The 288,358-nt window shown below is 35.0% G+C and overlaps 1 protein-coding gene across 2 annotated transcripts; it reads right to left on the bottom strand.

Moving 5' to 3' along the window:
• Nucleotides 1–76,886: 76,886 nt before the first annotated feature.
• Nucleotides 76,887–257,766, bottom strand: FAT4 (FAT atypical cadherin 4; the record flags this gene model as incomplete). 2 transcript variants are annotated; one of them, XM_080796396.1, is made up of 17 exons in its annotated part: nucleotides 76,887–79,920; nucleotides 82,271–82,532; nucleotides 87,197–87,414; nucleotides 89,648–89,772; nucleotides 92,915–93,094; nucleotides 94,082–94,167; nucleotides 99,658–99,965; nucleotides 104,596–104,700; nucleotides 115,633–119,982; nucleotides 122,043–122,293; nucleotides 132,374–132,554; nucleotides 152,955–153,125; nucleotides 153,744–154,670; nucleotides 160,405–160,755; nucleotides 162,271–162,532; nucleotides 176,460–176,591; nucleotides 252,583–257,766. In XM_080796396.1, the coding sequence occupies 17 exons, from the start codon at nucleotides 257,752–257,754 to the stop codon at nucleotides 78,056–78,058; spliced, it is 14,946 nt and encodes a 4,981-aa protein (XP_080652522.1). In that variant the 3' UTR covers nucleotides 76,887–78,055. The 2 variants fall into 2 exon arrangements, with proteins under 2 accessions (XP_080652522.1, XP_080652523.1); XM_080796397.1 differs by having other exon boundaries at nucleotides 122,043–122,287; nucleotides 252,583–257,754.
• Between the last annotated feature and the right edge of the window lie 30,592 nt (nucleotides 257,767–288,358).

Raw genomic sequence — 288,358 nt, 5'->3', positions numbered from 1 at the left:
TTTTGCGACTAGTTACAGTCATACAAAGGTAGCATGCTTCTTGTTCTCATCTGTAAAATCTCCAAAGGCTTAAAACAATAGGGCCGGGCCGCCTGGATGGCTAAGTGGGTTAAAGCCTCTGCCTTCAGCTCAGGTCATGATTCTAGGGTCCTGGGATTGAGCCCCACATCGGGCACTCACTCGGGAACCTGCTTTCCTCTCTCTCTCTCTGCCTGCCTCTCTGCCTACTTGTGATCTCTGTCTGTCAAATAAATAAATAAAATTTTTAAAAAACCAAACAAACCATAGGTTCTACATGCTAACCACTACTTACATTTTAGGACAGGAAAGAATGCAAATTAAAAAGAAAAAAATACACCATTTCCAGGTCCTGCTCTGAAAGAAACAGGTATCCCTCCTCAGGTTTCTTACCTTCTTTTCATTACCTTGAAGATGCCAGAACTGCAGCGGTCATGTTGGGTTCCATGTTAGCCATGGAAATAGATAGGCAGAGCCACTTACCAGCCCTGGAAGCCCACCTATGACTAAATTGTCAACTGAGAGAGAAATAAATCTCCATCTTGCATAACACACTGAAATTTGGAATATCTTTGTTGTTGGGCTTATCTTATAATCAACTAATATGGATTACTAATAATTTTCAAAGAATTTTTTCTTGGAAAAATAAACTAGTTGTTAGTAAAGTAGAACATAGAGATTTGTTTGACTAATTATAACAAATAGGAAGTGTTTCTTTCTATATGATTTTTAGCACACTTTGAAGGTAGTCAACATATTTTAGTCAAATTTGAGTAGTTATAATTATACAAACACTAAGTAGAAATGTTCTTAATTTCAAATTCATTATTCCACAGAGAAATTTAATATAGCGGGGTTTATCATATCTCTTCCGTCTCTGATAAACGTGCATTATGTAGCTGTTATAATATATAGCACTATACCAACACCAAAGAAAACAACAACAAAAAATTCTAGTATTACATATAAATTATGTGTGTGTATTCAGAATAGACTTCCAACCAAATCTTCCTGAATCCTTCCCTTTCCTATACATGTCTAACAAAATCACCAGACTATTTTACTTTTATCATTATTTTTCAAGATATTTTGGTATAATACAAAACTCCAAGACTTCCTTACATGATTAACTTCACATATTTTGGCACTTAATTCAGAAATTTTCAAAATCAAGTGTCAATCCACTTTTTGTCCTCTTAGTTTATCCTTTCCTCTAAGTAACTCACCCTTTATCCAAGCAAGTAGAATGAGTCATGATTTTCCTTTAGTTTCCATAGCACAATTGGTTTGCATATATTAGCACAATAATCATGTTGTTTACTTACTTATTGGCCTCCATTTTTCTATGAATTTGTCAGACAGACATTTCATACAATTCTCATTTTTTACACTTCAGCATTTATTCCACCATTCTAGTTTTGCATTTTAATTTCAAAGTTATTTTTTCTAATTATCACCTGACCCCCTTAGAGGTAGAAATGTAGTCCTTTAAAACCCTAAACCAAAAAAGAAGTTTCTTATACGATCCCTTATGTATATGTGTGTGTGTGTGTGTGTGTGTGTGTGTGTGTGTATCTTTACATCAGTCATTCAGCCAAAAGATACTTTAAAAAACATCTTTTTTTAACATCTTAATTTAATTTTTTTTCAGTGTTCCAAGATTCATTGTTATGCACCACACTCAGTGCTCCATGCAATGTGTCCTCCTTAATACCCACCACGAGGCTCACCCATCTCCCCACCCTCCTCTTATACATAGAACATTTTTTATGACAAACATCATTATACACAAAAATACATAGAATAATACAAAAAAATCCCAAATACTTATCAATCAGTTTAATATTGTCAGTTTATTTCCAATATTATTTCATCTCCACACATACAATTCTCCTTTCATGAATTATTTTGACATAAATCCCAAGAGTTGTATCTTTTTTTATTTGTAGATATAATATTATGCTTTAAAAAAATAAGAGCTCTTCTTAAAAATGTATACACTATGCCATCACCACAAATAAAAACAATAATTTCTTGATGTCATCAACCATTCAATGGTGTTCAAATTTCCAATTTGAAAATGAATGAAGTGGGGCACCTGGGTGTCTCAGTCCTTAATCATCTGGCTTCAGCTCAGGTCATGATACCAGGGTCCTGGGATGGAGCCCTAGGTAAGGCTCCCTCCTCAGTGGGAAGCCTGCTTCTTTCTCCCTTCCCATTCTCCCTACTTGTGTTCCTTTTCTCGCTATGTCTCTCAGTCGAATAAATAAATAAAATATTTTTTAAAAAATGAAAGAAGTAAATGTTTTCAAATTTTAATGTATTGACGTCCTGCCCATATCTTGTTTTCTATTAGTTTCAGGTGTATAATAATCCAGGTGATTCAACAATTCTGTACATTACTCAGTACTGATCAAATAAGTGTACTCTTAATGCCCTTCACCAATTTTACCCATCCGCTCCTATCTCTCCTCTTATAACCATCAGTTTATTCTCTGTAGTTAAAAGTATGTTTTTTGGGTTGTCTCTTTTTTAATTTATTCATTTTTTGTTTCTTAAATTCCACTTATGAGTGAAATCATATGGTATTTGTCCTTCTCTGGCTCACCTATTTCACTTAGTATTATATACGTGTTGTTCCAAAAGGTAAAAGTTCATAATTTTTTATGGCTGATTAATATTCCACTGTGTGTGTGTGTGTGTGTGTGTGTGTGTGCGCATACCACATCTTCTTTGTCCACTCACTATCAATGGACACTTACTCTGTTTCCATAATTTGGCTATTGTAAATAATGCTGCAATAAACATAGGGGCACGTGTATTCTTTTAAATCAGTGTTTCTGTATTTTTCGTGTAAATACCCAGTAGTGTGATTGATCATGGTGTAGTTCTATTTTCAATTATTTTAGGAATTTCCATACCATTTTCCACAATGGCTACATGAATTTGCATTCCCACCAACAGTCTAATAGGATTCCTTTTACTCCCTATCCTTGTCAACACTTGTTGTTTCTTGTGGTTTTAATTTTAGCCATGCTGACAGCTGTAGGTTATATCTCATTGTGGTTTTGATTTGTGTTTTCCTGATGATGAGTGATGCTGAGCATCTTTTCATATGTCTGTTGGCAATCTGTATGTCTTCCTTGGAGAAATGCCTGTTCATGTTTTTTGCCCATTTATAATTGGATTCTTTGTGTATGTTTTTTATTTGTTTGTTTGTTGTTGTTGTTGTTTGGCGTTGAGTTGTATAAGTTCTTTATATATTTTAGATACTAACCCTTTATTGGATATACATTTGCGAATATCTTTTCACATTCTGTAGATTGTCTCTTAGCTTTGTTGATTCTTTCTTTTGCTGTGCAGAAGCTTTTTATTTTGATGTAGTCCCAATAAGTTTATTTTTGTTTTTGTTACCCTTGCCTCAGGAGACGTACCTAAGAAAATTGCTATTTTATATTGCTATTTATATTGCTATTTAAATTGCTATTTATATTGCTATTGCTATGGCTGATGTCAGAGAAATTACTGCCTGTGCTCTCTTTTGGGATTTTATTGTTTCAGGTCTCCTACTCATGTATTTTTATCTTGCAATATATTTGTTTATCTTTTAGAGTTCCTCACTATCTAGACTTTGCTATAACAATATAGCATTCTTCTCCATATATTACCTCTACTACTGATATTTGGGTCTACTGATTTGATTAGAATTAGATTTACATTTTTCTCACTGGACTATTTCAAGTTGATGTCATTCTTTTATCTACAGGCCCAGCGTAACATTGAATGTGCCAGTACAGCATAGGAATATTTTCTTAAAAGCAATATTTAGCTATTTGGGTTCTGTTCTTACCTGTAGAAACCTTCCACTATAATTTGAGAGTCAACATTCAAGCTTCAACAAGTCCAGGGACACCATTCATCTTCAGGTTTGATTTTTTAGCCAAGCAAATCAATTTTGCCAGGAAAGAGACACAGACTTGAGCTTGGAGAAAAACACCAAATACTGTAACTCACATATATTTAATTATAATACAGTGTTGTAAAAGGAGATTGAATCATCAACAGGTAGATGATTAAAAGAATGTCATAAAGAGAAATATTGTAAGGTTCACAGTAGGTTGTTCAGTCAAAACCCTAAAGAGATGTTGGACAAAATTGGAAAAAGTTTTTATGTAGAGAAAAGTATGGAGGACAGAAGCAAAGGATTAGTTTACTGTAAGCTTGATATGAAACAGTAGAACAAGGCTATGTAAAGCTCAATGAAGTAATACTCTACCTGACATATTATGTTCCATTCTGGGTAACATTTAAAAATATGTTTAGTTAAACATTGAAGATTTTGAGAACATTTAAAAGCAAACATAATGATGGACAGTTTAGAAGAATGTGCCATACTTAGCTTGAAAAGGCAGCACGTATCTGTGTGTGTGTGTGTGTGTGTGTGTAGTAGTGTGTGTGTAGTGGTGTGTGGGGGGTGTTAGATCAGGGGTTAAGGTATTCTATAGCAGACATGAGGAAAAAAAAGTTTAAAGTACTTGAAAAGATGTTATTTGTGACTTATTCTGTCTAATTTCAGAAGAAAAATCTAGAACTAGTGGATAGAAACTGTAAATAAATGGATTTGGTCTTAATACAAAAGAATTTCATCTGTGGTCAATTAAAATGAGCTAAATTTTGGCAGACTCTTGATAACCTCTTTAGGATTGTTATATATGTGATCTCTGCTTTACATCAAAAACCACATGATCCTTTAAGGATGCTCTAGAGTAAAATCTAAAGCAATAAATTTTAACTGAAATAGAAGCCACCCTGGTTGAAACTTCAGAAACTAAGCTTATTTCCATAGTATACTACTTAGCTAACACATTCTCTAAACCTTGTTCTGCCAAATCCTGTCACTAAGGATGTAAAACATAGAGTGAGATGTTGTACAAGTAATTCCAACTTCAAGTAGTCTTTTAATAGAAAGATTTTTGTTTATTCTTTTCTTATCATCCTCCTGATCATCATCATCATCAATAACATTTTGCTATAATCCTAAGTCTTGGAATTCAGAACTCAGCTACAGCAGAGAGTATCAGGTTTCTTAAAAGATAGGAGTTTAGGACAGTTGAAGAGGAATGGAAGCTGCCAGGTCTGCCTGATTTCCCAGTCCACTTGGGATTCTAGAGGATTTCTAAAGCTGGCTAGGAAAAGTAGGTAAGAAATGTATAAGAGGAAGACAGACTATCTGGGACACCCTGGCAAGGTCCCCTTACTATTGCTGGTAGCATGAACTTGGTATTTGGTCCAGCCCAATTTTGGCTTGCATTTTCAATAGGGATGTCCAACTTCTTAAGTACCTTGTGTTTTATTCCCTTTTCCTTGGTTGTTTCTGGGCTCCTATGTGATAGTTGTTTGATTGCAGGATACCATCTGCCCATCTTGAGCACAGTGCACACATGGTCTATGCAGCACTGCCTCCTCCCTTCTAGGAGCCAAAATCTACAGAACATTTTGCCTCCTCTTCCACTCCCACTACCATCCTTTTTCTGATTTTTCTCACCTCATCCTGAATTTCCTGAATGCACCAAGGTCTACTTGCTTCAAACCCAATGGATATAGAGACAAGATTGCTTATTCAGAAGTTATTGTCCATATACACCTTCCAGGATATATACATATACAGGGAAAAAGTGAAAGAAATGAAATGAGGTGCATGATATAGCATTATTGTTGACCTTCTGGCTATATGTCAGAATGAAGGTCATCTGCTTCAGGATGCTGGTTGCCCATGGGTAACTGAAATCAGGGAAAGAAAAACAGTAAGTAGGGACTGCTTTATAAGCAAAAGGTGCTTTGAGGGAAAAATAAAACTTTGGTATCCATTATCTGCAGTCTCTGGACTTTTTAAGATGCACAAACAAGGAGCGCCTGGGTGGCTCAGTGGGTTAAGCCTCTGCCTTCGGCTCAGGTCATGATCTCAGGGTCCTGGGTTTGAGCCCCGCATCGGGTTCTCTGCTCGGTGGGGAGCCTGTTTCCTCCTCTCTGTCTCTGCCTGCCTCTCTGCATACTTGTGATCTCTATCTGTCAAATAAATAAGTAAAATCTTAAAAATAAAATAAAATAAAATGCACAAACAAAACCACTTGTATGTAAGTGAACTGATTGTTTTTCTCAAAATCTTTATTCACAAAAACATTCACACTGTGGTGGCTATTTCATTATTAATCTAAGTATCTGAATAAAACTAAAATAATATAGGTTTAAGATGATCATAATAATTGAAACAATTAAAAAGCAATTTTCTATCTGCTCAATTTCCACTAGCTTTCCTCAAAAATATGTCTTTTAAATTGTTTATCATAAATAAATAATCTACCTTAAATATTATATATTCTTAGAAATCTGTAATATTGTAAATCACTGACTGGAGTAATAGAGTAATTATATTTTTATTTAATGGACAGCTCCAGAAAATTAACAATTCAAAATGTGGGAAAATAAAAATATATTTGTACATATATATATACATATATACACATAAAAATGTATATTCATATACATAATTGTACACAGACAGACACAGAGGCAAACAGAGAGAAAGAGAGAGGAGGGGGAGAGAAATATATGAAATCTTTTTTTTTTTTAAAGATTTTTATTTATTTATTTGACACAGAGAGAGAGATCACAGGTAGGCAAAGAGGCAGGCAGAGAAAGAGGGGGAAGCGGGCTCCCTGCTGAGCAGAGAGCCAGATGTGGGGCTCGATCCCGGGACCCTGGGATCATGACCTGAGCCGAAGGCAGAGGCTTAACCCACTGAGCAACCCAGGTGCCCCAAGTATATGAAATCTTAAGACAGAATCAAATAATCATTAGGGCTAAATATGAAAGGTAATTTTTTGCATTTGAAAATTTGGGGGTGACTTCTCTTGAGATTGGATTTCTTACAAACTAAGCTTTAGACAATTAATTAATTTTGAGTTATTTATTAAATAAAAAAGTAGCCTTTTTAAGTATATTTTATATGCATGAAGATTGATTGTCTTAGACTGCCATTAGTCTTTTATTTTAAAAGAGTTTTAAAAATGCTATAATAGTTTGGTTTATTTCTTCATGTCCTCTATTCTTTCACTTCTTCTGTCTAAGCAGTATAAATTTCAGTGTCAGATGAAGAGATTCTACTGATTGGAAATGGCTTGGAAAATATAAACGCCAATCCATAGATAGGTAGAGAATCAACTAAAGATAGAAATAGACACATTTACATGTCATGGGTCATGAACTTAAAAGCTGTTATTCTCTTTGTATATTTTTTTCTGCTGACATTTAATACGCTATTTATATTTTATAAAAGGAAAGAATGAAAGTATTTTTTTCCCTAAGTATTTTAAGTTAAAATTTGGAATAATATTTATTTCTTATGCACAAATATATAAAGTATTCTGCATTCAATAACCAGGAAGGTGTTTTTTAAATATCTAGTTATTGCAGGGAGAAAATAAATGAAGGAACAATCCACCAATTCTTTTTCCTCCATGGACTCTCGAAGGGTTAACCCAGATCAACACTCCTCTTTACACTGCTCTAAATCACCAACCAGATCATTGTGTGATTCTGGACATGAATCTCTTGCCTCTATCTGTCTGACCTGTTCAAATAAGCTTTTACTCACCCACTAATTCACTCATTGCCGTCACCAAGCTATGCACCCATCACAACCTAACATGTGGAATAGAATAGAACGTATGTCATTCGTTAGCCCTCCACATCAGAATCAGGTCATCCTTACCACTGATGCTGCTTTGATTTGGGGACACCAATCATTCACTGTCTGAGTTTCTTTTTTTGAGGCTCAAATTCAAGTGATGGGATTCCTGACTTTGAAGCCTACTTTCTTCTTGAACTGACTGTGAGTTTGGCGGCCTTAAATCTATACTGTTCAATTTTTATTTTGATAATAAGCATTTGAATTCCAGAAGAAAGAACAGAGAACCCTGCTCCTCTAACATTGTCCCTATATACCTTTGCCTAGATTTATAAAATCGGTTTTCTCCTGGTTAGAGGGCTCTAAATCAACTTTCTTAAGTTTTCCTTGATGGTAGAGTGGAGGTCCTCTACTGGGATCTTCTTAATGTTACCTGGACTGTGATTATGACACCATGAGGAAGAAAGCAATAACCTTTTCCCACTGTCCACTGTCCTAAATTCGTATCGGTTGAATTCTAGGAGCTGTCTTAAAAGACTAATGAAAGAAATAGAGTACATTTTGCAAAAGTTTACATAAATAGGTTCAAAAATGCGGCACTTAAATTCAAAGACTCTGGGGATACTGGAGATAATAAAAAGCAAGGAAAGTAATGAATATGAGAAGAAACTGATGCTGATAGTGAATTCTAAGAGAACAAGAAAAATAAACCATAATGGGAAAATGTCTAAATGAAGTCCAATGACTTAGGAACATTATATATACTTGTCTATTGCTTACATATATAAATGATAAATATTATTTGTCTATAAACTTTTTGAGAAAATTGCCTAAAAATCATGGTTATATTCCACTTGAACATGTATTTCAGAAAGCAGAGCACCTGCCCACTATTAGCAACCAGCAGCTTTTTCCTTTCAACCAGCAGCTTTGTCAGTTTACCATATGCTCCCTGCAAATATTACTTTCATTTTCTAGGTAGGCCATGAAGAGAAAAATAAAAAGATTAGGAAGCACTAGGGAGAGTCTCTCACTGATGGTGATAGCATATGTTGCATTGCAAAAGTCTTCTTTAGTTCACCTCATTGTAAATATTAAAACATGGCTTTGTCAAATATGAATTCTCTTTTTTAGTAAATGAATTGTTTGGAAATGATGAATTAAAATGATAGTCTGTAGTAGGTTATATGTAACATCTTTTTACCCTTCAAAGCTCAGGGACATTTTTCATATTATCATCTATAAATCTCAGATTTTCATTATTATAGAACTCAACTTTCTAACTCATAAGGATCTTTCTAAATTCCATAACTCAGTACTAAGATTTCTTCTGATTACAGCTCACAGTATTAATATTTCTAAGAGTAAGGGCATTTTTCAAGAACCTCAGTTACCAATGGAACATGTTAAGCATGATTTAATTAATGTAGCATAGACTGTCTCCAAAGCAATAGAACCAACCATGTCATACTCAATGTATCTCTCCCACTTTTCGTAAGGATGATAAATTAGTTTCACAAATATAGGCAGTAAGTTAATGCAGAAGTTGCATATTAAATTAATATGGCTCTCTTAGATAAAATTGAGAACTAGTTAAAGATGTGAGGTCTTTGATAAGCCACTTGAAATTACTTCTACTGTCAGTTTTAAAAAGGAATATGCACTGCACTCGTCTCATTTAGGGAAAAAAATAAACAAATGCTGTGAACTGATCCACCAATACTATAAATGTTTGGCACCCATACTAAGTGTAATCCAATAAAGTGTAGTAAAACCAGAAGTTGACATGTACTGAAGAAAGAAGAAATGCTACATTGATTTATAGCAAAAAGTCTGTTCTTTTGAAATGAAATAAAAGCACCTGTTACCAGAAGAGAATATAGATGCCAAAGGGAATAGTTCTGTTCATAAAGTTTTCTACTTCGAACTGCAGAATTCAGCTTACTAAATCAAAACTGTATACAATAAAAGAAAAGCTAAGAACTAGTTTTATTGTGAAAATGGTGTTTTAAAGGCTCACTAGACCATCAATTCTGTCACAATGTTGAAAAAATATACTGTAGTTTACTATCCAATTGGCCCTTTCTTCCAGAACAAATTTTAAATTGGATTCAAACATCATCTCTATGTAATATCCTACTGATGTTGACATTTGGCATACAAGCTTTTGGTTGCTACTCAGATGTTCTCTGTATGTCTCTTTTCTTTATGTCTCCATTTTTTCCTTCTTTCTCAAACCCCTTTCTTTCTATTAAACATTTATTGAGGACCAACTATGTGTGACATTCTGATAGGTATTTGGGGAAAGTAAACATGGGCCAGTGCAACAACAAAGGAGACCCCAGTATTCTCAGTATGCCATGCCCAAGGTGGTGTCTCCTTTTTATGAGTAGAATCTGGAAGGGTACTATCTCTCTCAACCACTTGGCTGGGGCTTAGCTTCAGCAACAGGTAGTTGGAAGGATGAGAAATGTTGAAGTCATGCTTCTCCCAGGAAGAAAGCCCTTTGACTAAGAGCTTAGAAGAGAGAGAGAGCTTGGTGTTCTTGGCCTCAGTCATCTGGAGTAGAGTCTGTGCCTTGCTGAACTGGGAATGGGAGGCAGAGAGTGGTCTTGGGTCACATATCACAGTCTCTTGTCTTTCTTACTGACTTTTCATAGATTTTCTTGAACAGATCTTTCTTCATTTGCTGTTTAAGTACTATTTCCACAGGCTGTGAGTGATTTTGAACATAATTTTCACGGGTTTCACTGGTATGTCAGTGGACATCCCATGCTGTGTTACTGGAAGTCATTCTCCTATATCATTACTTTAAACTGAACATTTTTAGTCAGTGGGTGAAACTGACAACTTTCAGTTTCAAGCAAATAAGACTCTGCTCGCCAGTTTTGCTATCCTAGGTATCTCAAAGAACTCTGGCTGTAAATGTGACTTCAAGAAATCTTTCCTTCATCTTGTAGGCATTTAGTTTCCTTCAGAAAATTAAATAAATAGAAAGAGGGAAAGAAGGAAGGAAGGAAAATAGGAAGGAGGGAAGAAAAAAGGCAGGAAAGTAGAATGAAGGAAGGAAGGAAAGAAAGAAAAAAAATTTAAAACTTGCTGACCAACAAATTAGGTTTGTACGAGTATTTTGCTATAGATACCGAGCCATCTTGGGTAAGTTAATATATGATATGCATATTATATGTATAGTTTTATTATGTATAAAAATAACTTATGTAAATAATATTTTTTTAATATTTTGAACTGTCTGCTTCCTGAAATTTGCTGTGACCTAAGATCTTGACCTCCTGCAAAATATCTCTGTTAACATTGTCTCTAGGTATCTGGCACTTGCTTCAAGAAGCCTAATGCATATTTTAATGCATATTTTAAAAAATATTTAAAAAATAAATGAATCACTCCATCATGGCTACCACCTTTTAGTACAATTTAATGGTTTAGTATCCTTATACTAGAGAAAAAAAATCTAAGAGCAAAATCAAAGAAGAACTTAATTTTGAGAAGTGAACTTTTAAGAAAAATTTCTAATTTCAGAAGCACTTAGTGCTAATTAAGAGCCATCAATCTAATTTAACTCTTTTCCATAATATTGTTATTATTGGTCTCCATCTGGACTAATTAATAAAAGCTCTCCTTCCACTAGTTCTGATCATAAGCCAAATTGCATTTTCCCCAATCTGGTTTGATTAAGAAATTTTCTTACTCCATCTGTACAGGCTTATTTTCTAATAAGCCACTAACAAAATAATTGCTGATTATCCCACTAAAGCTACTTTCTACTTTATCTGTTAAGTCTCCATCTTGCCATTCAGAAGGTGTGAAAATGGCTGAAACTGAAGATTTCTCTCCCAGGAAAAAGACCTCTACGTAATACATTACAGATTTAGAGGTTTAGAACTAGAAGTGTGCTGTTTGGAAGTCAGTGATAATTCTGAAACATACCTAGTCAATTAAACATAGAAATTATGAGTAATCAACAGTCACAATAAATCAATTATGCCTTTAAGGTTTTATTAAAAAAGACATCATTTTATGAAGACATATAACTCTTATTTTATATATGTTTTCACAGTAATTTATATTTTATAAAGAATTTTCAATAACAATTTTTTCAGAATGACGAAGATTTACAATACAGTAACTTATAGGAACACAGTGTGGACATGTCATTCCGCTTACAGATCTTTTTCTATAATCTATTCAATCTAAATACTTTCACACTTTTATACTCTTATAAGTAGATTGACCATACTGTGAATTGTATGACCACCATGATTATTCCCTGTTGTCTCAGTGTGATATTAGTACCTTATTTGAATATCAACAGAATCACAGTTATGATAAATTATATAACTTTACTTACAGAAATGATTGTCATTGTATTTCCCAAACATGGCCAGAACAACTGAAAGGTAATTAACAAAATCTAGCTTTTATAAATTCAATAATTTGTAGTGTTTTAAACTAAATTAATGTATAGCAATCCAAGTTATTTTAAATAAAAATAAACCTATGTTAATTGATAACATTTCATTGTTTGGAACTCAAACAATTGACCTTTGTCTTATTTGCAAACAAGTTTTAGAAAAGCTTTCTCTCAATGATGAAAAAAACACATTTCAGAAAAATCAATAATAAAAGGATTTTATTCCAATTATGACCATTAAGGACTTTTATTTTGCTTTTTTTAAGGAAAAAAAAAGTCGTTTTATTAGCACCAGTTTATGTTGACAGCTAATTGAAAGGAAGGTGCACAGATTTCCCACATATCCCCTGCCTCACACGTGCATAGTCTCTCTTATTGTCAATAGTCACTCACCAGAATGGTATATAAACCACTGATACATCAGAATCATTCAAAATCCACAGGTTACCTCAGGTTTCACTGCTGGTTTTCCACATTCTGTAGGTTTGGACAAATGTATAATGACATGTATCCATCAGTATGATGTTGAAAATTAGTGGTGAGAGTGTACATTCTTGCATTGTACCTGATTTTAGTAGGAAAGAGCTTCAAGTTCCTGACCACAAAGTATGATGTTATCTGTAGGGTTTTTTGCAGGTGGTCTTTATCAAATTAAGACAGAAAAGGAAGGGAAAAAAAAGAAAAGAAAGGAAAAAGATTTTCTCTTGTGGTAAGAACTCTTAGGATTTACTCTCTTAATAACTTTCCTATATAGCCTACAGCAATGTTATCTGTAGTCATCACATTGTACATTACCTCCCTAGTACTTATTTATTTTCTAACTGGAAGTTTGTACCTATTGACCACTTTCCTCCAGTTCTTCCTACCCTCCCTCTAACTCTGACAACAGCAAATCTGATCCCTTTTCTGTGAGTTGTTTGGTTGGTTGGTTGGTTCCACATATAAGTGAGATCATACAGTATTTGACTTATTTCACGATAACATAATGCCTTCAGGATCCTTCCACATTGTGATTTATTTATTTGTGGCTGTATAACACAACTTCTTTATCCATTTACCTATCAATAGACACAGGTTGTTTCCATGCCTTGGCTATTATAAATAATGCTGCTATGCATTTGGGGGTGCAGCTATCTTTTAGTGTTAGCACATTTGTTTCCTTTGGGTATATTCCCAGAAATAGAACTGTTGGATCATATGACAGGATCATATACTGCATTTCATAGTGGCTCTACCAATTTACAATCCCACCAACAATGCACAAGGGTTTTCTTTTCTCTACATCCATGCCAACACTTGTTCTCTATTGTCTTTTTGATGACGGTTATTTTAACAGGCATGAGATGATCTTTCATTGCATTTTTATTAGTATTTTTCTAATGAGTAGTGATGCTAAGCATCTCCAGGATAAGTCTCACTTGATCATGGTGAATGATCCTTTTAATGTGTTGCTGAATTTGGTTTGTTTGTATTTCATTGAGAATGTTTGTATCTATATTCATCAGGGATATTGGCCTGTTGTTTTCTTTTCTAGTTGTGTCTTTTTCTGTTTTGATATCAGGAAAACACTGGTCTCATAAAATAAGTTTGGGAGTATTTCTTCAACTTTGATATCTTTGGAAGCATTTGAGAATTGGTATTAGTTCTTTAACTGTTTGATTAAATTCATTTGTAAAGCCATCTGCTCCTGGGTTTTTCTTCATTGAGAGATATTTGATTACTGTCTATCTCCTAAGCAGTAGTGTTTCCATACAGGTTTTCTATTTCTTTCTGATTCAGTCTTGGTAAGTTGTATGTTTCTAATTTTTTTTCCCATTTCTTCTAGATTGTCTAGTTTGCTGGCATATAGTTCTTCATAGTAGCCTCTTACAGTCCTTGTTTTCCTATGGTATCAATTTTAATGTCTTTTTTTCATTTATAATTTTGTTAATTTGGGTCCTTTTGCCTTTGTCTTTGGCTATTCTAGCTTTAGTTAGTGGGTGAAAGTTTGTCAATTTTGTTTATCTTTTCAAAGAACCTGTTTGACTATCTTCCATTTTTTTTCTTCTCTATTTCATTTATTTCTGCTGTAATCTCTATTATTCCCACTCTTCTACTAACTTTGATCTTAGTTAGTTGTTCTTTTTCTAGTTCCTCAAGGCATAGAGTTAGGTTGTTTATTTGGAATATTTCTTGCTTCTTAATGCGTGTATTGCTATGAACTTCCCTCGTAAAGCTGCTCTTGCTGCACTCCATAAATTCTTGTATGCTGTTTTTCCATTTTTGTTCCTTTCAAGAAACTTTGTCTCTTAATTTCTTCTTTGATCTTTTGGTCATCCAGGGGCATATTGTTTAATTTCCATGTATTAATAAAGTTTTCAGTTCTCTTCTTGTTGTTGATTTCTAGTTTCATGTCATTGTGGTCAGAGAAGATATTTGGTATTATTTTAGACTTCTTCAGTTTGCTAAGTAAGACTTGTTTTATGGCCTAACACATAGTCTATCCTAGAAAATATTCCATGTTTACTTGGGGGAGAATTTGTATTCTGCTTTTGTTGGATGAAACATTCTGTATACACCTTTTGAGACCAGATGGGGTTCACGGATACTCAGGACAATGGATGGGTCTGTGACTCCACCTCTTGTGTGGGCATGGGCAAACTGAGCCCTATGGCTGGCAAAACTCCTCGTCTGAAGATCTGAATCAGGCAGATCTGCAGTCTCCAAGTTCCCTGCTCAGAATGTGCCCCCAACTTGATTCTGTAGATGAGCAAAATCTCTGGTTGAGATTACTGCTTGGGCACTGCAAGTATGAACTCAGTCTGCCAAGATCTGTGAGTTGGTTGTTGCTAGCCCCTCCTCCTTCTCTGTGGCAGTTGGATTTCCCATGGTTGAGCCCTGTAGAATCCCCTATAATCCCCGCGGTGTGAGATCAGACTAGGGGCTCCTACAAAGTGACCCCAATGCCTGGGTGCTCCACCTCCCAAGTGCTCTTTTTCCACTGGAGAAATGGAGAGGCTCAGGGAAGGCCTCTCTGCATGGTGCTGCACTGGCCTGGGTGGGGGAGCAATGCAGTTAAGTGTAACTGATTCTCTTTAGCTTCCAGTGCAGTCTGTCTTGGTTTCCATGGTGCAGGGATGCTTTAACCTCATCCCCATGTTCTAGGATTCTCTCAGTGATGTCTTATTCTTGAACAGTTATTAATTGTTCTTGTGAAGGGAAACAAAGTCAGAAATTACCTATTTTGCCATCTTGGTGATGTCCTTCTCTTCCTGAGATTTTAATGTAGTTCTCTTCAGCTTCTGTTTTGCTGTTTTGGACCTTTCCTATAGAACCATTTCACTTCAGAGTCACTAATCTCCCTGGTAAACTCACCAGCCCAACATTGTCAGCTATTACCAAGCTGGTACCAAGTACCAAGACATATGTAGACTTTTGAATTTTTCATGCCACTCAAAAGTTTGTGTATGTAAATGTGGGGGTTAGTGGGTGAAAGTTAGGAAGTAATCATAATCATATTTTTCCATTCCCCAAGAATATCAACTATTGATTTTATTCAAATTTTCTTATACCAGTGAGTAAGTAAGAAATCCCACGAAGTAGACTCCTTCTAGAAGCCCAAATGGGAAACTCTGGTCTTGGATCCCCCTACAGTCTTTTCATAATGGCACTGAGGAGGCACATAAGAGTCTAGTTGCATGATTCACTTACTTACCTTCATGCTGCCCTGCTTTTCATTTTCTGCCCCCTTTTTCTTCCCATAATTTCCTTGAACTGGAAGTTTGCATTTCTCATATTGATGAAGATCAAAACTGAGTATCAGATACTGAGTTCTTTCTCATATAGTAGGATTCTATCCCAGCTTTTGATATGGTAAATAAAAGGGAAACAATATTGAAAAACAATTATCTTCTCAATGAAACCTGGAAAGCATTTTCATTTTATGGACTCTAGAAAGTCATATTGAGATTCCAAGCTGATCATTGACTTTTTGCCCCAAGAGAGATCACTGTCTACTTCTCAGAGAAAATAAAATGCTTATATCAGCCTTGATAATAAGTGAGCATGAAGGGATACAAATCAAGGAAGAAAATTAAATATATTTTAATTCCTAAAATATAATTCCCATTATGTCTGTTTACATATAATGTAAAAATTATACTATTATTCCCTTTTTTTATTTATTTTATGAAGTTTATGCATCTGACATCCAGAAGTGTTAATGATCTGAAGAACAGTCTCAGATGATAACTAAAAAACAAACAAACAAAAAAAACATTATCACTCCAGATTTCAATCCTTTGCAAACTGAGAAATAAACTAATATTTATTTAATGTATCTTTCATTTCAGTAAATTTTAGGCATGGTGTAAAATGCCTAATGAAATGTTCTCACTAGCATGCAAGAATAGTCTCCTTCAAACTTTCATATTGTTTTAATTCTTGCTGTATCACTGAACAACTTCTTAATCCAGCCATTTATGTTTCTACTCACTTAACATTTGGCATAATCATACTCCCTTCACCTTAAGCAGATGAAGAAACATTTACACAATTCTCTTAACATTTTCCCCCCACCCCCACATTCTCAAACTTGCTCTCTTCCTTTACTTATCTTCTTTTTTTCCTTAAGGGAAGATATCACCTTTTTCCTCAGGTTAATCATTGTAGTGGAGTTTGGATCCAATTCCCTCTCATCTCTTCTAGCACTGTATGTTTCTTTTTTTATTTCTTTTTCTCTCTTTACTCTCTCTTTCCTGACATTGTACACCCATCTTTGATTGGACAATTTTATGATGGCATCATTCGCATGCTTTTCCATCTGACTTGAACTACTTTTTCATGATGCCATTCTTTCTCTCTCTTAATTTTCACTGACTTTCATGTTGAAAGGGCTACCTACATTGCTGACAGCTCAAACATCTGATCACTTTTTAGACTCATGCTGGTGTTTCTGCTCCAGCTCCTTACTGGACTCAGGCACTTTGATTTACTGGTTCTTCAGCATTGGATAACAGTTACTTGGACACCTAAAAAAAATACCAAGGCACAAGCTCCTTCAAGAAGATAGGGCCTCTGTATTTGTGTGTGTCCTGCAGCTGGTTCTTTTATTGGGGGGGGGGAGATTTTTTTATTATTATTATGTTCAGTTAGCCCGCAGCTGGTTCTAAGACACGTCAAAGTTTGAGAACCATTGTTCTAGTGATTTTTAAAGTCACATCTTCTTAGTCTCCAAAAGAGACCATCCTTTCAGAACTGTCTCTCCCTTCACTTCTAAAGAGGGTTCTCCTGAATCTGACTCTACTTGGGCAGTAGTCCCCCTCTCCGGCGGACTCTCGGGAAATATTTGTTGAAATAAACTGTGTAAACAAAACCTTTATGAAAAATCTGGTCTTTACACTGCTTTGTGTTAAGTCAAATTTCATTTCCTTTAGAAATTAGCCTGAGGTTATTACTTTTTCAGAATAACAACACAGATTTTGCTTTTCAGTTCTATAAGCAAATCATTTAAAATAAAAATCCAAATACTAGCACTGTTCTTTTCCCTTCTAGGCCATGTTCTTATTGGAATTTAGAAACAGGAACCTAAATGATGACAAATTTGCCTGAGGAAAAATTGATTTAATATAATTCTATAATGCTTTATTGCTACTTTGCTGGTAACTGGATGGAGAATGCAGCATGTGGCTCTGATTCACAAATTACGTTTCTAATTCAAGGGCATACTCAATCAGTGAAATACAGTTTTTAGTTTAAATTTTAGAATATATTGAAATATTTGCTAGAAAATTGAGTTTTAGGGGCCTATGGCTCTCTTCCCCTCAGAGAATCCTAACTGAAGCCAAATTCTAATGAAGCTAATAAAAACTTAGTAGATTGACAGTTGATTGCAAGAATGCATTTGTTGCCAACTTACTAAAATTAATCTATTCCATATGTAAAAACAGCATATGAAGCTATTCTTCTCTTTGACTCATGTTATTTTAGCTTTAATACCTACCTTAGGATCCAAGTTCTCTTATAAAACTATCTTTCCTGCAATTGCAATTGCTGGTGATAATCCACACATGGATTTTCATGGCTGTGCATGTGTATTTTAGGGCTCCTATATATGTGAGCACACACGTATGTATTCACATACACGTACTCCCATTAACAGATCACATGCTTATAAGTCTAAATGCAAAAAAGTTCTATCAGTGTTAAGCTGAGATGTTGAAGCCTACATAAATCAAGAGATTCAAAAGTTGGGTTCTCACAGCAATTTGAAACTAGCACTGATGTTATGTGCTGTGACAGGGTTTTTCCATTACACAATCAGATAACCCTGTATAATGTGACATAAATATTTGGCAGATCTTAATGTTGCAAACATACATATACTGTGTCATGCTGTATAAAAGGCTTATATAATGTGGATGATACTGAAAATGAAAGTTCTTGGTTTTATATATCATACATAAATATTTTGCTTATGAGACATGCATTAATTTTGGAGGCATAACAATATAAAGGATTTCCCTTTAAAAGACAGTACTTTAACAATGTATTTTTAATGATAACAAAAGGGACAAATGTTGAAAGATTGATTAATAATCACAAAGGATAAATGAAGCGTACATTCGTAAATAAAAGATAAAAAAATTTTGTCTTACGTTATAATCTTATAAAGAGTTAAATACTTAGAAGTACAATAAGCCTGAAAAAAAGATTTTAAACGTGGGGAATGAAAAATGAATATAAAGTTTTAGACATAAGCTTATTCAGATTCTTCTCCTTTATATATCCTATTGTATTTTTGAAATAAATGGCATAAATAATTTTTATTGTCTTATATATAGTTTATAATGAAAATACAAATATTCACCAAAAATATAAAATGCTCATTGAATGTAACTATAAATGTCTTTTAGGTTTTCATCAAATTGCATCAGAAAAAATTGCAGTGAAATGCAGTTATTGGTATTTTTGGTTCTTTATGGTCTTAATATGTCTAAATCAAAGTGTAGAAAACTATTCTTTAATTATTAACCCCCAATTTAAATTAATTTAATTGTAATATATAATATATATAATACCAATTGCAAGCAAACAATATTTAATACTGGCTTGGATTCACAGGACATAAGAGGCAACTCCTTACTAAGTCATTCCATCTTGTCATACTCTAGACAGTTTGGTCTTTAAACCACTAATTGACTCGGTGAATGGCCATTAGGAGTTCTCTGTGTCAGGCACTTTGGGAGGCCAGGAGATTCTGGGATGAATTAAACAGACATGGACATGTCTCTCAGTATTTTTTGTGCAGCAAGGAAGACAGACATTCAAAACATACTGCACATGTTGGAAGACACATTTTTTCCTATCATTCGTATTAGAATATATAAAAACAGATACTATTTATTTATTTTTTTTTAAGATTTTGTTTATTTGACAGACAGAGATCACAAGTAGGCAGAGAGGCAGGCAGAGAGAGAGGGGGAGGTAGGCTCCCTGCTGCACAGAAAGCCCAACATGGGGTTCGATCCCAGGACCCTGAGATCATGACCTGAGCCGAAGGCAGAGGCTTTAACCCACTGAACCACCCAGGTGTCCCCAGATACTATTTATTGAAAGTTTATGTCTCAAGAATCATATTAAGGATTTTACATGTATTAATTTGTTTATTCCTCACAATGATAATGGGTAGGTAATATTATTCATATGTTATAGAGGATAAAACTGAGGAACAAAGATTTACTATAAAATGTGTAAGGTCGTAAAAATTACCTGGTGTTAATTTGCATGGAATACATAGAAATAAGGATTAATCTGCAGATATCAGAGCCATAAAGTTACAATAATAATAATAACTCTAACATTCATCAACTATTGGAGACTTTTTGACTACAAAAATTCATACACACATGCAACAAAATCTTTTTAAGAGGGTTAATGTTTTCCTGTAGAATGGTCCTTAAAGTGTATAAAATCTAATTTTTAAATGAAAAACAGAAATTAGGGATGCCTGGGTGGCTCAGTTGGTTAAGCGGCTGCCTTCGGCTCAGGTCATGATCCCGGTGTCCTGGGATCGAGTCCCGCATCGGACTCCTTGCTCAGCGGGGAGCCTGCTTCTCCCTCTGCCTCTGCCTGCCACTCTGTCTACCTGTGCTCACTCTCTCTGACAAATAAATAAATAAAATCTTAAAAAAAAAAAGAAAGAAAAACAGAAATTATGCATTCTACATTTAAATATTTAAATTTGTATTCTGTAAGAACCAAAAAATACTTTTTACATAAATTTTAATTTTTAAAATTAAAATTAAAATTAAATAAAATTAAATTTTAATTTTAATTTTAATTTTTTTGTACTATGACTAATGGCATATGATAACCAAACTTCAGACTTAAACTGATAGATTTAAGTTCAAGAATAATTAATTCTTAGGAAATTTTGGCATTTCCTATTATGAGGCATTAACTGTTAGAAAACATTACACAAGAAAATCATTTTTAAAATGTGACTCAGTTTAAAATGTGACTCAGTTTTCCCCACATTTCCTTCATGTGGTTCTGATATTTAATTACTCATTGTTATTCAACTCTATTTTTCATAATATGATATAGAATGGTAACTGCAGTCCATTTAAAGAAAAGTGTAAACTATAAATCAGCATTTCTATTCTTGGAAGCGTTTGGTAACCACCCAAAGGCAATATCGAGAATTTTTTGCAGACCTAGTATATTACCAAGTTACCATGAAGCTATGAAGAAGAAGATCTTTTTCATGGACAGAAAATTATCTAACATATATGAAAGAAAAATATAAAAATAAATAACAATTTGTCTTGATATACTTACCTCAGATATCTTCTATATATGATCCTGGACCTGGTTTTATTTAAGACTGTTATAAGTAATCTGGAAGAAGGAGACCTCCATAAAATCTTCCCATCTGTAGAAGGTGCATTTCCAGATAGTTAAATGCACACTAATGTGAAGAAATTATAGATTTTGATCAAATGAGTAATTTTTGAAGTAATGTTTTGCCTTTTTACATGTCAGTAGGTCTGTCTAGCTAGAAAAATTGCTGCAAAATGGGAGGAAATATGACAAATGATACATATTTCAATATTTATGAAATATTACAAGGAATATTTATCAATTCCTTATGATGTGCAGCATGCTATTCTCCATTAAGATAGTACAAAAAATTGGAGATGTTCTTTAACCTGGAGTATATGGCCTAAATAACGAATACAACTAATAAAGGGAGGGCCATAACATTATAATAAGTAGTTTTAAAATGTGATCCAGACCTTTAAAACTTTAGAGAAGATGCCTGGGGGGCTATTGGGAGAAGCTGGAAGGTGTAAAGGAAAGGAGAGGATACTATCAGGAACTTTACCATGCGTCAACCTAAATAATCAAACAATTAAATGAAAACTGATTGGTTGAAGTTTGGTTCAAAGTGACAGGCAGAGGCACTTGGATGGATCAGTTGGTTGAGCATCTGCCTTTGGCTCGGGTTATGATCCCAGTGTCCTGAGATCAAGTCCCATGTCAGGCTCCCTGCTCAAGCAAGGAGTCTGCTTCTCCCTCTGCCTTTCCCTCTGTGTGCTCGCTCTCTCTCTCTCTCTCTCTCTCTCTCAAATAAACACCTTTTTAAAAGGTGATAGGTATATTTGAAATACTATAGTTGGGTTTTTGGAACTGAAAACATACATAAAGGGGAATGTTGTGAGTGTACTGCTCTTAGTACTAGCACTATTGCTATTACTATTATTACAAGTATAAGTTAATGCTTGCTTAGTCTTTACAAGAACATAATTAAGAAAGAAAGAAACAGGAAAATAATTAGGAGCTTTTTGAATGTCAGGGCCAGTGGGCTTGTGCTTAAATCAATAAACCTGACCCCAGTTGTTATGGCATTGTGAACACATAACCATGAGGTTCACTTTTAAAAAGAGATCTCTGAGATTTGAGAAACATAAATTAAAATTGAGGAAAAATAGGAGAGGGACAAGTTTGGCGTTTCTTGCAATAAATAATCAGATATCTCAAGGAAATTGTTGACAGCCACAGGACAATAGATTTAAGATGTGTAAGAAGCACTGGAATTAACACCTGCAGTAACTGACAGTAAATTAGATGTGGGACTAAAATAGCAGAAACAGAATTATTTAGTTGCTCTGAGTTTTCTTGCCCAAGAGGTGGAAAAGACAGAGTCAGAGGAGAGCATATTTTGGAGGGAACAGAGTTCTTTCAGATTCAATCTTGTAAACTACAACTTCAGTAATGCTCAAAGTTGTAGCAGCAGATGGTTCCCTGAGGAAGTGAAGTTAGATCGGGAAATGAATGAGGGTAAAAATTTTACCAATGCCCAGTTTCAGGGTCTGAGAGAGAAACAGAAACCAAGTGCTATGGAGAGCAGATGAGTGTTTACAAATGAGCTAAGACTGCTTTTGATTTTTGAAGGAGCACATTCATTCACCAAAGGAAAAAGTCCTTCCAGAGCAGTAGAAATGATACACTTTCTGCAAACATTTAGGAGTGCCTATATGTTATAGGCACTTTAAATTTCCTAAAACTCCCTATCAATAAACTGTCTGTGAAAGACCTTTCCTCAACAACTTGTCATGTCTTTAGAAAGCTCATTAAAAAGACCCAAAAAACTGTCTCTAGTTCATCACTTTTTCCCTTTTAATTACTTCTAATTATACAGTAAATAAGTGAATAGGTGTCACTTTAATCAGAAATACATCATTAAGTATCTTTAATAGATATATTTTTAAGATTAACTTACCCACCAAAATCAGAATAGTCCCTCAATATCATCTTATAACCATTCTGTTTTTATTTTTCCACAACTATCTAAAAAATACTTTTATATGGTGATATTTTTGAATCAGGATCTCAATAAGGTCTTTTGCAATTGCTTGGTATATCTCTAAAATTTATTTTTACAGTAATTTTATTTTATTTTTATTTGTAATCTGCATCATTTGCTCTGGAAATTTTCAACATTCTACATTTGACTGAAGGTGTCCCCTCTGGCATTATTTAATGTTTTTCCATCCCCTGTATTTCCTGCACATGGGTAATAAGCTCTACAGTCTTGACCATATTTAAATCCATTTTTTCTTTTCTTTTCTTTTCTTTTCTTTTCTTTTCTTTTCTTTTCTTTTCTTTTCTTTTCTTTTCTTTTCTTTTTTCTTTCCCTCTCTGCCCTCCCTTCCCCTTCCCAACCCTTCCCTTTTCTCTTTCCTGGCAAGGCTATTCTAAAGGTAGTGTTGTATACTTCCCATGTATTTCCATCAAGAAGAACAAAATGTCTGCTTGAGTCACTTCAACTCACTTTTACCAGGCCCAGCCTTCATACTGGTCCTCCAGGGCATTTTCCTGAAGTCTCTCCCCACTGCTCTAAACACAGGTCAACAGCTCTTTCTATCAATGAAAACAGTTTATGCACATTCTGCTATCCTTGATTATAAAGTTATGCATCTTAGTGACCAGTGACTATGCATTCACCATCTTTGTGTCTTCAATGTTTAATACATTGAAGTCCTGATTGTTTGGGATGACAAAAATGGGTTATAATCCATATAGTGTTCAACACTATTATGCTGTCTGCCAAGTGCATACCCATCACATTAAGTATGTTTATGTGATTTGTTTGCTATTCACTATCTACCTTGCCGGTATTATTTTAGGCTATACCTCCTCTCCCGGGAAGGTCTTGTTGGTATCTAGAGCTTCATAATAGTTTCTCTGTTGCTGAGGTAACAAATTATCACAAACTTAGTGGCACCAGGCAGCACATATTTATCCTTTCACATTTTCCACTGATCAGGAGCTAGATGCCTCTCTTAGGAAACTGAACGGCCATCAGGGATGTGATCCTCATGTGAGGCTAATGATGCTTCTTCCAGCTCACTGGCATTTGGCAGAATTCATTTCTCCATGCTCATGGACCAGGTTCCTGTTTTCTTGCTTGCTCTAGACCATAAGCCACTCATCTTCTAGAGGCCTCCCTCATCACCTGTAGTTCAGAATTTCCCTACGTGCTTTCGTGCTCAAAGCCCACAAGAGCTCATCTCTCTGACTTCTGCCACCAGCCAGAGAAAACTCTGCTTTTCAAGGGCTCATCCAATTGCATCAAGCCCACCCAGGTTATTTCTGCAGTAGAAGATTCAAGGATTTGGAACTTCCATTATGTCTGAAAAATCTCTTCCCAGCAGTGCCCAGATTAGTACCCAACTGGCTAAATAGGAGAAGAGAACCTCACAAAGGTCATCTTAGAATTCTGCCTACCATGAGTTTGTCAAACAAAACCTTCTCTTCGGGATCTTGTGTCTATCTGTCACATCTCCTGGGAGCTTACTTGAGCTCTTTTCATGTTTGGTTTTCCTTCAAGTATAAATGCAGTTTCCCAGTATAATACACTTCTTAGAGGGGCCCTCCTTAATCACCTAATCTAAGCTGTCACCCCACTTCAATCTTCCTATCACAACATTCTTTGTTTCCTTCATAACAATAATTGCAATTTCTGTTAATTTAATTGACATATTTACTTGTTTATTGTTTCTCTACCCCATGAGAATATAGGATTCATGAGGCCAAGAAACTTATATACCCTTATATACCCTATTATAACTCTCAAGCCTAGCTGAGTGCATGTAACTAGTAGGTCTTTATGAATTATCCTATTGTAGCTTGTGAATTTTACTGAATGAAAGGAAAATACCAGTCTCTGAGTATGTAAAGAAAATTTATGTTCTGAAAATTAATTGAGTACTACTCACAATGTAATACCCTTGTATCAATGAAATGTAAATTCCTCAAAATTGAATTTCTGCTTCTTTTATCCCAAAAGTACTAAACTTACCATTAATTTTTAACTATAAAAGTGAAAGAACCATCTCACTGAGGAAGAATAATAATGCAAGAAAGAGAAAAGCATGAACTGATATTTGTCCTTTTGACAAGCCACCGCACATATCACTCTCTTCTAATCACACATACATACTTTTGAGACTTTCCTTTGCTTGGAAAAGATGATGCATTAAAACACTGCATTAGAAGTAGATGGGAAATTAGGGAAGAAAGTCATATTTCAATATCACCAGAAAGCTGGTGATATTAACCTATTTCTATTTTCAATCAGAGGCTGGGATTTTCACACAATCTTGTCCTTTAAAAATGCTTATAGCATATTGCACTTATAGAGTGTTGGAACTAAGTTCTCCTCTGTCCTTTTTTTGGTCTTCTAACCAAAGAAGTGGACAAGCAAAAGATTTAGCTTTTGGTAGTGTACTATGCAGTGTTCCTCCTGTCCCCTTCCTTTTGAAGAATTAAGTTTAACTAATTTGCTACCCTAAACAATGAACACTAAAGCTTATTTTCCTCTATGCATTTTCATGTTTATTTAACAAACCATTATTTAATATAACTTAAAGACTGAGGAATAAAGAGCATGTATTTCTGGCCCTTTTACTCCTTACTCTTCATCACCAGATCCCAGATCCCAGGAGCTCGCAAGTCTTTCATTTGGTCCTTCCTCTTATCAGGATATTTGAAAAGTCAGTGATGTTAGCTAAAGCAACTCATTTGTGTTAGTGCCCAACCCACCCACACCGCTCCAGCTTCATGTATCCCTCTGGCCGCCCCTTTCCTTCAGAGAAAACTTCTCCAATAGTTTAGAAGACTGGGCTGTGCTCTCCCTCAACCACCTCCATTAATAAGCTATTAATAACCTGTACTGTATAATTTATAATGAACAGTCTTTATGAATTATTTTGCCCTCTTTGTTTTATTCATGTGTTTGTATCTATGGAAATATTATGATTTTAAACTTCTTTCTCTTCTTTCTTCCCTGTTTTTAGTACTTTTTTTCTCATTCCCAGGACTCTTCTTGAAATGAGAAGATTAGATTTTCTGTTTGATGTAGATAATTTTTTTGAGATTTTTACTGGTTTACATTTCCTTCCTCCAGTGGAATGGAGTAACAAGGTGCTCTAAAAGAGTGAGCAGGGAAATATGAAAAATGAAGGTTGAAATTTTGCAGATGTAGTGTTTTTCATAAATTCATAGCTCTCTTTCAATATCTGAAGTCTTATTGTTTTCATTATGAAGAAATATATACATATAAGATGAAACACACATATTTTAATTATGTGATAATAGTTGTGATAAAATTATATCCATTTATTGGATATAAAAGTATATCCATTTACTGATTTCATTTCAAATAAAATATCTTTATGGATTGGTATTTTAAAAAAATAAATAAAAGAAAAACCACATACTTTTTAAAGATTTCCTGGTCATTCAGTCATAATGAATATGACTGAAGATAAAATGAGAAAAATTTTTCTCAGTAATGAGAGTGATTTTATATTTAGTACTACAGGTTTCTGAAGAATTAACCACAAATTCCTAACTCTCACGTGGGTTCCTTACCTCTCAGCTCACAGTAGCTGTAAAAGCAACTTAAATCTTGATGAAGACCATTTTGCAGTGTACAGAATGGTCAAATAATGAATTAATATTTCACATCGACTTTATCAATTGCTTAACTTGGCTTACGTACATAGTAAGACTTCTATTCCCAGGCCTGGACTATATCTATAAAGTGACATATGAAACAGAACAAATAAAATTAACATACAGATGATGGATTATTCAATTAAAATGGAAAACTCTGGAATGAAGAAAGAATCTTCATAAAAATTAATCAACTTTCACACCTTCTTCAAACTGCAATAAATTATCAAGTGCAGACTGGGTTCTTACAAAGCTCCAGGCACTTTATAAATGGATTACAATTATGCATTGTCTTATCAACAAAACAATTCCACCAAAGAGATTCTATAATTATCACCATTTCTCAAAGAATAACACTGAGGAACAGAGAAGCGAAATAACTTGTCCAAGGTAACCAATCCAGAAAGTAGTAATCCCAGAAATTGAACACAGAGAATTTGACTCTGAACCCCAAAGTCAATTATGACATTCTACACGCTGCTTCTAGACTATATGTACCCCTCCTCAAACACACACAGGCACATACACACACACACACACACACACACACACACACAGAGTTATTTATGTTTTTAATTTTTTTTAAAGATTTTATTTATTTATATGACAGACAGAGATCACAAGTAGGCAGAGAAGCCGGCAGACAGAGAGGAGGAAACAGGCTCCCCGCTGAGCAGAAAGCCCGCTTCGGGGCTCGATCCCAGGACCAAGGGATCATGACCTGAGCCGAAGGTAGAGGCTTTAACCCACTGAGCCACCCAGGCGACCCCACACAGTTATTTTTAATAACATTTTTGCCACTATGCTTGTTGCTATATATACATTGTATTTTTTATCTTGCCAGTAACTCTGTAAAATAAGTATTATTTTATTCCCATTTTATAATTGAGAAAACTAAGATTTAGAGAGGTTAATTTGTTTAGAATCAGTAAATGAATAAATGCAAAAGTCAAGGTCTGAACCCAGTGCATTCTGACTCAGAGCCTGACTTTTTACTGAGTGCTACTGTCTCATTCCTAACCAAGCTCTAAGGCTGTCCCTGGATATTTTTAAACGAAAATCTGTGCAAGATTCTAAGGGATTTCATAAACTGAAAGGCCAAAGTATAATTGTATAATTCTAATCCATTCTGGATCAGTTTCTTGCAGCTCATGTAACAAATGACCATACGTGTTGTGTGTTAAAATGACACTTTTATCCTGCCGCAATTCTGGAGACCAGACAGCCAAAATCAAGGTGTTGACATAGTTCCACTCCCTCTGGAAACTCTAGGAAAGAATCCCTTTCTTGCCTCTTCTTCAGTTTGCTTCTAGAATTCCTTGATTTGTGGCTTCATCATGGCAGTCTTCAAGGCCACCATCTTCAAATATTTCTCTGTTCTATCTTCACATTGCCTATTTCTCTGTGTAGAGTCTCTGTCTTATAAAGATGTATGTGAGTGTATTTAGGGCCCATCCCAATAATTCAGGGTAGTCTCTTCATCTTAAAATTCCAATTTAATCACATTTGCCAAGATTCTTTTTTGTCATATAAAGTAACATTCATAGGATTACCACTTTATTTTGGACTCCAGGAAAAGAGCAAGCTAACTTCTTTGCAAAATTAATCACAGCACCCTATACTCCTGATTCCATTTCCTGTGATTTCATCATAGGACCTTATCCCATTATTATCCCCTTTATGTGTAATCTCTCCTCCCATATTGGCTCCTCCTTAAAGCCTAAAATCATGTGTGAATCTCCCCTGCCATTAAAAAACAGAACAACAACAACAAAAACCTTCCAAACTTCATTCAAATTCACCTCTCCATCAAGACTCTGCCCGATTTCTCTTTTCTTCCATTAACAAATTATTTTATTAAAGCTTTCATTAAGTAATTAGACAGAGCAGTGGGGAGAGGCATAGGGAGAGGGAGAGAAAGTTGTAAGCAGACTCTACACTGAGGGCAGAACCTACTGGGGGCTCCATCTCATGACCCTGAGATGGTAACCTAAGCTGAAACCAAGAGTGGGATGCTTAACAATTACAGTCTGTGACACCTAGGCACTCCTTCATCAACAAATTTATTAATTATATCATCATTTAGAATTCTCTGACAATAAGCTATCTCTGGTACTTTCCCTTTGCTCTTACAATTAAAATTCAAGCTCTTTATCATGATATTTAAAATTGCTTTAATTCTGATTTCAATGCTTGTTCTAGTCTCATCTGCTGCTCATAATATACTCCTAAATGCAATATGCAGATGTTTGATTAAAAAAGGTGTGCTGACTCCTTTACAAATCCCCCCACCAACACACCCACCTTTAAGATAGATAGGCTCTGTGACTACTTTCACCAATGCAAAATGGTGAAGTAACACAGTCCCAGTGTTCAGACTTGTGACTTAATAGACTGGTGGCTTCCGTGACTACCTCTGAGAATTTTCTCCCCAGGCGTCTTCTTTGTCCACCATATATAAGTCTTACCATCCTGACAACCATGCTTGAAAGCCATGTGTATTATGGTTAACAGTCCAAACTGAGCCTATCTTCCCTGCCATCTTTGATAAGGCATCAGAAATATGAGTGAAGTGACTCTGGTCCTTCTAGACACCACCCACCAGCAGAATACTATTGAGTGGCTTCAGTTAGCACCACATGGAGCAGAAGATTTGGCCAGATGATCCCTGCTGAAATTTCTGATACACAAAATCATGAGATTAAATTAAATTGTTATTTTTTTAGCCTCTAATTTTTCAGGTAATTTGTTATGCAACAAAAGACAGAATTTGGAATCTAAAAATATTGCTGATTTTTTTTTCCATTATGATAAGTGTAATCTTTTGTCCCCATCCCCTACTTCCTCTATTGCTCACCCCCCACTTTTTCTCTGGTAACAATCAGTTTGTTCTTTATGGTTGAGAGCCTATTTCTTGTTTGTTTCTCTCCTTTTTTCCTTTGCATTTTTGTTTTGTTTCTTAAATTCCACATATAAGTGAGATCAAATGGCATTTGTATTTCTTTGACTGATTTATTTTGCTCAGCATTATACTCTCTAGCTCCATGAGTGTTGTTGCAAAAGGCAAGATTTCATTCTTTTTTATGGCTGAATAATATTCCATTATATATATATGTGTGTATGTGTATGTGTGTATATATATACATACACACTGCATATTCTTCATTCATCTATTGATGGAAAAAATCTGAGTCCATAATTTGATTATCATAAATAGTGTTGCAATAAATATAGGGGTATGTGTATCCCTCCGAATGAGTTTTTTTGTATATTGGGATGAACACCCAGTAGTGTGATTCCTGGATTGTAGCATAGTTCTATTTCTAATTTTTTTAGGAACCTCAATACTGTTTTCCACAATGGTTGCACCAATTTGCATTTCAACCAACAGTGCAAGGGGGTCCTTTTTTCTCCACATCCTCACCAACAGTTGTTGTTTCTTGTATTTTTTTTTTTTATCTGAGCCATTTTGATAGATGTGATGTGGTATCTCATTGTGGCTTTGGTTTATATTTCCCTGATGATCAGTGATGTTGAGCATCTTTTCATGTGTCTGTTGGCCATTTGTGTATCTTTTTTGGGGAAATGTCTGTTCATGTCTTCTACCAATTTTTAGTTTGATTATTTGTTTTGGGGGTACTGAGTTGTATCTATTCTTTGTATATTTTGGATACCAACCCTTTATCAGATATGTCACTTCTAAATATCTTCTCCCATTCTGTAGTTTGCCTTTTAGTTTTGTTGATTATTTCCTTCACTGTGCAGAAGCTTTTTATTTTGATATATTCTCTATAGTTTATTTTTTTCTCTATTTCCCTTGTCTCAGGAGACATCTTTAGAAAAATGTTGCTACTACTGATACCAGAGAGATTACTGCCTGTGCTTTCTTCAAGGATTTTTATATTTTCAGGTCTCACATTTAGGTCTTTAAACTGTTTAGAGTTTGCTTTTGTGAGTGGTGAAATAAAGTTTCATTCTTTTGTGTGCTGCTTCCAGTTTTCTCAACACCATTTGTTGAAGAGACTGTCTTTTCCCCCACTGGATAGTCATTCCTTGTCAAAGAATAATTAACCATATAATTGTGGGTTTCCTTCTAGGTTTTCTTTTCTATTTTATTGACCTATGTGTCTATTTTTATGCCACTACCATACTATTTTAATTACTACACTTCATAAATAAATAGTGAGAACTTTACATCTTCCTTACTAATTCAGGTGCCTTTTATTTATTTATGTTGTCTGATTGCTGTGGGTAGGACTTCCAGTACTTTGTTGAATGAAAGTGGTGAGAGTGGACATCTTTGTCTTGTTCTTGATTTTGGGGGAAGAGCTCTCATTTTCTCCCCATCAAATATGATGTTGGCTGGGGGCTTTTCATCTAAGGTCTTTACTGTTGCCTTTAGACCTAACTTTGCAGAGGGTTTTTAAATCATGAATCAATGTTGTGCTTTGTCATATGCATCTATTAAAGTGATCATATGGTTTGTATCTTTTCTCTTGTTGATGTGATGTATCAGATTGATTGTTTTGCAAACATTAAAGCACTCTTGCTTCCCAAGACTAAATCCCACTTGATTGTGATGTATGGTTTTTTTAATGTATTGTTAGATTTAATTTGCTAATGTTTGGTTGAGGATTTTTGCATCTATATTCAGAGAGATACTGGTCTGTAATTCTCTTTTCTTGTTGTGCCTTTTTTTTTTCTTTTATAAATACAATTTATTTTTTTATTTTTTTAAATATTTTATTTATTTATTTGACAGACAGAGATCACAAGTAGACAGACAAGGAGGAAGAGAGAGAGGAAGGGAAGCAGGCTCCCTGCTGAACAGAGAGCCTGATGCAGGGCTTGATCCCAGGACCCTGGGACCATGACCTGAGCTGAAGGCAGAGGCTTTAACCCACTGAGACACCCAGGTGCCCCAGGAAATATCACTGACTTTTGCACCAGATGGTAAGCAAAGCTGAATGGGCCTAGAAGAGATTGTTAATAAAATCTGGAAGGGTCTCAGTGAGATTATCGATGAGTTCTGGGAGAACAGAGAGGAATTTGTAGTTGGTGGTTAGAAAAAAATGACATACTTTTTATTTAGTGACAGAAAAATTGGCAATAATGTGGAAAATAGGAAGGCTCCCTACTCAACTTATGGATCTGGCTCTGGAGGTTTCCAAGCAGAAGGTAGAAGGTGACAACTTATTTCTCTTAGATGGATACAAGAAAATAAGGAAGACAGACATAAAATAAAGGGGAAATTCTCAGTTTTCTAACATAATATACAGTAAATATACAGAAGTAAGAACTTCCTGAGTTGGGAAATCAGTCTGTTTCTCACTTAGAGTCTCTTCCAGAAAAAATAAATAAATAAATAAATAAATAAATAAATAAATGAAATAACTTCGGGATAAATATAAAATCCAGCATGAAGAAGAAAGATGCTTTGTAAGAACTGAGAAAATTTTGTGGTGGTGCAACCCATACCATTTCAGCCAGTCAAAATCTAAAAAGATTACCCTACTGATCTTCTCTTCTAAGACAGAGTGCTTCTGGATCTTATAAACGTTGTCTCATAAAACCCTCACACATGGTTTTTCACAAGATAAAGAAGGTCCACTTGAGCTGTTTTAACAAAATGCCACAGACTGTATGGCTTCTAAACAACAGAAATTTATTTCTCACAGGTCTGGAAGCTGGAAATCCCGTCAGTGTCTTAATGTTGTCAGGTAAGGGCCCTAACCTGCATCCTCACATTGCAAAAGAGGCTAGGGAACTCTGTGGGGTCTTTTTCATAAGAGTACTGATCCCATTTAGGAGGGTAAAGCCTCTCACAGTCCCCACCTCCTAATACCATTGCCCTTTGGGGGTTAGGATTTCAAGATGAATTTTGGGGGAACACAAACATTCAGACCATAGCAAATATGTTAACATCTTGACATCAAGGAACTAAATTTCTAGCACTCAACCCAATGACAGATGCATAGAAAATATTTCCAATTTGTTGAAGAGAAGATGAATATATTAATTAGCTATAGTCTTTATTTAAATTCCTTAGAATCTAGTAAGTTAAATTTTAAAAGCTGAATTTTAGATGTTTTCTTTTTTTCCCCCACAAAATAAGTAAAAACCTTTTAAGGAATATGTTGATGTTTTCTAATATGAAATGAGTTCTGAAATAAATTTGTACATTATTGTGTGTGGTAGAAACAAGTGAAAGAGTTGTAGAAAACTATTGAAAAATTTACTTGAAAATAAATTCATTTCAATCATCTCCCTCTTAAAAAAATTTCACCAAAGTTGCCAAGCATCGAAAATTGTACCAAGCTTATTAATAAATTACTGTATTTGAAATCATATTGTTATTTCAGTTCTACTGCTGTCAATTTTAGAATTTTTTTAAAAAATTAAGATTTTAACACTAACTGCTAGCAAAGACTATTTCCATCTTATAATCACAACTTCTGGCTGAATAAACTTTACTTATAAAGAGCTAGTTAGATCTTCTCTTTTATATACTTGGAGAATGTTAGTGTAACTCTAGATAAAAAACAGTGAAAGAAAATCTCAAGTTTGAAGTAAATTATTTATTTTATATTTGTCATAGAGTAACATTCATCCATTTAGTCTATAATAGAATGTATACTTAGAGTTTTCATAAAAGAAAACACACACTAATTCAAAATGTTGTTTCTTTCAGAGCCCTTGGGTGGCTCAGTAGGTTAAATATCTGGCTCTGGGTTTTAGCTCAGGTCATGATCTCATGGGTAGTGAGGTTGAGCCCCACATCAGGGGAGTCTTCTTGAAGATTTTCTCCCTCTGCCCCTCACCCTACTTGCTTTCTCTCTCTCTCTCTCTCAAATAAATTAATAAGTTACCAAAAAAAAAAAAAAGTGGTGTTTCTTTTTTAAAGCCATGCATAAATAACCATGCATAAATGCATGGAGAAAACTCAAGTGTTGTTAGGATAACTTTAAATGAAAGACAAAATTTGTTTTGTTTCTTTGGTATCTCAAGATGCTTTACTATTCACTATTTTCTTAAATGTGGACACAGATTATCTTTATTTTGCAGGCAAGCAATCTGCTGGAGTCTCAGACCTTTCCGTTTGAATGGTAACCCTGTATCATTTCAAGTCAACACTTGGAACCAACGCGGAGGAAGGATCTTGTCAGCACCATGAACTTGAAGTTGGATGAGGGGAAAAAGTCTCAGAAAACTCCTTCAATTTTTTCTTTCCAACGTTTTGAAAGTTTCTTCACATTTTAACATATTTATATTTAAAGAAAACAATGTTACACACTGACCTGTAAAAGATAAAATATTCCTCTTTTGACCACCAACAAAACCATGTGTTTTTTTTGTCTATTCATCTGTTTTTTAACAGATACTAACAACAACAACAAAAAGTATGTGGCATTCTCAAAGATGAGGTGTATTTGAACATACACCTAACTATCTTTTCACTGTGGCATATAAAATGTTTAGGCACATGAAGTGATTAAATAGTAATGTGCTGAGAGGTAGAGTTTACAATTTTATACTTCTGACACTTTTGGTAGATATAACTGTTTCTACTTTGAAATTGTACTCTTCTTATGAAAGTCTAGATTAGTACTTTATTTGTGTACAGAGCTGAAGAATCTAAACTCACTTCCCTAAACTCACTTCCCATGGAACATATTACTTTTTCTTTTCTTTTTCCTCATAAAGTTTTAATATGTTCTCAATATATAATTTTCCTCTTCATATTTTTATACATCTTATATGCAGATATACATTCATTTCTTGGAGTAAAAAAGTAATATTTCTCCTATGGGTTGTAATATGTATTACATATTATATGTGCAATTACATATACACATACATATGTGTATAATATACATGTAATTACATATAGAAATAATATGTGATTATAACATGTAACATATATGTATTCCAACCCATAGGAGAAATACTTCCTATTATAAAATATAATTACATAGTTATGTGTAATATATGTGTATTATCTCCAAATGGAATACGTGCAGCCAAATACTGTCCCAAATGGTTCTACCAATTTACACCGCACCAGTAATGATGACAAAACTTGGTTATGGAAGTCTTTCTAATTTTAGCTATTCTTCTAGGTGTGTAATAGTATCTCATTTTGGTTCTAAGTGGCATTTCTCTAATTATTAATGGAGTCAAACAAATCTTTTTCAACATTATTGTTCAGGTGGATAAACTTGGTGAAAGTCTATTCGAATCCCATCTTTATCCTGCTGTGGATTTTTTCACTTTTTTTTTCTTTGCTTTGTAGATTATATGAGATTTTTGTTGTTGTATGTGCAGCAATTTTATGCTTTTTTATAAATGCTTTTTATGTACTTTTTTAAATCTTTAATGTAATTCATTTTATCAATCTTTTCTCTAATGCTAGTACATTTCTATTCCATTTAGGAAATATCTCCTTACTCAGAGCTCATAAAAATATTTCCTTTATTAATTTTTAAGGGTTAATTATTATACCATCTGCATTTATTTCTATAATCCAATACAAATGATTTGAGTAAGGATGAAGTATGAAGGATGTGACCAAATTTTATTTGTTTTTCTTGTCTATATCCATTATTTGGGGAATTAATGAAAAGAATTCTTCCCATGGGTTTTCAGTACCACTTCTGTCAAAACTCAAGTATTTAAATATGAATGGGTCATTTTCCAGACTCTATTTTGATCCATTAGTCTATTAATCTCTCACCATATCAGTGCTGAACTATCATAATTTCTGTAGCTTTATTAGAAGTTATGACACTTCATAATGTTTTACATTTTGTAGGTCTTAAAAAATAGTCTTCCCTAATTTTAACTTTTTGAATTTTTATGCAATTTGGAACTCATTTGTGAACTCATAAGAATTTATAAAGGTTTTAATGGGATTACATAGATTCCACACAAAATTTTCTGAAATGCAGATATTTTTAGAACAGTGAGTCTTCCTGTCTTATGAAGGTGGTATGTTTTTTCCTTAATTTTTGTTGTTTTAAATTTCTCTCAATAATATTTAATTAGTTTTTGTGTAGATATGTTGTACCCTTTTCATTATATTTATTCCTAGTTATTATGTTTATGATACTTCTGCATAGAATACCATCTTTAAAATTTTATTTTCAACTACTGTTTGTTGGGATATGAAAATATATTTTTTGTATCTTACCCTTTTATACAAAAATAGTATTAACCACATTTATTAATATTATTCTATTTGTAGGCTATTTAGATTCTACTGTCCCCAATCATATCTATAAATAATGACATTTTATTTCTTTTTTAACCAGTCCTTAAATCTTCACTTCTCAGTTTTATATTTTAGCACTGGTTAAGAATTCCTGCTTACTATTGAATAAGAGAGATGTAGATTGCATTCTTACCCCATTCCCATTCTTCATTAAGACAAATTTCAGTATTTTACTGCTGAGTATTTTTTTGAGTTTTGATGTAATTTTCTTTATAATATTAAGGAAGTTCCCTTTTATTAATGGTTTACCAAAAGCTTTATTTCTCTGTTTGTGTAATAAAGAAGAAGTATTAAATTGGATCAAATGTTTTCCTAGCATATACTGGGAAAGTCCCATGATTTTTCTACTTTATTTTATTAATGCAATGTTTTACCTAGGTTTCTGTATGTTAAATCAGTTCTACATTCCTAGAATATACTGACCTTTGGATGACATGATAGATATTCTAGCCATATTTGGTGGAAAACTTTGTGTGATAGTCTAGTCCAAAAATGTCAGAAGTAGAATTTTTATGTTATGCAAATATAAAGACTTTCTACATTATTGGGGTTTTTTTTGTGTTTTTTTTGTGTCTGTATTTGAAAATGCCCCTTTAAGAAATTTACTATAGATGAAAAACTGATTTTAATGTTATCTCCTAGCAAATGAAAGAAGGAATTAACAGTTGAAAATAATCATAAAAACATGGGTTAAATGCTCCATAATTTTAAAATAAAATTACAAGTTGTTGATCCATTGGTGTCTTGTTTATTTTTAGAACTTAGTAGTCAACTAATTTTCTTTCGATAACAGATTGAGTCATTCCCAGATCCAAGGTCTTTGAGTTCAACATTCTGTAGATTGTTCTGTCAATCACCACTTCCTCTTTTTACATTTCAAGATTTTTTTTTTCTCACAGTATGATATCTTAATGTAATCGTCATGTAATATTAAAAGAAAGTGTTGTTTGTTTCAACTTCCTCCCCTTCAGGGTTACAAATTTCTAGACAAGTATTTAAATTCATGTTTTTCAGTAATATTTTCACAAAAATGCACATCCCCTTCACTGGTATGCACTGATAAGATGACCATATGCCTAATATGTTTTATTTATATATGTTATGGCAAGAGAAAAAATAAAAATGAAGGAAATATGGTACACATCAGTTATGCAGTAGCTTCAGTATAGTCTATAATGGGAAAGGTCCTCATAAAATTTTGACTAATGCTAAGAATATTTCCATTCTATTGCACATAGGTAAGAAGAAACAATCCTCAGAGAATGCAAACCCAAGCCAGATCTAATAATACCAAATTTTAGCTGAAAATACTTCAATGAGTCCTATTATGGCTGTCTTTTCTGACTACATGAGTTTGATTATCACTGCTATTTCATGCTCCAATCATGTATCTATATTATCAATAATGAAAAAGTATTTTAAATTATGCCTTTATAAGGGCAAGATCTAATGAGAGTGACAAAATACTTTTTCTAGAATGATTAATCTATTTTCTACAAATATTTAAATATAATTGCTGTACACCAACTCTAAAGGAACTGGTTAATTCCCAAGATATTTATGGATATAATCATTTTTTTTCTGTCCACATTTATTCCTAATTCTCTTCTTTTCTGGGTCATGTTCTGTTGAAACCATATGAGACAAGACAAATGTAGTCTTATCTCATATAGATCAGGCAGAGTTATTTTTTGTGTTAATGGGGGGGGTGATTTTTAACACTAATTGCATTCCATCACACCTCTGACTCAAAGTACTCTAGGAATATTTTGGTTACTATCTAGAAATATTATTCCTATTGTTCTTGGTGGTGCCATCTCTTCTGTTTATCTCTATTTTCTGAGCCTATGAGAATGTGGGAAATAGGCCTAATATTATTCTTAGTATAATATCACTTCTTATTGGAAGGGCAGTGTCTTGATTGAACTAGATCTTAAAAGGAAAGAACACTGCTCCTTCAGTGATACTTGTAAATTTTTCTTCTGATAAAGATAATGAAACCTATGGACAATGACTTGAATGACAGTTTAGGAGGCAAGAGGACCATGCAGTGAACTCAAGGTTGGAATTATATATCATGTTCTGGATACCAATTGATACAGAAGAAAAGGATATTGTCATGACATTCTACAATTGTGTGTGTGTTTTTTTTAATATGGCTTGAATAGAAAGATAGTACATTCATATGTAGATCATTTCCATCATCTGGTTTCAAACAAAAAGGGTAATATGCATACAGTTGTTGCTTTGGAAACATCTCAGTTTTAACATCTTGCTAGAACTGTACAGAACAGTGGAACAATGCCCAGAACCTCAAGCAAACAAAACAAAGCAAAACAAAAATAAAACACAAAAAATAATAATAAAAAAGCCAAACAACAAAAAATACTAATTTAATTTGAAGATAATTGTTAGATAACTGATATTAGTTCAGGGTTCAACAGTAGTTTGATAAATTTTCTAGAACGCTTTTTCCTGAAAAAAAAAAAAAATTCAAGGGGCATAAAATTTGAAAACATAAAATGAACACAGAGTGTATATTTGTCTCCTAAGCAAGTGGTTAAGGTTTAGTACTTTTCACCATAAGTTGATACAACTTTACCTAGTTAGAAGCGTCACTTGAAAAAATGGTCAGGTTTTATTCAATTTTAAAATACAAGTGTTCTTTATTAGATACTGAGAGATAATACAGTTTGAAACATTTATTCCCTGCAGTATAATGTTGAATCAGCAGGCCTTGATTACTTACTCAGTAGGATGCCTTTGAATTGGTTAAATCAAATAACTGTCATGTTGGACAATTCATGGAGGACTAATGAAGTGGATAGAAATTGGAAAAAAGCCAAAATAGATTTTTGAAAAGGAAAAATGATGACCATGAAAATTATATATCATTCAGTTTAGGTGTAAACATCCATCTGTCCCCATTATGTTATAATAGTTTATTATTCAAATTCATGCTTTAAAGAAAGACTCTCAACTGATAAGCAATGGGTTTAGATTCTAATAAACACCGAAGAAAAAAAGATAAACATTTTAGTCTTGTACAAACCATCTGTGTTTGATTAAACTGAAAAATTGGAGTGAAGAGACTTAAAAGAATAAGCTTCTGTTAAATTTTTCCATTTGTAATAAGTAATCACCAGTATCTCAAACAAAATGCATTTTATATTTAATTACTTGATAGTGGCAATAAGCATCAATTAAATATAAAATTTAAAAATATTTTGAACATTGTAAAAATTTCTATGTGCACATAATATTAAGGGATGCAAATTTATAGGAAACATTTATGCTATTCAAAAAGGAGAATAATTTCTTTATGACAAGAACAGCCATTTCTGGTTTAAATTAGTGAACTCAATAATTCAATTTAGTTTCTCAAAATCAAATTTATGGCTTTAATTCGGCTGACTACTCCATATAACACTATTTTATTTTTATGATTTTATTTTACTTTTTATTTTTAAAGTTTACATTAAAATTAGTGAAATTTTCAGAATGGTCTACAAGGTTTTTGTTTTCATTAGGCTTTTGATGATATGCTTTTAATTAAACAGATATCATTCTATCTAATCAGTTTTAGTTTTAAAAGACTCAAATTTCAGGAAAGAAGAAAAAGTTGAAGATGCTTCATAGTTTAAGCTTAGTTACTGGAACTTAAAAACTAAATACACATTTTAAATCTTGAATTATTTTTAACTCTTCTTTTGTAATATTTCTCAAATTTTTCACTTGTAAACATTTTCATTACCACTAGCTCAATGCCATTTCACTAAGTACTTGGGCAGTTGCTATAAATTCTTAGCAGGCTCTCCATTCCTTCAGTGTCCCTCTTTTCAAATACAAAACATGAAGTCTTAGGAGGATAAACTTTTAAAATTTGTTGATAACTATGACCTAGTAGATCAGCACCATAACTTTTAGTCTCCATGTTAAAACTATTCCTCAAGTGAGTCTCAGTTTATGTTACTAAATTTATTTTGAATTTTTTTCCAAACAAGCTTTCCATTTGACTTTCTTGGACATCCATAAGTATATCTCACAGTTTTAAGCCTCTTGATCTCTCTGGCCAATCTTTTCCTGAAGTATTATAGCAAGTAGCATTCCCACCAGCAGTAAACATGTTCCCATACATCATTGCCCTAACTGCATAATTTCGTGTGTTGTCAGTAATATCATCTTCTCATTAGACTTTTGCATTATAGTTGTCCTCAGAAACTGCTTAGTTTGCCAGACTGTTAATGATAATTAAGAATATATGTAAGATAAAATTTATATAGTTTAAGGTACAAGTTTATATTACACCACCACTATACTAAGTAATTCTGGGTGGCAATGTACTGAATATGCTCAATTATTCTGTTTCATTACTCAAATGAGATAAAGGAGGTCTAAAAATGTAAATTATATGCTCAAATTCACTAAACTAGAGGATGAGGTAGGAGCACCCCAACTTAATGCTTACCATAGCATATGACACTGTTGAGAATATAAAATGGTATCATGTAAGTACTGAAAGAGCCTTATTCATAGTATACCTGAAATGTTCACAAAATAGTATCTTATAAATACAAACTCTGAACAACTTGTTGCAGAAGCATAACTAATTAATTTTCATATCTGTCACCTCCCAGCAAAAAACTTGGGACATATAAGTATTCAATAAATATTGGCTTACTTGAATTATTTTTCTGTTGCATAGTTATATGTATGTGTGTGTATGTATATAAATATATATAAAATATATATGTATATATATTTTAAATTTCTTACTTCCTGAACTGAAGTATAGGACATTTATTTATTTATTTATTTTTAAAAGATTTTATTTACTTATTTCGACAGAGAGTGTGAAAGAGAGAACTTGGGGAGTGGGGGATAGGGCAGAAGATCAAGGACAAGTAGGCTCTCTGCTGAGCAGGGAGCCTGATGCGGGGCTCAGTGCCTGGACTTTGAGACCATGACCTGAGTTGAAGGCAAATGCTTTCATCTGAGCCAGCCAGACACCCCGAGACAATTATTTTAATAAGAGATATAATTATATCAACAATTGTCAGGAACTATTTTATGAAGTTGGACCCATTAGCATTAACTTGTTATTTAATAGATATTTGTTGAACATCTGTTATATGCCAGATATTGTTCTAGATGCTGGAGAGACAGCAGTCAATAAAACAAACAAACAAAAAAACTTTTGGCCTGATGGAATCTAGATTCTAAGACAAGACAGACAATAAATGACATGAATAAGCAAAATGCATACTGTATTAAGTAATGATAGTGATAAATGCTAAAAAGAAAAGCAGTGTGTGTGTGTATGTGTGTATGTGTGTATGTGTGTAGATGTAGGGCCTTGGAATTTTAGATTGGGCTGTCAGGGAAGGCTTCATGGAGATTACTCTGAGTAAGGACCTGCAGGACGTGAGAGATCCAATCATGTGGATTTCTTTTTTTTTCTTTTCTACTATACACACACACACACACACACACACACACACACACACACATAATATATGTGTATATATATGTATATACATATATGTAAATATATATGTGTATATATATTTATTATTTTAGAGAGAGAGCACAGGGAGGGCCAGAGGAAGAGAGAGAGAGACTCTAGCAGACTCCCCACTGAATGCAGAGCCTGATGCAGGGCTCAGCTGACTGAGACACCCAGGCTCTCCAGTCTGGTGGATTTCTTTGGACAGAATATTCCAAGTAGAGGAAAAGAAATACCAAAGGCTAAGGTGGTGTCTAGAACAACCAAGAAACAGAAGGAATCTTGAGCACTGAAAGTAAGAGAAAGGGGAGACCAGGAACAGGAAAGGAGAGGCTCATGTGGGCATTAGAGTGCATCAGCAAGACTTTGGCTTCCCTTTCCAGTAAGGTAGGGAGCTGATATAAGATTTGAAGGAAAGGACTGATAAAATCTGATCTATCTATACAGGTTCTCCCTTTATTTGTCCATTCTATTGGGAAGTTATTTTGGGGGAAGAATTGTAGAAGGGAGACTCATTAAGATGTTATTTTATAATAATAATATAGGCAAGAACATCATGGCAGATTAGATTCAGAAGGCAGTGGGATAATTAGATGGAAGGGAATGTTTTCAAGGTAGTTGATACGAGTCACTGAGAAGCATGACACAAGGTGTTGGAGAAAGACAGCCGTCAAGGATGATTTCAAGATGTTTGAACTGAATAACTGGAAGAACGGAGTTGTCATTTCCTGAAATGGGAATGACCAATAAAGGTGTAGTTAGGAGCGAGGGGACAGTGGGAGCCTTATGAGGAATTAGGATTGGGCATGTAAGTCTAAAGCAGAAAATCTACTGGTAAACAGTCACTTGCCATGTCCTCCTCCAGTAATATGTTATTTCAGGCCAGCATCACCTCTCGATGGATTATTGAAATAATTCCTGATTAATGTTTTTCTCCCATTCTTCCCTCCTACAATGAATTCTCCCAGCTCTCAGTGGCCGTCAGTATTAAAATTATATGCAGTGAGTCAGACTATGTCACTCCTACTGCCCCAAACCCTCCTGTGTCCTCTAAACTCACTTGCCATGAAAGCAGATTTGACCATGGTCTCTTTTGTTTGGCCAACGAGAAACCGATATGTCACCACACTCTCCCCTCACCCCATGCCCCAAACATTCTAAACCCTGACTGTTGATCTTCCAGCCCTTCAACTGCATGTCCAAAGCCTTTGTGTTTGCTATTTTTATTGCTCAAAATGTTGGTCACCAAGTACCTCAAGACGTGCTTTCTTAATTTTTTGTCAGCAATTTGTTCACATGGAAACTTAACAGAGACACCTTCCTCAATAGTTTTTTTCTTTTTTCCTTAAAATGCTAAGTTCCTCCATCCTTAATTACCCTAATATCTAATTTCTTTAATCTTGCTTATTTTAAAGCATTTAGTAACAAATTTCAAAATTTTTATTTAACATACACTTTTATAGTGTTATTTGGCACCAGGCACAGTTCTAAGATTTTTACAAATATTTATGCATTTAATTTTCATAACACTTCAGTGAGTAGGTACTGTTATCTCGTTTCTTACAGAGCAAGTAACAGAGGTACAAAGAGTTTATGTAATTTCCCCAAGATGACACTTCTAGAAAGTGGTGGAGCCAGGCTTGTCTTTATCTCTATTTATTTATTTACCATTTTCCACAATGCTATTATATCTCATTATTTATTTGTCATTTCTCTTCCCCTACTGAAATCCAAGCTCCTTGAGAGAAGGAATTCTGTTTTCTTCACAATTTTGTCTACAGGGTCTAGAAAAGAGTCCCATACCTAGAAATATTTATAGAGTGAGTAGAAATAGAGATACTTCATCACAAGATAATGTCTGAGTAATAATCCACTACTTAGGAGCATGAAAGTTGTTCAGAGACATTCACTGCTTCCATTGAAGTTTCTGAGCTTCCATGACTTTGCTTTAGGAATCACCAAACTATACAAATGCAAACTATTTGATTGCTATGAGTATACTTAGTATAATATTCAACAGATTGGACTTTGAAGCGTTTAAAATAAGTCTACCTTGGATCTAACCCCAGCTCTGATACTTGCTATTTTTGTGACCTTGGGCAAGTTACTTAATTTTCCTGTGCTTTCTAAAACTTCATAATTGAAAATAATAATAACATCTTAATTTAGGAGCCATTGAGAGGGACAATTGGTTTATGCATATAAAGAACATGGCAAATAATGCCAAATACCCAGAAAATAAGGAACACTCAGTAAATGCTGCTAAGATTATTTTTATTTTTGTTTTTTAAATATTTTAAAATATTTTATTTATTTATTTGAGAGAGATAGAGCATGAGCAGTGTGGAGGGACAAAGGAAGAGGGAGAAGCTGACTCCCTGCTGAGCTGGGAGCCAGACACAAAGCTTCATCCCAGGACTCCAGGATCATGACCCCATCAGAAGGCAGATGCTTAAATGACAGAGTTACCCAGGTGCCCCCATTTGGTTGTTGTTTAAAAAAAATCATTTCATTTTCTCAGCAGAGGCTTATCTTGTTGAAAAAATAATGGCACTCTTCCCCCCTCCCTAAATTTGCAGATTATAATTAACATTCTTTGGACCATTTCTCATTGCCCACCTCACACTGGCTATTTGCCATTACATAATGTAAGTGAGTGTGCACAAATAAATATTTTCTTTTTCATATATTTAGTTATCTAGAGATCTAAAAATATCTATTGAAATTGAGCTTTAGTTCTGTGTGTTCTCTTGAAAAGTTTCTCTCATGTGTGAGGACAGACCAAATTTTTAGGATTGGCATAAAACATCTTAACTTTCTTTGTAGCTGTATGTTTACCTTCATAGCTATGTACATGTGTGTGTTAAATATGCCAGAAAGAGAGGCCCCTGGGTGATTCAGTCAGTTAGGTGACTGACTCTTGATTTTGGCTCAGGTCATGATCTCAAGGTTGTGAGATCAAACCCCATATCAGTCTCCAGGCTGAGCATGGAGAGTACTGAAGATTCTCTCTCTCCCTCTGCCCCTCCCTTCCCCACCCTGTCTCTCTTTTTCTCCCCCTCTCTAGATAAATAAATACATAAATAAGCCAGAAGGAGCAGTGATGTTATCCTACTGTATTTATTCAATTTGGTATCTAGCTTTAAATATCCTTTATAGGTGTCCATACTGGTACAAATTTATGCTGTCCTAATTTATATTGATGTCTTGTGTTGTAAAAAAAATTTCAGTCTATTACTGACCTCAAACAGCTTAGAACAATATGAACTCATGTATATGCATGCTATTGAAATAGAATTAGGAAACAGAAATATATATATATATCCAACCTGAACATATAATTGGAATGCGGAATCAGATAGGATGATAAACCAAGATGTATGCATTGGTGGGGGAAAAGAGGGAAAATAAGATCAGAGACCTATAACGGGGTTAGATCACAAAGATACGTTTCTACTATGATATAAATCCAATTTCATTCTGAAGGTTAGTATAGGCAACTTTGATTTCATAAACCGAGCAACTTGATTTCAGTTTAGTGAATTATTACATATAAATAAAAGAAAGGTTGCCATTAAGGGAAGACTGGTTGAGTTGGATAAAATACAAAAATACAAAATCCAACTATGTTAAATGTTTTTATATCACATACATAAAATAACATATATATAAAGTCTGAAAATTAAAGAATGGAAAAAAGCATACTATGAAAACACTAAAAAAAGGCAACAAGGATCAATAAATTAATATAAATCATACAATAGACTTGTAGGTAAAACTCATTGCAAGAAATAAGAGAGATGGTTCATATTGAAAAATGGTTTAATAGAAACATAAAAAATCTAAATTTGTATAAGTCTAAAAGCATGACTTCAAACCATGTAGAGTAAAATCTGACAAACCTAAAAGAAAAACAGAAATTTGCACAGTTGTAGGAAATTTTGAGATATTTCCAGCAGTAATAGGTGGAACAAGTAGAAAAATGTAAGTATGAAGAGCACACTATATTTGAACAACATGATTGCAAATTTGAACTGATTATATAAAGAACCTTAATCTCCTAAATTGCAATATACACATTATTTTTAAGAACACATAAAATATAAACAAAACAATGACCCTATGTCAGCTTGTATAAAGCTTGTTTCAATAAATTTCAAAGTTGAAATCATACAGAAGATTTAATCTGACAACAATAAAATAAGGCAAGAAATCATTAGCAAAAGATAACTATAAAATACTATGTTTTTAAAATAAAGTTCTAAAGAACTTATAAGTCAGAGAAGAAATTATAATTGAGTGGAAATTATTCATGAACAAATAATAATGGCACATAAAATGTTACATATCAACATTCTTGCATGTTTAAAGATAATTACTGCCTTAAATACACACATTAGAAAAGAAGAAACCCCCAAATCAATTATAAGTTAGAAAAAAAATAATAGGGGTGGCTAGGTGGCTTAGTTGGTGAAGCATCTGTCTTTGGCTCAGGTCATGATACCAGGGTCCTGGGATCAGGCCCCATATCAGGCTTTCTTCATTCCCTCTCCTGCTCCCCCTACTTGTGTTTCCTCTCTTGCTCTCTCTGTCAAATAAATATATAAATAATCTTAAAAGAAAAAAAAGAAGAAGAAACAAACAACTTACATCCAAAAAAGTTAAAGATAAAGAAAATAAGAACAGAAATTAGTAAAGAGAAAACGACATATAATAAATAATCAGCAAAGGCAAAATTGTTTTTTTTGAAAACACTTCACAAATGTTAAACTCCTAAGAAACTACTAAAAGAATGAAAGAAAAATTCACAAATAATGCTATCAGTAATGAATGGGAGAGAACACTACAAATCACCTAGACAATAAAATAATATTTTATTATAGCAATTATTATATTATGTATATATGCATTATCTTGTGTAAAATTGCAAATTTAGATGAAATTAAATAATTCTAAAAACAAAAGTAACCAATATTTATAAAATATAAAATTAAAATATAAGCATTTCTATTGAAATAAGAGTATTTGTAGGCTTTATTAAAAACTTGTTTTCAACTAACATCTTTTTTATTATTTTATTTCAATTCAAATAATTAACAAAAAAAATTAAAAAAAAAACTTTTACAAAGGACACCCTGTGCTTAGATTACTTCCCCAAAAATTCCTACTAAAATCTTAAAAAATAAATAATGTCATTTCCACAAATTCTTCCAGAAAATAGAAAAGGAGAGAACACTCACCATTTTTATGAAGCCAGGATTTGATATAAAAATCTGAAATTCATTATTTTTTTAAAATAACATTTATACAGCCACCTATTCATTAACTAGATGCAAACACTTTAGACTAATATATTAACTCAAACCTAGTAAATAATTTTAAAGGTTACTATTATTTTACTTTTCTGGGTTTATTTTATTTTATTTTATTTTATTTTATTTTATTTTATTTTATTTTTATTTCTTTTTCAAAATACATTGTTTATTTATAGGAAAGAGAGAAAGAGAGCATGAACAGGGGGTAGGACAGAGGGAGAGGGACAAGAAGATGCCCCACTGAGCAGTGAGCCTGAGGTGGGGCTCAAAACCATCATCCTGAGATCATGACCTGAGTTGAAGTCAGACATCTAACCTACGTGCCTCTATTCTAGGTTTATTTTAGAAATGCAAGTTTACTTTAATATTTGAAAAAAAATTGGGATATTCATGACATTTACATAACGGAAGAGAAAATCATGCAATCAACAGAAGATACAGTTAAAGCATTTGGTAAATTCAGCAACTGTTATGATAAAAAATTATAAAACAAATTATGCACAGGAGTTTCCTTATTATGATAAAAGGTGTCACAGCATTTTACTAGCATGGTACTTGGTAAGTTGATTAAAAATGGTATATAGGAAAGAGTTAAGAATAATGAAGAAAACAGTTTTTAGAAAGTTGGAAGGATCAACTCCAATTGATTTTAAAGTATGTGATAAAGTTATGGTAACTATGATATTATACTGTAAGAATAGACAAATAATTCAACTATATATAGAGATCCCAGCCACAGATGCACAGGTACAAGGACAGGATGTGAAATAAACTTAACACTGCACAACAGCTGGGAAAAGATGGTCTTTTCCATAAATGGCACTGGCACTATTGAAAATCTGTGCAGAAGAACATGACCGCTACCTCACACCATAGATAAAAATCAATTTGAGGTAAATTACAGATCTTTTTTTTTTTAAGATTTTTTTTTTTTAATTTATTTGACAGAGAGAGAGAGAAAGCGCAAGTAGGTAGAGAGGCAGGCAGAGAGAGGGGGGGAAGCGGGCTCCCTGCTGAGCAGAGAGCCCGATGCGGGGCTCGATCCCAGGACCATGAGATCATGACTTGAGCCGAAGGCAGAGGCTTAACCCGCTGAGCCACCCAGGCACCCCGTAAATTACAGATCTAATCATGATCCAAAAAAATAGTATAGCTCCCAAGTGTACTATTGCAAAAAAATGTCTTCATGTTATTAGGGTAGTTTATTTATTATTTTATTTTATATTTTCATTCACAGGGTTTTAAATGTTAGAGTATTTAGGTCCCAATGAGAAAAGATTTATTGAGAAGTTCTGTCAAAAATGAGGAGGGAACCTGCAATTGAGAACAAATTTCAACAATGTCCCAGAAAAGGAATGAGATGGAAGTTGACAGACACAGGAGAGAAAGCATCGTAGAGAATTTAGGAAGTTATTTCAAAACGAGCCTTGAGAACTGATTGAAGATGAAGAGGTGAGGCAGAGGAAGAGATGTGTTAAAAATGGCTCCATATATCCCTTGAATGTATGGCTGGATAGTAATTATGATTTCTAGACATATTAATAAATAGATTATAGTTATGTCCTGCTATGAATATAGGGAAAGAACTAGACCTACAAATTCCATAATCCTGCATGTTATTTGCAAACTGTTGAAACTGAAATTCAGGCTGAAGTCATGAGAATAGAATTCCTAGACCAGAAATGCCATATAGACTGGATTCGAGGAAACGAAAGGAATGGTACCATTATTGCAGCAAGACAAGCCAATTCAGCTTGCAACGTGGGTCTTATCAATAATCAAGTTTCTTTACAGTACAAATAAAAAGAGAACACAAAAAGAGTAAAAATGATTCTTCTTGGAAGCAATCGTGTTTAATTAGCTCTTTATAACTGGTGTAATAATTGGCAGCATTCAAATTGCCGACAGCTTCGCTTTCTCACTTCTTTCTTTTACTCCCTTCTTTTTTTCTCTTGCTTCTTTTAAAGGAAGATCAAAGCCTTTATAGCCTTTATAGCTGAGTGAATGCTAATGGTGCATACATTTATTTGAAAAGCTTTAAGCCCTTGAAAATCTGCACATAACATTTTTTATTCCCAAATGTCTGGCTGTAAGTGTATTGGATACTATTAGAGGAATTATCTCTACTTTTTTCTCCCCTGTCCTTTTAAAAAGAAAACAAGTCTACTTTAACATCTTGGAAATGTTGATTAAAATGAGAGTTACATAACCTTTTTTGACCCTCCACAGAATAGATACTTTGAACCACAGCCTTGCCATAGAGTTAATGAGTCTCTTCCTCATGCATATGTACTTCCTTCCACATTGTACACAGGATGGGGAGGGCTCTGAGCCCACCACACAAGCTTGGGAAAATGATTAAACCCTCTTGCTGGTGTATATATAATTCTGACAGGTGGGAGGTGTTGCTGCTGCAGTTTGTGAAGAAAGCGTGGAATATTTTCAGTTGAACAAAAACATTTCCCGGATTCTTACCAGAACATAATGCCTTTTCACTTTTCGCGAAACAGTAAGAATTATTCATGGTGGCTTTGCGAGACTGGCCCAGAGTGCCTCCCGAAAAATGGCAGCTGATAAATACTGGTGTCGATAGGATGGTTTTAGAGGAATCGGTTTGCTGAAATGCAGGCTGAAATTTATAATGCTTGATTTGGGGTTTTACTCTCTGGAAATTCATTATAATGGGATGCTTAGTGCTGGTGACTATTCTGTTTAGCCAGATTTCAAGGCAAACTATGCGTACTTGAAACTCTGCCTCAGACACAGAAAGTTTTAAGTTACCAGTTGGTGTTCCTGTTACTTCTGTTAATGAAGGAGAAAGAAGAGGAGGAGGGGGAGGAGATTTAAGATTTAAAATATCTACAGCGCTCGGTGGCTTGGGAAACTCTATTAACGTTCCTGGTAACATCTCACATTGTTGGTAACAATCACAGAGTGAAGAATGGTTCCATTGTGTTAAATGACACTTTATTAATTAGAAAACACACAAACAAAAGTTAGTACGGCTATCCTAAAGACTTCAGGAGTTCAAAACCTTAAAAAAAAACTGCTTTAAAATACTGTTCCTTGTCCTAAGAATATGCTGCACAGACATAGCAGCTTAAAATGAAAAAAGTATTTCAACTAAGTCCCCACAGTATTAAACACCGAATGCTCCCCAAATCTAATAGGAGGTTCAAGAACACCTGTGCAGGACATGCAAAGGAAGGGAGCAAACTCCTTTATGGCTCCTGACTCTTAACCCCTTTGCTTTTTAAGACTGTAACAGAGGATAAAACAGAGAGGGCAGGAGCAATGAGAATTTAGATGATTTCTTTCAAGTAAGTTTATTGTGCATCCTGGGGGCCTGGGTGGCTCAGTCAGTTAAGCATCTGCCTTTGGCTCAGGTAATGATGCTTGGGTCCTGGGTTTGAGCCCCGGTCCAGCTCCCTGCTCAGCGGGGACCCTGCTTCTCCCTCTGTCTCTCCCGTGCTTGTGCTCTCTCACTCTCTCTCTCTGTCAAATAAACAAAAATAATTAAAAAAAAAAAAAAGATTATTGTGCTCTCAGACACCCTCTCAGATACATACACCATAAACACATACCCAAAGCTAGTAGACCCAGGAGATTTTCCTTTGAAAGGAGTGCAGAATTTTGACAATTTTACAGTGCTGAACATGTTAACATACAAAGAAGTATATTAGGCCTTGAGACCAGTAGGGAGATTAAAGTCACAAAAGGTATTTATTATCAGAAAACATCCAGAAAAATCTCTCAGTTGTATTAAAAAAAAGCAGACAAAAATTATTCTTGAAGAGAATGGCTACACTGGGGCAATCGTTAGAGAAGAAAATAGAACTTCTAATTACACCAGTGAGCCTTACTTATTCAATGGACAGATTATACTATATTTCAAGGAACAAAATTTTCTTTATAATAAAACTTGAAGAATCTTCCGTATGTCCAAATCTTCTGCATGCCTGTTTTCTGACAAAACTAAATCTAATTCAGAAATTTAAGCATGAGTGTCTCATCCTTAGTTCTATTCTTGTTGAGCGATGTTTGTTATTTAATATATGAATATCTCTATGGGTCTCTATGGTAACAAAGAAATGTTTTGGCAGTGATTAGAGTGGTTCAGATGATTGAAGGGGTGATAAGAATTATTATTTTAAAAAATTCCAGGCCCCCTGCCAATATTTTAAAAACCTGTCCCTCTCCAAGTTTAAGATTTTATTTAACCACAAATTTTTAAAAAGGAAGAACTCCATCAGTGGAGAAGACTACTTTGTTATGAAGATAATTGTGAAGCATTTTGTAATATGTTGTCAAATAATTCAAGTGCATATTCTTTGTTAAGCTCAAGTTGATAAGTGATTAATAGAAGGTACAATAACCAATTCTTATTAGGTACTTAAAATGTGTCAAGCTCTGAGCTCTGCTCTCTATACGGATTAAACTCATTAAACTCACAACAACAGTGCACAGGGGGTCCCCTCACTGGTATCATCCTCTTTGCTTAATTGAGGAGACTAGAGAGTAAGAAGTTAGGTGAATTTCTTGAAGTCATACAGAATTAAAATTTTATTTAATCTAACTATAGACCCTATGTTTCCTATTATTTTTCTGTCATTCTCTCTCATTTTTCTAGGTTCTAAACATAGCTTGGTAGGAGCATCCAGGAATTCTAATAAAATAAATATGTGCTTGTTCTGTGAGCTTGTGCACATGTGGTATGTTTTTGGGTGGAGAGTGTATGTGTGTTTCCATAAATCCTACAGTTTTCTACATATCTAAATTAATCCTTCCTGTCAAGACCCTGTAGGATCACTTTTCTTCTTTATGAGTTTATCCAAAGCGAAAGTAGCCATCTCAAACCCCTACCTCTTAAATATGAAGGTTTTTACTCATATAGAAAAGGAAAATTGTTACAGAGTACCTATACAGTAAGCTCATGTACCAGCTAGTGTTGTCTCAGAAAAAAAAAAATTTTTTTTTTGAGCTTCTTTCTTTTCTTGCCATTGTTGTACAATTCTTGTCCATCCTCCTATCCTCTGGAGTCCACTTGAGTATGGCTGCTGGATGGGTCTTATGTCTACATCTCGTTGGCCAAGGCCAGGCTAGATCTAGCCAGCTAGATCTAGCTATTTGCTTCAAGGCTCTACCTTTCCCTCTAAGATCACAGCATATGGTGTGGTGCAGGGCACCTTCTGTTGGCAACCTCAAAAAGCTTATCAAAACATGAGTCTTCCATTCCTTCCAGGTCTACTGCCATCCTGTGAAGCACTTTGTATGAATTAGGAAAATGTTATCCTTCCACTGGTAAGTAAAGCTCTGCATCCTGGTATACAAGAATTGGGGAACACAGGTTAGATTCCACCACCAGGTGTCTGTCCTTGTGCAGTAAACACTTTGCACAAACATATGCGACAGCTACTTATGCAGACTAAAGCAGCCACAAAAATGAGGACCTCAAGTCTCAGATGCTTTATATTTCTGGTTAACAACACTATTATAATAGAAATACCTCAAAGTGGAAAATATGAAACCAGGATGGTTGATGGAGATATTTGGGGGGAAAAATAGAATTTGCTTCCTTCTATTTCTCTTGCCCATTTCTAGCAAGGGCATTCCATTTTAGATCTTTTATGCTTCCTTTAGCTTGATGGCTCTCAACTCTGGCTGGACATCAGAATCACCTGGAGAACTTGGAAAACAACTGATCTTCAGGAGCAAGGCCAGAGCAGTCAGATCAAAAACTCTGAGGGTAGGACCAGGCATGTAGAGTGTTTTAAGTGCTTCAGGTGATTCCAACGAGCAAAGCTGAGACTCACTGCTGATAGGAAAAAATAATTGAGCTGTGAGGTAGTGTAAGGATAATCTGCTCCCTTCCTTAAAACCATACCTTACTGTGATGAGTCTGTATGACTCCCATTATTTAAAACATAAAAGTTTCACTTTATTATTTCAAAAAATTTAACTACGAAATTCAGCTCAAGACAGTTAATTGTCTTTCTTCAACAAGATTATCAAAATGGTTAAATCTAGGCTATTGCTAATCAGTTAAGCAATGAATTTTAGCTATATCATCCCCCCCCCCCCCCCCCACCGAAAGTTCTAGCAGAGGAGCAGCAAGTGACTATTGCCTGGGTAAAAGGTACAGCTTTTTGAAACATGAACATTGCTAAAGAAATTATCAGGCTTAAAACAAGCTTTTTTTTTTTTTTAACCTCTAACTGTAATAATTACTAAAAAGAAAGAAGAAAGTTTAGCACCAAATCAATAAATAGTTCCCTTTGAGAAATAAGTTTTTAATAATTCATAAGTGATCCATCTGCAGAAGATATAATGGTACAAATAACAATGCCATCAGTAGACCTCAATACTATCATAGTATATCAGCAAACCACAGTTAACAGAATAAATATTTTTGGCTATAGAGAGGTAGGCTCTCCAAACACAAATTAATCTCCTTAATGGATTTTCCTTACCTTCATGAAAAATGCATTATGGGCTCTTAAGTCACACTCAACACATTGTTAGGGTTTTATATGATGTGGGGTTGGCACAAAGATGATTTTTCTTTCACACTGTGGGTAAAAAAAACAATGAGCTGGGTGGTTTGGAGCCAGACTATTTAATCACCAGGCAAAAGCTGGTTACTAAGAGAAGCTGTATTATTCTTAAGCTCCCTCTTTCTGCAAGAGCCCCTTAAAGTTTCTTGAGAGGTAAAAAGAAATTGTATTAACGGACTTAACATTTGTGAAATTTTATAGGTATCAAAAAATTTGTCCCAGCTGACCTCTTTATTAATTATTCTGATTTTTTTAAAGAGCTGAATAAAGCAAAATTGTCCCAACACAAATGCAATTGCTTCTGTTCATGCCCAGCCTTTCTTTTATAATGTTAATTCTTTCTCAGTGGCATTTCTGAGGCACGCAGTTACTGACATGGATGTCATATGAAGATGCACATTTATTTATTTTTTTATTTAAAGATTTTATTTATTTATTTGACAGAGAGAGATCACAAGTAAGCAGAGGCAGGCAGAGAGAGAGAGGAGGAAGCAGTCTCCCTGCTGAGCGGAGAGCCTGATGCAGGGCTGGATCCCAGGGTCCTGGGATCATGACCCGAGTCGAAGGCAGAGGCTTTAACCCACTGAGCCACCCAGGCGCCCTAAGATGCACCTTTATTTGGGACTGAATTCACGAGGTCACATGAATTAAGTCACTAAGTTTATACTGCCTCAGATACATCAAGATGGGCAAGGACACTTCACTGCCACACTCCTGACAGTGTCGACAGGATCACAACCACGAGAGTTTGGTAAGAAACTCGAGAGGGCAGATGTGGGGCTCTGGAGAAGCCTCAGTCAGGTTTTATGGTGCAACCTGCCTAGCATTTTCATTAGCCTTCTCAGCTTCAGTGTGCAAAACTGTTTCCAAACTACTGAGTTTGATTTTCTTCGAAGAGAGGTCAGCCATCAGCCTTCGCATGGTTCAGATTAGCTGACACAGATCAGAGCTGAACCCATGCCCTGGAAGTGAGAGTAACTTTTCCTGGGAGAGATCACCTGGTGGCAGAACTGCAGGGGAGAGCCTCCTTACAGCCCCGTACAACATTCCTCACTGGAAGGCAGGAGCCAAAGGGACCCTGCAGCTCCAGATCTTTCAAGAACCGGGGCTACTGCCTGACAGGGCTGTGTCTAAGAACCTGGATTTAAAAACTCTTGATAGCCACATCAAGGATTTATAGGATCTGTGAATTTTAAGCAATGTGTTTACCAAATAGATCCCACGAAGAAATCGCATTACCTAGGTATTTGGGGGTGTCAGCCTGTGCTAGGACTCTATTTCATCACAAAACTAAGTGAAGAAGAGTTAAGAGGGCATTTCAAAATTTTATGAGCACCAACAGAGTAACAGAGTCAGAACAATCATGTTCCTTCCAATTAAAGAGGTAATTTCAATTACGGTGAACCGTGTGACTAGGGCTCTGAGAGTCACCGTTGTAGTGTCATAAAGCCCAAACTCATTTTTTCAATTAACTGTGTGTAGCAACCCACGCATTTTCTGAGACTTTATCATTGAACTCTTGACTCAAGCAAGATCTAATGTGTGGTAGGGCCTTCATTTCCCCAATTTCACAGTTAATAACTTTTCCAGTTCAGAGGCTAAAAGTCTCTGCTCCTTTTTATGGTGAACTAAGTTAGTAAAATAAAGCATTTTATCACACAAACACCAGCCTAATTGTTACTGATTTTATTTTCTGAATTAATATATGATAATATAGAAACCAAGGAAGCCTTTATTCTTACTCACTCCACTCTAGTCCCTTCCTCCCAGAAGAAGTGACATAAATTAGGCCATGCAAATTTCTTGCTTACAAAAAAAGAAAAATTTAGTGCCTCTGGGTGGCTCAGTCAGTTAAGCCTCTGACTCTTGTTTTTCCCCACAGGTCAAGATCTCATGAATTGTAAGATCAAGTCCTGCCTCTCTGTCCCAGCTCAGTCCCAAGTCAGCTTGAAGATTTTCTCTCCCTCTCCTTCTGCCCTCCCCCCTGCCTTCTCTCTCTCTCTCTGTCTCTTTCAAATAAATAAATTAATTAATATTAAAAAAAAAAAACAGATTAGTTGACCATAGAGTTGAGGATCCTTCTTCTGGGCTCTCTATTCTGTTCCTTTATCTCTGTGTCTGTTTTTGTGCCACTAGCATATTGTCTTGATGATTACAGCTTTGTAATGCAGCTTGAAGTCTGGAATTGTGATGCTAACAGCTCTGGTTTTCTTTTTCAACAGTCCTTGGGCTATTCAGGGTCTTTTCTGGGTCCATTCAAATGTTAGGATTGTTTGTCCTAGCTCTGTGAAAAATGTTGATGGTATTTTGATAGGGATTGTATTGAATGTGTAAATTGCTTTAGGTACTATAGACATTTTAACAATATTTATTCTTCCAATCCATGAGTATGGAATGTTTTTCCATTTCTTTGTCTTCCTCAATTTCTTTAAGTGTTCTATAGTTTTCGAGTACAAATTCTTTACCTCTTTGGTTAGGTTTATACCTAGATAGGTTATGATTTTTGGTGCGATTGTAAATGGAATCGATTCCTTGATTTCTCCTTCTTCTGCTTCATTGTTAGCGTATAGAAATGCAACTGACTTCTGTGTGTTGGTTTTATATCCTCCCACTTTGGTGAATTCCTATATCAGTTCTAACAATTTTGGGGGTGGGGTCTCTTGGGTTTTCCACATAGAGTATCATGTCATCTCCAAACAGTGAGTTTGACTCCTTATTTGCCAGTTTGAATGCCTTTTATTTCTTGTTGTTATCTGATTTCTGAGGCTAGGACTCCCTGTACCATTTCAATAGAGTGGTGAGAGTGGACATCCCTGTCCTGTTCCTGACCTTAGGGGGGAAACTGAGAGTTTTTCCCCATTGATGATGATATTTGCTGTGGGCTTTTTGTATATGGTTTTTATCTTCCCTATACTGCAGAGAGTTTTTATCAAGAAAGAAAGAATGAAGAACTCCTGGATGGCTCAGTCTGTTAATCATCTGCCTTTGGCTCAGGTCATGATCCCAGGGTCCTGGAATCGAGCCCTGCATCTAGCTCCCTGCTCAGTGGGGAGTCTGGCTTCTCCCTCTCCCTCTGCCCCCTCTCACTTGTGCTCTCTTTCTCAAAATAAATAAATAAATAAAATCTTAAAAAAAAAGAAAGAAAAAGTGAAATCTTGTCATCTGCAACAATATAGACTGAAATAGAGGATATTATGATAAGCAAAATAAGTCAGTCAGAGAAAGACAAATGTCATATTGATTTCATTCATATGTGAAATTTAAGAAACAAAACAGAGGATCATAGGGATAGGGAAAGAAAAATAAAATAGCATGAAATCAGAGAGAAAAACAAATCATTAGAGACTCAACTCTAGGAGACAAACTGAGGCTTGATGGAGGAGAGGGGGTTGGGGGGAAGGATAACTGGGTGATGGGTATTAAGGAGGGCACATGATGTCATGAGCATTAGGTTTTATATACAACTGATAGATCACTGAACTCCATCTACCTCTGAAATGAATAAAAAGAAAAAAAAAGAAAAGAAAAATGAAAGAATTCCTCATGATGTTAATAATAAATCCACACTTTATACAGAAGCCTAAACAGCTGAGAAGAACTGATCTCTGTCTCTTTGTCAACCCCTGCTTGTGCCACTGTTCAAGCCTCAGTCTCAGATTATTGGCTGAATAATGGTCCCCAATGTCCACATCCTGATGCCAGGAATTTTTGAGGCTATCAGTGGACATGTAGAAGGAACTTTGAAAATGTGATAAAATTCAGGATCTCGAGATGGACAGTTACCCTGGATTATCTGGTTGGGCTCCATACAATCATATATATTTCTAGAAGAGGAAGGGATAAGGAACAGAGTTAGAGAGACATGTAAGGACAGAAGCAGATTTCAGCGAGCAGAGAAGATGCTGTGATGCTGGCTTTGAAGGTGGAGGAAGGGACCACAAGCCAAGAATGACAAAAGGTCTCCAAATGCTGGGAAAGGCAAGAACAGGAGTTCTCTCTTAGAGAACTCAGGCCAGCTGACACCTTGGTTTTAGCCCAGTGAAACTGATTTTGTACTTCTGACTTCCAGAAGTGTACGTTAATAAGCTTATGGTGTATTGAGCCCCTACCTGCATGCTAATTCGTTACAGCAGTAATAAGAAATGAATATAGGCATGCTGCCTACTGTCATTTTCTAACAAACACAAAACTTCCTGACTCAGAGATTTGCAGTATCTCTGGACTCTAAGCTGTATCAAGGAGAGTTTCCATCTCTTCATCTTTGTCTCCTGAATAAACAAGGCACTGAGTATATACTTGTTGTATAAATGAATGATTGGATGAGAATATCCGAAGGTAAATATACTGACTTGGAACTGGTTCAGCAGTGTGGTTTTTCTTGTTCCACACAGGACTGATTGGAGTGTAAGCAACAAAGTACTATGTACCCAGGTTATAGAAGTTGCTGGAAGTTTTCTCAGCCTTTTTCTCCTCACTTTGTTTCCATACAGAATGTTCTTTACTGAACACATATAGAAAGGAAAATGAAAGCAATGGAAGATGAATCATCCCTCTTTCTCCAGAAGTGCTAATTTGGATCCTGATTACTGCAAACATGAGCCACCCACTCATACTACTAACGGTGATATCACCAACTGCTGAGCTCTCAGAGGATTGGAGTGGTCATTATTCTATCAGATATAGCTTTGACAAGGGAAAATATTACACGGAGGAATTACTTCATGTTTTTCAAAAATGCCGCAGATTGATCCCAATTGGTTTTATGACCAACTAACCAACTTGTCCCATGGGTCTTCTCTTATACCTACTCCTATAATCTTATCATATTTGATAAATAACTTCCTGTTGCTCAACCAGTTCCATCAGACAACACATTAGCCTTCTTTATTAATTTTTCATGCAACATTCTTTGTAGAAAATTTGCTAGCTTATGCTATCACTACCAGAAGGTGATGAATTTGAGCTTGTTTCAGTTTACAAACCATATTTTAACATATCCAAGTATGGATGCCTACATGAAAATGCATATGCTATTCCTTCCTGTGTAATATATTAGGAAGAGCCAAGATTTTGGATCTTGACTATTTCTGATTAAATATCTTGACAAATAACTTTGATTTGCTATTGTCTTTGAACAGCTTTGTTAAAGATCTACTTGATTATTTTTAAAAAGTGAATTATACTCTGTGCAAAGAAGCAATTTTAATATATAAATATATTTTTGAACGTTTGACTGGTAAGCCATATCATTTTATTTGATGAGTAGTACCAATGCCAGATTCAAAAATGTAGAATTTTTTTTCTTTCACAATTATGCCATATTTCTTCTTTTGAAAAGAATGCTTTTATATCAACTTAAATTTTTATGAAAAAACATTGTTTTTATCTAGTTTGACAATATTTTATATTTATTAAAGTTATATTATACCATTTCTAATTAATGAACTAAAATTTAGGGCTCAGTTTATTTATGATTATTTACGGACATTGTCATAACATTATTAGAAAACTCCAGAACCTCCCTTTGCTTGGTTCAGTCTTAAAAAAATAGTATTTTTACAGAAATTCCCCATTTAAGAAGAAGATACTGTAATCTTTTTAGATATATTCTATTAAAGAGATCATGGATATTTCATATTGATTTTTTGATAAAGAAAATGACTATAAAACCACAATACAAAAATAAATAGCAAACAACTCAAACCTAGACTTTTCTACCTAAGAAGGGTAATGATAAAGGACAGTGAACTAGTGTTTTCTTTGAGTAGCTTAATGAGAGTCACAGGAGAACAGAGAACCATTTTACTGTTAAAGAAAAAAATACTCATCTCTCCAAAGCTTATAATAGAAAAACTTGTGCTGATCATTCAAGATTAGCAATGGTTATCCCTGGAATACAGAACATTTAATGGATTTTCAGTGTTGTTCTAAACTTTTTTTCTATATTCTATCAGCATTATGCAAAATGTTAGGTTTCCTTCACCTTTATTTTCTTTTTCCTTAAAAACCCTTGGAACTTTCTAAATTGTTCAGAAGAAAAAAATATTAGATCTCTCTACAAGAAGTCTAGTTTAGTTGAAGATACTTAAATCCAAAACCTGCAAAGATTGTTCTAAATGCACAGCCATTCATTTAAAAGTTATCTAGTTAAGCTATACAACTTCAGCTGACTCAAATTATATCTGTGCCTTGGAAATAAAATAGGAGATTCATTTGCTGCTAAATGAAGGGGAAAGAAAGATCAGCTGGCCTCAGCATTAAATTGTATCCTCTCCCCCAAGTTTTTAGACTTATTTATTCGAGAGAAAGAGGGAGAGCAAAAGCAGGAGGGGCAGAGGGAGAGGGAAAGAGAATCTGATACAGACTCTGGGCTGAGCACAGAGCCTGACTTGGGGCTCAATGTCATGACCCTGAGATAATTACCTGAGCCAAAACCAAGAGTCAGAGGCTTAACCGATTGTGCCACCCAGGTAACCCAGCCCCTCCAAGTTTTTAAAAAGTAAGCAGAGACAGGTTAATCAAATATTCTGAGGTAACTCTTTTGGAGAAGTTTTGTTCCAAGCCTTTTCTGATGCCTTAATGTCCCTGACCTTATTTTATTTTATTTGGTGCCCAAAAAGTGATTTTATTAAAGCATGGGGACAGGACCCATAGGCAGAAAGAGTTGCCTCTTAAATAACAAAATTAATTTTTAATTTTAATTTTAAATAATAAAATTAATTCACAAATTTAAATTCTATTTTATTGAAACCCCAGTATCTGCTATCAGGTTTTCTGGACCATTGCTGATTCTTCCACCTTTCAGTGAGAGTCACCGGGGAAATTCATATCTCAGCGAAAGAAAATTCTGTAATTTTGATTCTGTTATTGATTAGAGAACTGAGCAATATAAGAATTAGGGGAAAGCAGAAATGTCTACAGGGAACCTTAAGTCTCTTGGTTTGTCTGAATTAACTGTTAACCTCAGACAAGCAGTTTGTTTTGCTTCAGCTTGAGTTTACTTACTAAATTTAGGAGTTTCAAGCATTATTACTGCATATGCAATATAGACAGCTAATCACCCTCTGTTGAATATTTTAATATGTTCCTCTGTAATACAATTTTTAATGATAGAGAATAAATTAAACTTGTATTACAGGAAGAAGGAGAATCTGCAAACTGGTGCTCCTTAATTGTTACCAAAGGAAAAGTAACAACAATGCATGAATTCAGAGGGAGTATTAATAATTCAATCAACAGATGGCTAAGTGTACCTCTGAAAAACACAGACAAATTAATTCTCACTTGCTCTCATCTACTGGGAGATAGAAGCAGAATTATGGCTTTCTATTTTAAAATATTTATATTACTATGTGCCAAAACATTTTAGTGAAATAATCCGATACAAATAATAAGAGAGTTTAAAGGATTTTTCTGCAATTTCTACAACAATTAATATCTTCATTGCAATTTACTTCCAAAGATATTTCACGCTATTAAACTTGAAATTCACAATTATTCAAGTCTTTGTTTCATGAGCTTCTCTGCATCAGTCAGGTTTCAGTAGGCTATACTACAGTAAAAAATCGCCCCGTGTTTCAATGGCTCTCAACAAAAAAAACGTTTATTTCTAGTTCATGTGAATGTTCATCGCAACTCTTCTCTATATGCTCACCATACCAATAACCAATAACCTCATCTCACATAAGCTGCTTGTACATTTGCTTCGAAGTGTCGTATATTAGACATTTACCTTTCTTTGGCAAACATAATTTACCTGGCAGAGCCTGATGTCAATAAGATGAGAAATCAAACTGTCCTATAGGGGTAGTCCCTGTTAGGAGATGCAGCAAAAACTTTGTTGATAATGTAATCAATACCAGAATTCTTTTTCTAAAATCAATTTATAAGACTGATTTATAAGTGTATGAAAGAGCCCTGAAATCAAGTTCTTCAGACTTGCAGAAATACTTTGAGGAGACATGACAGAAAAATGAGGAAATATTACAACTGATTATAAAACATGCTGCCACATAGTTACGTGTTTCTTAGTCTGGCTAAAAGTCAGAACAATCTGACATTATCATTTAAATATCTTTCATAAAAGGATGGGTTTTTTATTAGATTTTTCTTCTTTTTCTTATCAAAGACTTAGAGGCTATATCAAAAAGATTATAGAGAGAATTCATTCACATTCTATTCTGAATGTTTCATCAGTAACATAGAGAAATGCATTGATAAATATATAAGTAAATTTATGTGTCACGTATCAAGGGGATGAAAAGTTTTGGAAATAAGGTCACTAATATGCTGCCCATGACTGCACAAAAGAGATAGCGATAAGAAATCTTTATATTAAACCCAAATTTCCATCCTAGGAGTGGGCTCCTTTAGAATCACTGGCAATATTTTAAGAACAGCTCACAGTTTACTAAATACCAAAGCAATGTTAGAGCAGAAAGAGATTGCTCCAGCAATGAAATCATCCATAGAGCTCACCTACTCATCACCCAACACAATCAAGACTAGCTCCAAGCCAAAGAAGTGGAGTTGGCAACCGGTTGTTGCTTAAGTCAGAACATGACCCCAGAAGTTAACTCCCAATGCCTGAGAGATGTTTTCTGACTCCTTAAACTCACAAGAAGAGTAAAATTTATTAAACTTTTAACTGATATCACATCATATACATTAAAATCATTTCACTACCCCAGTAAGTCTTGTTTTCAATATTATGTCCAATCTCCATCTGCTTTATTTCTTGTCTGAGGATACTAGACCTTAATTATATTCTCTAGCCAAAAACAGAAAGAAAAAGAAAAAAAAAATGTGGTAACTCTACCTCAGAATACCTTCTCCTGGCATTTCCAGACCACGTATTATATAACTTGAAAAGTAGAATTCACTAAGAATTATGTTGTTCGTACATTTTTGTATTAGCCTCTATGCTTAACACCAAGAAATCAAAATGAAAAATATCATTCGTTATTTTAGAGAAAATTCTAATTAGACTTCTTACATTATTCTCTTTTCCATTAAGAATGATTTATCTAGTCCTCAGAAAGATGCAGAAGAAGGAATGCACACACGCAAGAATGGAGTGCTGAAAAGATCATGCCTGTGCAGCAATCCTGAACGTATTTGCATTTTGCTTTACAGTCTGCATATGTAGTTTCCCACATTCTGTTATATGAAATCTCTGTCATTGGGAGGATTGAAGACACTGTCATTCAGAAAACTTGAGCAACATGATACGGTGTCAATACAATTTTTAAAAGAGGTGAGATGAGATCAAAGTTCGAGTTGAGGGTTTGCCCCCAAACCCCAACCCTTAAGAGGCTGTTTTGGGTTTAAGGGGTTTAGTGGACGTGTGCAGGGAATGCACCTCACACACCTCCAGCCTCTGCTGCCCTCCTACGCTGTTACTCACACCCAAGACAGAAGCGTCAGCAGGAGGACCCCTGGCATTTTCTATTGATGTGTTCTGTGTATTGTGCTTCAAAAATCATTTGAACCAAGTGTCTACTTTCTTTCTTCTCCATTGATGGGATTTTTAGGTGTAGCTGTAATTGCTGAGAAACATCAGTGAACTAAACTGTACCCAGGAGGAAATGAGAACAAAATAAATCAATACAAGTATGCATGTAATCAAATAGGGGAGAGAGGGATGAGCATTTCAGTTCAACACTATAGTATCATTCTTTTTTTTTTTTTTTTTTTTACTTTTTACTATCTTTTTATATTTCTTTTCAGCATAAGAGTATTCATTGTTTTTGCACCACACCCAGTGCTCCATGCAATACGTGCCCTCCTTAATACCCACCACCTGGCTCCCCCAACCTCCCACCTCCCACCCCTTCAAAACCCTCAAGTTGTTTTTCAGAGTCCATAGTCTCTCATGGTTCACCTCCCCTTACAATTTCCCTCAACTCCCTTCTCCTCTCCATCTCCCCACGTCCTCCATGTTATTTGTTATGCTCCACAAATAAGTGAAACCATATGATAATTGACTCTCTCTGCTTGACTTATTTCACTCAGCATAATCTCTTCCAGTCCCATCCATGTTGCTATAAAAGTTGGGTATTCGTCCTTTCCGATGGAGGCATAATACTCCATAGTGTATATGGACCACATCTTCCTTATCCATTCGTCCATTGAAGGGCATCTTGGTTCTTTCCACAGTTTGGCAACCTTGGCCATTGCTGCTATAAACATTGGGGTACAGATGGCCCTTCTTTTCATGTAGTATCATTCTAGAAGTCATAGAAGATAAATGCTGCTTTCTATTTAGAAACCTGACTTCCAATGATGTTAGTATATGGTGCCATTTTAAATTTGTAGACATTGGTCCTAAGAACACCCAGGATTTTATAACAACACAGATCCCTCAATGAGTATGCTCTATAATAAATAAAGTTTTATTTGTTTCTTTGTTTCTAGGCCACAGAATTTTCACTGGAATAGCTTTTCTTTCCTAAAAGGAAGAAGACAATACAACATAACTCACAGAAACAGGAAAAAAAATTATAAACAGAAGCCAGCTAATGCTATTTTAGTATTTGATCCCAGTAACCCTGAATAATGTGGCTTCTGAAGTGGAGTTACTAATGTGGACTTCACAGTGTCATCTAGCATTACTTAAATGGGAACTAAACCAAAATAAGTACTTTTAAGTATGAAAAATGTGTACCTCTTATTAATTTTTCCTTTTGTGACTTGCCTGAAAATCTTCCTTGTCTTTCTTCAGTGCATTTCTATTCCTTAGAACCTATTTATAAAATCTGGAATATTATAAAAGGAAAACCATTTTAGAAAATTAAAATGAACTTTTCTAAGGCATTTTTATTTGCCCAATTGCCATGAAGAACTTTAGGAAGATTTTTCGGCCTTCAGAGTGCCACTACCTTGTTTTTATAATATATTCTGATAGCAATGCATATTAAAAATCAGGGTTCTTAAGTTTCAAAGGTTAAGTTAAGCAACATTTTAAAGTGATGACCATGTTTACATAAAATACCTCAAGGAAAAGACAAGGCATTATAAATGTATGAATAATTCATTATTTTTTTTTTTTTTACTATTTAGAAAAGGACTTATAATCCATTTGAGACTTTAAATTTCAGAGAAGATTCATCTGTAGGGTTTATTTTTAATATTATTTATTTGAGAGGGAGAGAGCATGCAAGCTGGTGGGAGGAGCACAGGAAGAGAGAAAATCTGAAGCAAACTCCTTGCTGAGCACAGAGCCTGACCTGGGGCTTAATCCCAGGACCCACAAGAGCAAGATGTGAGCCAAAATCATGAGTCAGACACCTAACCAGCTGAGTCACCCGAGTGCCCTGGTTTTTGTTTAAGTAGGCATTATGGTATTTCCTTCTGTCCCCATTTTATTCAGATATAATTACCATATAATATTGCCTTAGTTTGAGTTGTACAACGTAATACCTTGATACATGTATATACTATAAAATGTTCACCACAGTAAGCTTAGTTAACATCCATCACTTCACATATTTACACATTTTTTTCCTTGTGTCCAGAACTTTTAAGATATACTCTCTTAGCAACTTTCACATAGACCCAGTATCTGTAACTATAGTCCCCATGCTGTACCTTACTTCCCCTGGACTCATTTACTTTATAACTGGAAGTTTCTAAGTTTTGACACCCTTCCCTCATTTCTCCTATCCCCTGGCCCTTGTTTCTGGCAAACACCACTAATCTGTTTCCATGAGTTCTTTTTTTTTTTTTTCAGTTCCACATATAAATGAGATCATGCAGTATTTGTCTTTCTCTGTCTGACTTACTTCACTTGAAGCTTTTTTAGTATTCTATTATTTCGCAATAATAATTGATGAGCAATAACTTTATATGTGCAGTTCTTCCTCACAAGACCAATGATTCACCCGGAAACCATATGATGATTTATAACCCTGGTACTTGAGAAAGATGCTAAATTGGCTGCTCTAGAAATCATTATGTTAACTGAACTGGTTTCTCATTTATGCCTCGACTGCAAATTTTCGGGCTGCAAACTGCAAGGAAAAACCAACTCATTTCAATATAAGAGAAACCTTAGATTTAGAAAGGTAAAACAATGCATCCACAATGACTTTCTGAAGAGAATAGACTTTTGACAAGAAATATTTAAAAATTGGAACTCATTACCTCCAGTCTAATTAAGAGGACTGACCATGATATATCGTAGTTGGCTATTTCGGATTCTAGATTACAAACCCTTAACACTGCCCACTTAGAACCTTGCCTTTGGAGGCTCATAATGATATCAGAAAGGTCTTTCAAATTTGTTTGCCTCTTCTGTGAAGTAAAGAGCTTCTACGTTTATATCAAGAACGTTAATGGGGCGCCTGGGTGGCTCAGTGGGTTAAAGCCTCTGCCTTCGGCTCAGGTCATGATCCCAGAGTCCTGGGATCGAGCCCCACATCGGGCTCTCTGCTCCGCAGAGAGTCTGCTTCCTCCTCTCTCTGCCTGCCTCCCTGCCTATTTGTGATCTCTCTCTCTCTCTCTCTGTTAAATACATAAATAAAATCTTAAAAAAAAAAAAAAAGAACGTTAAAAGATTAGTTTGTTTTATTTTCTACTCATTTGACTAGAGGTTGGATCAGATTCTGCCAGTCTGACAACAGAAACCCCAGCCTCAGGATTAAAATCCTTATGGTACTCACTAAAAGTTTGGAGAAAAATGATTTGCTTCATCCTCATTATCGACAGGGTTCTATGTGTGAGCACTTCATGTTGTAAGCGCTTTACATAAATTAATCCATTTAATCTTTGCACCACCTCATGAGTAAGTATAACTATCATCCTTATACACGTAGAAGAATAGCAAAGAAGAAGTAATGGCAGAAGCACACTGGTTCAGGATCAGCATCTCAAGCAAAAAGAAATAAGGGAAAAAGACCTAGATATATAAGCCATGTTATGGGAAAACAAGGCAAAGGCACACCATGTTATGAATGGTGGGCAAGGGTGCCTGGGTGGCACAGTGGGTTAAGCAGCCGCCTTCAGCTCAGGTCATGATCTCAGGTCCTGGCACTGAGTCCCCTATTGTGTCCCTTGCTCCACGGGGAGCCTGCTTCTCCCTCTGCTTCTGTCTGCTGCTCCCTCCGCTTATACACTAGCTCTTTCTGTCAAATAAGTGAATAAAATCTTAAAAAAAGAATGGTGGGCAAAAGTGGAAAGTATACTAACAAGGAGGAAACCTCTACTAACAGGAAAGTGATTGGCATATTTAGTAGTAAAGTTGGCTTTTTTTTTTTTTAAAGATTTTATTTATTTTTTGACAGAGAGATAGAGAGCACAAGTAGGCAGAGCTGCAGTCAGAGGAAGAGGGAGAAGCAGGGACCCTGACGTGAGGCTTGATCCCAGGACCCCAGGATCATGACCTGAGCTGAAGGCAGATGCTTAACCTACCGAGCCACCTAGGTGCCCCAAAAGTTGACTTTTAACTCAGAGAAACCTGGATTTAAATTTCAGTTTTACTATTCATCAGTTACATGACTTTGAACAAAGCCCTAACTCTCCCTTTATTCATATGCAAATCAGAAAATAAAATTATGGTAGTTGTGGATAAATGAAAACAAATAATTAAATTAAATAATGTACATAAGTTGCTTAGCAAGTTTTGTGTTTTTTTTTTTTTTTAAGATTTATTTATTTAAGAAAGAGTGCGAACAGGGGGAGAGGTAGAGGGAGAGGGCCAAGAAAGAATCTCCAGCAGACCCCTGCTGAGCACAGAGCCCAAGGCGGGACTCGATTCCACAACCCTGAGATCATGACCTGAGCAGAAACCAGGAGTCAGATGCTCAACCGACTGAGCCACCCAGACATCCCATTTTTTTCTGATGGACTTCTCTATACATTGCTCTTTATTTTTAGCTTTTTGGTGTCATATTTTCTTTACAACTTCTTTAATATGGGTTCCTGATTTCCAGTAATGTTCACTACTGTCAGATTCAAATTCCAACATCATTAGTTTTGGCATGACAATTCCTGGCTCAACATTTCTAAAATGACTAAAGTTTAATGCCAAAGATAACACTCTGGCATTTCACCGTTCCACATGTTATCATTATAAACTGGAAGAAAACAAATGGGGTTAATAAGTCTATTTAGAGAGAAGCATTAACTTTACCAGTTATTAACCGTGCTTTGAGCAAGTCTCATTCTCTCCAAATTCCTCTTGGTAAAGTGTGACACAGGTGTGTTATAATGTTCAAATTAGAAAACTCACTGTAAGATCCTTTGAAATGAATCCTTTGAAATCTGAAAAGGCATATATACATATGAGATAGTAGGAGAAAAAGAGGGAATTTCAAATTCCTGTTCAAACTGAGCTCAAGTCCTAGCTCTGGCTCTTATCAGTCTGTGACAATTAGGAGTCATGTAACCCTTTGATCCTCAGCATTTATAACTAAATTTGGGAAGAATAATAGCTAGTTTTACTAAATCTTACTGCCAAATGTATAATTTTTAATTTTGACGGAAGTATATCCTACCTATAAATCAAGCTGTCCCTAGGACTTGGATGTTCTTTGTGGCAACCTCATATGTTCCACTATGACCAACACAAACCAACATACAGTAGATGAAGAACAAAAACAAAAATGGTAACAAACAAAATGAAATAAAACCAGGTAGCATAGTGATCACTGTTCTCCAAACTTTTTGTCACTATCTACCCTGATTCTAATAGGTTCCTGATGCTAAGGGAAGGGAATTCATTGGAGTCTTAAAATCAGAATGAAGGGAGATACTTTGGTAGTCCATGATGATTTAATTATGTAGCACAATTATGAAAAATGAAAATTCATTTACCATGACACAATGTCACTGCGTTAAAATTGTGTAAAGAATGGATGACAGCAAGGTCCAGGCAGCTATCACAAGCTGGGATGAAACGGGTGGGCTGCCAACCATGAGGGCAAGCAGCAAACACTGGCTTGGCTGTGGACTTCAGAGGAATAAAAAGAGCTGACAAGCCAGGCTGGTCTGAAGCAGGAAGACATTAGTTCACCACTTTAAACCAAAGGATCCGAAATGATGCTGAATGTAAAAGACAGGGTCACAAATGGTGATGAAAATGACAGTAATAGGATAGATTGAAGAGTAATGGCTTACAGTTGCAGAGCAGAGAAACATCGTAGGGTAAACTGTGGGACAGTGTTACTTACATAACTATAATGATATTGGTGCATCTATTGCAATTACTGGGAAGAGATTTATCTCAACTATTGAACAAACTAAATTATAAAGCAAATTAACCATTGAATATAATTTCATATGTATACTTTAATTTCATGCATCTTAGAAATTTTGCAATAGGAATCAAGTGTCAGATAATACATCTTTATTAAGACTGTAAGTTTTGGTGGTGCTGTAACATACGTAGGTCGAACGCTCAATGAATATGTAATGAGTGTGGAAGAGACGTGCTTGCGGTGAGTGTTCCTAGTGCTCATTCTTCAAAAAAGATATACATAAATAACTGATTCATGAATCCTCTGCTTGTTTGCTGTAAGCCTAATGCCAGAAATCCATGTCATCAGAACCTTTTATGTATCTTCTAAGATTAAAAAAAAAAATTACTTTGAGCAACTAAATTTACAAAAGAGAGTAAATGGTCTTGTCAACCTTGAAAGTGTTACTTTGAGAAACTAAAATTACATGTGAGATTAAATGGTCCTATCAGCATTCAACATTACTTTTCTTCCCTCCTTTTGAGCCCCTCTCATTCCCTCACCACAGTGCACACACCCTGACACTTTTTAGCTCAGACACAGGACTCTGCCCATGGTGAGGGACTTGGTCCTTTGCCTCCCTCCATGTGAGACTCTGTCCCCCAGCTGTTCACTATCTCAGTCTCTGTCCCAACGGCCAGCCATCACATCAGGGACTTCCTAGTCACATCACATCCTCTTAGAACTAAGAGAACACTCAGCATATGGACTGCAAAGTCATTCCCTTTAAATCCTTACTTCAAGAAGATTAGAACATTTCCTCAAGTTTCAACAGTATTAAGTTGTCAAAAATACTCAAGAAGTCTTGGGGCGCCTGGGTGGCTCAGTGGGTTAAGCCTCTGCCTTCGGCTCAGGTCATGATCTCAGGGTCCTGGGATCAAGCCCCACATAGAGCTCGGCAGGGAGCCTACTTCCTCCTCTCTCTCTCTCTGCCTGCCTCTCTGCTTACTTGTGATCTCCATCTGCCAATTAAATAAAGAAAATCTTAAAAAAAAAAAAAAAACCTCAAGAAGTCTCAATTTTGAAAAAGGTCACAATTCACTCTGTTTAGGTATGTAGAAATATGTGTCTATATGTGATAACGAAGAGTGGTACTCGTAGATATATGTAAATTGTTAGGGTTACTGCTCTTACTTCCTTTTAAAACTAATCTTATTTGTGTACTGATTTTTTTAAAATGATTTTAGTATTTAATATTCAGTCCCATTTACCACAAACTCATCAAAACATGCTGGTTCTGGATTAACCTTACATACTTTTTACTGGGGATGACACACCAAATTTTGTGAAAAAGTATAATCCTGAAAAAAATTAACTAGTCTCAAACCAAGTAGTATATGATAGAACAAAGTTGATAATAGTTATAATAGCAATTGCTTTCAAAACCAGGGATATTAACTAAGTTTAATCTAAATAGACAATGTAGGAACTACTAAAAAATATGAGTAACTTGCCTAAAATTTTCTTTAAAAGTCACTAAACCTATTAGTTTGTTAATCTTGAAAATGCAGTGGCTTTTCAAGGTTCAAGAACTTATTGAGTATAGTCAATGTCCAGGAGACTGCACATGGAGCCCACATGAGTACAAACAGAAATTTTAGGGAGCCTCGCTGGCTCAGTCAGTTAAACGTCTGCCTTTGGCTCAGGTCATGATCTCAGGGTCCTGGGATCGAGTACTGCATCAGGGTCCCAGCTCAGCAGGGGGTTTCTGCTTCCCTCTCTCTCAGCTCATTCTCTGTATCTCTTAAATAAACAAATAAAATATTTCTTTTTAAAAAAAGAAATTTCTTTGGAAATACTGAAATTATTCTCTGAAAACAGAGCTATGCAAATTTGTGTTTTGGAAAAGGGAGAGTTTAGTCACCAACGCTCACAAGTTTCTTGAAGACAAAATCGTCTTACTTGCTTAGTTCTTCCCAGTACTTGACACAGTGCTGAGCAAATTAAAAACTGTATACATTATCAAGATTCACTTATGGGACAATTTATAGGGAACAGTTATGCATTTGATTTGTAAATATCTATTATATAAGCACATTAAATGCAGAGTGGCCAGGGATTGTGCCTTAATTTGGACAGAAATCTGCCTATAAACGGTAGATAATTTACTTTGCCACTTTAAAATCTGTTGAGCATTTCTTGGACTCATTCTGTTCTTGATCTGAAGTTGTATGAATTAAGAAGATTTCAAATGCAAATGTACTTACTTTCTGTATTTAATACTGACAGTCCAAACCATCCTCTATTAGAGAACACTACTATTTACTTACTGCCTAAAAACCTAAAACAAAACAAAACAACAAAACAAAAATCTGATTTGGATTCCCTCTCTAGATGCCTGTGTCACTATATGCAGCATCTGCTGTCATAAGCTTTTCGCATGGATTAGAAGAAACACTTTTAAGACATTAATGGTTGTCTGTTGTATAGCAGATGATTGACAACTCATGTTTCTTTTTTTTTTTTTTTTTAAGATTTATTTATTTTTAGGGACACTAGGAGAGAATAAGAGAGAGAGAGAGAGCGCACATGCATGGGTGGAGGGGCACAGGGAGAGGAAAAGAGAGAATCTCAAGCAGGCTTCACCCCCAGCACAGAACCTGAGCAAGGCTTCATCTCACAACCTTGAGATTATGACCTGAACCGAAACCATGAATCAGATGCTCAACCAACCAGCTGAGCCACCCAGGCATCCTGACTCAAGTTTCTTGATGACTGTTCTGCCAAGGCAAAAGAGGGCAGGCTGTTTTTTTCCATTTTCTTTTCCACCCAAAGTCATTTCCCAAATTTATCAGTTTCCCACGGAGAGTCCATCTCATCATTTGACTTTCTGACTAGAATTACCCCAGATTTAATACATGATAACTTTCTTTCCTTCAGACTCATAGCTGCAGAAGAATTATCCCATTTCTGGGGTAGGTGATGTTGCCTTCATTGTCTTATTCATTTGCTTTTCTAAAGAGAGATTTCCCTTAATGTATTACTTTAGACTTCAAAGTCAAGTATCAGTAACTCTCTTTTTGGCAGCAATCTGCCTTAAGACTATGTGAATAGAGTAAGAAAAGGATGACCTGAGTGAGCAGACTGCTCTAGCAAAATGGAGTCTTATTTTGATCAACGTCTGACAATATAAAATATGGTTTCAATCTGAAATAGGGAACTCTGTGACATTGCCAAAGAACTAAGTACGTCATTGGTTATTTTATTTGGGCTAAAATGATACACAGACAGATCCTAACTTTTTGCCAGAATACCGTGGTGACTCTACTTTATAGTTTGCAACCTGATTTAGAAGTTTGGTAAATTGATTCATAAACTAATAAAATTAGAATCATCCAAATGGGTCACCTGGAAATTATCTGCTTTTATGCAGTGCATCTTTAGGCATTCTGTGGGACTTTTTATTTTAATTATGTATCTTCAGATATGGAGAGTCTCTCACAAATGTTTTCAGTGTATCTAACTTGACAGATTCACACATTACAGGAGGATTCAAAGAGTCTGTTATTCACTCAGTATATTCCATTAATAAGTGCAAAGAGTCTTTAGGTTACCTATATAAAGTCACTTTCGTCAGAATTGCCTACATGAATCTTAACATAATTATGAGTCTGACATATGCACACTGTAGAATACATAAAAAGACTGTGGGAGGCCGTGCAGTAGCTTGAGAGAGAACCAAACCAGCCCCTGACTCGAGCATCCTTGAAACCTAAGGGTTAAAGCAATCCTGTGGTTAATAAGTTGAGGTGATTGAGAATGGGCCTGTGCCATGGGTCTCACACTCTCCTGTGCAACCACCCTCTGGGCCTTATCTGGAACAGGACATGCAGGCCTAAAGCCGTGAATCAGTAACTTGACTTGCTATCCCTGCAGGGGCCATAAACTGCACCTGATGCCCTTTTGGCCCTTCTCTGTCTACTTATCTATAGGGAACTCATCTTTAAGCAGCCCTCTTGGCACCATGATGTTTGCACATGAGCCCTAAGAAACCTTCTAAGGGGAACCTGTGGAAACTATTCTAAGAATGCAATGGATCACTGCTTCCCTGTGATTGTCTCTGTACGATACTTATACCAGAGCACTCTTCTGAATAAACTGGCATTGCTTGGACATCATCCACTTTGCCCCTCCTGTCCCCATCTCTTTGTGTCTCATCTTCATTTCACCATCCTCTTACCCTCTCGACCCTGGTCGTGTTGTCGTGCCGGCCGCGACAAACGACTTCCTCCAAGAGTTTTTATGGTAAATGCCAAAAGTATGTCTTTAAATCTTAATCCTACTTCATCACACTTCACTTGGATTTTAAAAAGGTTTATTAGATTTGCAAAGATGGAGGTTAACTTCAATTATTATGGACTCAATAAGAGACATTTGGACAAGTCTTAGTTACCTTGAATTCAGACATAGACTTATCATTGTGTCTTAGAGATATTTTGCTCACCATCACTCATTCCAGCAATATAAATCTCACTCTATTTGAAAAATTTTTCTTGCAGATGATCCACTTCAAAAAAATAGAAGTTTATTTTTAAAATACAAATTTTTGCAACTTTCTAATCGTAGATATCTGTTATTTTGGACATGTTAATGTCTCAGCAATAAGGAAACGAACAGCTTTATTTTCATACATCTTAACATGTTTCCTGTGAATATGCCTACAGGTTTGGCTCTGTCATCCAGGATAGCATGAATCAATCAATGTTTGCATAGACATTTACTTCCATTATACACATCTCCCCTTTTGTCTTCTGGATCTTGGACACCAGTGCAGAGAGAGTGCATAGCCTCCTTCTCAGGATTCCCCTTGCATTTAAAGATGCTCTTATTTCATCTGGTAATAGACACACATGAAGTTTTGCTTCCACAATAATTCTTTCTGGGCCTGTTCTGAATTATAGTCTTACTTTTTACCATTTATCCTTAAGATTCTTGTAGTGCAGCCTTTGCTGATATGTAGACAAAGATTTGGCCTCTGGTTGTTCCTCCAACATAGAATGTTCTCCTCCTCTGGGGTTCCTCATGCCACTGCCCTGCCCAGAGCACCATTATCCATGAGAGTCCATGGCTTGCTCTTGTGCCTCCTTCAGCTCTCTGCTCCAAAGTCACCTTTCCAGAAAGGTCTTCCTTGACCCATCCGTCTCAAATAGCATACACATATAGAAGGGGATGGGGTAACTGGGTGATGGGTATTAAGGAGGGCATGTGTTGGGATGAGCACTGGGTGTTACGCGCAGCTAATGAATAGTTGAACACTACATCAAAAACTATGATGTACTACATGTTGGCTAACTGAAAATAATTTAAAAAAAAATCAACCGAATAAATTTTAAAAAATAATAATAAAATAAAATAACACACACATTCCCAAATCAATATCTAGCCCTTCCCCTGCTTTAGTTGGCTTGCTAGTACTTATTTCCGCTAGATATCACACTGAAAAATTATTATTGCATTTCTATATCGATTGTCTCTTTCCTTTACTCCTGTGTAAGTTCAACCGAGGGAAGTGCTTTGTTTTCTTCACTATCCTATCCCATGATTTAGAAAAGGGCCTGGCATGTAAAGGTCACTAATTATCGTTTGTGATTAAATGAATTTACACACGACACTGATCTTTATATCTCTGTTTATTTCTCTGTTGAAGGAGAATATTGTACTTCATGGTCTTAAGTCCAGAATATATTTATTGGCAATGAGTTTCAGAGATACATAGATGATGTTAGGATTGGATTATTGGTATTCATTTGTTCACACCAACGTTTATTAGAACCTAATGCCTTTTCCCTCATTAACAATAAATGAAAATGTTGAATTCATTATAACATTGGCTTATAACTTTTGGGTGATAAACTGCTCAAACTACTGTCTTGGCTCAGTAGTAGTAATGATATACATTATTAATGTTGTGACATTTCACTCAAAGTATCTTTAAGGAATATTTACTAGGTTCATTATAGAGTTTAATATTTTATTTAATGCTGAAAGCTCTAATAAATGTATGCTAAAATATATTTCATCTGCAGTCTCATTTTTCCTAGGGAAAGGCAAATTTAGTCCTATTGAAATGCTAGTCCTTTTAAAATTAAATACACGACATAAGATAAATTAGGGAAAAATTGCATTGCTGAGTTACTGATTCAAAATTTTAAAGCCATTTTCACCTTTTACAGATTAATTTTACCATAATGTTGAATCCAAATAAATAAAAATGCATTTTCATTAAAATAGTGTTTTGTTCTTAGATGGAAAGTTTGGAAGCAATAAAGTTGCATGGTGATATTTTTAATCTTCTAATGTAAATAAAATATTTATAAGGGGCATAACTCCCAATAGTTTAGGCCAGATATTTCTCACCGACCTCGGTGTTGGCAAACATTGTGATAGCAACAAGGAAGAGAGAAGTTTTCTCCATTTTTCATTTTGATCTTCATTTCCTTACAATGATTTTAATATGTCTGAATGAACCACTGACCAGATCAACCAACTTAGAAATTTCGAGAAACAACCCTGAAGACAAGACCAACAGCAAGAACTAAGTGATCAGAAACCTGGAAAATGTTGCTACTCTAACCCTCAGGGTCTCTTGTGGGCGTGGTTACACACCTTTCCTAACAACGGGCTCACTGAGGCATCTTCCGTGTGCACATGGGAGAAAGCCCCAGAGTGACTGTATTCCAGGTAATCCAACAAACACTAGCAGGGGCTGAATTAAAATTCTGAGGTCATGATTTTAAATGTGAACATGCAGGTCACTACTCACCGTTAATTTTGGAGAGTGTTACCTTATCAATTTACCTATGATTCCCCCCCCTCCTTCCACCACAGTGCATGCTTTGTCACTTCTCTATTTCAGTAAACTAAATGTTAGTCTCCATTTGAAGCGAGACTTGCATTCCATACATTTCCAATTTGTTTTGCTGCAAGTATTGTTCTTGCTTCAATGGAAAAGATTTCTAAGAAGAACCAAAGACTAGAAATTTTCCTATAAAACTCCTATCATATTCCTAAATTGGGATTGATTAATCAAGGGGATAATAATTCTCTATCTCACAAAGAATTCTTAGAGAAATAGCATACAGAATCTTGGCATAAGGTTTGGCCCTCTTAACCCTTAGCCATAATCATGGTTATCATTTTTACTTTTAGCTCTGTTCTCAATTACAGAATTTATATCCTTGAAGACATCTTGAGCTGCCTCAGAGATTCTGAGAAAAAAGTATTCTGTTTTGAGTTATGCAAAGCAATCAGCATGTTCCCATATTTGGCACATAAATTCATAATACTTAAATTCATAGGGAAATACTAAAACATGTTGGCTCATCACAGGTGACAAAAAAAATTCAGATTAGTATCTTACGTTCAGTCTCTAAACTACACTGTAGGAATGTTACAATTTAGATTAAATCCACATTTTATTTCCTATTCTGAAACAACAACAAAAAAACCCTCATCATTATTAAATGACAAAATAATTCTGGCATGTATGTCAATCTGTTGGTATTAATTTAAAAATACTGTATTTACTAAAAACATTTACATATTTTATGTACCCAAAACTTCTACGTATTGTTAAAATCCCTATTCAATATGGCACAGCGAATGTTAGAGGATAATATTCTGAAGAAATATTAGTTACGGGGCAGATATTTAATTATAAAAAGTTCTGAGATTGTGAGATAATTTGCAGAAATCCTATTTCAGTTGTAACTTTTTATACACAAATGAATCTTATCCTGGACTAGTCTCTTCTGAATTGTTTCATTCTTGGGTGACTAGTTGAAAATAGAGGTTTGTCTTGGCTAGGATAGCATGTAAAATGTGTTTAGAATTTATGCAGCAGAGTGATCAATAAATTAAAGACAGGTATGCATAGCAGAGACCTCACTGTCATTCTTCCTATCTACCATCTGACTTAGAACATTTTGGGCTGGGTCCTTGGAGAAAATGAGACCCAGACATTTTTTCCCTAATTAGGTTTAATTCATTGCTGTTCCTATATCTATAAGCCTGGTCTAAAGCTGGCCTTCAGTGAACATACTCTTCTGGGAACTTCCAAACTTTTATTGCCTGAAGGCTTAAACCAGGTTCATAACAAAGTTAATCCCCGAAGACGAAATCTCGTCTAGACTCATTATGCCCTAGGGAATTTCAAGAACTCTGACAGATAGAAATGTACTAAAGTGACCTTGAAATATCTGTCCTGGCAATTATCCACACTGAGGTTTTTTAGAAGAAAATGATGTCGCCCATTCATAGTTCACCTTGTCTATTGACAAGTAGAGATTATTCAAGTTGGGCATAAAAAAAGTACAGAAGGATGAAAATTTAACATCACACAATGAATGCAAAGTATTTTAAATAAATATTTTAATTCTATTGTTCGCATTTACAAGTAGAAAGCATACAGTATGTTACAAATATCAAAATGTGAAAAATATGAACGTTACATAAGTAACAAATGTAAAAAAAGTATTTTCTTACCTTCCCGGAAAGTAAGAAAACTTTTCAGCATAGGAAAATATCAGTATCAAAAACACAGCTTAGGTGTAAAAAAAAGTTTTTACACAGTATTAAAAAATGATCTACAAAATGGCGGAAAGAAAGGAGAGTTGAAATTCGACTTTATATAAATTATAAAAACTGGGTACTTGGGATAGATGTTAAATGGTTGAAAAACAAGTCCAATTATAGGCTTTCTTTAGGTTGATTCTTTAAAATTTTAAAAGCATAGAACAATTTTCAATAAATAACTTCCAAAAGTGTCTCTGAGAAGCGCTGCTGAGAACATCATTCCACAGTGAGAAGGGAAGCAGTGTTCTAAGGAAAATATGCAGTCATTTTGTTCCTAGTGGAAGCCTGATGAAGGTCAGAAGACCAGAACAGTTTATTTAAAAAAGAGAGAGAGAGAGATTCAGAAGTTTTAACACAATTTTGTAGGAAAATTCTAAAGTGCTGAACAAAATGACTTAACTTTAGTACCCACTGTCATGTAAAACTTAACTGAAATATCAGACTTTTCTGAGCAACATCTAATATGGAATCTATAATTCTGGAAATTGTTAATACTTAGTCTTTCGTTCAAGGATAGGAGGGCTCTTCCTACACTTTACAAGGATTGCTTAAACCTCAAGGATCTTGTGATGCAAAACATAACAATGATAATACAATGGAAACGATACACATACCCCACTGTGAAAGCACAAATTCATTTCTGCAATGGCAACGGTATTAATTTTAAAAAATCACAAATCAAACATTGGTAAATAAGGAAAAACTTTCCAAATGCTGCATGCCACATAACTAGTTACAAAATACGATGCATGCAGAAAAATAAATTCAGCCAAGCATATTTAAATTAAAGACTTGCGTTGAGTCTGTTTCAGCAGCATTGTGGTTATTATTTTTTAAAGTTTCCCTCCAACACCAGTCCATACTGGCCTGTTTTGCAAATGGAACCCACCTTAGTCGACAACCTTACAATGGTTTGAGTGTCCCATGTTTTTCGATTTTTATAACGCCAGTCCATAAAGTTCACACGTACTGCTCTGCTTCCCCGTCTTTGGGGACCGGCTTCGTTGTCCCACCCTTGCCTTCTTCGTTTGCTGCTGCTTTTTCTGGGAGAGATGCCAAATCCTTAAAAACATCTACATAATGGCCAAAGCCAGGGCCCCAGTTCAAAAGGTTGTCCCAGTTGAAATTCCCTGCTTGCTGCCCAAGCTTCAAGGGCAGTGTGTTGTCAGCAACCCCTGGGGCTGCCGCCTGTGTGCCCACGGGTCCTCCTTCCGCCCTGCGGCCATGGTATCTTCTAGGCTTCAGTCTGGCTCCATAATTATCTTCGTCATCTGCATCAGATTCATTGACTTGAGACAATTTAGGCATCCTGGAAGTATACACCATTGGCTTTTCCCTGTCATATTCCATCTCTGAGCAAGTGAAAGACTCATGTGAGTCACTGTCAGAAGAAGATTCTGGAGCTGGGATGCCATCCGCTGGGTTCCTTGTTCTGGACAATGGCCTCCTGCAGTCCTCTTCTGAAGAAGACCTTCCGTGATCTGCACTGCAGATACTTGGGTTTCTAGGGCGGGGGGTGTTCAGCCTCTCCACCTCTTCAATTGACAGTCCCACTGGAGGAGAAGATTCCAGAGGAATCTGCCCAATTGGCTGCTTTAAGCGACTCCCTGGTCTAGAACCATGAGAGGCCATGGCCTGAGGACTCTTACTTCTCCTTCCCAGCCTTGTGGCATAGTTAAAAATGCCAGGTTGGCAGGCATCCCCGTGCATTTCCAAAGTATTTCCATCTCTTATAGGCAGATGCAGTTCCCTGGCCGGGCTGTTCCTGTAGAAAGTAGAGGACTTCGAGAATGGGGCTGGGCTGTGGCGAGACAGGGGATTGGGGGTTGGGCAAGCGGAGTGGCTCAGGGAGCTGGTTCTCAAACCCTGGCTGTATGAAGGCTGGTAAGTCAAACTGCTCGCTCCTAAGGGCATGGGGGACTGCCTCGCAAAGCCTAGGGGGCTGTGCCTCTGGATAGAAAATTTCGGCGTGTGGCTGCGGAACTGCTTGTAGTGTTGGATGATGTCTGCATCCGAAGGGGCAATGCTGCTGGCGTTGTCGATGTCGTAATGCTCTATCTCTTGCTCTGGAGAGGCCAGGGGGGCGCTGGGGATGGTTTCTGAACTGTGGGGAATGTCGGTCTCATCGTAGATGAGGTAGGGGTTCTCCCGCTCAATGATATCTGGCTTCGGGTTCCCCTCGGGCTGCTTCCTCACAGTCATATCATCCCCGTAGGGGGGGATATTGTCTGGGTCATCAAAAGCAACGTTCTCACTTCCCTTCTTCTTCTTCTCCTTCGGTTTCTTCTCCTCTTTGGGGTTTTTGGTTTTCTTCCCCCTGCACTGGTTACACAGAATCAGGCTGAGGACCAGGAGGGCCAGGACCGTGGCGCAGCTGCCCACGATGGCTGGCACAGCCCACAAAGGCAGGGAGATCTCTTCAGGACCCTGGCTCAGAACACAGACATGGCCTCCAGGACTTCTAGCTTTGCACACTTTCCCCTGAGGACAGAGGACACCGAGGCAGGCCACCACCGTCTCACAGGTCCTCCCGGTGTGGGACTCCGGGCAGCTACAGGTGAAGCCAGAGTGCAGGCCTGGCTCGCAGCTGCCCCCATTCTGACATGGGTGTGACGCACAGTCTCCGGGAGGAACACACTTGTAGGCATACCACTGATTAATGCACAGTAAGTCACCCCAGCAGGGGTTGCTGGCACAAATGTTGGGGCCACGACAGCCAATCTTCACGGAGGGATCTGTCTTAGAGATGGAGGCCAAGCTATGCTTCCCACTGAAAGGAAGACTTTCGCCACCATACAGCATAGAAGCAATGCAGCCGTCAAAACCTGCAGCAGGAAGAAGGAGCGGTGAGGCATTTTAGAGGAAACCAAGACTTACAATGCTGCACTGGGGGACTCTGGTAAAAAGAAGCTGCACAATCACGTCTGGTAAAAAGAAGCCATATTCTCAGTACCATTGCCCAGTCCAAAGATGGTAATTCTGTGTGTCTTACAATGTAACTTAAGATCTAGAAGATTTCCATGACAAAAGTACGGAGAGAATTGCTCAGATATTGTTCTTTCTGAAGATTTATGAATGACTCAGTCTGGATTTTCTTTGTCTTCCTCTTTTTAGTTATTTAATTATCGATCTGTCTTATTTTTATAGTCTACATACAAGAATTGCATACATAGAAATAAAAGGTATTTAAAAATACTTACAAAGAACAACAACAGCAAACAGAAAAAAAATAGACTAATAGCTTTAATCATTAGATATCATACATTCTCCATGGAGGCAATATTGCTCTCAAGGAGTTGAACACTGGCTCCTGCAGAGCAAAAGACAAAGCTATTACAAAGCTTTGTGGTCCCCTAGAGGACGGATATCGAGTATAACTACAGCAGGAACACTTCATGAGGTGGGAACGGCAGAAGTTAGAAAAAAACAGCTAAAATGGCTCCTTAGAGGCCAATAATTATTATTTTTTTGAAGTTGAGAAACTCTTTGTTGGACTTAAATGTGCTAATATTGCTAATGCTACTGTCACAGAGCCCGAGAATCCATTTTGACACTAATACAAGACTATAATTTACCTTGGTTTGTTTTCTACAGCATCCAAAAGAAATAGCGTCCATATTCTCAAAGAAGTTAAGTATATAAGAACAAGTCATGACCTGGACTTTTACTCTTGTGCCTTAAGCCTATCCTTCTCCCTGCATTTTTCAGTTTTCCTGGTATCTTTCCACTGTAGTGGTATTTCCATCCCTGACACACTGTTTCCACGAGCTTCTGTAACATCTGCTTTTGTTCCTACTTTCCAGATTTTCTTTCAACGACTTAGTCTCTTTTACGTTTCATTTTCCTCTAAACAACCACTGACTCCCAGGGTTGCTTAAGTTAAGGCTCTAGGCTTTCTTTCTACCCCACACTACTACTCTACTCAGGACTTCAGTCACCCGCTTGACTCAGCTAACTCCGCATATGCATTTCTAGCCGGTGTCCACTCCTGACTGTAGTCCACCCATCCAAAAGTCTTTTGCAAAGGTGTTCCAAACCCCAAAGGCCCCAAACCACCGTCTTGCTATTTCCCGTAGGCACACTTTTTCCTGCACTTCTCTGCAGGAAGTTTCCTCTTTCAGCGGCACTGCCCTTCTTCTGGTTGATAGGTCAGAAACCTTCCTGAATTTCACTCAAAGCACTAACGGTTTAGTTCATTTTAATTTCTAAACTATTCCTTCCCTATCCACTTCTGACTAACTCCTTTACCACCGCACTAGTTAAAACTCACACAATACCTTGCCTAGATCACAACAATATCATGCCAGCTCACTTATGCAAATGTACTCTTATCCTCCTCCGATGCATTCTCCATGTTGTAACCTGAAAGATATTTAATATCACTGCATATATAATCTTGAGACTCCTAAGAGAAACTTTTTGGTGACTTCCCATTGTCCTGAGACTGAGACCAAAAATGTGACAGGTCTAGAAGGCCCTGCTTCATTTTTCAACTTCATCCTTTACCTGTGACAGCAGTCTCCAATAAGCCATTAGGCCAGATTCTGTGACCTTGACTCAATCTACTTTTTGTTAAGTTCCTACTTTTGTAGGAACTACTTAGGAATCAAGTTCCTACTTTTGTTAAGTTCCTAACAATATAAATTAAGCTTTCATACTCTCCCATCTTCGTTTTCATAGTTCAGTTTGAAGTACCAATGTCAATTTCCCAGGGAAGTTTCCCTCCCTCCTTTTTTGAAAATCTCTTAGAATTCTGCATTCCTTCTTCACATCATTTATCATATTCTAAAACAATATATTCACTTGTATAATGATTTCATTGATGTTTGTCTTCTTTGTCATATAAGGAGAGTAGCTATTTATTTAATCCACCATTGTACTCCCAGTGCCAAGGGTGGGGCTCAGTAAATATCTGTCATGTGAGTTAACAAATGAATGAGTAAGTGAATTAATGAATAAGTAAATATTTGGTGGACGAGGGAAGCACCATGGGCTGAATTATGAACTTGCTAGAATAAATCCAAATGGCTAAAGTAAGTGACAGCCAATAATTCATTACAGGCTTCCTAAAGACAGTTATGAGAGTCTCAGAATATGCATAATGGGTATTATCAGAAGTCCAACTACTTTGATAAGAACAATTTTACCATTCCTTGGCTCAACATAAGCATTTACCTGTTTGAGAATCTCGATGAGCTTGATTAGGTGGAATTCCTCCAAGAGATATAGTGAGCACATCGAGGCCACCGAAATCCTGGGTAGGGTGGATAATATCTCTGTTATATATTCTATCGATGGATAATACTGTGGCTGTTCCATTTTTTCCGATTAGAAAAGTATGCCAGTGGCCATCTGCAACATACACGTCAGGAATATTTCTCTCCACTTTCCCAGCAATTCCTGCATCTGATGTAAAATGGACTTTGCCATTTTTAATCTGTAAAATGTATTAAAAATAAAGTATAATTAAACTCTGGTGTGCCTGAATAAAACAGAATCAAAATGAAATGAAATCTTAAAATATTGATCAATTTAAAGGCAAAGACTAGGGCGCCTCTGTGGCTCAGATGGTTACATATCTGCCTTGGACTCAGGTCATAATCCCAGGGTCCTGGGATCAAGTCCCACATCAGGCACCTCGCTTAACAGGAAGTCTGCTTCCCCCCCTGCCTTTTCCCCTGGCTTGAGCTCTCACTCGTTCTCTCTGTCTCAAATTAATCAATCCAAGAGACTAGCTGAAGAGTCTGGCTGAATCAGAGTATACTTACCCATTCTGCTTCTATAAATTTAAGCAACAGATACATTCACATTTGATTATTTCAATAGTTTTCAAGGTGCTATTATAGTCATACCTAATTTTTCAAGATGCATAACATTATTTTCCAGAATCTGAGGTAATGATGGAGTGAAAACCCATTTTAAGTAAAGTACACATTTTTTGTAATTACTTATCATTTCATCACAATGGTAGGTGTAAAAAAATAATCTGTCAGTTTAGTAAAAGGTCCAGAGTGATCAAAAAAGGTTAAAACTACTTGCAAAAAGAAACATCAATGCTCAGGGAAAAATGAAACATAGTTGGGAAAATAGACAAAAAGAAATTCTTTCATCTGTGATCTCTAACGCACTGGAATTTTAGAAGAAAACATGCCTATTGTTTATATCATTTATTGAGATGAAAACTATGATGAATAACGAGTGAGTTCTTAATAATGAGGTGTCTGGGCAAGTCTTCACTTTGGCTGTCTTTTATAATTTATCTAAGGGATATTTGGTTTCTTTGACTTTGCCCAGTAGAACATTGGGTAACAGGATGCTCCTACTCCAGTTTCCAGCTACCAAGTTTCCAGTATTCTGAGTACTTTAGAAAACGAAATAATTTATGAGGCAAGATGAACATTTGGTTCAGAGAGCATAATCCCACCATGCTGCCAGACAGAGCTGGTGCCTGGGCCAGGGGATGCAGTGGCACCGTGTATGCGCATCAGATGACAGGGATGAAAGGGCGGATCTGTTATTTTGTCACTCGGATCAAGTGTTATTTCTACATGCAACAAACACATCTGGTAGAGCTAAAAATCGGTTCATTTTTGCTTTGTGGAAAATATGCCTAACACATTTACATACATTATTCATCCTGTAACATTTTATTAAAGCAGCATCTCTAGATAATAGTATATTTTAGTACCAAACTCAGATGGGGAGAGAAAAGAAAGTTGTGGTTAAATGACAATAACACTTCATCAAATGGGCAATGTCTCATGAAACACACAGTAAAAACAGCAACCTCTCTTTGGCGAGAGCCAGAGTCCTTTTGGAAAGAAGCCTTGGGAAGAGCCTTCTTCCCGCTCTGCGTTTCCCTCCTACCTGATCAAACTGTGCCATCATTTTACTCATCCGCTCTGACATGAGAGTCTTTAGAAGACACATGGACTCTGGTGAATGAGAAGACAAGTTCCCATTGCAACATTTGTAATGTTTTGCCCCCACCCCAACACTGTACCTGGCTCTTTTATCCTAACTTTTGAAAACATCATGTTCATTTTTATGCTAATTTTTGCTCGGTTTATTTACCCACAGATTTTTTTATTCATTTATTTACTTCCTTACTTCCTTTTTAATCTAGAGCTCTGTGTCCCTCATCCCAACTCCGTACTTTGGGCTTCACTCAAAAAAACAAAAACAAAAACAAAACCTATATGCCAAAACAACAGAATTGAATTGGAACAAAAATAAAGTCCATCTGACATTATCACAGAATTCCAAATATGGAGATACACAATCCACGGTAAAAGAAAGGAGATTTGTGAAACACTTTAAATACACCGTCAACACAATTATATATAAGCATGCTTCCTTCTGTTTTTCTATCTAAAATGCTCTCTACCTACTTCTTTTTTATCTGAACAGATTCTATCTATTCTACATATTCGTCTCTCTCCTCACATTGTTATTGCCGCCCGCTCCTGGTACTCTCCCCTCAAACCTTGAAGTTCCTCAAACCCAACTCCCCTTTATTTTCAAAAATATCATCTAACTGCCTTTTGCAGAGAAGGAGAGATGGATTGATTCAAGGAAGGAAGGAAGGAAAAGAAAGAAAGAAAGAAAGGCAGAAAGAAAGAAAGACAGACAGGCAAAGAAAGAGAAAGAGAGAAAGAGAGAGAGAGAGAGGGAAAGAGATAGAGAAAGAAAGAGAGAGAAAGAGTAAGAGAAAGAAAAAGAGGGGAGAAAAAAGAGAGAGAGAAAGAAAGAAACTGTCAAAAGTGAGCCAAAAGAAAGAAAGAAGAAAACCAGGGGCCTTAGTCACCGATAAGCTAAATGAAAAGTAAGAGTCCCTCCTGACCAGCTTCCTAGCCTGTGTAAGTAGATCGTATTCCTGTCATCCAAATAACTTGCCTGCTTACTTACAACAGCCATTCGCTTCCTGTCTATTTTGTTCTTATTCACTGGTTTTTTAATCTACTTATTTTACTTGCCAAGCCCTTTAATCTCTGAAAAGCTGCTTTTCAAAATATTCATACAAAAGAAATGTGCATTTTGGTCTGCATTAGTCATTATTTTTATTCATTAGCATTTACTTTTCTTCCGGGGGGAAAAAAAAAATCTCTCTCTAAGTGCTTGCTACCAATGTAAGAAAATCTGGAGAAGTCACATGCTGCTGTCCTGTTGGAAATGCAAGATTTTATGGTGACAAAAATGGATCCTGACATTCAGCTTCTTCCTTAAGGGGAAAAAAAAAAAAAAAAAAAAAAAAGTTCTGTCTCTGATTTCTTCAACCACATTGTATTTTGTATCTCTTGGCTTAAAGAGATAATGTACAGAAATATTTCATATGTCATTTAAATGGCATGAGGACTTGGAAGCAGCTTAACAGATAATGCACAGACCTCAATGTCAAAGCCTCTCAACGCAAACAAAAAAGTGTTTCTCCTAGACTGTAAAGGTTTACTTCTTTCTGGACATCATTACTTACTTTGGTTCTGATGCACTTTCCAGTGCAAATTACAAACACTAAATAATAACATAATACAGTGACGTGTGCTTTGTTTTGCAGTAGTTTTATTAATTCCGAACGTGGCTCTTTGTTTCAATAATTGAGGTAAAGTTATAACCTGAAGATGTTCTTTTGTACTGGATTAGAGCAGAGTTTCTCAACCTCATTACTCTTGACATTTTGGACTAGCAATTTCTTTGTTGTGGGGTGCTGTGTTGTGCAATGTAAGATGTTCAGTGACATGACTGACCTCTCTCTACTAGATGCTGGTAGCACCCCTCCCTACCGCAACAATAAAAATGCCTCCAGATTGAAAAAGGAAGAAAAAAAAAGTTTTTAGCATTTTAATAAACTATTCCATCAAGAAAAAATTGCCTCCAGACATTGTCAAACATCCCCTGGGGCGGGGGCAGGTAAACATGAACCCCAATTGAGAATGATTGAACTATGAGGATTGTGAAAATCCTAGAAAGAGTTTTTGTACTACTTATTAAAGATATGTGCATGCACCATAACAATCAGAGTGGACTTGGATGGAGAGAAATTTTAAGAAAAAAGAGGCTGAAGTTTAGAGGCAAACATCTGTTTTTATTAGTAGTATTTTATGTGAATTAAACCTAGTAATTTGCTATGTATATTGCCTTTTGTCTTCATGAACTAAGCTTTTAGTAATTTTCAAAATATTAATTTTTAGGTGAAAATAATATAGAAAATCTGGGTTTATGTTCTTCAGAATTTAACAAAATTCATGTAAAATTATGAATAGATTATAACATCAAAGTGATGTTAATAGAAATCATTTAAGATACCTAAACTGAAGAAACTGATGATTTAAAAGATGAAGTCTTATTTGTGGGAAAGAGAGCAGACTGATAGTCTTAGAAATTAAGAAAGCTAAGAGCTGAAGGAAAGTGCATATCTAAGGAAATTATTCACCAGTTTAACATCTCATTTATAGTGAAAATATAATGTAAAAGCCTAAAGATAAATCAGTACATTGTTTTCATGAAATAGAATGTTTAAAAGTAAATTATTTAGAAATTATTTGGAGAACTCAGCTGTGATTTAACTGACAATAATTCCAAAGATACTTAATTTCATAGGGTATACCCTGTGAAATTAGTGAATTGCCTATATGCTCCAGAATATAGCCAGATAATTTAAAAATGATTTTCCTTACTCTAGTTCCACCAATTAATACAAACATATTAGTGTTTTGAATAATCTTTGGAGACTTTTTTTTTTTTTAATTTCAAAGACACATTGTCTTTTTGTTTTACTTTGTTTAAAAATAGAGAAATAACAGAAATATGAATTTTTATTTGATAAAGTAAATTGCAACAAATTCTTTCTATGCTGGCCTACCCAGCAGTGGTCTTTACTTGAAACCAAGACAAAGATGTTTAGAAACCAAACCATTCGGATCTTTGTTACTCTGGCCAATGCCTGGGGAATAGTTAAGATAGATGATATTGGAATAGTGCCCAGCATTAGTCGGAACTCTAATGGATTGTAAAGAAAAGGACAGAAATTATGGGCAAAGTGATTTAAACCATGACACAGCAGGCGGTCTAGTCAAATGAAGTCACCATTAGCTTTTATCCTACCTTCACAGTAGTGTAATTGCTGCTTTCTTGGATATGGATTAAAATGCCATTCTCGCTTCTTGTTCTGAATTTTATTTCCAGACTGTTCACACCAAAAGGCTCCAACATGGCACCTCGTATGCTCTGTCTTAACAAATATTCCCGCTTCTCATTCTGACTCATGTGGTAATCCAAGCGCCCTTTGCCTTCTAATGATAAGGCAGTGTCAGGAGTAATAGCTGAAAGCCAATGAAGAAAGAGAAAAGTGAATGTGTCCATTTGGCTTCTTAAATAGTTTTGAGAGGTGACAAACATTATAAAAAATTTCAGAATCAATATTCTCCAGTCCTCCCCTTGGAAAAAAAAAATATTTCCACTTGTGAATTATTGTGTAAGTTAATTTCAAATGCTTAAATCCAATTCAGAAACATTAATCATTTGGGAAATATTCATCAACATATTTGATATATGATATAAATCATGAATATCCACAGAGATATCACCTGTTAAAAATATGGAGTTGAAAAATGTGTTCATAATAAGTCTTACTGTGCTTCCAAAATTCATAAATTGAATATGTTTCCATAATTAAGTGATTTATATTCTTAAGCCTCTAGCACATTACAAATTTGGACAAAGAAGTGCACAATCAAATATTTATATTTGTGGCAACTTTATTAGTAGTAATAATCATATGATCACATAGAATTTATCATTATATGTAATTGTCATGTATAATTATAATTTATCATAATGTGAGAAATGTTCATATTACTGAACTTTAGAAGTTTGTTATAGTAATGGTGAACATAGCTAAAGAAAGGACATAAAGCAAATGAACTCAAAAGGGTTACAGCATTGAACAGTATACTTTATAAAGGTAAATTTTATAGTATATGTAATATCTCAATTTAAAAAATGAACTTCAAGCATTTCTCAAGCCAATGACTTATTTAATATTCCAGATATAATTGGGTTCCTACTTATAAAATAACTACTACTATAACAAATATGTGACAGCATACTTTTTTGTTTTGATTTTATCCTGAAAATTAAATGTAATTATACCTTCTGCCAATGAGATCTTTTTGAGTATATTATATCCTTAATGTGATCATGAATTTCTAATTCATTCTCATACTTTAATAGAATCAAGACTTCTTAAGAAGTGGTCAAATGACTGCAATGATTTAAGTAGTAATCACATAATTGAAAGTAAAGTATAGTATCCACATATTTGAAAATAAAGCAAATTTTATAAAAGAAACCCCATTAGGGTTAGTTAGGGAGATATACAGCTTAAAATTATAGAATGCCACGTTCTAAAGACGGCTTGAATGTCACTAATGTCTTATGAAAAACAGTATTACTGTTTAAAAGCAAATAACTACTAAAAAGATTTTAAAAAGACTCAAAACCAAATCCAATAACTGTAAATTAAAATGCAAATATTGGGGACGGCTGGGTGGCTCAAACTGTTAAGTGTCTGCCTTCGGCTCAGGTCATGATCCCAGGGTCCTGGGATTGAGTCCTGCATCAGGCTCCCTGCTAAGCGAAGAGTCTACTTCTCCCTCTCCCTCTACCTCTCCCCCTCCTTGTGCTCTCTCTCCCTCTCTTTCAAATGAATAAATAAAATACCTAAAAAAAGAAAAATAAAAAATAATTTTTTAAATTTAAAAAAATGCAAATATTGGAGTGTCTGGGTGGTTCAGTCAGTTAAGTGTCTGACTCTTTTTTTTTTTTTTTTTTAATTTATTTATTTGAGAGAAAGATCCTGAAACTCCAGGATTACAACCTGAGCCTAAGGCAGACACTTCACCAGCTGAGCCACCCAGGCACCCAAGTGCCTGGCTCTTGATTTCTGCTCAGTCATGACCTCAAGGTCATGAAATAGATCCCTGTGATGGGCTCTGTGCTCAGTGGGCAGTCTGCTTGAGATTCTCTCTCTCCCTCAGCCTCTGCCCCTTCCATTCTCTCTCTCTTCAAAATAAATGAGTAAAATCTTAAAAAAAAAGAAATAATAAAATAAAATACAAGTATCACTCTTAATTATAATAGATTATACTGACATTTTATGATATCAGTGTTCAGTCATTTAGTATCTATACTTTCTGCCACATACAAAATATTTATTGGAGAAATATCCCCTAAAGGCAGATAATAAGCCAAAACCTGGTATAGCCCTCAACCTTGTAAATTGTGTAACATTCCTATAAATTAGGTTCACAAAATTAATAAATTCATAAAATGGAAATTAAAAATTTAGTAAATAATTCTAGAAGAACATCACACTTCTTCAAGTTAAAAAATAAGTAGAAAACGCCACTACATTTTTACTAATTACTACCATTTAATATTTTCAGCATTTAGAATGAAAATAATTCTTTGAATACAATTACATATTTAAGGGCATATATCTATACTTTTCATGATGATTATAATTTCCAGTGGAAGATAAAACAGCTTGCATACATTTCTCACAGTATTTCCCAGTTAGTCCTTCTTTGCAATGACACTGCTGCCATGACCAGTAGTCTGTACACGTGCCACCATGCTGGCAGGGGCTGTGAGTACAAGCACCTTCCAGTCTAGGACATCTAAAATGAAATCAAATTAAAGAACCATAAGGCACAAAATAAAGTATGTGGAGGAGCACTTGTTAAAATTAGATATAAGCTTTTATTAACTTGCTGAATTTCATGAACTCACTTCTTTGCAACTCAAGTTACAACTACGTTTGGAGCATCGAATCAAACAAGGAGCTGTTCTGTAACACATTCTCTGCCTCGTTCATAAAAGAGAAAATGAAACAAATGACATCTTACACAATACAGAAAAAGAGGTTAAAATTTCTTCTTTAAATTAATTTTCATTCGAGCTGGACATCTTTGGTTAATGTCACCTAACGGGCCACTTATTTATTTGTTTACACATCTCCTCCCCAGATAACTCATTGAACTAATACTTACTGACTGCTTACTATATGCCAATTATAAGCATACTATTATAAGCATGGGAGTAAAGTGACAAAAAAAATCCATATATTCATGGAGTAGTTATTTCTTCTTGTGGAGGAAGAAGTCAAAAAACAAAATAAAACAAAAATTAGGTAAATGTGTAATATGTTAGAATGAAGAAAGTTCTATGGGAAAATTAACATAGACAAAGACTATTGGGAGCTTTGGGGGGAGGGGCAGTGTTGCTGGATCCTCTAGATCCATCAGTAAAAGAAGGACCCATCTTTGTAAAGACCTAAACAAACTGAGAGAAAAAAAGCATATTTGGTAGAAGATCATTCCAAGCAGAGGAAACAGTAAGAAAGCCTTGAAGAGATAAGAAAGCCTTGAAGAGAAACTGTACCTAGTATGTTCGAAGAACACTGAGGGGCCCAATATGGTTGGAGCAGAGTGAACAACAAAAAAAGAAGCATATATAAATATGGTGAGAAAATTAAGAGAGAGGCTGTGTCACGAAGGCCTTTAAGTTAGGCTTAGAATTTACATCTGTTTTTCAATGTCATTCTGGATGCTGGTGCAATGGAAGTGAGGTATGTCAGGAAGGGAAGAGTCAAAGGTAAGCCTAAAATGTTTGGCTGAACAGGTGGGTGGACTGAGGTCAGTTTCTAAGATGGGGAAGTCTGTGGAACAAGTAGATTTGGAAGAAGTCAGGAAGGAAGGCCAGGAGCTCAGTTTTAAATTTCAGTCTGAGATATTTATTGGAAAGATAGGTGGGATATTGAGTAGGCAGTGGGATATCAGGTTCTAAAGTTCAGAGAGGCCAAGTTGAAGATAAATATTTAAGAGTCACGAGTTTTAGAGACAGTACTTAAAACCAAGGACTACAACACATAATTTAAAGAATGAATATAGATATAAAAGATCAAGAAGATAAGGTCAAGCAGATGAAACAAAGAATCAGAGTAGAAAACCAGGGGTGTACCATGTGCTGGTGGACAAACTAATAAAGTATTTTTAGTGGGAGGGAGTGATGAATATCGAAGTTCAAATAAGATGAGAACTGACCATTGATTTCAGCAACGTAAAACTTATTGATCACTTTGACAAAGATAGAATAATTTTTTCAAAAAGAGAAAAGATGGGGAGGAAATGAGATTGATAAAGGTTTTAAAAAAATAAAAAGGGAGAAATAACAGCATGGATTGAAATGAGGAATGAAAACACTGCTGAGACAGCTGAACCGTTGTTTTTAGAAGGTGTTGGGGATTGAACCCATTACATAAAAAGGGTTGGTCTTTGTGGAAATAGGAGCAGTTCATTCATAATAATAGGATATAAGGTGTACTTTGGGATGCATGTGTTCATAGGCAAATGTGGCAGGAAAGCCTTTGGGAGTTTTCTTTTGATTGCTTCAATTTTCTGAGCAACTTAGAAAGCAAATTCATTAGTTGGGGAAAATGATACGGGAGACCATGTTTGAAGTCTGTGAAAAGCAGAGGCAGGATTGTCATTGAGAAAAGTGGGAAAACGGTTAAATTAGGGAATAGAATATGTCACCAGGCAAAATCATGGCCACAGAAGAGGTTAGTAATGATGAATTTAAAGGGACTATGAACTTCTCAAGAGCAAGGATCTGCCTTGTCCTTGACCAAGTACCTCCTTTATGATTTAGCTTTGTTGCTCACAAGCTGGTTGATTTTAAGCGAGTTTTTAAAACTCTGAGGAACTCAGAAAATAATAATATCTATCTAATAAAATGGTTGTAAAGGTTAAAATAGAATACAGTAAAATACTAAGAATAGCATTAAGCACAGGGCTATTAAAATATCAATAAAATTGGAAACAAGTAAAGTGTATATTCATAGTTAAAGTAGGGCACATTCAGGGCACCTGGGTGGCTCAGTGGGTTAAAGCCTCTGCCTTCAGCTCAGGTCATGATCTCAGGGTCCTGGGATTGAGCCCCGCATCGGGCTCTCTGCTCAGCGGGGGACCTGCTTCCTCCTCTCTTTCTCTGCCTGCCTGTCTGCCTACTTGTGATCTCTGTCTGTCAAAAAAAAAAAATAAAATCTTAAAAAAAAATAAACAAAAAAATAAATAAAGTAGGGCACATTCATATTATGGAAGAGCAGACAGTCATGAATGGGACAATAAGATAAGAGTGTTTGTCTCTATGTAATTAGGTTATAGGATACTTCATATTTTTCTGAATTTTCCAATTTTCATTATGAATGAGAATAATAATTTTTATAATAAACAATGCTATTTTCACAGTTCCTAAATCATTGCTGGGAACCTAACCAATAATTACATGGGAAAATCAAATGTCTTACAATTAATCAAATTATTGCTTGTTAAAGATGTATCAAGTTTTGAAAATATACATTTGTATATAAAGCTATGTAATATCAAATGGTTTTTTGCATACATTATCACTAACATTTATATATTGTTATGTGCCAGTCTCTTTCCTGTGAGATTTACTCTGCTTTAGTCATTATAATCTTCCCAACAACCACTTAAGGTAATGTGAAGCACATACAAGCATACGTGCATACATATATTCTTTCTTAGACTTCAGACAATAAGCGTTAACTTTCCAGCTAAGTATCACATTTATGCCAAACAAAATTTTGCAACTATAAATAAATATTTAAAATTCAAAACAGTGTAAAACACTTGATGCTTTTAGGGCTTTGGGCACAATAGTTTCGTCTTTGGATGCTCAATTATGTAAATTTTGTGCATTTTTTCTTTAAAATAGTAAGAAGTAAAATTGCCATACTGATCTAGGATGCCTTGTGCTGCCAAAGCTTGGCTGGGCTCCAGAGGCCTTCCGTTGACTGCAAATTCCATTATACACCCGACAAAATCATGGCTTTCCACATGTCCTCTCCTCTGAAGGATCGGTTCTAGCGATCTGATACCTCCAACTGTGACTCGATTTGGCTGAACATCAAGAGTCCTACATAAGAAAGCAAAGATAAGTATATTAGTTCCAACACGATAGATTTCAGTAGAATGTTTAGTTTTAAAAAGAGTGAACATAACTTTTTCTGGCATGTGTTATAGCGTGGTAAATTTGAATGGAAAATATTACCTATTGGTGCATATCTTCTGACAGATTTCTACAGGATTATTAGGTTTTCAAGGCATGAAAAATAATAAAACTTATGGAAATGACATTTTCAGTTAGTCAAATGGGATGTATAAAACAATGTTGAGTTAGCAAGAGGAAGCATATTATCAGAAAGAAGATACCTTGCAGTATAAATAGTGACAACTCTAATATTAATGTTAGTTTATAGTTTTTCTTCACTACAAGATCATAATGATACCAATAAGTTAATTAATGCCATGGATGACGTGCTGATATTTATTTTTCTCTGTTGCTATTTCTATTAAAATCACTTATGTTTTAGATGGCATAATGCTGTGTTTCAACTTGAGGCATGGTTGAAAACTATCTGTGAATAATTATCACATGCAACTTTCAGAGAAGGTATTTAAAATTAATTCAGTCCCTAGCCTAACCTTACAGGACCCAGGTCACATGCCACGATGTCACAAATCATCTCAAAGAGTATGGCCTATGTTACTCTTTCCTTCCTCTGGCTTTATCCTCACCTCTACCACTTCCTTTCACACCATTTTTACATACTCTGTATACAAATTATTAAGTTTTCATTTTACAACATGAAAATTCCTTTGGAGAGGATAAACTATTATAAACTTTTGCAACACTCAGCATAATATAATTATCTTTAAATGTATAATTTCATAAAAAAAAAAAAACAAAAAAAACATCACAGGGCTCCAACTCATGATCCTGAGATCAAGACGAGCTGAGACTGAGTCAGGTGCTCAAACGACTGAGTCACCCAGCCACCCCTGTTTAATTTCCTTTTTAATGCCAATTAATAATAAAGATCAAGCTAATAATTTTACTCACCAGTCATCTGAAACTGCCACATTACTGACAGTGCAATACCCTGGTTCTTGGTTCTCAGTACAAGAGTCCACGGTTAAGGAAGCTGCCTATAAAGTAGAAGGAAATATTTATCTTGAGTTCTGCCATCCCTATTGTCCTTTTCAGCCAACATTACCTAGCACTTATATCTACATGGACATTTTTTTGAAATTGTGATAACAATTAGTATATTATGACATAATACAATTATAGTATCAAATTTGGAGCACATATTTCTTTTACATGTCTAAAGTTAGGAAATCATTACATATAAGAGATGGGAACATACTTTGAAAAATCTTCTCCGGCCCCTTTGTTTCACAAATGAAAAACTATAAATTCCATTAATGTCTCTTACAATATCATAAGGGAAACTTATGGGACATAGAGGACGGCTTCTTGGGATTACAATCTTAAGAAATGTGTTTAAGGTATTACCCAGTTATTCTAACAAATGAAAAGACATTAGATTTCTGATTTTTCAGAAGTCTTATTTCAATTATATTTTAGTCATATATACAATAATATCTTCAAAGCATAGTGTATTATTACAGCAATCTATAAAAATTGTTGTTCTTGTACTAAAGATAAGGTTTGAGACAAAGTAAACAAGTCAGTTAGATGCCCCTTCCACTTATGATAAGAATCTTTATTTGTAAAAAGTATATAACAGTATATTTATGCATTATCAGAATGCATTGTCATCTATTATGATACAGTAGAAACTCCCCAATAATCTTTAAATTACAATTAACAGTAACTGCTTTTGCATTCCAAGGGATGCCTATCCTTGAGACAAAAGTCTTCTGTTCACTAGAATATAAGAATGCTGAATACTCTATTTGCAGTAAATAGGGTCATCAAATCATGATCACAAGGTTCAGGAATATGACAGAAGTCAGGGTTTCTATATTGAGCAAAGGTCGCTAGAGATGGCTGTGGTCTGGTTTAAGACCAAGGTTGTTGCATATTCACATTATTTTGTGCTCTGCAATGCTATTGTGATGCCCCTCCTTCGTTCCCCAAACTGCAGTAAAATTCTGCAACTGACAAAACTTAGCAAAATTTAGTTGGTGAAATTATAAGGATGATATTCCCAATGTGGTATTTCAGAACATGGCCAGTAAATCACAGGAGAATGCTTAACCCCAAATCCAGAAGTACAGAAGGACTAAGGGTTTCTCCCAAGGCAGACAGTAAAGGGTTCTACTTAAATTTACTTGAATGCCATAGAGCGGGGTTAATCCCACTTTGTCCATTATAATAAAACCATAAATACTATGTAAGTATTAATTTATAAGAATGGTTTTCATTTGAGGTTAATTGTAATGAAAGCAAAGCAAATGTCCGAAACAGCCCAGGGAGGTTAAGCAAGTTGACTAACATTACCCCTGACTTACATATGGAAGCATCAGGTTTTCTGTTTTCTTGAATTATTTCATATGGGAATGATTCATTTCCTTAACATCTGATGTTTAGATGTTTATCAACGGTGGGTATTATTTTTAGAGATTGTCCATAACAATTTATATTTGGATGGGAGACTTGTAAAAATATATCTTAAATATCTTGCATTTCAAAAATAAAGAATGGGGTCAATTTATAGTTTTTGTGCATCAAATGCTACTGAATAAAATATTCAAAAATACTTCTATCAGTTAATTATTAGAACCAACTCTAAACTCCATATAATAAATTCTCAGGAGCCATGTAAATCTTTTTCTGGCCACATACTCAAGGCAATTATAATAAATACTAACATTTCTAGGAAACATTTACTCTTTCAATCCTGTGTCAAGAATTAGTTAAATCTTTCAATAGTTTTTTTTTTTTTCCAGTGTTCTATAATAATTGAGTGGCATTCGATCCCAAAAGCAATATTGGGTTTTTGTGATACAAGTTGGGTTGCTTAGGTCGAGTATTTGGCTCAAGCATAATTTCCTTTATTTCTAAAACAAAATTGTTAACATATCCCTGTATACCATGCAAAATGCCCCTCCATTCTAGAGATCCCTAAAGCTATCACAAACAACTGAATATCACATAGATATTTATGAATGTCTCAAGTAGGAAAAAGAAAAACACCTTACATAATGGCATCATATTTTGATCAATCTTAATAGTTAATATATTTTTACCATTTTCTAAAAGCTTCATGACACAGTACAAAGAAAGAACGCTGGAGGGGAAGTTTTATTTGAATAGCAACTTGTGCAATTTAATCTTCGGAGTTAAATGCGCTTTCTGTTACCGTTGAATTTTTCTACCAGTACTGCTGTAAGTTGAGATGTTTCTATCCTGTCTACTCAATGATTCAAAGCTGAGAAGTTAATGATTCTGCCAGTTTCTAACAAAATCCCTTTGAACTGCAGAAAATGACAGATTCAAAATCCAGTAGGGGCCTTATTTTGGATGTTCTTTAAAAAGGAAGACATTTTTTTTCCTCTCACTGAAGAACTAATGACAAAGGTATTTTTTTCCACATTTGGTATCCTTTAAAACTGGATGACTATGGCCACATAGTGCAAATGAACGGAAAGCATTTCTTCTCTATCCTTTCTGGCAGGCACACAGTACCTCTTTCTTTGCTCTCCCTCTTGCTCCCAAAAGCTAGTTCGATAGAATTAAATCTTCACGAAATTTAAAGGGACCTGGGAGGTCATCAGATAAAATCATCTATTCTACATAAAAGTCTGTTGACAACATCTTAGCAAAATGGTTATCTCACATATGCTTGGAGAATTGGGGTGAGGTGCTACCTGCTATGCCCCATTAAGGTCCTGTCATTATTAGGAAATCATTACAGTTCATGGAAGACCTAACACACAACACAGATACCAGACCTCACGTTTGTTCTAATTCTGTCAAGTTTGATAATGCTGGGGTAAATTGATAACCAGGAGTTTTGGAATTTTCTAAATCTGTATTCTCCTAGAAGTCCTTCTCTGAGCAAACTAGTTTGGTATTAGGCTGGTTTTAAAGATCTCAGACAGAAATGAGCATACTGACTTAATACTAGTCTAAAAAAAGTATTATTTCCAAGTTTAGTTTGTTATACCACTATTAGGATTCATTGAATTCAGTGTGACTTTTTAGGCACTACTCATAATTAAAACTTTATTGAGATTAAGTAAACATTTTTTTTAACCCCAAAAGGCTGTATGAGTCAGTGTTGTTGGAAACTTAGGATGACTGACATTTATCAAACACTTATTTAATATCAAATACATACAATTTTAGATATGATTTATATTAATCTTTGCATTAATATAAAAAGGTAGAGATATTATTCCCATCTATAAACCAAATTTTTATTTTCTGCTCAACCCCTTTTCAATAAACAAAGCCTCCTTGAATTACTATCAAATCAAGGCTCCAAGTGAGTACTTTCCAAGTAGATTTTTTTAAATAAATTATTTTTCATATATCGCAGCTTTATATTGCAATTATTATTACTAAATTTTACTCTTGTTTTTATCTCATTTTCAGATTGTTAGGGGTAATTTTGTTAAGTAAACATTTTATAAATTAAATATATTAGAAAAAAGTTATAGTTATAGAACATTAACACCAAGTTCATAAGAAAAAGGAAGACAACACATATTGAAAATGATTCCTGAATTTTCACTAATACTTTTATTGTTTTCTCACACATATTTCAATAGACTCATCTAATAACCTGGTAGAACCCTGAATGCAACACAGCAGATATGGGGATATCAGTGGATGAATATCCAAACATCTAACCTTGACGGTGATGATACAATCATCTGGTCATCTTTAGACCCATCACTATTCTTTTTCTTTCCTTATATGAAAATATTTCTTTATTTAAAACATTGTTTAAATCTTCTTTCCTACTCTATACTAGAGGAGAGAAAAGCCATTGTATTTGATATCATTAAAAAAGTCCCAAAACGCATGGATTTAAAGTACTCCTAAAAACAAATAGAGAATCGTGTCTTTTGATAAAGACTGTTATCTATATTTGTCAGAAAAAAATAATATAGTAAGATTGCTTCAGTCTTATGTCTTTATGAAATTTATAATTATAAAGGACACAAAAACTATTCTTTTAAGACTATGGATCACAGAAAAAATAACAAAAGCATGGTAAAAAAAATATTTTCTATGTTCTTTCTGCAAGTTGCTTATCTGTAGTCCGATAACATAGTGTTCCCAAAATTTAGTGTTAAAAATACTTATATCATTAGACAAATATATGATTCATTTGATCAGTTTCAGAACTACATAACTCATCATATTTTTTATGTTTTTCAGGATTGCCACAAAGCTAAGAGAGAAAACTATAGTCATTCAGATCCCAAGTGTCTTCATTTAAAAATTATTTCAGAGCATTTATTTTGTTCCTTTGGCTAATTTTTATTTTAATACATGATGTCATGCTTTTTAAATTCTATTTCTTTTGAAGGGTGAAATGTAAATGTTATTTTTTAAAATTTTTTTTATAATTTTTTAAAAAATATTTTATTTATTTGACAGAGAGAGATCACAAGTCGGCAGAGAGGCAGGCAGAAAGAGAGAGAGAGGAAAGCAGGTTCCCTACTGAGGAGAGAGCCCCATGCAGGACTGAGTTCCAGGACCCAGGATCATGACCTGAGCCAACTGCAGAGGCTTAACCCACCTAGTCACCCAGGCACCCCGAAATGTAAATTTTAAAGAGCAGTTATAATTTTAAAAGCCAGTATAAAATCCAGGAATATTTTAAAACAGTTTTGTTAGCATTTACTTTTTCAAAAACCCTTGATTATTGTTGAAAATAGGGGGAATCCGTGAAGAGATAGTTGGGAAGGTAAATAAATGAATACATAAATAAGTCAGTCTTTCCAATCTCTTGTTCTATATCAAATGTTTTCAAACACTAATAGGGAAAATACATCATGCATTTTCCTTTATAAAGGAAAATACTTTTTAATGAATATAAATATTAAGTAAATATGTACCATCTGATTGTAATATGAGAGCCATATAATTAAATAGCATATAATATGGAAATCTTTAATATTACTGAGTTTATAGTTCTGAAAATACCTTAGATAATCAACAAACAAAATTTCATTTTCATACCATGTCATAGACCTCACAGATGACAGCACATTGAAGTCCTGGTACAATAAGGATTGCTAACTACTATATTGGAATATGTGTTAGCATCATCTTTTGCAATAATTTATTTGTAGAAAAGTTTTTTCATTTGTTTTTAAATTGTTTCTTCAGTTAGGGCTGGGATACTTAGAAAAGTAGCCTTTTTAAGTACAGTTCTGACGTGGCCTTAAACATATGTAGGAAATGTATAAAATAAAATGTTTATGCACTAAGATGTTTTCTTTATTTTTCTACCTTCTGTTGCTTTTGAGACAAGTTGTTTTTTGTGACAAATAGTTGTCATGAGCAAAAGCAAGACATTACCCCTTTGCTGCTATAGTTCATAACAAAACTGGTCAAATTTGTACCTCAATTCATGCTTTAACTTGAAGGCTTGACAGACCAGATGTACAATAATTAAACAAGTTTTAATATAGAATGAAATGTCTTACCATTCCTGCTCTCCGGGCGATCACAGTGTGAAAATGTCCATCTGACACCTTCTTCATGGTGGTGAGTTTGTATGTACCACTGCCTAGATTGTAAGAGAATCTTAATCTTTCTTCAGCAATTTCAAGGGCCAAAAACTCAGCCCGGTCCCCTGTCTGGTTGTCATAGTTGTAAAGCAATAAAGCATGACTTTTAATAGTTGCAAATTTGACATATATATAGTTGTTATTGGGGTCCAAGCTGGGAAATTCCATGTATGATAACTCCTCAAATCCGTAGCTATTCAACTCACAGTGTTTTCCAAAGACACCTATAGATGGGAGAATTGATAAATTGACACATGAAATTCCAGTGAGATGTTAGTAAATGACTTTGATTAGGATAATTTCAAGTTACAATAATGAATCATGCTTTTAACAAACTTTTTAAATATTATGCCCCAAAGAAAACTATCTAAATTAAATTGAAATAGAACAAATTAATGATCTTTAAAGCGTACAAGAGGTGAGAACTGCTGTATTTGTTTTTCTTTGGCCAAGTAGGAAACATATCTAAGTAGGTCCCATGTGTAAAAATTAGAATTAGTGGAATGGATTATGTCTGAAGAGATGTCTTTCCTGGAAACCTTTCAAAATTAGTTTGTCAAACTTTTCAAAATGTTAACATGCTGTAATTTTCAACTGATACTTCCTTTATAATATATAATTCTCAAAAACAATCTCAATCCAATTGAGGATGGTAAATTTTGTTTTGACCTTAAAAAATATCAGTCCCTGTCTTCATGGTATTTTCAAGAGCTGCAGGTTCAGGGAAGGGAATCACTGTTGTTAGGGAAGGAAATAACTGTCTCAAGTTTTTATCTCTTTCTTGTTTTATACCTTCTTTGGGTATGATTTACAACAGGCTGCTTTAAAATAGCCTTCTGCTTTTTTTCTGAAATCCAGCATTCCCACTTATTTGGATTGGTTCCTCTTTTACTTGAAAAATGAGTTTTATTGATGTTACAGTGCTACGCCAAAATTCTTTTCCCACAAATATTAGTCGACTGTAGCAAATGATTGGAAAATTAACCCATGCCAATACAGTATGATTCTTATTAACTTGCAAAGGTTCCATTCCTTAATTTTGGCTGTACATCTCTCATAAATGCATTAAATTTAGAGTCAGGGAATTGTTCAGCTAGAAGAAACTAATACCATCATTTTACAGAATATTTAAAACTTGCCTGAGGTCACAGAACTATAGGAGAGAGAGCCAAAATTTGAGGCCAGATCTACTGATTGTGTAGTTGTTTTGACTGCACCACATCTTATATCCGAATATTCTTTAAATTAAAGAGGCCTAGAAGCTGCTATAAAAGCTTGTGTTGTTTACCTTTTCCTGCTTTGTTAAGGCTGAGATAATATTCGTTATCAATGTGTAGGAAATATGCACATTATTTATTTTTAATCATTAACTGAAGTTAAAAAGCAAAGAAATTATAGAAATTATATATATTATATATATCAAATGTCATAAATTTATTTATATAGTATATCAAAAATATATATTATATATTATATGGAATTACATTTCTAATTTATATAATGTATAAAACATATATACAACAAAATTTAAAAGTTTATTTATATTAAATATACATTTGCTATATCATATATACCTTACTTATATATACAGAAAGTGTAACCAAAGTTAAAGAAAAAGCAAAGATAAACTATACAAAGAAATAGATTATTAAGGTAAAATAAATGTGTACTATGTGTTCTCTCAGGCCTCTCCTGATTAAGTTTTAATAAAAATATGAAAATGGGCTTAAAAATTAAATATAGGGACATCTGACTCTTGGTTCCAGCTTAGGTGGTGATCTCAGGGTCAAAGAGACAGAGCCCGCCATCAGGCTCTGTGCTGAGTGCAGAGTCTGCTAAAGTTTCTTTCTCCCTCTCCCTCTACCCCTTCCTGGCACATTCTCACTCTCTCTTTACCATAAATAAATAAATACTTTAAAAAATTGAATATAGGACCCTTGGGTGGCTCAGTCAGTTAAGCATCTGCCTTCAGCTCAGGTCATGATCTCAGGGTCCTGGGTTGGAGCCCCACATTGGGCAACCTGCTCAGAGGGAAGTCTGCTTCTCCTTCGCCCCTCCCCGTGCTTGTGCTCTCTCTCAAATAAATAAATAAAATCTTTTTAAAAAATTGAATATAAATATATGTAGAAAGAATATAGATCCTGGCAAGATGTCCTCTATTTTTTTTTAAGATTTTTTTTTATTATTATTTATTTGACAGAGATCACAAGTAGGCAGAGAGGCAGACAGAGAGAGAGAGAGAGAGAGAGAGGGAAGCAGGCTCCCTGCTGAGCAGAGAGCCCGATGTGGGACTCAATCCCAGGACCCTGAGATCATGACCCGAGCCGAAGGCAGCGGCTTAACCCACTGAGCCACCCAGGCACCCATGATGTCCTCTATTTTTATTCAAATTGATTCTTGATACAAATTGATTCAGATATTTCAAACATGAAAATATTTGTTTACGGAATATATTTCTTCTTAAAGAGTTTTGTTATTATTTCTAGAGAAAGGTAGATTTTTCTTTTCGAAATAAAATAAAAACTAAGGAAGATTTTAAAATAGCCCTTCAAATGAAATGCCAGGAAATAAAACTACATAAAGATCAAGAAAAATTATTAAAGTTACCCTAATAAGGAATATTCTGTGTGGGTAGTTACACACACACACACACACACACACACATATATATATATATAGACATATACACACACACACACAGGAAGTTATCATCATACAGGCTCCCTTTATAAAATCTTAAGCACTTTATGTTTTTCTAAATTACAATCTAAAAAAATAAAAATCTAAAAAAATTTTAAAAATCCAAACAACAAATCTTTCACTGATGAGAAAGTAAACAGTGCAAATTCTTTTTCCAACTTCAGAATTATAGTTAAGATGTTGTTTTATAGGATGCATGTGTAAGTACCTCCAGCTATTTGTTTGAGGCATTCCAGCTGTCATTTGTATTTGCATGTTTCACCCACATTCAATTTGAAGAGGAAAATACTATGTCCTTTTAATTCTATCTCTCTGGTCTCAAGTCATGTATTATTGTTACAAGGTTTTCTGTTTTCTTTTCTTTTATAAATCTTCTGTTGCCAACTGACAATGTAAAAGTTTAAATCATGGGTTTTTTTTGTTTTTTTTTTTTGCTTTTTGCCACTGGAAGAAATGGAGGGAGAATTTTGCACTGCCAGCTGCATGCGATCTGTCTCTAATTTATATTGCTGAGCTAGTCCCTTGGGGGTCTCTCATAGGGTGACCCTAAAATACTTTTGCCCAAGTGGGCAATGATTGTTGCATCAGCTACAGCTGATGCAGCTACAGCTGCAGCAATGATTGGTTTCTATTTGATAACAATTATCTTAAATCCTCATACTTGCAACTGCAATATAAAGGAAACTTTAAAAATGTAAAAACCTTTCTTCATGCACTTAAAATTAATTTTGTCCACTTTCTATTCCAATCCCTTTATCTTTCATTCCAAACACAAGTTAAACCATGAAACCTGCTTGTGGTTATCTGTCGAAAGCAGCACCTTTTAGGATTATAAGAGATTAGTGAAAGAAGTTTTGGCAGATCTAAAGTTGTGCTTATTTTGACCTTAATCTGCTTTTCACTGCTTTAGAGGCATTGTTGGTGAGAATCTCAGAGAAATTTTAAAAAGCAGGATACTGCAAATGTCATCCCGGACTGGAAATAAAATTGTGTTCTAGTCACTATATCATCTTGGGGTAATTTTGCTTTGTTTTCATTTTTTGACTTTAGACAAAGTTCTCTATTTCTGGCCCTCAGAACCATTGCTAAAATGCATTGGTCACAATTAGATACTTATACTCTGTTTTTCTTTATCATTCTATTGATGTTGTGCTTTATAAAAATAAAACCAGGTAGAGTCACGGAATTATTTCAAAATGAATTAACACTACATTTTACTATTACTAGAAACCTCAGATTCTTTTTAAGCTCTATTTGCAACTGTACATTGAGAGTCCCTTTTGAGAGTCCATATAGCTCAGTGATGGCTCAAGGAAATACTAGAAAAACATCTTTCTCCTTTCTTGTTTATGGAGAGAGATAGGGTCTCCAATTACTGTAGGACATCTGGAGATTAATAATATATTGTCAGGTAACGTATCCTTCAAACTGTACTGTAGTAATCACAAACTGATGAAACAATCCAAGTTAAGATAAAAGCTCTGTCCAAAGCTGTTCTCAGAGTCCTTGGCTGTTCCAGTGCTGGGTAACATCTAAGTGAGATCTGAAAGGAATCTTTCAGTCCATTACATAATGGTGGATAAATATAAATGTGTATAGAAATTTTCTAATAACTCTTTCTCAGAAGAACACATTAGTCTGAATTGTGATTAATTATTTGGTAGTATCTAGAAAAAGCATATCATGAAAACTGCATGTCTAGTTACTGAATCCTTCCATTAGAAGTGGTTGAATTAATACAAAAACGAAAAGCAGCAAAAATAAACCCAGAAAACACTTTGGTTAATTATCCTTAAAGATTTTAAATAGAGAGTGATGTCAGATAATGCTTAAAAGATTTCTTCTTTGATAGATTCCAGGCTAAAAAGAAGTCATCCATAAATATTTGAGGGGAAATGTCCTGAGGAGACAACATCAAATTCAATTATCTTGAGTTGATTACTTTTCTAGTAATAACTGAAGCAGTATATTCAATGGCATTTCCATAGTAAACTTTTTAAACAATATTAAACATTTGTAATTTTATTTTGCTAAAACCTCCTGTGTAAAACAACTAGTATTTTCTTAATCACTCATGGCCACCATAAAATAAAATCGCTATACCATGTGCCTAAACAGATTGATATTTTGTATCAACACCCAAACTGTACTCACCAAATGGACAATGACAATAGTATGACTCCACACCACTTTGGCAGGAACCACCATTAAAGCAGGGGTTACATTCACAGTAGTTGACGGAAGATTCACACATTTTACCTGAAAAGTATCAAACTTGTTAAAAAAAATCTTGTGCATAAACATATTAATACCATTACTTCATAACCATATGTAAAAGGGTGAGCCTGGTGGTGGGTATTATGGAGGGCACATATTGCATGGAGCACTGGGTGTGGTGCATAAACATGAATTCTGGTACACTGAAAAGAAATTTTAAAAATAAAAAATTTAAAAAAATCTATTCTGAGAGATTATATCTTGGAGAAAAGAAATGTAAGAATATTTTACTTGACATGAGAAAATTGGAATACCTCTCAGTTCAAAATCTTATTTAGTTATCCTATTGTAAAGATGTGCATTAAAATAGGAAGTAATTTACATAATTACAATAATTTACATAAATAGTTAGGAAATTTACATCTTGGAAGGAACTACTATTTTCAGGAAAATCACAAATGGTGAACATATTTAAATGTTTTCACTGAATTTATTTTCTCTTGTCAATGTTACTTCCTTCTTCAATTCTATAATGAGATTTGAAATTTTACAGTAAAATTCTCACTATAGAGATTTCCTCAACTCAGATTTTTTAAAGGTAAGCAACAGCCTCATTTAGCCTATCAAACTAAAATACTTTCACTTTCAAGAAATATCACTTCACTGACACATATCTGTTATAAAACAGAGTAAGAAGATAGGAAACACATCACATATTTCAAATTCTTAAGATTTATTCTTGGCTACAGGTTTTGTATACCTTGTCTTTTTCCTAAAACATTAATACCTAACCAGCATATTTTTCAGTTTATAAGGACTTCTCATAGATCATCTCAAGTTGAGTCAACTAATATTGACTGAGTGCCTATTATTGCCAGGAAGGCTAGAAGATGGGGTATGGCAGTCAAAACACACACACACACACACACACACACACCCCAGGTAAGTGTCAGAACATTGAATTTCCATTTCAGTGGGATAGATTAATCCAAGCAACAGAAAATATTTACATTTCATAGATGAAGAAAAGTCTTTTGAAGGCTAATATTTTGCCAAAGAAATTATAAAATTATGGCACAGACCAGTGTAGTTCTGCTCCCATATCCAGGCTTTGCAAAGCTGTATCTGAATAGCTAACCTCTAGGTAGGCCAATGTAGAGTATATAGCCAAGTCCTATTTGTTTCTGTGGTGGTGGTGGTGGTAATTTTTTAATGTAAATCTAAATGTGTTCTAATGCCACTTTTCTATAAATTTTAAATCATTTCAATAATTCATTTGTTAGAATAGTTTCTAGTTTTCCAAATCCCAGAAATGAGACATTATAGAGTTCTTTGTTTATTTCTATTAATCGATATGGGGGTTAATTATTTAATTAAATAGTTTGTTTCTGTAAAGCTATTTTCTACTTCTTAGCATGATTGCACTAATGCCTTTATTAAATATCTTATGAAAACATGTAAGTTTTATGTGCACAACTAGACTTAATATTGAGCATAGATAATCCATTTCACCATGATTACTATGCTTAAAATATAGTCAAAGTTTTGTTTAATTCAGTTCTGTTTTTGTGGCTTGATTATGTAGCCACAGTTGTTCTAGTTTAAAATTATAAGCGTGAGTCAGACCTCATGACACTGTTAACTAAACACGTTTCTCTACATCACAGTGTCATAAACAACATTTTTTCTTTATAAATAAAATTGGGAACTTCCTTACAAGGCAAAATGGTAACATATTTAGAATACCTTTCCATTCTAGGGGGAAATAATGAAAATAAACAAGTTACCAATCTAGAGGCACAGAAATTAGGTTTTAAGTATTGTAGCAATGAGATACATTTGAGAAACAGGAAGAACAACTTTATTATAAGCCTGTACAATATCACACCAGAGAGATACTCTGTCGTAGAACTCTCTCCTATGTTGTTTTCCAACTGGATTTCTGACAGATCCCACTAGAGAAGTGGAGTTTTTTCATTAGTACTAGTATTGCCCATTGGAGAATAAATAACACCTATTGGCTGTACTTTCAGTTACTTATTTGCTATCAAGAAAGTCACATCCAGTCCTTGTATTTTTTTTCCACTATAAGAGCATTCACATGTGCTATTGGACTAAGTAAGGTTTCATTTTTCCATTTTGAAAATTTCTTTAAGAATTATATTAAAAGTAGCATGTATTGAGTACAGTTGTCCTTGAACAATGCTGAGGGTTTTTTTTTTTTTTAAGATTTTATTTATTTATTTGACAGACAGAGATCACAAGTAGGCAGAGAGGCAGGCAGAGAGAGAGAGAGAGGAGGAAGCAGACTCCCCGCTGTTGGAGAGCCTGATGCGGGGCTCGATCCCAGGACCCTGGGATCACGACCCGAGCTGAAGGCAGGGGCTTTAACCCACAGAGCTACCCAGGTGCCCCAATGCTGAGTTTTTAAAGAAGCCAACCCCTATAGTTGAAAATCCAAATACAACTTTTGACTCCCCCAAGAGTTAACTACAAATAGCCTGCTTTGACCAGAACCCTTACCAACAACATAAATAGTGGATTAACACATATTTTGTATGTTACATGTATTAAATACTGTCTTCTTACAATAAGGTAAGCTAGAGAAAATGAAATGCTATTAAGAAAATGATAAGGAAGAGAAAATACATCTGTATCACTGTATTTATCAAAAAAATATACATATAACTGGACCTGCATAGTTCAAACCTGTGTTGTTCAAGGATCAGCTGGACATAGATTAATATACTTTATATGTGGTTAGTCTAATATTATGAAAACAAATTAGTGGGCTGCAAAATTACAACTTTACTTCTGGAAGACTGAAACGGGGAACAGAGAGTAACCAATTCAGGGAGCCCTGTCATGAACAGTCATGCAAATATTTGGACATACATGTTCGCTAAGAAAAAAAAATATGTGTATAAAATCACAAGCCTTTGATACCATAAATCTCAAATATATCTTCTTTTGAATCCTGTTGGAAAAAAATGCCTTTTAAAATTTTGTTTTAAACAATAACAACAAAAGAACATTAGGTGGAAGTTTTGTGTAATTTGTATAAATTGGTTATCATACTCTTCCAAAATTAGAACTTAACATAGGCATCTGAGTTTAATGTAAATATAGACTATAGGCTATTTCAGTTAGTCCAAAATTAAGGATGAAAAGAAACCCAAATTAAGTAAGACTTTCTTGGATATTAAAACATACAACTATGGAAATGGCAGAAGAAGCTACAAACTAAGAAAATATTAGTTTGAGAATGAATTTCTTTCAAAAATTAAAATAAATTCTCAATGGAATCTGACTCTTTCAGTATACAACAATATAAAAGGACATTAGTGAGAGAAAAAAAAAAATTCAACCTTCCATTTTGCATTTTAATTTAAGCCAGGTCTTTATTTTCTTACTTTTCTCTAGAAGATAGATATAAAAAAATGTAAAAAAAAAATGGCTCTGCTAGGAGTTAAATAAATCAATTTATTGTTGGATTTGAGAAAAATAGTCATATTTATATGCTGGTGTTAGAGTATATAAATTATTTACCACTCAAAAATTTGGTTTCAGTATTCCATTTGATGAGTATTTTTTTTTAATTAGTGAATTTCAAAGAGGTTGCCATACCAGATTCAAAGACACAGTTTGAAAATCCAGTCTTGTAATTTAAGTTATTATTAAAAAGACTGTTTTATATGAAGGAAAGATGTCGTAATTTTACAAAACACTAAAGGACAGCCTTGAAATGCAAATTTCTAGGGTTTGGAAAGTTCATACTCTATTATCCAGCAAGAAGTCAGCAGCAAATTCTGTATTGTTCTCCACATATCTATCTACCTAAAGTCTCACGTTAATGGCTTAATGCTTATCAGAGAATGCAGCAATTTGAATTACTCTAACATGCTTCTACTACAAAAAAATCTGATGTGTTGGTGCACCATGAAGTCAAAATTAGGTCATTAACTTAATTAATACTGCAAGTCAATTAACAATATATATCAGAGCCTTGAGGCTTGCAAGTATACTGATAGGGCTTGCACAATGAAATGCAACCATATCTCTGGAACACAAAAAGCCTTGTTCTGTTAAGATATGTTGTAATAGCAGCTGTTTACAAGAATAAACTGGTCTCATTGCTCTGATATTCATTAATTAATGCATTGATATAAATTTTTTATCATAGATAGAAGGAGGTGTGCTTCGAGAAGTATAAGCTCTTAGAACTTGGAGAATAGGAACTACTGAAAAAGAAAATGAACGGATCATGGGAGGCCAGTGTATCCACAGACTTTCGAAGGTTATAGTTCGAATTTACAAAAGAAATTTAGCATATTATCTTCATGTTTGGGGCAGAAGGTATGCTGAGTTCATAAACTGAATCTGTTGTGATCACCTGTGGTCTTTGCAACAAGGCTGTACATTTGAATTCCGTTCATTCCAACAGAACATTTTAATGCTGATTATGTAGAGCAGAGCTAAATTTATTCTCACCTGTTAAATTTGAACACCTATGAGAATATGATGATTTCTTAGATTATATTACATATATTACATATAATTTTTAGAATATATTACATATACTAGATCACAACAATGACTATTTTTGGATCTATTGTATTTATACATAGATAGAAGGGACACTGAAACTATCAAAGTTCAATTTATATCTAAGTTAATTATATTATTAATAAATATGATTTCCTAAGATATATGTTATTTATTCTGAATATTTATGCTTACAAGCTTTTTTATTTTAGCAGAAAGTAGCTTTTTTCACACTGTTAATGTTTCCTATTATTGTGCAAAGAACTATGAAGATAGCTCATCTAAAGATCCTAATCGAATAGTATTATGTTTTTTACAGCAAAAGAAAGCAAAAATTTTATGTTTAAGAGGTGCTAGTAAGAAAAATAAAAGGGGAGAAAAACTGTTTTCTTTTTGTATTTTAAAACATGTACAAATACAATTTCAATGATATTACAGATGATGATGTATAATGACATTCATACAATCCATGATAAGCTTACAAATATGTTTGTTTTCTGCAGAAAAAAGAATTTAAGCTTCTGGAAGCCTCTTATTAATACTTTCATAAATTGAAGGGGAGCCTGGGTGGCTCAGTGGGTTAAAGCCTCTGCCTTCGGCTCAGGTCATGATCCCGGGGGTCCTGGGATCAAGCCCCGCATCGGGCTCTCTGCTCAGCAGGGAGCCTGCTTCTCTCCCTCTGCCTGCCTCTCTGCCTACTTGTGATCTGTCAAATAAATAAACAAAATCTTTAAAAAAAAATACTTTCATAAATTGAAAATTGTATTTTAAAGAAAAGGAATGAATATAAGAAATGAGACACTCTTTTGTATTTCACAGAAAATTTCATTTCCTATCTATTCACTAGATTTTGTTTATATTCTATGGTGTTCTGATCACATGATCACAGACAACATTCACGTACAACTTGTGTTTTTAAAAGAATGACTCAGTTACGACTCCCATCTTCACAAAAGCAAATGCTTGCCAAGTTTCTCAGTAAAATTACTATGCACAACCTGCATATAACTTTATATGTCTGGAAAAAAATTCCTATTTATACTGTCAAATGTCATAAAAGTGATGAATGGACAAATCTCATCCTCCCCCGAAATATCAGGACTTACTTGAGACCATAGGAAAACTTCTCCATATGGTAATAAACCCTGGCATTACTCCAAATGACACACCTAAAATGCATCCAGATGTGTGAAAGTGGATGGGAAAGGTTAAAGGGGCTATGAACTAATTCTGTTAGGAGAGACTCAGATTTGAAAATAAGCTCTATCTACATGCTGCATTTTACAACACCATCTATTCCTCTGAAAGACTTAATGCAGGATTGTGCTACAAGCAGTGGATACCTGGAGCAGAAAGACAAATGATAAGTGGTTACTGACTATAATCGTGCTTTCTAATTAGTGTTCTATTAAGTGCAAGAAATGTTATTTGTATAGGAAAAGAAATATTGGATTTGTAGTTATTAAGCTGCTAATTTTCTCCAGAATCCCCTGAACTTCTGAGGCATGAATAATATGAAAGATATTTTCTTTTGATTTACTAAGGTATGTTGACAATAATGTAATTTCTGGTATTATTAAACCTTGTGAAAATCTCGAAAGTAATTTTTCACATGCCCTATATTATATTAAATCAATTCATTCTTTCTAACATGCTGTATTACAGTGAATCAAAGCTCCATTTATGATATAAAATTAAATTATAGAACAGTTTTTTAATAATGAAACACAAAGTGATTGTTACTGAATGTGAAGTCTCAGTATTTTTTTTTTCAATTTCCTTTTGGTTATTTTTCCAGTAATTAAGAAGAGATCAGAAACACAAGTTATACAAACAAATTTGTCCTTTCTAAATCACTCATTCATTTAAAAAACTCCTTATTTCACATGTATTATGTGATCCTATGGTTACCAACTTAAAATAAAATTTAAAAAATGTATATGATAAATTCATATTTCAGGAATATACTGGTGACAATGTGGTAATAACTATATCCCTTCATATCTTTCTATTGTAGTTCTGTAATATTCATTTTTGTACTCATGCCCTTAGAGGATGTTCACACTAAAATCTCTGTTCAGCTAACAATCACTCCCTGTAGGATTCTTAGGATAAAATTTTTGGTTTTCATCAGTGCATAAGCCACTCACTCTTCCAATCTTTTGAGCAGTTTCTAACTTTATGTGAAATACACGGTGGTGGTAGTGGTGGTTGTGTGTGTGTGTTATGGGGTAATATCTAAGGATTATTTTAAACATAAAGTTAAGAAAATCTCAATGTGAAACACACAGTGGTGGTAGTGGTGGTTGTGTGTGTGTGTTGTGGGGTAATATCTAAGGATTATTTTAAACATAAAGTTAAGAAAATCTCACAGTTCCAGTTTGTAACACCACAGACTTTAAAAATCCTTGAAAAAGTACAGGTAAAAGTTCAAAACGTTAAATAGAAGATAGATGATTGGAAATAGTTCTGATGTCCAAAAACCATTTCAGTATATACAGGCCTTGGGTAAGGCTTTACCAAAGCATTAGCACTTAATTAGTGTTAATAAAAGTAAAGCTAACTAGACTGAATATTTTAAAAAATTCATTCTATGAGGTGCACGTACGCTGAAGTAAGAGTTTTGTTTTATGGTTCATTATTTCTGATTAGCCACTTGAAGATGTCTTGACGCATTTATTCCCTCTTCCTGAGTGAGGTTAACTGGTAAAGACCACCTGGAAGGACTAACTCAAAGTGATTCTTCACGGATCACCTTTACAAAGAACATTAAACAGATAAAGACATGTGAACAATACATTCAGTATGGATTAAGATGTTGTCACTATGCTTTTTGTTACACTGTTTCCTGTAAAACAAAATGAAGAAATAAAACTATCAGACTTGAATTATCTGCTAGTTTTACTGGATGGACTATGCACATAGAACTTAATACTATGAATTACATGAATTCAAAAAATAGATTTGTATTAATCATTCAACTTTGTTTGTTTACATCATTCTTGATCTGCTGGATTATCTCCAACTATGCAAATGAAGACTAAAATGAGCTCTGAAGAGGGGCCGTATGTAAAATTCCCATAGTAATTTCAACTTACTTTTGTAACTTCAAATAACTTTCCTAACAGAAAGAGGTTACAATCTACAATCTTTGTTTGGCAGCTCTGGCTCTAAAGTCACAGAATGTCAGCTGAATTTTCTACATTCTTTCTACGCCAGATAGTATCTCTTGACACTCAGCATCATTCTTATCCTGTATTGCATGACCTGGAAATCACGAAACTATCTTTTCCAGGAGGGCTCAGGCTTAGATTCTGCCAGTGTGGGTGAGAGCTGAATGACATTTGAAGAGTGAAGACAAAGCAGAGATTGTTCTGGAACTCGCTCATTGCAGGACTGCAGGTAGACAAGATGATTGGCAGTGGTTTCTTGAAATACCTACAGTGTTCTTATTGCTGAGGTTATTGGTGAATTTTCCCAAACTTCATTCTTAGTCAGTTTAAAGATTTTGCAAGCTATTTCTTAGCATTAAGTACCTTCCTACCTGGAAGTCTGGAACTAATTTCAGTTCTTGACCAATTTCATACCAATACACTATCTCATATGCTTTTTGTGCATATCCAGTAGGATAGTGGACAAAAGTTCTTAAAAGATGTCATGGGCTTGCCATAATACTCCATAGCAAATACAAACCAATGTGTGATGAAGAATCACATACGTATAAAAAGAGGCTCTAGAGCCAAGCTCACAGTGAAAACCTATTTAGACCACCTTCTGTGCCATACTGCAGGCAAGTTATTTAATCTCTTTTAACCCATCAGAGACACAATATTTTGTGCCTTAATAATAATAATACAATTTCATTGAATTTGGAGAAGAACTAAATGAATTACTAAATGAATAATAATGTCTATGATGTAAAGGACCTTAAGTGGGGCTTTAAATAGCAACTTCATAAATGTTACGTATATTTCATAATGAAAAGAGGGGAATTCCTAAAAGTTTCAATTACTACATTTAGAAAAGTATGCAATGTACATTTAAATGTAACAAATCAAAGAAAGTAACAAACTAGAGGGAAGTTATGTTGAAGAACTCGTTCTATGCCCAATCACAAAGCAATATCTTTGCTGAAATCAGCATATGGGGCCTTTGCTCACACATTGGTAGTTCCCCTATTCTCTATCTACTACCAAATGCCTTCACACATTTTTCATTCTAGGACTAAGTATAAACTCATTTTAAATCTAAGTGTGAATGAGTGTATTGTACTAAAATGGACAAAGAAATAATCTTTATTGCTGAATTCTCAGCAATTCTCAAGAATTTTTTGGGTTGGAGTGGGAAAGACTAAGGATAATTTTCTAGAAATTCTGAACTGATTACATGGATCCAGCCCTATGACTCAGGATGCTAAGAATACAGCTAGGGTAAGATTCACACCTTGTGCCACTGAGGTTTCTTGTCTTTGTAGAAATTCTGTGCTACACCTACATTATTACCATTATGTAGCATGACTACTAATACTACTAAATTTCATTGCAACTTACTGAATGCTGGGCACTCTGGTAGGTGTTTTACAAGCATTATCTTTATTTATTACAACAAACTTAAAAGATAAGTAAGTATGATTATTTTCATTTTGCAGATGGGGTAATTGAAGGTTAGCATGACTTCCCAAAAGCTGTAGCTAAATCACTATAAAATTCTTTTATTCTTTTCATTACTTATTATTGCTGCTCCTTTTCCTCACTTATATTTCAAGGATATTATTTTATTAGTAGGCAAAACTTATATGTTCTGCTTTGACTTATTCAAACTTGCTTTATGTCACCATCAAGCAATTCGATTCTTCAAATATGAAACCATAAGTATATACATGATGGGCACCTTTTTAAAAATATAATGGGGCAGTTAAGTGTTCAAGTCGTGGTTTCAGCTCAGGTCATGATCTCATGGGTCATCTGATTGAACTCTGGTTGGGCTCCATGCTCAGTTGGGAGTCAGCTTGAAGATTCTCTCCTTGTGCCCCTCCCCACACCATGTATGCATGCTCTCTCTAATACATAAAGAAATCTTTAAAAAATAAAATACCTAAATATATATTCTTTTAAAAAAAAGATTTCTTTTTTTTTTTTTAATGAAAAATCAAAATTTTTTGAAGCAGGCACCCTGCTGAGCAAGGAGCCCAATGCAGAACTCGATCCCAGCACCCTGGAATCATGACCTGACCCTAAGGCAGACACTTAACCGACTGAGCCACCCAGGCATCCTGCCAAATGTATTTTCTTATAAAAACTTCTTTTGAAGTATTATTCTGTGAACTATTTACCAAATTTTAAAAAATGCATCCTGGTTTTACCTATCTCACTGGTATTTTAAATTGTGTTTGTAAACACTGCAGAACAATTCAATCTAATATATATGGCCTAATACTGTAGAGCACGCAAATTACAGAAGAAACTTTCACTCTCCTCAAGCTTATTAACAGCATAATATTTATACGCATTTGAAGGTGTACCAACAACTGATCAGCTAACAGATAGATTTTGGATAGATAGATAAATAGATAGTTAGATAGATAGATAGATAGATGATAGGTAGATAAGTAGATAGATGATATATATAGAAACCAATAGAGATATTTGTAATTTGCACACCATATCTTATTAAGATGCCAAAGACTAGTGAAATGTATTTGCTGTCCTATATTTTATTATGCTTCTAAAATGCCAAGGTAAATTATGCTTCAGTTTTGTTGTGGCTTACCAAAGAAGTCGGCTATTACTATGCTTTCCACCTGACAGTAGAAATAACAAGGCGCTTTAATTTCAATCTTAAAACACAGCTTTTGCTCTGTTGTGACAGTGTGGATCATATTTCAATAATAATGATGACAATGATCTTAAAAGATCATAAAAGTGGTGATGATAGAAGAATCAAACAGCACTAATTGTTAGCAGTTATTTAGGACATAAAGTAGTCTGGGTCTTAGGCTTTAAACATAGTACGTCCTTTAAACTTTGGAACATTCCCATTCGAAGATATTATACCCTTTTTGCTCTTGTACAAGACACTGACCAGATTGACTAAGCTCAAACTCTGGAAATAACTGTGTAGGCTTACCACCTGACGCTGTGGCAAATCTGGGTCGCCTCAGAAAACTGACTTACCTTCCCTCTGCTTCAGCTTCTTTTCTGTACAAACTGGAAAATAATTATCCTAACCTCATAGGTTTCTTGTAAGAAGTCAATAAAATAAATACAGATAAAGTGCCTACAACAGCGTCGGCCAGTAGGAAGTGTTTGAAACATTAGCTACGATTATGCCCGTTGTTAGAGAAAATCATTTAAAAATGACAAAATCCACTGCTTTCTGTTATACTCGACACGGCTAAAGTCTTAGGGAAAGAACCAAACACCGTCATACCTGTGTATCCAGTTTTGCAAACACAGCTGAAGCTTCCTGGAACATTTTGGCAGACAGCACCGTTCCTGCATGGACCCGACAGGCACTCGTTGATGTCTCTCTCACAGGCCCTGCCAGTGAAGCCATCTGGGCAGCCACAGGAAAATCCTCCTACTAAATTGTGACAGGTCCCACCATTGTGGCAAGGTGATGGAAGGCATTCGTCTATATCTATTTCACACCAGCTACCAGCGTAACCTGGCAGACACTTGCATAAGAAAGGCTGCAGAGGTTCATTTGCCACAATGATGACAGGAAGACTCTCATGGCTCTTTAGTACAGAGCTCACAGCCAGTCTTCTTATACAGCTCCCTCCATTCTGGCATGGGCCATGAATACAGGAGTCATGGTCCACGGATTCTACCTTTACTCCACTCTGCCGGAGAAGGATCTCTTTGATGCTTTCAAAGAAGGTGGCTACACCACTGGGATTCACATACTGATTATTGTTCCGCTTCACGGCTGCTAAAAGAAACGTTTTATTGTTCTCCTCATATGCACCATAAAGTTGCACAGCAGTCCCTAGGCCTGTCAGTTGGGAGCCAGCAATGCGTAGAAAATGAAGGTAGTGGTTAGTCAGGAAGTCCTTTACTGTTGGAACACTGAGACGCAGTAGGATGCTGTTATCCACTGTAGAGTTAGAAAATCCAGCAAAGAAAACTCGGATATTGCTCGTGACTGTGCTGTGAACTCCATCATTGCTAAGGACAGTGAGATCAAATGTGCCATCTGTTGACCTCGGCTGTGAATTTAGATCACAAGTACCCCTTGGAATACTGAACAGGCTTGTAACTCCCGAAGTAAGGGAGCAGTGGAAGGTGTCTAACACATCCGGATCCTGTGGCTTCACAGAACCTAAAATCCCACCGGGAAACAAATTGCCATAATAATTAACAAATATCTCCACGGTCCGAGACTGGGAAGGATTATCATTTTGGTCTATAACGGTGATATGCACGGTTCCTGTGGAAGACATTTGGGGAACACCAGAATCCCTAGTAATCACAGACAGATAGAAGTCTGCAATCTGTTCTCTGTCAATCTCTCTGGTTGTGCTCAGAATTCCAGCAGTGTTCAGACTGAAATAATTGGTAGCAGGACCTGTGCTCAGCAAGTAATAGGTAAAGGGACCTTGATTGGGAGGGAGATCGGGATCAGTGGACTGAAGGGTCATCACTAGCGTTCCCGGCCGTTTGTTTTCCATAACTTCACCTTCGCTGATGGTCAACATAGGTCCATTATCATTTATATCTTCGAGGGTAACTAGCAGGGAGGCACTTCCTGTAGCTGAGGGGGTCCCTGAATCAACAGCCAAAACCGTGAGATTATAGATAGGTAGGGTTTCTCTATCTAATTCCGCAGTGACAGTGATCTGTCCTGTCTGTGGATTAATGGAAAAGGCACCATTTTCATTCCCTGATCCAATGAAGTAAGAGAACCTGCTCCAGCTGGGGACAGAGTCTGAGTCAAAGGCACTGACAAATGTCACATGAGTCCCGGTGGGGACCCCTTCACTGATCTGAACGCTGTAGATATTTAAACTAAAAATGGGTGGGTCATTGGCATCGAGCACAGTGATGTTTACAGTGACCTCATCGATATCTGCACCCCTGATGCTACCAAAATTCTTGGCCAACACCTTCAAAGATACCCTTTCTTCTCTTTCCCTATCAAGAAGTCCAGAAACATAAATCTGTCCAGTCTTCTTATTGATCTGGAAACCCTTCTTTCGGCTGTTACCAAAAATCAAATAGTGTACCTCCCCATCAGTGCCCAAATCACGGTCACTGGCAAACACTTCTCCAACAATAGTACCTTTAGGAGCTGCTTCTGAGATTTCAAAATAGTAAAGTTTGGAAACAAAGCGAGGCACATATTCATTCGTCCCTTTTAATTGTATATTAACAGTGGCAAAACTGCACCTTTCCTCATCAGGGACATTGAAGGCTTTCACAGTAAGATGGTAGCTCTGTTTGGTTTCAAAATCCAAGAAGCCTTGAGTGGTGATGACTCCTGTGTTAGGATCAATGACAAACAGGTCACTGTCAGATGACTGTACAGTGTATGCAATCACAGCGTTGGTTCCAGAGTCAGCATCTGTTGCATTTAAGTGGATGACTGTTGTTCCACTTGGGGCATTTTCCAAAACAGTAGGAAAGTATTCATCAGGGAAGAATACCGGAGAATTGTCATTCACATCAATCACATTTATAGTCACACTGCAGTAACCAGTTCTTGCAACCCATCCTCCATCTGTCGCGCTAACCGTCATTTCATGTTTCTGGCATAACTCATAATCAAGAGCTTTGGCTAGTGTTAATACACCTGTGGAGGAATTGATGGCAAAAATGCCTTCTTCATTTCCTGAAGAAATACTGTACCTAATCAAGCCATTCATGGCTGCATCTCTGTCTCTTGCAGAAACAGTTCTGACGACGGCCCCGATACTGTGGCTTTCTGGGATGGTTGCACTCATGTGACTTTGAGAGAATTCAGGTGTATGGTAGTTTTCCTCGGTGACAATTATTTGAACAGTGGCTTGGGATGAAAGTGGAGGGTTTCCTTTATCTCTTGCAGTGACAGTGATCAGAAAGTTTTGATTCAAGTCAGAAATGAGTGAAGATGCCACAGAAATCCACCCTGTACTATTGTCCAACTTAAATTTTCCAAACTGATTTCCATTAGAAATCAAATATTCCACCTCAGAATTCACACCAAAATCTCTGTCATCTACTGCGGTAACTTTGATTAACTTAGTGCCAACTTTAACAGTTTTGGTGACCGGAGTAAAATATTTAGGTTTAAGAAATTGTGGTGCATTGTCATTACTGTCCACTGTGTTGATGGTAACTGTTGTCTCACTAAGTAACGAGGGATTACCTCGATCAGAAGATGTCACTATAAAACTATGTCTGTTGATGTTCACATTACTGAAGCCACTGATGTTCTGGTATCTTAAGACCTGTTTATTGAAAATCTCTCCAGTGGTGGCATTAATCCTAAAGTACTCTGACTGAGATTTTATAAAATAAAACACTTGTCCATTTGATCCCTCATCAGGATCTGTTGCAGATACCTGAGTCACTTTGGAGCCAATTTCAGGAAGTTCAGGGCAATCTAAGTAGTAAGAGGGTTTGCTAAATCTTGGAGCGTTGTCATTGATGTCCGTCACAAATATTGTCACATCTGTACTTACGGTCCACCCAGAATCGTGTGCAGAAACTCGGATTCTGTAACGGTCCGTATCTTCTCTATTTAAAGGTCTACTAATTACAATATCTCCTGTGCTGGGATTAATTGTAAATGGAAGACTTGTGTCTGTTATAGAATATCTACTGATTGCATTTATACCAATGTCTTCATCAGAAGTTGTGACTCGTGTAACTGTGTATCCTAAAGGGGAATTTTCAGGAATATAGGCACTGAATATCTGAGAAAACCTAGGGGCGTTATCATTTTCATCCAAGATGTTAATAATGACTTTCACTGAGGTACTCTGAGAAGGGGAGCCTTTGTCTGAAGACTTTATGGTAAGCACATACTGTGATATTTTTTCCCTGTCTAATGGCCGAATGCTTCTAATTTCACCAGTGGCATGGTTAATAGTGAAACTGTGTTCTTTGTTACCACTAACAATTTCATAGTCTAACTGTCCATTGGGTCCACTGTCCTTATCCGTTGCTGAAACAGTAAGTATTTTGCGAGGAGAAAGATTTTCCAATATTTCAGATACAAATGGATCTTCCTTAAAAATCGGGGAATTATCATTGACATCTAAGACTGTTAAGTCAAGTTTCTCATAAGAGGATAAAGGAGGGAAGCCTCCATCCCTGGCTTCTATCCATATGACATATTTTTGTATCTTTTCAAAATCCAGAGGTTGACTAATGGACACCTGCCCTGTTAATTGATCAATTTGGAATGTATTGCCAAGGTTTCCACTTGCAATATAATAAGACAAAGGTTCTCCTCTCAAGGAGGACCCCGTAATGGTGGTGACAAGAGTGCCGACTGGCTGGTTTTCAGGAAACATGAAAGTCTGTTCTTTGGCTCTGACTTTAGGGAAATCTGCCTTGTTCACAAATCTAACAGTCACTGTTGTAGAATCTGTCTTTGGAAATGAGCCACCGTCTTTTACATGTACAGAAAATGTCACTTCTGAAGCCCCATTTAGTGGTCCAGCTGCCATAATAGCTCCTCTCAGTGGGTCAATGTGAAATTTTTCAGAGTTTCTACCCGAAAGAGAAAAATGCAGTTCAGAATTGGGTCCAATATCAGCATCTGTGACTGTAACTGCAAAGACGAAGGAACCTATGAAAAGAGGAAGTGTGCAGTTATAATCACACCAAACCCAAATAAAACATTTGCTAGTAGATTAATGCATACAAAATATTATATTGCTCCCTAATATCACTTTACTTTCTTGTGATTACTGGGGGAGAACAGTAACTCCTATATTATCTCTGAAGTTCCCAAGTCAAATCTGTTTAGTGGTAGTCTTCAGGGACTGACCTGCCATTTTCTAACTAAAACCCATATGGTCTACTGGATTTAATATTTTTCAGTATGCCTTTGAGAAAAGCACAGGGAAGAGCAATGCCTAATCATTCAGAATTATAGTTCCTAGGAGGAAAATCTGTATATAACACAACTTCCAACAAACATGATGCTAGAAGAGCTCTGTTAAAAGCTCTGTTTCTACCCAATGAGAAAAGATAATTGTTCTGTTATGTCTTAAACCATCTTTGAATTGCCATATAGGTAATCACATCAACTAAATTTTTAATTTGTTTTAAAAAATTATTTTGATTCTTTATATCCACTGTTTCTTAGTAGCAGTCTTTTATCTGTGAGCTATTATCACATGGAGATTATATATATATATATATGTGTGTGTATATATATATATATATATATCCAAAAATCAATTTTATATATATATATATATATATATATCTCCAAAAATCAATTAGAACAATTATAAAGTAGTATGAAATAAGAACTGAGGAAGAATGGACTCAATTTGGATTCCAAAAGTTAGTTCTTGGGACGAATGCCAAAAGAACAGATTGTAACAGGAGGATTATAACAGGAATATGCAGAAAAACTGCCATAAGGACATGTTTTTGATATACTCATTCAGAAACCTTTTCCAAACCTGCACTCATACCCCTACAGTAAAGTTTGTGACAAAAGTGAAAAGACTTTTATTAAGGTTAGTGATTCTGATTAATTATAATAAGTCTAATGAGGAAAAGATGCTTCAGCATTACATACACAGTCTTTATAGGGGATGTTACATTGCATCACCACACATTAGATGTAATTAGAATCATGCCTGCCAGCATCATTTCAGCTAAAGGCCTTCATCAAGCATATATGACTTTGATACTGACATTTCCTTTTGATAAAAAATTGGCCCAAAAATGTATGCATTTCATACTTCGAATTGATATCAATTTGACATTCTCAAGTGAATATAAGATCAAAGATAAATGAGAGGAGAAATCCTGGATCCATTTATTTTTCCTTCTAATTAAAAATATTTTAAAGCAAGGCAGATCAAATTAATTTTGACCTATATTTGTATATTTTCCTGTTTGGAAAAGCATCTCAAATATTACAAATGGCGGATTATTTGTGCAGTTCTTAAGAGAGCTTGCCATTCTTTACAAATAAGCAAATAAAACCAAACTGAATTTAAATGAAGAAAGAGAAATGCATATTGTTATATGAAAGTGGTCATTAATGTCTTCATAAACTTACTAACATAAAACCTTCATCCACCAAAACTGCAATAAAATATTAATAAGAATAATTCATTAGAAGTATTCACTTATTAAATATTTTTGAAAACCTATCTATGAAGGATTGAAGTAAAATATTTATTTTCTATCAACAAATATAGTTGAATGCTTACTACTTCCCAGATGTTTCAAGTGCTAGGATATGGAAAAAAGAAAGAAAGAAAGAAAGAAAGAAAGAAGAAAAGGAAAGAAACAAAATGAAACGAAACAATATCCCTCCTTTCAGGGAATTTACAAACAAATATCTCAGGGCAGAACTCTTCTTGACTACAAAGTGGCTATTTTAGTCATTTGAAAATATTCAAGTAATATTAAAAAATAAGTACCAAGAAAGACGTAGCAATTATAAAATCTTTAAACACAACCGGTGTAGGATAAAAGGATTAATTTGAGATTCCACGTTCCTTCAATTTCATTAGTTGAAACAAGCCAGATTTTAGAGGATTTCCAAACCTAGGCTATATCAGAAATATTCATGTAAAAGTAACAGAAATACATTTATAGAAAATGCCCAATGTATATAGTTTGCATTAATCCACGAGACCTCGGAGTTGGCTTCATTACCTGCAGGAGTAGGAGATGGGATGTGTGTAACATATGGATGATGCTGAAATCTTGGTGGATTGTCATTGACATCAGTCACAGTGACGAGCACACTGGTAGAACTGGAAAGAGGTTCTGGGGATCCAGCATCACTGGAAATCACAACTAAAGTATAATTCTCTTTTGTTTCCCTGTCTAGCAATGCACTTGTGATGATTTGTCCCGTGGATGGGTTGATGGTGAACTGAGAGTTTCCACCAATGATCCTATAACTAAAGAGAGCAGAGATGGGTGGATTTTTTCTGGTTATTATGTTGTAGCATCTATTCACTAAAATTTAAAAACTGAGACAGAAATGTAAAAAATAATCACTAGATATATGATCACACAACAGTTAAAGAATATGGCTAGAATATAAATATTTCAAATTTTATGTGAACATCTAATTGACAATCTTTACTGTGGAATGTCTAGTGAACTCAAGCAGGTCCTCACAAGTTCTATAAATTTCTTGGATCATGCAAGGCCCCAAAATATACCCAGAAGATTATTGTGTTATAAATAAGTGAACCTGAAAGCATAAACCAGGGCCTTGCTCTAATATTGTGGTTAGTGGCCAGGATCACAAATGAACATCTGTTAAATGAATCTAAAAATTATTTTTCTGCTGTGTACCATAATAAACCAGAGATCAGTTGAAGATCTTATTTTAAAGAAAAAACACTGTATTTGACATCCATTGACTACCCAGAACAACTAAAGAACAGATTATTTATACAAAGACATTCCTACTTACTAATTCTCTCATTTGTCATTCCTCATATGGCTATGCTTTTCTTTCCTGTTGTCAGGAGAGGTATGACATTTTCATGGATATTCTGATGCTAACCACATTGGTTAATGGGCAAGAGTTTCCACTGAGAATAGCTTCCCTCTTCTTCATAAAGAAGAAGCTAGAAAAGAAGTAGCTAAGCTTGAAGGTTCAGAAGCTGGCTGTGGCCCATTGTTTTTAAGGCTGAAGAGTGGCAAGGAAATGGATGTCTTTAAAAGTTTTCTCCTTGATGCCAACAAAGAAATGCCCTTGTTGGAATCGACTGCATGTTTCTATAGTTTGGTTTGTGCCCATGAAAACATAGCAACAGTAAGTTTCTACCAGAGACAGTAAAAAAAGGCCTACATTGCAGCAAGTAGAGTGTACATTCCTTCCATTAAGTTCACCGTTTAAAACAAACATTTCAGCATTCTCATCCTTTTTTAGAGAAATAATGAACTGTTGGGGAGCTGATATTTTTTTAAAAAATAGAAGTCCTATAAAATGGTAGCAAAATGGGAAAAAAAAAAGTAGAGAGGGAGTTTTGGCTGAGAAATGACTTCAGTATTTATAAAGTACTTGATATCACTTAGATTTTTAACACTTTTGGCACACCCACATGCCAGGATCAAGAGTAAATAAGAATAGCTTTTCCTGGACCAGAAGTGACTCTTTATACAGTATAATTACTGCCCTTACACACTAGACATCTAGGTCCTTTGTCAAAATAAAAATATCCGAGTCTTATAATTGAATTCTTAAAGTTAGAAATTCAGACTCATGAGGTAACCAAATTGTTCTACCTCTTCAATAAATTCTGTAAGAATCTGAATTATGAGAATTGAGTGATTTGATTCTGGGGAATCCTGTTTCCCTACATCAGTGGGTGTAGAAATTGCCAAATAACTTCACAGGGTAAAAAGAGTAATTCACAGCATCATAAAATTTTTTACAGCTCTTTGACAGCAAAGATCAGGGTCAATTAAATATCCCTTCAATCATTCACAAATAAAAATAAAATTAGACTAATGAAAAAATCATTCAAATTTAGATTTGGATTTTTTGTATATGACAAGACCATGGTGTATAAAGAAAGAGCAATGTGCTGAAAAGTAAATAATGTGAGTTCTTGTCCAGGTTTAATGAAATAATCATAATGAAATCTTGCACTATAAATTCTTATTCTTTATTTTATGCTATTATACACACTATGGAGCATATGATTATTTGTGTAAAAGTAATTAGCATCTTTACTATTATTGAATATTAAAGAATAAATTGTCATGTTAAAATGTGATTTTTTTCTAGACTACCTGATTCTGAAGTATATCAAAAGTTGATTTTAAATATGAAATGTTCTGTAATGTTTCACAATATCTATAATACCAGTTTCATGTAATTTATACTTATAAGTTAAAACACACACACAAACATGCACATGCACACACAAACACACACACACACACACACACACACACACACACACAGATAGAAGGGACACAATGGATAGATGGCCAAGATAAATGCCCAGGTTTGCCTTCCCTCTATCACTTCAGTCTTTGTTTGGTTCTCATCCCTACATTGGAGATCTTTCCTTCTTTTCTGGTCCATGTTAGTTTCTTCTAAGGAATAAATTCTACTAGATTGGGTTTTGTGCTATCTTTTTAACATCTAAACATCTATGTTAGTCTTTAAAGATTTGCAGCATCTGACTGTGTTCTTAGTGTGTACTGAGCACACTACAAGGCATTTTATATATGCTCTCATTTAACTTCAAAACAATCCTGACACTTTGGTTTTGTTTTGGATTTTTTTATAGATGAGGAATCTGAGTATAAGAGAGACTCATATAGTTGCACAACAAAGCATACCACCTAAAAATGATAAATCTAGAGTTGGAACTTCTGTCTTAATGACGTCAACACACCTGCTCCATTGGACCACAGTATAAAAGAGGTAAAAAGCAGCCTGAGCAGACCCAGTGGAGACAAGAAATTACTACTGGCTAAGGCCGAAGGAGACTCTTTTTGTTTAAGGGATGTCAATGTAGCATTGGTTTACATTGATTTGATTCAACGCAAATCAACAAATGTGCTACTTACTGATTAAAGAATAAGAAATGTTATTTCAGATTATTGGTGTAAGCTGCCATCATTATTATCTACAATCTAAATCAATAATTTTTGCACTTATAAAGCTAAAATACCCCAATTTGATTTTTTAACCTTTTTTTGCCTCTTTCTGAGATCTACTAGGATCATCCAACGCTGTGCAGTATGTTACTAGAATATGATAATTTAGTAATAGTTAAAGAGACTGTACTTTGAAACACAATTCACTTGGGCATGAATTTTCACCTCACTCATAACACTTCAATTCATTAAATTCCTCAACCTTGCTGAGCCTTTTCTTTCCACCTTTAAAGTGTGGATCACATATACATTTTCACATCGTAGTCTTGAATATTGAATGTAATATCATGTGAAATGCATTTGGAATTGTAATTGGTACATGCTGAGAATTAAAAGTCTAGGATTACACACATAACGGAGCACATATACGTATGTAGTTATAATTTAATAATCTGTCACATATAATCTATTATAATCCACCTTCATACTTAGTTAAATGGATAGGCAGACTAAAAGACATATGGATTAGAAGGCAAAAATCCTGCTCTCAAGCTTACATCCTAGATAGAAGAAAGAGAGAAAGAAAAATAAGTACAAAACCAGGCAATACATTTGAGTGTTATGAAACTGTCCAGAAGCACTGCTCTAGGTCTTCAAAAGCCGCAGAGACCGCTTTTGCGTGGAATGATTAAAAGAAAGCTTTCCTTGAGGAAGGCAAAATTGAAGCTGGATTTTAAAGGGGCTACCCATCTTACAATAGTGGTGAAAAGGGAGAAAGCTGTTCCAGGTCAGGAGTCAGCCGATTTTTTTTCTGTAAAAGGCCAGTGTTAGTGCATATGGCTTTGGAGGCCAGAAGAGCTCTGCTACAATACTCAACTTGCCACTAAAGTACAAAAGCAGCCGTGGACAAGACGTACATGAGTGGGCATGGCTTTATTCCAATGCAACTTTATTTACAAATGCAGGCACTGGGCCAAATCTAGCCTGTGGACTACAGTTCACAGAACCCTGATCTAGGACACAGAAGAACCTGAACAAGGCCATAAGGCTTGGGAAAGCCCAGATTCTTTTCCCAGGAGCAGAAAGTGATCCAGGGAGCCTGCAAGTTAGGCCATGTGCTGAGGACTGGGGCAGAATAAACTGGGGCCTTTTATGGAGTGACTGGAATATGGAGACTGGGCATTATGCCATAGCAAAGTGGAAGCTGAAAGATTTTGAGGAAGGGGGTATCACTGTTAAAGCTGAGCCCCTGGACGCCCAAGCTGGTTCAGATTACTGCCACTGCTCTTTCACACACTGACCCAGGCTTGGCTTCCTCCAGATCACTTCCTACAACACTGAGTGATAAATTACCATAAAATGTAAACTAGTCATGTTATTGCCCAGTTTAAACACTTCAGTTTTTTCTCCCGTTAGATACAGACAGGAGTGTGAACTTTTCATGTGGTATATGAGGCCCATTCCTCACCCACACCAACCATGCCGAACAGCTTTGCTTCCCTGACACTATGCTTCTGCAGCTTTCCCTGAACTTAGGCCTGTTACTGTCTTTGCCTAGAAGATCTTTCATCCCTTATTCGTTGATCAGCTACTTCTCAGTCTTTCCAAAAATCATTAATTACCCAAAGCTTCTACTGATTTCTTCAGATAGCCTTGAGTACACCGTTCTCTCCACCCCTTCTGTGCTGAAACTACATACTTGTCACTGTACTATAATTACAAAATCACAAAATTCTCTCCTATACTGGACTGTTCTCTTTGTGGTAGCTAGACAGCCCAAGTCTTCAGGACTTAGGGTGGGACATAGTGAAGGCTCCAAAATCATACAGTACGGTGTGGTATATAGATTGGAGGGATTAGAAACCAGAGTCAGGGAGAAAGTTCCTTTTTATTGTAATAGTGCAGGCATGATGTAATTGTGGGCTGAACTAAAATCTTGGCAGGAAGATTGCACAGAAAAGAATGGGTGCCAGAGGCATTAGTAAAGAAGAAACATGAGAACTTGTCCATTGACTGAGTAGAGAGGGAGAGGAGACTCTTGGCTAGCACATGGAGATGAAGAAAGCAAGGCAATACCATTAAAAGAAAGCAGAATGCCAAAAGGAGAACAGGAAAACTTAAAGAGTTTCTGATACGTTGTGCTTCTGATGCCAACAGAACCTCCAGGTTGGGTTGTCCACTACAGAGTTAGAAATACTGGCAAGGATCTCAGGGGTGGAGTCAGAATGGGTAGCACAGATACAGAGTTTTCGGCATAGCTTTCCGGTGGTTGCAGCTGAGAAAGTGAATTATTCTCTCTCTCTCATTCTCTCACTCTTGCTTTCTCACTCTCACACACACACATAAAGAAAGGGGTAAAAAGGGACTGAGAAAAAATATTTAGGAAATATCCAAATTATTTTGGAGAGAGGAAATCAGAAGATAAATTAGAAAGTGTGGTCAGAGATGCAGAGTGAGACATAAGAGATAACATTTACATAGACACTGAGGAGGGAAACAAAAAATGCCAAGAGAAAGGAGGACCTGTAGTGCAAATATTGCAAAAGGTAAAAGACAATACTCAGAAAAATCACCGGACTTGAAAAATTTCAACAAAAACTTTTGATAAATTATTTTTTAATGAAGCAATGGAAGAGAAAATCAGATTGAGAAATTTTCAGGAATAAATGGTTGGAGAAAACTGTGAAAAAGTGACTACTCTCTCAAAATTGTGGTGTAAAAAAAGGTGAGTAAAAACAACAGCTCTAAGAATAATGGAATCATTCATTCAATGCATTTATTTGTCAGCCACTACTATGTTGCAGACATCATGCAAGGAAGAATATATTAGGTGTAAAATAGATACAAGAAGAATAAAGAGAAAAAAACTCACTTCAATTTAGTGACTTTTGTGTCCTGATAATTGTATTAGAGACATTTACGCATCTTAATGAATTACATATATATTACTTGGCAGATAGTAGTGATCAATATATATTTAACTCTCACAAATTGTAAATTAACAATTCCTATCTCCATTTTTACTGATGGATATACTGAGCCTTAGAGACAGAAACATGACTTTTCTAAGTCATGGTACAGGTAAATAAAGGAACCAGTATTCAATACCAGATATTATGAACATTTCCATAGAGATCAGTGCATGATCCAGGGAACAGGAATGATTTGAAGATCCAAGGGAGAAATGAAAAAATTGTTGAATTAAAGATTTGGAGGACATTAAATGGGATGGGATTAAGAACACAGAATAAGGGGCCTGCCTTATAGTCAATATAGTTTTGTGAGTTTCTCCAGTGTTATAACATGAAAGTTGGAAGTGAGGTTTAAATGGCGATTTGGTCCAGGCAAGAGAAAAAAGGCTACATATCTTTCAAAACTAACTGCTAGAATGGGTGTCTGTCTGGGATGCAGATACATAAAGTCGATAAAGATTATAAATTAATGAAGATGAGTTTACTTGAGGGGAGAATACTATGAGTGAAATAAAGTATATAACTCAAAGTCAGTACACCATCCAAAAAATTGTATAGCTTGAGCAAATTGGTAGAAACAAAAATATAAGTAAATATTTGTTGGGTGACTGCTGTATACAAGATTACAGTAGACCATCAGAGAAGATGAACAAATTATACAACATGCAATGGGTTGTGCTATTAGAGAGCCCATTAGTAGTTGGGTAAATGACTTTCATATGTAATACTTAAATAAGCAATATAAAATTAATATAAAATAGATTCATTAACCAGGAGAATGGGTTTCTCTCAACTCCATGATTACCAAGGCATGATTAACACCTAATATAAAAGTGTATAATATTCCATTAAAAAGATATCAGGCCAGAGTAAATAAGATTTAGGCTGGCATAACTACTTACTTTATCTATGAAAGTATTTTAAATCTAGGCTGTAATAATTGTCTGAAGATAAGTGAATTTAATTATTTTTACAAAATAAAAACAGCTTCAATTTCTATATCACTATATGACAGTCAGTGTAGTCATTTAAAGATTTTGCAGGCATATTTTATAGATCTCAGTGAATGTAAAAGTATAAAGTTAATTCTCTGATATTAAAGGAAGAAGAAAAATCAGCCAGTCAACCTAACAAACAAAATACATACTATCAAATCAAAACAATCATTTCAAAGCTACCAGGACAACTGTGTCAAACTTTCTGGAAATACGGACAGGATTTTCTTGACCAACTTTACATTGATTACCATTGCTCACAAATGTAGGGTCACATTTGGCAGTGCAACTCTGACATACTCTGAAAACAGTATATCCTCATAGCATTTTATTCTAGTACTTGTATTGATTTTGTAAGCATGAGGCTTCACAGTTGTTTCAGAAATTGAAACACCTCAGACAAGGTTACTGTTCTGCCACTGATTGGTGACAGATCTTTAGAGAAAGACTTCTTGGTATGCAGATAAAGATTTATTAGACTACAACCCTGCAATGGATAGGATATCTCTTTCAAAATTGTCAGAAACTTACTGAGCACTAACATGACATGCAAAGGGGAAAGTGCTTTGCAGGGTTAGGACAGTATAGGTTGATGGATATTGAGTATTTTTCGTTCTAGGCACTATTCTAAGCAGTTCACTTAAGTGTTTTATTTGTCTTTGCAATAATCCTATCAAGTCAGTTTTATTATTCAGTATATCTATTTTGTTGATAAGAAAACTGACCCCCAGAAATGTTAAATAAGCTGCCCCACAATTAATAGTAGAGTCAGCTTCATTCCTAGTTGTGCTCTCAACACTAAGTTAAGACTTAATTCTTAGGGTATGGATTCCATGATTTCTATGCTTTGGCGTAGGACAAGCAAAGAAGGTGGTATTTACTGGCATTTTGAACCTCATACCAGGAAGAAGGTAAGTGGTACCTGCCTTTCTCCAGGTGGTGGTAAGAACAGGGACCCAAGAGGCTCATAGCTATGATGTTGGGCAGAAATTTTCCCCATCCTTAATGATTTGACTGTATAAACTTCTTGGAATTCAAGAAGAAACTTATTTTCCTGAAAGTAGGTCCCCAGACTTCTGAAAGAAGTTCATGCATAGCCTTCCCTCCTACAGTGCATGTCAATGTCCATCTTCTTCTGATTTCCTCCTGTAACTCTGGCCAGAGCTGCTAATGTCCATCTTCTTCTGATTTCCTCCTGTAACTCTGGCCAGAGCTGCTAATGTCCATCTTCTTCTGATTTCCTCCTGTAACTCTGGCCAGAGCTGCTAAGCTACCTAGGTGACTCTTCTTTGTACACCTGCCTTTCAAGCATTGGGAGAATCCCAAAGAACTAGTTTCTGACCTTCTTTTGTTGCTCTGTACTCTCTCCTTAAGCATTCTTACTCATTTTCTTGGTTTTAAACGTACTCTAAGCATTGATGACTCCAAATCTGTATCTCCAGCCCTGACCCTAACCTAAGATTCACGCTGGTATCTTCAAAGCCCGAACTGATCTCTCTATGTGAATGACCAATAGTCATCTCAAGTTGTATTCAAGTAAGAACTCTTGGTTTCTCTCACACCTGTTTCTCTTCCAACCCTACCTACAGTGGTACCATCTGCCCAGGTGTTCAAGACAAAAGCTTAGTAGACGAGTCTGATTTCTCTTTCTCTTATTCCCACTTACAATCTCAAGTATTTTTCCGAATATATTAATTCAATTTTCATTTCTCCATCTTAGTATATGGACACTCCCGTCTTTTGTTTGAATAACTATATTAATTAGCACCTACATGGTCTTACTGGTTTCTCTCCCAATGGCTTCTTTCTACAGTCCTGCCTCCTTCAATCCAATCCAAACAGATCAGTTCATATTGGTTTGTGTTTGAAATAGTCCAATAGTTTCTCACATAAAAATAAAATGAAAAACCTCAATTTCTTACCATGACCCAGGAGCCTTCAGATGGCCTACATGATCTGACCCCTGCATACCTCTCTGGCCCCTTCCTCACTTTGGTCCACACTCGTAAACCTTCCTAAACACACAGTGCTTACTTCCATCCCACAGTTCAGTTCTTCCAGCCTAAACGTCACCTTCTTAGGCCACCCATAATAACCATACCTAAAAGTCCATTGTCACTCTTTGTTATATAAGCCTCTTGTCTTTTCAAGGCTGCATTCACCAGATGAGGTAATCTTATTTATGTCATATTAAATTGTTTACCTCAAAAAGGACGTAGGCTCGAAGAAAGTAGAAATGCTGCCTTGTTGCTCATATTAGCAACTTAATGAATGTTTATTAAATGAAAAATAACTTGAGGCCTTCTACATAACAGTCATTTCTACCAGCAGGAAGAGACTAATGCCAGTTCCCAAATTTTGTAAATAGGAAATTAGTAACAAACAAAATAAATCCCTAACCAAATATCACAATAGTAACATGCACAGGCCCCCCTTGACTGGTAACTCCTCTGAACTTTCAAATTCTCCACTCTCATTTACCCATTATCCACCTATAGAAGGTGGGGGTGATGTGTAGGTAAGAAATATTTATGTCTTTGAGACTTTTAACTGGAAAATTTGGAAATCTTCATTTCTTAAAGTTTAGAATGGGCCTGGAAGAATGTGACCCAGCTAGATCCACCAAATGTTACAACTCAACTGCTTTTACATGCTCTCTGAACAAGTTACCATATTGTTTTCTCCATTTTGAATAGATATGAGTAGAGTAAAATAAACTTTTTAAACTTTGAAAATATAAATATTCTTATCCGGACTAGCAGTTGGGTTAAAAATGGCCAAAATTCTTTGATACTCCTCCCATCAACTGTGATGTACATTTCTCCTTCCAGTGAATCTGGGCAGATCATGGCTTTTTCAACAAATAGACTATTATGGAAGTGATGCTGTGCTACTCGCAGGCCTTATCCATAAGAAGACTGACAACTTTCACTTGAAGTTCTTGAAACCCAGTGCTACCATGTAGCCCATTTTAGCTACCTGCTAAAGAACCACACTGAGAAGGCCTGAGACCACAAGATCAGAGACAGGGATGTAGCTGACCCATCCCTCCCAAGACACCAGGCTTTGAGTGAAGACATCTTGAACCCTCCAGGCCACCCAGTGACCTGGTAAATACCGCTAAGTGGTACCAGTCAATCACATGAAGCAGAAGAATCTCCCTGTGAACTCAGCCCTACAAACAAATACATGACCTACAAAATCATGAGATATGATAAAAATATAAATAAAATTAATTAATTAAAATTTTAGAATAATAAAATCATTATTGTTTGAATCCTCATTTTAGGCATAGTTGGTTATTTAACAGTAGATAGTCACAATAGGGCTATGTGTTAATGTCACAGAATTTTTAGCAAAATTAAGCATTATATTCATTTAGTCCAAAGATTAATCCTTGATGAGAAAAACAGTCAAAATTTACAAAAGGAAATGTACTGACCTGATAACTGCATTTGTTGAAGCATCAGCATCTGAGGCATTTACCAATAAAACATCTGTTCCAGTTGGTGCATCTTCAGGAATTGTGGTGAAATACATTTTACTGGCAAAAGTGGGGACATTGTCATTAACGTCATCTACTATGACATTGATTGTTCCAGTTCCAGTCAGGGCAGGGAATCCTAGAAGGAAAAGGAAATCAAGTTTTTAATGCTCATAAATAACAAAGATAATAGCAAATTTAACAATAATTGGTTGTAGATAGTACTACCGAAGAGACTTTAGAAACAAGCTGAGGCTTGCTGGAGGGGAAGGAGGTGGGAGGGATGGGTTGACTGGTGATGGACATTGGGGAGGGTATGTGTTATGGTGAGCACTGTGAATTGTCTAATACTGATGAATCACATACCTGTGCCCCTCAACAAATAATACATTATATGTTAACTAAAAAAATAAATAAATAAACTTGCAACCTTTAAAAAAAATCTCAAAGTGAAATTTCTAAACATTACAAATGATGGAGTGGGTTTTAATTTTGTTATAAGAGAAGTGTCAAAAACTAATTATGTGCTATATGTTGGCTAACTGAACATAATAAAAATGATTAAGGTGTTTTAAAAAGAGAGAGAAGTATTTTCATTTATGAACTAGTATTTCAAATCTTTTCTGGTGATACTGCACAAAAAGAGTATGTCGACCTCTTATTCTATTTTAAAGGTGCTGATTCGGCAATGTAGAACACAACAATATCATTTAAACAACACAAAAGAGGCACTGCTGGTTTCTCTGAAATTCCATTAAAATAGCTCAGTCCAGATTTGGTGAATACCCATGGGCATTGAATAGCTGGCCAACTGACAAGGCAAGAAAATGAAATTCCTAGTTGTGACTATCAGTGTTAATATAAAAAATCTGGGTTTCTAAGTCTTTAGATCCCCTTTTCTGTACTAATATTTGTTTGTAAAGAAAAAAGATAAAGCTTCAAGTTATGTCTCAAAACCACAATCTTCCTCTTGCTGGAAATACCACTATGTCAATTAGCTGACCTAGAATTACTTTTGTTACATTTATTTACTATTTAATATAAATGTGAAACAATTCTTTGTTATTTCTTGTTCCAGTTTTGTTATCAGCATATAATGAAAAGCCAACATTTAACAAAACCTTGGTGTACATTGTCTGTACTATGCAAAAGTAAGAGACTCTTTGTGGTGAAGATCAGATGTTGTATTTGGTTAGATTCTGTGGGTTGTCCCACAACTAAAAGTCAAATCAACTGCCTTTAGATGCATTTTCAAAATCATTTTTCAAATTTTAATTTATCTAAATAGAAACAATAGATCTCTGTTTAACTGTGTTTATCTAAAATAAAGCCCTGAATACTCTCTTTTTCTGTTTAAAATGTTAAAACTTTTTCCCCATAAAAATATTTCTCCTTATGTGAAGTTTAAATTCTACTTATTTTTGGAACTCAACAGTTTTTTTAAAAAAACCATCCATTCATTTATTCGTTCATTTCTCTGTAAAATGTCTATGGTGTGAAATTTTATTCTCACAGAATGATGCTGCGATTCACAACTTTCTGTACTCTTTTTTCTAGTAATCTTGTGGTTAGCTGATATTTCCTTTCCTACTATTTAAACTTTTTCTATGTTCTTAGATTTTAAGTGCTAATGGCCCAATACCAAGCAGATTTTATGCTCAAATGTATAGGAACTAAAATCAGCAGACTAGAAAATTACGGACCCCAGTGGGTTTGGTGATCTGTTATTTTTGTGCTCTATACAAGGAAGCTCAGACTCTTTGTTAGGAGAAAATGTGCATGACCAGTTGAGCTGGGCACTGTAATGAAGCATGATCACTCGCAGAAACCTACACAATTAAATTTAGGCTACATGGTGATAATTACCACCATATATATCTTTCTCAGTAAGATATTTTATATTAAGCATTCCATTTACATCAACGTATTTTAATTTTTTCTTTAATTTTATTTATTTATTTGACAGACAGAGATCACAGGTAGGCAGAGAGGCAGGCAGAGAGAGGGGAAAGCAGGCTCCCCGCTAAGCAGAGAGCCCGATGCGGGGCTCGATCCCAGGACCCTGGGATCACCACCCGAGCCGAAGGCAGAGGCTTTAAAGATTTTATTTATTCATTTGACAGACAGAGATCACAAGTAGGCAGAGAAGCGGGCAGAGAGAGGAGGAAGCAGGCTCCCTGCTGAGCAGAGAGCCCGATGCGGGGCTCGATCCCAGGACTCTGGGATCATGACCCGAGCCGAAGGCAGAGGCTTTAACCCACTGAGCCACCCAGGCGCCCCTCGAAGGCAGAGGCTTTAACCCACTGAGCCACCCAGGCGCCCCACATCAACGTATTTTTAAATTCATGACTGCCAATGTTTTATCTTTTATTTCATTTTATTTTTTTTTTTTTTTTAAGAGAGAGAGAGTGCACACGTGGTAAGGGAAGGGCCGAGGGAGAGGAACACAGAGAATCTTAAGCAGGCTCCCCCCACAGAGCACAGAGCCCAATGCAGGGCTTGATCTCATGACCCCAAGATCATCACCTGAGCCAAAATCACGAGTCAGAAACTTAACTGACTAATTTCAGTCAGGCGTCATTTAAGTCTTACCTTTTAGATGTTTGATTTTCTGTTAAAGGAAAGAAAATTAGTCTTCACTATTGTTTATATGTATAATTAATTACAAACTTATGAAAATAATATAATTGTTTTTTTACTAGTCACTTAATATAAATAATGTTAAAATGGTGTCACAAATATTTCACACACAAAATAGATTTGGAAGTATTATAAACACTGGAGAAGCATATCAAAATAAGACTTTTTTAAAAATCTCACTTAACACATTAATAATGATTATATGAAATGCTTACTGAGTCCTTAGGTATGCAAGTACTGGTTTAAGGAGTTTACATAGATCATCTTGTCTAATCCTCATCAGATAGTACTTCCCTATTTCTGTTTTATGTTTAAATAAGCTGATGATTAGGTTAAGTGACTTTTTCAAGGCCCTAGCTATAGTGAGGAAGCTGGGATTTAATCCACGTGACTTAGATGTGAAGATGTTTGCCACTGGCAAAAAACTAGAAGGTGTTGCTAGTAGTTGGACAGGTGTCACTCAGTGGGATGTGCTGGGACTTTGGACAATCTGAGCCCAGAGAACAACACAAGACACAAGCTGGAGGAAAAGGTCCATCTGTGAGGGACCTTAGTTATTTGTCAGTTGACATTTCTGCAGCATTTGGAGAAAATAGTCTTGTCAGAGATTTTTAATTTCTCACAAGGGTCACGCTAAAGCTAACTAAATATCTCAGCAGTATTATTGATGGCCAGTGTTTGGCCTAAATCCTTATGTGTGTTTAATTACATGTAATTTGGTGAAATGGGAGTTAAATATCTGCATCACGTTAGTATCTCTTTCAAGGGTTACATTTAAAAAAATGTAACTAGAGGATATCGATGCTTTTATGAAGGTGAAAGAAGCTGTCATGGGAATTCAGGTGTGCATATTATGATGAACTGAGAGAGGGAATAACTAAATCAAGGTCTTAGAAGCAAAGGATAGAAGGAGATGGAGAGCTCTTTCATATCTTTTATTGACATTGAACTCTACTCCCTAAATTTTGGTCTCCTTATCTGTAAAATGGGGATAATAAGCATAGAACCTACCCCTAAGAAGTATTGAGGGAAATGTAATATGTATAATTAGCATAGTGACTGGCACATGGTTAAAATATACTCTTTATTATTCCTTATTCTTGTACTTGCTTTAGAAACAAGAAAAATGAAAAACTGACTTATAGAAGGTTCATTTTTATTTTTTTATTTATTTTTTTTTTAATATTTTATTTATTTATTTGATAGACAGAGATCTCAAGTAGGGGGAGAGATAGGCAGAGAGAGAGAGGAGGAAGCAGGCTCCCTGCTGCGCAGAGAGCCCGACATGGGGCTCGATCCCAGGACCCTGGGATCATGACCTGAGCCGAAGGCAGAGGCTTTAACACACTGAGCCACCCAGGTGCCCCTAGAAGGTTCATTTTTAAATCTTACAGATTTTCATATAATTCTCAGGATTTTTGTTCCCCAACAAAACTTCTGAGTCAGTTCTATAATAATATTATTTAGGAAAACAAATTTAAGTCATCCTTTCCTCTTAATGATTCCTTTGTAGTATAACAATATGAGACACTTAGCTCTCAAAACTTCCGTAGTTTTGCAGAGGACATGTTGCTTAGAAATTTAAAAATAAGAAATTTGATAATTTACAGTGAGAGTTTAAAGAAGACCTACATATTTCTGCTATATACATTGCTACCTAATCAACAATAAATACTTAAACTTGTTAAAAAATAACCCAGTAACTGCCAACCAAAGGTTTTATCTTTGGTATTCTAAAGTGTCTGATGACACACATATGGAAAACCACATAAAATGATGACTAACTCTTTTGGTCAGAGACATGTGATTTCTTCCTTTGTCTAAAAACTGCATAAATATTGTTACTGATGTATTTTCTGAATTAGTAAGCAAAAAGAGAAAAACATTGTTTACACAGGAAAAAATTCAGCAAGTTCAATCTCATTGTCTTCATACCAGAGAAGGTCTAATTTTCCAAAAGATTTTAAAAGCACACAGGTGACAACAGATGATTCTGGCTTGAAAGTAGCCCCATAGGTGGTTTAATTTGGTTAGTCTATGGGTTGTCCCACAACTAAAAGTCAGATCAACTGCCTTTAGATGCATTTTCAAAATCATTTTTCAAAGTTTATTTTCTCTAAAGAGAAACAATAGAGATCATATCAACATGGGGACTCTTCTCAAGTAAAGAATTATCCCAGTTCCCTTTTTCTCCCTTTAGTAGCTGCCACAACCCACTTGATAAGTATATGGGGTTCTCTTCCTATTTTCTTTATGAATTGATAGCATGAACCACAGTTTCTCCAGTGTTCTTCCTTTCTTGTTGCCCTAAAGGGTGTGCATGTAAGTCTTATCTACTTTCTTCAGTTTTACAAGGAAACCTTATAAACACATTGTTCTAAATGTCTAAGTTTTTTACCGAGATTTAACTAACCCTAAATTTGAATTCTGCCTCCAATATATTTTACTTTTGTTCTTGGGAATGGAGCCTACCACCATAAACCCAGATCCTGCCTCATTCTTGTCTACTGACAGTGTGAGCTCTGGAAGTCCCTGCCTTTCAATTTTAAGCAGGAAGATGAAATCAAAAGAGAAATATAGAATCCCCTCTGATTTCAAAGAAGTTTCATTTTTACATCACTCATCTCAGATGAAAGACACAAGTTCCCCAGTCATTGGCTCAAACAAATCTTAGCACGTCCTCTTATCTGCTAATTGAATGATAAAGTCATGTTTTCATTGTTGCTTTTCTGTGTTTGCTTATTTTTATACTCTACCTCTTAACTGTGTGAATAAGTGGTCTAGGGTCCTTATGTTCCTGTTTCCTAACATCTTTTTGTTATATCCTTTGGGAAGTGCTGCACAATGTTTACTATTACTTTATCTTTAGCCCAGAATTTTCTGTTGACTCCCTGCTGATACATGCAACTGACTACTTGTTGTTTCCTCTTGCAAGTTGCCAAAAAAACTTCAATATTAGCCTATCAAAAACTGAAATATCAATTATTCTGTATAAATTAGTCCATATTTTTTACCTATAAAAGGAAATATAAATGTATATATACATATATTTGTACATAGATATTATTGAACACTTACTTGAAATTAGATATATACAGTATATATTAATCCATATATATATGTGTGTATATATGTATATATGGACCTTTCATATGTATTAATCATTTAATATACAGATTCCATGAAGTAGGTATTGTTTAATTTTTTATGAAAAATTAGACTCAAAGAATTTAAGCAGTTTATTTACTTTCAGCCACAGTGGAAAGAGAAAACCAATTTTGAATTCTTAAAAAAATACATTTTTTTTAGTTCATTGAGCTCAGATAAAACTATGCCATTCTTATTTCAGATGTTTTACTCTATATTACTATTGCTATCGATGTACTTCTGCCATATCCTCTATTAAGTTATAAGCTAATTGAGAGAAGGAATAAATTTATTTACTTCATCTTTACATAAACCTATAATGCATCCGTTAGGCCATGGCCTTGTTCTGTAGTGTTATTCCTTTGATTCTTTATATGAAAATCTGGTCTAGTAACTGGCTGTAAGTTCAACGACCTGAATACTTCTAGAAATGTCCATCTGGGTGTATAGGCCTTAGCCTAAGGCTGGGGTCAGAGAACAAGACGGCAGACAAAGGTCAAAGTTTTGGAGATAGTCTACTACTTATAAACAGAGGGTCCCAATTAATCCTGAGTCCCAGGAGAAGAATCCAAATACCAGGGGCCAATGTTTAGTTTGAATAGATCTGATAATGATGAATTATTTAGGCAGTGGTGTAATAGGGCAAGATTTTTCAATTTCATCTGGGATTGATTTATGAAAAACAGATGCAATCAAAAAGAAGAGGCAAGATGTAATGACACAGACTCCTGGTAGCTGATGGGGCGGCGGGGTGGGGTGTGGGCAATGAAAAGGTTGAAAATACAAATGGGATAAAAAGTTAAGTTCTCAGAAATTTTTAACTGTAGAGGCTAGGAGAGATGCAGTGGTCATTTGAAATAAAATTATAAGTCAGAAGATAAAGGGAACTTCAAATTTCATTTTGTAAAATTTTATGTATATTGTATAGATACACATTCTTCAGTATCCATACATATATGTCTATGTACATTTATGTATAAATGTAAAGTAGACATGAGTAATTTGATAGAAACCTGGAATTTTTAGAGCAAATAGCAAATAATGCACGTGATTTTGAAAAGCATTTTAAGGCATTTTTTAAAAATATGTGAAAGTAAATCGCACACACAGAGAAAGAATGTTCACAGCTTAATCTTCTGATAACCCATGCTGTTGTGGATAGTTCCATGCTTTGTCTGAGTCATATTCTCTATTTTTGAATTTGGGAAATTATTAAGTAAATTAAGTAAGTTTTAAGCCTTTTAACACCAGTGGCTTAATAAGCTCAAATATATCAAGATAAAGTTCAAGATGATTTATAATAAGATTTTGAAAAGAAAAAAGTTTCAGGCAACTGCTCTATCAGAAAATACATCTTTAGTATGAAACTAAATGAGCAATTAAGTTCAAACTGCAGGCAGATTACATTTTTTTATGTTAGTCCTTATAAATGAAAGATACTTTCATGAAACACGAAAAACTATTCTGCAGAAATTAAATTTTTGCCTAACTGAAATCTGTTGCTTTGCAACAAAGCCTATTTCATTCTTGACATCAAACGTTTGGTGAATGGGCCCTCTGACTGGGCGTGTGTTTGTTTTAGTAAAGTATTAGCTTTTTTTTTCCTTTCCCATGAAGTAAACAGTTTTCTCACAGTTTGTAAGCCACCTACTAAAAAATGTTCTGAATTTCAGCCATTCTTTATTAACATTGGAACTTACATGGTTAGATTTAAATTTGAACTCAGCAAATGTATAAAGCAAGTAAGTATGGAACATTTAAATATGACTGGAAGTTTAATATTTTTGAAATTACATTTTATAATGTAATTTATTACTGTTAATTCTACAAATATATTTTATCAATTATATATGTGTGTGTGTGTATGTGTGTGTGTGTGTGTGTGTGTGTGTGTATTTAGATAACACCTGATTTTTAACTTATCTCTGCAGGAATCTTTATCAAAAACACTGTATTTCCTTGATAAATTCTTATACTAAATAGAGGTGTCAAGTAAAACTAAAGCAACTATTTAATAATGATATGAAAATGACATGGAAAAATTGTACAACCATGTGAATATACTTAATGATGCCAAAATGTACACTTAAAATAATTAAATAGTAATTATGTTATATATATTTTGCCATAACTTAAAAATTTTATAAAGTAATAAAAATGTTAATAAAATAGTTTATCCTGCATGAAGAGTAGGTTTTGCAGAATTACTTTTTAGAGGATATTAAAAAAAATTCTCAAAAAAAAAAGGTCAACACCTGTTGAAACTCGGAAACACCAAAGGCTGCCTTCAAATGCTAAACACAACCTTCCTTCTGCTACTTATTGAAAATATTGAATTATATATTTATGAAATAATTATCAAAATAGGCTACAAAATGATTATGTTTTAACAGGATAAAATTAAAAGACTATTGAAAAGAAAAACTAACAATGAGACCAAGTTAGTTTTTACAATACTTTGTGTTTATCTTTAAAGTTATACAAACATTTTTCTAATATTGCAAATAATTTATTTCCATTTAAACATTGGGTCCCTTGTCTACTTATATTTATGGCTTATATGAGTAAATAAAATGTAGACTGAAATTATTTTATCAAATTTAATTCTATGCAACATATGAAAATTCTAGCTCTTATTTAACAGAATTTTGGAGGTTAAATCATCTGGTTTTGTATTTGTAACCTATGGATATATAAATGAAATTCTACATGGGAAGAATTTTTCCTATTAAAGAGTAGCTGATTTAAAGAAAATTATGTAAATAAATAATTTATAATAATACTATGTCACTAACAGATATGGTATAAATTCTTACTGGAAATAAGAGGAAGTAAAATAGCCATGAGTTATCAACCTTGGAAGTAAAATTCTCACCTAGGACAAAGATTTTGTTAAAGTAACCTTATTTGGCCCAGGATGGAGTCATTCATGCTGAGCCTCCCATCAACAAACCAGAACTTAACTAAGTTTCTGTTTGTGGGTTCTCCCAAGAAACAGAGGCCTAGGTCAACCAACCAGCACTTGCCTCTTCAGCACAAATTGCCTCAACTGACTTCACGTCTTCCTTATACTCCATATAGGGAAAATAACCTTGTTCTTATCAGTCAGCAAATGCCCACTATAATGTCCTTGCTCCTGCTCACCTAGTCGATATGAGTCTCTTGCCTTGTACAGCTCTGTGAAGCTTCCTTCTATTAGATTAGGTACTGTTTGATTCATGAATTGCTGAATCAAAGCTTACTAGATCAGTAAACTGTTTGTGGAAAGATTTTCTTTCAATAACCCAGGTGGAAATAACCAAAACTGCCTTAGACTCAAATATAGAAGAAAGTTAATGTAATTCATTTTTAGTAATTGAAGATAATCCTGGTTCTGTCTGCTTTATGGAATCACTGGTGCCTTATGGACAGTTTTCAACCAATTTTCATTATTAAAAATGTTCATTGTAACAGACAAGGCAAACTCTTCTCTAACATTTTCCCACAAATGATGCTGACAAAATGCCATCTTTCTGGAACATTTAAAAAACAACTATCTTCAGATGTAATATGTCATATTCCACATTTCTGACCTCTCTTTTGATTATAGAGCAATTTGTAATGCAATGACTGTCTCAACTAAACAACGTGACAGATAGCATTAATTCAAATGTCATCATATCTTCACCAAGAAAATAAAGCATGGTGATTAGCCCTTTTAGCTTTCAGAATCAACTTTCGCAAAAGCATCGTGTTTCCCCTCCATTAAAAAGTAATTTTCTATCCTTGCATAAGAATGAAGTTTAGTCCTTCTTTCAGTCAGATGATAAATGCCCTTAATTAGAAATGCTAATAACTGAACTTTTCCCCTCGGACCTATTAGTTATGCTGACACATAGATGCTTCGTAACTAAACTTTTTGGCCAAATCTATATCCACAATATCTCTGTATCTCTTTTATATATTAGACTAAGAACAGATGAAGAATAATGTATTTAATTTGTGTCTGATTAATTTCCCACCCCCAAATTAAATGCAAACATGCACAACTGACTCATTGTATGTGTACGTGTATATCATAGATATTATATATTCTTAGTAAAATATATAACATTTGTTTTGCACTTTAGAAAACCTTTAGATACACATTTCCTGATTTGATGAGACTATCAATCCTTTGATTTCAAATTTATGAATATTCTTATTTTGCAAGCTGTTTTAATGGCTGAAAACCACAAGTTTTGTTAATAAGTGAATTTTTAATATTAAAATAACATTTAATTAAAAGAGAAGAAATTCTTATGAACATGGTCCATACAAAACAGATAACAAGTAAATAAGCTAATATGTGGGAAGCAATGAGTAATGGACTAGAAATGTTCTCCCTGCCCAGGTTTATCAGTTTTGAATCCTGTTTTCACTGAAAAACAGCTGGTAACAGGTAAACCAAGTTGCTTACCTTCTCTGATACTCAGGGCTTTTGTTTTTCTTTTAATTCTTATATTGGGAAAACAGTATCTAATTTACAGGGCTGGTAAGAGATTAAATGAGACGATATTGTACAAATTCTGGCACATACAAGCACTCAGTACGCACAGAACGGATAGCACCTAAAGTTTACGACTTTCCATGTTGTCTCTACCCCAGTGTTTCCCTAAGAACTAAACTTCTGAATCTATCTACCTGATATCTCCACTGTTTATCTCATATCAAAAATATACTATATCCAAAAAATAGTTCTTGATAATTTATGCTAAAATTCTTCTCTCTGCCCATCTCCAAATCTCCAAGGCAAATATTCTAGGACTCCTGTTGGACTTCTCTTATCCTTATTTCCCACACCTCCAATCTTATTTTCAAGTACCACTGGCTCAATCTTTCTTTCTTTTTTTTTTTTTTTAAGATTTTATTTATTTATTTGACAGAGAAAGACATAGCGAGAGAGGGAACACAAGCCAGGGGAGCGGGAGAGGGAGAAGCAGGGAGCCCAACATGGGGCTGGATCCCAGGACCCTGGGATCATGACTTGAGCCAAAGGCAGATGCTTAGCGACTGAGCCGCCCAGGCACACCCCCCTGCAACTGGCTCAATCTTTAAAATGGATAAGATATTTCATTCCTTCATCCCACCTCCACATTGCCACCTAATTTCAAACACTATTGTCTCTCTCAAGGATTGTCGTCATGGTCTCTACTTTTGCTCTTGTTCTTCAGCACCACACTACTACAAAGCCAGTTCTCTTCTCCACAAAGCCAGATCTTTCCAAAGTCCCCCATCACTCCCTGTTCAAAACCCTAATAAGGCTTCACCCCTCTTTTTGAACAAAATTAAAGTTCTTTATCCTGCCCTAAAATGTTCATGTGATCTACCTACCTCATCCTCCCAGCCTTTCTCTTTTTCACTCCAGTCCAGCCATCCAGGACCTTCTGCTGTTCCTTGGGTGTGGTCAGCTGATCCCTGTCTCAGGGCTAGTTCATCTGCAAGCAACATGATTTCCCTAGATCTTCCATTTCACTTTCCTGACTATACAACCAAAAATAGTACCTCCAGTTCCTCACTCTTTGGCCATTTAACCTGCTCTATTTAACTTCATAGCATCTCATATTACATTTTGTTTTTTGTCTATCTTTGAGAACAGAAATCTTCACTTTTCACCATTGTATTTCCAGTAGTTAGAAGAGCTGGAAGAGACTGCTGCACAAATATTTTCTGACAAAATAATATCAAGATACTTGTTACACATTAATTGTAGTCCATAAAAGCTTAAGTGTCCCATCAACTGTACTCAGAATTCACTTATAAGGTCTATTAAATCAGCCTCATGGTTTGATTTTAATAAATGCAAAATGACAACTGTCAGGGATAATTGGTAGTATTATCATCTTCTGCCTAGAAAGCCTAACGAATTTTTTCTCGTATCTTCTCCTACTTAGCAATTTAATTTGAACAATGGCTAAATTTAAGCCTATTTTCAAAAGATCAATATTGAAATTACTGATTCTAAGTTATCTGACTTCACTTAAACATATATTGAAACATTAATTTATTTGGAAAAAAAACAACAGTTAAACATTTTATTCATTAGGAGGATACAGTGAACAGCATATGAGAAGCTTTCTTAAAATAGTGTTTTTGGAAATCTATGTTATGCAGGGAGTCAGTAGGTCCTGCTTCATATACACAGTAGATGTAAGCAAGAACTCAGTTGAAAGGCAGAAATCCTTGATACTGTTCTTGACTCTGTCACTCTTAGTCTTCAAGTTCTGGCAAACTGCCTATTTTTCCAGGCCTCAATTTTCTTATCTCAAATATAAAGAAAAGGGACTGACTCATCTCCAAGAAGTCTTTTGGTTATAAAATTATCATTTTAGGTTAGGTTTCTCTAATCTGGAAGCTTTTCATAGGCAGTTCTCTTTCAAAATCCTTCCATATTACACACTGAATTGTAACTAACATCCCCCTATTGTCATATCGCCTTGTTTTACTGACTTCTCACACACTAATGCAGTTCCCTGAAAGAGTAGTGGCAGATATTAATGATTCACAGATTCAAAATTTACAGGTGAAGGCAGAAGATCATCTTGAATTAAATATGTATATATATTTGAGATTATATATTTGATATATACTTATATTTTTAGATATATATGTGTGTGTATAGATAGAGATATAGATACAGATATAGATATAGATATAGATATCTATCTCAAAGAGACCTGGAAAAATTACTTGCATAAATGCATATCTATTGGGATGGTTTATCTGAACACCAAAATTTCCATAACAAAACTCAAAACAAGTGAACTTTTTCATATTACATTTACGTGAAGAGTCATAGGCTTTTATTATTAAGCCATGTGAAGCTAAATACCATATGTGTATATGTGTATATACCGTATGTGTATATACCATATAGTTTTTGTAGCTAAAAAGGTGCTTTAAGTATTTGAGAGATACGGAAGGTTCACCCTTTCTTGTTTTGGGAAGCCCACATACAAAAGAATTGCCAAATGGTAACACTTCAAAAGCACATAGTTTCTTCTTATGCAGATTTTGAATTAGTGAATCAAATTAAGAAAAGGTAGGTGGCATAGTGCAGGGTAGGACAAGTCCAACCTAGAAACATCTGACAGATAACAGAATTGAATAAGATCCAGAAGGTTCAGGGGAAAGTCATGAGAACATAGTTCAAACAGTATTTTAACTATTTGAAACTGAATTAAAGCCATAAAATGCTTCAGTGGGTCCTTACATGACTGCAATTTATCACATCACACTAAACACTCCAGAGCCTTAAACACTTGTGCTGTTTTTCAAAGAAGAGGTCAATTTGAATGACCACAGCCAATGTAGCAAAAACTTCTGGAATTTCAGCCATGAGTTTAAAAAGACTGATGCTTTTCCTTTTGGTAGGCCCTTTGAAAAATCTGCAAGCAATAAATATACAAGAATAAACTAAAAATATGGTGAATAAGCATGAAATAACAGTTGCATGTTAAAATAACAGAATGGTGATTGCTTACTAATTATCATCAGTTTTTACTCATTAAATTAGTTTTTCATTCACCAAATTTTATTAAGTACTTTATGTCACAGGTTCTGTTCTGGGTGGTTCTGGCAATTCATTTCTTAACATGACTGAGGAAATTTCCATTCTACTGGAAGAAGGATAACTATTGATGGGGTAAACAAAATGCACATACTCATGTATCATATATAAGCATATAGTTTCAGACAATAATTAATGTTAAGACAAAATCACAACAAGGTTAAGTGATAGTGACACTGGAGAAAGGGAATTATATTAGATTGGTGATCAGATAAATTGTTTCTGAAAAGTTGACATCTCACCTAGATGTAACAACAAAATGACCAAGATATGAATGTACCTGACCTTAAAAAAAAAAAAAAAAAGCTAGCTTAGAATAGAACACTACAGATAAAGAGAAGTACATGTGCACAGAGGAAAGGCAGGACATGGTTGGCATTTTTAATAAATTAAAAGAGGTCAGATTAACTGGCATTAAATTTACAATAAAGGTTTGACAAGAACTCTCCAGAAGCAAGTCACCAGACTGGTAGCATTTGCTGATTTCTATGTGGCAAATATTCCCCACAGGCTGATTTCAACCCATCAGCATGACAACACTGAATGCAGAGTTGGGAGGTGACCATGGCTGAGTCTGCCCAGGGCTGAGCGCCTGATGAAGGCAGCAGTGGGTCGGGAAGAATGAGGTCAGATAGGTGGACAAACGCCAGGTCATTTAATGCCATGGGTCAACGATGAGAAATTCAGGCTTTATTCTTAGAAACCACTGAAGGGTTTTTAAGCAAGCGATGGGGCATGATGATCTAATTTATAGTTTCAAAGTTCATGAGCTGCTTGTTAGGGAATGTACTTTGGGGAGGAAAGTTAGGCAGTTAGGGAGCTATTATACTAGCCCTGGCTTAGACCAAAGTGGTGGTAATGGACAGGAAGAAAAGTGGATAAATTTAGGACATTTTTGGATAATTTTAGGGCAGAGTCTACTTGTCAATGGACTTGCTCAGTGTGAGATAGAGAGAAAGAGGTACAAGGAATGATAACAACAATTGGGAAACTGGATACGGAGCAATTTATGGAGGGTAGAGAGATGGTCAGAATCAAAAAGCTTTATTTGACTTTACTGGGCTTGCAATGTCCAGCAAATGTCCAGCAAACATGCTGACTAATAGTAAACTCTAAAGTAAGTCATTCTCTTATTTATTTCTGCCAATAAGCTTTTCGTGTAGAAATTAGCACATTCATTTTATTGATAGGAACACAAAGATAAACTTATGCAAGCTTACATAGCTAGGAGATGGCAGAGATGAGATTTGAACCCCAGTTTAACTACAAAACTATCGATTTACCTTAGGATATACTTCCGTTTTGCAAATTAATTCTCTGACTTAACGTTTTAAGTATATTGCTCTAGGTTCCCTGATAATTCTGTGAAACTTGCTATATATATTAAAATCATATTATTTTATTTATTGAACATGTATGAAGGAAAACTCTTCTAAGGAAGGCTACTTGGAATAAAATGCCAAACCATGTGAAGGGCACTAACTGCTGTAGAGCTAGCTGCTGTCTTAGAAGGAACCACATAGTGATGGGTTCTCTGTAAGGGCTTTCATCACTGTGAGGAGGAAAAATTGAAATTTTAGCTCCAAGAAGTTTGAAATTTTAGTTTCAAAAAGTTGAAATTTTAGCTTCAAAAAGTTTGTACTTGACAGGAACCTGGGTGGCTCAATTGGTCAAGCATCTATCTTCAGCTCAGGTCATGATCTCAGGGTCCTGGGATGGAGCCCCACATGGGCTCCCTCCTCAGCAGGGCATCAGCTTCTCCTTCTGCCTCTGCCTCTCCTCTCTGCTTACACTCTCTCTCTCTCAAACATATTAATAAAATCTTTAAAAAAAAAAGTACTTGGCACAGTACGTATTTCTGGAAAAAAAATAACAGGAAGGAATACAGAATGAAGGGGGATATTTACATTTTTAATTATAGTTAAAATTATATTATATATATAGTTTAATTATATATATAGTTTAATTATAGTTAAATACAATATTATTTTATTAAGTTATAGTCTTAACCCATTCAACTACCATTTAATAATTTAATCCTATAGGAAAAAATGAGGTAAAATTATTACACTCTGTTCTGGTTTTGTTATTTAGCAATGTAACCTTCAGCTCCACGATAGTGTGGTTGTAGCTCATTTTAAGCAGCAGACAGGAGTAGTTAGAGAGTTTCCAGATGTACTACTTTATAACTGTGCTGTCAGTAAATAAAAATATAATGGGAGTGGAATGCTAATATTTTCTCCAAAAAAATATTCAAAGATTTAAAGGTTTGCTGATAAAAATAAATAAATAAAAATGAATAAATAAACCCTGCTTATTCAATTATTGCCATATTGCCAAAGTTGACCCATCTTTGGGTTGCCATCAGGTAAGAATTTTTAAAAAGCAAAGGAAAAATGATTTGTGACCTAGAATAAAACTGTCAAACTTTTTTTCTTATTCAGAATACCTTGATATTTTCCTGGTCCTTAGAACGCTGCAAATTTGAGAAAAACATGGCATCTGGGATCTAAAATCTGCCATATTTTTCCGAATTTTCTCATGTCACCTACCAATTTGACTTTTATTTTTTTATTTTTTTTTATTTTTTTTTTCCAATTTGACTTTTAAATCAAAGCAGTGAATCTGTATTTTAAATCCTGTGTCAGAAACTTCATTGTTGGAATACACAATTAAATGGCAGATTCTGAAGCCTGGTATCTCAAACTCACATTCTTCCATAAAAGTGGTTTATTTGTGATACCCAAAGTATGCGAATGAATAGAACATAAAATCATAGTCACATATGAGCTTTAATGACTTTAAAATAATTTAGTCCTTTCCTATACAATTTCTGATTTGTTTTCTACATAATCTATATTAAGTGATCTTCAGATACCTAACTGAATACTTCTCCATTAGCCTCAGACACATCAGTCCATTGCAGGGCAGCTCAAAAAAAATATAGGGGGATGGGGGAAAGCACGCTCATAAAAAAAAAATCTATGGTTAGGGACAAAGTTCAATCAATTCTCTAATTTCTAGGGATGCCAAAACACTGGATCTCATGTGTGGCTCTCATCGTGCTCCCTAGCACCATATTTAAGGGTCTGAATGACAAAATTTCAAATAACTTAATTTTACTGATAATCTGAATCTCTGTAATTCATAACTCTGTATTTTAGTATTGGGCAGAATCAATGCACACCTGGTCTTCACATTTCTCATTTAATAGCAATAATCCTTCATAGAAATTAGAGTTATACTTCTATTATTTGTCTTTACATTAAGAATCCTAGGTCCCTATCTTTCCTCAGGCTCAAGGCTCCTGGCACCAGGAACTCACATAGTCTGCCTCCCTGGAACCAGCTTGATTTCTGCACAGTCTGCACATTTAGAACAATGTTCTTTTGTATCTCCTCCTCGTGAAAGTTCCTCCTAACAGGGTCATTTGCCCATGTCTATTAGAAGAAAACAATTTTAGCTCTATCATTTCAGGTTTTCTTTTTCTTTTTTCTTTTCTTTCTCTCTTTCTTTCTTTCTTTCTTTTTTTTTTCTCCCCTAATGAAATGTCTCTTCCATATTGTCATTTTGGTGGAGAAACAGCATTACAAGTAGTGGTTAAGTTTGCTGCTCAGTCCACAAAATCCTCCTTGACTATGATTTGGCTGAACTACAGTTTTAAAATCTGTGGTCTCCTTGAATGGTGAAACACTTACTATATAATATAGTCTTTGGAAGCTTGAAAAGAAGTCTCTGCTACAAACAAAAAACTTTCTAAAGTAGTAAAGTATAAAATGAACCTTAATGTGAACTGCAATTTCTAAAAAATGTTTTTTAAACTAATGCATCCATACATCTTTTAATAAGAATAATTATGTAGTAAGGGACAAGGCAAATATTTCTAAGAACTTTAAAATACTTAAAGTGTATGAATTACAATTCTTATTAAAATCATCATCTACACACTATGATAGACATATTTAGTGATTTAACATATGTTGTATTAATCAAACCTTATAATAGACTACTTTATAGTTAATTATCCCCATGTTACTGAAGAAGGCACAGAGACTGAGAAGGATGATCCATCTTGCCTGAATCACAAAGAAAATTATGACAGAACCAGAATTCAAACAGAGTTAAATTCAAATTAAAAGCTTTTATCATTATGGGGCGCCTGGGTGGCTCAGTGGGTTGAGCCTCTGCCTTCGGCTCGGGTCATGATCTCAGGGTCCTGGGATCGAGTCCCGCATTGGGCTTTCTGCTCAGCGGAGAGCCTGCTTCCTCCTCTCTCTCTCTCTCTGCCTGCCTCTCTGCCTACTTGTGATCTCTCTCTGTCAAATAAAATCTTTAAAAAAGAAAAAAAAAAAGCTTTTATCATTATATCAGATAGATGATTACTGGGCTTGCTTAGCAAATAAAATAATTTTGGAAATTGATATTACTTTTTTCAAATTTTACTTTATCTACACACTAGAAACACAGTGTACTCTGAACTTGAAAGTCAGTTACATTGACTGAGGTCTGAACCATACTCTGGCACAAAGCTGTGTAATCCTGAGCAAATTATTTTTTTAAAGATTTTATTTATTTATTTGTCAAAGAGAGAGAGAAGCAGAGGGAGAGGCAGATTCCCCGCTGAGCAAAGAGCCTGACGTGGGACTCTATCCCCAGACCCTGGGATCATGACCTAAGCCCAAGGCAGACACTTAACTGACTGACCACCCAGGCACCCCCTTAACAAATTAGTTAACCACTGAGATTGGGTTTACTCTAAATAAACTCAAAATAACACATTAAGTCTTTGAGATGATAAAGAAAAGTGATGTGTAGAAATGAGTTAATGTTTATAAAAGCTGATATACTGCATGACATAGATGGCCATATATCAAAATAAAACAAAAACAAAAACAAAAAACAACATTCTTTTCCTCCTCACAGTATCTTCTACCTCCTGACTGCATAGACACACAAAAATAATTTTAATTCTCAGAATTATGTTGTTGAAAACAGGCACTCTTGCCTACATGATTACATTCCTCCTCTCCCATGCCTTTTGACTTAGAATGTTCCAAAGTACAAATCTTCTGATGGAGAACTTGTGGGCTGTGCCTGTCCATCCCAAATCACCCTGCACTGCACCCCTAACTCTCACAATCACATCCTCCTTCCCACCTGGTGATGACCTCCATGTAACACACCTCTGTGCAGCAAGTTTTATAATGACTGATGCTTTAGCCAACTAGATTTCTGGTCCTGGTTTATCCTCTCCCACTTCACCTCCACAAAAGCCATGTTTTCCTGCATGCCTAGAATTGACCACCCATTTTCAGTACTAACTGGAGAGGAAAGCTAAGACTGGGATATTTTAGTAACAAAACCTTGATTCTAAATATCTGAATACCAGTTTCTACTCAATTTTACCCTCCCTTCTTTCCAGGCAACTCTTGAAATACTGGATTGATATGAACAATGTGGTAGTGGCTGCATTTTTTTTTATATGCAGATGCTTACCCTTTGTGCCTACTAACCATGAAGCATAAAATACTAACTACACACATAATAAACTTGGTTTAAGATCAACTTGGTTTAAGCTTTATGTGGTTACCACACCATATTCTGTTCATCATTCCTCAGAATGTTATAGTTTACATAAAATGTAACATGGTCATTCACACATATCAAAAAAAAAAGAAAAGTACAGAGAATATTGTTCTCTCTGTAGGTATCAGATAATTACATTCCCAAAAGCAAATAGCAAATAATATATAAGATCCCCTCAATTAATAATCAGCAACACTATCATTTGAATACTGAACATAATTCTATTATGACTTATAACCTCAAAATCTCTTGCTTTCTTATAAGTGAAGACATGAAACAATATATTGTATACTCCAGAATTGGTCATATATAACAAAAATATTAATAAATCATATTCATAAAAAATATTTCAACAACAGTAAAAAATAGCTCATTTGTAAACTCACAATTGTTCTTCTGTATCAGTATCCACACATCTACATAACTATATAAATACATATAATATTCATGAATACATATATATATAAACACACACACAATTATACATAATTTTAGGCATTTAAAGTTCTAACAAATGTGTCTTGACTTAAAACAACTTCAACAAATTTTTATACTATGTCAACATTATCAAATTCTTTAATACTTAAAAAATAAGTTGTGACTATGTTTTTTAAAGATTTATGTATTTATTTGAGGGGGAGGGCAGAGAGAGAGGGAGAGAGAAACCCAAGTAGACTCCATGCTGAGCATGCAGCCTGAGGTGGGGCTTGATCTTATTATCCCAAAACCAAGAGTTGGAAATTAAACCAACTGTGCCATTCAAGTGCCCCAAGTTGTTACTATTCTTATAAATGGATGTTTTACAGGACAATGTTTCATAATTCATTACTACTCCTGGAAATCAATGACTAATTAATCCATTCAATTGTTTATTCATCAGATAAGCAATACACACTTTCTTCAAGGCCTAAAGTTTCTTGGACAAATTTTTAATTATTTCAATTTTGAATTAGAAGTTTCAGTATGCAAAACAAAATAATGATAAATCTTTTTTAATAGATTATATTTTGTACTACCTATTATGAAAATTTGTATAATTACTACTTCTAGACACTAAAAGCTAACTAACATATCTTGTTTTTCATTATTTCTAGTCCATTACACTGCTAACTGAATGAGAATGTTGGGCTCTCATTGATATTCTTTTTTGGAGCTCTGTGGGGCTTCATCAAATGCCTATTATAGCTACTTACAAAACCTAGAGTACTAATGAGGTAAAATTCTGTTACTCACTCTATTATCTCTACAGCCAGTTAGAACCATCTGGATATTTTCAAATCTTAAAATATTTGAAATGCCTTAAAGCTCAAGTGGTAGAGTATCAGGTCATCCTCAAAGGTACTCAGATGGCTTTCCCAGCAAGGACGCATCTTGTCTTACAGGAATAGAGTTCTGTACTCAAGCACTTACCACTACTTATTTATAAACAAATTTGACAAAGTGATATATGTGCTATAAATCATATAGATATAATCAGAGTTCCAAGGATTAGCATGATTCAACAAATATTTAATTTCATGGTAGACAAATAAATTCATCATATTGTGAATAGATTCTTCACAACCAGATAAGATTTACCTGAATCTGTAGCTGTGATCATCAAGACAAAGTACTCCTTTGTTTCACGATCCAAACTCTGTATTACTCGAAGTTCTCCACTAGCTGAGAGAGTAAAAGCATTGTCTTCATTACCACCAAACAGAACATACGAGAGTTTGCTATTAGAACCTTGATCATCATCTCTTGCCACTACCTATAAGAGAGAATAAGACATCCCAGGAATGTGAGTAAAACTAATACCAGGTCTACCACAAAGTAAAATGTACCATTAAAAATAATGAGGTTGAGGCCTAAAAAGGCTCCAAAGACACTCTTTAAAGTTTCAAGTAAGAAATAAAAATGGTACAGGGTAAATATGTGTTATTTATGTAAAAATATGGATAAAATCAAAGCATAGTATTTTTGGAAGGTTTCACAAAAAGTTTTGACAGCAGTTTCACCTAGGTAGTTGGATTTGTAAAAAGGGAAGTGAGAACAATGCTTGTAAGAAAGTTTTCAAGCTTTTACATAATTTTATTTTCTCACTGTGTTTAGATATTATGGTCATAGTGAAACAAAATTCAAAATATACAAATATGCAAATGTGTGCAACATGAGTACACACAGAAGAACATAACTGAAATACAACATTTCAAACTGTCAGGAAATCAGTAGGTTCTTAAGTATAATTTTCATAAACTTTTTCAAAATTTTCTATATCTTCAGTCAAGCACTTATGAAAAGAATGAAGAAGTGGTAGATGTAGGAGAGGGTGGGCTTTTTTAGATGTCTTATAGTGAACACAATATTTGTTTAACTGAAATATACTGACCTGAAGAATTGTTCTGGGCAGTGTCCCTAAATTCTCAGGGACATTTACAGAATATGGAGATAACTCAAACATGGGAACAAAATCATTAATATCCAGTAGAACAATGCTGACAGTGGAGGTGTCAGTTCTGGGGGTACTGCCCCGATCTGCTGCCTGAACAGTTAAAGAGTAAGTGGGAGTTTTTTCTCTATCCAAAGGCTTAGCCACAGTGATGGCACCTGTGACAGAGTCAATCCGAAATTCCTGATTGGCATTACCATCAACAATGCCATAGCGAACCTGTCCATTTGTACCTTCATCTCCATCCGTTGCATACACTTGTATTATATCTGTTCCAGTAAGTGTGTTCTCATTAATCTCCACTTTATACAAGGCCTGCACAAAAACAGGGTTGTTATCGTTGATGTCAAGTACCATAACTACAACCTCCGTAGACGAAGAGAGAGCTGGTTGACCTTTGTCTGTAGCCACCACTGTCAGAGTGTAATTAGAAACCTCTTCTCTATCCAGTTCTCCAGTGAGCCTCACTTCACCATCAATGGTCCCAATACTGAACTTGTTTCCCAAAGGGTTCAGTAGCGTGTACTCAATATAGCTGTTTGGGCCGCTGTCTGGGTCTGTTGCTTGAGCTTTGAAAACAATAGTATCAATAGGTGTGTTTTCTGGAATGTAGGTCAGTTTGGGGGAAAGAAATGCTGGTGGGTTATCATTTACATCCAACAAAATAATGGAGACGTGGGCAGTGCTTGTGAATCTGGAGGCTGGAAGCTGTGGCAGGTCATGCACCTGAACAACCAGGTTGTAGAAGGACTGACTTTCCCGATCCAAACTCTTAAGGACTTTCAGTACACCATTCTCGTCAACTGTAAACTGACCGAGGCTATCACCTGAAGCAATGCTATAAGCCAACTGGGAGTTGATCCCTGAAATGGAAGGGAAAAAAATTAAATACTCTTGAATGTATGATTACAGACAAGGTACACCAAAAATTCTGACATAAAACTTTGCATATTTGATATATGATGCCTGAAACACACCTTATGGATGATTTAGCTGCAGTAATTTTTTTGTAAGTCATACATACACGTAATGCCTTGCTTGCTAACTTTTGATGTGAAAAGATGTTTACAACCAGCGAACAATCTATATACTATATACTACTTGCTATTTACTACAATGTTGAAAAGTTAAATTATAAAAATAAAGAGGAGAAAAATATTCCAGGGGGTGGATATTTTTCTATTAATTTCCTTATTTCTGTCACATAGTTCCTGAGGGTTCAACATTAACAGTGCCACACTGTTAGCCAAATGTTGTTAGCCAAACATTTAGAACTTCAGTAATTTATTGAGGCTGACACCAATTTTCAGAGAAGGGTAATAAAATTTTCTGATGTATGGCATTAGTCATGGATAGTTTAAGTCTACTTTTACATTTCTTGTCAGAACCAATAAATACTTTTTAATTCTTATTAAGTATCTGGCTAATGACCTTTGTGAAAATAATTCTCTCTCAAATTTTATTATGTATTTAATGTGTTTTAAAAGTATTCTTTGAAGGAAATGTTAGCAGTAAAATTATACATAAAAGGCTGCAAATATAAATGCTCACACTTTTATTGAGCTATATTTAGATACTACTTTATCTATTTTTCCTAGAAATATGTGCCACTTTTTAATTGTAAAAAAATATAATTTCTCATTTCAAAAAATGAATGGAGAATATTCTAAAAAAAAAAATGGAGAGTGGATTGACCAATCATTTTTACTAAATAATTTAAAAGTCAATAACAGATAAGCAGTGAAAACAGAAAGAAAACTGATATCTTATCCCAGAATAGTGTTTTCTTCATTTGTGCATAATGCTATGTACATTTTTATATCTTATCCTAAAGATGTTGGGACAGTGCAGGATATTATAAGTGTTGCTAAGAAATATATGGTGCCTCTAATAATTCATTCTTAATAAAGATTTTATACTCTGAGATTTTATGCTAGGGATAATCTGTTGAGTTACATTAATTGCTTACAAATAGCCCCTGTATTTCTGAAGTTAATTTAAACTATTCAGGCATCAGGGACGCCTGGCTGGCTCAGTTAGTAGAGCATGCAAATCTTGCTTACGGGTTTGTGAGTTTGAGTCCAACTCTGAGTGTAAAGATTATTTAAAAATAAAATCTTCAAAGAAAAATTTTATGTAAATTATTTAGGTGTCAGAAACGATGTCCATTCTGTGCCAAGAGTTTTCTAGAGCAATTTAATCACTTTTTCTCCTTTTTTTCTTGCAAAATACCCTTTCTCAGGATTCTATGACTACTTGAGTTAGCTTTTACCTTTTCTTGAAACTTGTCAGATTCCTTACACAGGCAAATTTGAGTAGAGTAATGGGATTTTCTTTTCCAGCAGGTAAGTCTTGCCTGTTCTTTCTTAAAAAATGCTAGAATTACTCTTTTCCTATGATTTTATGGTCTCCATCTAATATTCTTTGTCTATATGTTGATACAGAGAAGAAATATTTATGAAAATAACTTTCAGACACTAGTTTTTTCACAAAAATTTCTAAAATAAACGAGGATTGAGTAGATCTTTGAAAAGGTTGGATTTTCCCCCTCATTATGAGTTGTGGCTTTTGATCTTTCTAGTTTATTTAAAACTATTCACAAGTGAACAAAGCAGTGTGAAGTTCAGGATAATTAGGACTCTGAAGATCAGGAAAAATATGAATAAATAAAGCTAATGGAGGCCACAGGTCAATTTATCAGTAGGAGATAAAGAGGATTTTAAGATCTGGATTGAGCAACGTCAATAGCCTGCTTTAACCCTTGACTTAAACTTCTGCAGGAATGAGGGAAGAAAAAATTCCATCATCTGGTGCAAAGGAAAGTTCCATCAGTTGGTTCAATTAATGGAAATTTTATATAGATGATATATAGGGATACATATATTCCTAGAAAGAAATTTAATTTAAATTTATACTTTATATACATTTTTAAGTCAAATTACTAAGGAAATTTTCTGCATTTTTTATGGCTAAATCCATCAGCAAATATTGAATTCCTATTCTTGGAGGCACAAATTCAGATCTAATTATTACCGAGAAAAAGTTATGAAAACATCTGGATAAAATAATACCAGCAAGAGGAGATATAAAATTGAGTTCCATGAAAGCATATAAAATCTTTCATGCCCAAGATCAAAAGTAATTAGAAAAACTGACAAAATTGCACATGGTTACAAAGTGATAGCATAGCATTCTACATAAATCACTTGGAATGCAAGCAATTAAAGCAAGGATCTGAACACCCTCGGTCCACAGTGTTTGCTACTTCCTGAGTAAACAACTAAATTTCAGAGGCAAAAAGAGAACATGATACCAAGACTTTATAGCCTCCTTGTAAACAGCAGAGCCACCTCCTTTTTAAGGGAAAAAGTTTGGTAGGGTAGGTGGGTGGGATAAGTAATAAGTATTAAACTTCAGAAGAAATTATGGAAAAAGAAAAAAATTGATTTTATATTCAAATTTCAAATGGCAGATATAGATAATAGAAACCATTACAATGAACCACGATAACAATCATCTTTGAGAAAATGAGCATAAAAATATAACAACTCTTGCACAAAATACTGCCACACCATCGAAGAAACAGCTCTCATCTCAGGAACTTCATGAATCCTTACTTTTGCAATCACAGGCCACAAAAGCCATCTATATTTACTTTACTGTAAAGAAAAGGACTTTTTGTTTCTGACAAATCTAAGTGACTTTGGGCATGTGCTATACAGCTAAAAAAGAGATGTGGATAGATAGAAACTCAAAATTCTCCCTAAACATTTGTAGTACCCAAAAAAAGAGAGAGGTCAGAACTTTTTTCTCTGCTCTTTGCATCAAATATTTGAATCATGAAACAGGACCTACAGTATTTTAAAATTCTGTAATCTACCCATAAGCATTGGGATTTGAGTTTTGTGGTGTTTTATAGCACACCAGGTCTTTAAACTTAAAAACTTTTCATACTTCTAACCATTTATGTTTAATGTTCTGAAAGTGGTTTAGTCACATGATTCCCTCTGGCAGTTTTATTGTGTGTGTGTGGTTGTGCTGGTTTCTTTTCTTTTCTTTTTTTTTTTTTTAATTTCAGTCTCAGGAATAATTTAGTTCCAGGAAATACAGCACATAACTATAGGTATATAGTTTTGCTATAAAATGTGTGTATTTATTCACAGTCGGTAAACATTGTCTAATTATGCTACGATGAGCTAGCATTTGTCAAGTTATCATACAGCTGTAACCCAGGGAACTGCTTCAGACAGCATTCATCTTTATGAAGCAGTTCCACCAAGGTCATCAAGTCATTGGAATATGAAATTCCTTTCATTTGAATGACCTGCAATTGTACCAAGCATGGACAGGTGAACTTATTCAACATCATTACCATTGCATTATTCTCAGAACACTCTATGACTCCCAGTATTTGAAGAGCGTACGAATTTATTTCTAGTATAATGTAATAATTATAAAACCAGAATATTTCCATGAAGTTCAGTTTACAGTAGTTTGCCTCACTATAATACTTTTTATACTTTGTACAGGAAAGCCTTGAGATTAATACATACACTATTTGTCTTGTGAAAATAGTTAAGATATTTGACCTATTCTTACTAAAAGATTCTGTAAGCTCAGGTTTGATGTTGAACTCTGAAAGAATCTAGATACAGGGAACAGAAAGTAATAACTTTATTTTTATATAAAATTTCTTCAGATGATAATATTCCGTCAGCAGGAACCTTTTGATCAGAGATTAAGATGAATTTGCTACTTTAAAAAATTGTCTAAATATTACTGTTTGTGAAATACTTTGAGAACTATTCAGTGTGACGAACTTGGCAACTTTAAACAAACAAGGTTACCCCTGTACAGTCTTATCATTATCCTTGAAATTCAGAATGAATAGGAACCATGTCCTATATTTTAGGTCAAGGTACAGGAAATTACACTGATAAAAGTATTCAAAACTAAAACAATGGAAAAATGTAGCTTGACACTTTTTACCCAAGACAAACACAATTAAAGGGAAAAAAAATGCATGAAAAGTAAGTAGAAGTCAATGGTTAACGCATGTCTGTGTGTATGTGTGTGTGGAATATTCCAGCAGGTTTTCATAAAGAGTTTCTTATTTGCTATTCTTCAGTTCCCAATAATTGAAGGTATGAGGATAAATGAAGTCTGGTCCAGAGGAGCACACAATCCTACAAAACAATTGTGTCTCTCTAATGCAGAATAAATAAATTACAAAGAAACATGGTAGAAATTCTTCACCACAGAAAACTCAGGACGAGTCACAGATAAACTAATTAAGGTTGTAATAGAGAATTCAACTCCCAAAATAGAGATTAAGCTCAATTGTATTCAAAGTCTAATAGAGCTGGGCTGGGCTGATGTACGTGAAACAGGGTGAGCAATGTTCTTGGGCCCAGACTGGTTACACACTAAATGTGCCACAAATTAAGCAACAGTAGTTGTCTTAGTAATACAGATACTTCTATTTTTGATATATTCCTGTGACCAGCATTAACTACGTAAACATAAAAAAGGAAAACTTCAACATGCACTTAATGAATTCTGAAGAAAGTATTTCCAATTCTGTGAATTGAAATGTGTAAAATACTGTGATTTTTGCATTTCATTTTTCTCAGGGACACTTGTAGACAGTCCTGAAAGGAAACTAAGTATAGAGGAGAATGTTGAGATAGGATGGTATTCCAAAATTACTTTAATCATTCACCCAAGTCAGTAAGAATCAGGAAATTCTAAATTAAGGTTGATAGCCTATGTCACTAGGCATATCCTCGGGCTAGAAACCCATTTCCTCTTTAAAGTTCTGTCCCTTGTTTTCTCAAGCGATAGACATTTAACTCATCCAATAAAAGGGGAAACAAGGTATTAACTTTCCAAACAGTTCAGTTAAAGACTGATAATCTGCACAATGTTATCTCTAGTGCTGTATTATCTGATATGTGTATTTACAAATACATCTCAGAAGAAAGGCCAGGAGAGTTATATTGTATTTTATTTTATTCTATTTTTTGAGAGTTATATTTTAAAAGAAAGTTTATCAAATGCTTTTGCAATAAATAAAATCAAACACATACGAAGTCTAGAATTAAGTAAAAATCTCAACTTGATTATATAGCATAAATTAAAGAGATCTGAGACTGTCTTTGAGTCAAAGTATGAAAGCTTGCTAGAATATTATTAGAACTTTTCAGTTAGAAATACAAAATTAATAATGTATTCTTACGTATTTTTAAGATGTTTTTCCTTTTGCTTCCAAATTTTATCCTTTTTATGTTTAAATAATATATGTAAACAAATATTTTATTAATGTGACAAAAAATTAGTAAAAAGCTGTTTTATGACTTCTACATTATTAAGCTGTGTTACTGTAAAAAAGGAAGATGAAGTTTATAGAATGATAACAGTGCATGCTGTATAACTATTACAAACATGAATTTAACTGATAGAGCACTTAATTTTAATCCTCTATAGTTAAATCAGTAATCTGTCCTTCTTTGTGACAACCAAATACAGTAAATAAATACAACATAAATATGAAGACATTTTTAATAAATTTGTAAGTGCATAAAATAAAGTACGTACCATCATCTGCATCGGTAACATTAAACACAAAAACAGTAGATCCTAGAGGTAGATTCTCCATTAAAGATGTGCTATATGAGTTTAAGCTGAAAATAGGTGGGTTGTCATTTACATCTAGTATATTAAAATAAACCCTAATGGTAGTAAATTGTCCCCCACCATCTTCAGCTCGAACAGTGAGGATATAATATTGCTGTGCTTCATAATCTAATACTCGAGTCAAATTAAAGACTCCAGTAACTGGATTCAGGAAAAATATGCCATCTTCATCATCTTCATTCACAATATATGTAATTTCTCCATTCACACCAGAGTCATCATCTGTGGCTAAAATAGCTGCTACCAAAGAACCTATCAAAAGATAAATTAATAGTTTAAAATTAATGGGATAAAGGTATCACTAAGAGAATATATACAGACACCAACAAATTTTATTTGTACAGTAAAATATTTTAACTAGATAATCACTATGAAAATATAGTGAAAACAACATTCTGCAGATTTCTATATTAACACTGATACCAACCTTCCCAAATATTAACAAAACATACAGCATATTAAATACTCAGTAAGTTTTATGTTGCAGTGGAAATGTTCTGGAGAAATAATACTTTTGATACTATTTTTCTGCCTGGCACTACCAATTCGTGAACATATTGGTGATTGCAGTGAACATATATTGGGGCCCATTGCTAGCATCAGGAACTAGGGGTCCCCAGCAATAATGCAGACTTATGCTCAGGGGATAATAGCTCACGTGGTCATTGCTATAATTAAGGCAGAAATAAATATGGTGATAATTTCATGAACGACCGGCATAACTCATGTTAAGGAGTGAAGGGAAAACTGCAGTGAGAAGTAGTTTATAAATATTTAATTTCTTTGTCAAATGAGTTTCCATAACATATGTCTTATTACACAGAATCATTCCAAATGTAATTCGGAATAAAATTTCAATTTTAGATAAGAATTTCCAATAATGTAAATGAAGCATACACACACCAGAAATATGGGATTCGGTACTCAAACTCAACAATCACAACAGTATGTTCAAAGAGGCAAGCTGACAATTCAGGATTGAGATTCTACTAACACTTACTGAGTACATGTTAATTCCTAAGCCCCATGTTAGCTACAGTATAGATGATAAATTAACCTTCACCTTAATTCTAACAGGAAGTATTTGTTTCCACTTTACAGAAAGTAAAATTGAAACTAAGAGTAATGCATTAATTTTCTCCAGGCCACACAGGTTCTAAGTGTTAGAGCTAGTATTCACAGATTTTCATGTGCTTTTCTTTCTGCTTTGTCTACATAGTACTATAATCATATTAGACATTTTTATAATATCCATTTACTTTAACTTTGTTAAAAATAGAGATGGAGTCATGTCTTGCAAATGCATTTCTGAAGTACATTGATTCAGAATGGATGCAGAGGTAGCAAAGTACAACATTTTATATGACCAGATTTTTAGAAGTCAGCGTTTAGAAATGATATTAATACATAAAATTTTTAAATGGGCTGTAAAATATCACAGAGTATAAAGTGGAAAAACAGTATCAAAACTCTTGTTGCCAGAAAAATTAACAATTCATCCCAAATACATTCAGAAACAGAAATATTTGTAATTGGTAATCAGATGAATTGCTAACTTCATTTGCTATCAGAAGTCTAGCAATTCATTTGGGAACTGTATCTAAGAAGGTTAATTAGTAGACTAAAATACCTAGCACATATATTTTTATACCTAGTAGCATATGTTCTATGTAAAACTAGTCGCTAATTAAGAGCAGCCAAAACATAGTCCGTAATTGTAGTCAAAAGTGATCTTTGTGAAATACACCTAAGGGTGTCCCCACTTACCTGGGGTTGTGTCTTCAGGGATGTCAAAAGAGTACACAGGTCTGGAGAACTTGGGTGTGTGGTCATTCACATCACTGACGGTAATATTAATTCTCATATCAGAGGACTGAAGACCATCATCTGCCCGAACCAGCAAAGAATATTTGGAACGGCGTTCCCTGTCCAACCGCTTGGTCGCTATCAGATCTCCAGATTCAGGGTCAATGCGGAAACTGTCATCAGCTCCACTAATGATAGTATAGGTGACCAGAGCATTTGCACCCTGAGAAAAAGACCCATATCTGAATTGTTAGAAGTAGAACAGTTAAGGGCACCATTCCTTATGCTGAGTATGTATTTGACAAAATGAGCCTTTTGGCTTTATTTTATAAGATATTAAAAATTTCAAAAGATAGCAGACCAACGTAGTCTATCACATAATCTTTCACCACTCATCCATTAAATAAGACAGAAAATCTCAGCTGTCAGTATTAGCTATATCTGTTTTTTAACTCATAAAACATACATGTAGAAAGGAGTCAAGTTGTCACTAAAGAAAATACAAATGATGCTACTACTATTAACCACATTTGCTGAAGGGGTGGCTCTGTGCCAGGCACTGTGACAGCACTATGTATGCATCCTCTCACTTTAATTCACAACTTCATGAGGTGCCATTTCACAAACGAAGACACCGGGTTCCAATATGCTAGTTAACTTACACACGGTCACACGGCAAATATTAGAGTGGATTGCAAACCCAAGTCTGCCTGACTGAGCTCGTGGTCCTTCTGATTCAGCATAAGAAGGTAGTTAAATGAGGCATGTGCTAAATGGAGAAGCTTGCAATAAGCACTGTAAGAACCAAGAAGAGAGATGAATTGTTTTGAGTTGATTTCTTTAGGGAAGGTAATAGGAGAGTATATATGGAGCTGAATTGGGGTTTGTAGATTTTTTTTTTTTTTTAAGGGAAGACTAAGGAAACATTTCACTTTAAGCAAAAATGCAGAGGGAAGGAGAGTATGTCTGGCTTACTGTTAAACTGTTAGAGTGGGGAGTTTAAATGAAGAATAGAAGAAGGTCAAACTAAAATGTTAGGTTACGGGTATATTTTTGAGAATCTCAACTGCAACACAAACCTGCCTTGAATTTTATGGCCAAGAAAATACCAATCTTTTCTTAATTGGAAATAATTTCTCAAGGCTCTTGGTTATGTAGGAAGAACTAGAGTGGGGACAGGCCAGAGAAGGGAGAGAGTGAACTGAGTTTGGCCCTAAGAGGCTGGGGCTTCAGTTCCTCAAGGTGAAACATTTTACAATCTATATTCTTTGCAGGTTCCAAGTCCATGTTCTGTAAAATGAAAGCAGGAGTGATTTCTTATGCTCTTTTAGCTCTTTGAGCTGTGGCCCTCAAAACTTTGAAATCTAAACTAGAAAGTTAGCAGAGGACACAGAAAGGTTGAGAAAAACAGAACATTCTTTAAGTTTTTACTAAGTGCCCAACACTATCTAAGCACATCACTTCATGGGCACTAATTGAGGTTAAAGGAAGATTTCAAGAAAGAGTAGATCTTAGCAAAGTCAAAAAAAAAAAAAAAAAGGAAGAAAGAAAGAAAGAAAGAGAAAAATAAATTTAGAAGAATTAAAAGTAAAGAACCCATCCGGATTTGATGATAGAGAATTCTAACCTCATAGTATTTTAAAATATATATATTTTTTTATTTTAAAATATATTTGCTAATGTGGTATTTTAAAATATATTATATCTTAAATATATTATAAATTTGACAGTCCCGTGTTGAAATTACAAGCAGTTTGATTTATATATTTTTTAATAATGTATATTATAGTTAAAATATTGAGTTAAATATTATACATTGCACTGGTTGAAATCTGATGTTTTTGGGGTTGAATCTCTGCTCCACCACTTGTTAATTGTGTGTCCTTAGGTCTTATACTTAGCCTCTATGAGCTGATGTTTCTTTATCGGGGCAATCGGGACAATAACATTACCTGCCACATAGAGTTGTTGTGAAGATTAAATGAGTTCATACACATAAAAAACCTAGAATGATCCTTCAGAAACATATGACAATGTTAGCTGCTATTTTTATTCCTGTTTTTATGTAATGGGTTAAGTGCATTTGATGATAGATGCCTGTAAATGAATACTTTGAAACAGAATACAACTGAGTTGGTATATATCCCAGGAAAAACACATTTTCTGATTTCCTAGTGCATGTAATTGTTGCATGTTGGCACTAGGGTATAATAGTGTTGGAATAATGGTGTTAATGTTGGAATCGTTGACTTCCAAAAATCACTTTTTGATTTAAATATACTTACATAAAGTAAGTATGCGTTTTACGACTAGAAATTTATTTATCAAAATATCCAGGCTAAGATCTCTCAAGAAAGATATTGGGGAAGAACATAAATTTAGGATGTGTAGGACCATAAGACTAGCATGCCGGGAGATTATGGCACCCACGGTTTCCATACTTTCCCTTCATAGATTAGGCATGTTTTATCCTTCATGGTCAAACACTTAAGGGTATGATTGCTAACAGACAAAGACAAAAATGCTTTCAAAATGTATGTTTAGTGGCATTTGCTATATTTTTGTACTGCATTCTCTGAGCCAATCTTATAATTTAGTAAAGTGAATGCCTCAAAGCACCTTTTAATTTAGTAAGGGAATAGCTGAGTTTAACACAATGCCACATGTACCTTGTATATTCAGGTGTACATGGAGTAGCTAACATATTTATTGTAATGGTATGGTTTAACAAAAACATTCAATAAGAATTTTAGACTTCTAATCTGACCACATTCTGTACTATTTATTCTGTTTCACTAAGAGTTCCATTATTCTAGTAAAGCAGTCCAGTTATAAAAACAGCTACATTCAATTTTGACCTATTAAAATGGCAAGTATTTGGAAATTAGGGGAAGGCAAAGAAACAAAAACAAATTTAAAGCTATTACACAAACAGTCTGAAATTTAGAGATGTCCTGTCTACAAAATAACTGTCATAATTTATGCTCCTAAAGTTATGATAATTCTTCTGAACAGAAGCAAAGGCATCAAATTATGTTGATAAAACAATCTTTTTATATTCAAAATCAGCTGATGCAGTGAATTAATAGTTCTAGTGAATGTCTGAAAATGTCTGGCCAAGAGTAATGATTTAATTAGGTCTTTTGAAAAGTCTATTTATTTAATATCCAAAATATGCAGTATCAGCAATACTACAAGAAACAAATATCGTATTTCAGCTGCAGTGTGGTGGAAATAATGCTGGTTAAAAATATTCTACTCTCCTGAGGAACCACAGAGACAAAAGCACGTGGAAGGAATTCTAAAAGTAAATAGCTATAAATTGCAAATGCATTTTATAACCTTAAGTAGTATTTTCAAAAACAAGTATGGTACCATGAAACAAAGCTTGAGTATCCTGGCCCATTACAAGCATAATAATTCTGTTTATAAAAGGAAACAAGAGACTGACAAAGTCATGTGCTTCTGAAAGATGTGTCCCTTGATCCAGCATATGTTTCAAATGATATTTAAATTAAGTTCCACATGTACATGTCGCTTCCTAAAACTGATTCCTTTACCCAGGCATTATTCTCCAGTGCCTTACTAGAATTTCTCTGACATACTAATATTTTTATGTTTGATTTAGTAATTGAGAAAAAGAGTATAAATAATAAAGAATGTATTGATGCATAATTTACTAATGACCCACAATTTATTAGTGTTTTAAATAATTCCATTAATTTTTAAAAACCAGTCGGTTTTAAAATAAAATTTTTCCACGACTGGATAGTCATGGAAAAATTTAATGCTGACTGCAAAGTAAGAGAAAACACTTGCATTCACTATTGAGTCTTATTCAAATTAGATGAAGAAAGAAAACAACCATGACTTGCTTAGTAAGAGAGAAAACATTTCAAATGCATACATATATATATATGTACAAATATATATATATGTGGGGGGGTGGGTGTGTACACACACACACACATATATACACATACATATATGTATGTACAAATATATATATATATATATATATATATATATATATTCTAAATTCAAATGAGAGGGGCACTTGGATGGTTCAGTCCATTAAGCATCCACCTCTTGATTTCAGTTCAGGTCATGATCTCAGGGTCATGAGATCAAGCCCCACATTGGCTCTGGCCTGGGTATGCAGCCGGCTTGAGATTCTCTCTTTCTCCTTCGTCCCCACCCCCATTTCTCTTTAAAAAAAAAAAATCAACTTTAAAAAAAAAAATCAACTAAAGAGTAAAAAAAAATCAACTTTAAAAAAAATCAACTAAAAAGTAAAAAGCTGAGGACAGAGTAGAAAATAAGATGAAAGTTTATCTAAAAGCATTAATATTAATTCATTGTAAGCTATTCACAAAAGGAAACAGCTAATGATTCTGAAAGCCATAGAAAGCTGAGGTATCCATTCCATTGGGCATAGGGCCAAAGAAATGTTGATTCCTCAAGTCATGAGTTGAAATAGTGATCATTTAAAAGCTACTAAAATTTTTAAGAGAAAGTGTATTCAAGAAGGACTGCAACCTCATGAGCTTAATTTAAAAAATAATTCAAAAGCAGTTTTACAAAAATGTCCTCCTTTCAGTGATTATTATGCCTTCAGGCAGTCACACTTTGTACAAATTGTCAGCATCCCTACCTCCACCTGAATTTCAGACAACCCTTCCTCCATTTCCCTGGTCTATTTCTTCTGCACAACCTTACGCTTTCCTTTCCCTTTAACTCCACACCTTGTCTCATGCCAAATGCACTTCTTGCATGTCCTAGATGTCACCATCTTACATTTCAGTAGTTTTTTATATTAGGAAGTCTAAGTGATAACACCTGTATGGTTACTTACACTTACTTTAAAACTTATAAAATGAAGCTCAATAGAAATAAAACAAAGTGCACTAAAACAATGTTGATATAAATACCTAGACACATAAGGATCTTTCCAGCCTTCCTCAGATCTCATTGTAAAGATAAATATATCTCACAAGATAAACTTGAAGGCAATGCAATTATGTGCACACATACAAACACACACAAAAAAGTAGATAGAGAAACATAAACGTGCAGGCAGCACTGTATCTGTAGAACCCTTACTTATGACTTGAAAAAAATCGAGAAGGATATAAAATTATAACAGTATCAACATCTTAGTATTGGCATCTCTTTCAAATAATCAGTTCTTAAAAGAAGAGTATATCCCATCAGAATATATATTTATTACAATTAACATGATTATTGCTTCACTCTGAATAAACCACTTAAAAAGGAGGTTTATTTGTCCTATTCCTATAGCAAATATAACCAATGAGTCACTACAGTTAAAATTCTTTAATGTGAATTGTCTTATATCAATTGAATAAGTGCTTTTTTTTCCTTTCTTTCTTTTTTTTTACTGTTTTTCCTTTTTTTATTTTTTTTTCTCTTTTCACTTTTTGTTTCATTTTGTTTTGTTTTTTTCTTTTTTGGTTTTTATTTAAATTCCAGTTAGTTAACATACAGTGTAATGTTAGTTTCAGGTGCACAGTTTAGTGATTCAGCACTTCTATACAAAGCCCAGTGCTCATCACAAGTGTGCTCCTTAATCCCCATCACCCTATTTTACTTATTTAACATACTTACTAACATACATACTTATTTTATTATACTTTATTATTATACATACTTAACATAACATACTTATTAACATTACATAAAATAAATACTTATTTTATTTATTTAACATCCCACTTACTCCCTCCCCTCTGGTAACCCTCAGTTTGTTCTCTAAAGATAAGGGCTGTTTTTTGGTTTTCCTTTCTCTCTTTCCTTTATGACCATTTGTTTTGTTTCTTCCATTCCACATATCAGTGAAATCAAAGTATTTGTCTTTCTCTGAATGACTTACTTTGCTTAGCATAATATTCTCTAGCTCTATCCATGTCATTACAAATGGCAAGACTTCATTTTTTATGGTTGAGTAATATTCTATTTTATATATACATATATAAAATAGAGTAATAATATTCTATTATACACATAATATCTATTATACTACATAATATAGTGATATTCTATTATATATATGTACAGAAATACATATATATATCCATATATATCCATATATATACACACATATATATTCTTATATAGAATATGCCACAACTGCTTTATGCATTCATCATATGTACATGATGCATGAATATATATGAAATATGTATATATTTCATATATTTATGTATGTAGGTATAATATATTTATAATATTGTATATAATATATTATATAGAATATATAAATATAATATGTAATATAAATATAATATATTATGCATATATAAATATATACATATCTCATATATATTCATGCATCATATATATATACATATGTATGTGTGTGTGTGTGTGTGTGTGTGTGTGTGTATATATATATATATATTCACCAGTCAGTGGATATTCATCAGTCAATGAGTATTTGAGCTCTTTCCATAGTTTGGATATTGTTGATAATGTTGCTATAAACATTGGGATGCATGTGTCCTTTCAGAATAGTATTTTTGTATTCTTTTGGTAAATACCTAGTAGAGCATTCTCAATTCTTAAAAAGGAGATTGGCCCAAAATGGAGTCCCTTGTGCTAAGCCCCATGTCAACAAAACAAGATTTAATACCTAATTTAATTACAGCTTGAGTTCTGAGTAATGTAACTTTTAACCAGTCAACAGAATTACTTGGTCAATATTAGTGAGATAATCTACTCAATAGACCCTTTCTGGTCCCCTTACGAAGGCGACATTACCTAAAAAATACATTTTGCTAATAATTTCACTTTTCTACCCACTTTTAGCTTTAAAAACCTTCCTTTTCTACAGACTGGCAGAGCTCCTTTCTATTGCTAGATGGGATGCTACATTTCAATTCATAGAAAGAATACATAGAAATACATACAAATGAATACATAGAAATGAAATGCTACATTTCAATTCATGAATTGTTGAATAAAGCCAATTTGTAAATTTACTCAGTTGAATTTGTGTTGTTTAACAGACTTGGTGGCAGTGGCAAGACTAAAAAAAGATATCAAATAGCTTCAGGAATAAGAAACACTAGTGCAGGACCCTAGGAACTCCTCTGAGTTCAGTCTTTCTAGCTACTTCTGAGGATGGTGGGTAAGTTATTCTTGGTTTCGAGCATGGCTCTCTTTGTGTTGAGCTCCCAACCTAATTGCTTTTCCACTGTAAGACTTACTGAGACAGCTTGAGCTAGGCAGAGACTTCCATTCAGAACCTCAGTGCCTAGCTCTTGGTTTAGTCTTCAATCCCCCAGTAGACTAGAATCCCTTACCCCACTTACGATCTGCAGTGCCCATTTACTGGAGTTTGCTGGTTTAGTCCTTTTCCCGGTTCCAGTCTACAGTCCCCATTTGCTGGAGTCTGTTGCTTTAACTACACTGGGAAATGGTGGTGCACACAGCCTTCTCTTGGCCAGTCTGCAATAAGATCTTCTGGCTGCTGCTGGCATGTTAAGAGGCACATGTTTATCTTGTTTTATGTAGATAAAGACTATTGCTAACAGAAATCTCAGAGGCCAAAAAGCTGCACAAATTGGTGGGCATTCATCAAGCACTTAAAAGCTGTTGTGATGCTTACCACCTAAATCAAAGACTCTTGTAATAGAATAAATTGGTCATGGTATGAGTGAAACTAACAGTAGGTCACCTGCCAATCTCAAGCAAATTTCCATGCAGTGAGGTAGCCTGTGATACACTGTCCAATCACCAACCCAGATGCATAATTCTTCTAGGTATTAGTTTGGTTCTAAAAGACCCAAAGCCTTAGCTGAAAAAAGTAATTTTAATAAAAAATGGGTTGCTTAAAATCTAGAGAATTTCTGCTACCTTCCTACATACCTGGTTTTTATATGTCTAAGAATTATAGTCTTGGAAGAAATAAATATTTACAAAAATAGAAAATCTTCCTAAGCTTATTTTGTGTCCTGAGAACTTAGTTTGGTAACTGTCAGCTTGGGGGCCCCAAATATGGCTAAGCATAAGTGAGTCACATTCAATTAGCAGCTAATATGGCTGGACAGAAAAGTGGGTTAAACCTCATTTGTGGCTAGGGTTCTCCCAAACTGCTGCTAGCCTTCAAAGTAATTATAACCTAGAATTACAGTGGCCATTATGAGGAACGTTCCAATAAGGTAAGATCATGGAAGAAGTGCATTTAAAAGCAAGGACTCTCAAATCAAAGAAACAGAATGGAATACCTATTTTAACTGGCATACAAAAACCTCTGAAAGTCTTCAAAATTCCAAAATACCTTCAATAAAAGATTTGTTCAAAAAGCTAATGAAAAATTCAAGTTTAAAAGGCACTTAAAAACTAACAAGCAAACAAAAACATAAGGTTGGTGTAAGTCTTACTGCTTCCTTCTATTCTCTATTTGAGTACTTATTCTAGTAATCCTCTGTCTGAATTCCCTTTACATGACTGTAAGCAAAAAGTCTGCCAAGTTAATGACCTTACAGACACTACACGTCTACTCTTGAAGAAGGACTCGTTGCTGTTGGGGATCTCCCAAAGTTGATGGGACTCTAAGGGATTCTCTGGTAAACTGCTGTTATTCTCTTAAACAACTAAGGGAAAACTAAAGTTAAAAATAATGAAAACCTAGCCAAATTCTGGTAAATACCAGAGGTACAGATGGGATCCTAAAACAACTGGTGGAAGCCAGCTCAGAGTAAGAATTCTTGCCAGAGTCAGCTCTCCTAGATCTCTGTCTGTAGTGCCCAGTAGAAGGAAGTAAACAAAATATCTTATGCATCCTCTTTAGGGACACCTCTTCAGTCCAAGGGGTTATTCAATACTGCCAGAAATATTTACTATTTGTCCCAACTAAAACTACAAAGTAGCTCTGTGGTCAGAAATTTAAAGCCTAAAAGTTTTTTGTTTTTCTTTTATTTTAAAGCTGTCTCCCCTAAGCTAAAATAAAACTATGACTCCAGAAGGAAAGAAAAACCTTCTAAAGCCCTTGTAAAAGGATTTATGGGTGAATCAACCTATGATGTCATTTAAGTTGCAACCCAATTCTTTGAGGAATTGAGAGCAACTGTCTTTATCTTACAAATCTTTGCAAAACTAAAACTCCAGCTCTAGAGCAGTTGAAAGTTCATTTACTCTTTTTTACCAATCCCAAAGCATTCCTATTTATCTTAAAAAGCTTATAACTTATATTCTTCACTGTGCCTTTGAGATATAATTGTTAATGTATGAACTTTGGGAAGGTAATCCTTATCAGAAAAAAAAGGGGGGGAGGGGAAGAAGGTCATTTAGCATTTGCACTAATGGGAAATCTTGAGTATACAGAAGGTATAATGTCTCTCTTCTTTTTAAGATTTCTTTCTTTCTTTTAGAGAGAGAAGCAGGGGAGAAAGTCAGGGAGAGTAAGAGGGAAGAATCTCAAGTAGACTCTACATGGAACATGAGGCCTGACACAGGGCTTAATCTCACAACCCTGAGATCATGACCTGAACTGAAACCAAGAGTCAGTTTCTAAACCGACTGAGCCACCCAGGTGTCTCAATGTCTCTCTTTCTAAATATTTATGTAAGTGTGTGTGTGTGTGTGTGTATGTCTGTGTCTGTGTGTATGTATATATACATATATGCACATATTTATGTAAGTGTATTTATATATGTATATATATATATATTTATGTGTTATATATGTTATATATGTTTATATGTATTATACATGTTATGTACAATATATTTTATATATACAGTGTATGTTATATATAAAATATATTGTATATAATATATATTATATTTAATAATATATATTAAAATTAATTTTAATAATACCATTTGGCTGTAGAAACTTCTACAACCTTTACCTCCAGATGGTATTACTAAAATTAATTTGTGGAAGAACAATATTTAATTGGCTTAAACAAATATGAACTTATATAAATTTAATATTCATAAAAATTCTCAAAAATATAATGCAAACTAACCCAAATGCTTTTTAGGTTCATGTAATCTGGGAAAATATTCAATATTAAAGCTAATTCAACTTTTTTGTCCTAATTAAAATATGCATGTCCTTAGAGTTTTCAGCATTGAATATAATGCAGTCATGCAGCTTTTATTTTACCTGGATTTATTCATCAAATAAAGTTTATGTTGTCCCTGTTATAAAATTTGTCAGCAATAAAAATAACTTGTCATTTTAAAATTTTCATAAGTAATCCAAATATAATTTTTAACAACAATAAATAAATATAAGTAGTATATGAAGTTTTAGGTAAACTTTTTAGTTTCCCTAAATCTTTTTGGTAAACTAAAGCCTTAAAGTTGGCTAGGTTATGTTAAGTGATAAGTCAAGTTATATCCATTGACTATCCAGATAATTTCCAAATAAAATGAAATATTGAAACATGTTATTGAACATAAGCTTATCTACTTTTAGCTTCCTCTTACAGAGAAACTAAAGATACTCCATTCATAAACATGTTTAATGCCATGTTGAGAAATTTTCTATGAGAAAGTACATGTTTCTAGAAATTATTAAAAAAATTTTATAGGTCTGCCAATCCACAGAGTGCTGACATAAAAGACAGTTTATAATTACTTACTTCTTAGCTTTTATTAGAAATCAAAGGCTTCTAAGGGTGAAAAATTCTAATATGTGTAACTAAAAGCATTAAGGATATTGAGGAAAAGGAATTTTATGTGTGATCAACCCTGGCTAAGATGAGAATGAATTTAATTAAACAAATGAGTTCTAATATCAAAGTAAGTCGGTGTAAAATCAGAATTTTGTTTTCTATCTGTTAAAAGGACAAAATTTTCTTGGTCCATTGGTCTGCTCTCACTGGAGGTTATAAAAGGATTTCCTTAGCTTTCAAAGTAATATACCTAAAAATCAAGAATTCTGTTTCATCAAAATAATTTCCTGTGGTTTTTTTTATCAAATATTTGATTACTGAAGCCTAGGACTCTCAATATTAAAAGAATTAAGTTTTACTCAGAACCACGAAGTCTTCTATATTTGCCTATGAAGTCTTCAGTTGTCACTTTGGTTAAATAGATAACTGAATATTGTTTCATAGTGATTTATAGTCTTAAATGCCCATAGTGGCTTATGATCTTAAAGCCTTTTGATATTTTTTGACAACCTTCCTAAAAAACAAATTCTAAATGAAGTTTTTTTTTACTTGAATTAACTTTGATTTTAAGAGGGTCCCTGAAACATCTCAAAAGATTTTGTTTTCTCCTTATAAAAATATTAAGTCATTAAGTTTTTTTGATATGTTAAATTATGTGGAAAACATTGTCAAAAAGAAATAATACTAAGGCATTTTTATGTTGTATAGGTATAAGTTCTAAGTGTTCCAGAAATAGTGTAGAATTCCTGGAAATCTGGTATGTCGCGGCACAGTGTTTTCAGTCATAATTCCAGTTATTATCTTAAAATGATATGTAACATTTTACACACATTTCCTTGCAAATTGTAGTGAAATTATTTTTAATTGTGGCTATTTTTAAGTCTTTTGTCATTTATAGGCAGTTGTTTCATTCTGATATTTGGCAAAAATATTTCATCTTCAAGAAGACTCATGGAAAATACTCCAAAATACAGGTTTCTGATAACTTTAAAATAAAAACAAAACAAGGGATGCCTGAGTGGCTCAGTCCATTAAGCACTGCCTTTGGCTCAGGTCATGATCCCAGGTTCCTGGGATCGAGCCCTGCAAGATCAGAGTCCCTGCTCAGTGGGGAACTTGCTTCTCCCTCTCTCTCTGCCTGCTGCTCCCTCCATTTGTGCTCTTTCTCTCTCTCTCTGTCAAATAAATAAATAAATAAATAAATAAATAAATAAATATCTTAAAACAAAACAAAACTGAATGGAGTAAGAATTTCCAGAGCTAATGTAAAAAATGGATATAAGTAGAACAAGTATTAATTACATACGACTAACTGAACTGAGGAGGATGATTATAATTTTGTTTGACTTTTGTTTAAAACACTGCTGGTTTTTAATGTTTTGTTTTACCAGATGTAAGAAACTTTTTTTTTCTTTTCTTTTCTACTTTTATTTTTCTTTTTGCTATGACCTATGGAAGATTGGTAAAGTATACCTTTGTAAATAAAGATAAAGCATTTGCTTTTTCTCCCTACCTGATCCCTCCAGAATTCAGAAACTATTTTTTCTGGCAATATAGTTGTTTCATGGCAATATAGTTATTTGCACAAATTCAATGAGAATCCATTCTCCTTCAACAGGACAATTGGAAATACTGGTTATATTATTAAGACTTGATTGAAATGTCATATTTGAGAAAGATCTGTGTAGATTCACATATGATCGAACAATTTTAAGGAACTAAGGTTGACTTTATGGAGCCAAAAAAGCCCCTTGGAAAAACTGGCCTGGAACCTTGTTTCTAAGGATTCAGCAAGGTTCTTTTAACCTTAGTCAGTCACTATTTTTATTACACTTACATAAGAAATTGTAAATAACTACTTTTATAAATAATGCAAACAAATTAGTGTTACTACAATTATCTTTTTAAAATGGGAGTAATTGTAGAAAGAATTATGTTTGTACCTTTTTAGATACTAGATCCTAAACCTGTTAATTGTCTTTCATGTTTTGTTACATACCTATACATTGGACTAGATCCTGAATTCTAGCTTTCTCTAATATCTGACCACAACTCACCAAGGCAACATTTCCAATTTTCTCTCATCCCTCTGATTTGGAATTGCTAAGAACAAAGCCGTCCCTTCAATCTCCTTGGAAAAGACTGTACCACATCCTTCTCACTACTCAGATGGCAGCCAAACTCCAGGGACTTGTGGAATAACATATCACAGTTAGAGAAAACTCCACTTGCGATCTGTTCTTGTACAAGTGCTGGAAACCTCCAAGTCAAACTGACTAGAAAGAGAAGTAGCAGACATCAAGGCAGATACCTTCTTCCTAAGGTGCCAGATCAAGACTTCACACTCTAACTAAACATAAAACCTTCTCTTCTTCTCTTTCTTCCCTTTACTCTAGCATTTGCCTGGAAAGATAATGCCGTCATCAGTATCTCCCATACCATTGTCAAGGGAGGGAAATTTTAAAAATTACATCCTCTGATGTGTGTTGGGCTTAGCTTAAGGTGAAAGGAGATACTGGTGTCAGGGAAAGTTATCCTTTTTTCCATAATTACATAACATTAATTAATTCCTTTACCTAGCAAGAAGGAAAAAAAAAAAAAAAAACAGGCAATGGGCTTTTTTTTCACAGAAAAATCATAAACTGCAAATAATATAAATTGTTAGCCATTTAGAACACTGTGATTAAATAGCTAAATTTGAAATACAAATATAGAAGATAGTAATCTAAATTGTGCCCCAAATTTCACATTCACCATTAGTAAGAAATTTCTGTTTCCTTTTTTAAAGATATTTATTTGAGGCAGGGTGGGGGGTGGGAGGAGTAGAAGGGAAGGGAGAGAGAATCTCAAGCAGAATCTGCACTGAGCATGGAGCCCAATGTGGGGCTTTATCTCAGGACCCTGAGATCATGACCGGAGCCCAAACTGAGTGAGATGCTTAACAGACTGAGCTGCCCAGGCACCCCAAGAAATTTTTTTATTAACAGGTTTGAAAAATTATTAGCTTTCCTAGATAATTTCCTTAAAATGTATAAGGCTGTTATTAAATCATTTATTTTGTTTTACAGATATATGAAAATTAAGTGAAAAACTATAGGATAGACTTAAAAATATTTTAATTTTAAATAACCATTTTTTTTCCAAATGCAAATTAAAACATCAATCTTTAGCTGCAATGAGAGCAAATTGGAATGATAAAGGCATAAATACATGGTTATATCTGTAGATTTTTTATTATTTGAGAAATTAAAATAATTTGACTAAGAAGTCTAAATGCAACCATCAATTAACTGAATAAATTGCTGATCAAAGGAAAATTACCTCTTGATAGTCTCTATCTTAGCCTTCTTACATCACATTTCAACAATTAGCATTCTTTGAAAAAGAACATACAATGCTTAACCTTGATTATTGGATACTGAAAGTGGTCAACATATAGTAGAAATTCGATAGATCCCTGGAATGTTAAGTTTCAAAACAAATTCAGGCTCTGAGTTACCTCATCAGCATCCATCGCTGTCAGTTGCATAATCTTAGAGCCATCTCCAATGTTCTCCTCCACGGTAAGATCCAGCATGTCTGTTGGAAATACTGGTGGATTGTCATTGATATCCTGAAGTGTTATTTCAACCTACCAGGAGAGAAAGAAACAACAGAGGAATGTCCCACATGCCTGCAAGGTACCAGTAAAGACATATACCAGGATCCCACTGGCCAGCTAAGCCTTCCAAAAGGAATCAGAACCTTCATATAACATCCAAATAACAGAAAATATCCTAAAGGAAGCTGTGAAGTCTTCATAAAAAATATAAAATCTAAGTAAAAATCATTTGACTTATTGATAGTAACTGACTTTACAGGGGCGCCTTGGAGTTTATACAAGAAAAGGTCCACTGATCAACTGTTGATTTAATCCCCAGATTTGTGCACCACGGAAGAACTGCCCAGACTTAGGACCACCTGCCATTCAACCATTAAATGTCACCAGACACACAAATGAGGGGGTGTAGAATTTCTTCCTGAAATGTTTACATATTAGCAATGTCTGGGAGAAATAAAGACGTTCACATTTAGTTTTAAGAGACTCTCACCATTTTCCCCTTTAAAGTGAACTCCCAACTCATGGGGGGAAATACGTGCATCTTCTTTTCTTTCTAGTTCCCCTCCTATCAGCACTTCTAAATGTGACTACAGCTAAACAATCATTCCTTTCAAATGTACTGTTTATATAGACTGCAAATATTAATAGTTTTGTTTGAAAGATCCTAGTCAGAGTTATTTGTTTGCTTCTCTGCCTCAGAAAAATTGTTTAGAAGGAAGGGTTTGTGAAGTCTAAATACGAACTTCAAACCATGTGTTTTCTCTTTTGAGCTAGGTGCTAAAAGCTGTATATCTGATCAGAAAAGGGAAGACAGCTGCTAATAAAATTGCAAGTTTCCCCAGTTGGGTCACAAAATTAAGTCATGGAGAAAAACCATCCAGCCATTTAGCTAGGATATAACCAAGACATTTTTCTCATGGGATGAAATGTCATATTTTATAGTTAAACTGTAAAAACTCCGTCAGATCTCAGAGCAATGCAGACGAATATGAGGAAAGAGAAGAGAGTAAAAGAATTCTGGTTTCTTCTTTTCCGGGAGGAGGTGGAGTTGGAGTTGAGGGTGAAGCAAGAGGTAGGACTGTCATTATTCTCTGACAGGGAATGAATGGGAACGATAACCTAGCTAGACTAATAAATGGATGAGCAAATGATAAAAAGAAAAACCCAGAAAACAATATATAAAATTAAGTACTAAAGAATTATGATACCTCTAATTCCACCTCTTAATAATAGGGAAGTGTTTGATAAAAAGTTAATCTTGGTTTTGAAGGTGTGAGCCCAGACCTAGGAGTTCCTTAGGGGTAGGGTGAGACTTCGAGGAAAAGGATTTTATAAATCAGAGTTCCAGGTCCTACAACCCAACCTTTCATGTAGGAAGAGCTTTGATATACATACATACATACATACATATATATATATATATATATATAAATTTCAAAAGCCTGAAAAATATGGATTTAAGAATCAATGACCTAATGGTCATCCAAAAATATAACCATTAATGTTTTTAGAAATTAATAATTATCTTCATACTATAGATGCCTGAATTTTCATATATGTGTGCACAATCCTTAAAATACAGTAGAAAAATAAATGAAGAATAAGATATAATGGATGGAAATACCTCATTATTCAACTCTGACATTTTAGATTAATAAATTTTTTTCTCAATTCTAAATTGTTTTTCATCTGTAGCTTTATGATTTGGTCTAATTGGAAACCAACATGCCAACCTTGTATATGCTCGTGTGTGTGTGTGAAAGAGAGAGAAAGATATTTTATAAGTGTATTTGTGAGAGAATGTGCATATGAATGTGTATGTTTATCAAAGTGTATATGAGTGTGTGGAGTGTGTGTGCATGTGTATGTGCTTAAGAAAGAACACTAGTTGAGGATAAGAGGAATCCATATTGGCACCAATTAAATATGACATCAAAGATGCATCGGAAAACAGTACCATGCACTAGAAACATGCTGGATATTCCAGAAAGTTACCTCATTAAAAATGGTGAGTGCATGAATTGAACAAGCCCTTTCTGTATTTTAATAGTTATAACACAGTAACTAATATACTAAATGCTAGACATAGTTTTAGGTTATATATGTGTGTACATACATACATATACATACACATACACACACTTTAAAGAGTTCTCTAAAGAGGGGCGCCTGGGTGGCTCAGTGGGTTAAAGCCTCTGCCTTTGGCTCAGGTCATGATCTCAGGGTCCTGGGATCGAGTCCCGCATCGAGCTCTCTGCTCAGCAGGGAGCCTGCTTCCCTCCTTTCTCTCTGCCTGCCTCTCTGCCTACTTGTGATCTCTCTCTGTCTGTCAAATAAATAAATAAATCTTAAAAAAAAAAAAAAGTTCTCTAAAGAGCCCTATGAGGAAAATACTGTTATGTTCCCAGTAGATAAACTAGTTAACAAAAGTAAAGAGGTTAAGTAATTGCCCAATGACACAGCTGGAAAGTAAGTTTTCTCTACTGCCATGCAAACCTGTCTCTCTCATGTCTAAGTGTGTATTTTCAATAAACACAACGAATCATATTTGAAAAATATGTCACAACCAAATGCACATATTATTTCTGTCTGGAAATCTGAATCACTTACATATGAACTAACTAGCCATATAATCGTGGGTCAGTCAATAAATCTCTCTCTGTCAGAATTTTTTTTTAAGATTTTATTTATTTATTTGAGAGAGAGAGAATGAGAGAGAGAGAGATAGCATGAGTGGAGAAAGGTCAGCGGGAGAAGCAGACTCCCTGTTGAGCAGGGAGCCCTATGTGGGACTTGATCCTGGGACTCTCAGGATCATGAGCTGAGCCGAAGGCAATCGCTCAACCAACTGAGCCACCCAGGTGCCCCTCTCTGTCAGAATTTAAGAAAAAATAGAAATAATAGAAAAGAAGACTGTTCTACTGATCCTTAGATACAGCTCTAGAAGTCTTTGATCACGTATGCTCTTTGAGATTTTGGCTAATTTCATTATTTCAGGTATAGAAATAGTTTTCCTACTTTATTTTATTTTATTTAAAGATTTTATTTATTTCTTTAAGAGAGTGAGAAAGAGGGGCGCCTGGGTGGCTCAGTGGATTAAGCCGCTGCCTTCGGCTCAGGTCATGATCTCAGGGTCCTGGGATCGAGCCCCACATCAGGCTCTCTGCTCAGCGGGGAGCCTGCTTCTCCCTCTCTCTCTGCCTGCCTCTCTGCCTACTTGTGATCTCTGTCTGTCAAATAAATAAATAAAATCTTTAAAAAAAAAGAGAGAGACTGAGAGTGAGAAAGAGCATAAGCTGGGGCACAGGCAGATGGAGAGGGAGGGACAGACTTCCCGCTGAGCAGGGAGCTGGACCCCAGGCTTAATCCCAAGACCCTGGGATCATGACCTGAGCTGAAGGCAGACACTTACTTACCAACTGAGCCAGGTGCCCCTGAGCTTTATTTTATTAGAAAGAATAAATTTAGTTTAATATTAATGAGTCCAAAACTAAACATTTCTGAATGTATCTATAGTCAACCAATTATAAAAATAGGTTTAGAACATTTCATCATTGCATCTGATACATGCAAAGGTTATTTTTTAGATACCCCATGTCATTCATTTAATGTCAGGCCATTCTTTTTCCTAAAATCAGTGTCAGCTTACCAATTAAAAAGTTAAGAACTTCCTATTCCTTTCTTGGGGGACAGAAATATAGATATTTTTCTTAATTGCTCTGTATCTCTTTTTTACTCCACAATTCCTCAGATATCCTCAAAAAGTATTTAGCATGACTTTTCTCAGTTCTCCCAATAGCCTGGGGTAATGAATTATGTAGAAAAGGAGATAAGAACTCCTTAGCACAGTAGGTGTCATCCTGCAATCCCTTCACTTCTCCCTGCTCCTCTGTGCCTTGTTTTTACCTACCAAGAATTTCAGGACCATGGACCCTGTTTGTGATGAGGTTCTCACTGATTCCAGTATTTATTCATTCAATATTTTAGAATCTATCACACAACAGGCATATATTAATCACTAAAACTACAGAAGAAAACAAGACAGGGTCTCATCCCTTGCAGGAAAGGAATGGGGTTTGATAATAGAAATATTGTCGACATCTTGATCTCAAAAAGTTTATCTCCCACACCATGGATAATTCTTTGAACTGCCTTACAATTTGCCCTTGCCAGTTACCACCTTCCCGATGACTCCAGAGTCTAACATGTGCTTGGCTAACTCTTAGATCTGCCACTAACCTAACAGTCTTATTCCATTATGACGCTTTCTTCAGACTAAGATTTGATATGAATTGTTTGCATATCATTTGTCGTATGATACATGGTATCATATAAATATAAAACTCAGGAGTGAAACGTTAATAGTTCAGAAAAGATACCTGGAAACAAGAAATAAGACTTTATAATTTTTAAAGATTTCTTTCTGTACCAACGAGATCACTTTCGTAATACAGACAATGGCTATTAGTAGTTTGTTTTAAAATTCCAAGATTTTAAAATAGTCTACAATATTGTTCCTAAGCTAAGAAATGTATATGTTGAAAAATGCATTCTTCTCTTAAAGAGACAAATCAAAAACTACTGCACAGCTAAATTTTTAGTCCTAGCAACTGCTACTCAGTCTTTTATGTTTATCTTCACAATTGTTTAGACCTGAAATAAAATAATTGCATTTAAATATTCATTTTTCAAAATTAAAATAAAATAAATAAAATAAAAATCACATTTTGAACTCAAAAACTTTCTTCACAAGTGGCTATATTTAAAATAAAAACAAAACAGAAACTGCCAACAGCTTCCATAATTTAAGTCCAGGGGGCATTTTCAAGGTATCTATTCTGAAAGTTTGTGAAAGTTTACTCTTAAAGGTTAAAGAAACATTACACCATGGAGATAAGGCACTTGCACATTTATGCCACCTATCAAATATTGACCTTTGTGCTTAGGTAGTTGATGCTTCAAAAACATATGTGGTTTCACCTGCTACAATTACAAGGGCAGTTGGTAACTTTGTGATTGACTTACTCATAACAAAACATCAGCTGCAGCTAATGGTTGAGCCATAGGTATTGTCCAATGCCACCACCTCAAAAGACCTGCAGAATAATGACTTTCTTGGCTGAGACACCTGATCCCTAGGCAGTGAAACCCTGCTAAATGAATGATTGATTATATTTAGAAACAAAAACATGATTGAGATTAAGGGGGCTAATGACCAATTAATTTAAAAACAGTCTGTCTTTTGTTGGTTTAATAAAGGTAAAATTTAAATAAAAAAATATGGCTTTAAGTATTGTCACCAAACTTTTTATGCTGAAGGAAGAGTACTTGATATTCTGGCTGCTGAATCATTAAATAGATATTTAAAAAGAAAACATTTCATTATTTATAAACTGTGTAAATAGTTGCTATGAAATGAGTGCAAAGCTTCTCTCAACCTTTTCCTGTAATATGTAGTCTGTCATTTTATTCTGCAGTGAATCAAGAATGATATTATATCTTGGGGATTAATTTTTAATTTTTAAGTGAATAAATCAGCATACTCAATAAGTAATCATTAATTAGCAATATCAATTATCAGATCAGTCATACATGTAGCTCTAACTATAAAACATGGCATATCACTGATTTAAATTGAAATTACAAAGGTAATATGTTATAGTCAAGGTTAAGGAATTGACTAAAATATCAGGGTCCATTATGAGCTGATCCCCCAGTTAATAAATCAGTAATTTCATTGTGGTCACTAGAGCAACCGCAATTGAAAGCATGCCCTTAAATTCATAACATCTCTGCAAGCTAAATAAAGTGGTTCTTAGTGAATAAGGATGAACACATATCTAAAACATATTTTTTAAATTCAAACCTTCCTACAAACTACATAAAATGGTTCTTAATAAATAAGAATGGAAAACAAAGCATTTTTTTTTCCTTTTGGGAACTGTAGAGTTTATAGTACACTAAAAACTCAGAAATCCATATATTTGCAGGTAGGTGTATTAAAATTTTAGGAGGAACATTAAATATCATCAAGTCCATCTCCTTTATTTTACAGAGAATCAAAATTAAGGCATCAAAATGTCGTCATTTATTTAAGAAAAGCAATGGTTAGCCTCCTATCTCGAGCCCAGTAATTTTTTCCAGAGACCTGTGTGTGGAAAGAGCCAGAGCCAGAGCTAGAGTGCATGCTGAATATCTTAGGCCAAAGCTTCTAATCTGTGCATGAAGACAATGAGCTTTCAAACAAAATACGCTTTTGATATCAATAAGAAAATGACTTCGAAGAAATTTAGATTTGATGTCTACTCTACAAATGCTATTTTATCTACAGTTTTTTTTTCCTTTTTAAGTTTCTTCTTATTTACAATAAGGGAAAATAATCTGTGAAGGTTTGCTTTAACAATGCCACTGAAAACTACTAATCATTGAGTAGGAAAGTGGTAGGAATATATAACAAGTAAGGGAACTAGATAAATTCTGTATAGATATCAATAAAAGTTCCTGCTTTAAAAATGTCTATAAAGAATTTGTTTCTTTTTCTTAAAGGATGCAATCATAAATATTCGTATTTCAGAAATGACTAAAATCTAAATGGTTGGTGGAATAGACATGAAGTACACAAAATCCTAAAATAGTAAAAGATGCATCAAGACATACAGTACTTGATTAGTTGCTTTTTTAGTGGCAAAAATACTTACAGTATTGTCTTTTTACTTTTGTGAAACTGACACCCCAAAATTAAGTTTCTCAAGTAATATGATTACCTAAACCACATAAACTGTGACAGAGCATTAAACCAAAAATGATGCTTAGAGTTCATACATATGGTTTCCAAAGATGTGATAATCCCATAAAGATTGCTTTTCAATACACCTCTTATTTAACTGCCAGTCCTGCCAAAAAAAATATTTATTTCAACAACAGTATTTTGTTGCTCTGATTTCTCCAATAAATGTGTATATTACAGGAATTGGTCAGTGAGAATCTCTTCATGTTACCAAAGATTATTTATAGTGCTCAGTAAATTAGTGCATTCTAAACTCCGAGATTTTGAGAGCAAGAATCGTCTTCCTCATTTTTCCATTCTTACAGCTTATGCATGCCTAGCATATACTTTTTACCCTAGAGATATTTCCATTTTAAAAAGCAAACCCAGGTTATTTTTGCATTTTTATCAGAGTCATAAGTTCAGCAAATTTAATACAGTAGATATGTTACTAGTATATAAGAGTACATTGATCACGTGTAGTGCTGAGCACTGGGTGTTATACATAACTAATGAATTGTTGAACACTACATCAAAAACTAATGATGTATTATATGTTGGCTAATTGAACATAATGAAAAAAAAAAAGAAAAGAAAATCTGTTAATCCATTCACCTCACCATAATTCCCTCTGCATATTAGTCCTCTTTAATGGTAATACTTCTTAACAGAAAATGAAAATTTGTAGAGCTGTCAATAAGAGCAATTGCTTTGGAAGGTAACATCATTGTTTCTTGGTGTATAATTCCAAAATAAACAAAGGACCCCAAGCAATAGAACAGGCCAAAAAAAAAAAAAAAAAAAAAAAGGGTGCATTGATCAAAGCTGTCTTATATCACAATGATATTTAGAATCAATCCAAATCCTATTGATTTCCTAGCTCTTGTTTGCCTCTCATGCCATCATTTGTAAATTTAATGATATGAAATCCTATTGGATGGCAATTCAGTAACTTCATACTCAGAATGATAACTTAAAAGATCTTCAGACAAACACGTATGTTTTGTTCAGAAAATCTCCCACTTGGGAGACTGGAATGTAAGATTTAATCAACACCCATCACTACTTCAGAAACAGCTACATTAAACACCACACAAATCATGAGTAAACCTGAAGGAATAACTAAGCTCATTCAAATGTGCATTACCCTTAATAGGTCATTATGACGTCCCTCAAAGAGCATTCTACTACATGATGCCCTGCTTTATACTGTGTAGGTGATACTGAAATTCACTGGGGGAAAAAGTCTAATCTTACACTCAAAACAACTTTTATTCATCAGAGTGAAAACAAGATGCTGAGACCTACCACTTCATTTTTTGTATGCACGCTCAAGTGAGGGCTTGAGGTTGAAAGCAAATTAACCAAGCTGAAATCCCCACCATGATCAGTACAACCATCACGCCTGGCCGGTCACTTCCTTTGACCCTGGCAAAGGAAAACTCCACCTTTCCTGCCTGAGAGGAGACTGTGTGAAGTAGCAGTCTGCCCTCAGTGCAGTGAGAGGCTCCGTGCTAGGGGACAGCTTGCTGTCACCACATCGGGTGGTGTGTAAAAAGGAATATTCTGGGACTTGATATGAAATTTGAAACTCGAGCAAAACATTCATTAAAGAAAAACATCAGGAGAAAAAATGTCAAAACCAAGGCTCAAATAAATAATCGAATTTATATTTTGAATGTTTGGCATAGTTTCACATGGTCACTATTCAGTTCAAGTCGACTGCTACAGGATTCATTTAATTCAATGAGATTGACACATTTTATGTGCTATACAGGCTTCCAATAACAAGGTTTTATTTAGTAAATTTATGCTAAAGCCTGTATATACTAAGATTACATAGCAGAAGTTCTAATTAAGTTTCAACAGAAAGTCTGACATTCTATGTTCATTTTCTTATTGAACTAACTATATCATTTCACTTGATAGAACATACATGTATACTCTTTTTCAAAATTTCAAGTTGAGAGCTAAATTCAGTTACTAAGAAAGAGAAAATTCAACATGTACTATTATTTATGGTTTAGTCTCTTAAGTACTTTCATTTCTTAACAACAATAAAACGCTGTATTGCCATGAAAGGTTGGTGCCAGGGTTTGCATAGTTCCTTTAATTTTGTTCTTCATTTCTCTCCCTATTTTGGGTGACCACTGGGAATTCTGCTGCCATGAGTCTGGGCGAAACATTTCACTACATCCAGAACACTTCATCATGCTGCCGAGCCAAACTCTATTATGGTTTGTGACTGACTCATATTTTAGTTATGAGAAGGCCTTAGCAAAGAACAGTTTACATTTAAAAGTCCTAAATGTCAGGAATGTAATGTTTGGACTACGTAGGTATGCAAGGTCTAATCATATTCTGTGAACAATGTTTTTAGGTAGTTACTTATTTATAATGTATAATCGACCTAATTCAAAAGAGTATGTGGTAGCTGTATTAATAGTATACTCTCTCATCCTGGTGGTATTTCTGAACTTTTGAAATGGAAATCTTCAAAGAAAAGGGAGAAATGGGACTTTGGAGAAAAAAATCTATGATTCCATGTTATGAAAGCCAGGCAGGGGCTAGGTGGAACCTATTAGGGAAAACCGACAGAGTCACCACCACTATGTATGTGTAAGCGAACCAGAACTCTGGAGGACACAGGTCTGTTGCAGGCTCAAACTTTGCTGAGGTTTCAGAGATCATCAGAAATTAAATCTATGTATTTAGTTATAGTTTTTCTTTAGAATGACAAAAAAGCTGGAAAATTATTGCATTTTACTAGAAAAGGAACAACATGCTATATATATATATATATATACATATATATATACACTAAATTCTGTTTTATTAAATTGTTTTACAGAAAACTATTTAGTGAAGTAAACATGATATAATGATAATATTTAAGGAAATGACACTTAACTTGGGAATTATAATCTCCTCTTTTTGGAATCTTAGGCTAGCAAATATTTTGTCATTTTAAACTTTATACCTTAACTTTAAATTATGTGTATATTTAGATACCTATGTGTTTATTTCACACAAACTTGTACTGTTTCTATTCCAAATGTTCTGGAATATGAGGAAAGAAGGAAGGATGCACATTTCAGATTCTTTTTAGTTTAATTTTAAAAGCAAAGTAAAAATAAACATAATGAGGTTTAAAACAAAACATATTTCTCATATAAGCTACATGTATGTAACTGTGACCAATTATATTTCTCAAACAAAAGCAATTACATTAATCTCTCATCACTAAAAGTCTTCTAGCAGTCAGCAGCATATGTTCCTGGGATTTCGATGCATTTCTAACTAGGAAAGAAATCTGTATGAGTAACAGGCAGGCTTGGAGAGTAGCCAGAAATGACAAGAATGGCTAGAAGTGCGGACAAGACATAGTTAACTCCATTCTTGAAACAAAATGCTTTCCATAACTCGCTAAATGTGTGGTGACATAATAGAAAGCTAGTTTTGTTGTGCTTTCAATATTGTTCAAATTAGAACCAAATAAGGATTTCTTTTAAGGCAGAGGCAATCATGTGTAACCACTTCAACTTTTCCTGAAATCAATACTGCATAATTTCAGACTTTTAACAGATTCTTAAGGACGCCCAAAAGTAAATGCAGAATAAAGGATCAAGTTGAAATATGTGTGGTTGCATACGAAACTTATGGAAATTTTTATACTATTCTTCAAAACAAATACCCTGCAAAACCATCCTGTAGTATACTTTTCAAAAGACGTTAATCTGAATGTGGTAAACATATATCAAAAGAAAAACATAGTATAAAACAAACAAATAAAAGTATTCCACCCTTTTATTTCTTCACTTTTCACACTTATTTTTGCCCTATAGCAAGAGATTTTATAAAATGTATAAAACTTCTACTCAGACTGCTGAAAAACAGAAAAGTAGTTTGATTTATATTCGAGTTACAAGTTGTGGCAGACTGAATCACTGACCCTGATTCTTCACCCCTCTCTATAAGCAACTTTATAGCTTCTCACTAAAGGTGGGCTTTCTCTTTTTACCCCTTGGCTTTGGACTCATCCACAATGGCCAACTGTTTTGGTCAATGAGATATTTACAAATACGACACAGGTGGGCACTTGAAATATGCTTGCTCTCTTATACATCTGTCATGGTCACTAGAACGATATGTCCCTCCTAGTCCACTAGTATCAGGATGAAAACAACAGGTATTGAGTTGACAAGTCTCAGCTAAGAGACTTGTATGGTTTGAAGCAGAGCCTCCCAGTTGAACCGAGCCTAGATCAGCCAAAATGCACCCTACCTGCAGGTGCACAAGAAGGATGTGCATTCCTGTAGGCCTTTGAGACTTCTGTGGCTTGTTATTATGCAACATTATTGTGTCAATAGTTAAAAAATACACAATTCAAAACAATGGCTACATTAATTTAATATTTTACTTAATCTTCATTTGTAAATAAGAGATTACTATTTTTAATAGGCAAAAAAAGATAAAAGATTATATATACTAGTATCTATGATCTGTGATATACCTTATAATGTGTGCTAAGTTTTATTGCTACAAATCTATTAATACATTTTCCTAACCTGTATAACTTCCTACTCTCACTTCACATACCATACCCCTAACTTTTAGAAGGGAAACTCAAACAAGATGTGACCTTCAAATCTTCCCTCACTCAAACCAAAGACTGGGGGAGGAAGGTAGGACTACTTGACCCACGAGGAGCAAATTATGACTGGATTGAGTCAATCAGATTGCCTTAAGAAAGAGTAGAATGTTACGGAAGAGTAGAAAATTATGAAAAAATGGGAAATCTGTAAGAGAACAATAATGGCAGAACTACAATTAGAGAATGTAATCCCCATGAATATATACACTCCATCATTAGTGGCTTTCTAGTACCCTCATTAGACTTGACTACACTCTTTTTTTAATGGGCATTAAAGAGGGCATGTGATGTGAAGAGCATTGAGTGTTATACACAACTAATGAATCATTGAACACTACATCAAAAACTAATGATGTACTATACGTTGGCTAATTGAATTTAAATAAAAAATAGACTTTTTTATTTTTTTAAGATTTTATTTTATTTTATTTATTTATTTGACAGACAGAGATCACAAGTAGGCAGAGAGGCGGGCAGAGAGAAAGGAGGAAGCAGGCTCCCCGCTGAGCAGAGAACCCGATGCGGGGCTCGATCCCAGGACTCTGGGATCATGACCTGAGCTGAAGGCAGAGGCTTTAACCCACTGAGCCACCCAAATGCCCCCACTCTTTTTTTTTTTTTTTTTAAAGGGGATTGGTGGGTTTCCCATCAGGATGAAGCAGAGAGGATTTTTTTTTTTTTTAAATTTTATTTATTTGACCGAGATCACAAGTAGGCAGAGAGGCAGACAGAGAGAGAGAGGGAAGCAGGCTCCCCACTGAGCAGAGAGCCCGATGCGGGACTCAATCCCAGGACCCTGAAATCATGACCTGAGCTGAAGGCAGCGGCTTAACCCACTGAGCCACCCAGGCGCCCCCCCCACTCTTTTTTAAATGGAATTACTGCAATGTCAAAATAACCCCTCTGCTCAATTTCACCTTTAGTCAATTGCACATTAGTCTTCTCTGTGGAAGAAATTTCTATTACTTGACATAAATGACATACAGTTTTGACTTACAGCCAATCTATTTTATTTTAGTTGTTTAATTTATTAGTACATTTGTTATACTTCTTTACAGATCTTAAACAACTATCTCAAACTATAAAATTAAAACCCTATTTTAGAGGACTGCCTGGGTGGTTCAGTTGGTTGGGTGTCTGCCTTAGGCTCAGGTCATGATCTTCAGGTCCTGAAATCTTCAGGTACTGGGATTGAGCCTCACATCTGGCTCCCTGCTCAATGGGGAGCCTGCTTCCCCCCTCCCTCTGCCTCTACCCTGTTCATACTCTCTCTCTCAAATAAATAAATAAAAATTTTTAAAAACTCATTTTAGAGTTGTGTGGGATTATTTTTTTACTTCAAAACTATAACAATTTTAATTTATTTGAAACAACATTAGCTCATCAATACATAAGAATGAATATAGCTTTTGTTTAATGGGAAATATAATATATAGCTTCTGAAAATCTTGAACTCACTGTCAAAACAAATTTTTTTTTACAGTGTACTGTGTTTTAATTACGTTTAGAAATCCTTTAAATGAACTCAGAAATACTGCTTCCCTTCTAAGCTTTGATGGCAATGTTTAGTTTCCACCATAGTGTCTTTCATACAGGAAGCACTTAATACTTATTCAATGACTTAAAAGCCAATATGCTCATTACCCAGATAGGAAAACCAAATAAAATCTCCACTAGAAAAGAGAACTACAGGCCAATATCCTTAAGAATGTAGATGTAAAACTCAACTGAATCCAACAATACATTATAAAAATCACTCACCATGATCAAGTGGGATTTACTCTTGGGCTGCAATGGTGATTCAGTATTCTCAAGTAAGTCAATGTTATAGGCCACATCAATAAGAGAAAGGATAAGAACCACAAGATTATTTCAGTAGAAGCAAAAAACAAAACAAAAAAAAACACAAAAACAAAAACAAAAACAAAAACAAAGCCCTCAACAAAGTAGGTTTAGAGAGAATATACTTCAACATAATATAGGCTATATATGAAAACCCCACAGTTAATATCATCTTTAATGGGGAAAAACTGAGAGCTTTTCCTCTAACATCAGAAACAAGACAGGGATGTGCACTCTCTTCACTTTTATTCAACATAATCCTGGAAGTCCTAGACAACAAGAGGAAATAAAAAGGATCCAAATCAGTAAGGAAAAAGTAAATCTTTCACTATTTGCAGATGATATGATACTATATATAGAAAATCCAAAAGACTTGACAAGAAAACTGCTAGAACTGATAAACAAATTCATGCAAGTCGCAGGAACAAAATCAAGATACAGAAATTTGTTGCATTTCTCTACACTAATAATGAAGCAGCAGAAACAGAAATTAAGAAAACAATATGATTTATAATTGGACTCAAAATAATAAGATACCTAGGAATAAACATAATCAAAAAGGTGAAAGACCTGTACTCTAAAAACTGTAAAACACTGATAAAAGAAATTCAAGATGACACAAAGAAATGGAAAGGCATTCCATACTCATGGACTGCAAGAACAAATATTCTTAAAATGTCTATACTATCCAAAAAAATCTACACATTTAATCCCATCCCTATCAAAATACCAACAACATTTTTCACAGAACTAGAACAAACAATCCTAAAATTTGTATGAACCACAAAAGACCTCAAACAGCCCAGCAATCTTGAAAAAGAAAAGTAAAGCTGGAGGCATCACGATTCTGAACTTCATGTTATATTACAGTGCTGTAGTAATAAAAACAGTATGGTAGTGGCACAAAAATAGACACATAAATTAACAGAACAGAACAGAAAACTAGGAAATAAATACACAACTATGTAGTAAATTAATTTTTGACAAAGCTATTAAGGATATCCAATGGGAAAAAGGTAGTCTCTTCAACCAAAAGTGCTGGGAAAAGTGGACAGAAACATGAAAAACAAAGAAACTGGACCACTTCCTTACACCATACACAAAAATAAATTCGGAATGGATTAAAGACTCCTGAAACCATAAAAATCTTAGAAGAGAACACAGTCAGTAACTTCTTTGACATCAGTAGTAACGACTTTTCTCTAGATAGGTCCCCTGAGGCAAGGGAAACAAAAGCAAAAATAAACTATTGGTATGACATCAAAATTAAAGCTTCTATGCAATGAAGGAAACAATCAACAAACTAAAAGGCAGCCTATTGAAAAGATATTTATAAATGATAACAATGAAGTGTTAGTATCTAAAATATATAAAGAACTTATATATTCAATACCCAAAAGCACCCCAATTACAAAAATGACCAGACATTTCTCCAAAAAAGACATACATGCATATGGCCAACAGACACTTGAAAAGAATTTCATCATCGTGGAAATGTAAATCAAAAACTACAGTGAGATATCATCTCGCATATATCAGAATGGCTAAAAGCAGCAACACAAGAAACAATAAGTGTTGGCAAGGATGTGGAGAAAAAGGAACCCTCATGCACTGTTGGTGGGAATGAAAACTGGTGTAGCCCCTGTGGAAAACAGTATGGAGGGTCCTCAAAAAATTAAAGATAGAACTACCCTATGATCTGGCAATTGCAGTAACAGGTATTTACCCAAAGAATACAAAAACACTAATTTAAAGGGATACAAGCACCTCTGTGTTTATAGCAGCATTATTTACAATAGCCAAGATATGAAAGCAGCCCAAGTGCTCATTGACTGATGAATGGATAGAGATGATGTGAGATATATGACCCACATCTTCTCTATCCATCTATCTATCTATATGGACATGTATATATATCTTTCAAATCTTAAATATGTATCATCTCTATGTATATATATATATCTTCTCTCCCTCTCTCTCTCTCTCTATATATATATATATACACACAACTACATATACATATAATATACACATCAATGGAATATTATTCAACCATAAAAAGAATGAAATCTTGCCATTTGCAATGACATGGATGGTGTTAGAGAGTATAATGCTAAGCAAAATAAGTCAGAGCAAGACAAAAACCACATGATTTCACTCACATGTGGAATTTAAGAATTTAAGAAACAAAACAAAAAATCATAAGGAAGAGAGATAGAGAGAGAAATCAAGAAAAAGAGTCTTAATTATAGAGAACAAACTGATGGTTACCAGAGGAGAAGGACTGGACTGGGAGGATGGATTAAATAGGTGATGGGGCTTAAGGAGTGCAGTTGTTGTGATGAGCACCAGGTAATGTTATGTAAGTTAGAATCACTACATTGTATAACAGAAACTGATACAATACTATATGTTAACTAACTGGAATTTAAATAAAAACTTTAAAAAAATACAAAATGTAAAAAAAAGTAAAAATATGCTCATTGCAGAAACATATTTTGTTGTTATATACGCACAAGTGAAGAGAACAGTGTTTTGTTTTGTTTTTTAAGATTTTATTTATTTATCTGACACAGAGAAAGAGAGAGCACAAGTAGGAGGAGTGGCAGGCAGAGGGAGAGGGAGAAGCTGGCTCCTTGCCAAGCAAAGAGCCCAATGTGAGGCTTGATCTCAGGACTCTGAGATCGTGACCTTAGCCAAAGGCAGATGATTAACCTACTGAGCCACCCCAGTGCCCCCAAAATGGTGTTTTATATGCAAAATTCAGAGCATGGTTGAACCATCAACTATCACAAAAATATCAATTAATGAAAACCTAAGGGGCACCTGGGTGGCTCAGTGGGTTAAAGCCTCTGCCTTCGGCTCGGGTCATGATTCCAGGGTTCTGGGATCAAGCCCCACATCGGGCTCTCTGTTTAGCAAGGAGCCTGCTTTCCTTCCTCTCTCTCTGCCTGCCTCTCTGGCTCCTTGTGATCTCTGTCTGTCAAATAAATAAATAAAATCTTAAAAAAAAAAAAAAGAAAACCTAAGAATGATCTCCTGTTGACTATGAAAATAATAACTAATTAACAGAAGGGAAATTTATTAAATTTCAAGAATAAAGAAATAAACAACAAATTAAATGAAAAAGATGTTTCAGTACAGAAGGACATTTGTCCTCTAATTTTCATTGTCAGAGCCAAGTTACCAAAGATTTTTTAACAAAATAGCAATATCAAAAGAAACTCAGTAAACTTTAAAAAATATTTCACTCTCAAGAACTCTTTAAATTGCTACAGAAATGTATTCTTTCCGTAGAATGCAAAATCATGCTAAATACAAGGAAATATCTGTATACTTATGCAAGATATAAGACTCAAGAGTCATGAAAAAGACATGCCAATTATGAATATGTACTAACTACAACTAACCATCTCCATGAAATATGGTTTGATTATTTTGTCACTACACTCTCACTCCTCAATTCATGACAATACAACTCTGAGTAGTTTGGTATCCATAGATGTTTTGATTTTATTTTTCAAACCAAAGCATACTCTCTCCACCGGAAACAAACAAACAAACAAAAGTAAAGAGAGAGAGAGAAAAGAGGGGCGCCTGGGCAGCACAGTGGGTTGCACATTGGACTCTCTATTTCCTTTTGGGTCAGGGTCCTGGGATGAAGCCTACATCACACCCTACACGTGGTGTGGAGTCAGCTAGAAATTCTTTCTCCCTCTCTCTTTGCCCTTCCCTGCAATCAATCTCTCTCTCTCCCTCTCTCGTGCTCTCTAAAATAAATAAGTCATTAAAAAAAAAAAGCAGAAAAAAGAAACTAATCATAGTTTTTAAATACCTGGTAAGTATGCAAAAATTAAACTGTATCTAAGTAGGGGATTCATGGAAACCTGGTAGGATAGAATTGCAAGAACTTCAAATCTGTCAAAATAAGGAAGGCAAAAGAAATATGGCAGTTCTCTTGTCTAGACTAACAGAATTCTCACAGTCTGCATATGTTAATAAAAGTTACAGGAAATCTATCCCTTTCCTCTAGTGATTGTATTTATATATTAGAGCCTGTGATTATTTGTTCAGTTAATCAGAGAATAGTTTCTTATGAGAGAATAGGTCAGTTTTAGTAGTCATTATTAACATTTTTACTAATATTAAAGAGTGATTAAGCAGGGCGCCTGGGTGGCTCAGTGGGTTAAAGCCTCTGCCTTCAGCTCAGGTCATGATCCCAGGGTGCTGGAATTGAGCCCCGCATCGGGCTCTCTGCTCGGCAGGGGACCTGCTTCCTCCTCTCTCTCTGCCTGCCTCTCTGCCTACTTGTGATCTCTGTCTGTCAAATAAATAAATAAAATCTAAAAAAAAAATAATAATAAAGAGTGATTAAGCATTGTCAAAGTGTTTTTATTGACAATATTTTTAAATATTCTATATACTATATCTGAAAAAACATTGGGAAAATTTTCACATAAAATTTCCCTTAAACTACCACAAACATTTATACATTATATTGTATAGGTCTTTCTTTTCAAAAGTATTTTCTGAAGAAAACCTCAATGTGGACAATTGTGACAAAAATGACCTGGCTTTTGTAGGTTAACACTGTCACTTGATTGTCTTAATAGTGTTCAAAACAACCAAAGTTTATCTCTTTTAATTTATGTCTTTTTAATAATTACCTTCACCCACTTAATTTCCCTAAGAATTAAATTCCATAAAAACATAGGAAGTACAAGTTAGAAATTTAGTTCTTTAAAATATATTAGATAAGTTCAAACTTTGAAGAGAAAGATTAAATACATATAACTTATTTCCTAGAAAATATGGACATTTCTTTAGGAGTTCTACAATCTATTACTTTCACCTCTCAAAAGTTAGTTTAGCGTGGTAATATTTTTTATTCTCTCTAGCATGTTTTTAACCATGTAAATAAGAGAAAATTTGTTCTCAATTTTCAGAAAGTGTATTCTTTGTCAGAACTAAGACACAAGCATTATGCTCTTCAATAACTTCAAACTCAAAGAAATTAGAATGAGCTTACAGCCATTTTTTATACTTCACTTAATCAAGTTTTTTTTTTTTCATCGTTATGTAGATACATTTCTTTTCACAAGAAGATGCTTTCTTTTTGTACAGAATGAACTCTCAATACAACAAATGAAGTTGCAAATTAAGCAGTTTTCATAAGCATTTTATAATAGAGGATATAATTCTCACTTACTTCATAGACAACAAAACTATCCTTTAGAAAAACTTAATCTTTTCAGTTCAGTTCACTTCTTATATTTAAAATTTTCATAATAGCAATTGAAAAAATAATTTAAGTTACAAAACAATGGTGAATATAGAGCACAGAATTTTTCTCTTAATTTATTGGGTAGTATTTTGAATGTTGTTAAAGTTAGAGGACATGATCATTATCAATTTGAGGAATTCCACTGTGCATTTTGGTGAGCAGGAATGACAAATATTTATTTAGGGCCTACTATGTACCATTCTAAGTGGTAGATGTAAACAAAAACAATCACATTTTTGACCTCATATACCTTAAATTCTAATGACATTCTTCAAGTTATCCTTCATATTGGGCTCTTACAACTACATTTTACTACAAACGGTTTAGGTTTTAAAAGACTATATTCTTAAATTCATTCCTTTGTATGTTCAACTCAATACAATATATGCAACCAGTAGTGGTCTATTAGTGTGGGATAGAGCTGGCATACTTTTTATCTGACAACAGCTATTCTCATATCTATGAATTTTTTAACACCATCTTTGGGGCACCTGGGTGGCTCAGTCACTTAAGCACCTGACTCTTGATTTTGGGTCAGGTCATGGTTTCAGGGTCTTAGGATGGAGCCCTACTTCGGGCTCCATACTCCAGGGTGGAGTCTTGTTGAGAATTCTCTCTCTTCCTCTCCCTCTGCTCCTCTCCTTGATTCCACATTCTCTCTCTCTCTCTCTCTCTAGTAAATAAATAAATAAATAAATAAATCTAGAAAAAAAAAAAAAAGAAAAGGAAAGAGAGAGAATAAATGTACTTTCTAAAAGAAAGATAGAGAAAGGAAGAAAGAAAGAAAAAGAAAGAAAGAAAGAAAGAAAGAAAGAAAGAAAGAAAGAAAGGAAGGAAGAAAGAAAGAAAGAAAGAAAACAAAACAGAGAAGGAGAGAAAGAAAGGGAGTCAGGGAAGGAGGGAGGTTGGGAAGGAAGGAAGGAAGGAAAGAAGGAAGGCAGGTAGGCAGACAGGCAGGCAGGAAGGAAATCCTGTTTGATAGAAGAGTGTCGTGTTCTGCAGGTATTAGTAAGCTGTTCCAACGCAGTGTATGCCTGCAATTTCTTTTAGGTTTTCTGCTTGAGTAAACTGTTTATTAAAAGAACCAACAACATATAACTTATACTCCCTTGCCTACTAGAGAGAATAATTGTGTAAATAAATGAACAAGGTTTTCTCTACTTTTAATAAGTATTTTTAAAACATCTAACTTTTTTTTGTTTTTGTTTTTGCTAAAGTTATATTAAAATCAAGTAAAATGTCCTAAGTTTGCTTTGGTTTATGAGGACTTGCCAACATTTTTTACTCTATTTATCCAAACACTTGTCACCTTTTCAACTTGTTCATATATATAATGGGGCTCCCAGATGTAAAATTAATAACATTTTGTGTGATGTCAGGTAAATATAACATAATCATAAAAATAAGTTTTGTATACTTGTAGTGCAGGTGGCTGTAAGTCTAAGTAATTACTTATTCAAATGAAAAGCTTATACAATTATCATACATTAAAACTTTTCTTATACAATTTTTTAATCAGTTAAAAGTAGTAATTAAATAGTTCCTTAAAATGCTTTTATGGGTAGCATCAAAGTCAAGAAAATCTTTTGAGCCAAGTTACAAAAGATAGTAACTGGGTAATGAAAATACCAAACCCAGAGCAGAGATCTGAAAAAGAGCTTAGTTCCTCGAGTGCAATGGTTTTTAACTACACATTTCCAGGCCCAAACATCAGAGAACCCAGCTCATTAGGGCAGCCAAGTAGGTTGCTAAGGCCTGAACAGATATATAAGGAATGGTCATTCAGTGATTTGAACATGCAGGTAATGTCCACCGCAACTACAGGTGAAACAGGGAAGTAAATAAAATCTTTAAGTTTTTTTGCCTTCTCTGTAGTAATGATTACCTCAACCAAGCATGTATATGTGCAATAATTTAGCTGCTTGGGTCCTGGCATCAAGTCCCACTTCGAGCTCCTTCCTCGGCAGGGAGCCTATTTCTCTCTCTGCCTGCTGTGCTCTTGTGCTCTCTCTGACAAATAAATAAATAAAATCTTTAATAATAATAATAAGAATTTAGCTGCTTCACAAATGTGTTACTCCACTCAATCTTAAGACAAAAGAGGTTGCCACAGGAAACATTTTTGCTGTACCTTCAATTTAGAATAACCAAGAAGGGCATAAAATAGTGATCAGACTTTTTTTCATTGGTTTTATGAGTTGCTAAATCACAAAGGCCCATAGGAAAATTCCAAACGTTTCCACTGAATGTCATGATACTGCCTTTCTCAAGTGATAATCTGTTAAAACAACAAGAAAAATTCCAAAGTGTTAATTCATTTTGCTCTGAAGATGTCAAGATGTATCTGTAAATTTAAGTCCTACATAAAATTACTCGAGATATATAAGGGACAAATGTCAAACTTGACAATTTATCTCATGCTAACAAGCCTACATTGTTTTTCTAGGTGTTAATACTACAAATAAACATGTTCTTTTACTCATGTACTAGCATGCTTCTAGGAATCTATATCTGAATACATAATCATTCCTTGTGTTTCTACAAGTGATTTCTTCTGAGTTTAACTAGGATTATCTGCCTCCTTCTATTATATATACACTTATAGTCATTAAGCAGTTCATTCAGCAAATGTTGATAGAATGCCAGCACTGCACACTTTTCTGGGATAGATGCTCTGGACAAGCAAAGAGAAAATAAGGATCAATCTAAACAGTCCTGTAAATATACTAAAAACCACTGAATTGTACCCTTTAAAAGGGTGAACTTCATGGTATATGAATTATATCTTGTTAGATCCCTTAAAAATAGGTAAGAGGCATTTTGAAATCAGTAAATCTACAGAATAAGAAAGTGATGTTTATTTCATACAACTTATTTGAACTGAAGCCAAGATAGCTCCTTATAAATATTACCTCCTTTTGTGAGTTTTTCCAAAGACTATTTTCAGAAATCTGTTATGGAATATTGTCAAGCCACGGATTTAAGCTGATGTTTCATCGCTTTAAAAACAGGAGCTTGTCACCAAACTTCTGGAATGCTGCGAGAACTTCAACGAGAACCAAATGCGACCAACGGTTTACATTTTTTCATTATACTCAGTTTCACTCTTACAAGTGAGGATGCAAGAGAAACGTGGAGGAAACTGAAACTATCACTACTCTATATGGCTCACAAACCAAGTGACAACACAGAAGGTGACAGCAGAATTTTAGAGTTGGCAAGGAATTCAGAGATCATCTCATCTGGTTCCTGTGAATAAAGAATCTGAGGCCAAAGAGTTAACGTGGTGTCCCCAGTTTCAGGGTTAGTAGAGGCCTATGACTAGAACTAGAGGTTTTTCCTAACACTTCCACCCTTTAACAAACATGCCATTTACCCTAATTTATTTAAAGTGGGAATAATTTAAAGCTGAATGGATACAGTCCCCATTATTTTCCAATAGATTTGTTATCTTCATCTAGATACTACATCAAGTCAGATATTAAACAAGGGTTGTTTCTTGCCCTCAATTAATTTCTAAAGGAAGGCATGAGTGCTATAATCCTATTGGTGGGTTTAAATCCTGGCTTGGCCATTTTCACCTGTATGACATTAAAAAATTATTTAACCTGCATATGTCCCTGTTTCTTCATTAGTAACCTTGACACAATAGAAGTACCTTATTCATATAGTTGTTGTGATGAGTAGGGTGAGATAAAGGGTATAAAGCATATGGAATTCTGGATGGCACACAGTGCTCATTAAAAGAGAGCTGATATTAATACTAGTACTATTGAATGGTGTGCTGCTGAAGTGTCTTTTGTAAGCGACAGAACACAAAAATTCAATATACACACATACAGATTCTAGAAATAAAATTTCATTTATTAGAAGAAACATTTTTTAGGCACACAGTGATAAATGTCAAACTTTTTTTTTTAACCTATAACACTTATTCTCATCTCTAAACCTCTTTTTGGGGAAAAAAATGTCTTTCTTAGAACAATTAAGATAAAATCAAGATAAAAAGGAAAATGTAGGAAATATTCTTAATGTTGATTTGCTTCATATATGTGGAACTATATCCATGGCTATTCTGATTCACATGATTCATTAATAAATTACTATTATTTCACTAAATAATTTTTTAAAGATTTTATTTGTTTGAGAGAGAGAGAGAAAGAAAGTAGAAGTGAAAGAGAGAGAGAGAGAGAGAGAGAACATGAGTGGAAGGGTGGGCACTGCAGAGGGAGAAGGAGAAGCAGACTCCCTGCTGAGCAGAGAGCCTGACACAGGACTGATCCCAGGAACCTGAGCCTAAGGCAGAGGCTTAACTTACTGAGTCACCCAGGTGCCCTTTGTTAAAATAAATTTAAATAATAGATTTAAATCCAATCATGCTCCAGCTTCTGCACAAATTGAATAACACATTTCAAATATAGTATTTTTAGGAAGAAAGAAGTTCAATTATTTTGATGATTATTAATAGTGATCATTCTTGTTTCATTATTTTGTGTATTTTCTAAATTTGTTCTAATAAAAACCCAACATTTTGTAAAAAGGAAAAAGTAATATATATTATCTTTAAAAAGAAAGATGTTAGGTTTAGGATTTTTAAGAAATATTCTGACTAGATAAAGAAATCCATAAGAACATAGATTCTCAGATTAAAAGCATGGGTTTACCACTTGCTATATATGACATTGATCAAGACAATTTGTCTCAACTTCTCTATGTTTATAGACATGAATATGATAATGTTGTCTTTCTCATTGGACCACTGAAGAATACAAGCATATATCAAAACACTTTGAAATCAGTCTACTACTATTATGTACATGAATGTGATTGGCATTCTTGTAAAAATTCCAAATTCAACCTCAATAACACAATTAATCATGAATCATTGTGTCATATATGTGAAGCTCTCTCCCCCTTTTTTAAAAGCCAGCCCTCCATTCACTAGTTTGCATAATCTAAGTATCTCAACTCATCAAAAGTTACCTGTCACATAATACCTGTCACACTGTCTCTGGTAGTTCTAAAGATGAAATAAGGAGTGCCTGGGTGGCTCAGTCTGTTGAGCATCTGACTCTTGGTTTTGGCTCAGGTCATGATGTCAGGGTCCTGAGATGGAGACCCAGGTGGGGCTCCCTGCTCATCCGGGAGTCTGCTTCCCCCCTCTCTCTCTCCCTCTACCCCCTCCCCTACTGGTGCACACATACACTCTCTCTAAATTAAATAAATAAATCTTTAAAAAATAAATATGAAATAAAATGATACCTATTAAAATATTTTAAAAAGTGACTTACACTTATAAACCGTCATCATACTATATTTTGGTATCAGTATCATTACTATTGATAACACTTTTGTTAAGCCATCATTTTTTTCCCCTTAATAATTTATTTGTCTTCCCTCTGTCAAATGCTGACCAATCACTCTCTCTGGGCTGCCTAGAGAGGTGTAGAAAAGGACCATACAAGGCAGATGAGATATGAGAGAAAGAACTATTGGAGGAGGAGGCAGCTCCTTCACATGGTGAAGACCTATTTACTGACATTCCACTTCACTCTTCTTACATTCAATAAATAGTGAATGCTGTCAAGTGTCAGACTCTGGGCAAGGAACTGCAGATATACTAGCCAATGAGGAAAACATGGTCCTCACCCTGATGGAGTGGACTAGTTGAACAACCATCATTTAAGATGCCTCATTCTCAGAAAGGCATTCTCTAAATGACCCTATGAAAAGGGTATTCTCCATATACCTCAAATTCTCTCCATTTCATCACTATGTTTATTTTTATTCATAAAATCTTTCACTCTGCAAAATTATTCAATTTATAAATTTGTCCAACTATCTTCCATCTTTTTCCACAGTTGATCCTCCCAAAAGAGATACGTCGTTCACCTTCCTCACTCCTTCCTTCCCAGCCCCACTTTTTAATGATCATACAACATAAAGCAATCACACAGTACTACAAGATGGAAGCAGCTCAAGTGCCCTTTGGACAAACAAATAGATAAATAAAATGTAGTAAATACATACAATAAAGTAGTACTCAGCCTTAAAAAGAAAGGAAACTCTGACACGTGCTACAAAAAACATGAACCTTAAAGACGTTATATTAAGTGAGATAATCCAGTCACTAAAGACAAATATTATATAATTATGTGAGGCTTCTAGAGTAATCAAATTCATAGGAACAGAATCAGAATGCCAGTTGTCAGGAGCTGGGGGTTAGGGAGAAGGAGTGTTTGTGTCTTATGGACACAGAGTTCCAGTTTGGGAAGATGAATAAGTTCTGGAAATGAATGGTGGCAAGGGACCTACACACTTAAAAGTGGTTAAAATGGTAAATTTTATGTTATGCATAATTTACCAGAACTTGAAAAAACTCAATGCTATGGGCACATCTGTACCATCTATACTAAATAACGGAATGGATTAATTAATACAAGTGATAGAAGTGATCTCCCAAATTGTTACAGAAAAGTTAGGCATCTTTCTTTTTGGCCATTTCTGATTATAGACAGTTGTTCCCTGTCCCTTGAAAGCTATGTTGATAAGATTTAAAACTTTTCAGGTGAGAGCTCTGCTGATTTTACATTATTTACCTGGAATCATTTCTCACTTCTGCCCTCCAACCATGTCACATGTATATCAGGTATCTGATGTCTATTTATTTTAATGAGAAAAGCAAAAGGCTGATAAAGATTTGTCTAACATAAGGTTACACACATATCATACATAAAAAATATAATTCAAACTACTAAACATAACTCTTTCTTGGCATATTTATTCTTCAAGTTTCTTAGATTGTGTGGTGCCAAACACAATATATTTTTTTTGTCACCTCGCCAAAGTGAAACTTGACCGCTGAAGTCTAAAGGATGTACAACAATAAGGCACAAACTGATGAGACTTTAAATTTGCTCAAGTAACATTTGGGGCTATGCAAGCATGGAGAACATGATTACCTTAAAAAATACAGTTTCCAGAAATTCTCATAAGAATTCCTCAGCAGGCATTTGGCTAGAAGCCAACTTTCTCTTTTTCTCAAAAAAAAAAAAAAAAAAAAAAGGTTTTGGATATTTTCCTATCTTGACATTTTAGAGAGGTCTAAGACATTGCCAAATGTCATAGATGCATTGGTATTTTTTAATCATACTCTTTAAAAAAACCTTAATTTGCATTCAGTTTTGAGTTTCAGAATCAGTAAAGTCTCAAATTCAATAGAAAGAGTTAACATTTTTTTATCCAATACCATATATATATACTAACTAGAGAAATATCACAGACTTCCTGGCTTCCCTCCAAAGACTCTACCAGTCAGGTTTATTGGCTCAATTCCCATTCTACTCTAAAACGTCTCTTTAGTTTGCTTTTCTTTGTCTTTTTCATATTTTAACTGCATAAATTGTTTACTACTAAATGTTATGGAGCTTCCCTACAAGCAATTCGTATAAAACACATAGCTATTTAATAATCACTAAGTCACACTGGAAAAACCAGCTTTCTCAATCATACAATTTACTTCCACAAACTCTCACTTACTCTCTACAAATCTGGATTTGCACTTGAATCTGTACAAGCACTTCTGCCACAGTGAAAGGCCATTTCAAGATTCTCTAGATTCTTTGCCAAAGTTTCTGTCTATAAATACTTAACACTTCATACTGGCTTCAGAAAAATAATTTCCAAACTGGTAACAAATACTAAATTGACTATTTAGAAAGTCCTATAAAACCTAAAACAGAAAAGAAAAGAAAAAAAAAAAAAAACTGGACTGGCAGATTTAGAGAGTTCCACACCATCAGGTAGGAAATTGCCTTTTTCCCTTTTGTTCAGAGTATCTACCTACCTGAGACAGGGTAGGATTTATACACACACACCCACACACACACACCACACACACACACACACACACACACACCACACAGAGACATGCACTCTTTTTTCTGATTTAAAACTATGATAGATTTGTTGGCAAGTCACCAAAGCTGATTTTTGTACTTTCCAGTTTGCAGTAATTTCCTTACGTGCTACTTAAGAAAGGTGAATGTTTTTAGATGTGTGAGTATAAATGATAAGGATCACCCTTGAATTTCCCCTACAGAAAACCTTTTTTTTTTTTTTTCATTTCAACCATCTCTTATTGAATTCAACTCACTTTGAACAACTAAATAACTTAAGTTCCTATGATATGTGGTTTTAAAACCAATTACAGTGTGTCCTTTTATCCCCCAACCTGATAATTAAGCTGTGAGTATGTATTGACTTATGTATGTATGTAAGTTTATTTCAGCTTTATTGAGGCATAATTAACATATAAATTTGTAAGATATGTTTAAAGTGTACATCATGGTGATTTGATATACGTATACACTGTGAAAGGAGTCTCCCCATCTAGTTAATTAAAATATCCATCACTTCACATACTTATTTTTCTTTCTTCCTTTTTTTTTTTTGTGTGTGAGAACATATAGGTTGTACTCTCTTAGCAAATTTCAGTTATACTATACAGTGCTATCAACTATAGTCACCATGTTTTGTTTTGTTTTCTAAGATTTTATTTATTTGTTTGACAGAGAACACAAGTAGGCAGAGAAGCAGGCAGAGAGAGGGGGGAAGCAGGCTCCCTGCTAAGTAGAGAGTCTGATGCAGGGCTTGATCCCAGGACCCTGAGATCATGACCTGAGCCGAAGACAGAGGCTTAACCCTCTGAGCCACCCAGACGCCCCTATAGTCACCATATTTTACATTAGATACTCAGACTTTTATCTTACAGCTGAAAGTTTTTACTGTTACCTCTTTCTATTTCCCCCATTACCAGTGGTTCCCCTGGCAACCACTTTTCTGCTCTTTGTTCCAATGAGTTTTTAAATATTATATGTATTTTGATGGATATTTAATAGATATTTTATATATCTATGTGCATTTAAATATTAAATCATGCATTTCTCATAAACCTCATTGTTCATCATATATTAATAAGTGCTTAAAACATATGCAATCCTCTATTTTTGCAGATAACAGTACATTCTCTGGAAATAGAACATCTAGACTCAAAGCTATTTTTGATAGTGACAAATTATATGATCTAAGAATAGATACACCATAACCTTTCTGTTCCTCAATTTCCTTATTTGTTAGATGTGATAATATAAGTGTTTCAAAGAATTTTTATAAATATTAAATGGTTTAATATATATGAAGTATTTAGAAAAAATTGTCTAGCAAATACTTGGTTCTAGCTCTACTAAAATTTATTTCAAATCAATTTTACCTGAAAGAATTGTTATTGCTAGATAAGACTTATGTAGAGCAGTATGATAAAATATACAGATATGATGTGATGTAAATTTGTTTTGTTAAAAATGAAGGGGAAAAGTTCTAGTATGCCCATATGCTAAGGTGTTTCTAATGTTCTGTAACTGCTAGTTTTAGTCAAATACTCATTTTCCATTCCTTCTTTTCATATCCTACATTTCTTAAATCCATCCATTTCCTCTTTCCCCACAACTAATACCCTTGTACAAATGATAGTCATAACTCTCCTAGTAGTTTACTGTAATATTCTGTTACTCTCCTGGCAACCAGTCTTACTATCTTCAAACATATAATAGTTCTGGTGAGAAGTAACGAGAACTTAATTAGACTATTGGAAATAGAAACAGCAGTATGAATGAGAAAGAAAATAGGAACCTGAACTAATAAGACTCAACAATTGCCTTAGATACAGGGAGCAAGAAAGAGGAACAAGGAGTCAAAGCATAAAGTTGAAGTTTTGAGCTTGTAATGCTGATGTTTAATATCATAATAGAGCCCAGCCTCCTTTGGATAATATATCTGCTCTCATGTCACTTTCCTGAATACTAAACTCCAGATCTAAATTTTAACCTAGACTCCTCATGTGGTGACCGGCCTGATATTTCCACTGGGTGTCACAGAATAGCCTCATTTAACAAACTACAGGCATCACCTTCCTGTTATGGCCCCTCCTCCAGTGCTCCCTAACTCACCAACCACTTAGCTCTTCAAGGCAGGAACCTGCCATCTTGCCACTTCCGTCATCCTCCACAGGTACATCAATTCATGGCCAAGAACCACTCACTACCACCTCATCAGTGCATCTTAAATCAGTGCCTGACCACCCACCTCACTGCTGCTTCCTAATCTAGAGCTCCATGTTTTCTATGCTGAACTACTAAGATGTAGTATCTCCCACCTCTAACTAGCCTGGTTCCATTCAGCTAAAAGATTTTTTATAAAACACAAATATGATCAAATTGATACATTGATGAAAACTCTTTAGTGGGTTTCCCTTTTGGCATGAGGAATATTAAATTTTTAACCTGGCTTCTGGAGCTGCTCACTGTTCCTGGTTACCTGTCACTTCTTTCATTTCAGCTCTCAATCTGCCAGCTCAGTAGACTTCTCATTTTTCAGTTTCTCTGAGTTGTATCCTTTCCCACCTCAGGGTATTTATCATGCTATTCTTTCTGCTTGGAACACTGCCTCCTGACCACTGAACTTCGCCTAATTAATTTCAAGTGATCATTCAAGCTGGAGTTTAAATATCACTTCTATAGTGACTCCTTGAGAGATCCACAGTCTAATTTTGGGTCACTTCCAATAATACATTCTTGAAGTGCCTAGGTTTTTGACTGAAATGAGAGAGGGAGACAAAACGTAAGAGACTCTTAACTCTAGGAAACAAACTGAGGGTTGCTGGAGGAGAGGTGGGTGGGGGCATGGGGTAACTGGGTGATAGACATTAAGGAGGGCATGTGATGCAATGAGCATTGGGTGTTATATACAACAGATGAATCACTGAATTCTACCTCTGAAACTAATAATACTGTATGGAATGTAATAACACTGTATGTTAATTAATTGAATTTAAATAAAATACAATTTTTTTAGAAGTTTGCAAATATCACAACTTTAAAATAAATTTTTTAGTTACCTGTCCTCCTTATTAGGGCAAATTTGTGACTTTGTCATCAAATACAGTCCCTGTTCAAGGTAGCAAGTTTTAAACAAACACTTGTTAGCTCACCTCTCAACATTACTGCTTGCACACCAACCTAGATTTGAAACAAACAGAATAACTGTATTTCCCAAACCTTTCATGGGCATGGGGTCTCTACTCCATCACTATAAAAAATGCTTCATCTCTTGTTTACTCTGTCAAATGCCATCTCTCTCACAATTCCTTTCAGACTGCTGCAATCTGATGGATCACATTTCCTTTATTCCCACTACACCTTGTTATATTTTTTTCCTTTTACATGTTATACTGAACTGCTTCATATATGTAACTGCTTTATATGCTTAGCTAATGATTGACCAACAATCCCAAAGAACAGACACTTTTTTATTCTACTTCAATTACCTCTAACACATAACACAGTACCTCTCTGAGAGAATTTAGATCTAATACATATTCATTGTGGCTAATTAAATTGAACTTTACCCTATAGGGAAAAAATGTAATATTTAGCCATAAAGTAACTAGTAATTTGACACTGAATTTAATAAAAAGTATTTGAAACAATACATATTACTGTATTCATATCCATAAATATTTATCCCAAAATTAAGCAAAACCATATTTTACATGCTTATAATTTTTATTTTAGAAAATTAAAATTTTAATGAAGTAAAGTTGGTTATGCATCCCATATTCAGTCTGTAATGCATACTCCTCCCTAAAGGTATGTTAAGTTTTATAAGAATATTGGGGTGGACAGTTACACCTAAGTGCATATATACTGCAGTTCAATGGAAATAGGATTAGGCCCATTACAATTATCCCTCATCTGGTCAAGCCTCCCCTACCAGACTGTGAGCTCCTTGAGGACAATATCTGTTTTCCCAGGTCTTTGGATGTAACGAGCTTGATTAAATAGTACCTGAGTTAGTTAATTATATAAGAAATAAGGAGTTAAGAGTGGGTTTGTAGTGTGGGAACAACAATAATAATAGCTAATATGCAATCTAGCACCAGGCTTTCTGCTAAGAACTTCGTATTCATTACATAATTTTATCCTCCCTGAAAACCTAAGAGGGGAATGTTGTTATCCATGAAGAAGAAATGGAAGCTTAAGAAAATTAAACTGACTGCTAAGGTCACGAAACCAGTAAACTGTAAATGCAGGATGTGAATCCAGACATTATGACTCCAGAATCTTACCTGTTTTGGAAAAAGGAATAAAGGAATAATCCCCACATTGACAGAAGTATTAGTGCTATGAATGTGTGAGGGAGGAGCATTGTGGAAGAACATAAGTGCTTCAGAAGGTCAGAGGGTTAAGAGAAAGAGTAAAAGATGAGCTGAGTTGAAGTGAAGAAGCTGAGGGAAAGGCAAAGACTGGAGGGAGGAAAGAGGAGTTTAGAACACTTCAACTAAGATTACTATGTCTCAAGGACCACACATCCAGGGAAATGTGGGTGAGTAGACACCAGTGGAAAGTCAGTAAGTACTGTTTTTCGAGTAAGGTTAAGTAGTGTAAACTAGAATTATTTCTACCCAGAGATTCAGGCAAGAGCCTATAAATAAAAGAAAGAGAAACAGGGGAAAATAAATTAATTAATTAATAGCCAAACACACACACACACACACACACACACCCCAGGGAAAAATATAAGGGCATTCATACCCTAAATGCTGGTACTGCACTACTGCTTCAATATGAATTTAAATGTAAGTATGATTTTCCTCTTATGGTTACCCTCCACTATTTCAGTTTTCTCTTTGAAGCTTCTCTTTTCTTTGGGGTTACTATACTCATACCAACAAGAAGGTACATGTTTTTAATTTAAAAGTAAAATCAGATAATAATAGAATTACAAATAAAGATCTTATAAATAAATATATTCTCAGGACTGATAAATCTTACAGTACTAACCATTAGTCAATTTCTTGAGTAGCAGTTTGCAAGCCACCCTAAAGTAAATTATTTTCATTTGAATATATAAGCAGTGTATTGTCTAAAAATATCCCATTTTGCAAAGATGTATGAGCTTACTGTATTTGATGGACATATTGCCATGGCCAGCATGCATTGCCAGTTAAGCATTCTAATACAGTGAACTCACTTATTAAGAAAACAATTTATATTCCCCAAATCAGAAGGGAGGAGCAAGATGGCAGAGGAGTAGGAGACCTAAATAGCATCAGTTCCCAGGAGTTCATCTAGATAGTTATCAAACTATTCTGAACAGCTACAGACTCAGCAGGAGAGAGAAGAGAAAAAGAGCAACAATTCTAGGAAGAGAAAATCGACCACTTTCCAGAAGATAGGACGTGTGGAGTAGTGAAACCAAGGCAACATTCAGGAAGACAGACCGTAGGGGTAAGGGCTGGCTCCTGGCAAGTGGTAGAGCAGTGGAGCACAAAACTGGAACTTTTAGAAGTCTACTGAGGGATGTCGCTCCAGAGGCAAGTGGAGGTGGAGTTCTCATGGGGACAGTGTGGTCTCAGGACCCTTGGGGTCACAGAAAGACTGGGAGTGTCTGAGTGTGGCAGAGCTCTCAGTTATCAGAGCAGGGAAGCCAGCTGCGGAGACGGAATTGAGGAGTGGGCTCTTTGCTCAGGGTTACCTTAAGCCATATCAGTGGCACAGTCAGGCCACTGCTCTTTTGGCAGGGACCCAACAAGCAGCAGATCCAGGGGAGACTCACCTTCCTCCTCCAGGAGGAGTGGCACGGGAGCACACTGCAGGAATCAGCTGGGTTTGGAGATTCCAAAGGAAGCCATGCACCAGAGATAGAAACACTGGGTCACAGGCTGGCTGGACATGGAGTGTGGCCAGAGACCAAGGAGACAGGATGGATTGACTGATTTTCTCTGCAAGCACACTGAGGAGTGAGACCCCAAGTTCTTAGCTCCCACGGGGCCAGAGATTGGGAGGGTGCAATTTTCATTTCCAACCTCCAAAGTTGTATGAAAAGCATTCAGGGAACAAAAGCTCCCAAGAGACCAAATCTGAGCAGATTACTTAGCTCAGCCCTTGGCAAGAGCGGTGCAATTCTGTCTGGGGCAAAGACATTTGAGAATCACTGCAACAGGCCCATCTCCCAGAAGAGCAGCAAGAACATTAAGCCAAGACCAAGTTCACCAATCAATAAGAACTAAGGAACTCCAGAGCTAGGGGAAAGCAATGCATACAATCATGGCTTCTTTCCAATGATCCTTTGGTCTTTCAAAGTTAAATATTCTTAATTTATTTTTTTCTTATTCTATTTTTAAAAATTTTCCTCTTTCTTATTTTAATGTTTTTAACTATTTTATCTTATCAATACCTTTTTAAAAATCTTTTTTTTTAATTTTCATTGTTATAGTCATATCGTAACCCTTCCTTGTATTTAACCTTATTTTTTGTATACATATAGGTTTTGTTTTTTTTAAATTTGGGGGCTTCAATTTCTTCTAATAGATCAAAATATACCTTAAATCTAGCACACGGCTTTGATCTAGTCTCCAGACCCACATTCTTTCCTCTTTTTTTCTTTTCTTTTTTCAACCAACTTCTTACCAATTCCTTTTTAAGAATCTTTTTAAAATTTTCATCTTTACAGTTATATTCTATCCATTCATCATGTTTCCCCCTTTTTTTGTATATATATTTTTCTTTCTTTAAAATTTTGGGAAGCAGTGTCTTCTAACAGACCAAAATACATCCAAAATCAAGTGTGTGACTCTGTTCTATTCACCAGTCTAATATATATGTATATATTTTTTTCTTTTTTCTTTTCTTCTCCCTTCCTTCTACCCCCAGTTTTGGGTCTCTTCTGATTTGGTTAGTATATATCTTTCTGAAGTTGTTGCTACCTTTTTAGTATTTTGTTCTCTCATTCATTTTTCTTATCTGGAAAAAATGACAAGGCAGAAAAACTTACCACAAAACAAAGAACAGGAGTCAGTACCAATGGGTAGGGAGCTAATCAATACAGACGTTAGTAATATGTCAGAACTAGAGTTCAGAATGATGATTATCAAGGTGCTACCTGGGCTCAAAAAAATCATGGAAGATATTAGAGAATCTTTTCTCGAGAAATAAAATCCCATTCTGGAGAAATAAAAAACCTAAAATCTAACAAAGATGAAATAAAAAAGGTATTGATAAGGTGTAATAAAAAATGAAGGCTCTTATTGCTAGGAAAAATGAGGCAGAAGAGAGAATTAGTGATATAGAAGACCAAATGATGAAGAATAAAGAAGCTGAGAAAACAAGAGACAAACAACTACTGGACCACGAGGGGAGAATTCGAGACATAAGTAATACTACAAGATGAAACAATATTAGAATAATTGGGATCACAGAAGAAGAAGAAAGAGAGGGGCAGAAGGTACGTAGGAGCAAATTATAATAGAGAATTTCCCTAATTTGGCAAAGGGAACAAGCATCAAAATCCAGAAGACACAGAGAACCCTCCTCAAAATCATTCAAAATAGGTCCACACCCCATCATCTAATAGTAAAACTTACAAGTCTCAGTGACAAAGGGAAAATCCTGAAAGCAGCTCGGGACAAGAGGTCTATAACATATGATGTTAGAAATATTAGATTGGCAGCAGACCTACCCACAGAGACCTAGCAGGTCAGAAAGGACAGGCATGATATATTCAGAGCACTAAACAAGAAAAATATGCAGCCAAGAATACTATATCCAGCTAGAGTGTCATTGAAAATAGTGAGAGAGATAAAAAGTTTCCAGGACAAAGAAAAACTAAAAAAATTTGCAAATACCAAACCAGCCCTATAGGAAATTTCGAAAGGGGTCCTCTAAGCAAAGAGAGAACCTAAAAGTAACAGACCAGAAAGGAACAGAGACAATATACAGTACCAGTTATCATACAAGCAATACAATGACACTAAATTCATATCTTTCAATAGTTACCCTGAATATAAATGTGCTATATATATAAATATAAATGTGTGTCAAAAGACACAGGGTATCAGAATGGATAAACAAACAAACAAACAAAAAACAAACAAACAAACAAAAAACAAGAAAAACGAGACCCATAAATATGTTGTCTACAAGAAACTTATTTTAGACCCAAAGACCCCTCCAGATTTAAAGTGAGAGGGTGGGAAACAATTTACCATGCTAATGGACATCAAAAGAAAGCTGGGCTGGAATCCTTCAATCAGATAAATTAGATTTTAAGCCAAAGACCATAATAAGAGATGAGGAAGGACACTATATCATACTTAAAGGGTCTATCCAACAAGAAGATCTAAAAATATCTTAAATATCTATGTCACTAACATGGGAGCAGCCAATTATAGAAACCAATTAATAACAAAATCAAAGAAACACATTGATAACGATACAATAATATTAAGGGACTTTATCACCCCCTCACCGAAATGGAGAGATCATCCAAGCAAAAGATAAGCAAGGAAATAAAGGCTTTAAATGACACACTGGATCAGTAGGACAAGAATATTTAGACAACATCCAAAAATTTGGAACAACCATCCAAAACAACAGAATACCCATTATTCTCTAGTGCACATGGAACATTCTCCAGAATAGATCACATCCTGGGTCACAAACCAGGTCTCAATTGGTACCAAAAGATCATTCCCTGCATGTTTTCAGACCACAGTGCCTTGAAACTAGAACTCAATCACAAGCAGAAAGTTGGAAAGAACTTAAATACATGGAGGCTAAAGAGCATCCTACTAAAGAATGAAAGGAGCAACTAGAAAATTAAAGAAGAATTGAAAAAAAAATTCATGGAAACAAATGAAAATGAAAACACAACTGTTCAAAATCTCTGGGACACAGCAAAGGCAGTCCTGAGAGGAAAGTATATAGCAATACAAGACTTTCTCAAGAAACAAGAAAGGTCTCAAATATACAGCCTAACCCTACACCTAAAGGAGCTGGAGAAAGAACAGCAAAGAAAGCCTAAACCCAGCAGAAGAGAAATAATAAAGATCAAAGCAGAAATCAATGAAATAGAAACCAAAAGAAGAATAGAACAAATCAACAAAACTAAGAGTTGGTTCTTTGAAAGAATTAATAAGAATGACAACCCCTGGCCAGAATTATAAAAAAAGAAATGAAAAAGGACCCAAATTAATAAAATTATGAATGAAGGAGGAGAGATCACAACCAACACCAAAGAAATACAAACAATTATAAGAACATATTATGAGCAATAATACACCAAGAAATTGGACAATCTGGAAGAAATGGATGCATTCCTAGAGACATATAAACTACCACAACTGACCCAGGAAGAAATAGAAAACCTGAATGGACCCATAACCAGTAAGGAGATTGAAGCAATCACCAAAAATCTCCCAACAAACAAGAGACCAGGGCCAGATGGCTTCCCAGGGGAATTCTACCAAACATTTAAAGAATTAATACCTGTTCTCCTGAAACTGTTCCAAAAAATAGAAATGGAAGGAAAACTTCCAAACTCATTTTATGAAGTCAGCATTACCTTAGATTCCTAAACCAGACAAAGACCCCACCAAAAAGGAGAATTACAGACCAATATCCTTGATGAACATGGATGCGAAAATTCTCACCAAAATATTTGCCAATAGGATCCAAAAGTACATTAAAAGGATTATTCACCATGACCAACTCGGATTTATTCCTGGGCTGCAAGGTTGGTTCAACATCCATAAATCAATCAATATGATATAATACATTAATAAAAGAAAGAACAAGAACTATATGATACTCTCAATAGATGCTGAAAAAGCATTTGACAAAGTACAGCATCTTTTCTTGATCAAAGCTCTTCAAAGTGTAGGGATAGAGGGTGCCTACTCTTAGGGCTGATTTCATGTTAAAACCTGTTTAACTGTTAGGGCCTGCTTAGCCAGAGCGACTCCATATTGCCTAGGTAGCCATATTGTTGTTTACATCCACGGACTTCATTCCAGGAATAAACACCCCAGTAGTTCCTGGTATTGGTTCCGGGCATTGATTCTGGGAGCAAACGCCCTAACAATAGAAGCCACGTACCTTGAGGTCTGTGGTAATGCTCTATAAAACCAGCCTGTGAGATCGGGATGGGGTCGCTCTCTTTGGAGGTGGCCCTGGCCAGTCAGTCTGACTTCTAATGCTTGGCATAAGAAGAAAGCTTTCCATAACTTTCACTTTGTCTCAGTCTCGTTCCTTTCATAACGGACCCCAACACATACCTCAATATCATCAAAGACATCTATGGAAAACCCACAGTGCATATCATTCTCAATGGAGAAAAACTGAGACTTTCCTCTAAGTTCAAGAACATGGCAGGGTTGTCCACTATCACCACTGCTAATCAACATAGTACCAGAAGTCCTACCCTCAGCAATCAGACAACAAAAAAGAAATAAAAGGCATCTGAATCGGTAAAGAAGAAGTCAAACTCTTCCTCTTTGCATATAATATGATACTTTATGTGGAAAACCTAAAAGACCCCACTCCAAAACTACTAGAACTCATACAGGAATTTAGTAAAGTGTCAGGATATAAAATCAATGCACAGAAATCAGTTGCATTTCTATACAACAACAGCAAGATGGAAGAAAGAGAAATTAGGGAGTCAATACCATTTATAATTGCACCCAAAACCATAAGATACCTAGGGATAAACCTAACCAAAGAGCAAAGAATCTGTACTCAGGAAACTATAAAGTACTCATGAAAGAAATTGAAGAAGATACAAAGAAATGGAAATTCAATGCTTGTGGATTAGAAGAACAAATATTGTGAAAATGTCTATGCTACCTAAAGCAATCTACACATTTAATGCAATCCCTATCAAAACACCATCATTTTTTTTTTTCAAATAAATGGAACAAATAATCCTAAAATTTATATGGAACAAGAAAAGACCACAAATAGCCAGAGTAATGTTGAAAAAGAAAACCAAAACTGGTGGCATCACAATTCCAGACTTCAAACTCTATTACAAAGCTGTAATTATCAAAATAGTATGGTACTGGCACAAACACAGACACACACATCAGTGGAACAGAATAGAGAGCCCAGATATGGCCCCTCAACTCTATGGTCAACTAATCTTCGACAAAGCAGGAAAGAATGTCCAATGGAAAAAGACAGTCTTCAACAAATGGTGTTGGGAAAATTGGACAGCTACATGTAGAAGAATGAAACTGGACCACTTCCTTATACCACACACAAAAATAGAATCAAAATGGATGAAAGGGGGTGCCTGGGTGGCTCAGTGGGTTGGGCCTCTGCCTTCGGCTCAGGTCATGACCTCAGGGTCCTGGGATTGAGCCCCGCATTAGGCTTTCTGCTCAGTGGGGAGTCTGTTTCCCCCCTCTCTCTGCCTGCCTCTCTACCTGCTTGTGATCTCACTCTGTGTCAAATAAATAAATAAAAATAAATAAAAAATGGATGAAAGACCTCAATGTGAGACAGGAATCCATCAAAATCCTTGAGGAGAACATAAGCAGCAACCTCTTTGACCTCAGTTGCAGCAACTTCTTTCTAGAAATATCACCAAAATCAAGGGAAGCAAGGGCAAAAATGAACTATTGGGATTTCATCAAGATTAAAAGCTTTTGCACAGCAAAGGAAACAGTCAACAAAACCAAAAGACAAATGACAGAATGGGAGAAGATATTTCCAAATGACATTACAGATAAAGGGCTGGTATCCAAAATCTATAAAGAACTTATCAAATTCAACACCCAAAGAACAAATAATCTAATCAAGAAATGGGCAGAAGTCATGAACAGACATTTTTGCAAAGAAGACATCCAAATGGCCAACAGACACATGAAAAGTGCTCAACATCACTTGCCACCAGGGAAATACAAATCAAAACCACGGTGAGATACCACCTCACACCAGTCAGAATGGCTAAGATGAGCAAGTCAGGAAACAACAGATGTTGGTGAGGATGTGTGGAAAGGGGAAACCTCCTACATTGTTGGTGGGAATGCAAGCTGGTGCAGTCATTCTGGAAAACAGTATGGAGGTTCCTCAAAAAGTTGAAAACAGAGCTACCTTAAAACCCAGCAATTGCACTACTGGGTATTTACCCTAAAGATACAAATGCAGTGATGTGAAGGGGCTTGGGCACCCAAATGTTTATAGCAGCAATGTCCACAATAGCCAAACTAAGGAAAGAACCTAGATGTCCATCAACAGATGAATGGATAAAGAAGAGTTTATATATATACAATGGAATACTGTGCCCATCAATAAAACAAAAACAAAACAACAACAACAAAACCCCAAATCTTGCCATTTGCAATGACATGGATGGAACTAGAAGGTATTATGCTAATTAAAATAAGTCAATCAGAGAAAGATAATTATCATATGATCTCTCTGATATGAGGAATTTGAGAGGGAGGGTGGGAGGTTGTGGGGGGTAGGGAGGGAAAAACTGAAACAAGATGGGATCAGAAGGAGACAAACCATATGAGACTTAATCTCACAAAACAAAATGAGGGTTGCGGGGAGAGGGGAGTAGGGATAGGGTGGTTGGGTTATGGACATTGGGGAGGATATGTAGTATGGTGAGTGCTGTGAAATGTGTAAGCCTGTGAAATGTGTAAGCCTGATTCACAGACCTGTACCCCTGGGGCAAATAATATATTATATGTTAAAAAAAAGAAAATCCCCCAAATCAAGGATATTTAACAAATAACCTAATTAGGTGCAGTAAGAAGATTTTTTTCATTTAGCCATAATGACCTTGGGTGAATTATCTCTACCTGTCAATGACAATTTTCTCTTTGGCAAAATGGAGGGAGTAGCAGTACTTACCGCAGAGGACTTTTGCAGGTTTAAATATGCAACCAAGTATCAACATCTTAGGGCAAAATCTGGTAAATGCTGCATAGATGTTTGTGCTGCTGCTTCTATTATTTGTTGAACATTTAGCTACTAAGTCTGATCATAAATTTAATATAGGAAAATCAACAATGGTGACTCACACACAACTAACTACTTTCTAAACAAACCATGGTAAAATACCCAGTCATGCTTCATCCAGCAAACAAGTTTGTAATTTATAATACCTAGAAGATGGGTTCTAAAGAAAGTATAATGTAACGGGTTGTACTTTCCACTTCCAGTTGCATTCTTTCTTCTAACAGATATAATTTTTGGCTTTAAAATCCATTACCACACACTAAATCCTCACAAAAGACAGAAAATGTGGACATAAACAGTAACAGAAAATCATTTAACCTCACAACATAACAGGAAATTTGTTCATAATAAGTCCCAATTATTTAAAAAATAGACACTTAAAATTAAACATAATTCTTCTAAAGAAAAAAGAGGCTGGTATCAGTCAAATGAAATTCCATTTACATTTTTTTCTGACTACACACTCATAATAATAGTGTTTTTCCCTTCCCTTGCTGGTTTACTTAAAAGGACTCCAGTTGGATTTATGTATTTAAAGATTAAATAACTACAAAACTACAAAAGAAACTAATATCAAAGGGCAAAAGGATATAATCTTCCAGCTTTATGAATTAGTTAGCTATTCCTTTCATAAGTGAAGGGGAAGGGATATATGGCCCAGTTCATTAATCTATAGGATTTGACAAACAATGTTGAGAGGTTCTCAGAGGCTAGTCCCTCACAATGAAAAAGAGTGTCTATGGCAAATGACAGCCCCCTGGGTGGAAGGTCTGAGCCCTTTATAAAAGCCCTTGATTCAAACATATCCATGGAGCACATGCCTGCAGTGCTCAACAATTTATGCTTTAGTTGTTACATTTTAAATCTGAGGCACAATGAGGAGAGAAAACATTTTGTTTCTCTTCGGTGAAAGGAGTAAAAACCACAAGACTGAGTAGTAAAATGAAATTTCCTGTGTCTTTGTGTGAAAAGCTAATATTAGTGAATATAGCTGGGATACTAAATATATTTTGTTTAACTAATACTAGTGAGCCTATTTACTAATTATCATTTCTACCAAAATCCATTTGATTTTATTTCTTTTGATATTATTACTTGAATGTCTGAAATTGTCTGGATTAAAATATAAATATATCCTTGATCTTGTGTTACAGGTCCTTTATGTTCTATAAGAATCTGTATTAATGTAAGTGAGCAAGTAACAATGTTTATTATAGATCAAGAGATTGTATACTAGCCTAAATTCATTATAAAAACTGGAATCAAGACTCTCTTATTCAGACATTTATCCACTAGAAACAAATTAAACATTTTAGTCTATGATCACTTGTGACACCTGAGAAGTATTAATGCTTCTTTTTATTTACAGATGTTCAGAAACACAGGCTTTTACACATGAGCAGAATGATGATCAATTATACTGTCTACTTGAATATTGCTTTATACTGAATTTTATATAGCACATCATATGGTGTGTTCACTTTTTATTTTATTCATTCATCATTACTGCCATGTGTTTTGTATGACAAAAGGCAATGGGAGATGTTGGGGAGTGTGGTGAAATTATAAAATAGGAGAAATTTAAAGACATAGTGACACCCTCAGGGAATTTAATTTTCATTGCTTTTGGTTCATGAATGTTCCACATAGAACTATTGGAGAGTTCATGCAATGCCCCCTCATCAATTGGTGAATGACTTCCATTTCTATGTACAATGTATAAAACATTCTTCAACTCAACTACATCTTACTTATATTAGCTGATCTTTGCACTTGTATTATATAGTCACTTCTGAAAATAATTCTTTCATAGGACATTTCCAAATATGTAAACATGACTCATGGTTTGTAAAATAGGAAAAACTTTGATCTATAATTTTTGGACAAAACGTTATTACTATAATAATCTCCTGCATATATAGAAGACTTCTTTCATATTCCCTTAATCAAATAAAAAAAAACCCTCCAGACTGCATATATAAGCCAATCTGTTATATATTAGTTCAAGTATCTGTATAAAATAAATATTGATTCAGACATGCAATAAATCCATAAACAGCACTTCTCCACATTTACTTTGAAGACAAATTACCCAGGGAGGTAAAGATGTCATTCCCTTTATCACAGATCCAATTTAAAGACATGTCAAGGAATAAAAATGTATGACTCTTAGGCGACTTTGCTCTGCTCAAGCTGAGGAATGCAAGCCAGGGTGTACTATTATTGTTAGACTACAAAGATAAGACCACCCTGAGTGGCTCGTGTGAACACACTCACAGCTGCTTCTTTTCTCTTTGAAATCATTCAAAGTGATGCATGAAGACGAGGCTGCTTTTATCGGCCTCCCACTCGGGGTCTATTTAGCCCACTGAGGAAAATACTTGTGATACACTGCTGACAGAAAACAAAACATGATCCAAACAGCAGGGCTGCTACTCACAGGATATTATTATGTCAATCAAGGGATGCAGCTGTGATAGAGAAAATCTTCTAACACAAATATATTAGGGGGAGGGAAAGAAGGACTATTTGTGCTTATACATATGAGTGTTGGGTACATTGATAATGGCCCTATAGCAAGATGATCTGTTAAAAATGAAAAAATAAAGGAAAAGAAAAGAGAAAGAGAAAGAAAAGAAAAGAAAAAAGGAAAGAAAAGAAAAGATAGGAAAGGAAAGGAGAGGAGTGGAGAGGAAAGGAAGGGAGTGGAGAAAAGAAAAGAAAAGAAAAAGAGAAAAGAGAAGGGAAGAAAAGGGAAGGGAAGGAAAAAAAAAAAAAAGAAAGAAAAGGGTCCTGGAAATCAGTTTCATCATCATTACCATTATTATCACATTTTTTTTCCTCTCCCATAAAGCACCACCCATTCCAATTGAGTTGGGTGCATGGATCAATGTAGAACAAAACAAAAAGACTGAACCACTGTCTCCATATCACCAGAAACAAATGAGATAAAGATGTAAAATATATTACCTGTAATAACATAAAAAGCACTGTTACATGTGCAATACAAAAATTGCATTCTTTAATATTTACAAAACCCTAAATACAGGTGTTTTTCCCACTTCATAGATAAGAAAATTGAACTTCACAAAAGCTAAGTAACGACCAAGAACATAAAGCTATAAAAAGTGCTGAGATTCAAACTACATCTCTGATATTTTTCCATCATATCACTGTAGGGTTATTTTTCCTTTCCATATACCTAAATGCATTTAGAACCAGATCTGGCATGCATTCTGTAATGAGATGGATAAAATAATTTATTTTTGTTTTATCTTGTTATATTAATATATGTAGAGGTTATTGATTTACTAAGAGCACCCTTTAAATATTCTGTTATAGCTAGATAATTCTAATAGGTATCTTAGAGGTTATTTAATTTTACTGCAGAGAAGTATGTTTTAAGATTAAAGAAAATTAATAAATGTATTTATCAATCATTTGCTTGAAATAAAGATTTTTCTAAAAAGATCTTTAACTTTCTTATCAGTATCAATATAACATATGAAAGTCCTCTAAAACTAAATGGACTAAAAATATAAATAATTGACACGCAAAAATTTTTAAGAAAAGTGAAGTATCAAAATTATTAATAAGTAGAGACTATACTAAAGTTCTTTATATGCATATCTGAACGAAAAAGCATGTGGGATGATGGGAAAGGCTGCTGTGATATAAAGGTACAGTTGAAGCAAAGCTATTATGACTTTCTCCAATATTTCTGAATCCAAAAAAATGCAGAAAGTCTCAGAAACAATTCTGAGAATACTGCTTTGAATAGTTCTTTAAGGATATCATGTTTGATCCAAGACTGATCAACTTAAAAACTAAACTTTAGATATATTTTCCCTTCTATCCAATTGTTCCAGTCAGTTCCTTTCATTAAACTCTGCATGGTTAGTTCACTACTCTCCCATCTACCAATCTGTCCTTCCTTGATTTCTATTTTTCTGTTAGAATTGAGGCTTGATATTCATTTCCCAGTTACAGCCTATGACCCTCTCAACTGTGGTTTAATTTTTCTTCTTGGGAAAAATTAACTGAACTGGCTTCTTGGGACCATGAATGGTGTATTTCATCCCTGTTTAAATTGGCCCAAGACTCTCTTTTCTTACTTAGCAGGCACTATGACTATACAATAGATAAGAAAAGGGAGAGATAATTTGTTCACCATTCCACCAGCATACTCATAATCAAAAGTTCACTTAGAGCAAACCATAATAAAAAGAGTCTATGTGTATAATTTTGAAAGTTGACTCTATCTATGTGTAACCTCAAAGGATCTTAGTTATTGTTTTCTGCATTTGGATCAGAAACCATATCCAAAGCATATAAAATGTATGTTGAAGTTTACAAATAGACATTTTTTATTAAGAAAATAAAAACTCTTATAATTTGAAAAAAATCCATTAATTTTAGCAACAACTGATTTGAGAAAATGTTAATTTATTTTTTTCCATAGGTAATCTATGAAAAAATGGGGCAAAATTTTTCAAAACCACTTTAGTGGTTTATAGGATTATTCTAAAATATTGTAAAATGCAATGTAATTTCTGATCTTTGTTTTGTAACATAGACATAGCCTTCTATTTTTTAATGTAATGTATTTTCGGTATTTACTTTTTACCTTACGAATTGCACTCACTTTGGAAATAATTATTTGGTAATGGCATAGATATTTATCTTCCTCTGATGATTAAAACCTAATCTGAAGAAAGGATGATTGATTATAGAACATTTCTGAGACTTTTGGGTCAATTCTTTATTGATGACTTTGCAAATTCTCAAATGCCACAGTGCTCAACCAAAGCATAGTCCATGTAGTGTTCATTTGGAATTTTTCAGCCACTAAATAATTTACTTTAGTGTAAAATGTACCATATGTTCATTTAAAAGTAAAGTTGTCTATATGTAATCCATACTACAAAAACAGCAGACTTGTTTTATGACACAATACAATCACTGAAACTTTTTGCCTGGACCCATGATCCTTCCAAATCTTTGTGACCATAACCTTTGTTAAGGCACTAATTTATTTTAAAGATAAAGAGCCATTTATGCTTTTAAAGATAACGTCAAGTCTTAGACCAACTAATAGATTGACAAAGAATAGTAAACATATTATGAAAAGTGTTTACTTTAAAATATATTTGTCTCACTTTTGGGCCAATTCCAAGGAGGCAAAATACAATTTTAAAGTAAAAAGAAAACAATGAAAATTTTAATTTTCATCATATTCTTAAACAATATAAAATTGACAAGTCAATAGTGGACAGATGTTGAGATGATTCCTAACAGGCAATGAATAGTTTCTTTGTTTGTGATGAAGTAATGTTTTGGTGAAACTTGTGTAGACTATCATCACTAAAAGCTGGCTGGTTTTCCTTTTCAAATTATTGTAAAACTGCTTGAATAAAGAAGTCATTCTAACTGAGTGCCAAACTTCCTATGGAGCCAAACATTTCTTGAAAAATAAGATCTGGTTTGGGTCATTTAAAATCTTTATTAGTTTTTAAGAATGCACCTTTTGTGCCTTTCTAAAATTTCAGAAGGATTTGAAAACATCTTCAAGTTAGAGTAGAATCATATTTTAACATTGTGGTACAGAAGAGGGATGATGATGAATTAGAAACGCATTCATCAAGGGCCTGTTATGTGCAAAGTACTCTGCTGCAGACAGAACAATATGGAAATGCATCATTTTTCTAATACTACCACTGCATCCAATATAGTCTTGCAGCCTATACAGTTGATGCTAGTTTTTTTTCCATCTAATGCCAAGATAGCCATCTGTTAGAGAAGCACAGGAGAGCCCCTATTTCATTCCATTGAAGGACAACTCACATGTGTTGAAATTACAAAGGTCAAAACTGGCAGCACTCACAGAGGATAGTGTCCCTATCGCCAGTTACCCAGATGGAGAGGCAACCTGAAGAACCACTCTGATATCAGGGACCCCAAGTCCCACTTTAAAAATAATCCTTACTCTAATATGTATATTATACTTGGAAATAGTGACACATAGGCTTGAAAAGAAACAACTAGAAAATAACTCTAAGAGGAATAGTCAAGCATAAGAGACGCATTTCCCAAATCTCTTGGCAACCCGCACGCTCATAAATTTTCAAATAAAACACTTAGTAATTAGATATCCTGCTCAAATAATTTTTTTAGTCTTGTAAAATTAATTGTTATATTAAAAGTAAATATTAGGTGGAAGAAAAAATTTAAAACAGTTAAACTTGGAACTACTCTGCTCAAAATATTGAAAAGGGAGAGAAACACCTGTAAAAGTTTCTCCTGGCCCTTAGGCCTCTTCAACTCTAGTTTGAAAATCACTGTATTAGGTGATCAAAATCTTCCAGAATACTTTAATTGCCCTGCATAAAATCACATCATATGACCATACGCAAGCCATCTAAGCATTGGCTCTGGTTGGCTGCTGAGTGATGCCTGAAGTCAGTAATCTACTATAGAGAAACTTCAGTCACCATTCCTGTGCCTCTAATCTGATAGTGAAAATAACAATTTAAGAGTCGTCTCATGACAAATTGCCAGAACAGGGAATATGATGAACCACCCTGCCTTAGAGTATCAGGCATTCTTCTTCAAATGTAATGGACTGCTTGACTGGAAAAGATGAATAGATACCTCAGAAATCTTTCTGCCTAGTGTCCGTCCCTAGTAACATTAAATGGCTTACTGCAGTGCAGGAGGGGCTAGAACTTTCAAGGAAACCAGCAGGAGCTCTGTAAACTTGTTCTGTTTTCCTATGGATGACAGCCAGTACCCATTTCTTCAAACTTGCAAGGATCCAAGCCTTCCTGGAGGCCAGCCCTGGGGACAAAGGTGCTTCTCCAAAGCTGTTATAGATAGGGACATTTGGGCTGAATGAGAAACACAGTAAACAAAAGCAAAAACTACTAATTCGAAACACTGGCTATACAACACATACTTCCTTCCTAGTCTTTCACTCCTTACAAAGACCAAACTGGATACTTTCTGTTGCATACAAGAAACTAAGTCTTTGAAACTGATTAAAAAAATCATCAGCATTAAGGAACAGGACTTTGGGAGAGCATCTGAATAAAGTAGGATGAGGTTTGACTTTTGTATTTGGAAAAAACAATGATAAAATTACAGCAAATATAGGGCCAGTCCGCAAATCTACGGTTTTCTCAATTTCTTTGAATTTATATAGCCCAAGTAGAGAAAAAGCTTCAATTCTCTCTTCTTGCTGGAGAGAGAGAAAGGAAGAAGAAAGAAATAAAGAAAAAAAGAAAGGAAGAAGGAAAGAAAGAAAAAAAGAAAGGAAGAAAGGAAGAAAAAAAGGCTGTGACCAAAGATAAACACAACCAAGTTACTTCCACATTCAACTGGCTCTAAAGTGCATGAACTGTTGGAATCAAAATTTACTGTTCCTTTGTGTTCCTTCAAAAAAACTGTCCTACCCAAGAGAAATCATAATATAATTTATACACTCATGTGAAATGTGCATTTTTATGAAGATCCAAACAACCAAGGTTTACTGGATAGAAATTTACTGAATCCAAATTTAATTGGAAGTAATAGGTTCACACGTGAAAACCTGATGTTACAAAATAAATTTAATATAGTCAGTAATTGTCAATTCAATATGCATGTCTGAAATTTCTCACTGAGGTTAGGGGCCTATGAAAGCTCTCTGAATTGTACTAAAACAGATTTTTAATCAGTTTTTATTTGTCTTTCACTTTATAAGTCAATCACAATTATTGGTTTTTTTATTTCAAATAAGGCTTTGCACATCTTTATATAATTTGAAACTAGTTTGTGACATATAAATGTCAAGCAAAATATTATAAGTGAATTCAGTATTATATTCCCAAAATGTATTACTGGTATATTTAGAAGTTTAAAAGTAGCCATTACATTAAATCACACCACGGCATATATCACATATATAAACCTACATGTGTTATTTGCCTGTTTAAGTCTCTGTAAATCTCTCTAGGTGAGACCTTTAACCTGGAATGCAAAGACTTCAGTGCATTAGGTCCAATATTCTATCTCAGACTATGGAAGCACAGGGCCATTTGTGGAAGGGTATGAAAACCATTCACAAACTAATTTAAACCTCTTTTAAACTTTCAACTCACTTCATCTCTTGTGATATTGGTGTAATTCAATCCATAACATATGTGTTAATATAGTATATATAAAAGAATACTGGGTATTATATTACTTTCCCTAAGTATATCTCTTTCAAGCTACAAATGTTAGCCATTATCTTTAATATACTGTAAAATTCTGAACAAATTTCAACAAAAAATTCCTTTTTTTTTCTTTTCTTCCCTAGACTTGGGAACTCTTATTTCTCTGTTTTCATTATACTCTTCTAATCCTCTCTGGATAATTTATGTCCTCTTTGCTGCATCACTCTCAATTGTAGCAACCCAAAACTATATACAATATTCCCAGCACATTGATTATTTCCTATATGATCTTCTTCCTGAAATTGGTTGGAGTTTTGGAAAACAACTATAATTTTCCAAGAACTATCTATATAGAATTCCCAGATATTCTATATTCTTTAGCATCATAAAATGTCTGCAATTTTGTCTCAGATGTGATCATTTTAATACAAGCCATCCTCAATTTTATAATAAACTTTGCACACTATCTTAGGGAAAAAAAAATGCCTTGTTTCAGTAAAATGTAACATTATCAAATCATTTTTGCAGATATTATCCATAGTGCCAACACTATATGGCTCCAAGTTTAAATATTTGCTTGAATTATATATATGTTCTTCAGGATTATTACTTTATGTATTCATACAGTAAAAAAAAAAAAAAAAAAAAAAAAAAAGCCCCTCCAGTGTGCAATCTAGGTTAAGAATATAGTTTTCACATTAATTAATTTTCTCCCACTCTAATCCTGTGGTGTTTATTCACTTCCTCAATCAATGATTATTGATAACACTTTAGCTGTCAGGCATTTGCCTCACTGCAGGGGATACAATGATGAGCATAAAAATGGGGACAGAAAAGATCCCTCACCTTTCCAAAGGGTACCTCCAGACAGAGAGCTCCATTCTATTATAGGTGTGGGTACTTTGACATTGTGTTGTGATGTTCTCTGACCTTTGAAGTTTTGTTTTTTTTTTTAAATTGGGCCATCTTATAATATCAAAGGAAATGTCCAATTTATGTGATAAACAATTATTTCCTTAAGCGTATTGCTTACAGTATAGACACTACTATATTAGATGTGCTGATCTATTCATAAATTAAGATGCACAGTAACTAACTAAGGTATGTGTTAACATAATTATTTTAGGATCAAAAAACCGAGAGTCAGAAATTTTTAAATAATTTCCACAATGTCATACAGCTAGTTCAGGGGCTAAGTGATGTGAATTTTGAGACTTGAGCCCCCTGACTCCAAAATTTATTATCTTTCTATCTCTTTTAATACTGTATTTAACTATTTTCAACTCTGAAAGTCCCAAGTAGTAGATGCAAAGGTTATCAGGCATCACTATGATTATTATGATAAAATTGCTAACTCTTAGCAACTGGTATACACAATTTTAAATGTCTAAGTGAGGATGCCTGGCGGGCTCAGTTGGTTAAGTGTTTGCCTCAGGTCATGAACCAGGAGTCCCAGGATCAAGTCTAACATCAGGCTCCCTGCTCAGTGGAGAGTCTCCTTCTCCCTCTGACCATCCCCCCTCCCATGCTCTCTCTCTTTCACATAAATAAATAAAATCTTTGAAAATAAATAAATAAAATATAAATAAATAAATAAATAAATAAAACAGTTAAGCGAATTGCTTATATATCCAAATGCAAAAGTCAATTCATTTTCAGTCATGTATCCCTCAGGTTCAATGAATATAAATAAAGTCTTGGCTCTCTTCAAAACATTAGGAAATATGTATGAAAATAATCTGAACATTTTAGGTAAGATATATTAATTTTTAAAATAAATTTGATTATTATTTTAATTTAGCAAACAATGGATCAAACCACGATGGCAATATAACAAAATGAGAATTCTTACAAATTGTAATTTAGTAGTAGTTATTTATGATCTAGTAATGTTACAGATTTTATATATAAAACCTTCAAATCCCTATATATCAAATAGCAGTTTCGGTTAAATGTCAGCAGTTATCTCTTTAAGTCAACAAACTGAAGAGTTACTGGTAACAGAAGTAGTCATAGAAAACTATTTTTCCACTGGAAGTATAACTGACGTTTACTTGTACTTTTAAAATATTTGTAAATGTTACTGTACTGTATTTGCTTATCTTTCTTCTTTTATTTTTATTTTATAATTTTTATTTAGCACCATTAGTGGGCTGGTCTTTCTACCTATATGTTTTTATCTCTACATATAAAGTAAGTCAAATGATTGAAATATATATACAGAGAGATAATATATATTATATATTATGTGCATTATGTATGTATATGATATAAACCTGTATTGTATATATAGTTGGTAATATATATTTATGATTGATGTTTGTTAATTAAAGCTTTAGAAACCAAAATAAACATTTTTATCAGTTATTCTCCCAAAATACCAATTCAAAGAAAGCCTTTGTTCTTTATTAGTCTTCAGAAGACTGCTTCATTACAAATAAATATTCATTTTCAACACTGCACAATATACTTTATTTTTCACTAAAAATTCAAAAAATCTCTATATTTACTGTTAGCCACTGGTTTCTCCATTAATTTGTCATAACTTATTGATGTTCTTACTTGTTAAACACAAGCATGTATTAATCCCTAGCGAATAAATGTATATCTCTGGTATTAGATTCTATGTACATAATAACATTTCTATTGTTTCCATAAAATTAATTCATAGAAAATACCCATGGATTAATTATTTTGATATAAAAGAAAAAATTCATTGAGGCAATAATTAAATGTTAAGCTATATTTCCTATATAATTGAATATATAACCACAAATATCCAAATTTATTTATATCAAGATTTAGAAATATAAAAAATATTTAAAAAATGCAAGACTACTTGGTTTGGAAAAATGAATCTCTTAGTATATTTACATAGTTTTTGACTAGCCCTGAGCCTACATCTCAGGCTCGTGCTTTTTTTTATGGCATTTGCAATTAATAGCCCCCCACCTTATTTCCTTCAAGAGTGTATGTAAGTGCTTCCACTCTTGAAAGTCACTGAATTGCGACTTAAACATTTTTCTTAGCACAGTGTAGACCTTATTTAGAGAAAGGGTAACACTTTCATGAAGCACTACTGAGGAGAAAAGTCAGCTTCAAGACACAAGGACTACTGTTTCCTTTCACAGTGTTGTTTTAAATCTTCCCTTGTTTTTTCTCAACAAACCATGGCACAATGCTCCTGCATGTTCCCCTCCCAAACTGGGGCTGTCAATACCAGGTTGTTCGGCCCCTGAATATGCGAGCAGGCTAGAGTCTGTCTTCCCATGAAAATCAAGTCAATGACCTGCCTCCTTGGCTTCTTGTGAACTAAAAGACAACCATAATTTTTCATCCTTTCCATTCTCACGTGTTGTAAATGTTCACTCAAGTCCACAATCCAATACAAAAATGCATTAATTCCTCCAAAGTGAGTTCACCGTGCATGATTTAATTATAGCCGATTGGACATACTTTTCCTTTACTTTTCTGAAAAAAATACCTCAAGGATCTATCTCTAAGAAAATTTTGATTCAATAGCTTTGCATTGCCCTTACCTAATCATGTGGAAGAAAACAAGGTTTTGTGCTATTGATTTATCAAAAAAAAAAAAAAAAAGAGTATAGCCATAAAAGTTTTACCCATACATTTTTTCTCCTCAAAGACTCAAGTTTAGCCAAGTGACAACTTTTCTATTTCCCATCACTTACTGTACCCCAACTTAAAACGCAAAACTGAAGGACCACTGCTACTGCTTTTATTCTAATCCTTCCCATTTTGCAGTCGGTGTTGAAGTCAGATACACAAAATTACACACAGTTTTCCAAGATTTGCATTTAAAAGATTGTACACCAGCTTCAATACAGGTTGCTTTTTGGTGACCATAGAAACATCAGAAAAGTTGGAAAATTCAGTCCACTGAACTTCAAATGACTTTATTAAAGTGTCACTAATCAGAGTTAAAAGACACAAAGTTTTAGTGTTAGGCCTAACAAAGTGAATAACTCTCAAAGTCTAATGACCTACTAAGAGCATTACTTAAAACTGAAAAAAAGTCTAGTTGAAAGCAAATTAAATAAGGAAACTTTCATTGCTTTCTCCAAAAGATTGATCTCATATAGATAAGGCAGCTCAGCTTAACTGTGATACTGAGTATTGTGCTCTCTGTCTGGGAAGCTGGGAAAATCTGCCTATTAACATTTAAAGGACTATATGTATATGTATAAATTATAAACTATAAAATATAAATAAGATACATATGTAAACTACAACCCTTGGAAACTCTGAGTGTACTCGAATCTAATTATAAACCAATAAGAAAGTCCAATATGCAAATGCAAATCAAAGTTCATTAATAATGCATGCCAGACAATATTTAGGAGAAAGGAAAATCATTAAGTGCTACTAAAAAAATCTACACACTAGCTATAGGCTTGAAAGATGAGATTTTTCTATATTATGCTTTCTTCTAATAGAAAAAGTGAAGGAAAACAACACATAATTTATGTATCATTTTTTGTGGTATCAAAGGCAACCTCTAAGATTAGCTATATTTAAATGGTTATAATAACAACATGAACAAAAATCCCAGAAAAATATTAGAGGAATATAACTTACTAAAAGGAAAATAACATTTATTATTATTATCCCTTTTTTCCCCCAATGGTTCTTAAAAGGTCCTTAGAAATTCTCTTTGGCCTTAAGCACAAGGTTAATAGCAGAAGAAACCTGAATTTTACTGATATCACTTCAAACTTAGAATCTCCAAGTCCAAAACACAGAGAAGGCAAAGTCAGCAACCTCACTGCCCAATTTTCTTCTTTTACAGAGTTTTTATTTTCCACTGCTTATTCCAATGTAAAAATACATTGTGTAAGCAGGATAATGACCTGCTCCATTCACTATTCCTCCAGGAGACACCTGGACATTCACCTAGTTCACTAATTTCACAAAATTTTTGATCACCTATAATGTGTACAAGAAAGTGTCAGCAATTCTAGGACTGTGATTAGAGAATGATCTTTGTTTCTATTAGAAATTGAAATACAACCAAATTACAAATGTACCTCCTACAGTTAGAAGAGAAAATAATCTGAAGGCAATAGCTACAATAGCACCAAAAAAGCTAAACCCAGTTATTCATAAAGTTCACTTCAATGAATTCATTTCTTCAAATTTATTGATCATTGCCCTGTACCAGGCACCACTGTAGACACTAAAGATGTTTTATTCAAAGTCCACACTTAATGTCTCTTGGATATGCTCTGGTAAAATTTACAGCATTGTTCAACATTTATCAGGAACTTTTTTTTTTTTTTTTACTGGATTATAACTGACATACAATGTTATATTAGTTTCAGGTGTACAACATATTGATTCAACAATTCTATACTTTACTCGGTGCTCACCACAATAAGCCTATCACCATCTGTCACCTATGTTATTACAATATTATTGCTTATACTCTTAATACTGTAGTTTTCACCTTTGTGACTACTTTATAATTGGAAGTTCATCCCTCTTAATCCCCTTCACCTATTTCACCCATATCCCCACTTCAGCAACCACCAGTTTATTTTCTGTATTTAAAAGTCTGTTTTTTTGTTTGTTTGTTTGGGTTGGTTTTTTTTTTTTTTTTTTTTTGGATTCCACATATAATAAATGAAAAGATAAACTCATGTGTTTGGAGTTAATACTGTTAAAATGTCCATATTACCCAAAGCAAACTATAGATTTAATGCAACCCCTATCAAAATACCAATAGTATTTTTCACAGAACTAGAGCAAATAATCCTAAAATTTGTGTAGAACTACAAAAGATCTTGAATAGTCAAAGAAATCTTGAAAAAGAACAAAGCTGGAGGCATGACAACCCCAGATTTCAAAATATACTACAAAGCTATACTAATCAAAATAGTATGGTACTGTCATAAAAATAAACACAATCAATGGAACAAGATTGAGAACCCAAAAATAAACTTGCTCATATATGGTCACTTAATCTGTGACAGAAGAAGCAAGGACATTTAATGGGGAAAAGACAGTCTTTTCAATAAATGGTGTTAGGAAAACTGGACAGCTAATTACAAAAGAATAATTACTTTTTTACCCCATACACAAAAATAAGTACAAAAAGAATTAAAGACCTGAATATGAGACATAAGGAACTTTTTTTCATTGCAGTAATTGAGCTGTGAGAGATCCCTGGGAACTTAAAAAATGTATAACATGTCAAGAAAATCTCTCTGTCCTAATGCACTTCTCCTGCTTACTTCCTGCAACTCCCATCAAAACCCGAATCTCTATCTGTTCATCTATTACAACAGAACATGGTTCTGTAACCAGCTCGCAACTGTACTTGATCCCCATTTTATACAGTTCTGGGTTGGATTTGCCTTTGGAAAATGCCTGGTGTTTTCTCCCTCCCCACTTGCATTTAGCAATTCCTGTAAGTCCAAGGTCAAACCTCTCTTCTGAAAGTCCTTCCAAATTAACATACCTAATAATGTGGTCAACTAATTTACTCTGTCTGCTCTCACGAAGTTGTTGCTACATTCCTTTTTTTTCTATATTGTGGCTTCTCAAATTTTTTATCAGAGAAGGGCCAATATTTATTTTTTTATTTAATTTTCTAAGCAGTGAAGTTCACATACTAGGTAGTTGGTATGCAAACTCAAATTTTAAAAAATATCTTAAAAAATCTGAGATAAAATCATTAAGAACTACTAGTAATACTATATTAAGAGATATAATTAAAGTTTCATCTTCTAACTAAATGGAATTCTAAATTAGATAAAAGTTCCTGATTGACTATGGGGATCCATTAGAACAGTCAGCCGATGACTCACAGTGGAAAAGTGGGAGGGGTCTGGTCCTAAGGCTGTAAATTCCAGCCCCAGCCCTGGGAAACTGAAAAGCAAAAGCTGCCTGAACAGAAGCTGCTTCATTCATCATTGTTTTTAAACCAGGGAAGATACAGAACAACATACCTAGAGTAATACTGACTTGTTTCTGAAAATATTTGTACTGACCAAAGGAGAGTAAGCTATCAATATGCAGAAGAGGACTTGCAGATTTTAAAAGACATACCGTAGCTTTTATGGGAAAATATACAGTCCTAAATACAAGAACCACAGGTGTTTTTCAAAGTACTCACTGGATAGAATTTAAAACTGCAAAATGATTGATTTCTTAAAAAACTTATGTAGCTTCTACATGAAATTATGTAAAAATGCTGCAGAACATTTACTATCTAATAACTAAAGCACTCATACAATTAATTTTAGTCAGTAGAGTTCATTATAACCCAAAGTACAGTTTCAAAATTATATAGCATTGATTCTTTTGCTTTAGATATTTACTCAGAAGAGTTGTACATAGGTGAAACATTCTCTCTTTAAAAACTCTTGATTTAATTTAATAACCAAGAAATAAAAAGAGCATTGAAATGAATGAACAAAGTTTTACACAGTGGCATTTCAGATTTCATTTTAGTATTCTTAGGTATGGAGTAATACAACATTTTGTCTTGCTCTTCAACCAACTGTTTTTATTATAAAGAATAAAATTATATGGGTATGATGACATCTACAAAAAATTTAAGTGCTAGTCATGATCACATTAAATTGTAACAAATACATTGTTTAAGGAATTTTTTAATATTTAAGGGTATATTCATAGTAAATAAGAAAATAAAGAAAAAAGTCTTTTAAAAAACATCTTTTTAATTCAGAAGCCTAAATTAAAATAAAATACAATGGCAAACACATGCTTATTTGGCTTAGAATATGAACTATGCACAAAGAACTCATCAATATTTTTTAGGTTAGTGGATATATATGTATATACATTATAATAGCATAGTTATTAAACTGTGTATATATGAAACAGTTCTGAAAAAGTTTGACTAACAAGTCTTGGCCATTGATCTTGCTCTCTGTAGTAGGAGCCGAAATAAATTTCTTAAGAAAAGAAGTATTTTGCAAGTGTACTGAGATGATTTATAATACAGATTGAAATGTATTGCCTAATATAGAAAGTAAAAATCCAAAGAAGATAATATGGCCATCATTCAGTAATAATAATCTAATGGATACAGAAATAGCAGTCTGAAATAGAAAGGAGCCTTAAAAAGTGAGAACACAAAAATCTGAATTTCTTAATATGAAAAAGAAAAAAAAAAAACTAGGAGAAACCTTTTGTACACTGAATAAAAAGTCATATGCTAACCAAAATACTTTTTTAGATATATATAACATACCTCAGGCTCTCAAATTAAAAATACTATTTTTAGTTTGTTTTTTAATTTAGATATATTTACATTAGAATCCAAAGCACACTGTAAAACTAAATAAAATATCATATAATACTTTAATAAATTGCCTGAATATTATTTGATTATAAATCTACTCTTAGAATGTATTTACTTTAGGTAAGAACCAGTAAAATATTTTAATTATTTACTTTAAAAATAATTTAGTTATTAAATTTTCTACAAAGTTAATGTGTTCCTCATGCAAACATATAGTGAAAGAGATAATCAGCAATTCTCACATAGAGAATTTTAAAATGATAAATCAAGAAACTATAAAATCTCAAGTCACTACAATTATAATTATTGGTAAACTTAATGAATCCCTTTCACAGGATAAACTACTTATTAACAATTTTAGACACCATAAGACACACTTTATGCACACATAATTAGGCATTTCTTTTTATATTTTTATTTCAGAATGTATAAATGTCAGTCAATGAAACAGAGTTCTGATCAGTCAATAAAGAGCTAATTGTTTAAATTTATTCATGTTCAAGTGAGTTTTCAGGGTTTTTCTGGTGATCCTAAGATTTATTTTCCTGTTTTGGTTGATATAACCCTTTTCACCAACCCTGCATATATGTAATTATATAAAATCTTTTAATTTAGTTGACTATGAAGATTTGTGTGTGTCCTGGACAAGAAATAACCAAAATCAATGTCTCTGGTAACCATTCCACGTGAACATTATATATTAAAACAGACCACTGAAGAGGGGACTCAAGATTCTTAAGTGTAAATAATACATGCATAACTTCATTTACAGAATCTAAATAAAAATTAAAAATAATATAAAAACTTGAATACCAAGAACTAGTATAACAACAATTTCAATTTCATAATCAATAACATTAAAGCTATCTTCTAATACTTGAATTACAAGATTTTGATTTGAACTTAAATAAATTTTACTCTCAAAAATATCTTCCTATAAACTACTTCATACTGGTAAGATACGCTTGATGTTCAAGCTATCAACATCAATCACCATGCTGAAAATTAAGATGTTTATAGATCACAGGGTAGAATGATTTTAAAGTACTCTCTAATGTGCTTCATATAAATCACTCATGTGTAATATTAAGACAGTCATCTATTTACTTATTCATACATTCACTCATTATTCAACCATCATTCAATAATGTCAAGATCATTTTTTTTTTATTTTGGGAAAAATATATTTTGTTATCATGTGATGAATTTTTCAAACAAAATACTTTGGAATATTTCCTGTCATCTTTGTTCACAGAACCTCAAAGATGTCATTTTGCTTAACTGTACATATTCGTTTTATAAAATGAAAGAATGAAAGGACATTTAGGAAATCATTAATCTTTTGTATATGAGGGAAAGCCACACATAGTCTCAATAAATCAATGTCTTTTGAAGACACAAAAGATTTCTGGTTTAATTCAAAATCCTTTCTTTAAAATGCCAAATGTCTCTATATTATGCAGAAGTGTTCCAGATGGCTGGGCACATGTTTCAATTAAGTGAAATTACATTTTTTTTTCAAGTGTTCTCTTACTCTGTTACATATAGAATGTTACATGTATAGCTACTGATTGTATCTTGATTGCTGGAGGTAAAAATACTCTTATTCATAAACATAAACGCTTTTAGATAAGGGAGAATATACATAAAATTAAAATGCATTACACAGTATAAAAGTCAGAATGTAAAAAAGATAATGAGAGCATGATGGATTTAATTGAGTACATGATGCATCCTAAATTTCTTTAATAGTTCTATCAATGATTAATCAATTTTCTCATAAGTAAATTTTTTATACTCCCATGATTTCACTTTTCAGAAAACTTCAGAAATAAGGAACACTTTGAGACTCTACACTAATAGTAGTAGAACAATTATTGAAGTATAATATGAAAACAAAGAAGTCATCCTCAAAGTAGTAAAGCTCATAATAATATCGTTTACTTTTAAAGTCTAAATCTCTAATATTACCATAAATTCCTATATATCTACCACCTCAGGCCACCTGATGTACTTTTAAATACACTTCATACATTCTGTTCTCAACAAAAGATCTTTATTTCAGTTCCCTTTAAATATACTGTCCTAGGAATGGCCCTATGGACACATGAATATTACATAGTTCTTCCATATTGTTGTTCTCCTTGTGTATCTTTGTGAAATATTGTTTTCCTAAGAAGTTTTAACCACTTAAAATTTGACATATTCTAACAAAAATCTATTGTTCTCAACTTCTTTCTAAATGTATAACAAATTTAAAGGTAGATAGATAGATAGATAAAAGCTATATTGTTAAAAGTAATTTCTGAGAAGACAGTAAGGGGATACTGAAAGTCATGTAGCTATTTATAACACATTTACACGAGCTTAATTAATCAATAAATAGAAGAGTGTACATTTTTATTTCAATTTACATTATATTATTTCACTAGTTGTTATACATACTTGCTATATCTTGTCAACTATTGTCATATTGTCATACTATTTTTCAGTAGATATCAAATTAGAAAATGTTATCTATACACTAATGCTCCTGTGTTGATCCTACAATAATACTACCACTGCTGGTTCAGAGAAGAGTTTTCCAAATTTGCGAAAGTGTGATTAATTGCTTGTGTGAAACCTAACCTAGTAAAGAATAATGGCGTCTTACAATGAGTTCTGTGACCATTTGCATCAGAATCACTTGCAGAACTGAGGAAAAAAAAAAAAAAAAAAGACAGGTTCCAAGAATCTTTCTTGAATCTTCTGAAAAATAATCTGCATTTCAAATAATTATCCATATAAGGGATTCTTATGTGCATTAAGTTTTGAGAACTAATCAAACTAAAAGACATCACCATATGGAAATTAAAATATTTTTAAAAGTTTAAATTTTGCTTCAGTTGAGTATTTCCAAATAGGAACAATAAAGGGTCTCAAAAAACATGATGAAGGAAATAATATTTTTATATATTCCTGTATCCAGTGATACCAGCGATATTTAAAAAAATATTTTCCAGATTTATTTGCTTAAAATCCTGCATCTACATTTTTAAAATCAATGACTCCAAAAAGACTTAAAGTGATACCTTAAAAAACATCCATGCTATTATACACACACACACATAGATAGATAGATAGATAGATATTTAAGTTCCCAAACTTTTTTTAAGTTCCCAAACTGATATCTCAGTCAGCAACTTCAGTTGAATTGCATATTGGCAGGGATGAGTTTTGGAGTTAATGCCTGGGTTCCAATCTCTGCTCTCTTTCTAATTGTATGGCTCAAAGTGAGTAAATTTGTCCTTCCTAAGTCTGAGTTTTCTCATCTGTAAATTGATAGTAACAGCATCTATTTCACAGAATTATTTTGAGGTTTGAATTAAAAAGCATGAATTGCCATCTGTTCTTAATAAATAATTCACAATGTTTTAAGAGGTAGTTGCTATTATTGTTCAATAATTATTAGTTAATAAACATGTTGTTATTGTTTAATAACCATTACCAGAGATGGAAATAATGTGGAAGACAGATGATTAAATATAATTCCTGAGAAAATATGTCATCAAATATAAACATGTGCAGAGGCATCTTAGAGCAAAGGTAGCTCTTAAGGTCAGAGATGGTAGCAGCACAGAACGGACCTTTGTCCAAACTGTGAGGAAGGGGATGCACATTAGGACTGAGAAATAGCCAGAGACCAGGAACACTACAGGATCTCTGGGATGAGCCCAATGGTGGGCTTACGTTAACTCAAACTCCATTTAGTTAAGTAGTGTTATATTAAATATTTTTTTAAATGAGAAAATAACAAAGGTAGGTATTGTTTCACAGATGTTTTCTCAGAGCATGGAGCATGAAAATAATTTTACTTCAAATAGCTTAAAATATGCAGACAACCCCTTATGAAGTACACAAATTGAATGGTAAAGTAGGATAAATAATCTCAATTGCATGGAGCAAGTTACTACAATTAACAGTAAGACTTTTTTTCATCATAGCAGTTTTCTACATTTTCTTTATGTGATGTTTGTCTACCTATTACATTGTTGTCTCTTAAAAACACGCATCTGGAAAATGCAAATTTGAATCTCCTGTACTGAACAGGATGTCTGGCATATTGAACACTGGAATGAAAGTTAAGAATAACAAGGCAATACAAAAGCAAATAAATTGTTTACAATGAAAAATAAGAACAAGGTCCTAATCAAGAAACAGACTCTTAAATACAGAGAACAGACTGATGGTTACCACAAAGAAGGGGGGCAGGGGAATGGTGAAATAGGGACTAGGGATTAAGGAGGGCACTTGTGATGAGCACCAGGTGACATACAGAAGTGTTGAATCACTATATTGTACAACTGAAGCAAATGTTACGCTGTATGTCAAGTAAGTGGAATTTAAATAAAAACTTAAAAAAAACATAAGAGCAAGGTCCTAATTTAGAGGTCCTTGGTTAGTGCCTAAGTGACAATGTGCAGAAAAAGATTTAGCAAGGTGGACATATATATCAGGACAAATGGCCAGGAAAAAGATTCATATCTCTTCTGTTTCTATGCCCATATTCCATCTTAGAAGAAAACTAGAAATCCTAAGTAGGTTGAATTCTCTATTGGGAAAAACTGTAAGAAAGCTCTCAAACTTGTTCTCATTTAAAGGAAGGAATGAAAAGACGAGGTTCCATTCATGCAGTCCTCAATGTTAGATTGATATCTTGGTTACTCAAAGACAAAATTACCATCTGTGGAGATGAAAAAGGTGACCTAATACATATTTGGGGGGAATATGCTGTGTACATTTATTTATTTTATTTCTCAAAGCAGCTCTGTGAAATAGGTATGAAAGCATCAGTGTCCTCTTTTGTGAAATCTATTTTGCAGAGCTGCTTGGAAAAGCTCCAAATATTGAGAAAATGACTTTAATATTTGATACTTTAATCAGAACATAGTGTATAAGTTGGATAATGCTTATCTGGCTTTGTATTATATTTAAAATTTTAAAAGAATGCTGCAATTTACCTAAATCATGGGCAAACTTGATATTTTGAAAACTATATGACTCCCCTGTCTTACTTAATAATCTTTCTTTCCTTAGTTATGTCTTTCAGCTCAGTAGCCACTGCCACTTAAAAATTATTTTTCAACCTGTTATATTATCATGAAGAAAATTACCACAGAGGTAATTTTTAATAGGCTTCTTTATTAATTTTCCTAAAACTAGGAAATAGAACTTAGAAGTTCAGTTTTGTTTCCTTTCTGTTTGGTAGCATTAGAAATGTCATCCTAATTCCTGAATAAACAGTAGCTATTTACATACTAGTAGCTGTTTATCTTTTTTTTTTTTTCCCTTAATCATTGCCTTCTGGACCACACAAGGAGTAACTGAATGTAGCATCAATAAAAGTAAACCAAACAGTCTTTCAGGAAAATCTGCACTGTTATGTGTACAGGACATTTTTGTCACAACCCTTAATAAGGTAAGTGGTTAGAATTCCCTGCCTTTAACAGATGAAGGCACTGTGGCTCAGAGAAGTTTAGCCTCTGCCTCAAGGTCACACAGAACTAAGGGATAAAACCAAGATTTGAACATAGTTATTCTGACTCCCAAATTTATGTTTATTTTAGTGTTTAACCATGCATGCATAACTGCACTCAATTATTAAGAACAACATAAAACTCCTACAGAAAGTGAAATACACATCAAGTCCCTTAATCAAAGTTTGAAAAGAAAATAGAAAAATTGAAGTTATGAAAGTGAAATTTAAGTGTAGTTTTACTTCTTCAAATGTTTACCCTGTGCATTATAACTTATACTATTGACTAATACAAGTATTTATTTAGGCCGTTGTTTCCAAATAGTATTTGAGGTAGAAGGTAGAGACAAGCTAAGAAGTAAAATGTACAGAGTGATTTATTTAATTTCAGACATGTGTAACAAAAACTTCCCTCCAGAAGAATCTCCTGGAAATACTGCCCCATCTTCCACTCTCTAGTATCTACTACAACCTTTTGTTTGTTTGTTTGTTTGTTTTCTTTTTTAACAAAAGTGGATTCTCTGAATGTATTTTCCCTTGGTTGCTGAGCAACAAAATATTCTTCATCTCAGTATAAATGCACTGACACAAAGAAACATGCTGAGAAGAAGATACAATACTAGACACCTCTATCAGCCACAGCCATCTGTGTTCAGCTTGACCCAAATTTTTGGCAAGCTTGTGTTGTCTCTCCCATCCCAAATCGTCTTGTCCTATAAAGAAAAATTTTACTCCCACTTCCTTCATTTTCTACAAAGTCAGAGGTCAAGTGGTGTACTAAATCTGCCAGGCTCTGGTCTTCAACTACTAAGGACTCATTATTTACTTGTAACCAATTACAACCTCAACGGATAAACAAATAACTTTCCCTATTTTATTATCCAAAGTAATAAAATATTCAGTTGGCATTGCAATCTGAGCAGTCCTGTCCCGCTTAGTTGTACATATGAATTAGTATTTTAATCTTCTTAGTGGAGAATTTAATGTACTATCTTAGAAGATAGAGGATGAATTAACTTTCTATAGCAAGTAAAGGACATGTGGCTATTGCTGAGGGAAAATGCTACAATAAAGCAATACAGTCAATTCAAGTAACATTTTGTAACTCTGAATCTGTTTCTAAGAAACAGACACAATCCAAGAAACAGATTGCTAGATCTGTGCCCAGTGTTTTAAATGATTGCCTTAAATTAACCAATTTTGCCTTTACAAATACCAGTCTCCTCATAAATTAAGTTAAAATTGTACTGAAAACCCTTGTAAGTCAGGTTTTCCCTGTGATGTGCTACAGATATGTTAATGTGAAAACCCCAACAGGAATGTTCTTTGTATGGCTATAAAATATTAACTCACCACATGAAATAAAGCCAAACATAAGTGCTTTACCAGTGGGGACTCTCTTCTGATACATAAGTAAATAATTTGTCAGAATCACACTTTTATTATAATTTGCCATAAACCCACAGTAATAGATATCACAATAAAAAGATGTTGAAAATTTGTCATTGTATTAGTGAGGGTACTATTTTAAAAAAATCATCTCTTAAAAAAGATTTATTTTTGAGCATATGTGAGACAAATTCCTCTTAGGATCCTAGTTTTAGAAAAATATATATACACATACATAAATAAGAGATTCATTAAATTATTTTTTCTTTTATTGCAAACTGCTTCAAATCTATTGTAGAGTAAAAGGGAGGTATACATAAATATAAACTGTAATTATTTTGACCATAGAGTTATATGCAATAGAATACTGCACCAACAAAGAGGGAAGCCCATTGTCTCTGGGCATGTGCTTATTTTGAAATTTTCAGTAAGTAGCAAAATATTTTTTCTTTTCAGGGAAATGTTTTAACTCTGAATTACAAACTCTCACTTAGGAAATTACCAGAATTTATGTCTCATAAAAATCAAAATAGTTTTGAATAAAAGATAGTTTAACCTTCATTTGATGACGATAATTTGACTTCAGTTAAGAGGACTGCATTAGGTAGTTGATTAAAATAATTATTTTCAAAATAGATTCACAAATAAACACACAATTTCATGGTACTTGATGTTTCACTACTATTACTGAAAAATGGAGAGACGAACATTCTCCATCTAAATCAAAGATAAGCCTTCAAAAATGAAATGGATAATGAACAATCTAATATTTTAATGTTTCTTAAGCAACTAAGCTTCTCAACAAAGTTTCTGGATTCATAAATTACTTCACTTAAGGGAATATAACTATTATTGAATTATGTCAACAACAAGATGGTGGATGGGTAAATAACATTAATTTAACCACAGACTGGACAATGTGGCTTAATGTCAAGCATGTTTGACCAAAGTTAGAAAAACCCAGATGTAATCTAGATTTGTGACCATACACAAATCATGAAATTCTCTGTGCCTTTTCCTTAATGGCGAGAACGTCTGAATTACCTCCTTACAGACTTGTTAGGGAAATCAAGAAAAAAGAAGGGGAGCACCCCAAAACACTTTAGAAATGAAAGTATTTTTTCTTAATGTTAATAGTCAGTGAATATCTGTACTTTGGAGAAAAGAGGAGGAAATTTACAAACTTCACTGAGTACATCTTCCACCCCTCCTTGCAATAATCTGTGAAATTAGTATTGTCATTCAAATTTTACAGATGAGGAAGATGAGAGTAGCTGTGACAACATTTGAATTGAGATTCTTTCAAATCAAGAACATACATTCTGCCAACTAACCCTCAGTCAAGACGAATTATTAAGCAACATTTTCTCTGCTGTATTTTATTAATCAAATTTACTAATATTGCTGATGTCAAATGTTGATCAGGAATGGTAAATTTGAAAAAAAAAAAAAGAATAACAGTACCTAAATGTATTAATATTGAAAGTACTGATTTCTTAAAGTGTCTATGTATTCGTTTGTTTGCTCAAGAGCAACATGGTTTATGATAAGTTCAGATTTTCCCTCTGAAGCAAAATTAGATGAGTTCTAAGAAAATGAGAAGACATGGTAATAGTGTAGCTACATTGTGATATATATTCAAAAATGTTCTACTTCACTGACAGATCTATAAAATAAGCATTAGTGATCTCACCATACCTCAGACACTAATGATTTCTGAATATTGGGTTACAAGGCTCTTAGCCAGTCAGCTCCTACAGCCACTGTCATTTTATCCAGAAAAATCAGTCCTTGCCAATCAGCTAGCTTCACTAATTTCAGAAGAAGCTCCATAGTTAGCCTTGAGATATGAGAAATGACTCCTTTACTTCAGCATGCATCTCTGACTGAGTTCCTAGCCATCAAGCAGTTTATTTGCAATGTGTTCAACAGTAATTCCTTAGTTTATCAAATATTTACTGAATGTCTGAATTGAGCCAGTCCTACTGTAGGTACTGGGAATACAGCAGTAATAAACAGATGAAAACCTTTCCCCTCATGGAATATATATTTTAGAGAGAAGACATATCGTAAACAAAATAAAGAAGTAACATATGTGTTATGTTGGGTGATGACAGAGTCTAAGTAGAAACAAAAAGAAGGAAAGAGAAAAAGGAAGGTTAAGGGAAGGAGAACTCAGCAAGGTGACTTCAAGAAAAGATGGGAGGGAAGCAGGAAGCAAGCACTCCAGGCAGAGGGCACAGCTAGCACAAAGGCTCAGAGCCAGGACCACCTGAGGCTGGGACCTGGGGCCCTCACTGTGGTTGCTGAGCAAGTGAAGTAAGGAGAGAGGGGAGGGGGAAAAAAGTCAAAAGTAACTGACAAAAGCTGGTCACATAGGGTGATCTACTGGGAGAAAGACAGGTAAAACATAATGAAAATTATAGATCAGTAAATTATATCACACACACTTACACATGTATTGTAGATGGTAGATAGATAGATAGATACTTGAAATTAATGAGATTGATTGAGCTCCTCAACAGAATAGTGTAGATTAGAAAGGGATGAATTTCAAGAACTGATTCCAGGGGTATTCCAACATTTAGCATTTGGGAGGTAAGAAGAGGCTGGTTCAGGAGACTGCTAAATTCTATGGAAGAGGAATATGAAAAACTATAGTATAGACCTGAAGCTGTTTCAAAAAATTGAAGCAGAAGGAAAACTTCCAGACTCTTTTTATGAAGCCACCATCACCCTGATCCCCAAACCAGGCAAAGACCCTACCAAAAAGGAGAATTTCAGACCGATATCACTGACGAATATGGATGCTAAGATTCTCAACAAGATCCTAGCAAACAGGATCCAACAGCACATTAAAAAGATTATCCACCATGACCAGGTAGGATTCATCCCTGGGTTACAAGGATGGTTCAACATTCGCAAATCAATCAATGTGATAGAACAAATCAATAAGAGAAGAGAGAAGAACCACATGATCCTCTCCATTGATGCAGAAAAAGCTTTTGACAAAATCCAGCATCCGTTCCTGATTAAAACGCTTCAAAGTATAGGGATAGAGGGAACATTCCTGAACTTCATCAAATCTATCTATGAAAAACCCACAGCAAATATCATCCTCAATGGGAAAAAGCTTGCAGCCTTCCCATTGAGATCAGGAACACGACAAGGATGCCCACTCTCACCACTCTTGTTCAACATAGTATTAGAAGTCCTAGCAACAGCAATCAGACAACAAAGAGAAATAAAAGGTATCCAAATTGGCAAGGAAGAAGTCAAACTCTCTCTCTTCGCAGATGACATGATTCTTTATATGGAAAACCCAAAAGACTCCACCTCCAAACTACTAGAACTCATACAGCAATTCAGTAATGTAGCAGGATACAAAGTCAATGTCCAGAAATCAGTGGCTTTCTTATACACTAACAATGAAAATTCAGAAAGGCAAATTAGAGAATCGATTCCATTTACTATAGCACCAAAAACCATAAGATACCTCGGAATAAACCTAACCAAAGAGGTTAAAGATCTGTACTCGAGGAACTACAGAACACTCCTAAAAGAAATTGAAGAAGACACAAAAAGATGGAAGACCATTCCATGCTCTTGGATGGGAAGAATAAACATCGTTAAAATGTCTATACTGCCCAGAGCAATCAACGGATGAATGGATAAGGAAGATGTGGTCCATATACACTATGGAGTATTATGCCTCCATCAGAAAGGACGAATACCCAACTTTTGTAGCAACATGGACAGGACTGGAAGAGATTATGCTGAGTGAAATAAGTCAAACAGAGAAAGTCAAGTATCATATGGTTTCACTTATTGGTGGAGCATATCAAATAATATAGAGGACAAGGGTAGATGGAGAGGAGAAGGGAGTTGAGGGAAATTGGAAGGGGAGGTGAACCATGAGAGACTATGGACTCTGAAAAACAACCTGAGGGTTTTGAAGGGGCGGGGTGGGAGGGTGGGGGAACCAGGTGGTGGGTATTAGGGAGGGCACAGATTGCATGGAGCACTGGGTGTGGTGAAAAAACAATGAATACTGTTACGCTGAAAATAAATAAAAAATTTAAAAAAAAAAAAAAAAAAAAAAAAACTATAGTATAGAAATAGAGATCTGGCAGGATGAGATGGTGCTACAGTGATGTTAGTAAAGGAAGATTATTTCTCAATTACAGTGTGAGATACTTGAAGGAAGGAAATTATCCGAATGGGATAAAATTATCTGAATAGATATCTAGAGGAAAGAGCATTTTATACAGAAGGAAGGGCCAGGAGGAAAGGCTCCAAGGCAGGTATGTTCCTAGCAAGTCCTAGGAATAGCAAGACACCAGTATGGGTAAAGCAGACAAGCAAGGGAAGAAAATAGTAGGAAAGGATATTGGAAATCAATAAGAAAATGTCTTCAATGATCTAAGGAAAGAATGAAAGTGTCTTAGATCAAGATAGTAATGGGGGGGGGGCATCTGGGTGGCTCAGTGGGTTAAAGCCTCTGCCTTCGGCTCAGGTCATGAGCCTAGGGTCCTGGGATTGAGCCCCACATCTAGCTCTCTGCTCAGTGGGGAGACTGCTTCCCTTCCTCTCTCTCTCTGCCTGCCTCTCTGCCTACTTGTGATCTCTGTCTGTCAAATAAATAAATAAAATATTAAAAAAAAAAGATAGTAATGGTAGAAGTGGTGAGAAATGATCCAGTTTCTGGATATATTTTTAATATATCCAGGATTAGCTAATCAGATTGTGTATAGGATGGTAAGGAGTCAAAGATGATTCCAAGTTTTCTGACTTGAACAATTAAAGATTGGAACTGCCATCAATTGAGAAGGAGATGGTTAGGGGTACAACAGATCTTTGCTGGGGAAGATAATAGAAGCTCAAATTTGGAAATGTTAATTTAAAATATCTATTAAGAAACTAATTAAACACAATGAGTAAGTGATTGGTTATATAAATATGGAGTTTAGGGGAAATACATAGGGTAGAGACAAAATTTTGGAGTCATCAATGTATATGTTATTTAAAATGATAAGATTGAGATTCTCAAGAGAATTTGTGTGCATTGAAAAGAGAAGAATTTTCAAGGATTCCATGGACATTACAACATTTAGAATTTAAGGACATGGAGAGAAACTGGTAAAGGAGGCTGAGAAGGAATTGTTCCAAGAAATAGGATGAAAAATCCACAGTATGATGACTTAGAAGAAAGTATACAATGAGCACTGAGAACTGACCATTGGATGTAGAAATGTGGCTATCATGGTGGACTGGTAATAGCAACATTCACTGGACTGGCAGAAGTTAAGTCTGATGAGACAAATTTAAGAGATAATAAGAAAGAAAGCAGGTATATGCAACTTTTCCAAGAAATTTTGCTGTAAAGGGAAGAATATAAATGAGGCAGTAACTGGAAGAATGGAAATATATTCCCATCTCAAGTTTAAGAAATCAAAATGGAAATATATTCCCACCTCAACTTTAAGGACCTTACAAATTGTAGGTCCGTTCATTGAAGCCTAACCTAAATAAAGATTAATAGGGAGCTAAAATAATGCTACTACTTGATCACTACCTAAATTAAAATTTACCCAATATTTCTTAAGTCACCAGTATGAAGAAGTATCAAAATATGAAAGCAACTTTTTACCCAGCAAAAATCGCATGCCTATGAGACTGCAGAAAGTATCAACCATTCTTAAAATGTTAGTCAGTGCTGTGTGAGGATTAAAAGTACATACTGTGGGTTCAGACCGCTGGGTTCAAACCTTGCTTTCACTGTAAACCAGCTCCATAAACTTAACCTTCACTAGCCTCAGTATTGTCATTTGTTGAAAAATGAGATGTTGTTATACCTCCAAGAGTATTGTGAAGACAAGATAATACCCAGTACTTACCACTGTCTGACATAATGTAAGCACTTCCCATATATCTGTAAATGACAAAATATTTCAGAAAAATATCAAATAGTCTGAAATAAATAATCAGTAACAACACCATGGTTCCCAACTATCAGTTGTCCAGCAGGGTCTGTCAATGTCCATCAAAATTTCCTCAATGTTTCTTTTCTTTTCTTTTAATTTATTCATTTGTCAGAGAGCGAGAGAGTGAGAGAGCACAGGCAGGCAGAGTGGAAGGCAGAGGCAGAGAGAGAAGCAGGCTCCCCACTGGGCAAGGAGCCTGAGGTGGGACTGGATCCCAGGACTCTGGAATCAGGACTTGAGCCAAAGGCAGCCACTTAACCGACTGAGCCACCCAGGCGTCCCTCCTCAATGTTTCATAACGTTCCTTAAAATTTGGTTTTTACTCACTGATTGCTTCTTCAATATGGATATATGTCTGGAAATGGAAAAAGACTAGAGCTGTAGTCAATTCTTGATTACCACATATAAATCATCTGCCAATTAGATTGTTTCTTCTCCATGAATTTATTGTCTCATTTTGTCTCAGATCTTAACACCAGAGAAAATCCAACAGTCTTTGTATAATGGTTGCATATATGCTAACATATGATCTTATATATGTTAATAAATAATATATTGTGTATGTGTATGTTATAAAAAAATACTTGTCTAATAGAATTGCTTTTACTTGTCTTCATTCTTTATACGCTCTCCTTCTCCTTCTACTAAAATTGGCCACTGTTGTCACAGACTGCTTAAAGGCTGAAAACATTAGAAAATCACCACATTTTATATCTAGGTTACTTGAAAGTACTTTAAAATTCATCTTGGCGCAAATTATTTGCTGGTTATTCCTTTCCTAGTTTCACTTACAGGCTCCTAATTCTGAATACTACCTATTTTCAAGGGTATTATAAAGAGCTGAAGTTTAGATTTATTAATTCTAGGAATACAGGACACACCTTCAGGCCTGTGAAATCCTGTATAGTCACGAATTCAACAGTCCCTCACAACTAATGAGGTTCCTAGGCAGTTTTTCATTGTAATGATGACAAAGTGCAAGCTGTAAACAATATAAGGAAGAACTGATTCCACAAAATGCTAAGTACATATATACTTTTCCAAAATAATCCTGGAGTAGTTGCCTCAAAATCTATTGGAACAACAAGGTATTAAAATGATTAGTGTTTTAATAAAGGCAAGGGAAAAAAATAAAGAATAAATTAATCAGAAGATAAATTGTGTCCATGGAAATCTATTACCAAAACAGGGAGACCAAATCAAGCATCCTGAAGCCATATATAAATATGGAGCATAAGCTTAACTGGCCATCAATACTGCTGTTTGTAATACACATTTGTACATGTCCTGAAAATGGAATCATAATATTTTGTTTAATAAATTTGGAAACATATCAATAAGACAAAATAAAATCAGAAAATAATCACAGGTTGCTTTTTAAAAAGAACACTCTAGAGATCAAAAGAAGAAAAAGCAATAAAATCTTTTCCTCCTTTAACAGAACCTTCATTTGCCATCCACTCCAACTTTATCATATTCCCTAGGAGAGTAAGTTTTATCATCTGTGAATCTAAAAATGGATTCTCCACCTTCATAAATTACAGCATCTACTTTCAAATTATATGGTACTGTGGATTAGAAGAGGGATTACCAATACCTGGGCTCTTCACTTGTCTCCAGCCCCCCTCTCTTGTATTCTGACCCTTCGTTCCTGCTCTAGAAACACTTCCACATGTCCCAATTGGGGACAGCTACCACCACTAACTGACCCATAAAAATGTACAGCATCTGCTGACGCCAAGAATTGAGGCAAGCAAAAGCCATTTCCCTTAGTTCAGACTAAGGGAATTGTAATTCAAAGATTTTTAACAATAAATAAGGGCTTGAAAACAGGATTATTAAAAGCATACATACTCATATCTACAGAGTAAAGAGCCCTTCTCTTAACTGAAACCACAGATTTCCCTGGCTTTCTAGAATAGTAAGTATGAGTATAAATAGTGGACGTATGCAGACTGGGTGTGATTTTCCTTTCTATATATCTGAATTTAAGCAAATCATTTAACTTTTCTGAGGCTGTTTCCACAGCTATGAAGTGGAAATGATATTAACAGTGTTACGAGGCTCAAGGGGCAAACTCTCCAAGAACTTAGTACTTAACTCAATGACTGAACATAGCAATAGTTGATAAATATTATTGTAATTATTATTATCATTATTATTATTATTATTATTATTTACTGAGTTCTGTTGCTTATTTTTTGCCTGTGAGGGATGATACACAAGATACAGAGAGGTTTAATCTAAGGTTCACTAACTCTGATTCTAAAACCCCTAGAAGACAATCATTTCTAAACTTGGTATTCAGCACTAATCTTATAAATGTCTTCTCATTTCACTTAGAAATCTTGATGGTGTTCACTGTGAAAATTAATTTATTACCCAACTGCTAAAATTCATTTCTGTTACTGTCATAGTTTGTGCACCTAATATTATAAACACACTTCTAACAGACTATTTCTAATGGCTTTTCTTAAACTGAGATGTAAAAATCTCATTACCTAGACCAATGGTTCTCTTCAGTGCAACATGGGGCTTGAGGTATACCAGGGACCCATTAAAGAGGCCTGGGAAGTCAACACTGTATTCATAATAATGCACAACATTACTTGCCTTTTTCTCTGTATTGACATGTACACCAGAGGTGCAAAACCAATGATGGGTAAAACTGCTAGTGCCTTAGCACAAATTAAAGCAGTAGCTCTCCAGTATTCTAGCAGTAATTGTATTCTTCACTGCTAGGTACTCACAGTAAAAATAAAATGCCAGTTTCATTTAAAAACTGAAGAAAATCTTTTGAAGAAATAGCAAAATTACTAAATTTATTAAATCTAGGCACTTAAATCTGAATTTTTTAAATATTTTGTGTGGCAAACAGTAGAATGTACCTAAACCACTAATTTTTACCTAAGGACTATAGTTGCCTCAAAGGAAAGCATGCATGTGAATGAAATGCAAGCTAAACCAGCTGTTTTCCTTATGGAAGACAGTTTTTGTTTGAAAGAACAACTGACAGGGAAACTATATTTTTTTAGACTTGAGTATGTGGCAGATACTTGTTTGTTATCAAATGAACAAAGGGCACCTGACACTTGAAGGAAAACAATAATATATGTTACTGATAACGAAATTTGAGATTTTGAGTAAAAATTCAAATTTTGAAAAACTTCTAACCATTGTCATGAAGTTGAGAGTCAATATATACTTAAAGTTTTTTATAAGATTCTGAGCACTTACAACAATATTTTCCAAATGATCAATTCTTGATATTTCTAAATCATTAATAGTTAAAAAAAGATCCATTCAAAATGCAAGATAGATCAATGTATTTTTATGTAACAAAGTATAAAAAGTTCACTGATAGGATTTCAAATTCCATATTCCAAGTAAATTTTAAGAAAGTGCCACTTGTGGAGTTCTGGTGTAGTATAAAAAGAAAATCAACAACTATCTGAAAAGAATACTAAAGTATATCTCCCTTATCCAATTTCATAGATCTGAGTGAGGATAGATTCTTTTCATCTACTTTAACTGAAATAATTTATTGCAATGGAATGAATGAGAAGATTTGAGAATCCAGCTGTGTTATCTTAAGCCATCTATTAAAGGTGTTTATGAAAAGATAATGTCTCTTTTCATTACTTTTTAAGTTTGGGAAAATAAAGTTTTCTAATAAAGTAAAAATGTGTGTTTAATATGATTTTTAAACAAATTAATAAATATTTAATTTTTTTCTCAGTTTTATGATCAAAATGACAAATTTTGATAGAGAAGACACACCTAAACAAAATCTCTTTGAAGTCCTTAACAATTTCTAAGAGCATACAGGGGTATTAAGACTGACAAATCTGAGAACTGTGAGCTGGACACACATACAGTATGTCCTTCCATTTAAACCCTAAGTTCCATGTAAGACCACCCACCTAAGTTTCTCTTTCCTCTCTGAGTTTTCTGACAGTTCTCAATTCACTTGTACAACAGAGATAATTGGCATGTCTTTATGTCCTTAGTTCAATTCATGATCAAAACCAAGTTTACTAATTTCCTCTGTTCCTTCAGCTTCTCTCTGTTGAGTTATTCCTGAGACAAAAGAAAACATATTCTGGTCTTAACTCTTCTACCGTCTCATTTAACAAACATGTACTGAGCACCTGCTATACCACAGGTATATACTAGACTCTGAGATAACAAAGATCAATGAAACAAACCTCTGGCTTTGTTGAGGTACAACCAAGTCCCTAAGTTGCATGTTTCTATACAACACATATTAAAAAAGAAATGTCTTTTGAAGGACTACATCCCTATTTTTTCTTGAACCTAGAAAAAATGGTACAAACTTTATATGAGCTGTTCTTCTTTTTATCCATTTTATTTTTTGTTATTTTATTTTATTTTATTTTATTAGTGTTCCAAGATTCATTGTTTATGCACCACATCCAGTGCTCCATGCAATACATGCCTTCCTTAATACCCACCACCAGGCTCACCCAACCCCCCACCACTCCCTCCCCTCCAAAACCCTCAGTTTCTTTCTCAGAGTCCACAGTCTCTAGCTGTTCTAACATAATCAAGATTCATCCAAGCATACAAAGACACAAAACTATAATAAACCTTGTGTCTGCAACTCAGAAGCAACTCAGAAGCCATCCTTGAAGAATTCCTATTCATGCCAAAGGTTTAGATATGATAAGGAGAGTGAGTAAAGGTATACAATTGGAAAGATCTCTGGAATGAGCAAGATCAGAGCCACGGGTCTCTGCTCTCCCCACACGCGTCAGAACTTGAAAAAGAATGCAGATTAAATCATTTCTCTTTTACCCACTGACCCTCTGCTTGCCCATGGAATGATCAGCTACGACTCTAGCCAGAAACCTGAGTAAGCAACCCAGAGCCCTATCAGTGCACATGAATAACCAAAAACAAACAAACAAAAAAAGTATTGGAACAAAGTTCTTGAAAACAAACAACTGAAAAATCACCTCTGACAACCAGAGGTAACATAACTTATTTTTGCACAATCACAGTAAATTAATTGTTTGAGCAGAAGGAAAAAAGAACTTTATTGTATATACTTGAAAGATACAACCAATAATAATATGAAATTCTAGCTCCCAACCACTGCTTTCAATATTCTTTGGAGAAACACATTTGCTTTTAATTATAGGAGTGGTTGGAGCTTGGAAACTCAAACTTGGTTTACAATTTCAGCACTTTAGTTCACAGAAAATACCCTGGCAGTTTTTTGGTTTTTTGGTTTTTTTTTTTTTTTCTTAACCAAAAATCACCATAATGAATTATCCCCAGATTTTTAGATAAATAGGGTGTAGTAAATATGAACAATTTTTTATATTGATGTTATTTGATATTTAAAAAGTAACAGGAATACTATCCCCATGACCAGCAAAATGAGTTACAATTATTACTTTTTGATCCTCATGCCTATTGCAGAGCCAGCACTATTTAATAAATTTAAACCAAGCCAATCTTTGCATATTTAATGATTAAATAGCAAGACAGAATAAATCTAATGATACCAATTGGCATGTATTCTCATTCTCCATGTTGTTCTAATAAAATATAATGCACTGAACCAAGCAACAACCAATAACATAATTTGTTTCACTGTTTAGCAAATTCATCTAAAGTCTAGAGAGACTTAGTTGCCTATCTTTAATAAATATTTCAGTTTTCTAACTAATTAAATCTCTTTATCTAGTAAATAATCCCAGAAAAGGAAGGTAGAAATAGGGGGTCAGTTAACATGAGGGACAACCAGATATCAATATAAAAATGAATGTAAATCATGGCTTAAGTTAAACCAAATAGCTCAACATGTAAGACCTGTGTTAAGATCTTTAAAAATCTAATTAGGAAAAGAGGACATTTGGGTTACAAGTCCCTTCAGGGCTATGTATATAAGATAAAAATGAATTCCAGTTAGCATTATATCGCTAAGAATTATATCTCTATTAAGAATTATATCTCTAATTATATCTCTAATATCCTCTAGGCCATGAATATGCTGCTCTATCTGAAGAATAGATACAGCTAGCTATTATGAAAAAAAAAAATCACAAGGGATTCAAAAGGGTAATAATAATAATAAGTGAATATTTTAAATGAAGAAAACTGCTTACCCTTCACCGCCCCCCCACCCCAAATAAAGAAAGCAAGAATACAAATACGTAAGCCTCCATCTCACTAGTATATTGTGTCTGGGTTACTGCCAAGTATCCCAAATGACATTTGATATTTTGTGTTTTTGGCTGAGTGACACTAGAATGTCTTTGAGGGGAGGAGGAGGGAGAAAGGAACTCAGAAAACAGAGAACAAGAGCTTTCCAGAGTCTAGCTGTGTGATTTCTAGTTGATTATCAAAACAACACGGGAAGCAGTTCAATGAAAATGCAACACAGAGGTAGTAGCCTAAAGTACAGCCCAGGGAAGACCAGGCTTGGAATGTTTTAGGCATATGCTAGAAACCCTAATCTCTTACCCATCAGCAGACAGAGCAACATGTGCCTCTACCATAGCACTGAACACAGATTTGTATCAAGAAACACCCCCTAATCTCTGATAATTCACAGCACATTACGTGCTTTCCTTCAAGAGGGAAGAGAAAGGATTACCCTAAGTCAGAAGATGGTGCCTCAAATGTGAAAGCAGATGAAATCAGGAATCTCCCCAAACTTGGCTCAGCACATTAAAATTAGTCACTGTCTATAAAGAAACTGCCAAGACTGCTGAGGATGTGAAAGTTAATACTATCCTGATGTAAACTGCCAGTCGGTACTGTCTTGCCACTCCTCCCAGAAAGCTTTGCTCTATTGCTGATTTCTACCAGAGTTTTTGGTTTTGGAACAGAAATTCAAGTCTGAAATTGCCCATTCTCTAGCAGACGTCCTTGCTGAGAGGTGTCTAGTTAGTGCACTGATTCAGCTTAGACAAATGGATTTTTTTTTTCCACTTCTGAAATGGCTAGATTTCTCCCTGGCCTTATACATATGATTGCTATGAGGTAAAGCATATAAGCTGTTTGTTGTTTGGTTTTGACCAGGATGAAAGCTCAATTTTATGTGATTCTTGTTCTTTTTGTGACAGAACATTTTATATGGTCCTGTCAGTAATAGAAACAATGAAGGTAAATCATTATAGAAAGTAAATATGAGAGAACAATCTTTCTAAAAGGCATATCAACAAATAATTCATAAATGACTACAAAATCATTACCTCTGCTCTCTGGGTTCTGGGAAAAGCGGTTGATTTTTCTATGGCATAAACATCCACGAGGTAAAGACATGCTCCTTGCTCCCGGTCCAGAATGGCTGCAGTCTGAATTATGCCAGTCTGTCGTCCAATAGTAAAAAGCCGTCCAACTGTTTTTTCTTCACAACGAACTGAAACAATATAATACTCCACTGGGGCTTCAGATCCTCTAGGGCTAGCTGCTTCTATGGATATTACGTTGGTACCAATGGGTTCACCTTCCTTCAAAATAGTTATATATTTGGGTTGAGTAAAAACAGGTCCATCAAGGCCCTGAAGAATGATGGTCAATTCAGTGGTTGATTTCCTCCTTTCAGGACCAAGGTCTGTTGCTGAAACTATGAGGTTATAGATCAGCTGAGAAGGCACCAGTGCTGAAGCCACTCTCAGGTCTCCACTATATCGATCCACAATGAAGGTGTCTGTGTCCCCATTGATGATCTCATACTCCACTTCTCCGTTTGCCCCTTCGTCTGGGTCTGCAGCCATTATCGTTGTCAGAACAGAACCAATCACAGCCGAAGGGTCTGCAGCAAGGGCATTTTGTGATATAAACATTGGAACGTTGTCATTGAGGTCTGTGACCAAGATGGTCACATTTTTCAAAGCATAGCGTCTCGTTTCTATAGGCACAGCTTGATCATTGGCTTTTACAGTTAACTCAAAGAGATTGGCAAATTCCCGATCTATTTCAGCATTAGTATATATAGTGCCTTTGACTTCATCTATGCCAAAGTGGTTGCCCCTGGGCATCTGTTGAATGATTGTATAGGAGAGTTGCCCATTAATGTCTGCATCAGGGTCATATGCAGTCACTGAAATGACAGACGTTCCAATGGGAATGTTCTCAACAATGGACTTGAAAATATCCCCAGGAGGAAAGCTAGGAGGATTGTCATTAAAGTCCCTCACATGTATAACCACTGACATTGTAGACGAACGAGGAGGCCTTCCTTGGTCTTTTGCTGTTATATTTAATTTGTACAAAGACTGTGTCTCAAAGTCCAATTTTTTGGCAAGGAAAATACTCCCAGTGTTTGGGCTGATGCTAAAAGTTCCATGGTTGTTAGTTCCAGTGATACTATAATGTAAATCAGCATTGTCACCTGAATCTGAATCAGTTGCAGTAACAGAGGACACGAGTTCACCAATTCTCATGTTTTCCAAAACATCAACAAATAGTGTTGATTTAGGGAAAGAAGGGGTATTGTCATTTTCATCTAAAATATCAATATTTAAGGTACAGGTGGAGTTGAGGGAGACTGCACCTGAATCCACTGCTTGAATTACAAGGGAATAGGCAGGTGTTGCTTCATAGTCTAATTTGCCAACTAGTGTCACCTGACCAGAGGTACTGTCTATAGCAAACTGTCTTTCTTCATTTCCTTTCATTACAGAATAATGAATAAGTCCATTATTACCTTCATCGACATCTGAGGCAGATACTCTTAAAACTTGTGTCAGGTTGGCTGCTGACTCTGATATGGTGGCTTGGTAAAAGTCTTTTAAAAATTTGGGAGCATTATCATTTATGTCCTTCATGTAAACATGCACTGTGGCCTGATCCTTGAGAGGCTGAGGGAGCCCCTGATCTGTTGCAATGACTGTAAAGCTAAACACTGCAGTCCCTCTCTGTCTCATAAGAGACTCCCTGTCAAACTGACGAGTATTTGTAATTTCCCCACTAACAGCATGCAGCTCAAAATCTGGCTGCACCATTTCAAAAGAATACCTTACTTCTCCATTTGGCCCAAAGTCTTTATCTATAGCATTTACTTTGCCCACCAAGGACCCAGCTTTCTGCTCCTCTTCAAAATAAAACGTGTAATTGGTACTGTTAAAAAGAGGCCTGTTATCATTTACATCTTCTAAAATTACAGTAACATTCACAGTAGCACTAAGGGGTTCCACTGCTCTGTCAGAAGCAACAACCAGTAAAACATATCTGTCTTGAAGTTCACGGTCCAGTTCACTTTTTATATACAATTGACCATCTGGGAATATGCCAAAAGCATCCCCTGTATTTCCTTCAGCAATGCTGTATGCAATTTCACCATTTGCTCCTGAATCCTTATCAAAAGCGTGCACTTTAAAGAATCGAGAATTCACGGGTTCTGACTCAGAAAGGGTGACCTCATAAGAAAGTTGATCAAACACTGGTGGGTTGTCATTTACATCATGGACATAAACTGTTAAGATGAAACTAGAGGAGAGCTGTGGGACACCCATATCAGATGCCAAGATCTCTATTTGGTAGGAACCAGCATGAACATCCAGGGGTCCTAGCAAACTAATATTACCATTCTTTTCATCGATAGTAAACAGGTTCTTGGGGTTTTGCTTCAGACTATAGAGTACCATGCCATTGACACCTTCATCAGGGTCCACAGCTTTGGCTTGGAAAATGCTGTGACCGGCCTGCCAATTCTCCACCACGTTTACGCTCTCTACAGCCTGAAGGAAATGGGGAGAGTTGTCATTCAAATCCTTAACAGTTATGTTAACCATAGTGTCTCCAGTCACTGTGCCCCCACTGGCCACTACTTTCAGCTGATAAAAGGATTGCTCTTCTCTGTCAATCACACTCGCTGTGGTAAGGTGCCCAGTGACCTGGTTGATAGCAAACATACCTTTCTGGTCCCCAGTAGTAATGAGATAACTGATGTTGGAATTGAGATCCATGGTGGATGCAGACACACTACCCACATGATATCCCAGAGCCACATTCTCAAAGACCACGAAGCTGTAGGCAGCCTGGCTGAATACAGGTGGGTTGTCTTGAGTGTCCAGTACAGTGATGGTTACTATTGCCTGGTTGGGAGACTGTAAATTGCCACCATCAGTAGCCACTATTTGCAACTGGTAAGCTGTTTTTTCTTCTCTGTCTAGGGCCATTCTGGTAGAAATAACCCCACTTTGAGCATTGACTTGAAACCGAGACCTGTCCCCAGCGGATATACTGTATTTGATAGTTCCATTGAGACCCAAGTCTGGGTCGGTGGCAGATACTGTAGTGATGTAACTTCCTCCAGGCTCATTCTCCTGAATATGAGCAAAGTATTGGATTGGGTAAAACACAGGACTGTTGTCATTCACATCCAGGAGACTCACATTTATGCGAACCATTGATGACTGGGGAGGGGAGCCCAGATCTGTGGCCAGAACCAACAGGGAGTAGAAAGCTTGCTCCTCTCTGTCCAAGGAGGCGATAGTACTCAACCTTCCAGACACAGGATCCAGCCGGAAGGATCTCTGGTCAGTCTCGGCCTCTTGCAGGGAGAAGCGCACTGTCCCATTGTCACCCAGGTCTCTATCAGTTGCCCCAAGCACCAATAGTTCTGTCCCTGTTGGGGCATTCTCAACCACAGACACATCATACCCTTCTGGCTGGGTAAATACTGGCTTTTCATCATTCACATCGAGGAGAGTTACTACAAGCTGGGCATAGGAAAACTTGGGGTGAACCCCCTGGTCCCGAGCACTGATGTTCAATACGATCTGAGAAGCCAGTTCACGGTCCAAGCCCCCGGCAACTCCAGTGGTCACCAGGCCGCTATGTTCACTGATGTGGAACCAACCTAGTCCATTGCCAGAGACGATGCTGTAACGCAGATTAGCATTGAGACCAGAGTCGCCATCAGTGGCAGACACTCCACTCACATAGCTTCCCGGGGGCGCCTCCTCGCTCAGGTTCACTCTGTACACTTGCTGTGCAAAGACAGGAGGGTGGTCATTGATATCATTTACGAAAATCACCAGGCTTGCCACGGAAGAACGCGCCTGGACCGCTGCGCCAGGGGGCGCCCCGTAGTTATCAGAGACTGAAACTGTGAGGTTGTAAGAAGGGATGCGCTCTCGGTCTAGGGCGCTGGCCACTTTGATGAGGCTCAGGTTCGGCACTTTGCTGCTCTGCACCTCAAAGTGGCGCTGCTCATTGCCCCCTAGAATCTGCACAGAAATATTCCCGTTGGCCGCGGGTGAGTCTGCGTCCGTCACAGTGAGCAGAGCCACCACAGTGCCCACTTGAGCGTTCTCATCTACAGAGGCGTAGCGCGAGGTGGCCGGAAAGTAACGGAATTTCACCACGGGGTCATTGTCGTTGACATCTAGAAGCTGAATGAGCGCCTCCGCACGTCCAGTGAGGGAAGGCACGCCTCGGTCCATAGCCTGCACGGTAAGCGAGTACTGACGCCTGGCCTCGAAGTCCAGGGGCTCCCGCACGGTGATAAGCCCCGTTTCTGGGTCCATTTGGAAGGGAGTCCCCTCGTCCTGCAGTCTATAGCGGATGTCCGCATTGGTGCCCTCGTCCGCGTCCGCCGCCGCCACCTGGAGGACGCTGGAACCCACCGCTGCGTCCTCAGGCACCCCCGCCTGGTAGTGGGAACTGCCAAAAACTGGGGGGTTGTCATTTATGTCTTGCACAGTCACGTTTACCTGCAGGTAGCCCCGCCGCTTCGGCTCACCCTTGTCCTCCACTTCCACCAATAGTTGGTACTGCGGTGTGACTTCGCGGTCCAGCCCTCCCTTGGACACCAGATGCAGAAACGCACCCTCGCCGCTCGGGTTCAGGGTGATATCCAGGCGGAAGCGACCTGCCTCGTTACCCTGGATGATGCGGTAAGAGCGATGGTCCACACCATTGGAGCCGATGTCCGAGTCGGTGGCCGTATCCAAGATGACTTGGCGCCCGCTGCTACTGTCCTCCTTGAAAGTGACCACGATGGAGGGATCGGGGAAGACGGGGGCGTTGTCATTGAGGTCCCGCACAAGCACTCGCACTTCGGTGGGGTAGGTGGGAGAGCTGGAAAGGACCACCAGGTTGATCACGTCGCTGGGCAAGCTCTCGCGGTCGATGGTGGCGGTGGTGTAGAGGGCCCCGGTGCTGCTGTTTATGGCAAACAGGGCGTGGCTTTCGCTGAGCCGGTAAGTGAAGCCGGGGCGCGTCTGGATGGTGCCCACCAGCGTGCCCGGAGGTTGCTCCTCCAGCACTTGGAACACCTGGCGCTGCTCGGCCCCGCTGACCTGGGCCGGCCCGGGGAGCTGTGATAGCAGCCAAAAGACTCGGAGGAGCTGAAATACTGATAGAGGGGGCAGCTGGAGCCATGGGCGTCCAGGCGCCCTGTCTGCTAAGTCCATGGTCCTGGGTCCCTGGAACGGTGTGATAAAAAGAAGGAAGACTGAAGCAAAAAGAATAACAGCAGGGATTAAGTAGCCCCAGCAAAAAGTGCAGCCGATGGCTCTGAGAGCTCTATTTCAAAGAACCTCCAGCCCAGTAGAAGCAAATCGCGTCAGAGAAAGGCTCCAGGTGGCCATTTGGACTTACGGTACGAGAGAGATGCCCGGGCGAAAAGCCGCAAGGAATTCCGCGGGACACTCCTGTGCGCTGATGAATTCCCAGAAAAGTTTCTCCAACCTCCTACATTTTCCCCCTTCACTTTGTTTTTTGAATCCAGAGTCTGAGCGTTTTCGCCTGGGTGGGTGTGGATTGGGAGAGGTTGCCTGTATTTAAGGTATATGAGGAATCATTGCAAACAATTGTCTCCAGAAACTTTAGAACTTACCCACCGCGAAGAAACTGAAGAGGGAAGAACGAACCTCGGCGGAGATGTGTGGCAGGAACAATCGCGCACGGGGGGGGGGGGGGGGGGGACACGGGAGATTATAGAATTCCTTTCCCAAAAGCCGGAGACGAGGGATCTCCTCGAGTCCTCACTCCTCAATAACAAGGCTGCGAGGCCCTTTCAACACGGCTGCAGAAGTGGCCGCTGAGGCCGGGGCGCCGGCGTCTGCGCGCTGGCCGGTAGCGATTGCGTTCCAAGCGCTCGCGTTGGAGCTAGGGCTCCGGTACCCGGGAGCGCTCAGCTTCGTCCCTTCTCCTCCAGCCGCCGCCGCCGCCGCCCCTGCTGCGGCTTCGAGCTGGTGGTCGCGCGCAGGCACCATCCAGGGCTCCTCAGCATTTTTGTTTTGGTTTTGGTTTTTTACCTCTGCCGAGGTGCCTGCAGTCTCATTATTTGTACATCCAAATCGAGTGCAGGTTCGTTCCCCTTTCTTCTCGGCCTCGCAGGGGTCGAGCAGGAACGGCGCGCGGTCCCCGAGTCCCCTCCCCTCACCATGCCAGGGGGATCGTTCTCCGGCGGCCTCGGTCAGAAGCCCGCTCCAGTGCGCCTCGCCCCTGCCCCCGTTATCTTTGCCTTTATTGTCCCATGTCAGTTTCACTTTGTAATCCACAAGCCTTTTTGTTTGGGGCGGGGGGCGGTTGCTCCCCCTTTCTCCTTCACCGTTGGCGGTGGAGGCGGGGAAGTCGGCGCGGGGCTGTGGCGGCGCCCGCGGCAGCTCCGGACGGCCCCTGTCAGCGCTCTCCTTCTCGCCTGCCCGGGATGAAGGTTGTACCGCTGTGGAGCCGGAGCTCAGCGAGCAGCTCTCAACCTCCGGCTGGTCCCTCACACTCCCCGCCTCTTCCCCGCGGCGCGCACACACACACACACACACACACACACACGCACGCACGCACACACACACACAGCGACCGTCGCTGAAACACAAACAGAGGGGGAGGGAAGACCGCGAGCTGGAGCAGGACTCAGAAACTTTGCTCGCCGCTCATTGATCCCCGCACTTTAGCTCGCCCGGACTCCCCCTAGCTCCCGGTCCTGTCACCTAGTGCCCCTCCCTCTCCCCAGCCCCATTGGGCCGGAGCTGAGGCAGGCCCGCCTGGCGCTCCTACCGCGAGCGCTCTCCGGCTCTTTGGGCCTCCAACTGGCTTCTCGGGATGCTAATCACTCCAGCCTCCCGGAGGACTGTAGGCGGTCGGGTGTGGGAGCCCGGCGAGTCGGAGGCGCTGAGAAGGGGGATGATTTTTTTTTTCCTTTTTTTTTTCTTTCTTTTTGGTCAAATCTTGGCCGGCGTCAGAGCAATAACAGCAAAAAGCTGCCACAGGATAGATGGGGGTGGGGTCAGGTTTGCAGATAAATAACTTTAGTGGCGGGGTCTGAAGGAAGACCGTTAGGTTGTTATGCTAGTAATAACTCAGGGGTAAGGGGGTCGAGAGAAATAAAAGAAAGGCGGGGGGTGAGGGTCTGTTAGAGCGGGGAGGAAGGATTAAGCAAAGCCTGTCTGGGAATGCACAGTGCAGATTTGCTTTAACCATTTCCTGCCTCCTCTCTTTCGATGGGAGGAAAGGGAGAGAGCTGCTGTACAATGCGACCCGACAGAATCCAAACAAAATCGTCCTCGTTCCTCCTCTGTCTACAGAATGAGCTCCGTGAAGCCCAGAGCGAGCCAGACTCTAAACTTGCACCCACTTGCCCCTTCCCCGCCCTTCCAGGTGACTAGGGGCACCAAGGCCCCAGTACCAATCCCACTTTGGACTTCCTATAGGAAAAGCCAAGGGAACTCAGTGTTTGTTTTGTTACCCTTCCCGAATGGATCCCAGGTGCCAGTAGCTGAACCTTACAGTTTCAACAATAACAATGATAGGCCTTTGGAAAGATGGAGATCTTTTCCTGTCGCAAAGTTTGGAATTTTGATCTCTGTTGGAGTATTTCCCCCTTGACATATTGCAGTCAAAGGAATCCTGATGAAGTTGTGTTTTTTTCTTTTCTTCCTTCCTTCCTTCCTTCCTTCCTTCCTTCCTTCCTTCCTTCCTTCCTTTCTTTTTTTCTTTTTTTCTTTCTTTCTTTCTCTCTCTCTCTCTCTCTTTTTCTTTTTTTTTTTTTTTTTTTGGTCTGGGGAAAGGATAGATATTAGAAACAAATAAAACGAAATTAAAAATTTTAAAATGTCTACCATGCCAAGTACTGCATTCGCGTTAATTCTGTTATTTACTGTACCTAATTTTTGTAATGGCATATATTGCTTCACTAAAGAAAAAAAAAAAGTTACTGGGAATCAGGTGAGTATTATTTCCCCTTTAAGGGAAACCATTTAGAAAATACAAATTTAAGCCAAGGAATGCAAATATAGGGCATATGTCATACATTTCTGCCACAGTGACCCTACCAAATTTAAAACTTTTTGAGACCTGACATGATTCAGCTATGAGTAAATACTGCCCTCTGCTGTTCTCTGTCAGCCTTACACCTTTAGTCGTCTGGTTTCTTGCTTAAAATTAAATACAGAGACTAAAAGGATCTGGTTACAAGGCTAATTCCTCCTTCTTGCCTGGGGATAGTGGCAAAGAAAAAAGGATCTTTAGGAATCTCCTAGTGCCTTTCCTTATAAAGGTAAAAAAAAAAAAAATTAAGAGCAATAGAGCAGACAGCAAATTCAAGTCCTCTGATGTAGACAGCCTGTAATTGAAGATTGATACATGGAAATCTGAAGACTATAAATGCCTTCACCAATTCCTTTGTTTAGGTTAGAACATTAAAAAAAAAAAATTCACTTTTGCATATTCCACTACCATATATAATGACATATGTAGCATATATAATGAGTGAATTGGAAACAGACAAGAAAGTTAATATTCAACATTTTTGTATTTTTAGGACTTAAAATCTTTTTTTAAAATATTGGAAGCTTTTCTTTTAAAAGAGAGACTTTTTTTTTTTTTTTAAAGATTTTATTTATTTACTTGACAGACAGAGATCACAAGTAGGCGGAGAGGCAGGCAGAGAGAGAGGGAGAGGGGGAGAAGCAGGCTCCCTGCTGAGCAGAGAGCCCGACGCGGGACTCGATCCCAGAACTCTGGGATCATGACCTGAGCCGAAGGCAGCAGCTCAACCCACTGAGCCACCCAGGCGCCCAAGAGAGACATTTTTAAGCCTTTTCTCAAACCCATATCTTTGCCAACATATTACAATCTAAATACCACTTTTCTGGTGTAATTAAGCCAACAAAGATTTGTAGATTAATTGAAGCAGAACTAAAAGTTTTTTTCTTCCCTTTTTTAAAATTCAAGTATAATTAACATACATTGTTATATCAATTTCAGGTGTATTATATAATGGTTCAAAAAGTCTGTACATTACTCTGTGCTCATCATGGTAAGTTTACTCTTGGTCCCTAAAACTTTTTCACTCACCCCCCACCAAGCGACCCTCCAGTAACATCAGTTTGTTCTCTACATTTAAGAGTCTATTTTATTGTTTGCTTCTTTTTCTCTTTGTGGGACCAAGCCATGGCTATGATACATGATTTTAAAAGAATATTTGGATTTTTTTGTTTGTTTATTATTGTTGCTTATGCACCACAGTTCAATCACTCAGATAGGAAAGAAGAAAACATTTAGATACTTGTTGTAAGAGAACAGGTACTTTTGTTTTGTTTTGTTTGTTTGTTTGTAGAACCTGTGTAGTAATCTTCATATTTAGTCTCCATAGTTTTAAATTTAGTCATTTATAAGTGGATTTAATTTGGGAGAACAGGTTAAAATCATTCATTTTATGGAATGGGGGGTGTTCATTTTGTGGATTATATATTGTTTTTAATTTTTAAAAAATGAGATATGACACAATTAAGTAATATTTCTGTAAATGTGTGTATATTCAGTATTATAAAATAACTTTTTGAACAATTCTGAAAGAGGATTATCAAAAATAATCCAGACTATGGTATTGTTATTTGAATAAGTGGAAGTTTTCCATGATAATTATTTTAAAGTAACACATTCATTTACAGATAACACCTATCCATAAAATTACAGTCTATGTATACATAAGTACATAATTTAAAATACAATATAGAAAAAAGGTTATACTGAAAGACAAGGGATGAAACCTTTATTTTATTTTATTCTCTTGGGTTTCAAAAATTACAATATAGTGCTTGATGAAAAGTAAAGATGCCCCCCCAAAAAAGTTAAATGAAAGAAAATAAAGACACATAGAGACTGTATGCATGAAAAAATAAATTTTAGTTTATCTTGGCTTTTCCAGCAAAAGTTCATTTATTTTAAGAAAAGAATTACTTAGTGAAAACTTGCAAGAAACATGAAAATAGACGCTTTTTTAATTATTTTTTTAAATTTTTTATAAACATATAATGTATTTTTATCCCCAGGGGTACAGGTCTGTGAATCGCCAGGTTTACACATTTCACAGCACTCACCATAGTACATACCCTCCCCAATGTCCATAACCCCACTACCCTCTCTCAACACCCCCCCCAGCAACCCTCAGCCTGTTTTGTGAGATTGAGTCTTTTATGGTTTGTCTCCCTTCTGATCCCATCTTCTTTCATTTTTTCTTTTCCTACCCCCAGAACCTCCACACTGCATCTCCACTTCCTCATATCAGGGTGAGCATATGATAGTTGTCTTTCTCCGATTGACTTATTTCACTAAGCATAATACCCTCTAGTTCCATCCACGTTGTCACAAATGGCAAGATTTCGTTTCTTTTGATGACTGCATAGTATTTCATTGCATATATATACCACATCTTCTTTATCCATTCATCTGTTAATGGACATCTAGGTTCTTTCCATAGTTTGGCTCTTGTGGACATTGCTGCTATAAACATTCGGGTGCACGTGCCCCTTCGGAGCACCACGTTTGTATCTTTAGGGTATATACCCAGTAGCGCAATCGCTGGGTCATAGGATAGCTGAAAATAGATGCTTTTAAGAGAGAAAATATTGATCAATTTTAATAGACTCTATGGGGAATTATATTTTTTGTCCAGGCATGAAAGAAACTAAAGAATGCAGCTTATTTGAGTCTTAGAACATTTATTAAAATGAATAGTTTTATAGTAATTTGTTACTCTGATTTGCACACATTTGCCATCATTACTTCATTAATTGTCTGAATTTTTTTTTTCATGTTTTGGACTCCAAGTAAAAAAGCCTAGGTTAGTCATATGTTTACAATTGGGGTGCCTGGGTGGCTCGGTGGGTTAAGCCTCTGCCTTCGGCTCAGGTCATGGTGTCAGGGTCCTGGAATCAAGCCCCACATCAGGCTCTCTGCTCAGCAGGGAGCCTGCTTCCCTTTCTCCCTCTGCCTGCCTCTCTGCCTATTTGTGATCTCTCTCTCTGTCAAATAAATTTAAAAAATTTAAAATTATAATGCATTAGCAACACTGTCTGGAAAAGTATTCTCCTTCCTACTTCCTCCTTTTCTTCTCTCTCCCCCTTCTCTTCCTTTTCCTTCCTCTCCCCCCCTCTTCCTTGTTCTTCTCGCCCTGTTGTTCTCTTGCCCTTTCTTTCCCTCTCTTGCTTCTGCTCCTCTCCCTTCCACTCTTCTCTCTTCCTTTCTCATTCCCTCCCCTCCCCTCCTTTTTGTCCCCTAGGCTTTCTTTTCTCTTCTCCTCTCCTCTCCCTTCCTCTCCCTCTTGTTTCCCTCCCTTTACTTTTCACTCTACTTGGCTTACTTTATTTTGCTCTATTCTACCTTACTCTCACTCCCATTCCAGGACTCCCAGAGGCAAATATTCTAATGAGGAGAAAGTGTATCTTTCTGTTTCCATATTTTTGAAAAATATGTATTATATAATTGTCCTGTATTTTTGACTGAGATAGATGACTTGGATTATATTTTGTATGTGTCTTATCCTATTTCTTATCTTTTTTGCCAAATACTATGTTCTAAAGATTTCTATGTGTTGTTATTGTACACGTACATTTAAACAATTGTTTCTGACTTTTGCTTTTTGCTATTAGGAATGCATCCATTACCCTTAACCTGTATCTACTTACACAATTGTAGACATCCAGTTTGCTTCCAACTCCTTGACATCACAAATTAGTCTGCAATGAATACCCTTGTAATTGCCCCCATATGGAAATAAATATCTTTGAGATACATAATGTCAAAGAAGCAGCTTCTACTCCATATCCAAAATATATAGCTTGTTACTTGCTGAACAAGCGAGAGCTGCATTTGTAGGACACAGTATTTCTGAGCAAAGAAGAGAACTGATCTGAGGTTTGGTAAAGCATGGCCATCAGAGATGACAAACTTTGAGAAACAGGAGAAGTTTGAGGCTGGTTAACTTTTAGCTATGGAACTGAAGTTATTAGACTATAGTTTTCACAAATAGGCTGAATTTCCGATGTATGGTTACAATTGTGAATTTAACAATGGTTTGGGATGGGCTTAATACCGGTACTTATAAACCAATTCTTGATAACATTGACACAGGTGGATAAGATTTTCGTCCTTACCTGTATTATGTCTCATTCTTATTTCTTTGTTTGGTTCTGTTGCTTTCCAATTTTTTGCACTAAATGTTTAATTCAGTATTTTAGATTTTTAAATTCCTGATAAATATCAGGAATTATCAGGAATATCAGGGATATAGATATATTTAAAGCTATAAAGTTCCCTCAAAGAACTAAATTAGTCTTATTCCACACACACACACAAACACACACAAAAAGTTTAATTATAAAATATTATGTGTATTGGTTCCATTATCATTCACCTTTAAATATTTGGTAATTTATTTTATGGTTTCCTCTATAGGACAAGATTATATATTAATACATAATTACGTTTCCAAATATGTGAGAACTAATTCAGAGCTCTCTCCTTCAGCAAGCATTGCTACTTTTCACCACCTTCGTTGGTACATAGAATCTATATCTCTTTGTTACCATTTGTTCAATGTGTTATATTCAAAATCAATACTCCGTAATAGAAAGAAATCTTTAATTTTCATCCTCTCAAATTTTCTTAACCTACTTAAAGCAATCTATTGAAATTTTTCTTTTTTCTTTACTTTTTTTCTTTTCTTTCTTTCTTTCATTCTTTCTTTCTTTTCTAGTGGCTTATTCTTTGCCTTTACTATAGACTTGCTTTACCGGTGAGATTTTTTTTCTTTCATATTATTTTGCTATGTTTAGTCATGGCCCTTTTTTTTCTGCTTAAAAAAGATCCTTTAACATTTCTTATAAGACTTGTTTAGTTGTGTTAAACTCCCTTAGGTTTGGTTTTCTAGGAAACTCTTTATCTCTCCTTCACTTTTTTTTTTTTTTTAAAGATTTTATTTAATTTGACAGACAGAGATCACAGGTAGGCAGAGAGAGAGGAAGGGAAGCAGGCTCACGTCTGGGCAGAGAGCCCGATGTGAGACTCGATCCCAGGACCCTGGGACCATGACCTGAGCTGAAGGCAGAGGCTTTAACCCACTGAGCCACCCAGGCGCCCTCTCCTTCACTTTTAAATGATAATCTTGCCAAGTAAATTATTCTTGGTTGTAATTTTTTTTTTTCTTTTTCAGCACTTTGAATATATCCTGCCACTCCCTGCTTTCTTGTTTTGTTTAAGTAAGATCCACACCCAACATAGGGCTTGAACAGCCAACCCTGAGATCACAGAACTCTGGGATCAAGCCCTGAGCTGAGACCAACAGTCAGACACTTAACCAACTGACCCACTCAGGCATTCCCTGCCACTTTCTTCTTGCCTGTAATGTTTCTGGTAAAGAATCACCTGACAGTCACAGAGTTTCTCTCATATATGACTATTTGTTTTTCTCCTGATGTCTTTAAGATTCTCTTTGTATATTTAACTTTTGCTAGTTTTTAAAGATTTTATTCATTTATTTGAGAGAGAGAGAGAAAAGAACACAAGTGGGAGGGGAGGAGCAGAGGTAGAGGGAGAAGCAGGGTCCCCTCTGAGCAGGGAGCCCAACCAGGGGTTTGATCCCAGGACCCTGGGTTCATGACCTGAGCCGAAGGCAGACACTTAACTGGCTGAGCCACCCAGGCTTCTACTGAATTTTTTCCTACCAGGGTGGCAGTTGATGAGCACTTATTCCTCCATGATTAACTTTACTCATTTGCCTTTCAGGACACCATCCTGCCTGATGAGCCACTAGTTTTCAGTCTCAGATGTTTTAGTATTAGCACCCCAGAGTTGAACAGACAAGTTGTCCCCTTCTCTTTTCTAAGCTCTCAGTGTCTTGGTGATCTCATTCTGTCCCAAGACTTCAAATAAACTGGTAACACTCCAAAAAGAATGTGAATTCCGCAGTTCTTAGGTGCAATGTTCCATCCACAACCATTAAGTTGTTTATTAGTTATGCTATTCAAAGCTTGTATATCCTTACTGATTTTCTGCTTGCTTCATGTGTTGTTACTAAGAGAGGAATCTTAAATCTGTATTTTTGATCAAAAATTTAATCTCCTTATGACTATACAGCTATTCTTGTTCTGCATTTAAGACATTATATATTATGTATAAAAATTTTATGTATTTTTGGTGACTTAAACATTTTCTAATTCAGATGTGATTCTTTATTCCAAATAATGTACTTTCTAAAAGTCTATTTTTGTCTAATATATGAACAGGTAACTGGTATTCTTTAGTATCATCATGGAAAATTTTTTTCTATCCTTTCACCAACTATTGTTTGTACCCTAATGTTTTAAACATGTCTTTTGGCACAGCATTATTTTTGAAATTATGTTCATTTTTTAATCAACATTCTAATTGTCATTGTCTTTTACTGGAGCATTTTATCTATTTACATTTAATATAATTACTCTTATATTTCTATCTCTTACCTAATTTTGTTACTTTTTCTCTCATTTTATATTTTTGCTTATTTCTGTGTTTCTTACCTGCTTTTTATTAATTAGATATTTCTTTCACTTTCCTGTACTACAATGGTTGATATATGTTCTATTTTGTCTATTTTTGTTTTACCTATAGAAATTATGAAATACATTTTTCTCAAATTTTATAATAATTCAATACCTTTAGGAAAAAAGAGGCTTCTTCTTGAACAATACATTTTATACACATTCATTTACTTTCCAGTTTACATCTTAATTTGGTATTGCTTTTCAGTTCTTCATTTTATTTTAACTTTTCACAGGATTTTTGTTTTTAAAAAGACAATAATGTATCTCACACATTTCTTTCTTTTCAATCTGTCTTCTAACACAAGCATTCTATCCTGGGCCATTTGCATTCTGTTTGAAATATACCTTTTGAATCTCCTTTAAAATAGAAGTTGCTGGTACAAACACTTTATAGTGTCCCTGTTCTTGGAAGACTTTTTTCTTTAAGAATAAAATTCAAAATTCAAAATTATTTTAAAGTCATTTAGACAAAGATTTTTTTTTGTCATATGCCATTCTAGTGAAAATACAAAAAAAAGAAAAGAAAAGAAATTAAGAGTATTTCTAACACCATACATTGGTAACTCAATTCACAGGAATCTTCTTTTCTCAAAATCATCATTATTCATATTTATAAACACAGTTCAATTATACAGAAGCTTGACTTTTATTTTGCTGTCAATCTTGTTTCAATTTCTTTTTATCTCTTGTTCAAGAGATATTTTTTACTTACAACTGTTAAAATGCCTCCTTATTTTTGGTATTTTGCACTTTTATTTTGGTATATCTATAAGATATACTTTATATCTATAAGATATAAAGTGGTTTGTAATCCTGCTTGGAAATTGAAGTCTACATGATACAGATCTTTCTTTCATTATTTCTGGAAAATGTTCAGCCATTATATTTTCAGATATTACTCTGGGTTTCTTTCTCCTTGTTCTTCCTTCTGTAACTCTACTTAGACATATATTAGTAATTCTCATGATATCTTTTATGTCTTATATCAGTTTAATGTTTTTCTCTTTCATTTTCTCTATGCTTAATTCTGAGTGATTTTTTGACTTGTATTCCAATTCGCCAATTCTCTTTTCACCTGTGTCTAACCTACTTCCAAACTCATCCATTTGTTTTTCAGTTTAATTACTGAATTCTTACACCTTAAAATCCTGTTGTGTTTTGTAACTCAATATATCCCACAGATATGTGCAAGCTTGTTTTCTATTTATTTGAATATATTAAACATAGTTTTGATACTGTTTTAAATATGTGTCAATTTTGATATCAGAAATATGTAATCATCTGTTTCTGCTTTCCATTGTTATTGCTAGATTTTGCTCATAGTAAATTGTTTCTTTATTTAGCTAGTTAAGTTTGGGTCTTAACTGTTCATTATAATTGGCAAATTATCTGTGATGTTCTTGAGGCTTAAGATAGGTGTGCTTCTATAACAAAGATCTGATTATACTTCTGTTTGTTACATGTGGATTACTATTAGTCTTCAACCACTACTGTTTTCATTGAAGCTAAAGTTAAAAAAAATAAAAATAAAACAATAAAAGCAATAAAAAGCAGTAGTATTCTATAAATCACTAAGTAAAATGCTTTCCCATAACTGGGTTTTTATTTAAAGACATCTTTTAAACTAATTTAGATTGTTGTGATATGTCAACCTTTTATATATATCAAAAGGAAGCTATAAGCAAGATAAACCAGACAAAATGCACTTAAGATTTTTTTCACATTGAAAATCAGCTCAAAGTGAATATTTATTGAAAAAATGCTACATTATTTTGTCTTTGATTTTTTTTCTTAACATGCTGACACTGCATATTTGATGTTCTTATACAGTTGATGATAATTAAGTCACAATTGCTGCTGGACCTTTAGCAAATATAATATACATCCTAACTGCTAAATGTTAAAATGGGATTGCCCTCCCACTAACAGTAAAAAGTGAATCTTGGAACAAATACATACAGTTACTTCATAACTTGAGTTTTGTTGTTCTTTTTTGTTTGTTTTCTTGCTTGCTTGCTTGCTTGCCTGGGGTTTTGTTTTGTTCTTTCCCTATGCTACCATGTGATTTTAAGAGCTGCCTTGTCACTTCAACTCTTATGGATGTTTCTTTCTCCATTGCCTATTCCAGTCAGTTCCAAGGCATCTTTATTTTCAGTGTTTTGGAGAAAGTGAGGTGACTAGGTATAGATATCTAGTTATCTCAACTGAGAACTTTTATTTTAAAAATTTATTTTATTTATTATTTTAATAATTATATTAAATAATTATTTTCAACATTGTCATTAATTTATATTATTATTTTAATAATTTTAAAAATAATTTTAGTAATAAATAATAACCTGGCATATTATAGAATAAAAACAAAAACAAAAAACCTTTTTTTCTTGATTTTGTTTGTTTGTTTTTAGTAGGCTCCACACCCAGCATGGAGCCCAATGCAGGGCTTAAACTCAAGACCCTGAGATCAAGACCTGAGCTGAACTTAAGAGTGAGATGTTTAGTTGACTGAGCTGTCCAGATGCCCTCAAACCCCTTTATCTCTTGGGATGTTTTTCCTTTTCCATTTTTTCCTCCTTTGGAAAAATCTTATTTCTTGGTGCTTATCCGTAAGCCAGCTTTAACTTTTCTTGCTGCCTTCTGGGAAAATTCCTCAATCTGATGTTCCAACTCATTATTTCACTATTCAAATATAGCCATCTAATCTACCACTATTTAACTTTCAGTTCTCTTTATATCAACTCATATTTTTATACCTAATATTGTCTACTTAATTTTACTTATATATTTATTTACTTACTTACTTATTTACTTATTTTTATTTATTTTTTATTTTATTTTATTTATTTTATTTATTTTATTTATTTATTTATTTTATTTATTTATTTTATTTATTTTATTTTATTTTATTTATTTTTTATTAAGTAAGTTCCATGAGTAGTCTGGAGCCCAGCAAGGGTCTTGAACTCACAACCCTGAGATCAAGACCTGAGCTGAGATCAAAAGTTGGTCACTAACCAACTGAGCCACCCAGGGGCCCTTGTCTATTTCATTTTAAAATAATTTTAATTCTTGGGACGCCTGGGTGGGTGGCTCGGTTGGTTAAGCGGCTGCCTTCGGCTCAGGTCATGATCCCAGGGTCCTGGGATCGAGTCCCATATCGGGCTCCTTGCTCGGCAGGGAGCCTGCTTCTCCCTCTGCCTCTGCCTGCCTCTCTGTCTGCCTGTGCTCACTCTCTCTGATAAATAAAAAAATAAATAAAATCTTTAAAAAATAAATAAATAAATAAATAAAATAACATAAAATAATTTTAATTCTTATTTGGTATTGACAATATCCATCAATTATCTTTTTATTTTTAATGTACTAATTTTAGATTCTTGTTCTGTCTATCAAAATTCTCTCTTTCTTAGGGCCTGTCTTGTCCAGTCTGACTTTCTCTGAGGTACTGCTTTTTCTTATGTGTTAAGTTATTTTGGCTTGTGAGCTCTTGCTCTGGTAGGTGTTGGCTGTGTGTGTAACATGTAATGTTTGCTGAGAAGGAATCAAAAGCCAGGCTTCAGTCTGTGAGGTTAGGGTAGGGATTAGCAAAAGTTTTCTATAAAAGGCAAGATAGTAAATATTTTAGGTTTTGAGAGCCAGACAATTTCTGTCACACTACTTATTAACCTTGCCTTTGTAATGTGACAGCAGCTATAGATAATATAGAAATTATTGGGTATGGCTATGTTCCAATAAAACTTTATTTACAAAAACAAGATGTAGGCCCAATTTGGCCTGCAGGCTGACATTTGCTGGCCACTGTTTTAGAGCATGAGAGATAAGATTTGTACTGAAAACACCACCAGATGACTGTTGTTAATTGTTCTTAATTGTAATCTTTTGTTTAACATACATATGTGTGTATATGTATAAAGTCAATATTTTGAATATGAGTCAAAATTTTGATATCTGTTTTACATCAATTGCACTTTTTTCCTTTTTACCTTCTGACCCTCTGTAGTCTTGAATTTTAAACTGTGAGGTGTAGTATGATTGGGAAGTAACAATCTCCCTAAATTGTAGCCCACAGCACTAGGGATTTTTAGATAATAGAGTGGGATATTCAGTGCCTAAAGGCAACTGGTCAGTCTGTACTTATTTCATGAGGACATGGATGTCTAAGTTGTTGCTGCCAATTTCTGTAAGAAGCAGGCAGTAATTGCCTCAAGTCAACATAGGGTAGAGACAAAAATTATTTTTTTCTAAACACTTATCCTGTCTAGTCTTTCATAAATTTTTTTTGGCCTATATTATTTGGTACTTATCTTTTTTTTTCCCCATTATCTATATCTCTGTGTTTTACACACACATACATACACACACACACAATTATATAATATGTATGTTTGCTCATTTTTTAAAATTCTGGCCAGTGTTCAATTTCCAAAGATTATGTGGAACCACCAGTGTATGTAAATAAATCTGAAACTACATGATGGAAACTAAAATCATATTTTTTAACATCACACTTATGGGAGAAGCAAAATGAAGGGTTAGCTTTAAAATCCTTCATAATATAGTACATGTGAGTATGTGAGCAAGCCCGCTGGAATGGAAATTGCTTATACTAAATGTGAGACTAGGTTTCTCAATATTGTGGCATTTGCCACAAACTAGTAATTACATACCATAATTTGGAGAAACTGTTCAGTCCAACAACTGCTTGTGACAATCTACTCTTTTGTTGAATTATGTAATATATCAAGTGTTGGTCATATTTTATCTTTACAGGTATAACTACCAATTTATTTCAAACTAAAAATATATTAATATGGGAAATAGTAAAAAAACTGCCTTAATATTAAAATGAATCTGACATTGAATTTCATGCTAGAATAAAAACAATGAACAATAGAATAAAAACAAGGATGTCTTTGATTTATAGGTAATTTATATATATTTGTCTTGTCAAAGAAATGTTGAGTAGAATAATATGATAATCAATCTAGATTTACTAGACTTTTAGTGAATGAAAAATTTTGAAAATACTAAGCAATTTGAACTGTAATTTCCATCAGCAGCAGGGAAGTGGAGAATTAGGAGATTCCCTCCAGAAGAGCTGATTCTAAGAACACAAGTAACCTTGGCCCACAGCTAAAATGTTATCATATTTTCTATTTTAAATTTATTTGAGATAATGAAATATAGATTACTATAAGACTGCTTTATTTTGTATTATTGCTTAATGAGCATTCCCCTGGCATTATAATAATTTTATATGCATATTATTTTATTGGCTGGATAACATTTTGCCATCTGAATAGGCCAAAAATTAATTTTTCCTTTAATGTTGACAATCAGAGATTTTTTAGGTTATCTTGTTATTGAAATTTATGCTTTGATAAATCATCATTCATTCATTCAGCAAAATTTATTGAAAAATAACTGCATGTCAGGTACTTTAAAAGCTAGACAAGATACAGAGATGAGAAAACAGATATACAATTTCTACCATGTTGAGTCAAATTATAAAAAAAAGGAATCTAAACTTTTTAAAAAAAGATTTACTTATTTTAGAGAGAGACAACACACATGCATGCACATAGGGAGGAGGGACAGAGGGAGAGGGAGAGGGAGAGAGAGAATCCTAAGCAAATTCCCTCCTGAGAACAGAGCCCCATCCTGGGCTGGATCTCAAGACCCTGAGATCACAACCTGAGCTGAAACCAAGAATACAATGCTTAACTAACAAACCACCCAGGCGTCCCAAGAATCTGAACTTTTAATGACCCCTAATACTTATTTCCAAGTTACTTTCCAAAAATGATATGCCAATTTATAATCAAAACCACAGTATATCAGAATTCTTCTCCCAGCAAAAGTAAAGAACAAGTATATTTGAATATAACATCTTAAATCCTGACCCATTTAAGAGGTAAAAAGATGTGGTTTCCTTCAACATGTATTTCTATTCTATTTTTATATATTAGCTATTTGTTTTTCCTTTTTAATGAAATCATTCATGCTTGTTGCCCTAATCAATGGGGGTCTCAGATTTTTTGTTGTTGTTGTTGCTGCTATTGTTGTTAAATCTATTTGTTTTCCTTTATAAACATTTACCTTTTTAAAATTTATAATTCTCTCCCTTATGCAGAGACTAAATAAATGCTCATAAATCTTTAATTCTAGTTTCCTCTTTCTGTTCTTCCTTTTACTTTTTTGTATTTATTATGTTGTATTGAGTGGCAGGGCAGGGAAAATAAATAATTTTGTTTTCTCTGAACCTAGGATGATGCCTGGAATTCAGGTAGTTTCCAACAAATGCCTATAAAATTTCAGCCCACGAAGGATGCCTAAAATTTAAAATAAAAATTTAAAAAGCAATAATAAATTGTTTTAATGCTACAGTCTAAAACATTGTTTTCTAAAATGTGGTAAAGGTTGGTCCTCACAGATAAGTCTAAGGGACTCAGAAGACGAAATTAAACTGTACAACAAATGAGAAAGAACAAAAATACCAAAACACTAGCATGGGTATTATAGCTTGACATTCACTTTCCATTCAAACCTTCCAGCCTACCTTTAGTATGCATTTCTAGTGGTCTCTTTTCAGACCCTCTCTCATCCATGGTTCTTCACGCAGTGTTCCTCTATTTAAATGCATGCACATGGAATCTGTTAGCCAACACAACCATGGAGGCATGTCCACACTGGTGTGCCTGGGTCTAATTTGTGTGTGTTGAGAAGCAACAATTATATCATTTGTAGCTGCAGCTAATTCCAAACCTCTGGATCACATTTACTTTGGTGTTTTGTTGAAGTTAATTATTCCACGTGGCCCTTGGTTTTTCTACCTTTTGATTGATGTGGCAGAAGTCACAGTGCCCATGCTGGGACATTTCTGTTTTTATCACCATCACAATAATTCAGAAAGTCACTCATTCCCTAAATGTCTTTACTGAAACAGCTAAACTGCCTCAGAGTTCCTGCACTTGGATCTTGACTGAGTCCATCACAGGTGATAAAAGCTATTCCACTTTCATTTCTCTTTCAAGTGAAAGAGAAATTCTAGGGTATTGGAATGTTTACCTCCTACTTACATCTCATATCTTCCTTTCGAATAGAGTGGTCTAAGTGAATCGTCCTACAGAACAAGCATATCTAATTCAAGATTTGATTAATATGATATTGTTTGAACACAATATAGACTCTCTTTAATAAAGAAGGTTCAAGTCTCATGAATCAGAAGTAGTGAACACAATACACATTGGGATAAAGAAAAAACTCGGAACTTGGAATACACTAGAAGACAAAGGAAAAATAATTCAGGAATACTTAAGCAATTTGATATTTTATAGTACTCGAAGCTCTTATTAAAAGAAAGAGTGCATTATCTGAACTATTTAGTTGGAATATTCCAGATGTCTCTGGTCTTTATAAACATATCACAACATCTTAATTCTTTGTTTATTTGAATTGCTCCTTAGTCATGTCTCTTTTTCATTCCATTCTTAATCACTGAGTCTGTGATTAAAAATGGCAAACATGTGTTTTGAGAAGAAACTAAGCTATGATTTTGGTTGTGGATAGTAATTTTGGAGTGGCAGAACATATTAACCCCTTCCTTTCCACTCTACCCATGAACTCATAACAAGATGCAAGAAAACTGTAAACACAAAGTAAACAAACAAGGCCTGGGAAATAAATTACTTCTCAGTTGTAATATTTACATGTGGTTATACTAAAGAAATGTTTCTGGAGAAACAAACAAATAAAAAGTGACAGTTTAATATTTATAAAACAATGTTAAGCCAAAATAATATAGACAAACACAAATAAGATACTATTGTAGTCAAGACTCTTAACTTTTGCACTTAAATAAAGTTGAATTTTAAGAATCTCATAACCATTGGATCTAATCCTGACTCTGCTTGCTACTCTCTACTGGGTCAAGTGTAAGTCATTTGAATATTCCACAGCTGACTTCTTCATTTGTAAAATGAGAGAAATCACCTCATGTTGTCACTGTAAGTTACCATCTGCCAGAGTGTGAGATATACCTCAGTTTAATTAGAAAAAGTTCTAGATGATTGATCTTACCTATATTAAGGAAAAGTTGAAAATATAATTCTAATTTTTATGGAAAGGAAACAGTTCTATTAATTTAAAACAGTAACATATGTACATATATAGATTTTTTAAATTTATAGTAAATTTCCATAAACTTGGAGCAAAATGAGAAAAATAAAATAAATACATTGAAATATTTATAGGTAAGTAAAATTGCATGATAATATGGTTGTGAGAAAGGAAACACTAAATACTGAAGGAAACACAATTACTAAATGTATTTGTTTTAAAATGAATTTGAATAAATCTCAATGAAGTAGATTTAGACAGGACAACATGTTAATAAAAGTTAGTTGGAAGAAAACAATATAACCATTTAAAGTTGAACAGAAGACTACATGTGACAAATATTTCAGAAAAAAACTAAAAGTTTTATTGTCTCCAAATAAAAAAATACATTTGAAGAAATTCTAATATGCTAATACTTTTGGTAAAAGCAAGTATGTCACTAAATATAACCAAAATACTACTCTATGATTATATCACCAAGTTCTTTTTATAATCTGTATATTAAATTTGAACAATACTTTCTGAAACTGTTTTGTTGCTTTTTAGTCAGGAGATTGGTAGTAGTAAGTTTGTATCAAGCATGTTAAGGGGATGGTCCAAACTCTTTCTGATCCCCAGTAGGTCTGTGATATGTTATTTGTTTCTTTTTTAAAGCATTTTCTTAAAAGAACACTATGATTTGAAATAAATATCTTTGCTTTGATAACTTGTAGTTCATCTTTTCCTCTTGGTGGTTGGATTATTGCCTTATTGGAGACTAAGGTTTGCAAATGGTAAATCTGTCTCTTTGTTTTTCATCCCTTTTTGATGATTATACTTATCATATAATTTCATAACTCAAGATATTAAATTGATGTTATTGAGAAGGATGAATGAGATGATCTAAGTGTCATGCTGATTCAATTGTTTATGTCTTTCATAATTTTGCCAGAGTTTATGGATACTTTTGTTTGTTTTCAATAATTCTGTATTATTTATTAGTTTTGTGCTCAGTGAATTCTAATCCTTACAGTCCACCAGATATTTCTTAGAACTAAGTGTTTTCTTTTCTATCTGTATTGGAGGTACACTGTGATTTTCAGATTGATTGGTTGATTTAATAGATGATGATGGAGATACAGATCTTCCATGCTGAAAAACAGAACGAATGAGACAATACCCATAACGTGGATAGTGCATGCTGGTACCTAGGAAGAGTTCAATAAATATTAGTTATTATTCCCATTCATATAACAAAATTTGACAAGAGTGTTCATTTAGAGCAAATGAATAAAATCATCCACAGAAGTTATATTCAGTCTTTAAAAAGAACATTGTAAAACTCAGTGTATTATTTATCTGCTTCTGTTTAATGATAGTACTCAAACTTAGTGGCTTCCCACAACACACATTTATCGCCTCACAGTTTCTCTGGGTCAGGATTCTGGGCACAGCTTAGCTTAGGGTGTGACAAAGCTGTGATCAAGGTGTCAGCCAAGTGGTGATCTCATTTGAGACTTGACTGCAAAAGGCCCAACTTTCTAACTTACAGTCTTGTTGGTAGAATTCAGTTCCTTATAGTTTGCCAGAGCGTGAGCCAGAGGTCATCCTTAGCTTCTTGCCACATCTCCTTTATATGGTAGCTCACAATATGACAGCTTGCTTCAAATCCAGCAAGAGAATCTTCTAGGAAAATGAGTTACAGTATTTTATAATATATACACATAATCTAGTAAGCACATCATGTCACTTTTGTCATATTTTATTAATTAGAAACAATTCAAAAGTCCCACCCACACTAGAAGGAAAAGTACTAGACAAAACAAGAACATCAGGGGGCATGGATAATGAGGTCCACCCTAGAGTCTACCTACAACATTCCATAAGAACAAAAATCACAAAACAGTAGCTGTATTTCATTGTTTAAATTCACTAATATCTTTCTTGTTACCCTTTCATAATGAGAAATATTTCTTTCTAATTAAAACATTTGAGGGGATAAAAGCTCAATTGTAAAAATTTTTTCAGTACTAAAGCATTGGAAAGAGTTAATATCTTGGTTTGCATGGCACTTTAGAGTTCACAATAAATTAATATCTATGAATATTATTATTTCAGACTAGAAAATGGAGGGTAGAAGTAATATCAATTTCAATATTGTAACAGATTTAAGTTCCAAGTAAAGACTTAATTACAGTATTTGCTGTTTATTTGATATATTCAGTATGTCCCAGCTTTGGCCATTCTTTTAAATACTTTTGTTAATTAAAAGTAATTCATATCAAATGGAATGGTGGTAAGGGAGTGGGTGGAAACCAGGTTTGTTCTATGACCAGATAAGCTATAAGGAAGGACCATCAAGTGCCAAGAGCACTGTATTGAAGGCATCAAGATGAGGTGCAGCATAGGTCAACTGGAAAAATGGTTGATGAGGTTGAATGAAATTGGTGACACAGATCATTTACGTTCTTTGTTTGAAACATGTTTTGAACCATTTTCCGGAGCTTGTCAACAAGTTCTGTGTGCAAATGATCAGGCAGTCAGCAGAATACTACAACAGGACATGAAAACCAGAACTTCACACACAGCTCCAAAAATACAGCTGCCTTCTATTCTCAAAACTGCTTGCCTCCCAACTAAAACTATATCTTCTGCTCCAGCAGTAAACAAATGTGGCAGACACTTTTACAGACACTTGGATCTGAAATACTCTCTTCTTGCAGAGAAGTTACCTGGTATCTATGTGTAGCCATTCTATAACCCTTCAGTAGTGCAGTTTGGAGTAACATTCATATGGGCTTTATCAAGATGGTATATTTCAGTTTACAGTGTTTATGTGATAACCAACCAGATGGTGACCGTTCATGAAGGGGTTTGATATTTCTGTCTTTCATTGACAGCCGGTTGATCCTAACTTGGGTGAACTAGATATGCAGAGAACATTTGCAAAACACAAATGGAACCATAAACATAGTTGTTAAGTGTTTATTAATCCATGGAGAATTGAAACAGCACAGTTCCTAAACCCAGAGGCTGTAGTACTAGATGAAGAGATATTCAGCTTTCTGAATGTAAAATGTTTGACGACACTTCTACGTACACTGTTTATTTGTTTGATAAACCTAAATTAGGAGACCCTAGGCAATTAGCTTTTCTCCATGAAAATCTTCTATATGTGATGAGCTCACAGAGATGCTTCTGTCTCATAAAAAGAAGCCTGATGAACACCACAATAAATGTGTTCATGTGAGAGTTCCACTCCAAACTCCAATGTATAAAGAACTTGTAAGTTGTCAGTCCTACGACTACAAGAAAAGGGAGAACGAACTTTAAGTCATGACTTTTCTTGGACACATCAGAGACCAAGATTACCAGGAAACTTGCTGCTCTGAAAACTGGAGAGACAGGCAAATCTGGAGAGTCACCTCTGAGATCTGCTCACCTGGAGCAGAAGCTGCTGAAGCCGTAAACTGAGAAGGATACTTAAATGGTAATTTTGAAGAATTGCTGGAGGCTGAGGGAGGGTAGCATGCAAGTAAGAAGCTCAAGGAGGTTGCAGTCTTGGATGACCCCCACACTTTCACAGGTTTTATTTCCAGGAGCTTCACTGGGTTCTCACAGTGAACATAAAAGCTCTCTGACCTTGTGACTTTAGCTGAAAGAGGGGAAGAATAATGATTGTGAAAACTGCCTAGAGTATTCTTCATAACAAAGGCCTACTTTTCATGAGGAAAAGACTACCCAGAGCCTTATCCTGGATAAGGGAAGGGAATTTTTCCCACTCCAGCTATCTCTTGCCTTCCAGTTTAACTTAAGGTGGTGGGGGAGAAGCTAACTTCAGAAGCACCATCAAGGTCTTAGCTCTGAGTTATAGGCTCACTGAAAGACCAAGATTTAATCATAAGATGACAGGATGGTTCTCTTGTCCCACATCCTAGCCCCATTACACTGGACTCCAGTGTAATGACAGCAGAATATAGTTGAAAGAGCTGCAAGCTGGGGTGCCTGGATGGCTCAGTGGGTTAAGACTCTGTCTTGGGCTCAGGTCATGATCTCAGGGTCGTAGGATCGAGCCCTGTGTCAGGCTCTTTGCTCAGCAGAGACCCAGCTTCCCCCTCTCTCTCTGCCTGCCTCTCTGCCTACTTATGATCTCTCTCTCTCTCTGTGTCAAATAAATAAATAAAATTTTTAAAAAAAGGAAAAAAAAAAAAAAGAAAGAGCTGCAAACTGCAGACATACTCTGAGGAGGGAGTACCTAGGGAAGCCCAAAGTGAAGGAGGGAGACAAAAATAATAACATAATACAAAATAATTTAAAGCCACTGGCATGTACAGCCACAGCAAACATTAATCACCACTCAACTTCTACTCAGATTAGCATACATGCTCACCCCAAGACCTATTTACCTCAGTTCCTATTCCCCAATACACCATGACTAATGTTGAACAAAAAACTATAAGGATGCCAAAAAGCAAGAAAAAAAAATCTGAAGAGACAAACAAACACTAGTACTAGATTCAGATACGACACAAATTTTGGAATTATCAGAAAAACAATTTAAGATAACTACGAATTGCATGTCAAATGCTCCAATTGAAAACACCAGCCCATATTCAAGAAGAGATGGTTAATGTGAGCAGACAGGTGGAAACTCTATGAAAGTTCAAAAGGAAATGCTAGAAATCAAAAACATTGTAACACAAATGAAGAATATCTTCTTCATTCTTTAAAGCTCTCATCAGTATGGAAACACCGAGGAAGGATTCAGTGAGCTTCACTATGGGAAAATAGAACTTCCCAAACAGAAATGCAAAGAGTAAAAAGAAAAAGAAAGAAAGAATGAAAGAAAGAAGAAGAAGAAGAACAGAAACTCCAAGAACGTGGGACATTTCAAAAATTAACATATATGTATTAGGAATACCAGAAGAAGAAAGAGACACTATGGAGCATAAGAAATATTTGAAGTAATAATAGACAGAACAGCTTCAAAATTAATAGCTGACACCAGACTACAGATCCAGGAATCCCAGAGAATAAGACAGGATAAATATAAAATAAACAAATAAACAAATTAAAACTATACCCAGGCGTATATTCACACTACAGAAAACCAAAGAAAAAGAAGCAAATCTTTAAAGAAGACAGAAGGGAGGGAGAAGAAATATTCTACCTACTAAACAAACAAAACAACAACAAAAAAGAATCACTATGAACGTCACATCAGAAATCATACAAACAAGAAGAGGAAAATGAAATACTCAAATTATTGAAAGAAAACAAATGTCTAGAATTCTATACCCAGTGAGATTATCCTTCAGGAGGATGCCCTTCCAAAGAACATAAAGACTTTCTGTGTCTTTGTCTCGTGTACGTACATACACACCAGACGTATCACAACCACAACTAAGGGAATTCACCCTCAGAACCTCTGTCCTGAAGGAAATTTTAAAAGAAGTTCTTTAAGGAGAGGAAAATAATGTGAGTCTGAAACTCAGATCCACATAAAGAAAAAGGTTGTGGGATGAATGAATGAATGAATGAATGAAAATAAAATATTCTATTTTTCTTAATAGATCTAAAATATAACTGTTTATAAGAACAGTAGTAACAAGGTATTTGGTGATTATAGCATATAGATAAGTTAAATGAGTGACAGAAATGGGAAGGGAAGGGAAGGATGGAAGAATTGTGAATACTCTTCATAGGATAAGCCATCTTACACATGATGTGGTATAGTATTATTTGGAAGTGACTTTGAATAATTTAAATATATATTTCAAATTCTCAGGAAAATTAAACATTTTTTAAATAGCATAATTTATATGTCAAGAAAGGAGGGAAAACTCAAATTATATAACAAGCTTAATGAAATCCTGAGAAAGCAGAAAAAGACAGGGAAAAGTAAACAAAGAACAAGTGTAAGAAATATTAAAAAGTTACATACAGGGTAGATATTACTCTATCAATAATCAATGTAAATGATAGTGGTCTTAATGCACCAGTTAAGAGACATAGATTGTCAGAGTGAACGTGGTCTACAGGAAACCCATTCTAAATATAAAAACTCAGCCAGGTTAAAATTACTGGATGGAGGAAAGTATATACAGTGTTAACAATGATTAAAAGAAAACTGGAATACATGTATCACTTTCAGAAAGAGCAGACCCCAGGACAAGGAAAATTATCAAGGATGATGAGGAGCACCATGTACTAATAAAGGAATTAATTCTTCAAGAAGATATCACAGTCTTAAACATGTGTGTACTTACCAACAAAGCATCAAAAGATGTGAAGCAACAAGTGATATAACTGAAAGGAATAACAGACAAGTGCTATAGTTGGGGTCTTCAACACACCTCTCCCAGTGGTTGATAAATCTCAGAAGCATAAAAACACTAATGTTATAGTTTACCTGAAAAAACACTAACAGTCAACATGATTAAATTGAACTTTACAGAATGCTCTATTTAATGATAGCTGAAAAACTTTCTCAAGCTCACACGGCATTTGTAAAAAATATACCATATTCTTGGTCATAAAACACATCGTAACAAATTTAAAAGAATAGAAATCATACATCTTTCTCAGGTCACTATGAAATTAAACTAGAAATCAAAATAAAAAGGTAGCTAGGAAATTATCAAATATTTGGAATTAAACAAGGTACTTTGAAGTAATGCATGGGTCATAGAAGTGTCTCAAGGGAAATTTAAACTATTTTGATATGAATGTAAATGAAAATATAATATCAAAATGTGTAGGATGTAGTAAAATCAGTGCTTAGAAGAAAATTTATGTAGCATTATGTAACAAATAATGTAACATTCAATTCATGTACTAGAAAAGAATATATAAGATCAATAACCTAAATATCCACTCTAAGAAGGTAGGGAAAGAATAGCAACTGAAGACTGAAGGAGGCAGAAGAAAATAATACAATTTGACACAGAAATCAGGGAAACTGAAAAGAAACAAAATAGGGAATATCAGCATAACCAAAAGCTCGTTCTCTGAAAAAAATTCATGAAATTGATAAACGTTCAACCAGCCTAAAAGAGAAAAAAGAGGACACAAATTATCAATATTAGAAATGAAATAAGAGTTATCACTACTGGTTCTATAAGTACCAAGAAGACGACGAAAGAATGCCAAATAATTTTCTGCCCATGATTTTATTTACTAGATAAAATGGACCAACTCATTGAAAGATACCAATTATCAGAATTAATACAAAGAAATAAATTGACCTATATCTATTTAAAAAAAAAAAAAAAGAATCAATAATGAATAACTTTCCACAAAAGAGAACCCCAGAGCCAGATGTTTTCACTGGTGAATTCTATCAAACATTTAAGGAAGAGATGATACTAATTCTACAAAGTATCTTCCAAAAATAAAAGCAGATGGAACACATTCTAGCACATTCAATGAGGACAGCATTACCTTAATAACCATGCAGTAAAGAGTTAACTCAGCAGACGAAGATCACTCAAACCCTGCACATTCTGAAGAAAGATTTGTCTTCAGAAGGCCTGGTTGTTACCCAACCACTGGGGGATAACCTCCAAGAGCTTATAATATCCTATCTGATGATAGTGATTTTGTATGCTCAAAGTCTAGGACCACACTGTTTACTTTTGATCAGTTTATGCTAACAATATGATTTATAGTGAGTTCCGGTTTCTGTGTGCCAGAAGTCATGGGTCATGCTGTATCAGACTGACATCTGGGGGCCTGGAGACTGAGTAGCCTGGGTTAGTTATGCAGGTGTTTCATGCCTGCTTGACTTACCTCCCCCAAAAATCCTTGGACAGTAAGGATCAGGTGAACTTCCCTAGTTGAACCTGGTTCCTGGATCCCTGGATATTCTGGAGCCTTAGAAGTCTGTTAAAGATTCTGGCTTACTCGGTTCCTAATGATAGCTGCCTTCTATGTCCATACATGGCCTATTTTTGGTGCATGTACACATACACATGCAGAGCATGAGAGTGAGAGAGAATGCTCTTACTCTTAAGGTACCAATTCTGTTGGATGAGATCCCAACCTTATTTAACCTTGATTAGCTTCTAAAATCCTTATTTCCAAATAAAATCCCATTGGGGATTACAGCTTCAACATATGAATTGGGGAGGGGGGCAAAATTCGGTTCATAACATTCAGTCCCTGGTCTTCTAGAATTCAAGTCTTCATCCCATGTAAACTACATTCATTCCACTTCAACAGCCCTGAAAGTCTTAGCTCATTCCCGCATCAACAATAGAACCTAAACTCCAAAGTCTCACATCATCTAGTCTAAATATCATCTAAATCAGGCATGGCTGAGACTTGAGGTACAATTTATCCTGAGGCAAAATTCCTCTCCAAGTGTGAACCTGTGAAAGTAAACAAGTTACATGTTTTCAAAATATGATAGGACAGGCATAAGATAGACATTCTCATTCAAAAGGGAGAAATATGTGTTACCAAGCAATTCTAAAACCTAGCAAGACAAATTTCTTTCTTTTTTTTTTTTTTTTTTTTTTGACAAATTTCATTAGATCTTAAGAATTGAGAATAATCCTCTGTGGTTTGATGCTCTGCACTCTAGGCCAGCTGGAATGGCCGTATTACCTCATGGCTCTAAGAGAGAGGGTTCTGCCCCTGCAGCTCTGCCAGGCCATCCTGCTCCCACGGCGCTGCTGGGTGGTCCCATCCCCATGACTCCAGTTTGTTCCATCCCCATGTTTCTACCCGGTAGTCCTACCTCCGAGTCTCATAAAGGGGTCCTGTTCTCAAGGTGAAGGCCATCTGGCCTTTTGAAAACAAGATTTGTCTTCACCTTTGCCCATTCCTCAGTGCACGCACATGGAGAGAGATCTTTCTTTCTTCCTCTACTTACAAGACCAAAAAGCCTATGGAATTAGAACCCACCTCAGTCTGTTAAGACTGCTATGACAAAAATGCCAGACTGGATGGCTCATAAGCAGAAATTCGTTTCTCACAGTCTGGAGGTTGGAAAGTTCAAGATCAAAATGCTGACAGATTCAATGTCTGATGGTTTGCAGACAATCACCTTTTTGCTGTGTCCTCACATGGCAGAAATAACAAGAGAGCTTCGTGGGGCCTCCTTTATAAGGGCATTAATCCTATTGATGAGGACTCCATCTTCATGCCTTAATCATCTCCCAAAAGAAAAAGCTCCATCTCCAAATTCTCCAAATGGGGATTAGGTTTCAAGATAGGAATTTTGGGGGGACATAAGTATTCAGTTTATAGTAGGACCTAACCCTTATGACCTCATTTAGCCTAAGTACCTTCTGAAGCCTTATTTCAAATATTTCAAAATATAATCACATTGGAGATTCGGGCTTCAACATATGAATTTTAGGAGAACCCCATTAAGTCCATTACAGATAGTCAGAAAGGGCTAGAGTTGAGTTATGTCCCTTTTTCCTGGTAAGTTAGGCACTGAAAAAATTGCTGTGGTTAGGATCTGGTAAAATAGTTTATCTTAAGGGCAAGCTTTGTTAAGAACAGAATGCTCTGGTGTATTTAAAAACTGGTTGCTTTTCCACTTCCCTGGCCAAAGGCAAAAATATTTTTCTTCAATATTCACTGTGAGAACCAGGTCAAGCCCCGAAGGTAAAATTCATAAGTGGGTGGGGACCTCCCTATGATTGGGAATCCCTGGAGATTTTAACTTTCAGACTTGTCCACACTGAGCCTCCAACAGTCCCTCAATTAGAGTTTAGGTTTTTTTTTTTTTACCTGGCTCCCAGGTAAGTTTCTGCTCAGTTAAGTTATGATCCTTTGTATCTGCAAGCCCTTAAGTTATGATCCTTTGTATCTGCAAGCCCTTCTGTCTTTCCATTTTTGAGGGCAGCAATTTGCCCTGTGACCTTACTTCTGATTGGTCCAAGAGGAATTGTTGATTTTTCAGTTTGTTCGGCTTTTTGTTTGTTAGGACAAATTGGGACTTCCAAGCTCCTTACATGCTTGGACTAGAAACCATAAGTCTTAAGTTGTTGACCATTAAAGAGATAAGACCATTTTTCTTTGGGATTTTTCTGATTTGTTTGTTGTCATGTTGCTGATATTTATTTCTCTATCCCTTTATTTTACCTCTACTGGAAAATAGATTAAAGGTTTCATTATTTCCAGACTGTTTCATCATATTGCACAACAGTAGGGGGCACATAATATCAGATATTTCTTGGTATTAATGATGCTAAATTTGGTAAGTTAAGGTGTTGACTACCAGATTCCTCCATTATAAAAGTTAATTATAAAAAATGTTAATTATCCTTTGAATTGGTATGCAATCTTTAGAGTAATATTTTGGAACTACTTTAGCAACCACAGATGATCCTTGTCTGAATTGACTATTTCACTGGGTGTCACTAAAAGTGATTTTTCTAAATCTATTGCTCTTTTCACATTTATTATTGAGAATACTTCTAGAATAAAATCTTTCCTTCACTAACTTGAGATGTACTACATTTTCTCCAAAAGGCAGAGTAAGTGCTAGTACTTAATCATTAATTAAGAATTTTTATATTAAGGTATTATAATAGTCCATTTAGGTGGTGGAAAAATAGATTTCTCTTCCCATCCCTCCTTTCCCCTCTCCCCCACCCCTTTCACATTCCCATCTGTCTACAAGTATTATTATGAACATATGCATTTAATTAGTAGAATATTTTATAATCAAATATACTTACTATTATTTTCCATGCTTTAAATGTCCCAAATTTGGGAAGTGGGAGCCCATTAAACTGGTTTCTTTGTCCTTTTGACATTCTTCCTTTGGTGCTTCCTTAGTTTCTGGTACTTCAAGATGTCAAGTCTCACTTTACACTTTCCCTCCTGATACCCCAATCTGCCATTTCCCCATGGAACTCTGGCTCCCTTTAATGTGAAATGTATTTAGAAATAAAGGTTTCTGTGTACATGTGCTCATTGCTTCTGGATGTTACTGTCTCTAGGCTCTTTCCGTGAACAGGTTCAGGATCTGTATTTTCTTTTCTTTTATTTTTTTAAGATTTTATTATTTATATGAGATAGAATGAGAGTGAGAGAGCATGAGCAGGGGGAGCAGCAGGCAGAGGGAGAAGCAGGCTCTCTACTGAGCAGGGATACTGATGTGGGGCTTGATCCCAGGACTCCAGGACCATGCTCTGAACCGAAGTCAGCCACTTAACCCACTGAGCCACGCAGGTACCCCTAGAATCTGTATATTAAAAGACAAAATGAATCAAAATTTTCCTCAAAAACATAGAACTTGGGCACCTGGGTGGCTCAGTGAGTTAAGCCTCTGCCTTTGGCTCAGGTCATGATCTCAGGGTCCTGGGATCGAGCCCTGCATTGGACTCTCTACTCAGCAGGGAGCCTGCTTCCCTCCCAACCCCCGTCTGCCTCTCTGCCTACTTGTGATATCTCTTTCTCTGTTTCAAATAAATAAATAAAATCTTTAAAAAAAAACCCATAGAACTTTGTAAGCAAAAATAGGAAACCATATATATATATATATATATATATATATGAATAAAACATCAAATTTTAAATATTTTTTTAGTAAATTTAAGTTAATATTAAATAGTTCATTTTTGGACATTATCTTTGATCTTATAAAGTTTTCAATTCTGATAGTACTCTCCACAGAAGTGATTAAGTACTAGAATTATTGTATTCAACTTTGGCTTGCTGAATATGCTTTTCTTAATTTTTAATGGAAATTTTAAAAAGGTACACAAAAATATAGATATTACCTGTCACTCAGCTGAAAATATCATCAACATTTTGCTAATCTTGTCTATCTCTTCAAAAAAATTCTTTCAAGTTTTGTCAGGTAGAAATGTCAACTATATCATTTCATTCATAAGATTCAACACATTTACCCCTCTAATCTCTAACTCTTAAAGGCTATTGAGTTTTACATATCCAGGTTGTCATTACCACATTCAACAAAATTAAAAATAATCTTTAGTATCTTCAGATTCCCAATACCCAATGACCCAATATTATTTCTGTACTCACTTTATGCTACACAGTATACTGATCACTTCACTTAGATCATGCCATTTGATCCTTACATGAGATTATAGAATATTGATACTCATTTTATTGATGAGAATACCAAAAGAGTAATCAGAGAGTTTAAGTAGCCTTCATACACCTCACATGGCTAGTAGGTTTGTCTGCTTCTAAAATCCATATTCTTTAAAGATTTTATTTATTTATTTGACAGAGAGAGAGAGATCACAAGTAGGCAGAGAGGCAGGCAGAGGCGGAGGGGGAAGCAGGCCCCCTGCTGAGCAGAGAGTTCAATGCTGGGCTCTATCCCAGGACCCCGAGATCATGACCTGAGCCAAAGACAGAGGCCTAACCCACTGAGCCACCCAGGCACCCCTAAAATCCATATTCTTATTAATTCTGCTGTATTCTTGGAGCTACTTATCTCCAACTGTGTAGTTCTTGAAGGCAAAAGCCACCTAGCAATATTTATTGAGTAAATATTCAATAAATATTATTTGGATGAATATTCATTGGTATAGGCCGGGACAAAGTGGTTCTTCATGATATTGCTAAATGTTTCTGAAAATAAATATCAGAGATAAAAGGAATGCTAGAGTTTATGATTTTCAATTCTGTGCTTCCCATAACACTCAACTGGATCATCTTTATCAAAATTACCTGGGATTCTTTGTTAAAATACATATTTCTGTATCTGATGGAAACAGGAACGCAGAAGTAGAAACCCAAATCTTCACCTTTAAGAAATGCACATAAAAGATGGAGAACTACAGAGCCTACAGTCACAAAGGAGCCACTGAGTGGTAACACTGGCAAGTAGGAGTTTTATTAGAAAACAATCCTGGAGCAACTAATTGAGTACCAGAACTTACTGAATCAAAACTACATTTTTACATGATGCCTAGTACATTCACATAAGAGAAAAACTTTGAGAAGTACTTTAAATTTATTGGTCTATATAATTCTTAATGACAGTCCAGTCTTTCAATGTTGAATTTCTTAAAACAATGACAAAAAAACAAACAAAGCAAACAAAAAACCACATGTTAAGCCAATGTATGCACTATTCATTTCTTTGATACAATTACCTTGTCTCCTCACA

The sequence above is a fragment of the Martes martes genome (genome assembly GCF_963455335.1).
Source record: "Martes martes genome assembly, chromosome: 2".
Classification (NCBI taxonomy): Eukaryota; Metazoa; Chordata; class Mammalia; order Carnivora; family Mustelidae; genus Martes; species Martes martes.
Note: the sequence above shows the minus strand (reverse complement) of the source record. Positions and strands in the feature narration are given on the sequence as shown.